Below are 234,841 nucleotides of genomic sequence, written 5' to 3' on the forward strand. Positions count from 1 at the left end.
TTATCTCAGGTTATGTTAGTTTTTTTTATCTCAGGTTGTGTGAGTCTTTTTTATCTTAGGTTGTGTTAGTTTTTTTTATCTTAGGTTATATTATTTTTATTTCAGGTTGTGTTAGTTTTTTTTTATCTCAGGTTGTGTTAGTTTTTTTTTTACGTTGTGTGAGTTTTTTTTTTATCTTAGGTTGTATTAGTTTTTTTATCTCAGGTTGTGTTTTTTTTATCTCAGGTTGTGTTAGTTTTTTTTTACGTTGTGTGAGTTTTTTTTATCTTAGGTTGTGTTAGTTTTTTATCTCAGGTAATGTTAGTTTTTTTTATTTCAGGTTATATTATTTTTTATCTCAGGTTGTGTTAGTTTTTTCTTTATCTCAGGTTTTATTATATTTTTTTTTTATCTCAGGTAGTGTTAGTTTTATTATTTATCTCAGGTTGTGTTAGTTTTTTTTATCTCAGGTTTTATTATATTTTTTTTGTCTTAGGTTTTGTTAAATTTTTTATTTCAGGTTGTGTTAGTTTTTTTTTATCTCAGGTTGTGTTAGATTTTTTTTAATCTCAGGTTGTGTTAGTTTTTTATCTAAGATTGTGTTAGTTTTATTTTTATCTCAGGTTGTATTAGTTTTTTTTTTTATCTCAGGTTGTGTTTTTTTATCTCACGTTGTGTTAGTTTTTGTCTCTTGACTCACAGTAAGGAGATATCTGTTTAGGGAGTATGTTCATTTGTCCATTTTGGATTAATGCTGATAAATTTGTAGATGTATTCGAGTTAAAATTATACTCCCACGCAGTGGTGTAGCATCAGTTTTTGCCGCCCGGGGCAGTTGGAAAATTTGCTGACATATAATTATCTGTTTTGCCCCCCACCCCAACTGTCGGAATTTTATTTTTTTAAGGACCTCGCCATTATCAATGCAAAAGGGAAGGGTGGGGTGTTAGCATTTTCGCCAACTTGTAAAATTCACTTAACCCCTACCCCTTCCTCTTCTTGACCGCGACTAGCAGTCATTGTAGCCTGAAGGGTCTTTTGCAGTTGGCTAATGTGGGTGCGTCACTGTCACTCTCTCTCTTTCTCTCTCTCTTTCTCTCTCTCTCTCACACACTCTCTCTCACTCACACACTCTCTCTCTCTCTCTCGCTCTCTCTCCCCTTTTTTTGTCATTTTCATTTAAGTCCTCGCGGACATTTTTCTCTCCCCCCACTCTCTCTCTCTCTCTCTCTCTCTCTCTCTCTCTGTTAATGCCTTTCTTTTTTCTTGGTAGCCATCAGCATTGCTTAACGCTGATTGGTTGGGCTGTGAAGTGAATTCCAGAAATCTTTCTTCCGCCATTTTCAAATTAATTCCAAAGAAGACTTTGGACAGTTAAGTCCTGTTTTTTTGAATTCCGTCCTCTCAAAACGCCGTGTTTAAAATGATAATAAAGACGCCATTATGTAATAGCCAATCGATCGTTCAGTCTTTTCTAATCCATTGACATCCTGAATAAGATAATGACACGTGACGGCAGCAGTGGGATGCAAAGAGTCCAAGTAAGATGTAGAAAAGAATAAGAAGCGGAAAGTTATTTGCAGAAACAGATAAGTAACTTTATTGTTCTTGTTTCAAATTGTAATTTTTACGTACGTCACGTGGACGAAAAAAAAAATGTCGGAAGCGGACATGGAAGAAACAAACAGACCAGTGGCTGGCATAAGGCCTCTTGCGCCCCTATGTATGGAAGACAATTTAGTGGCAAATTGGAAGTTGTTTAAACTGAAATGGTATAACTACACCATTATTACATGTTTGACGAAACAGTCATTACAATATCAGAGAGCACTTTTGATTCATATACATTGGGAGACGACGCATTGAAAGTTTACTACGAGTTTCAATTTTCAACACCGGAGGATGAAAGAACACCCACCAAAATTATTCAGGCATTTGATAAATATGGGGAAACGAATGAAACCTACGAGCGTTACGTATTTCATTCTAGAAATGTAGAAGAATCAGAGACTGTGAAATCTTTCATTACGGCACTTCGGACATTGATAAAAACGTTTAATTTTTGCGACAATTGCATTTCATCAGTACTCAGAGATCAGGTAGTACTGGGAATACACAACCTCCAGACACAAGCCGATTTATTGAAAATAAGACAGTTAGACTTACAAAAATGTATTGACATCTGTAAGCTGTCTGAAAATGCTACAGTTCAGTCCAGAATCCTAAAGCCTGAAGGAGTGAATAGGGTTAATTGTAAACCCAGGAGAAAGACATTGGTACAATCTGACAGAGAATGCTGGGCGTGTGCATTGCGGCATGGAGCAAGCAAAGAGTTATGTCCTGCATTTGGTAAAACCTGTTATAAATGTAAGGGAAAAAACACTTTGCCGTGAAATGCAAAGTATCAAGGAAAAAGAAGGTGCAGACGATCAAAACCCAACATTATGACCAGGAAAACGACAGTAATAGTTGTTCAGACTATGAACATGTAGACAGCGTAACAATAAAGGAAAAGGTGAATGCAGTAAGTCAAGAGGTGATAAAAGCGGAAATGATGGTGAAAGAAAAACCAATTGCCTTTCAGCTCGATAGTGAAGCGTCCGTGAACATATTGAATGAGAAACATGTGATTGAAAAAAAAAACACATTCATATAAGACTCTTGTCATGTGGAATGGAGCAGAAGTGAAGCCATTGGGAGAGTGTCGAGTAAAAATGATAAACCCCAAAACTGGACAAAAATATGCAGTCAAGTTTGTCATTGTGAAAGAGAATTTCCATCCCTTACTTGGAGCAAATGCAATCCAGAAAATGGAACTTGTCACAATCAATAACGACAAATTCAAAATGGAACTTGTCACAATAAATAACAACAAATTCAAAATGGTCGCCAAAGTTTCCCAAATGAATGAATCCAGCAGCCAGTACTCAGACAGCATTATCAATGACTTCAGAGATGTGTTCAAGGAAGAATTGGGTCAATTACCAGGAGAGGTACATTTGCAGGTTGATCTAGGAGTAACACCAAATGTTGCAGCAACATGGAGAATACCAGTGGCACTTAAGGACAAGCTAAAAGTCGAGTTAGAAAAACTGGTTAAGAAGAATGTTATTGAACCAGTGAGTGAGCCAACATCATGGGTAGTTAAGAAAAATGGAAGTCTACGGATATGCATAGACCCAAGACCACTAAATAAAGCTTTGAAGAAGGAACATTTCCAGTTACCTACACTGAACGATTTACTACCAGAACTGGCTAAGAGCAAAGTATTTTCTACCCTGGATCTACGAGATAGATTTTGGCATGTAAAATTAGATGAAGCCAGCAGTCGCTTAACAACATTTTCTACACCATATGGTAGGTTCCAGTGAAAAGTTTTACCTTTTGGGATTGCTCCAGCACCGGAGATATTTCAAAAGACCCTTTTTGACAATGTATCGGATTTAGAAGGGGGTTGTTAACAAAGGAGATGATCTTCTGGTGATTGGGAAGGGTAAAACAATGGAAGAAGAACAATTGATCATGACCAAAAACTCAGGAAACTGTTGCAGAGATGTCATGATCGTGGGATGCGATTGAATGCTGAAAAATTGAACTTACAACAAACGTCTATATCTTTCCTGGGACACATAATTACCAGTGATGGATCCTGGGAAGATAAGAGCCATAAAAGAGATGCTGTGCCCAACAGATGTGAAGGGAGTGCAACGATTGGTTGGATTCGTAAATTATCTGGCAAAATTTCTACCACACATATCTGACGTGATGGTCTCTATTAGAAATTTAATGAAGGCAGATGTGTCATGGACATGGTCCCAAATTTATGAAGAGGCTTTTGGGAAAATTAAAGAGTTAGTGAATGAGGCACCAGTATAAAGGTACTATGACCCCCAACAAATCTTTGATCATTCAATGCGATGCAAGTGAGAAGGGCATGGGAGCTGCACTACTGCAAGAGGGTCAACCCCTAGCCTATATCAGCCGTGCACTGATTGACACAGAAACTTGGTATGCACAGATTGAGAAAGAACTACTAGCAGTAGTCTACGCATGTGAATGGTTTCACCAATATACGTTTGGTCGACAGATAACAGTACTAATTGATCATAGGCCACTGGAAGCGATCATGAAAAAAGAATTGGTGAAATGACCAAAACGACTGCAAAACATGCTGATGTGACTACAGGCTTACGATGCTACAGTTCTGTACCATCCAGGTAAGAAAATGTTCCTTGCGGACATGCTATCAAGAGCATATATCTACGGATTGGGCGGTGAATATATCGACGATAAAGATGATGTCAAGGAAGCAGAATATATTCTTGTAACAGAGAGAAGGCTGCTTGAACTGCGCTCAGCCACGAAGGAAGACAGAAGCATGCAGCAGTTGCAGCAAGTAATTCTGGAAGGATGGCGAGAAGACAAAATACATCTTGACTCAGAGTTGAGACCATATTTTAATATGCGGAGTGAAATGTTGGTGCAAGATGTGTTAATTTTCAGAGGAAACCGGGTAGTGGTTCCACTGACACAGCGGGGAGTGTTGAAAGAAAAACTGCATTTCACACACCTAGGAGTAGAGGGATGTTGCAGAAGAGCAAGAGAATGTTTGTATTGGCCAAATATGAACAGTGACATAAGGGACTACATTTCAAAATGCCTCACGTGTAGAAAATATGAAGTAGCCAATCCAGCAGAACCATTAAAGGTCCATGAAGTTCCTGACAGACCCTAGGCGAAACTGGGAATAGATCTCTTTAAGTTTGCAGATAGAGACTATCTCAGCACAGTTGATTACATGAGCAACTTTTGGGAAATTGATCATCTTCTCAATACACAAGCAAAGACAGTGATAACTAAACTGAAACACCATTTTGCACGACATTGAATACCAGATCAGGTGGTAACTGATAATGGGCCTCAGTTTAGTAACCAGGAATTTTCTACCTTTGCAAAAAAGTGTTTTACACATACACCGGTCAGTCCATACAATAGCAAGGCAAATGGTAAGGTGGAATCTGCAGTAAAGATGGCAAAAAGCCTTTTCTGGAAAGCGATGGAAGATAAAGCTGACCCATACCTAACAATGTTGAATCACAGGAATACGCCAGGCAGGGGTCTCTTCTCACCAGCTCAGAAGTTGATGTCAAGGAGAACAAAAACACTTCTCCCAACCAGAGAGGATTTATTCAAGCCAGAATTGCCCAAAAATCTAAGAAAAATGGTGAAGCAAAACCGCAGGAGGCAAGAACATTCTTTCAATCACAAAATAAAACCACTGAAACCATTGTATCCTGGAGATGTAGTACAGATGAAACCACACATAAATGGTCAAAAAGAGTGGAGGAAAGCAGTGGTAGGGTGGAGACTGGATGAGCGATCATACCATATAAAAGTGGATGGTGAATTATATCGACGGAATAGAGTAAATTTTAAGAAAACTGCAGAGACACCCCCCCCCACTCACATCAGTAATACACCAGCCATATGAAGTGCAGAGCGAGATACCCAAGAATGCAGGGCGTGGTACAGAAGAGATATGCACCACAGAACTATCTCAATATGAAGGTGAAATAAGAGAAAGCCCAAACCCAACCCCATCCCCAACAAAACGAAGCCCGGAAGCCCGGAAAGGTTGCGGACAACACGGTCGGGAAGAATAGTAAGAGATCATACCCTCGAAAAAGTTCCAGCAAAAACCTAACAGCCAGCCATGGTTCTCTCCAGAATGTGCTGCTGCCATTGCACACAGAAATCACTTTTTCCACTGCTTCCAACGTAATAGATGTATGGAAATTAAAGCTACTTTCAGGACTGCCAGCAACCATTGTAAGAAAGTAATAAAGAACGCAAGAGAGTTGTATGCTCAGTCTGTCAAGTCCAAAGTAGCTGAACAGCGACTTGGTTCCCACCAGTTTTGGCAAATAGCAAACAGAATCCTGAACAGAAGCGTGTGCTCTATCCCAACTATCATCAATGGACCTGAGGTAATCTCGTCAGCATCAGACAAAGCCAAACTCAGGGGTCCATCCTGGGCCCAACTCTTTTCCTGATCTACATTAATGATCTTCCAAATCACATCCTTACATCATTTGTAGACATTTATGCTGATGACACTACCATTTATGGGAGCACATCTAAGACAGTAAACGACCAAGTTCTCTCCAATTCTCTCTCCTCTGATCTTGAGCACGTGGTACAATGGGGAAAGGAGTGGCTGGTTACTTTTAATGCATCTAAAACCAAGCTGCTCTCTTTACATCATCAACATTTTGATCCACATCTGGCATCAATTGAAATGAATGGCTCTCGTCTTCAGGAGGCCTCAAGTTTTGACAAGCTTCTGTAATCATTGTCGAAATCCAAGTCTCTTTTCAATCACTAGTCTGTTATCTTTCCTTCTTTGCACAATCCATCAATATGCATTCCAACGAACTGAATTTAAAATTGCCCCCAAATTAACACTTATTTATGCTACTCGCTTTCAACTCTTTGCATATTACATTCACCACTGTAGCATCTTAATTCACAGTTTTTAGTTCCAAAAAATAGTGCTTTACTAAAACAACAATAATTTCAAAAACTCTCACTGTTATCATCACACTCAATAGGCCTGATTGCTTTAGAGGAGTTAGTGATTGAATGTGGGTATCTTTTAGGTCAGAGAGGCGGCTTAACAAGTTTGTTTGCCGAAAAGTAGTTGTCAATCAGAGTGGACATCACTGAATTTGGATGACTGCTGTTAAAGACAGAATGAAAAAGTAGTTTATGAGTTGCCATGAAAAGAGAAGATTGACTCAAATTAAATTTTACTTTGTCCTGGGTAGACAATGCTGTTGCCGTTTTTTCTTTTTGTTTTTTACTCTTATTCCCTCCAAACAAGACACCCACTTGTATAATGTTGTTTTATAAAACAAACAAACAAACAAAAAAACAGTGGACAGGGTAAAAGGATATATCAGTGGACATGTTTAAGTGCTACATATTTGTCCAGGGACTGACAGCACCGAATGGCAAGGATTTAAGGTCAAGGATATTATCAATCATGGAGCAAGACCCGGAAATGAACTTGCAAAAAGTGACAGAAGAATGTCAGAAATTGATAAATGTAAAAAGGGACACTACGAGGATAGAGGGAAAAGTCACATCCCAAGTCCAGGTAGTAAAACAGAAGACATTTCCAAAAGACAAAGGGAAAAGTTTTGAATGTTGGAGTTGTGCGGGTCAGCACTTAAGAAAAAACTGCCCTAAAGACCAACGTTGTACCAAATGTGGCCTAGTGGGACACCGGGCATCCCACTGCCGAACTAAGCAAGACAAAAGACGGAAATGGAAGCCAAAAGTAAATGTGGTCTTGTCTAAAGAAGAAATAAAACAAGGAGGGAAACGGAAATTCGTTCACACACAAATAAATGGTCACTCAGTGAAGCTACTTTTAGACACAGGTAGCGACATATCAATTATCGATGAAGTGACCTGGAAGAGAATTGGTGGTCCAAAACTGAGAAAAACACAAAAAATTGCAAAAGGTGTTTCCGGAGAGCGATTAAAATTCATGGGAGAATTTAATTGCAGTGTTTCTCTTGGATCGAAAACTTTTTCCTCAAACCTTTCAGTTGTTCCAGGAATAAATTCTTGCCTTTTTGGAATTGATTGGATTGTTTTGTTTGATTTATGGGAGCTACCCATAAATTCATTTTGCAATAATGTAAGCGCGTTGGAAAAGAAAAATTCCAAACAAAATGACCATTTTCTGGCAGTGTTAAAAAGTGAATTCCCCAAAGTTTTTTTTAGAGGGATTAGGAGTGTGCACCAAAACTGAAGTAAATTTTGAATTAAAACAGAATGTGAAACCTGTTTTTAGACCAAAAAGAAATGTGCCTTTTTCTTCAAAAGAAGATATTGAAATTGAACTAAAAAGACTACAGAAGAATGGTGTAGTCGAAAAAGTTGACTATTCTAAGTGGGCGAGCCCCACTGTGTATGTTAAAAAGAAAAATAAGAAGATTCGGGTATGTGCCGATTTTTCTACAGGCCTTAATGACTGTCTGATGAATCATAGTTATCTACTTCCATCTCCTGAAGACATTTTTACAAAGCTGAATGGAGGTAGAATTTTCTCCAAAATCGACTTATCGGAAGCTTACCTTCCAGTGAAGAATTTTCTAAGTATCTGTGTATCAATACACATCTAGGACTTTTCCGACTAAAAAGACTTCCTTTTGGATTAAAAGTGGCCCCAGCACTATTTCAGCAAATAATGGATACGATGCTTGCTGATTTAGATGTTGCAATCGCATATTTGGATGACATCCTTGTCAAAAGTAAAAATGTACAGGAACATAAGGAACACATCAGAGCAGTTTTCCAAAGAATTGAGGAATTTAGTTTCAAGTTAAGTGCCGAAAAATGTGAATTCTTTTTAAAACAGATAAAATATCTTGGTCAAATTATCGACAGCCAAGGCAGAAGACCGGATCCTCAGAGAACAGAAGCAATCGAGAGGATTCCAGCACCCAATAATGTTGCCTAGTTACAATCTTTTTTGGGTTTGGCTCAATATTATGCTATTTATATTCCAAACATGCATAAGTTGAGAGCACCATTGAATGATTTGTTAAAAAAAGGACAAAAGTGGATTTGGTCAAAAGAATGCCAAAATGCGTTTGAAGATATTAAGAAATGCCTGCTCTAGCACATTTTGATCCACAGAAAGAATTGATTGTTGCATCAGATGCAAGTGACTACGGAGTAGGAGCAGTTCTTCTCCATAAACTTGAAGATGGATCAACAAAGCCAATAGCCCATGCATCCAGATCACTTTTGCTGGCTGAAAGAAACTATTCTCAAATTGAAAAAAAAGCTTGGCGATTATTTATGCCATTAAAAAATTCCATAGATTTATTCATGGAAGGATGTTTACTTTGCAAACCGACCACAAACCCTTATTGACTATTTTTGGCTCTAAAAAAGGCATACCTACGCACACTGCGAATAGACTCCAACGATGGAGCATAATTCTACTAAATTATAACTTTAAAATGGAGTACATTTCATTCAAAAATATCGGACATGCAGATGGACTGTCCAGGCTCATCCAAAAGTGTGCTGAACCTTTGGAAGACACAGTAATAGCTGCATTGACAGAGGAAAAAGAACTCTCCGGATTACTGTGCAACACAATCAGAGAGTTACCAGTGACTCTAGATGAAATAAATATGGCAGCAGAAAAAGATGATTATATTGTGAAAATGAAAAAGTTGGTGCAACTAAATGGAAAATCAAAGAAAGACCCTAAAATTTTACCATTTTGCATTTGTGCTCAAACCTTGATGTATGCAGAGTCGTCATACCGACTACGCTTCAGAGAAGAATTTTAAAAGAATTTCATAATGGTCATCCAGGCATGTCGAGAATGAAAGCTTTAATGCGTGGATATACGTATTGGCCTAGGATGGACCAGGACATTGAAAAACTCGTAAGAGAGTGTCAAGGGTGTCAGCTAGCAGCAAAGGCACCACCTGTGCAGATACAACCGTGGCAAAAGACTGATACACCGTGGACTCGGTTACATATCGATTATGCAGGTCCTTTTAATGGACATTATTTCTTAGTGGTTGTCGACAGTTTCACAAAATGGCCAGAAGTGTTTAAATACAAACACCCTACTTCGATGAGTACAATAGATGCACTAAGAGTTCTCTTCAGTCGTTTTGGAGTGCCTAAAACTATTGTCAGCGACAACGGCACCCAATTTACCAGCAAAGAATTTGAAAAATTCTGCAAGACTCTAGCCATTGAACATTTAACAATGGCAATCTACCACCCAAGGTCAAATGGCTTAGCAGAGAGGTTCGTCGATACATTCAAAAGAGCCTTGAAGAAAAACCAAGGCATGGACACTGACGAGAAGAGTCTTGAGCAATTTTTATCGGTGTACAGGATAACTCCGAACCCAAACACTGATACCGGTTCGTCACCAGCCGAACTGATGTTTGCATGGAAAATCAGTTCTGTATTTGACAGAATTTTACCAAGTGCAACCAGAGTAACAACAACAAAAGAAAATTTTCCAACAAGGTTTTACAAAGCTGGTGACAGAATATTCTTCCTGAATTACAGGAGTGGAAAAAATTTTTGGGAGAAGGGGATTATCATGAAAAGAATCGGACACATGCTATATTCTGTAAGAAGTAATAAATTCGACTGTTGCAGGCATATAAATCAGCTAAGACCTCGACACACTGATGACTACAAACAGGCAGAAGAAAATGACCTGCCCCTAGAGGTTTTGTATGATTCGTTTAATATTCCTCAACCCTTAACAGAACTTACTCCAGATTTGAGAGTTCCAGCTTCTCCACCAACTCCACCCACTCAAACGATATTGAGGAGAAAATGTACAAGGGTGAAAAGAAAAGTTAACCGGCTGAGCCCCAAGCTAAAAAGCAAACGATATTAAGCCAAATTCTCTTGGGAGAAATTCTCTTAGGGGGAGGTGTTATGGCGAGATGAGCAATTCACCGCCGGAACTTTTTATCGAAAGAACGTTATCACCAGTCACCGGTTGTGAGAGCCTTCCCTGGGCAGGAAGAACACTTAAAATGTAACATGCTGTCTCTGTAAATATTCTCGATAAACTTTTCTATTTCTTTATTACTTCAGAACCTCTTTATCCATTTATTTTCCTTGTGGAATACCTTTCTTGAATATCCTTTTATTACGGCCACCCACCGCAGGATATATCAAAAAGAAAACTCAAAAGTTCACACAAAGGATCGACAAATAAATCTAAATTGTCTTATGTATAGTTTGTTCACTCTTTTTATTTTACTTTTTGTTTTCTTTTACTCGTAAAATTGCTTCCTTTAATTCTTTGTTTTTCATTTGTAAAAAAAAAAATTCCAATGTGTTTCTCTAAATATTTAACAACAATGTTTTAATACGTTGAAAGGGGAAAAACTTAGTTAACTGTTTCAATGAGAATGCAGTTTTCTCTTTCTTTTTTGTATTTCATAAATTTCACTGAATAAATGTCGAAAGGTTTCAGCTTTGTTGACCAAAATTACAGTTTTAAATGTTAACAATATGTTACAAAGCTAGGTAAATCGAGGCAAGATTAAATTCAAGTGACATTACTAATAGACTATTTCAATCTCAATAAATACTGGAAGCCTAAGCCGTAAGGTGTCAATTGATATCCGGTGGACCAACCTAGGTTGTTCATCGGCTATGACGAACAACCCACCTATTGTATGCTTAACAATAGATGTTGTTACTTTATTTTGGTGTTCTATTTTTCTTTGCAACCCTTAATAGAGCTACAACTATGGCAATATTGGATTTTTAACTCACTGCAGTCACTCGAATTTAAAATACCCCAGCATTCAAAAGATCTCACGATGAAAAGTTGAATTAAACCAAGCGAGTGTTCAGAAAACAATGATGAAAGAAAAAATGCAGAAACTCGCGAAAACCAAATAAGTGTGTATATATAAAAATTTGAATTGCAAACTTGTAGAAAGTAAGAATATTTCTATTTTTCTCTCCTCTTTGCTTGGCACTGTCACAACGTCTTGGTGCACCCATAAATACAACACGAAAAGAAGTACGAATTATTCATGTTTTTTTTCCACTAAATAAGTGTGTCAACGAAGTTTTTTTTAGGTTTACTAAAATAAAAAAAAGGACATAGCTTTTTTTTTCCTTCGATCAATTTTTTTTTGGTGTTATATAAAGACATTTGCTTTAAAGGAATATTCATATTTCTCACAACATGTGTTTTTTTAATCTTATATGTGAAAAGACAGTCGCTTGGAATGTTAATCTATGGTCAACGTTCATTTGCAAAGTTATTGAAGGAAACAAATTACTGTTCCCTTTCTCCCAGTTGTTCTAGAAATACTAAAACCTGAACATGGTTTTGCTAATTTCCGTAAATTCAGTATTTTACTCATCATACAAAAATGGATGCCTTACAAAGTACATTGGAACAATTAATAAAACAACAACAACAACAACAGCAACAGCAACAACAACAACAGCAATAATAATAATAATAATAATAATAATTATTAAACACGCAACAACAATTTATTGAACACCAGAAACGCTCAGATGAAAGACAACAGCAATTATTTGAACATCAGGAGCGCTCAGATGACAAGAACAACTAGTGAGGCTAGAAAACCAGCAATATAAAAATCAACAGCACATGAAAGAGCTGCTTACTCAAGTCATAAAAAAAATCATAAATTCACCGATAATAATATTCACAATATGGAATGCGATTGACAATTTCTGCTACGGACCCGAGGAAGGCCAATCAATTGAAGCTTATTTTCGTCAGTGTGAAGATTTTTTTAGTATCGACTGCAAACGACTGTTGGACCAAAAAAAAATTGTCTACTATTACGGAAACTAGAGACGGCATAACACATTTGTGGATATTATTTTACCATGTAAAACATTGAAATTATCCTTTGCCAAGACGGTGGAACTTCTTAAAGAACTATTTAGTTCGAAAGTCTCTTTATTCCATTAGCATTGGTCATGACTGAATTTGCAGAAGAATGACAAAGATGATTTTGCAACATACGTAGCCATGGTAAATAAACATTGCGATGGACACACATTTGAAGACTTCAGTGAAGACAATTTTAAATGTTTAGTATTTGTGGAAGGACTGACCTCTAGTCGAGATACAGAAATTAGGAGGTGTGTCCTAACAAAATTAGAAAATGAACCAAACCATGATTCTGAGGGACCACATGGCAACCATTTATATTTTATATAAATTTATTTCACAGGAATTTGCAAATTTGTTTCTACATACAGTCCAACAACTCCTGAAAAAAAACCCAAATATATTCTATTAAAAATTTTTTTTCAAAATCACTGGATTCGGCATTAAATAACCTGAAAAGGGTTGATATGCTGTAAAACAAAAACAACCAACCAATCAACCAACTCATCTTTGACCTGTCAGTTCCAGTACGACATCTGCAAAAGGGAACGTTTCATTCATGAGTTCCGGTGACGTAAGGTATCCAACGACATGCCTCATTAACGCGTGACCTATGATCACGTATGCCAACTTCTTAATGTCAACCAACCATACATTTTGTTTATATTTAGCTAAGCTAATTTTCTAAACATTTTAACTAAATCTTATTTTACATTTCAGTGACCCATTTTATTTCTCCAAATAATAATTCTTAATATCAACTATTTTTAGCAAGATCACTGGCTGTTATCCGGTCTAATATCCAACAGATGTGGTAATTTGCATTGGGACTGTCCATATTTATCAAGAAAATGTTTAATATAGTCTGTTTATTTGTTACGTTGCGCAAGGACCCCAGGTTGGGAACGGTCGTAGTTAGTAAGTTCCCCGCTGCAACAAAACCTAGCAGCCGACTTTTATTGATTGTCTAGTTTGTTTAGGACTTTGGTTGTCATGGTAACGGCCAAGGCAGCAGAGTTATTTCCCCCTTGACCGTGCATTTTTTTCTCTTACTTGCCGTCAGCTGTCAACCGCTTGTCATAACAACATTGCCGACTGAAAGAAAATTAACATGCACACAAAAATCAGACGTAACTCAGCACACCAATTAAGACGTAAGACACGCTGGCTTTTTGTATAAAAATATATTTTGTTTTAGAAATATTTTTCTCGTTCTGTACATAGAGATTTTTAACAGTTCACAATTTTACGGTGCGGCTTACTTCTCTGTTTCAGTGATGGAGAGGGGGGGGGGGGAAGACGTTATGCTCTCGACAACGCACGTCTCCGCTCTTTTCTTCACTTTCTCTCTTTCTCTATCTCCCTCCTTCTGCTGGGCTCCAAAAATCACCTCTTTATATTGGCATGAGTTTTTGCTTGGTAATTTTCCATGCCACTGGTCGATCAACTCTATTATCGATAATGGATCACGCATTTCCTGGTCACGTTTCTCAGTTTTCGTTGACAAATGCATTGCTGCATCTGACCCAGAGACACCGTAACCCATTTCTCTTCAGCTGACCGAATTTGTTTATACACGTGCGTCGCCAACCTCGTGCCAGCTTCATATGACATTCCGATCTTACATTGTAGTGCAAGGAATGTCACGTTTCAGCCAAAAATGCGTTTCCCCACAACCTTCACTTTTGTAAACAAAAGCATTGTCGTCCGCTTTCTCTGTTTACGATGTAATTATTTTTTGCCGCTTCGACTGGTGGACAATCGATATTCGATGGCCACCTTTCAAATCTTTTATTATTTTTTTTAAAGAAGTTTTTTTTTTTTCAGTTATGTATCGGATGGTCCCAGCTATCCATTACATAACACCCCTCCATTAACCATTTATTTATTTTTTATTTATTTATTTTTTTTCAATCTTGTTTCGTCTGTTGGTCCATCGATATTTCCAATACAATGTTCTAAATGTCACAATTTTTCGATGGATTCCATACAGACAAAAAAATAAATAAATAAAAAAGAAAACCAAAAAAATAATAAAAAAATGAAATAGCAACACAAGAAAGCACAAGGTCTTCCTTCGGTAAAAGTGCATCGTCCGCACTTAACAGCGAAATATACGCTGCAACTTTACTCGTTTTACCGAATTGGTCGATTTGTTCAATATTTTCCACTACCTCGGCCCTTTAATTAATTGACTAATTAATTAAATGTGAGACTAACATTTTTATTACTTTTTTAAAATGTGGGCAGCATATAGTACAAAATTTCGACCAGAACGCCAGGATCCTAAATGTTGGTGGCAACTTCGAACTCCCTTAATAAGGATTTTGCCTAAAATCGACAGAGTAACTTTCTTGCCCAGTCCAAACATCCTGTTTCGCGCTCCCGACCCGCAGCTTGATTATAATCTGAGTTCCCAACCCTCGTGCTAGCCCTAGCTACGGTTGGCTGGTCCCTATTATCATAATCAACACCACACGACCTGGGCACTAAGTTTAATATATCGTCCCCCGATATTTCATTAATTTCCTTAGCCCTTTCAGCCATCATGCTACGTGTTATTATTTTCTGTTCCATCAACAGGACCCTGTTTTCCTGACTTGGGGATTTCCGTTGATGGCGATAGTTCTGTTGGGGATAATTTTCTTCCTCCCCACTAGAGGATTCTCTATCGGTACTACTATCCTCTACCGGTGCTGACAGGGTAGTTTTTCTACAGCCCTCTTGCTCGTTGGGGATATCCCATTCCTCCAGTTCTGCTTTTCGAAGGTGTTCCCCATGGGCTTTCGTTACTGCCCCTGTCAGTTGACTCCTAATCCTATAATTGACTGGCCCCGTCTTCTCTATGACTACATAATATGGAGACCATCTTACGTCTAGCTTTCCCTTTTTCCTATTATTTTTATAATAAACTAAATCGCCAACTTGAAAATCGACTGCTTTCGTTTTCTCGTTGGCCCTATCTATCATTTTCTTCCTAGCTCTCTTTACATTGTTTCTGACTAATGTAAAGGTCCGATGCATGTCCTGCAGAGCGATCTCGTGATCCTCTTCCCTGTAGTAAATTCTATGAGGCCTCAGTATGTTGTCTAATGGCAAGACAACGTCTCTATTAGTAATAGGGGGAGTACTTCGTTGTTTCGCTGACATGAAACCTTACAGCAGCCAGCATATGGTTCAAGTACATGTCCCACGAACGGTCATTGTCCCCTATTTTCTTTGCTAGTACGTCATGCATCGTCCTATGGAATCTTTCTATTTTCCCGTTACTTTGCGGGTGGTAAAATGAGGTGGTCACGTGATCAACATTAAGCTCTTCTAACGCCCTTTTCATGATCCCATTGACGTTCTCCGGTCCGTTATCCGTAAGTAACTGCAATGGTGTACCAAATCTGGGAAATATCTCCTCAATTAAGAGATGCAAAATTGTCTCTGCCTTTTTATTAGGCACAGCAAAAGCATCAGGCCAACCACTATACATGTCGATGAATGTGACTATGTCTTGATTGCCTGACAAAGTCTTTGGATAGGGTCCGGAAATATACAATGCAATCTTAGCAAAAGGAAAAGAAGGCATGTCGGTCTCCTGCATTTGAGGTTGTTGCTTCCTCAAATTTCTGGTCTGGCATGGGATGCATTTCTCTATGTGTTCGTTCACCTTCTTGAACAAACCAGGCCAGAAATACTTCTGTTTAATGGCGTGGAACGTTTTCTCCACGCCCATGTGACCATTCTCATCATGGTATTGATTCAATACCTTCATCCTCAAATGTGACGGAATATTTAATCTAACTACTGGATCGTCATCGGGTTGCGATAAATAATATATGATATCGTCCATTATGATGTACTTTTTTTCTTCCGTTTTGGACATTTTACCGCTCCTCATCCGTTTCTTTAATTTGACGATCTGACTATCAGCGTCTTGTTCTTTACACATATCCAAACCTGATAGTGTAGGACGCTCGCTTTCTACTGGTGAGTTTTCGTCATCCTTATGCGATACAAACTCTCTTGGTTCAAAACGATTCGAGTTTATCGCACTCACCGTGTAATTCCTATCATCTATTTCTACGAGAGGATCGTCTTCATCCCGACTCACATTTACCGCACGGGATAAGAGATCTGCACAGACGTTATCCTTTCCTTTCAGGTACTGTATGGTGCAATCATAGCCAGCCATACTTAAAGCCCACGTCTGTATTTTTTTATTCTGTATCGGAGATTTCAGCAAGTACTCCAATGGTCTGTGATCCGTGTAGATGGTGAATGTAGCACTGTGCAAGTAGTGATTCAACTTATTTAAAGCATAGTGAATCGCAAATGCTTCCTTCTCTATTGTTGACCATCTAGTCTGGGTATCTGACAACTTATGAGATAGAAAATAAATGGGTTTCTCTATCTCCCGACCCTCCTCTGGGTCGTAGACCATTTGAGACAAGGATGCTCCGATCGCATAATCGGAGGCATCTGTGTATAATCTGTATCCTTTGCTAGTGTCCGGGTATGCCAGCGTCACCATATCTGCAAGCTTCGATTTCAATCGATTAAAAGCAGACTGACATGCATCGTCCCAACAGAAACGTGCATGCTTCCTAGTTAACCAAATTAATGGTTCGGCGATTACGGAAAAATCCTTGATAAACCGCTTGTAATGGGATGCCATGCCTATAAAGGATCGAACCTGCTTCACAGTGGTCGGGGTCGAAATTGCCTGAATCGCTTTAACTTTGTCCCCATCCGGCTGGATACCTTTCTCACTCACTCGGAATCCCAGATATTGCACTTACTTGCCGAAAAACTCACACTTCGCCGCCTTTAACCTTAAGTTATGCTTACGTAAGCTACCTAGCACCTTTTCTATATGCCTAACATGTTCCTTCTTTGTTTTGGAGAATATTAAAATATCATCCAAATAAGGCACGGCGAATTCTTCCTGTCCCTGTAATACTACGGACATTAGCTCCTGGAACACTCCTGGAGCGTTAGCAAGTCCGAATGGCATTACATTAAATTGGAACAGTCCTCTATGACAGGTGAACGCGGTTTTCTCTTTACCCTTTTCGTTCAACTTTACCTACCAATACCCTGATTTCAAATCCAACTTTGAGAAGTATTTTGTTGACCCAAGCGAAGCTAGTATATCATCAATTACTGGTAGCGCTCGGGCATACTTCTTTGTTATCTTGTTCAGGGCCATAAAATCTACGCAGAACCTCTTCGTTCCGTTCTTCTTTTAACTAGTACTATCGGGAAACTCCACGGACTGTTTGACCTCTCTATAACCCCTGCCTGTAGCATTTCCTCTAGTGCTATATTAACTTCTTCCCACTGCTTGAGAGGTGTTCTATAAGGGTTTTTCTTTATGGGATCGATCCTCATCTCTACTGTGTCAGTCCGGCCTAAGTATTTATCCTCTGTGACGAATAAATCCGTATTTCATCACAGGACTTTATCTACATCTTTCCTAAATTCCTCCGGCACCTTTATGCCGTCGAGGTTACTCTTGTTTCCCGACTTCCTTTGTTTATTTGGCTTTGATATCGCCATTACTACTTCTGTTCTACTACATGTACCTATCTTATAACCTTTCCTTAATTTTACTGTCTGATTTGTACTATTCATTATTAGTAAGGGAAAGCTTTTCCTACCTTTTATTGTGACTACTGTGTTCGTTACTGATACACCACTTAAATCACTTAGGAAGCCCTTATCTATCTGTACTACTTCATAGTCTAAACCCTGACCGTTTTTCATTCCGGCACAAGCTGTGCACGCATATAAATACTGCAGTTTCAGGGTGACATCGTGTCTTAACCTAACTATACTAGAAATATGAGCCTCTTCTTGCAGCGCTATGTACTCGCGGCCTAATCGAATTGCTCCTAAATCAAAGTACATTCTAACACCATTTTGCTTGAGCCAGTCTCGGCCCAATATGACGTTCCTATTTAGGTTTTCCGTCACTACGAAATCATGTCAAATGTACTGGCTTCCTACTTTAATCTGCAAACGCGCCACTCCTTGCACTAAGAGAGGTGACCCGTTTGCAATCCTTAAATTAATCTCTATTTTCTTTATCTCAGGCTTCTGTCTGAGACCTTCTAATATGGTACTTTTTATTACTGAAATTTCTGTGCCAGTATCTACTAATGCTCTATTTTTCTCTATTTTAATAGGGATGCAATTAGCGGCGCCCATATGTCCTACTATCTTCGTCTGTTCACCCCCCCTTCCTCTCGCTGGGCATCTTGCGAGTGGGGGCGGCTCGTTTCCCGACTTATGGAAAGTGCAGTTCCTGGCTATATGGCCTTTTCTGCCGCAATTGAAACACTTAATCCCCGGCCAAGGGCTCTCCGTTTCTCTTGCCTTGAAACCGGGTCCCCTATTACATCCTCTATAATTCCCATGCCTTCTATCTGGCCTTGGGAATCTCTTTTTCCCTATCGCTTCTACGTTTCTCTGGCGTCTACTATAGTTAATTTCCATAGGTTCTTCTTCTCGGACATTACCTCTTATACGGGTTTGCCACCGTTCCTCGATTAGGGCCTTTTCATAGGCTACTTTGAGGTCCGATGGTTCATGACAGCGATTTTGACTTCTCTGTCATATAGCCCCTCGATGAAGAAACCTATCACTTGGCTTTTTACTACTACATTGTTCGTATCTAGGCTACCATATGAACCTTCAGTCAAGCGCACTAACAGCTGCATGTAGTCCTGCAGAGTTTTGCTCCTACCCTGTCTAATATTTGCCAACTCCCTCATAAATTTGGTAGGATTTGCCTGGACTCCAAAATAATTATCTAAAGCTCATTTCAAGTCTACCCATGCCAAACTCGCATTGTTGGTTAGCAGACTTGAAACAAACTGTCCCACTGGGCCAGCCGTAGTTAATAATGCTAACTGACATTTCTCCTCCTCCGTTTGTCTAATTATTCTTGTATACTTATCTATATCGCTAAGCCACCTACTATATTCATGTGATTGTCGAGAGTCTAAAGTTTTTAATTTTGCTAATAACGCCTCCCTCCTCAGAGAGTTCGAAATGGCCTTCCCTACGTTGTGTAGTTCAGCCCCTAGGATCTGCGCGAAATCTGTAAAGATATGCTGTTCCATTTTCAAAAATTATCTACTCGATACCCTAAAATTATGAGAAAGAACTAAAGAAAACGATTTTTTTTTCTCAACACAACATTTAGAGCCGAGGTTACGAAAAATATTGAAAAAAAATCACTGACCTTGCCTTTTCTTTGCGTGCTTTTTTTCCTCTTCGTTTTGGTCGAATTAGTTCTTGTTGTTTGTGTGGTAACCGTTGTTTTTGTGTAAGAGTTCTTTCGTGTAAGAGTTTTTCGTGTAATAGTTTTTCGTGTAAGAGTTTTTCATGTAAGAGTTTTTTCGTGTAAGAGTTTTTTTTCTTTTTTTTTTTTTCAAAAGTCTTACTTATCACTCTTGAGGACTGACCTGGTCGTACGGCACCAATTAGGTTTTGTTATGTTGCGCAAGAACCCCAGGTTGGGAACGGTCGTAGTTAGTAAGTTCCCTGCTGCAACACAAAACCTAGCAGCCGACTTTTATTGATCGTCTAGTTTGTTTAGGACTTTGGTTGTCATGGTAACGGCCAAGGCAGCAGAGTTATTTCCTCCTTGACCGTGCATTTTTTTCTCTTACTTGCCGTCAGCTGTCAACCGCTTGTCATAACAACGTTGCTGGCTGAAAGAAAATAAACATGCACACAAAAATCAGACGTAACTCAGCACTCCAATTAAGACGTAAGACACGTTTTGTTTTAGAAATATTTTTCTCGTTCTGTACATAGAGATTTTTAACAGTTCACAATTTAATGGTGCGGCTTACTTCTCTGTTTCAGTGATGGAGAGGGGGGGGAAGACGTTATACTCTCGACAGTGCACGTCTCCGCCCCTTTCTTTCCTTTCTCTCTTTCTCTCTCTCTCACCTTCTGCTGGACTCCAAAAATCACCTCTTTATATTGGCATGAGTTTTTGCTCGGTAATTTTCCATGCCACTGGTTTGATCAACTCTGTTATCGATAATGGATCACGCATTTCCTGGTCACGTTTCTCAGTTTTCGTTGACAAATGCATTGCTGCATCTGACCCAGAGACACCGTAACCCATTTCTCTTCAGCTGACCGACTATTGAATTTGTTTATACACGTGCGTCGCCAACCTTGTGTCAGCTTCATATGACATTCCGATCTTACATTGTAGTGCAAGGAATGTCACGTTTCAGCCAAAAATGCGTTTCCCCACAACCTTCACTTTTGTAAACAAAAGCATTGTCGTCCGATTTCTCTGTTTACGATGTAATTATTTTTGCCGCTTCGACTGGTGGACAATCGATATTCGATGGCCACCTTTCAAATCTTTTATTATTTTTTTTAAAGAAGTTTTTTTTTTTCAGTTATGTATCGGATGGTCCCAGCCATCCATTACATAACATATTATACAACCATTATTGATTACATATCTGCATACATGTTTCAGTGGAGTCCCAATTCAGGGACAACACTTCATCAGACCAAAAAAAGATATTGAAACGGGTGTCAAGATTACATTGGTTTTTATAAGATATTTGGATGTGATCTACATTCCGGGGGGTGGGGGAATTGGGGTGTATTGTGAATGTGAGTAGTAGGGTTTTTTGAAGGTGTGGTGAGGAGAAGGGTGGATGCTGTCCCCCCACCCTGTGTTTAAGCCGTCATTAGTAGGGAGGTGTTAGGTGATTCTTTTAGCTTGGTGGTTATTTATTCCTTCTGATTTAAAATTTCCATTATCTTAGGTTGTTTTTATGACTGTTTATCTTTTATTGGTAGTGACTTTAATTTCCTTTTGACAAGTGTTTCTGTTTGTCTGGCGGCTACTTTTCTTGCTTTGATCTAAAGTACTTTTATATTCCTATGTTTAATATGTAAAAAAAAAATAGGATACAAAGATACTCATTTCAGAAATAAAATTAAATACAAAACCTGAGTGTGTTTGGGAGAATTGGAAATAACAAAGAAGTGTTGCGAAAATATGTGACTATAAAAGTTCATGATAAGAAATAAAAATGCAACTCGATTCAGATTTATATCTTTTGATAGTAAATTTAGATACTTGGAAGAAATTGAATAAATTCACAAAACATAAACATGCAAAACAGCAAGCGCCATTAACGGTACGTAAATGAACTTTGAAAGCGAATTCTAGTGAACGTCACATCTAGAAGTGTAAGCCATTTTGAGTTTCAGAACAGTTTCAGATGGTTCGCTGTTACACACGTCCTGGGAGGTGACTTATTTGTAGTAGACAGTTCCACAGAACAAAATATTCTTACCATGTCGAAACCCGGGAAAGAACATGTGAAATTGCTCCAGAAAAGGTTTAATATTTATGAAGCAATTCTGGTTTCTGATTGGTTGGTAGCAGAACGTGAATTAATGTGATGGGATGTGTCTCCTAGCGGCTTCGGCTTCATCACTTGACACTCAGCCCAACAGGTGAGGGGCCGGGAACCGGACCAGCTCCTGTTGGACTGAGGTACGCTGCGTGGGTAATACCTAGGAGGTCCACCCTCCCAGGCCTTGCCACCGGGCTTTCCGGTGGGGCAAGTTTATAGCTTGCTGCCTGAGGCACCCCGACCGGGGAATGCCGACGGGGTTACTCAGGCAATTTTTAAAATTGCAGGAGTGCCCCTCCTTTAGGGGAGCCTGCGGCGTTCCCACTTTCCAGGCCTTGTGCCAAATATTGCCGATGTGGGCGGCAATTAAATAACTACCCCATTAGAAGTCCATTGTGATGGGATGTGTCTCTTTGCGGCTTCGGCTGCAGAGAGACAGGGTAGTACAAGTCAAGGATTCGTCACTTGACACTCAGCCCAACAGGTGAGGGGCCGGGAACTGGCCCAGCACCTGTTGGACTGAGGTACACCGCCTGGGTAATACCTAGGAGGTCCACCCTCCCAGGCCTTGCCACCGGGCTTTCCGGTGGGGAAAGTTTATTGCTTGCTGCTTGAGGCGCCCCGACCGGGGAATGCCGACGGGGTTACTCAGGCAATTTTTAAAATTGCAGGAGTGCCCCTCCTTTAGGGGAGCCTGCGGCGTTCCCACTTTCCAGGCGTTGTGCCAAATATTGCCGATGTGGGCGGCAATTAAATAACTACCCCATTATAAGTCCAAAATATTGCAACATCCTCCCTATTTTTTTATAATCTGCTCAAAAATAGATATATATTTTCATATTCACTTAGACATAACAAAAATTAGAAATCATTTGGATCTTAGAATTTTAGCATTTAAAAAGACACCATTTTTAATTGTGTTTAAATGTCAAAAAGGAAAATTACAAAGAGTTTTTTTTTTGTTTTTAAGCAAAAGTATTAGTTACGCATTAGTAGGTTAAAGTGTTAATACAAATAAAATGGATACAGTATCACGTCTTGTCCAGGACTTTTTTTTTTTTTTTTGATATATAGAAATCTATATACTCTGAGCATTACCCCTAGGGTTTTCCGCTGATATTCATGCAAAAAAAAAAAGTAAGAGCCTTCTCATAAGTGGAACTTCTGTTCTTTAGTTCCTTTTAAATAACGTAGGACTTGTTTAGCTCTGTTTAAATCCTTCATTGTCGGTCGTGATAATTTTTGTGACAGTTTTGTTACTGTATAGCATATGTCGGGCCTGGTTGCAGTCATCAAATATATAAGACTACCTATAATTTCGTGATATTGTGTGTCATTTATTATTTCAGATTCTGTGTGTATATTTTTATTGATATCATTTTCAACCGGTGTAGAGCGTTTCTTGCACTCTCCCATTCCAAATTTTAATAGTATTTTGTCGATGTATCTCGATTGAGTCATCGTAACAAGTCCTTTGCTTTGAGTAAATTCTATCCCCAGAAACCAGGATATTTTGCCAAGATCGGTCATTTTGAATCTTTTACTTAATTTGTTCTTAACATCAGTTAACATTATGTCACAATTTGATGCGATTAAAATATCATCGACCCACAAAACCAAAATCAGTAGTTTATCGTCTTTGTGTTGGGTATATAAACAGGGGTCTACAGCGCATTGTCTAAATTGTTGTTTAATAATATAATCATGGAATACTGTGTTCCAACACTGAGCACTCTGCTTTAGACCATATAATGACTTGTTAAGTCGCCACACGCTATTTTTATTTTTCATTATAAATCCCTCTGGAGGGGTAATATAAATTTCACAGTCTATTGGGGCATTCAAATAAGCATTTTTTACATCCATTTGATGGATGTTTAGGTCATATTGTGATGTGACTTGCAGTAAAATTCTGATTGTCGTTAGGTTTGTGGTCGGTGAAAGCGTAGAAAAGTATTCTTTACCGTAAATCTGAGAGCACCCCTTAGCAACAAATCTTGCTTTGTACTGTTCTACGCCTGATGCTGTACTCTTTTTTGTCAAGACCCAGATGGAAATAACATGTTTATCTCTTGGGAGAGGCACTACCGTATAGGTATCATTTTTGGTTAAGGCATCTATTTCTTTTTTCATGGCAATTTTCCATTCATCACAATGTTCTGAATTAATTGCTTCGTTGAAGCTTTTGGCGCATTTTCCATTGAATAGCAATAGTCGATTCGATAATCTTTTATATTGTCGACCACAAAAAAATCGGGTCGTCTTCTATTTCTTTTGGGATATCTTTCGACTTTATCATCATCATCATCATCATCATCATCATGGACACTCTTGTCTCCATCATTTTTATTATTTTCATTTGTTCTAATTATTTGAGGTAATATAATTTCATCCTCTTCATATGACGGGTTTTCGTCTATAAAATTAAATGTGTTTGTGAATTTTACACACCAGATTCTTTTTATTTTATTTTTTTTGGGAAAAAATATTAAATTGGCTGGACTGTATTATTGTATCCAAGAAATATACCTCTGTCGGCTTTAATATTCAATTTACTCTTTTTCTCTATATATGCGAAGCAAGTTGAACCAAATATATGCATTCTGATTAAATTTGTTTTTTTACCGCAGAAAGATTCATATGGAGTTTTAGATAGTGTTTTGTTAAAGCACCTGTTGTGTATATACGCTGCCGCCATAAGTGCATACGTCCAGAGGTTTTTAGGGAGTTTTGATTCAATGAGTAGGCATCTTGCCATTTCAAAAAGTGTCCGCCACGCACGTTCAGCAGTCCCGTTTTGGTATGGCGATCTAGGAGCTGATGTTTCATGCCTGATATGATGGTTAATTAGTAAAAGTTCAAAGTCTTTATTGGTGAATTCCATACCGTTGTCAGAGCGAATACACTTGATTTCACCGTAGAGGGCCATGTCAGCTAGATATTTCTTAGTTGCTAGCAGGGTATCAGATTTGTTCTTTAAAAAGTAAACCATTATTAAACCTAAATGGTCATCTAAGAAATTCAACACATATCGATAATGTTCTCTGGCCATCGGTTCTACGGGACCGTTTAAGTCACAATGCACCATTGATAGGAGTTTTTTTGGCCTTTTTGTCTGGTATCTTATTTTGATAGTTTGTCATTTTCCTTTGCGTACAGACGTCACAGTTGAAGGTTTTTGATGTTTGTATTTGCAAATACCTCTCCAAAAGAAGAACTCTGGTCACGGTAACAGGAGTGCCGTGCTTCCTCATTGAAGAACAGCTAGGGGCCATCATGTCCCAATACGGAGAAGTAGAGGGGATCGAGGCCATGAAAGGCCCCCGGAACATCATGACCGGGGACTACAGATTCAAAATGAGGTTATCCCGCAAAGAATTCCATGGAATTCCTGCCCAATTTAATTGCAAGGGCTGGTCAATGGCCGGAATTGTGGAGGGCAGAAGACCCCAGTGTTGGCAGTGCCAAAAAACGGGCCACATGGCGAGGTTCTGCCCTCTGAGACAAGCAGCAACAGCAGATAAGGAAGCCTGAGGAAGAAAAGAAGGCGGCAGAGACCAGGAAGGAGGAAGGAGCGACCGAAAAGAGTAAGTGGAGCACAGTAGTGGCAAGAAAGGGGGTGAAGAAGGCGGAATCGGTTCCACAACCAGCAGCCAGAGGGGTGGCAATGGCCACAAAAAGAAAATTAAGAGGAAGTTCCTCGGGCTCCGACAGTGAAGGGGGCAAGGAAAAGCAGAAAGAAAAACGAGAGAAGAAGGAAGACCAAAGCGCGGAACAGAATCCTGAACTTCAACAACAAACCTCCCAGGAAGAAGCTCAGCTAACCCCTCCCCTATTCACCACTCCCAACAAGGAAACGGAGCAGATGGAAGCTCCTGTGGAATCACAAGAAACCCAAGTGACAGTAGTGATGCAGAAAGAACAGGACCAGGAGAAGTCGGCGGCCCCGAGGGAAGGGAAAACCAGAAAGTTCCCTTTCTTGCCCGGGGAACAGATATGTAATGCCGACCTTAGCAACATGGTCAGTGACCTAAATGGGAGACAAAAGAAACATCTAAAAGAGCTGGAGAGTCTCCAAATAATAGATGGGAAAGAGGTCACTGACCCCAGGAACTTTCATGATGCTTTCGTCTATAATAACTTTCGTCCGGATGAATAGGGGAGGTAGGGCGAAAGCGCTATGGCGCATGTTGGAGGCAGGGAAGTCGGTCTTCAAAGGCCTAAAGATCATCGACGGGGAGCACCCATCACTTGGTAAAATCGCAAACCAGTGCGAGGGGAGGGTCCCACTTTACGTTCACCCCTCCTTCTATAGGGCACTTAAGATGACGTTCCCCTTGGACGTCGGGGGCCTGCCTCGAGATGGACGGCTTACGTCTGACCTGCTCACGGGCAGTCTCGGTTAAGCCTTTGACGTACTGACCCCCGAGGACTTCAGACCCTTAGTAGACGAATACTACTAGTTAGGGAAACATGGCCTTGAACCTAGCTAGTTTGAATGCAAGGGGCATGAGATCTCGAAGCAAGGCTACTCGCGTGCTGAGGGATCTCGTGGCCCTTGAGGTAGACGTAGCTGCACTACAGGAGACCCACTTTGTTGGGCTGGGGACTGCGATGTGCTGGTAAACGATTTTGATGTTTACTCAGCATATGACAGCCTCCAGAGCCGGGGGGTTTCTGTGCTAGTGAGTCGCACTCTGTCTGCGACGGTTACTATTGTCCACGTGGATGCTCACGGGAGGCTGGTCATGGTCGATGTTGCCATTAAAAGCGGCGTGTTTCAGATCGTGGCAGTTTATGCGCTCAACATCCACATCGAGAGGGTTTCCTTTTTTCGGCGGGTGGAGGTGTTTCTCTCTTCGGGTCCGAAGCGGGTAGTCTTAATGGGGGACTGGAATGCCATCCTGGACCCCAAGATAGATAAGGTCGGGGGATTAGAGGGTTGAGGCGGGGTGACAACAGCCTGTCTGACCTGATGGCCTCGTGCGATCTGGTCGACAGGTTCCATCTGGATCACCCCGGGAGGGAGATGTGGACGTGGCATGCTAGTTCGGCCACCTGTTCGAGTACATACTTGGACAGGATGTAAATTAGAAGGGGCGACACAGATTTCCTATCTTGTCCCACGTTCCACTGGCTAGGTCATTCGGACCACAAACTCGTGTTGGCCCATCTAAAATTAGGTAATAGGTCTAGGTTGGCTGGCTACTGGAAGTTGAACATCTCCTTGTTGGAGTCGAACGACTTCCAGGAGCAGCTGACGTCACTAATTCAGAGGGAGTTAGTGCGGGCGGTTACCGGGAGTAGCTGGTGGGTTAAGCTTAAGGTCACCATTAGGCACTTTTGTGTCCAATACAGCCAAAGCCTCGCATTAACTAGGGCTCGGACCAAAAGGCACCTAGAGGATAGACTGACCCGGGCGGTGGCAGGGGGGGATTCCCTAGATCTAGCTCTAGTTAAGGGGGACCTCAATCGCTTGGCTAGCGAGCGATATGCAGGTCAGGTAGTTAGAGCTAGGTTAAACAGAGTCTCCAATGAAGCCGTGAACGTTGACGCTGTTGAGCGAAAGGCCGCCCTAAGACGCGGCTCGGATGGGTACATTCGGGAGGTGAAAAACCTGGAAGGGCGCTCTCTCATGTCAGCACGGGAGATCTGCAATGGGTTTTGGTAACATTTGGAGGAGTGCTTCACCCAACTACCCAGACTTCGCGGCCAGGAGTTTGGCAGCTATTTAGCTGGCTCGCCCCGCCTTACTGCGGCCGAGCAGCTAGCTGCGAGGGGATGGTTATGGAGCGTGAGGTCATTACTGCGTTGAAGCAGGTTGGCCGCAACAAATCTCCGGGGCTCGATGGTTTGCCCTACGAACTGTTCTTGAGGCTGTCGCCCATGTTTGTGCCCCTTCTGACGGGCGTGTTTAACCACTGGTTTGCCCAGGGCTCGATCCCGAGGCAGGTTACCAAAGGAGTGGTCACGCTTCTGAAGAAGAGGGATCAACATGGAGGGGGGAATCTAGACGACTATAGGCCCATAACTCTGCTTAACACAGATTTCAAGATTTTGGCCCGCGTTCTTGCGAACCGACTGCAGGTTGTTATCGGTGACTTGGTTGAACCGGATCAGAACTACGCTGTGAAGGGTCGATCGATTCAGAACAATCTGCACTTGGTTCGCACGATCATAGAGGGGTTAGAAGACGACACTGAAGCCACGCTGATCAATTTAGATCAGTCCAAGGCAATCGACAGGGTGGACCATGGGTTCCTGAGGGCTGTTGTGGAAACCGCCAGCTTTGGTCTGGACTTCCGCAAGTGGGTCTCCGCCCTATATGGTGATCCCGCGGTAGTGGTGCAAGTAAATGGTAGGTTGTCGGAGTCCTTTGGGGTCTCCCGGTCGGTGCGGCAGGGTTGCCCGCTATCGCCTCTGTTGTATGTCCTGTCGTTGGAACCCTTCCTTCGCAAATTAAGGGACAAGGCGACGAGACCAGTCCTGCGCTGCATAGCTCTACCTGGTGGTAAATTTGCCAGGGTGTCCGCGTACGCTGATGACGTCACTGTGTTCGCTGCAAGGCATAGCGACATTAGAGCAGTGATAGAGGTGATCGCTGAGTATGAAGTTGTCACAGGGGCCGTGATCAATCGCAGCAAGTCCGTTGGCCTGCGGCTGGGCGCCTGGACCGGGGTAAACTCGCTTCCAGGTGCATTCGGCTGGACTGATGGCCCGGTAAAGATCCTCGGAGTGTGGTTCCGGCCGGACCTCCAGCTGGACAAGAATTGGTCGGAAGTACAGACGAAGGTCGAGTCGTCAGTAGGGACTTGGATTCGTAGGGGACTGTCCTTGAAGGGTCACGCGGAGGCATGTGCTACATATGTGTTTTCGTTGATCCTTTACTGCTTGTCTGTACTTCCCCTGCCTGCGGATCGCTGTAAGGCTTTAGAGCGCCTTCTTTTCAAACTTCTTTGGATGGGAGAAAAAGCTGTATGTCTGCAGACAGGTCTGTACGCAGAAGCTTAGTGAGGGAGGCTTCGGAATGCGGTACTTGAAAAGTCACAAGCACGCAGAAAGACTGGCGTTCCTGAGTCGGACACTGATGGAGGAAACGCACTAGGTACCAGTCGTGGAACGAGCATTTCCACGGCTCATATCTGCCCCTGCCGCTGAAGGTTGCAGAAGACCGGTGGGGGAACGGTGTTTCCTGACCGAATGCCGAGCCGCCCTTACGGCATTGCCGAGGTCCAGTGACCTTGCATGGCCTAGGAGGAGGCTATATGAAGAGTTAGTGGTGGGTACCGCAAAAGATCCACTGGTGGAGTGGCTACATCTGTCGAGGGGGAAAGTTCTCTCGCTGTGGAGTTGGGCGCCTGCCAGTAGCTTTATAAATAATACGGAATATTCCATAACATGGAGGCTAGTCGGGGACGCACTGCCACTCTTTGGCAGACTAGCCAGGGATTTCAGGGATAGTGAACATTATTATCCCCCGTGCCCACGCTGCAATGACGAAGAGGAGGAGGAGACGAGAGAACACGCGTTCTTTCTTTACAGCAGGGTGCGGAGTCTCTGGGAGTATGTCGGAGAGGTAACGGCTCACATCGACCTCGAGCAGTCGGTGCCACTTGATTTAGCGTACGTTGTTGACAATGTGGACCCGCCGTTTGACAGGGAGAAATGGGCAGTATTTCTAGCGATCCTAGCGGTAGCTCGGTTAGTGACGTGGGTTACACGTCTGGGTATTGTCTATGAGGGGCGATCTGTTTCGGATCAGGATCTGGTCGTTTATTTTAAGCATCAACTTAAAATAAAGATCAGATGTGATTCGAAAAGATTGCACCGCATAGACGTTGACAGGAGATGGGTGCACAACACTAGTTTGTGCATCTGACGAGGTGCTAGGTTCGAGTTCGTGTTTCCACCCTAGTGGTATTGGTCCTAAGGTGATGAGGTTTCATAATTTTCTCGAAACCCAGCCCTTTATGACTTTAATATAAGGTTCACCTTATAAGATGGGTAGGAGTAGGCTAGATAGGAAAGTAACCACCCAGAGTGGATAGTTTTGTGCTTTATTAGGGCCTAGACTAGGGTAGTATGCGTGTTGATCCTGTTCCTATAGTCTTTTATTTTTTCGATAGTTGGCAATAGGAGAGCTTCCAAAGACGCCCAATCCACTTGCTTTGTTTTGTCCCGGCCCTGTTTTTGCACATTACGAAGTTTATCTTGGAAGACGCCATCCATCCCTGTGGACCCCAACCCCAAGTTATTTATCACACAGTCCCTTAGGTCCTCCACTCCCCTCTAGGGAACGACCTGCTTGCTTTCACCTCTTCCCCCGGGGGGAAGAGGACGGGAAGACAGTGGGCGTTTCATATGACAGACCAGCTCTTAGGTAGGGAGGGTCCCCTTACTAATCCGCCCCCATAGGCATTTTGTTTATTTGTTTTCTTTTTCTTTCTTTTTGGGTGTTTTCTAGTTTGCCCCACTCCCCATCATCTCACCCCCATTATAAAAAATAAAAAAAAAAAAAAATTCCTTAAGTTTGTAAATATGTTTTTCTCTTTTGTTTTGTAAATATGTTATTTTTCTCTTTTTATATAACAGCGTGAATGTCGCCTGCCATCCCGTAAGCTGGGGAGCTGTTATTTTAAGTAGGTCCTGGTAAGAATGTAGGCGGTTTAGTGTGATAGAAACTCTAGTATAGGTTTATTAATAAAGTACTTGCTATCTAATGCAAGTCTAGCCTAAGAACATTAGCAAAGACCCATATTTTTTCCCCACTTCCCCTACTGGCCCTGGTGCCTAAGTTGTTTCGGACCCCAAATGAGGCCTTGGCAGTAGATAATGCCAAAGCCGGGGCTGAAGCGGCTAAATATCTTATAAGTCCAAAATATTACAACATCACATTATTGGGAAAGACGAAAAAATTAATAGCTTATGTATTAAGGAATACCACTAACCTATTCATGTCGGATTAGATGCATGGATTTAATTTATGGGACCTCTGAATATCTACGTTCTGCAGAAAAGCGGAATTAATGCCAGCAGAAACAGAGACATTAATTGCAAATTTAAAAAATGAATTTGCAGAAGTATTTGCAATTTGGGAATATGTACAAAATTAATATTAAATTAAGATTAAAGCAGAAAGTACAACCAGTTTTCAAAAGAAAACATAATATGCCATTTGTGCTGCTGGAAAAAATCGACCAGGAACTCAACAGATTAGAAAATGTGGGCATTCTATCGAAAATAGAGTACAGTCAGTGGTCTATGTGAAAAAGAAATCAGGTGAAATCTACGTTATGGCAGATTTTTCGAATGCATTTTTGAAGGACTTCCATTATCCCTGCCAAGTCTGGAGAAAGTTTTCCAAGACTCGAAAATCAATCTAAGCGACGCATATCTACAGATTCCAGTTGAAAATGTTGGCAATGAAAGTGTTAAATTACTCTGCATGATTACCCATCGAGGTCTTTATAGATATAAAAGATTAATGTTTGGGGTCAAGGTCACGCCTGCCATTTTTCAACAGGTTATGAACATGACTTTGACTTTGCCATCGCATACCTGGACGATATTATTATACCTGGACGATATTATTATAGCTGGATGATATTATTATACCTGGACGATATTATTATAGCCAGCAGTAACAAGGAACAGCACAAAGATGATATCTACAAAGTATTCAGACAAAGCAAAATTTTGGATTTAAAATCAAGGAAAACGAATAAAAATTCTTCCTACAGAGCAGAAAATATTTGGAACACATAATTAACAACAATGGCAGATGTCCAGAGAGAGCCGCTGCAATAAGGAACATACCGGCACCAGAACATACTACTCAATTGCAAAGTTTCCTAGGGCTCATTAACTATTACCAGTGCTTCATTCTAAAAATGCATGAACTGTGGGCGCCTTTAAACAAGCTTTTGAAAAAGGATAAATGTTAGAAGTACTGAGTGTCAGTCAGTGTTTGAAAAAATTAAAACAGTGTTAACATCCGATTTTGTTTTATATCATAAGTTGCTTAAAACGTGATTAGTTAAAGTTCAGAATAAAATCACGCTTTCTCTTAACGGTTAATTTAAAAAAAAAAAAAAATCTTCTGAACGCTATTAAAAGTTAAATTCTTCACTAGTTTGGAGACGGAATGCGTTGTTGTGATAAGTGATTTTCTCTATTAATTCGCACTTTTTATTTTAAGATTCAAATATTAATAACTACATTTTATTTCAGTATTTAATTTATGTATTTCTGTTGTATTAAATGCTAGCTTTAATTTTTTTTTTTTTTTTTTTTTTTTTTTTTTTTTTCTCGTCCATAAATGTTTATCTACCAAGTTGATCTTAAATATTGTATAATCAATCCATTATATTATCATTTTCAGTCCCCCACCCCTAATTTCTGGCTCCCATCTTATCTCGCAATTACTTATAATCGTCACCAACTAACTTCGGAAGAACCCCCCCCCCCCCATCCGATTTTGTTTTATATCATAAGTTGCTTAAAACGTGATTAGTTAAAGTTCAGAATAAAATCACGCTTTCTCTTAACGGTTAATTTAAAAAAAAAAATCTTCTGAACGCTATTAAAAGTTAAATTCTTCACTAGTTTGGAGACGGAATGCGTTGTTGTGATAAGTGATTTTCTCTATTAATTCGCACTTTTTATTTTAAGATTCAAATATTAATAACTACATTTTATTTCAGTATTTAATTTATGTATTTCTGTTGTATTAAATGCTAGCTTTAATTTTTTTTTTTTTTTTTTTTTTTTTTTTTTTTCTCGTCCATAAATGTTTATCTACCAAGTTGATCTTAAATATTGTATAATCAATCCATTATATTATCATTTTCAGTCCCCCACCCCTAATTTCTGGCTCCCATCTTATCTCGCAATTACTTATAATCGTCACCAACTAACTTCGGAAGAACCCCCCCCCCCCCATCCGATTTTGTTTTATATCATAAGTTGCTTAAAACGTGATTAGTTAAAGTTCAGAATAAAATCACGCTTTCTCTTAACGGTTAATTTAAAAAAAAAAATCTTCTGAACGCTATTAAAAGTTAAATTCTTCACTAGTTTGGAGACGGAATGCGTTGTTGTGATAAGTGATTTTCTCTATTAATTCGCACTTTTTATTTTAAGATTCAAATATTAATAACTACATTTTATTTCAGTATTTAATTTATGTATTTCTGTTGTATTAAATGCTAGCTTTAATTTTTTTTTTTTTTTTTTTTTCTCGTCCATAAATGTTTATCTACCAAGTTGATCTTAAATATTGTATAATCAATCCATTATATTATCATTTTCAGTCCCCCACCCCTAATTTCTGGCTCCCATCTTATCTCGCAATTACTTATAATCGTCACCAACTAACTTCGGAAGAACCCCCCCCCATCCGATTTTGTTTTATATCATAAGTTGCTTAAAACGTGATTAGTTAAAGTTCAGAATAAAATCACGCTTTCTCTTAACGGTTAATTTAAAAAAAAAAATCTTCTGAACGCTATTAAAAGTTAAATTCTTCACTAGTTTGGAGACGGAATGCGTTGTTGTGATAAGTGATTTTCTCTATTAATTCGCACTTTTTATTTTAAGATTCAAATATTAATAACTACATTTTATTTCAGTATTTAATTTATGTATTTCTGTTGTATTAAATGCTAGCTTTAATTTTTTTTTTTTTTTTTTGTTTTTTCTCGTCCATAAATGTTTATTTATCTACCGAGTTGATTGCAAAAATAGATTACCTAATTGTACTCATTTTTAGTTCGTGGGAGGGGAATCTATCACCATACTTTCCCTTAAACAGGTCCGTTGGACTTTTATTAAGTACAATACTTAATAGTTATTTTTTTATTTTTTATTTATTTATTTATTTTATTTATTTTATTTTTTTTTTTTTTTTTAATGGAGAGTAGAAAACGCATTGTGGATACGTTATCGGCAGCTCCTGTTACTCTCGCTTCTTCTTATTTGTCCCTCAGTCCTCATTTTTAAATGAGTGATTTTTCTGACAAAGGGAGAAGAAAAAGCTGTTTTCTAGGTTGGCAGTATTTTTGCGCGAACAGTTGGCAGAGTTGGTGGAAATTTTCTGTTTCTATGTCTATCCTTGTAGCCATGTCACTAGTAAGGGTGCTGGAGGTAAACGTTTTGTCTGGGCTGACGTTATCCGCCTGATAGTCAGGGACCCGAACCTTGGATTAACCACTAAGGAGGCTGTCCTATCAGCAGGTGCAAAGTACTGGGGCTGCTGTATTGCCATTTGGTGAATGGAATCTGGACCATGCAGTAGCTTCTGGTGGGGCCTCTCGATGCCATACTAGTGGGTAATTGTTACGGCTTTACCTTATCATGTGGTACAAAAAAAAAAAAATTCTTCGTTTCTTTTTCTCTCTTAGTTTCCCCTCTCTGTCCTGCTCTAAGTAAATCTGTCGACCTAGTCCACAAATTCCAAAATTTCATCATGACAAGTTTCAAGAAAAAATACACGATTAAACCCGGTTCTCCAACTTCCAACGTAGACCCCTACTACCATGTCTCCTTCTCCAACATCAGGGGTCTACGTTCTAACCTTCCAGAGGTTGAAACCCAATTACAGGAGACTAAACCAGACCTTTTATTTTTAAGTGAAACTGGCATTGGACAGGCTATTTCCCTTGATGAGTTTGCAATTACAGGATACTCTAACTTAACTTCTAAATCTGACCCCCAAGATCGCCATGGGCATGGAATATGTGCCTATATTAAAGATAGCTTTCCATGTGGGAGGGACATCTCCAGGGAAGATCCTAACTTACCTTATATGTGCTTCCGGGTTGCTTTAGCTCACACTACTGCATTTATATTTACTCTCTATCGCCCCCACAACAGCGGAGTTACTATCTTTCAAAGCATATCTGAGAAAATTGACCAAGTCCTTTCTACTTATCCTGCAGCTAACATTCACGTATGTGGAGACTTCAATGTTCACAACGTCGAATGGTTGACCCACTCAAACAAGACCGATGATGAGGGGAGGTTCTGTCATGATTTCTCCATTGCCTATGACCTCACTCAGATTGTTCAGGAACCTACCCGTGTGCCCGATAATGACGGCCAGTATGCGAGCCTACTAGACCTTTTTCTCACAACTTGCCCTGAACTATGTTCAGTTTCTGTTCTGTCGCCTCTTGGATCTTCCGACCACTCTGTTGTATCAATTAAGATAAAAATGAAATGTAATAAGTCCCCAGACGTACCTCTTCATCGTACAGTATATCGATACACTAAGGCTGACTGGGATAGCTTCCGTACATTTATATCTGATCTACCTCTGCATTCCATGTTTAAAAAGGATGTGTCCTCTATAGTATTAGACCTAACTGAATGGTTAATTGTAGGTATTGACCATTTCATACCCTCTAAAAAGTTTCAGCAAAAACCTAACAGCCAGCCATGGTTCTCTCCAGAATGTGCTGCTGCCATTGCGCACAGAAATCACTTTTTCCACTGCTTCAAACGTAATAGATGTATGGAAACTAAAGCCGTTTTCAGGACTGCCAGCAACCATTGTAAGAAAGTAATAAGGAACGCAAGAAAGTTGTATGCTCAATCTGTTAAGTCCAAAGTAGCTGAGCAGCGGCTTGGTTCCCACCAGTTTTGGCAAATAGCAAACAGAATCCTGAACAGAAGCGTGTGCTCCATCCCAACTATTATCAATGGATCTGAGGTAATCTCGTCAGCATCAGACAAAGCCAAACTCTTTGTCAAGAACTTTGCAGCTAATTCTACCCTTTGCGACCAAGACCGCCAACCCCCAATATTTCCTCTTGTATCAGAAAACACGCTATGTGATATACGTATATCTGTACGTGATGTTGCCAAACTAATCAAAAACCTTGATTCCAGTAAAGCAACTGGCCCTGATGGTATTCCAATCATAGTACTCAAAAAACTTCAACCTGAACTAGCGCCCATACTTACAAAACTGTTTAAACGTTGTCTTAAGGAGAATAGTTTCCCATCTCCCTGGAAAATCTCATCAGTATGCCCTGTATTTAAGAATTCAGGTGATCGCTCATCCCCCTCTCAGTACAGGCCAATAAGTCTCCTGTGCGTCATGAGTAAGTTGCTAGAATCTGTATTAAATACAGAAGTAATCAAACATCTCAACAAAAATAACCTTCTTAGTGACACTCAATATGGTTTCCGTTCTGCTAGATCTACAGCAGATGTCCTTACAGTTATATCGCATAGGATTAGCAAATCTCTCGACGGTGGCAATCTTTCTAGGGCAATTGCTCTTGACATATCTAAAGCCTTTGATAGGGTATGGCATAAAGGTTTACTTCATAAGATCGCTAGCTATGGTATAGCTGGAAAAGTCTTCTCAATTATTAAATCATTTCTTTCTGATAGATTCATAAGAGTAGTAGTTGAGGGGCAAAAATCAGAAGCTCACAATATTAATGCCGGTGTCCCTCAGGGATCCATCCTGGGCCCAACTCTTTTCCTGATCTACATTAATGATCTTCCAAATCATATCCTTACATCATTTGTAGACATTTATGCTGACGACACTACCATTTATGGTACCACATCTAAGACAGTAAACGAGCAAGTTCTCTCCAATTCTCTCTCCTCTGATCTTGAGCACGTAGTACAATGGGGAAAGGAGTGGCTGGTTACTTTTAATGCATCTAAAACCAAGCTTCTCTCTTTACATCATCAACATTCTAATCCACATTTGTCATCAATTGAAATGAATGGCTCTCGTCTTCAGGAGGCCTCAAGTTTTGACAAGCTTCTGGGCTTGACCATTACTCCTGATCTTAAATGGAACACGTATATCAAATCTGTTGCCAAGGCCGCTGGAAAAATGGTGGGATCTTTCTATCGATCCAGTAGATATCTCACTGCTGATGCTATTCTCTATCTATATAAGAGCCAGGTACGTCCAAGGATGGAATACTGTTGCCACATCTGGGCAGGAGCTGCTAGAAAGAACTTGTCCTGCCTTGATAGAGTTCAAAATAGACTTCGTAGCCTCGTAGGAGATGTCCTTTTCTCCTCCTTGCAACCTCTATCTCACAGAAGAGATGTCGCGAGTTTGTCTCTGATGTATCGTTATTTTCATGGAAAGTGTTCAACTGAGCTTCAATCTATGGTCCCCCCTCGCCAAACTTTCACAAGAAACACTCGTCTAGCTGTAAACACTATCAATAATTTCCCCCACTCTTTATCTGTGCCTAAACCTAAACGTAGATTCCATGAACAAAGCTTCTTTCTTAGAACTGCACGCCTGTGGAATTGTCTTCCGTTTTCCTGCTTTCCGGCTGACTACAATATGGTTTTGTTCAAGTCTAAAGTAAATAAGTTCTTGATGAGCCGTTCCATATAAGTTATTAAATTTACCAAATTTTCATTACTAATGATTACTATATTGACCAACTTCTACTGTACACTTTTTAACCCTTATCCTTGAGTGGCCCCTGGGCCTTGATAATGTGGTGATGCCTTTGTAAAAAAAAAAAAAAAAAAAAAAAAAAAAAAAAAAAAAAACATCGAATCTTTTCCTCACACATTTTAACCCGAAACTAGATCTCGTAGTAGCTAGTGATGCTAGTTAATATGGTATAGATGCATGCCTGCTACATAAGATGCCAGATGAGTCCAAAAAACCAATTGCCTATGCATCCAGAACACTGCTCTTGACCGAGAAACAGTACTCACAGATAGAGAAAGAGGGTCTCGGCATTATCTATGCAGTCTCAAAATTTCATCATTACTTGTACTGTAGGCATCTAATGCTGCAAACAGGTAAGATGGGGAACCAGTTTATTGATTTATGATTTTCAACTGGAATTCTTATCATCAAAGAATATCATGTGGATGATGATTCGCAATACAATCTGGAAATTACGAGTAACTCTTCAAAAAATTAAGACTGAAACAGCAAATGATGAATCTATGAAAAGCACAAACGCAGAAATTGAAACAAAGAAAATTTACTTCTGACATGTACTCTGTCTGCTACAACGTTCTGCTTTATAGCGAGAGAGTTATCATTCCAAATACACTGCAAAAGAATTCCACATGGGTCATCCTGGTACCAGCAGAATGAAATGCCTGATGCATAGCTTTGTTTACTAGCCGTCCATGGACTAAAATATAACTAATATGGTTAAAGCATGTGAAGGTTGTGCTTTGAGTGCAAAGGCACCACCGATTATCCACAAAACATGGTCAAATCCGAACAACCGTGGTCCAGGATACATATAGATTTTGCAGGACTAATGGATGAATTCTATTACTTAATAGTAATATATAGATTTTCCAAATGGCCAGAGGTGCTAAGATGCAGAAAACCCACCACAACGGTAACTATTAATTTCTTACAACAGGTTTTCGCTCTTTTTGTGTAATAATAAAGAGTTACTTGCCCTTGGTTAATATCAGGGGGAGTCTAAATAAAGTATTTGATGTGAATGAATGCGTTTCTGGTTCTTTCCTTCCTGCTCTAAAATGTAGTAGCAGCGGTCACTACGTGGGGGCATAAAAATTACAGGGACCCGACGAAACATGGTGTCAAATTGGGATAAATTTTTTTCTTTGGGTAAGGAAACCTTATAACAAGAAAACAAAAAAGGATTAACGTCAACTATTTCAAAAAGAAATATGTTTAGACTTCAGCCCCCAGAGCGTTTTGACTTTACGCAACCGAACCAGTGGAGGACATGGGGAGAGCGATTTCAACGTTTTCGGAGTGCGACAAAATTATATGAAGAGTCGCCCGATACACAAATTAGCATTCTTGTGTATTGTATGGGACCGGACGCCGAACAGATATATAAGTCGTTCTCTTTCAAGAAAAAGGAAGATGAAAAGAGTTTTGACGTGACACTGAACAAATTTGAAGGCCACTTCATGCCGAAAAAAAATATTATACATGAGCGCGCAAAATTTCGCCTCAGAACACAAAAGGAAGGCAAATCGATAGAACAATTTATTCGGGGACTTCACGAACTATCGGAAAACTGTGATTTTCCACACAAAAACGACCAAATAAGAGACAGGCTGGTCATCGGGTTAAGAAGTGGAGAGCTATCTGAAAAACTACAACTTAGAGACGACCTAAGCTTGGAAAAGGCTATAGAAATAGCACACAGCTACGAACAAGTGAGACAGCAAATGGCTGAAATGAAGGAAAAATCGGTCGACGCAGTAAAACAAAACGAATGGAAACAAAATTATCCACAAAAAGAAACGCAGCAACAGAGATGTGGAAAATGTAACAAAAAACACAAACGGCAAGATTATTGTCCAGCGAACGGAAAACGATGTCTAAACTGTGACAAAATAAATCACTTTGCGATATGTTGCAGATTCAAGGCCCATAATGTCAGACAAGTGGAACATACGACAGAGGAATACTTTCTTGGGGCTATTTATAAAAGAAAAGAATTCAGAGAAAATGTAATAGACCCATGGCACGTGCGGTTAAAGGTATGTGAAAATAATTTAATTTTTAAAATCGACACCGGAGCGGACATAAATGTTATCAGTTACGAAACGTTTCGTAGCTTGAGGAAAAAACCTGTTTTGAAACCTGCATATGGCATATACAAAAGCCCTGGAGGTATATTGAACTGTATAGGGAAGTTTACAGTTGATACGAGACATAAGGATAGCAGATACTCATTCGAAATGCATGTTATTGATAGTAGTACAGACAACTTGCTATCGAGAGAAACAGTGTATCGAATGAATTTGGTTAAATTCGTGTCAAATGTAAACAAAGGGGAGGTAACTGGAGTCATGAAAACAGACCCAGTGGAAATAGCGTTAAAAGACGGTGTGAAACCGTATTGTACCCCGACGGCTAGACGGATAGCATTTCCCATGATGCCAAAAGTAAAGAAGGAACTTCGACGTTTAGAGGACGATGGTGTGATCGAGAAAGTCACACAATCAACGGATTAGTGCAGTCCAATCGTTCCAGTGAGAAAACAAAACGGAGAAGTACGGTTGTGTGTCGATCTAAAAAAATTAAATTCAGCAGTAAAACGCGAATATTATGTGCTGCCGAATTTGGAGGATATATCACCCAAATTGAAAGGCTCAGTGATATTTTCAAAACTGAACGCAGCCAGTGGGTTTCACCAAATTCCATTGGCAAAAGAGAGTCGGTTGTTTACGACTTTCATAACCCCATTCGGGAGATATTGTTTCAAAAGATTGCCCTTTGGAATATCAACAGCACCGGAAATTTTTCAACGGAATATGTCCAAGCTTCTAGAAAATGTGGAAGGTGTTCAAGTCATAATAGATGACATATTAATTCATGGGAAAACGATGGAGGAACATGATAGAAGGCTTACAGTAGCACTAAAAATAATAGAGCAAGCAGGAATAAAATTAAACAAAGAGAAGTGCGAATTCAGGGAAAGTATTATAAAATACTTCGGACACAGCATATCAGCTAAGGGGATACAACCCACTGAAGAACGGTTAGAAGCGATAAAAAAGTTGTCTGCCCCTACATCAGTCACAGAGCTCAGAAGATTTTTGGGAATGAGTCAGTATCTAGGGAAATTCGTGCCTAACTTAGCAGCGGCATTGCAACCAATGTTGGAATTATTGAAAAAAGATACGGTTTGGGCTTGGAATGAACCTCAAGAAAAGTCATTCCAAAGCATTAAAGAACTATTGACACAGGCACCGATATTTACTTATTATGATCCAAAAAAGCCCATCATGATTAGTGCGGATGCGAGCAGCTATGGACTTGGCGCTGCCATTTTTCAAGAAGAAAATAAAATATTGAGAGTCATAGCTTATGCCTCTCGTACGCTGACACAAACAGAACAAAACTATGCTCAAATTGAAAAAGAATGTTTAGCGAGCGTATGGGCCTGTGAGAAATTTGACAGATACATCGCGGGACAAGATCAGTTTTGTCTTCTAACGGATCATAAACCTTTGGTACCGTTGATAAATACTCAGGATCTGAATAACACTCCTTTGAGATGTCAAAGACTGTTGATGAGATTTAGGAGATACAATCTTATAGCAGAGTATATTCCTGGGAAACTTTTGCTGGTATCAGATGCACTGTCTAGAAGTCCAACCGAAAAAGCAGAAAGCACTATGGAGAAAGATGTAGAAATGTATATAGACACTATCATAAAGACCAGATCAGCTACTGATAGAAAATTAAAAGAAATTAGGAATGCTACATCTAAGGATTCAAAACTACAAGAGATTATCCATTTAACATCAAATGGTTGGCCGAGCAAGGAGGATAGATTAAACAAGGGAGTTAAACCTTGCTTTAACTTTAGGAATGATCTATCAGTTCATCAGGAAATTTTATTTTATCAAGATCGAATAGTGGTTCCACAAAATCTCAGAGCAGAAATATTACAAGCAATACATACAGGACATCTGGGGTTAAACAAATGCCGAGAACGAGCCAAAATGTCAGTATGGTGGCTGAGAATATCACAAGAAATAGAAGATCTCATTAGACGATGTGATTTTTGCAATAGTCATCGTGCTGCAAATCCCAATGAAACATTGAAACCAACTACTTTGCCAGATAGGCCGTGGCAGAAATTGGGGACAGACATCCTAAAATTGAAGGGAGAATATTACTTAGTCATAACAGACTATTTCTCCTGTTACTTGGAAATCGCGAGATCAAATCCACTAACCAGCAAAACGATAATTGGGAAATTACGAGAAATATTTGCTCGATGGGGAATACCTGAGGAGATCGTAAGTGATAATGGAGGACAGTTCACAAGCACATATTTCAAAGAATTTGCAAAACAATATGGATTCACACACACCACAGTGTGTCCGCATTTCCCTCAGGTGAATGGAGCTGCCAAAAGCGCAGTGAAAATTGCGAAAAGAATATTACGACAGCCAGACATATTTCTCGCATTAATGGCTTACCGTAGTACACCAATAACTGCTACGGAAGTTAGCCCAGCAGAACTCTTGATGGGTAGAAAAATTAAAACAACTTTACCCAGTCATCCAAATAAATTAAAACCCAAATGACCAAATTTACGAAAAGTAAAAGAGAGAGATGGGGTTTACAAAACAAAAAGTAAAATAAATTACGATAAAAGACATGGAAGTAAAGACTTGAAACCACTAAGATTGGGAAACAGAATCCGAGAGAAAACGGATGAAGAGAAAATGTGGAGGAATACTGGTATAGTCACAGCAACAGATAAGAAAAATAGGACATATACAGTAAAGTTGAACTCTGGAGAAAGTCTAAAAAGGAACAGAAAACATTTACTACCTATTTTGGAAAACGTAGACAACTCCTCCAGAAGAAGTGAAGTTAAGCAAAAACATGAGACAACTGTATCAAGCAGAGGACGATTATAAAAAAAAACCGAACTACTTGAAAGACTTTGTTTGTAAAGATAATAAATGTTACCGTTTGTAAATAAAGGTAAAAACTGTTTGTAAATAAAGGTTAAAACTGTTTGTAAATAAAGAAGGAAAAAAAAAGGATCTCGACAAACGGAGATGTGTAATAATAAATAAAGTCTAAATAAAGTATTTGATGTGAACGAACGCGTTTCTGGTTCTTTCCTTCCCGCTCTAAAATATTGTAGCAGCGGTCACCACGTGGGACCCGACGAAACACTTTTTGTTGATTGCTTGGTTAGTGATAATATTACTCAATTCACTTCTTTGAAGTTCCAAGAATTTTGCGAGACATATCAAGTAAAATATTTTACAACCCCTTTAGAATAAGGGACAAATGGAATCGAGTTTCATTTTAACATTTAAAAGCAACTTTATTTGTCATCTTTGTTAGTAGTGTATACAAGAGAGAAACGGATTAGTAGCTGGAAGTGTTTTTGTGTGTAAAAATAAATTTAATATTATGTCGGCTTGTTGAAGGAGAGAATAGTTAAAATTAACACATGTTTGTAGCCAGTAATCGTTGAGATGAAGGAGACCAGTTAAAGGAGAAAGAAAGAGCAAAGTCTTCAGTGTGGTTGCATGTTGAAGTGGGTACTAGGAGCGTGTGTTAATGTATCGGCGATACCAATTCTGTAGCATGATAAAGAAAGTTTGCATGTGGAAATAAGTGGGTGTTTGAAGGTCGCCATGTTGGCTTGTTGTACTCACGTTAGCCTGGGGCCAAAGCCCCAAGTGAGGTCTACTGCCCAGCATGGCGAGGAGGAAAGAGTAGGAAGAGTTGCCAATTTCGACTTTTATGTACTTGGTCACGTGATTAAGCGCTGGCTTGTGATTGAACTAGCCAGGGAGACGGTTGATTTAAATCATGACCCGCGAGATTTCTCCCCTGCCTGCTATTGTAGAAAGTTTTGACTGCTACACCCCATAATATCATCCAGGAAGTAACGGCTAAGCAGAGCGCTTTTTAAACACCCTAAAAAGTGTGTAAAGGAAGGCTTATGAATCACCCACAAAAAAAACGCTACAGCAGTTTCTTCAAGTATACAGGATTATGACAAATCCTAAAACCCCAGCAGGTAAATCACCAGCGGAGGTTATTTTTAGCCATAAAATCAGATCAGTACTTGAGAAGGTGCTACCAAGACAAACCACACATAGGAAAACCTCTACAGTACCACTAAAAAAATACAATCTGGGAGAGAAAGTGTACGTCAATCGTTTTAAAAATAACGTTTTGTTTGTTGAACTGGGAAAAGTAATACAAAAGATCGGAAATGTGATCTATATAATCCAGGGACCAAAATTCACACACAAATATATGATATGCAAACGTTTGACTGAGGACCAAGAAGAGTTGCCTCAAGAAAAAGTAGAGCCTATTGAAACCGTCTTTGACATATTTGATATTGAGCCTCCTCAAATCACACCAAAACCACAACGTTCAGGAAGGAAAAGGAAAATCACCGAGCAGTTCATGGTATACTAAAAAAGGAAAAAAATATTGATACACTGCCCAGAGTTATCAGCTTGGAAGTAGGGTGTTGTAGCAGAACTAATCTATGTTACCTACTAATAGCACTAATTCCAATCTCAATAAATACCAGAAGACTATGCTGTAAGGTGTTTGTCGATATCTGGTGAACCAACCTAGGTCGTTTGTCGGTTATGACAAACAACCACCTATCGTATGCTTTGAAATACATGTTGTTACTTTATTTTGGTGTTCTGTTTTTCTTTGCAACCCTTAACAGAGCTATAACAGTAATAAAGTCAGTTTATTGCTCATTGAAAGTCTTCATAACAGCTATGTTATACTATTAATTAGATACCCAGATTCATAACAGATATGTTATACTATTAATTGTATTCCCAGATTCGTATGTTACTTTCTTTTCCATCATGCGAGTTTGTTCTATTTTTCTTATGCATTCTTTTCTCATTTTCTTTGATAACTATTGGTCCTTCCTCCTTATCATATCAGTCAAATCATTAATATTTCTCTCCTTGTGCATCATAGACTCCATGCCAACTGCTCAAATATTTTTTTCGGTTAAAACTTCAACTCCAAAATTCCTGACCAAACTACTTAGCATAATCTCTTGCCTAGTCCTACAACTTATTTATCTCTTAATTGTCGGACATTTATCCTCTTTCAGATAAATTCGACGTGAAAATAACTAACCTGCAAAAAAATAAAATAAAAGGATGGAATAAAAAAGAGAGGGGTAAAGAATAAAATATAAAGATCTTGTTTTAAAACGGAGAAGACATTTTATTTACAATGAATTTGGTTGCAAATTTTTCCCTTTGCAGGCATTAAATACAAAAACAAAGAACGCCAAAGTAAGAAAAAAAAAAAAACTCAGCTGGAAAATGTTGTATCAATGAACTAATACAATATAATTCAAATAGTAATTCCTAATCACACTCTCATATGCAATAAATTTTAGGAACGTACTCACAAATTAATGGCGGTCAGGCATGTGCCTTTTTCCTTTTTTTCTCAATTTAAAGTCCTTTAAAATTTCTCTCCTTCCAATTACGTGCAAACCGTAGCTACGTAAATAAGTCTTCAGAAGTTCGCTTTCAATGTGTCCGGGGTATTCTTTGCCAGGTTACTTCTTTGAAGGAGGGCTCTGAAAGTTCCGTATATGTGCTGGGCAATAAATCCACGTCCACTATCCACATCGCAGGAATCTAAAAGAGGCCGATTTTCGCACTGGGACTCGCGACGTCCTCATCAGGGAGCTAGCACCGCACTCCCATTCAAATTAAAGGGAGTTTCGTACGAACCCAAAATATACGAAACTAAGAATCATAAAAGATACAAAATACAGAAAGTCTAATATAAGAACCAGAATAAAAATATAAATGTAAACAGGGGGATGCATAATTATTGGTACAAAAAATTCCAACATACTTGCTCAGCTTCACATTCACGAGATTATTTGAGACAACACTAGTTAATTTAACCTTTTGTTTAGTCTACAGCTCTTTTTAACTGCTCAGCCACGTTTGACAAGATTATTCGAGACAATTATGCCCCATTTTGTTTCTAAACTGTTCAGCCACCTTTTGGTGAGATTATTCGAGACAATTATCGTTGACACCCGACCCAAATGGCCAGAGGTATTATCCATGCCTCCAACTTAATCGGATATCAACATGTTATGCAACGATTATTGCATTTTCTTCTTTTTGTCACATTCCAGTGCTACCCCACAGTACTGGAGTTAACCATTATTATTTATCTTCGACAGTGTTCCTATTGAACGCGAACACTATTTATTCACTTATTACTTCTCTAATTTATGCTATTTTCTAAGCTACTTTGTTTGTAAACCAAACCATTAGAAGTCCAGTCACTAACATCTGATAACTAAATTATGTTCCATACCCAGGAAATTTGCTTTGTTGCCCAAATTCTGTTGGAAACTTTCAGACTGTCTACAAAAAAATTCGTCATAATCCACACCCTCCATTTCTATATTCAAAGTTTATAAGTACCGTAAATGCTTTCTACCACAGCGGAGATACAACCAGTGCAATATTTTCTTATATAGAGTTTCAGTTTTATGATTAACGAATAATATTCCGTTTATATAAGATGCCAGATGAGTCCAAAAAACCAATTGCCTATGCATCCAGAACACTGCTCCTGACCGAGAAACAGTACTCATAAATAGAGAAAGAGGGTCTCGGCATTATCTATGCAGTCTCAAAATTTCATCATTACTTGTACTGTAGGCATCTAATGCTGCAAACAGGTAAGATGGGGAACCAGTTTATTGATTTATGATTTTCAACTGGAATTCTTATCATCAAAGAATATCATGTGGATGATGATTCGCAATACAATCTGGAAATTACGAGTAACTCTTCAAAAAATTAAGACTGAAACAGCAAATGATGAATTTATGAAAAGCACAAACGCAAAAATTGAAACAAAGAAAATTTACTTCTGACATGTACTCTGTCTGCTACAATGTTCTATAAATAGCGAGAGAGTTATCATTCCCAAATACACTGCAAAAGAATTCCACATGGGTCATCCTGGTACCAGCAGAATGAAATGCCTTTTATTTTTGCTTTCCATTAGTTTTTAAAATTAAAGATGACTTTGAATATTAACATTTCTGTGTTTGGTATTAGATTTATATGAACAAAATGCTAAAAAATTATGACACCACACATGGTTTAAAAAGTTACAAACAAAAATATTCATAAGCCACTTAGCATAACCTATGCTAAGAGTTGCATCTATCTTTTTTTTTAACTTTTAACACTTTAATAATCTGTGAAATAAGAAACTGGAAATATTTAGTATTCTCAACTGAGAGTCAAACATAACTTGAACAGCTCAAATACCAATTTACAAGAATATATGTTCACGTCAAATAGTTGATTCTGAAATCCTATTTTAAACCGAATAAGTTGTTTGCTACGTTAAATAAGCTTGAAACTATAACTGATCCGTAATACTAGTACTTTTGTCTAGAGATAATATTAATGTGAACTAAGATTTCCACAAAACACCTTTATGCAATGAAATATGACTGACAAAAGGAAAAAAAACTTGAAAGTGAAGCAGAAAAGAGAAAAAACAAAAACAAACAATATTACCAGGTGTAATTTTTTTTTCTTTCTCCAAGTTTACCATTTCGACTTGGTCCCTCCTTTTCGACTGCCTTTTTTCCTGGTAACCTTTTTTCCTTTTTTTATTTTTTTTTCATTTTGAACCCTTTTTGTGAACGGTACCAAATAATGTATGCGTAAGTTATCAAAGAAACAGAGGGAAGTAAAAAAACTCGATTCACTTTCTTTTTTAATATATCTGGTATTTCCTACAACACATTTTTTCTTCTTCTTTTCCAGCCACATGTGACTTTTTGTCTCTATTGTGATATCACACATATGTCTTAAACATGTGTTTTTACAAACACCATCCCCATCTCGCACACATGCTTCTCTTATCACATCTTGAACCCCACTTCTCTAAACCTTCACTTTTTCAAACACCGACCACTTGACGTTACTTCATGTAATTGGCTTGGTCATTTGCATATCCTTATGCAACTGAACACCGATCTTATTTTCCTTGTGAACATAGCTTCTGTGGGCGAGCATCACATACACTCATGGGCAAAAAAAAAGAAAAAAAAATGGGACAAGAGTGAAAGAAGGAAAAAATCGATTTTTCAATATTTTTCCATGAATTTCTATTTTGCAGATCATTATTATTATAGCATATAATAATAAGGGGGAAAATGAATCCTAAAAATGGTAAGACCGCATCTTGGTGAGGATATAAAAAAACCGAATTGCAGGATTAAGACAGTCCAAAATGACTTACAAGCAGATTTTTGATATTTTAAGAAAAGGAAAGTGAAAACATCTCTTTCTGTAATGACGCAAATTGGTCAAAGATTCGAAGTCGAATGCTTCGTAAAAGGGAAATCTGGATCTGGTCGCCCTAGAGCATTCAATTTGAAGGACGACCACATGCTTAAATTAACTGTTTTGAAGGATTGAAAGAAAACTTATGTTCACAGCAAAAAATTCAAAACAGGGGCTGGAAATTCTCTTTCTAGATATACAATATCTTTAGATACTATCTTTAAGAGCATATCTGAGAAAATAGACCACATCCTGTCTGCACATTCCTCGGCTAACATCCACATCTGTGGTGATTTCAACGTCCATAACATGGAATGGCTGACCCACTCAAATAAGACGGACGATGAGGGGAGGTTCTGTCATGATTTTGCCATTGCTTATGACCTCACTCAGATTGTTCGCGAGCCCACCCATGTGCCCGATACTACAGGTCAATATGCAAGCCTCCTAGACCTTTTTCTCTCAACTTCCCTTGAGCTATGTTCATGTTCCATTCTTTCTCCTCTAGGATCCTCTGACCACTCCGTCGTATCAGTTAAGATAAAAATGAAATGTAATAAGTCCCCAGATGTACCCCTCCACCGTACTGTATACCGATACTCCATGGCTGACTGGGATAGCTTCCGTATATTTATATCTGATCTACATCTGCATTCCATGTTTAAAAAGGATGTGTTCTCTATAGTATCAGACCTGACCGAATTGTAGGCATAGACCGATTCATACCATCTAAAAAATTCCAACAAAAACCTACTAGCCATCCATGGTTCTCATCAGAATGTGCTGCTGCCATCACGCACAGAAATCAATTTTTCCATAGCTATCAATGTAATAGATGTACTGAGACTAAAGCTGCTTTCAAGAACGCGAGCAACCACTGTAAAAGAGTAATAAAAAATGCAAGAGAGCTATATGCCCAGTCTGTTAAATCCAAAGTAGCTGAGCAGCTGCTTGGTTCCCACCAGTTTTGGCAAATAACAAATAGGATCCTGAATAGAAGTGTGCATTCTATCCCAACCATTATCAATGGAACAGAGGTCATCTCGTCAGCTTCAGACAAGGCCAAACTATTTGTCAAGAACTTTGCAGCTAATTCTACCCTATGCGACGAAGGCCATCAACTCCCCATATTTCCTCCTATAACACAGAACACGCTAGGTAACATACAAATATGTGTGCATGAGGTCGCCAAGCTAATCAAGAACCTTGATTCCAATAAAGCAACTGGCCCTGAGGGCATCCCAATTATAGTGTTAAAAAGGCTTCAACCAGGACTTGCTCCCATACTTATGAAACTGTTTAAGCGTTGCCTTAAGGAGAAGTGCTTTCCAACACCCTGGAAAACCTCATCAGTATGCCCTGTATTTAAGAACTCAGGTGATAAGTCATCTCCCTCTCAATAGAGACCAATAAGTCTCCTGCGTGTTCTGAGTAAGTTGCTGGAATCCATATTAAATAGAGAAATAGTAAACCACCTCAGCAGAAATAACCTTCTTAGTGACACGCAATATGGTTTCCGTTCTGCTAGATCTACTGCAGATGTGCTAACGGTTGTATCTCACATGATTAGTGAATCTCTTGACAAAGTCTTTCTTTTTAGGGCAATTGCTCTTGACATATCAAAGGCCTTCAACAAGGTATGGCATAAAGGCCTACTTCACAAGATTTCCAGCTACGGTATAACTGGAAATGTTCTCTCTATCATTAAATCATTTCTCTCTGATAGGCTCAGAAGAGTAGTGGTTGATGGACAAAAATCAGAAGCCTGCAGTATTAATGCTGGAGTCCGTCAGGCCCAACTCTCTTCCTGATCTACATCAATGATCTCTCTAAACACATACTAAAATCGTTCATTGACATCTATGCTGATGATATGACCATCTACGGCAACACATCAAAGGCTGTAATTGACAAAGCTCTCTCTGATTCTCTCTCCTCTGATCTCGAGCATGTGGTTCAGTGGGGGAAGACGTGGCTGGTTACCTTTAATGCATCCAAAACCAAACTCCTATCTTTACATCATCAACGCTCTGATCCCCATCTGGCATCAATTGAAATGGATGGCTCTCGTGTAGGAGAAGCCCCATGTTTTGACAAGCTTCTGGGCTTGACCTTCACTCCTGATCTGAAATGGACCATGTACATCAAGTCTGTTGCCAAGGTCGCTGGAAAGATGGAGGAATCCTTCTACCGCTCCAGAAGATATCTCACTACTGATGCAATTCTCTATCTATATAAAAGCCAAGTACGTCCAAGGATGGGATACTGCTGCCATATCTGGGCAGGAGCTGCTAAAAACAGCCTATCCTGCCTTGACAGAGTACAAAATAGACTCCGTGGCTTAGTGGGGGATGCCCTTTTCTCTTCTCTGCAATCTCTGTCCCACAGAAGAGACGTTGTAAGCCTATCTTTGATTTATCGTTATTTCCATGGCAGGTGCTCGTCTGAACTCCAATCTCTGCTCTCCCCTCGCCAATCTTTTATGAAAAACACCCGTCTAGCTGAATCCACTGTCAAAAAATTTCCCCACTCTTTATCTATGCCTAAATCAAAACGTAGATTCCATGAACAAAGCTTCTTTCTTAGAACTGCACGCCTGTGGAACTCCGGGCCTTGATAAGTGGTGACCACCTTGTAAAAATAAAAAAAAAATCTAGACGAATGAAAGAAATGGGATTTTCTGCTAAAAGGTTTGCAAAGAAGCCATTTTCATCTAAGAAAAACATCAATGATAGAAAGAGATTTTTCTCATATTATGGCAAGAAAGATACAGACCGGTTCAAGAATGTTTTCTGATCAGATGAATCAAGATTTTGTCTTGCTATTGATGCTCCCGATGCTCCCGAATGGTGCAATCAAAGAACAAGAAAGATTTTCACCAAGTTGCATAAAAATGACAGTTAAACACCGGAATGGAGGGATAATGATATGGGGAACTTTTACTGCAGCAGGAGTTGGGGAACTTATTAGATGTGAGAAGTCAATCAATGCAAAGGAATACATTCGAATATTAGAAACAGGACTGTTACCAAGTATCCAGAAGCTAGGAATATCTCAGAACATTATTTTTCAACATGATAATGCCCCTGCACACACTGCTAAATTCACAAAAAATGGTTTTCTGATAATTCAATTAATGTGATATTTTTGCCAGGCAAAGCTACGATTTAAACCCAATCGAGAATATTTGGTCCATAATATCTCGGGCATTGGATGGAAGAACTTTTTCGAACAATGACAAACTGTGGGAAACCGTGCAAAGCGAATGGAATAGCATCTCCTCTTCACAGTATTCCACTTTTGTTGAGAACATGTCTAAAAGGATTGATCTTTTAAAGAAATCAAAAGGGAATGCGATTCCACCCTAAGCATTTATTAAAGTAAATGTCTTGTTCTGTGTTATTAGTCACGTTTAAGTTTCATTGTTCAATTGTTCTTTGTTCAATATAGCATTTAGTGCGATAAAATGTATAAAATTTGTTTGGCACATTTTTTCTTTGCTCACGAGTGTAGTTGTATTTGGATTAGGTATTATTCTGTACACCTGCAGAAACTGTTGTAGTATCCTATTTATCAGTGTGCCTTATGCCTTTCTCAGAGCCCTTTTTAAGGTGTTCACAAATGTCTCAGCCTGACTATTGGATTGTATTGTGGAGTGATACTGTGATTCACCTGATATGTGTCACAGAATTTATTCAATTCATTTAACATGAACTATGTCCCATTATCCATAACTACACAATAAACCACAATGAGATAGTACTAGTCATTTAAACGATCTGGATAGTCAACATGAATTCTTTGCTTTGGTTTGCACATAGTTGTTGTTGCTTTTGTTGCAAGTGTGCATCCTTTACATGCATCAATCATGACTGCTATGTCCTTGTCCATATTTGGCCTTTAGACGTAACAGCGCATAAGGCTCTTAGTGTGATTTTACTCTAAATATCTCATATGAAAATCCTGCAGGACTTTTTTCTGTAAACTGCTCGGTATCATTACTCTGTAGTGTAAGGTTATTGTTACAAAGGGAAACAAACCTCCAACACTTTAAGATCTTTATTATAGATTTTATTCTTTGTAGTCTGGATAAAGTCATCCTTCAGAACATCCCTTTTTATGCCTACAAGTGTAACTGGGAGTTCTCTTATAGTATCTGCGATCATATTCTTTATTTCATAGTTAGTTCCTAACGTCGCAAAGATTGAATTCTCGAATATTTTGGTGTTCTTTGGAACAAATCAGAATAATCTATCGGTCTGACAGATGTTTTAGAAGTCAGGTAGATCTTTTTGCTGATTCAAATATCAAGAACAAGGGTTTGTAGTCCGTCTGTAATGTATACCGTCTGCCATGAAGGTATCTGTAGAATTTGGCCACAGAAAAAATTATGCCTAATGCCTCCTTCTCAATCTGTCAGTATTGCTTTTCCATAATAATTTCGTATTGTTTTTAGTAATGATCACGAAGAATGCGCAATGGTTTTCTTTGTTCCATCAGGTAGCTTGTGTAGAATGCAGGCTTCGATGCCATAAGAGTTGGCATCGCTTGCTACAATTATCTGAAGTTTGGGATCATAATGAATGAGAAAGAGATCAGATGTATCTCTTTAATTTTCTCGAATGCAGCTTCTCATTCTGGGGTCCAACTCCAGCTTTTATCGTTCTTGGCCTTAAATTATGCATTTTTAGATGAATATTTGGTAGAAATTTGCCAAACCAAGGAATGTTTGCAGAGCTGGGACATTGTCTGGAGCTGACATGTGTTTGATTGCGGGAACTCTATCAGGATCCGGCCGTCGACAGTCTTTATGCTCCAAGTCGACAGTCTATGCTCCAAGTATTTTATTTCTGATAGAAAATATCAGATTTGCTAACTTTAAAATCGTATTCTTGGAATTTATCGAATATACACATAATATGTTTCCAGTGGTCTGTCACAGATTTTCCAGTAATTAGTATGCCATTAAGATAAGCCATTAGGAAGTCAAGGTCGCCCAGCATGGCGTTAACAATCTGCTGAAAAATGGCTGGCGCACCTTGACCCCAAAAGCCAGCCTATTGAACTTATAAAAGCCTCTGTTTGTATTTATGCACAATAGCTTTGAACTATTTTCTTTTACCTCAATTTGCAGATATGCGTTGAAAAGATTTTGCCACCATTGAGTTTATTGAATATCTCCTCAGGGATTGAAAGGGGGTAGTGGTGGTCTTTTGGGGTCTGTTTCAAACCTGTTGAAAAATCAGCACAAATCTTAATCTGACTAAATTTCTTCTTAAATAGACTGTTGGCGCAGCCCACTCGCTGAAATTTGTATTAGTATGCATGCTCTTTTCAACCTGTCCAACTCTTCATTTATTTTTTTATTTTGTATATTTTTTTTTTACAAGGGGGTCATCACTTATCAAGGCCTGAAAGCCACACAGGGATAAGGGCTATTGTAAGTACAGTACGTTAGTGTGGAGATTTAATAAAGTGTCTACTTAAGGGGGCGATTCATCAGGAATTTGTTTATGTTGGACTTGAAGACATCCAGGTTTTAGTCAGGTAGGAAGCAGGTAGACGGAACAGAGTTCCACAGGCGTGCAGTTCTAAGAAAGATGCTTTGTTCATAGAAGCTACGTTTTGATTTAAGCATAGATAAAGAGTCGGGAAAGTTTTTGACAGTGGATTCAGCTAGACGGGTGTTTTTTGTTAAAGATTGGTGAGGGGACACCAGAGATTGGAGTTCAGACGAGCACCTGCCATGGAAATAACGATAAATCAAAGATAGGCTTGCAACGTCTCTTCTGTGGGACAGAGATTGCAGGGAAGAGAAAAGGGCATCCCCCACTAAGCCACGGAGTCTATTTTGTACTCTGTCAAGGCAGGATAGGCTGTTTTTAGCAGCTCCTGCCCAGATATGGCAGCAGTATCCCATCCTTGGACGTACTTGGCTTTTATATAGATAGAGAATTGCATCAGTAGTGAGATATCTTCTGGAGCGGTAGAAGGATTCCTCCATCTTTCCAGCGACCTTGGCAACAGACTTGATGTACATGTTCCATTTCAGATCAGGAGTGAAGGTCAAGCCCAGAAGCTTGTCAAAACATGGGGCTTCTCCTACACGAGAGCCATCCATTTCAATTGATGCTAGATGGAGATCAGAGCGTTGATGATGTAAAGATAGGAGTTTGGTTTTAGATGCATTAAAGGTAACCAGCCACGTCTTCCCCCACTGAACCACATGCTCGAGATCAGAGGAGAGAGAATCAGAGAGAGCTTTGTCAATTACAGCCTTTGATGTGTTGCCGTAAATGGTCGTGTCATCAGCATAGATGTCAATGAACAATTTAAGTATGTGTTTAGGGAGATCATTGATGTAGATCAGGAAGAGAGTTGGGCCCAGGATGGACCCTTGAGGGATTCCAGCATTAATACTGCAGGCCTCTGATTTTTGTCCATCAACCACTACTCTTCTGAGCCTATCAGAGAGAAATGATTTAATGATAGAGAGAACATTTCCAGTTATACCGTAGCTGGAGATTTTGTGAAGTAGGCCTTTATGCCATACCATGTCGAAGGCCTTTGATATGTCAAGAGCAATTGCCCTAGAAAGGGAGCCTTTGTCAAGAGATTCACTAATCCTATGAGATATAACTGCTAGCACATCTGCAGTAGATCTAGCAGAACGGAAACCATATTGCGTGTCACTAAGAAGGTTATTTCTGCTGAGGTGGTTTACTATTTCTCTATTTAATATGGATTCCAGCAACTTACTCATGACACACAGGAGACTTATTGGTTTGTACTGAGAGGGAGATGACTTATCACCTGAATTCTTAAATACAGGGCATACTGATGAGGTTTTCCAGGGTGTTGGAAAGCACTTCTCCTTAAAGCAACGCTTAAACAGTTTCATAAGTATGGGAGCAAGTTCTGGTTGAAGCTTTTTTAACACTATAATTGGGATGCCATCAAGGCCAGTTGCTTTACTGGAATCAAGGTTCTTGATTAGCTTGGCGACCTCATGCACACATATTTGTATGTTACCTAGCGTGTTCTGTATTATAGGAGGAAATATGGGGAGTTGATGGCCTTCATCGCATAGGGTAGAATTAGCTGCAAAGTTCTTGACAAATAGTTTGGCCTTGTCTGAAGCTGACGAGATGACCTCTGTTCCATTGATAATGGTTGGGATAGAACGCACACTTCTGTTCAGGATCCTATTTGTTATTTGCCAAAACTGGTGGGAACCAAGCCGCTGCTCAGCTACTTTGGATTTAACAGACTGGGCATATAGCTCTCTTGCATTTTTTATTACTCTTTTACAGTGGTTGCTCGCGTTCTTGAAAGCAGCTTTAGTCTCAGTACATCTATTACGTTGGTAGCTATGGAAAAATTGATTTCTGTGCGTGATGGCAGCAGCACATTCTGGAGAGAACCATGGATGGCTAGTAGGTTTTTGTTGGAATTTTTTAGATGGTATTAATCAGTCTATGCCTACAATTCGGTCAGGTCTGATACTATAGAGAACACATCCTTTTTAAACATGGAATGCAGATGTAGATCAGATATAAATGTATGGAAGCTATCCCAGTCAGCCATGGAGTATCGATATACAGTACATCTGGGGACTTATTACATTTCATTTTTATCTTAACTGATACGACGGAGTGGTCAGAGGATCCTAGAGGAGAAAGAATGGAACATGAACATAGCTCAAGGGAAGTTGAGAGAAAAAGGTCTAGGAGGCTTGCATATTGACCTGTAGTATCGGGCACACGGGTGGGCCCGCGAACAATCTGAGTGAGGTCATAAGCAATGGCAAAATCATGACAGAACCTCCCCTCATCGTCCGTCTTATTTGAGTGGGTCAGCCATTCCACGTTATGGACGTTGAAGTCACCACAGATGTGGATGTTAGCCGAGGGATGTGCAGACAGGATGTGGTCTATTTTCTCAGATATGCTCTTAAAGATAGTAACTTCGCTGTTATGAGGCCGATAGAGGGCAAATATAAATGCAGTGGTGTAAGCAAGTGCAATCCGGACGCACATATAATTAGGATCTTCTCTAGAGATATCCCTGCCACATGGGAAGCCATCTTTAATGTAGGCACATATAGCATGCCCATGGCGATCTTGGGGGTCAGATTTAGATGTTAAGTTAGAGTATCCATTTATTATGAACTCATCTAGGGAAGTGGTCGGCCCTATTCCCGTTTTGCTTAGAAAGAATATGCCCGGTTTCGTCTTCTGTAATTGGGTTTCAACCTCTGGAAGGTTGGAACGTAGACCCCTGATGTTGGAGAAGGAGACATGGTAATAGGGGTCTACGTTGGAAGATGGGGTTCTAGGTTTATTCGAGTTTTTTTTCTGGAGATGTTTTACGTTGAGGTTTTGGGATTTGTGGAACAGGTCGGCATACTTGGTAAGAGCAGGATAGAGAGGGAAAGTAAGAGAGAAAAAGACAGGTAATTTTTTTTTTTTGCCCTACATTCGCAAAAGGGACGTTTTGTTTTTTTAAGTATTGGATGGGCATTGTCCTTTACCTGGGACTGTGCTTTAATTTTAGTATATTTCCCTAGGCTGCTTGAAAACACCTCATGTTTTGATATTAGTAGTTGGCCTTTCTAATTAACGACAGAATATGCTCATAGGGCTCTCCCAAAGTTTGAATCTTTTAATCTTATTTGCCCTGCATAGATTGTCAGCATTTTTTAGCACTCCGTTTTTTTTGTAGTTTCGTTCAAAATTACACTGAGGACAATGTCACCCAAAATGTTTATACTGTCATTACGGAACATGCTGTCTTTATCGTTTTCAGTAAAGATGGCTTATTTAAACACGCCATGTATGCAAGTTTATTATCGAGAGGTCAGAGCCCAACTCAAGCTGGAATTTTACTGTCTTGTTAAAGATTTTAACTATTACATATTTGCATAAATTCCCAGATTCCTTATCACCAGAATGCGTTTGCCTTATTTTATTTTTAGGTTTTCTCGATTTTTTGGCTAACAACGTGTTACGACATGGCCAACTTTACCACAGTTTTTACAGGTTTTCTTCTTTTTCGCTGGGCAAAACCTCATTCAGTGTAGTTCACAAATATAACAGTGGTGGATTTTTTGTTTATTCCTGCTTTGTTTCTCATACATATTTTGTCATGTAATTTTACTGTTCTATTTCTTTTCTTTAATAGCATGTCGATTTACTCTTAATTTTTTTAATATTAGCAACTTCCGAATCCTCAGTAGTTTTAGAGTCACTTTTAATCGATATTATCCCCTGGCAATCCTCAGACGAAATTAACATGTTAATCCGATTTCCAGTTATTAATCGAATGTTTATCTCAAGCAGAAAAAAAAACTACCTCAGTCACGAAGGATTTCAATTTTAATGAGCTATGAATGTTTGTGCTAAATTTCGTCCACCAACGATAAAATAATAAAAATAGAAATAATAATTGCCTCAGTCGCAAAGGATTTCAACTACAATGAGCTACGCATGTTTGTGCTAAATTTCGTCAACCGACAATACATATATATATATATATATATATATATATATATATATATATATATATATATATATATATATATATATAATTGCCTCAGTCCCGAAGGATTTCAACTACAACGAGTTATGCATGTTTGTGCTAAATTTCGTCAACCGACGATAAAATAAAAAGAGGAGTAATAATTGCCTCGGTTGTGAAAGATTTCAACTACAATGCCCCATGCACATATGTTCTGCATTTTCTGTTTGCATGTTCTAATAATGAAATAATTCAATACATTCAATTTCACAGAGAAATCAATCCAATACTGGTAAACTGATCGGATTTACTACACACAGTTGTCGCCTTAAACTCAACTAAAGCATATTTTAGATCAATCTGCCTCCTTCAGCACATTTTAACTATGCAACATCCTAAAGAAACAACCGATGCCATAGCTATCAGGAAGAATCCACACGTTTGCATTACCCAGATATAAAACCACCAAATGACAATATATGGACATTTGTAATTTCTCTTTTCTTTACATATTCCCGTACGTAAAAATCTAAATGAGATCGGGGAGGCGGGCATTGCTAAAGTCATTGCTAAGATCTCATTCCGATTCATTAAGTTAAAGCCTAACCTGACATAACATAAAATTGATGAAGTCCTTTCAAAGTTATCAAAATAACAGTAGCAGCATCAAAAAAAATTGTTAGTAGGTACAGAAAGAACGATTTCTGCAAAAATAATCCTAGAGTTTGATTGGTTGCTGTGACCTAACTTCAACTACTAGAACACAGTTGCAGTGGGACTTGGGCACCTGCCAAATTTCTTAATATAAGGCAGAGCGCAAGCTCACCCAGCAGATAGACTCGGAAGAGCAACAAACGAACTCTTGTCAATCAGAACTACAACTTTCATAAAGGAACTACCAATTTGATCCTGACCTCTAGGCCAAAGGTTCTTGACAACTCACATGATAATTTCCACACAGCAGCACCGTCATCTCCATCTTCTCAATAATCAGCAGCAACACCATTGCAGTCATACTCCAATTATTATCACAATAATTTCCTTCATGTGGTCAACGCCGCCCTAATATCATCTCACAAGATGTCTACGTAGACAATTTTACTCCAACTATTATCAGCCTTCACGCGGTCAACACCACCCTAATATTCTCTTTACCGACCCTCTTCCCTGTATCTCGTATTCTTTAAAACGTCACCAAACGAATTGTAGAACAATAGTAGCCTCCTCAACGATTAATTTTTAAACTGCTTGAACTGAATCTTAAGCGAAAAATATCTTTAATAGTTTTGCATTGAAAATGGAAACTTTTAGCAGATAAATTGTTTAATTGTTTAATTGTATTCTCTGTTTTATTGTCGGCAAATGTTAATATTATTTATATGTATTTCAGTTTTTAATCATTTTTCATTTGATTGTTTTATGGCATAAATAGATTTTTTTTTTTACATGGAAATCACCACTTATCAAGGCCTGGAGTTTACTCGGGGATAAGGGTTATATAGATTCGAAAATTCTACTTATTTTCAGTTAGTGAGAGGGGAATCTATCACCATACTTTCAATTAAACACGCCAATTCGACTTACATTAAATACAATACTTAATATTATCATATTTTATTTTTAATAGAGAGTAGACAATGCATTGTGGATGCGTTATCAGGAGCTGCTGTTACTCTCGCTTCTCCAAATTTGTCCTTGTCTCCATTTTTAATGAGTGATTTTTCTGACAAAGGGAGAAGAAAAAATTGTATTCTATGTTGGCAGTATTTTGTTTGAACAGTCGCCAGAGATATCGGAAATTTTCTGTTTCTAAGTCTATCTTTGTAGCGATGTCACTAATAAGGGTGCTGGAAGTAAACGTTTTATCTGGGCTGACGTTATACACCTGATAGTCAGGGACTCGAACCTTGGATTAACCACTAAGGAAGCTATCCTATCAGCAGATGCAAAGTATTGGGGCTGCTGTATTGCCATTTAGTGAATGGATTCTAGACCATGCAGTAGCTTCTGGTGGGGTTTCTCGATGCTATATTAGTGGGTAATTGTTACGGCTTTACCTTATCATGTGTTACAAAAAATATATTTCTTCATTTCTTTTTCTCTCTTATTTTCTCTCTCTGCCCTGCTCTATCTGTCGACTTATTCCACAAATCCCAAAAATTCCATCATGAAAAGTTTCCAGAAAAAATATACGATTAAACCCAGATCCTCAGCGTCCAATGTAGACACTCACTACCATGTCTCCTTCTGCAACATCAGGGGTCTATGTTCCAATTATAGGAGACTAAACTAGACCTATTATTCCTAAGCAAAATTGGCATTGGACCGACTATTTCCCTAGAAGAGTTTGTAATTTAAGGATACTCTAACTTAACATCCAAATCTGACCCCCAAGATCACCATGGGAATGGAATATGTGCCTACATTAAAGATGGCTTTTCATTTGGTAAGGACATCTCCAAAGAACATCCTAATTTACCCTATATGTGCTTCCGGGTTGCACTTGCTCTCACTAATGCGTTTATGTTTGCCCTCTAACAGCAGAGTTATTATCTTTAAGAGGGGCGTGCAATAAGTAATGCCCCTGACCCACTTCCCATAGCAGTAGAGCAACGAAACTTGGCACAGTTATTAGTCTTTCTCTACATAGGAACTACCCAGAATTATGTATTTCTCCTATCGTTTGATGCAGCTCTGGAGACCTTACCAGTGGAGGGCTGCATCCTTGCCTTCTTTGGAGGTGGTGAGTCCAAGTGCTTCCACTGCATTGACTGGGCTTTGGTCTCTGGATCATAGTGATGGACCCAGGTTTCATCCTGTATAATCAGTCTTTTGAAAACCTTTGACTCATCTTCTTGGCACATTTCCAAATTCATCCTCAAGCACTCGACATGTTCTCGCTTCTGGAATGGTGTGAGCAACCTGGGAATCCATCTGGCAGACACCTTATGCAAATGGTCATGAATGATAGTTTCCACAGACCCTGTACTAATCTTGACATCTTGGGCTATATGGCGAATAGTAATGCGCCGATCTTCTAAAATGGCAGCCTCAGCTTGACGGACAGATGTCTCATCAATGGCAGAAGGGGGTCGACCAAGTATGGGAGCTGTTTCCACAGACTTCCGGCCATGTTTGCATTCACGATGCCAACGTTTTACAATAGCAAACAGGATTCTGAACAGAAGCGTGTGCTCTATACCAACTATCATCAATAGACCTGAGGTAATCTTGTCAGCATTTGACAAAGCCAAACTCTTTGCCAGGAACTTTACAGCTAATTGTACCCGATGCAACCAAGGCCCACCCTCCGTATTTCCTCCTGTATCAGAAAACACAATATGCGACATACAAATAGCTGTGTGTGATGTTGCCAAGCTAATCAAATACCTTGATTCCTGTAAAACAACTGGTCCTGACGGCATTCCTATTGTAGTGCTCAAAAAGCTTCAACTAGAACTAGCTCATATGCAAAGCTGTTTAAGCGTTGTCTTAAGGAGAATTGCTTCCCAACACCCCTGGAAAATCTTACCAGTATGTGCTGTATTTAAGAATTCAGGTGATCGGTCATCTCGCTCCCAGTACAGACCAATAAGTCTTCTGCGTGTCATAAGCAAGTTACTGGAATCTGTGTGAAATAAAGAAGTAGTCAACCACTTCAGCAAAAATAACCTTCTTAGTGACACACAATATGGTTTCCGTTCTGCTAGATATGCTTCCGTTCTGCTAGATATGCTTAGGATTAGCAAATATTTTGATGAAGGCTTCCTTTCTAGGACAATTGCTCTTGATATATCTAAGGCATTTAGGGTATGACATAAAGGTCTACTTCATAAAATCTCCAGCTATACCATAGCTGGAAATGTCTTCTAAATTATTAAATCATTTCTTTCTGATAGGTTCATGTAGTGAAGTAAGTGAGTAGTGGTTGATGGGCAGAAATCAGAAACTCATAGTATTAGGGGGGTCCATCCTGGGTCCAACTCGCTTCCTGATCTACATTAATGATCTTCCAAATCACATCCTTAGATCATGCATGGACATTTATACCGACGACACTACCATTTATGGTAGCACATCAAAGGCTGTAAAGGACCAAGTTCTCTCTGATTCTCTCTCCTCTGATAGGTATAATAGGAAAAAATAGTGGCTGGTTACTTTTAATGCATCTAAAACCAAGCTTCTATCTTTACATCATCAATGCTCTGATCCCCATTTGGCATCAATTGAAATGAATGGCTCTCGTCTTGGAGAGGCTCCATCTTTTTACAAGCTTCTGGGCTTGTCATTTACTCCTGATCTAAAATGGAACACGTACATCAAATCTGTTGCCAAGATCACTGAAAAATGGTGGGATCCTTCTATCGATCCAGTAGACGTCTACCTGCTGATGCAATTCTCTACTTATATAAGAACCAGGTACGTCCAAGGATGGAGTATTGTTGCCACATCTGGGCAAGAACTGCTAGGAAGACCTTATCCTGCCTTAACAGAGTTCAAAATAGACTTCATAGTCTAGTAGGGGATGCCCTTTTCTCTTCTCTGCAACCTCTTTCCCACAGAAGAGATGTTGCGAGCCTGTCTCTGCTTTATCATTATTTTCATGGCAAGTGCTCGTCTGAGCTCCAATCTATGGTCCCGCCTCACCAAACATTCATAAGAAATACTCGTCTAGCTGAAAATACTATCAATAATTTCATCCACTCTTTATCTGTACCTGAACCTTAACGTAGATTCCATGAACAAAGCTTCTTTCTTAGAATTGCATATCTGTGGAACTCTCTTCTGTTTTCCTGCTTTCCAGCTGACTACAATATGGTCGTCTTCAAGTCCAATGTAACGAGTTCTTGATAAGCAGTTCCCTTAAGTAATTCAATTTACCAAATTTACACTACTAACGATTACAATATTGCCCCATTGACTACTGCACACTCTTTAACCCTTATCCTCGAGTTGCCTTTAAGCCTTGATACGTAGTGACTACTTTGTAAAAAAAAAAGTATTTCGTCTCACGCGATGATGTCTACATGGACAACTTCACTCCAATTATCTTCACAATGAAATTACGTCTAGCTCTTCAATAACCCTCTCTTTGACAATCGCCCTACTAAGTGTGAAACTCTTCCTTTTCTAATCCGGCTTTGAGAAAGAACACAGACTTCCAGTCTGCCGTGAGTGGATTCTCAAAGCACTTCCTTAAGAATTCTCTTGTTTTTTTTTTTTTTTTGTTTTTTTTGTGAGAAATAAAATAGGTTCACGATAACTTTCTTTACGCAGCATCTGTATATGCGTTTTGAAAGGAAACAAATTTTATTTTCCAGTAATTATGAACCTTTAAACTGGCAACAACTGTTCAGTCCATTATCACTTGTGGGCACTTTCTATTGTGTATATTGTTTTGATGGTTCAAATATTGAGAAGTATTTGTTGATTTTTTTTTTTTTTGTAATTCTATAGTCGTTTGTTTAAACAGCCATTTGTAATTTGTAATAGATGCACTGAGATTAAAGCTGCTTTCAGGACTGCCAGCAACCACTGTAAGCTGCTTTCAGGACCGCCAGCAACCACTGTAAAAGAGTAATAAAAAATACAAGAGAGCTATATGCCCAGTCTGTTAAATCCAAAGTAGCTGAGCAGCGGCTTGGTTCCCACCAGTTTTGGCAAATAACAAATAGGATCCTGAACAGAAGTGTGCGTTCTATCCCAACCATTATCAATGGAACAGAGGTCATCTCGTCTGCTTCAGACAAGGCCAAACTATTTGTCAAGAACTTTGCAGCTAATTCTACCCTATGCGACGAAGGCCATCAACTCCCCATATTTCCTCCTATAACACAGAACACGCTAGGTAACATACAAATATGTGTGCATGAGGTCGCCAAGCTAATCAAGAACCTTGATTCCAATAAAGCAACTGGCCCTGACGGCATCCCAATTATAGTGTTAAAAAAGCTTCAACCAGAACTTGCTCCCATACTTATGAAACTGTTTAAGCATTGCCTTAAGGAGAAGTGCTTTCCAACACCCTGGAAAACCTCATCAGTATGCCCTGTATTTAAGAACTCAGGTGATGTCATCTCCCTCTCAGTACAGACCAATAAGCCTCCTGTGTGTCATGAGTAAGTTGCTGGAATCCATATTAAATAGAGAAGTAGTCAACCACCTCAGCAGAAATAACCTTCTAAGTGACACGCAATATGGTTTCCGCTCTGCTAGAGCTACAACAGACGTGCTAACGGTTATACCTCATAGAATTAACGAATCTCTTGACAAAGGCTTCCTTTCTAGGGCAATTGCTCTTGACATATCAAAGGCTTTCGACAAGGTATGGCATAAAGGCCTACTTCACAAGATTTCCAGCTACGGTATAACTGGAAATGTTCTCTCAATCATTAAATCATTTCTCTCTGATAGGCTCATAAGAGTAGTGGTTGATGGGCAGAAATCAACAATTCCCCCACTAACCAACAATTGTCTCCTCAGTAACCGAGAAGGCTAACATGCTTGCTAGTCGGTTTGCCTTGAACTCCACACTGGACCCTTCCAACCACCCCCTACCTGACTTTCCTATGTGGACAGATGCCACGCTAGCCGATCTAAAACTCACCCCTGCTCAGGTGCATGCCATCATAAAAAACCTTGACACTTCAAAAGCATGTGGACCCGATCTCATCCCAGCTGTGCTATTAAAAAAATGCTCAGCCGAAGTACCTCCACTACTCTCCAAACTCTACAACAGACGCCTTAATGAAGCTTTCTTTCCGGGCTGTTGGAAAACTGCTTCTGTTGTACCAGTATTCAAGAATTCTGGCGAAAGGACTGACCCATCAAATTATCGCCCCATTAGCCTCCTCCCACTTTTTGCCAAAATATTTGAGACCTTAATTAACCATGCTCTAATCCATCACCTTACAGATGCTAAACTTCTGACTGACCAACAATATGGATTTAGACAAGCCCGTTCCACAGCAGACATCCTAACTGTAATCTCTGAACGTATATACAATTCACTGGACAAAGCGGGGGAGGGCAGAGCAGTAGCTCTAGATATATCTAAGGCTTTTGACAGTGTATGGCATGAGGGTCTCCTCAGGAAAATTAGATCATACGGTATCACTGGTAGAATACTTAACATAATTAAATCCTTCTTAGATAAGAGAAAAATCCAGGTTGTCCTCGACGATCGTACATCTAAACAATATGATATAAATGCGGGAGTGCCCCACGGGTCTATCCTTGGACCTCTATTATTCCTAATATTCATAAATGACCTCCCCGACAAAATTGCCTCTGAGATGGGTATATATACTGATGACACTACACTCTATGGCAGGCACGACAGGAAGACAAATGAACACATTTCTAAAGAAATGGCAGAAACACTAGAGGAAGACCTCCAATCTGTAGTGGAATGGGGACAAAAATGGTTGGTCATGTTCAATGCTGCCAAGACTAAACTAGTTTCATTGAATAATTACAAAAAATCCTCTCTACCACCTATAGCAATGGCCAACGACTCTTTATCTGAGAGTACATCTTTCAAACTGCTTGACCTAACGTTCACAGGAAACATGAGTTGGAACAATTACATTGAAGGCATTGCCAGGGCCGCTGCAAGAAAGGTAGGCTCTCTCTACCGTGCTAGATAACTACTAACACAGGAAAGTATCCTGTACCTCTATAAGGCCACCATTCGCCCATGTATGGAGTATTGCTGTCACATTTGGGCTGGTGCATCTGCTACTTGTCTCTCGCTTCTTGACAAGGTTCAAAAGAGAGTCGCAAACCTGATAGGCCCTGAGTTGGCATCTAAGCTTCATCCTCTGTCTCATCGACGAAATGTTGCATCCCTCTGCCTGTTCTACAAGTATTTTAGTGGTGAATACTCTGATGAACTGCAATCACCACGACGTGAGCACCCTCGACAAACCCTACAGGCAGCTAAATCCCACCCCCACACTGTAGAGATCTCTAGATGTAAAAGATCTTTCTACTCCAATAGTTTCTTCTTCAGAACCGCTAGACTTTGGAATTCTATTCCAGGTCCCTGCTTCCCCAACAGTACTGATGTGCAGAAGTTCAAGTGTAACGTGAACCGACATCTTGCTGCCCAAATCCCTACATAGTACTCCAGTAGTTGTTGCCCCTGATAGTAGCCCCCTACTGAAAATGTAATAAAAAAAAAAATCAGAGGCCCACAGTATTAATGCTGGAGTCCCTCAGGGCTCCATCCTGGGCCCAACTCTCTTCCTGATCTACATCAATGATCTCCCTACACATATTAAAATCATTCTTTGACATCTATACTGATGACACGACTATCTATGGCAACACATCAAAGGCCGTATATGACAATGTTCTCTCTGATTCTCTCTCCTCAGATCTTGAGCGCGTGGTACAGTGGCTGGTTACTTTTAATGTATCTAAGACCAAGCTCCTATCTTTACATCATAAACGCTCTGATCCCCATCTGGCATCGATCGAAATGAATGGCTCTCGTCTAGGGGAGGCTCCATGTTTTGATAAGCTTCTGGGTTTGACCTTTACTCCTGATCTGAAATGGAACACATCCATCAAGTCTGTGGCCAAGGTTGCTGGGAAAATGGTGGGATCCTTCTACCGCTCCAGAAGATATCTCACTAATGATGCAATTCTCTATCTATATAAAAGCGAAGTACATCCAAGGATGGAGTACTGCTGCCACATCTGGGCAGGAGCTGCTAAAAACAGCCTATCCTGCCTTGACAGAGTACAAAATAGACTTCGTGGCTTGGTGGGGGATGCCCTTTTCTCTTCTCTGCAACCTCTCTCCCACAGAAGAGACGTTGCGAGCCTGTCTCTGTTTTATCGTTATTTCCATGGCAAGTGCTCGTCTGAACTCCATTCTCTGGCCCCCCCCTCGTCAATCTTTCACAAAAAACACCCGACTAGCTGAAACCACTGTCAATAATTTTCCTCAATCTTTATCCGTGCCTAAATCAAAACGTAGATTCCATGAACAAAGCTTCTCTCTTAGAACTGCACGCCTGTGGAACTCTCTGCCACTTGCCTGTCCCCCCCCCCCCGACTGCAACTTGGATGTCTTTAAGTCCAACACAAACAAATTCCTGATGAACCGCCTCCTTAAGTAATGACACTTTATCAAATCTCCAATACTAACTATTACTACGATACTATCCCATTGATTACTGTACACACAATAACCCTTATCCCCGAGTGGCTTCTGGGCCTTGATAAGTGGTGACCTCCATGTAAAAAAAAAAAAGTTTATTTTGTTTTTACGAAAACAGCAAGTACAGTTTCTTTTGTTACTTGGTATTCTTGGATGTTCACAACTGGAAATAATTTACAACCTGTTGTACCTCCCCTCGGAGAATTCTCTATAAAATAAAATCTTTTCCTCTTTATTTTAAACAAGAACACTTTTAACTTTCTGACACTTGTTAAAATTCGAAACGATTTTAATTTCTTGCTCCTTTTTTCACTCCAACAATTCAATGGTAGACTTTTCCGTTGCTAGTGTTTGTGTGCAAGTCCAGTTTATTACTGTTTGAATCAATTTGAATTTCCTGTGGCCAAAGTTGTGAGACATATTTTTGAGAAAAAATATGTTGAACCAAATAAATTCGAGTACTGGGTTTGTAGGATGTAGAATTTGACTTCTTGGTTCCATAGTGGTGCCATAGGTTTGGGTAATGTTCAAATAAATCCAGTGTAGTGGCAATGAAAGTCTAAAATCTCTCATTGCCAGTGTCGTGACCTTGTAGACTGATAACAATAAAGACAAACATGGTAAAATTAACGAAAGTGTATTAACAAAAGTATGCATCATTATTTTGGGACCATAATTACTACGAATAGTGGTATCTACTTCCCACCGCAAAAAGATGTGATATAAGTTGGAAAGTGGGGAGAATCAAGCCATTAAAAATTGTCTGAGAAGACACCTGTCGGGGCATCGCAAACAGTAATAAACTTATTCTAATGAGGCAAAACCTGGGAAGGTGGATTTCCTAGGATTATTCAGGACAAATTCTTCAGCCGATAGATAAAAGGCTATCAAAATGGTCCAGTTTCTGTTGAATTATTGTCGAGATCAGATCCTCAACTAGTATCACTATCACTATCACCAAATAAATGCCACCAATAACAGCGTTTACTTCCTTCCTACTTCAGGAAAATGTGAAACAAGATTGAAAGGTGGGGAGAATCAAGCTAGCGCCCTAAAAGAGGAACACTAAGGCCCATTAAAAATTGTTTGAGCAGCTCCATCGGCATTCACCGGTGGGGATGACTCAGGCAATAAACTTACTCCACTCCAAAGAAGAGAGGCAAGGCCTGTGAAGGTGATTTCCTAAGATTAATGTCTCAGCCCAACAGATAAAAAGTTCACTGAAATGGCACTGTTTCTGCTGGAATGATTGTCAAGATCCGATCTTCAATTGTAATGTATCCATAATTGTCACTGGACGCCATAGTTATATTTATTTCATTCCTACCGCAGGTTAGAAGCGTGGAAGAGTCAAGCCATTGTCGCTAAGGAAGGAATACTCTGGCCTTTTAAAAATTGCCTGGACAGACCTGTTGGCATTCTCCGGTGGGGCACCTTAGGCAATAAGCAATACATTTATTCTACACCAAAGTGAGAGGCAAGGGGACTATTCTTAACCTAATAAACAAAAGATCCCCATAATGACCAAATTTCTGCCGGACTGATTGTCAACTTGCATATGCCAAATGAATTGTGTTAATGGCATGACATATAGTCGTAAATGTATTTATTATATCTGGGTAAGTTTTTGCATTTATGAAATAGATCAACTTAGATTATTACGCAAGGTCACACCACTGATTAAAGAATAACATTTGTAAATGTGACTATTTTTTCTTAAAGAAAAAAATGAAAGAGTGTATCTTCAAGGCTTTACTTTGCGAATTAGTTACTAATTTCTGGCTAGAATTAAAATTTATTACTCACATATTTATTTGAGGAAACTATTAATATTGATGATGCTTACTGCAGGAAGTGCAGTAAAGATCAATATTTCTTAATGGTTTAATGGGGTTTTACAATAATATAATAGGGGTCTACTTTGCTGTCGGATATCCATAAGCAACAAAGATAACGTTTTACTCTATTTCAACTTGAAATTTGAAAATTATAGAAATTAAAAAATAAGAATAAAATAGTAAAAGAAAACAAGACAAAAACAATTGTTCAGCCATCAAACTCAGGGTCAGTTTCAGGTCGAATTTGTTAACTGTTGAAATAGCTCTGTTAAATCTCAGGCAAAGATGTTCTTGATTTTTCTAACCTTTTTCTATTTCTTCAATCGATGAAGCACTATCTATGTAAATTAGTGCAATGACAAGATCAGTAACAGTATTCATGACAAACTATTTTTTCCAATGTAACGATTATTGAATTCTTGGTGAAAAAAATTAACTTTAGACTTTAAGGGCGTTTATTGCACCAGACATCAGAGTATCATTTTGTTGATTTATTTCTCTGCTAGAGTGAGATGACAGGAAATGTTTATGATTCGATATGACTGATATGAATGTAATGATTCTGTGGTGGAGATAATGATGAAGAAGAATCATTACAGTTGTTCATCTCTATGAGAATACATTTTAACCATTATTTTGGCTTTTGACACTCATTGCAATGGCCATGCTACAAAATCAGACCCCCCTCTAACTGTACATTCCCTAAAGATATTTAATGTGGTCCTCTATAAAAACTAAGACAAGTGAATGTCTAATTAGATGGCAAACAGCTGTCATATTACATTTGTTATTGTGATCATTTGTATTTAGAATTTTTAATCTAAGTTTTCTTGTCTTGTAATTTATAAGGTCTACAATAAGAGTAATAATGACTGATAATGATTCAGAGCTAATAATAAAAATCTGTAACGTAATAACGTTAGGATTTCATTTTTGTGTTGTTTTAGATGATTATCTAAGTGAACCCATGCAAGCGACCAACAGTCAGTTAGTAATTAAAAAAAAAATAGCTGATTAATATGTTTATTGTTATCAAGAATACCAGACAATTTCAATCATCTTGCTAGCTGATCCTTACTGATTGTGATGACAGATCAAAGCAAAATAATCTAAATTCAGCTGGGTTGATTTGAAAATGATAATATTTAATACAATAAGCTTATAATTGTTCTGACGAGGCCGTGGTTGATTGGCTGAATGGGATGCCAGACCGTGTCAACCCTACACCGCTACCCGATTATAAAAAGCGATGCAAGAGCGAATTTTTCAGTCTGAGCTGATCTCATAATCGCTTTTACTTGCTGAGGATCCATCAGGCTGAAAACGCTAAATTTAAACTCCTTGATTTGAAGAAAAGATTCCTTCTACATAAATTGGATTATATCGCTCAACCCTGCTCGCATCACCTCTGTGACAAGTTGGACATCTTAATGGCTTTACCAAAAGGGACTAAAAGCTTTACCACCCACCAGAATTAAGCTCATGAGGTTCTTACCCTTGACTGGTTACCAGGGAAACGACAGGTCTATTTATAGATCTCAGGCAGTCAGACAATGAAGTAACTGTTGAAAAGTAAGAGAGAAATTAGAGGATACTTTCGTGAGCATGTGTGCATTGATTTCTTGAGTTTTACAAAATTATTCAGTGCTGACAAACTTTTAAACTAAACTGGATTATGATTTACTGTTGTGATACTTTGTTGAACGGCATTGTATTGTACCTCATCTTTCGGATTAACTTAAGATTAATTGTTTCTTAGTGAAAGGTCTACTGGTTGCAGTTTGCTGTTTTTGTGGACTTTTCTTTTCCTAAGTGGAATAACCAATTACTCTCATCAAACCCTGTCCTGTCTAGTATGATCAAGGACAACCCTTCATATTATGCTGGTTATTCTGGTCACCCAGAATAACCATTGAACTTTTTAACCGGCGGGGTCATACCAGGGAACCGATTGTGTTATAATTGGGTATTCCGTGACTAGGATGCACCTAAAGTTGAACTCTTATATTTAGAATGCCCTCTGGGGTCTTCATCGTGTTATATGAAAATACTACAGAATGCATTCTTTTCTCTTTGTGTTTGAGTAGGGTCCACATTAATTCAGATAAAGTATCTAATTAAATTGTTGTTGTCTTCTATTTGTGAGTAAAGGTTTATGTGCGCGAATTCATTCGACATTTACAAATAATTTATGGGAGTGATTGAAGTACAGTCTATTCATTATGAAAGGTAGAATTGGATAGAAATGGTCATTGACAAGATATTTTCCTGGCGATTGTTTCTAAAATACCTGACTTGGGTCATAAGTCTTGTTTATTATGACATTGAGTACATGGTTCGATAACTAATGTACTGTAAGAGGTCATTCGCAACATGCACACTTAAGATTGCTCATGGTCAAACTGATAAAATGGCAGATTGGTTTCGTTGAACGTGGCATTCTTGGCTTTGTGTTCAAACAGATAATATGGGATCTGCTTACAGTAATTCTGTGTCAAGCTGGTTGGATACTAATATCATTAGTTGACATGAATGTTATGCAGCAAGAAATTGAACATTAAAACTTTCCACAATGAAGGTGTTAACATGTAGAACTCTATTGTCCCGTACCATTCTCAAGTGAGTTTTGCCAACTATATTTAAACACTTGTTTACTATGAATTTATAATGCATTCTGGTTTATTGTTTATATGTTTACATCAAGTTGTTTTATGCATTAGAACATAATTTTACATGTAGAATAGTCGTCATCAGGTAAATTTCTGTTCAATCTTTGTGTCTCTGAAATCGAAATTCTAATGAAAAACAAACTTTGATTTTAGTTTAATAATAATGAATAATGAATTTTACGCCATGCAAAAGTATGTGATACAATACTTAAACAACTGAAAGTAACGTCATTATAACAGAACAATTTTTATATATTATTTATTGCCCGATCGTAAACTACGCTTAAATATATTTTATTTCATACAGACGTCGCGGTTTCAAATCACCGCCTCCATTTTTTCTTTCTTTCTTCGCCCCGCTGCTTCCCTTACCTTAAACAAAGGACGTGATTGGCTAAACGCGAACTAACGAATTCATTCACCTACCCTTTCTCTTTTCATCATCGATTTCGCTTCGTACGTCGGAATTTAAATATATCAACAAAACGCCAACAAAACAGGCAATTGACATTTTTGCTTTTAGACAAAATTAATTAAAATGGAATCAACAAACTCACAATCTACTTTTGATTGCATAAATTTCGTTCTGGAATTAAGTAGAGTCGATTGTTTGTCTTTGTCTTCTTGGGAGCGACATCACTGACATCACAGTGGTCAAATGAATACAGCCAGCCTCGGTCAACCAGCAAAGTTTTGGCCAGGCGCCAGTCCTGGCTGGGAGGGGGAGGAGGCTCCCGAAGCGACGGTACTAGTCACGTTGACCGAATCCACCAGCACCGAAGGATTCCAGCAGCAGTGAACTTCAGTCTCCAGCGACTTCTAGCTCATTCCAGCGGCTTCCTGCTCATTCCCGCAGCTTTTCCAGCCCGTGGTGCCTCCAGCTCGCTTCAGTGCCTCCAGTTCACTCCTGCAGCCTTCCAGCCATTGGTGCCTCCAGCTTCCTCCTGCAGCTTTCCTACAACCTTGCCTGCACCTCGCTCCTCCGGCCTGCAACCTCTCTTGCACCTGGCTCTCTACTGACCGTCTGTTCCTTAACACTGATTCTCCGTTCTCAGTGTCGCCCGTTCCTTTACACTGACCACCTCATTCTCAGTGTCCACCGTCCGCTTCCGGATCGCCCTGACGTCCAGCCGATTGTTCCAGACCCAGCAATCAACCTTGAACCACGCTACATCTAGAGTACCTGTTCCAGACCTCCAGACCTTAGCCTCCAGTGACGTGCGACCTTCCAGGCGACCAGCATTCAGATCATACGATTTTTTGCTTCCTTTGCAAATAACCTGTGTCTGTCATTCTTCTTTGCCTTTTTTTGCTGTTTACTTTTTGCCTGAGTCTACCTTGTTGGGTCGATTGTACCCGGGTGACCAGCCCCACAACACAGAAGCAATTCTCTATTGAATATTATATTTTACCTAACATATAGTAGTGATTTCAAAAGTTAAAAAAAAATATGAATTGGGTGTCATCAACTAAACATTTAGTGCTTCAGTCTCCTACCAATGTAGCTATTGAGAGATTGGTAAGAAAGATTTAATATTAAACGACTTGAAGAAATGAATTGAGTTTGGGAATGCGCAGAAAATGTCAGCAAGTTTGAATTTCAACGTGCCATTATATGTCTACGCTTTAAGATTTTACTTATTATAAATGCTATATTATGAATAAGAATATGGTGTCGAGAAGGAACCAGATAATATGTATTTAAATTTTAAATGATTGATTTCTCAATCGTTTATTTATAAAAATTAATCTTAATGAGAAAGTAAAAATAAACAAAGTGTTCAAACTTTGTAAGGATGATGCGCGCGAGAGTGGAATTAACGTCGGGAAGGGATCCGACGAAGCCGATAACTATCCCATGCTGCAGTTTTGCTTGATACTGGCTGACTGACTTTTTTTTGTACGGCTACTGTTTTTATAGTGGTGTCGCGGACGTAGTTGAAGACAAAGGGCAAATTGATAATTAGCTTATATTTTGCTATTTTAATTGTGTTTGTTTATTGTGTCTTAATGTGTTGTAAGGAATCGTCTGTTTGTGAGAAAATAAAAATAAAAAAAGGAGATTGCTTACTTGGTGGCGCCGGCCTCGAGGGCGGAATTCTAATCTGAGTGGTTGAGAGAACGAGTCTCTTATAGACTTGGAGGAGTAGGGGGAGGCACTATTCTTCTGTTATAAAAGAATTGTGTCTCTGACTAGCGCCAGTTCTGTTAACGACTTACTGGTGAACGGTTGGCACAAATTAGTTACTCGCTGCTCGCCGTACTACAAAACTTGTTACTCGACCCAGTAGGGGGGGGTCGCTTAGGGCATCCTTTGCAACCCCTCGGAGCTTACGCTATCACCGGGTAATCTACTTTACCCTCTAAATAGTTTTTTTTCCACATCTTGCAAAGGATTTGCTGCTTACTCTTTCGTCGGTTAACTACTGTCATGAACGTCACGAAAGAGCAGCTCCTACGCAGAAGGGAGTCATTGACTCAGAAGATTCAGGGACGACTGAAGATGTGTCGTGATGGAGTTAGGCCATCGGCGTACTCATTCTTAAGGACGGAGATTCAACAATTCATTGTCGAGTTAGAGACTTGTATCACACAGCTGGAGTTAGGCTCCTTTGATGAGAGTACACCTGCCGAGATTGAGGGTGCTTGGCTGCCTCAACTAAAGGATTATTATGAAGACTTGGGCGATTTGGATCAAGCATACCGACAGCCAGAGCCCAGCCCTTACTCAGAATCTGCCTTTGAGTTCTCAAGGGCTTCTGCAACTACCGGGAGAGGTTCTTCCTTCATTGTTAAACCCCCACGTATACAGATCACAGGGCCTACATTTAGCGGACAGGAAATGGAGTCCGACCGCATGAGTTTCAGAAACTTCTTGACTAGGTTTGAGAACTGCGTGATCGGCATGGCCAATGATGCCGAGAGGTTGAACTTCTTGAAGTGTTCACTCTCAGACAGAGCCTTGAGGCTGGTAAATCACCTGAGTTGCACTGACACCAATTACCAGCAAGCCATGGCTATACTGAAGAGGGAGTATCTGGACCTGGATGAAATCATTGACCAAATATTCCAGGATATTCTGGACTATGTACCAAAGAAAGGTGGAGCCCTTTTTGAGCTGGGGGACTTCGTTTCCAGGACGGCATCGCTGTTGGAAGAGCTGGGGAATTCCTTTTCGTGTGACTTTTCTGTGGACGATTCTGGCGGAGCCAGACTGATGGCTAAGATTCTGTTTAGGAAATTTCCTCTCGAACTGAAAGGCGAGATAATAGCGCTAACAAATAGACGGGTGCCACCTTTGTCCTCCATATTGAGACTAACTGGAGAAGCAATAAAGAGATTGCAGATTAAGGGCGGTGTCTCCACTGCAGTTACATCAACAGTAAGACAGAATACGTCTCAAAAGTTTGGTAGGGGGAACGCTATTACTCCTTCTTTTCATGTGGATGTGAACAATGCAACTTCAACCGGGTATTCCCGCACGTTGCCACCCATTCTCTCAGTTGCATTCTCTTGTGGACCAAAGACAGTGTCAGTGAATTGCCTACTGGACACGGGTAGCGGGCGGACATATCTGGCGGCAGATGTACTGAGAACTTTGTGCCCAATCGAAACCCTTGGTGTCAATTGTCAGCTGAGATTGTCTACCTTTCTAGGTGAGTGTCAGCGTGGGTTCACAGAGGTAGTCCTGGGAGTTGACTTGGGTTCTGGAAGGACAGTGACATCTCCTGTCTTGGTAGCCGATGGTATGGACTTGTCGGTTCGAGTGGCCAACCTGGAATCTCTATTGCGTGTCTTTCAGGATGCAAAATATGCTTTGGCCGGCCAGTTTGAGACCGGAAAGGATTTAATACCGATCAAGGGAATAATTGGGTTAGACCTGATTGAACACCTGGACTCATTAAAGCTGATCCCGTGTTTGAATGGATGGGCCGTTGCAACCCCGCCTGGATTGGTCCCGTTTGGAGCAGTGGACTCTTTTTTCTTGGAAGATAAGCCCCTCTCTGAGGTTACTCACCTCTCGTTTAATTCGGTAATGGAACATACCCCCCAGGTCGATTCATCACATTTATGTTTTGTCCTTGAAACACAATCAACATACCTGGATCCCATGGCGGAGTGCTTTCCTGACAGTATGGTACAAAGAGGACTAGAACAAATGTTTACGTTGGAATCTCTGGGGCTTCCCAGTCAGGAGGACTTTTCTGATTACGATAAAGTTCAGATGAAGCGATTTGAGGAAACGGTAGAGCTTCGGGATGGAAGCTATTATGTGGAGCTCCCCTGGCATCACGATAGATTAGCCAGAGTCCCCTCTAATCATGCAACTTCCTTGCATGTTTTAGACCGGGTAGCAGCAAACTTGACTAAAAGAAAAATATATGATGAATATTTGGAGGTGTTTCGTCAGCAACAGGAGGACGGTATAATTGAAGAGATTTTTGTCTCCCCTCAGGAGTTCGACAAATATGTGTGGATACCACATAGACCAGTTTTCAAGTCGGACCCTACGGCAACTACCAGGATAAGACCAGTGTTCAACTGTAGTTTGAAGACAGGAGATGGATTATCGCTGAACGAAGCAGCATATTCTGGCGTTAACTTAACAGGGGACATCTTAAAGTTGTTGCTGGCCTTTAGAGCCAACAATTATGTGCTACTAGCAGACATTCGCCGAGCCTTCCTAATGATTCGGCTTAAGCTGGAGGCGGATAGGAACCGGTTTTGCTTTTTTCTTAAACAAGGAAATTGTTTGCGCTGCTTCCGCTATACCACCTTGATATTCGGGTTTACTTCCAGCCCATTTGTGTTGGGGTGCATCTTAAAATTACATGCGGCAAAATACCCTCAAGATGCTTGCCGCAGAATGATGGAGGACCGGTTTTATGTGGATAACCTTGTGGCATCCGTGGCAGACGCGAGTGAGCTTACTACATTGTATTCCCTTGTTAGAGAGCGTTTGCTGGAAGGGGGCTTTATTATCCAGTCATGCAACTCAAACAGTCAGGCGCTCCGCAATAGGATGAAGGAGGATGGTACTCTAAGTATCCATGAAGAGGAGTGGGAGAGAGTACTGGGCTACCGATACTCCCCACATTCGGAGGAGTTGTATGTCGCTCCGGTAAAGTGCAATCCTGACGTGACAACTAAGAGAGGTGTTCTTTCAGAGTCAGCTAAGGTCTTCGATCCGTTGTCCCTATGTCTCCCGGTTACTATCCGCAGTAGAGTGCTAATCAGGTCCATGTGGAAGAATGGTGCAGGTTGGGATGATCCACTCCAGCCAGCGATCTTGAGCGATTGGAGAGAGCTAGCCAGGGACCTTTCAGGGTTGAGTGATTTCCGTTTTTTGCGCAAGGCGCTTATGGCAGGGCTACCTGGAGATATGTACCTGTTTTGCGACGCGTCCAAGGAAGCATATGGGTTTGCCGTGTATATCGTACAAAATGGTCGGTCATCCTTATTATTTGCGAAAGCTAAGGTGGCACCTATGAAGGACAAGACTTTGCCTGTGTTGGAACTAATGGCCGTTTTCCTCGCCTTCAAGTGTCTCCCCACAATCCTGGACAATTGTGAAGGATTTGTTCCCGAGAATTTGTGTATAGCCACGGATGCACAGGTGGTCTTGTCCTGGATTTTATCTCAAAACATGGCTAGCAAAAATGTTTTTGCAAAAAATAGACTTAAAGACATTCTGCAGATGAAAGTGGAGTTGGAGTCTCGCTATGGCTTGAAGACTCTCTTCAGATATGTTGATAGTACACTCAACCCGGCGGATTTGTTAACAAGAGGATTAACATTGAGAAAGTTCCAATCCAAGATGGAATTTTGGTGTTCAGGCCCTTCCTGGCTATGCGAAGGAATATCTCAATGGCCAGGACAGGATATGCCCTGTTTGAGTGAGATATGCCAGCGAATGACCCGCAGTTCAGCAAATTGTTCCTTGATCCATGATCAAGAGTACACTTCGGCCATACCTTTTCAGAGGTTTTCCTCATTCTCTGGTTTACTGACTGTTACTGCCTTGGTGTTTAAGTTCCTAGCCATCCGATTTAATCGACAATGGGACTACAACTCTAAGGCAGCGATCTACCTTATGAAGACAGTGCAACGGCAAGAATTTCCCGTGGAAGTGGAGTACCTAAAGGAGCCGAGTGGTAAACCCATGCCAGTTAGGGTTCGTGCTCTGGATCTTTTTCTGGACCCTGACGGTTTGATTCGATCTAGGGGAAGAATCAACCAATCTTCCCACTTTGGTTATGAAGTTAAAAACCCCATTCTGATAGGGAAACATCATCCTGTTACCAGACTCATCATTTTAGATTGTCATGAAAGGTGTTGCCACCTTGGAACTGGGTCAACTCTAGCGGAGTTGAGGCGAAGCGGTTATTGGGTCCCGCAGGGTCGACAAGCTGTGAATAAGGTACTGGCTGTTTGTGCCAGATGTAAACGTTATAATTCAACGCCAGTGACGCCGAATGCTGCTGCTGCCCTGCCGTCGCACCGTACCGATTTCAGAGTCCCCTATCAACACACTGGGATTGATTTTACTGGCCATCTTTGGGTGAGTGACGGGAAACGAGATACGAAAATGTACTTGCTCCTGTTCACTTGTTTGAATATCAGAGCAATACACATTGAAGTAGTTCCCAACATGAGCGTACCCTCTTTCTTCCAGGCACTGGTTCGATTTACTAACCGATATGGCGTTCCCGAAACCCTTTATAGTGACAACGCGAAAACGTTTATAGGAAGTGGAAAGATTTTCGATCGTCTCTCTCTTTTTACGGACTATCAAAGAAAATACGGTCCTTGTAAGTTAAAACTTAAAACCATTCCCTTGTTCTCTCCTTGGTATGGAGGAACATGGGAGCGATGTATCAAGACCATGAAGAATTGCCTATTTAAGATTCTTGGCAGGGGTAGATTGGATTACTTTACCCTTCTGACAGTGTTATCGGATATTCAGAGGTCTGTTAATAACCGGCCTCTTACTTACCAGGTGTCAGCCGACAAAAATGCTACTCCAATTACCCCTAATATGTTCCTTAAGCCCAATCAGAGCCCCGGGCTATTGATACGACTGGATAGAGAGGATAGAACAACCTTGTTGCCTCCCAGCAGGGAGAGGCTAATTCAAACCTTGGAACTTAGGGACCAATGTCTGACAGATTTCCACAAACTATGGTATGAGGAGTACCTGCTAGAGCTGGGAAGGAAGATTCCTGGTCGATCCCGACTCAGTACAAGAACCCGCCTCCAGAAGGATGATGTTGTGCTGATTAAGAGTCCTTTGAAACCCAGACCGTTTTGGGTCTTAAGAACTATTACTGAACTGATTCCAGGCCATGATGGTGTCGTTAGAGCAGCACGTGTACAAAAAGGGGAGGGCTTGGAGGAAGTACATTCCCTGAAACATCTGTACCCCTTAGAGCTTTCTAGGACTCCTGAAGGACCTCCTGTTGCGGAGGGAGGGGAGACGTTGGATTCACCCCCAAGTGTTGAAGAGCAGGTCTGGTTGTGTCCCCTGTGCAGCTCTCCGCAGCAGAATCAGAATATGATCGGGTGTGACTCGTGCGACGATTGGTACCATTTCCGATGTGTCGGTATCGACTCAGAACCTCCCAACAGGCAAAAGTGGTATTGCCCAGAATGTGCGCCCCTTAAAAAACGACGGGGTAGACCTAGCCTGCTGCCTGCTTGATTGATATCTGGACTGATCGACTACTGCTATATTGTACTAACAGTTGTTTTTTGATTAAGTATTTTGGTGGTCTGTCATTTTTATGTAACTTTTTCTTTTTCTTTTCTCTCTTCTACCTTTTGTTTTTTTTTCTCGTTTTTGTCGGGAGTGTGTGAGAAAATAAAAATAAAAAAAGGAGATTGCTTACTTGGTGGCGCCGGCCTCGAGGGCGGAATTCTAATCTGAGTGGTTGAGAGAACGAGTCTCTTATAGACTTGGAGGAGTAGGGGGAGGCACTATTCTTCTGTTATAAAAGAATTGTGTCTCTGACTAGCGCCAGTTCTGTTAACGACTTACTGGTGAACGGTTGGCACAAATTAGTTACTCGCTGCTCGCCGTACTACAAAACTTGTTACTCGACCCAGTAGGGGGGGTCGCTTAGGGCATCCTTTGCAACCCCTCGGAGCTTACGCTATCACCGGGTAATCTACTTTACCCTCTAAATAGTTTTTTTTCCACAGTATGTATGCATGTGTTATATTGATTTAAATCTGAAAACGTTATGAATGTAACCTAGTCGGTGTTGAATTGTTGCAATGTTTTGTGTAATACTTATTTGCATTAATATGCTCCCTAAGTTGCGTTTACTGCGGTGCTTGTGTTTTACATTTTGGTTTTCTCTTTTGTTGTGCAGCCTTATCTGGCGGTTTTCTTGGTTGAAGTGATGTGCGAGCTATTCTATTGATGTGTGTATGTGAGAGAATAGGTGTTATATTAGTTTTGTAGGTTAACTTTGTTGTTACTGTGACATTTTCATACTTCGCTAGCGAGCGTTTTCATATTTGTTTATGTTTTGGAGACTGGCGAGAAACAAGCTCAGCATCGGTGCAGACACATGGGTGTCTCGCTTTCATTACTTTACCTCGCTATTTATTTATTGTTGTATATGTACATTGTTCATATGTCACTGTCTTTACAATATGTCTCAGGAGCGTTATGTTCTTTTGTATTGCAGGCTGTACCTTGGGTTTAAGTTGAGTAAAGCTTGGTCTGCACAACCAAGTTTCCTTACCCGACAACAATAAACTATTAATGTAAGAGAATGGGCTTTGAAATTGATGTGTGTATTTATTGAGTTCATTTGTATTAACTCGACGAACATCTTGAAGAAATTTATTATCCACTTCTTCCCGTGGAAGGTAATTTTTCTTAATCAATTAGACGTTACTACTAAACTCGGAAACATCAAGGAAGAAGACAAACAAAAAAAGAAAAATATGAGAAATAGAATTTATTAAATATAATGGCAAAAGGAAAAGTTTGTGACCTCTATGGGCTGCCAAAAATGTCCATCTGGCTTACAAGCATTCTTGTAGTAGTAACCGAAAGGGGAGAGAGTGAAGAGACAGAGAAGGAAAGAGAGATAGAGAAGGTGGAAGAAAGAAAGAAAGAAGGGGGCGCACTTACTGGAAGCTTCTGGGCGCCCTTTTCCGAATGGAACATTTAGAAAGTTCGTTTTGTTCGTTTTGTTCGTTTTGTTCTTTTTGTTCTTTTTTATCAGTCCTTTTCCTGGAAACTCGTTTCCGTAGTCCTTTTTGCAAGGGTTAAAATTCCATAGAGCCAGAATATTTTAGAGTTTTTAAGTTTCTTAGATTTTCTTCTTAAACTTCAATTATCCTTTTCTCGATAATTGAATTCAGTTTTAACGTGTCTTAGAAAACTTTGAGGCGAATTTTCTTCTCTTGGTTCTTTTCAACAATTTTAATGTCTTGTTAGGACAGAGTTGTACTTCGTCTAAGTAAATTTTCAGGCACCCCTTTTTGTTCGAGACCTTAAAGGAGTGCATTCGATACTTGTTGTCTCGACGACGCCCTTTCCACAACTGCCGAATTAATTAAAAAATGTCACACACGTGCTTCAATTTAGCACGAAAACGTCTCATCCAATCAACGGGCATAAGGGAGTCAGGTGACATAAAAAAGGGGAAGCTAGGGAAGGGGGCAGGAAGGGAGTTAAGAAGGAAGGAAGGAAGGAAGAACAGAAACAGCAGAAAAAAGGAAATAAAAAAGGAAAGAAAGATGGTGGAAGATAATTTCCACAATCTTTGTCTTAGCGTCACCATTATTGACTGTCGCAGCGGCTGCTGCTTTTCTGGTTTATCATGTAAATATAGAGGGATATGCGAATATAACATAAACCATCCTTGGTTTTCCTGTTATTTTCAGTGTTATGTGACCAGAGTTTATCGGTTAATAATTTTGCACGCACACATTTACTGTTTTATTTATATAGATGCCACATAACGAAAAACAATACATATATTTATTTGCAATTTTCGAATATTTGATTAGCAAAATGAAGAAAAAGACGACAAATAAATTTGATTATCATTTATTGCTATTAATAATATGAGCAATATAAATAAATATGATAACATAAACATGAGCATCCAGAAATAGCATTTCTACATCGAAGTGAAATCTACTTTAAATTTGTTAAAAAAAACAATAATATATATATATATATATATATATATATATATATATATATATATATATATATATATATATATATATATAAAGATAAAAAAGATAAATTTTCTATCAAAATAGAAAAAGTTAAAACTAAGAGAAAGAGACATAAAAGGAAGTGTGGGAATAAATATGTGTGTGTTCACACCCTTGTTTACTTAACTGGTGTTCTTTTAATCTTTTTCATCTTTTTAATCTATATGTTAAGAACGGCTTTTGAGGTTGAGGTTGAGGGTGTTTATTCTGAAAGCCGTTCTTAACATAGGGAGGTTGGGGTGTTTATAATACGCTGGGGCACGTTATAAAAATTTACCATTTATTTATATTATTATTATTATTATTATTATTATTATTATTATTAAAAAGATCTGTAAATAAATATATAAAAAACGCAGAAAGACACCCATTTATTTAAATATATTTTGTTCAAATACGTTCGTTTTATTACTTACATTAAAAAGTTTTGTGTAAATAGAAAAAAAATTTTTTAATCCTTAAAAGTTTTGTAAATATTTAATATTAAAAAACATGTTTTGTAAATGTATATTTTTTCTTTTAAATCTTAAAAAGTTTTGTAAATATATTTTTATAAAATCTTGCTCGGGAACATTCGACCATGTCTGCTATATGACGTGTTTACAAACAACCAACGACAATATCATGGTCGAACAACCGGTGTCACTTGAAATGTTCGCCAGTATTCGTCGTCTGCTACGGAGTATCTAATCTTTACTTGATCCTAAATATATATATATATATATATATATATATATATATATATATATATATATATATATATATGTATACACATATATAGACATACAAATATACACACACACACACTCACACACACATATATATATATATATATATATATATATATATATATATATATATATATATATATATATATATATATATATATATATATATATAATATTGATTGAGAGATTCCAACGAGAGAAAGATGTATATTTAAACAATAACTCCTTCGAATTTAATAATAGCAATTGCATCCAAACACTAAGCACAGCAATGGGTACTAAAATGGCACCAACATATGCCACCCTTACACTCGCCTTCCTGGAAGAGATCCTTTATGAAAGGATAGACCAGAAATACGGACACAATATCAAAATACTCTTCATAAAATCTTGGAAAAGATACCTGGACGACTGCTTTATCCTCTGGAAAACCACATGGAGGATATCAGAGAGCTCCACACTATACTACAAAACCTACACCCCAAAATAAACTCTACCCTAGAACAGAGCCCCACAGAACTACCTTTTCTAGACATCCTAGTAACAATTAAAAGCAATAACATAATTACAAACATCTACCACAAACCTACAGACATTGAACAATACCTCCACTTCAAAAACCACCATCCCAAAAACTGTCTAAAATCCATACTCTACTCCTTGGCACCATAAACTAAACAACATACTTCAAACAACAAAAATAATAAAAAGCAAATGCCAACCCAAAAACTTAAAACACATCCTAACCTCCTGTAAACTCGTTTAACACATTACAAAAGGAGTTACAAAATGCAATAAACAGCGATGTGGATTTTGTGACATAATAATAGAAGGAAACACATTCAAAAATCCAACACAAACATTTGGAATAAAAAAGGACCTAAACTGCACCTCCAGAAATGTAGTGTATGCACTAAGATGCACAGCATACGACAAATCTTATATAGGCGCCACCAAAAACCTCAGCAATAGAGTGGCCTTACATAAGAGCAACATTAAAATTGCAGAAAACAGACACCTGTATGTTTCAAAACACGTGCATACATGCAGTGGAAATAGCTTCAAAATAATGCCAATCTTCCAAACAGATAATTACTTTTATTTACTTACATAGGAAAAAAAAATTCATATCAAGATTTACTCCCGAATTGAACAGAGCTTAATATCAACACACAAACAAATGAAATGCAAAGCGCACTCGCACGCACGTACATATACATGTACACCCTCCACACATAAATCAGAAACGATACATTAAAACACACACACAAAAGCATACAGCCACACACAGGCACAACACCCCTATCTCTAGCATAACACATTGAACAATACCAACCTTACATCGAAACCTACAACACTAAAAAATACCTAGAACCGCAGTGTAGTATCTGTTCCGACACTGCACCCACCCTTCCTACCCTCAGTCAGTGGAGGAGAAATCCTTCATGACTGAGATAATTCTCATTCTTATACTAGTGCGTTTCCAGGTGCCCCCTCCCTTCTGAGGAGCGAGATCTTCCGCACAGTAAAATGCGATCTTGGGTCTGACCTACCCACATGGGAAGACAAATAAATAGGAACATTAGAAAATTCGTCTATTTATAAATAAGCTTTCTTTATTTAAACAAGCATAATATTATGAATGCCTCAACTGACTAAGATTAAAACGAAAATCACAATCCAAAAAATAAAAATAAAAATTAAATGAAAACATCCCTACCAAATACCCTTGTTTTTGAGGAGCTGATCCCCCTCCCCTTCCCGCATGCAAACATTAAAAGCGACCCGATCTTGTATCACATTTGCTTTCTTTAGCAAGCAAATAAATTTATAACGTTCTAAAACTATTAGATACCTACAATACATTCTACAAATCAATACAAGGAAACGCACACACACATACACGCGCGAGCGCACGCACACACACACACACACACATACATACACACACACACACACACACACACACACACACACACACACACACACACACACACATTTGACCAAGAACCAATGTGCCCCTCATTTTCACCCAAGGAATAAAAAAATAAATAAATAAAAGTAGTAAACGGAGAAACGAAAAGAGAGAGAAAAGCAAAAGACAGCAATGACCATGGTCTAACCCCCAATAAGCAAGAGTAGGGGTGGAACACACCCGTGAAGACCTTTAAAATCATTTATTTCCACCGCTCGGGAAACATGTCACCAAAATGGACTGCAAAAATGCTTTTATACATTCTGAACACATTTTAAATATATTTTGAATACTTTCTGAAGAGGACGTCTGAAACGCGTAAAAAAACTATTTCAATGATTTAAAAACATTATTACAATGATCTAAATATGATACTTTTTTTAAATGAAAAATCAAAACATGGAATAATAAAATAATATTAAAAATGCATACATGTTGGTGATTTTCTCATTTATAAACACATATATATATGTATACATTTACATACATATATACGTACTTATATATATATATATATATATATATATATATATATAAAGATATACTTATATATATACACATATATATACATATAAAAAGATATATTCATATATACATATATACATATACATATATATACATATACATATATTCATGTACATATATATGTATACATATACACACACATATATATATGTATATGTGTATGCATATGTATAGATGTATATATGTATATGCGTACATGTATATACATATATATACGTATATGTATATATATATGTATATATATGTATATATGTATATGTATATATTTAAATTATAAATTTTAAGCAAGTAAAATATTTGTTTATTTTCGTTGTAATTTGGCTTTCAAGCGCACTTGATGCATATTTTATTTTATTCAAATTAAATCAACGCTTCTATAAAAGAACTCCCAGCCCAGCCGTGACTTGTATATATATATATATATATATATATATATATATATATATATATATAAAGCTGAACGCCTGTGTGTGTGTGTCTAGTCACGAATAGGCTCCTATATGTTTTTTTTTTTTTTTTTACACAGTGATCATCACTTATCAAGGCCCGGAAGCCACTCAGGGATAAGGGTTATTACAAGTACATTACGTTAGTGTGGAGATTTGATGAAGTGTTTACTTAAAGGGGCGGTTCATTAGGAATTTATTAACGTTGGACTTGAAGACATCCAAGTTGTAGTCCGGTGGGAAGCAGGCAGACGGAACAGAGTTCCACAGGCGTGCAGTTCTAAGAAAGAAGCTTTGTTCATGGAATCCACGTTTTGATTTAGGCACAGATAGAGAGTGGGGGAAATTTTTCACAGTGGATTCAGCTAGACGGGTGTTTTTCGTGAAAGATTGGCGAGGGGGGGACCAGAGATTGGAGTTCAGACGAGCACCTGCCATGGAAATAACGATAAAACAAGGATAGGCTTGCAATGTCTCTTCTGTGGGAGAGAGGTTGCAGGGTAGAGAAAAGGGCATCCCCCACTAAGCCACGAAGTCTATTTTGTACTCTGTCAAGGCAGGATAGGCTGTTTTTAGCAGCTCCTGCCCAGATATGGCAACAGTATTCCATCCTTGGACGTACTTGGCTTTTATATAGATAGAGAATTGCATCATTAGTGAGATATCTTCTGGAGCAGTAGAAGGATCCCACCATCTTTCCAGCGACCTTGGCAACAGACTTGATGTACGTGTTCCATTTCAGGAGTAAAGGACAAACCCAGAAGCTTGTCAAAACACGGGACCTCACCCAGACGAGAGCCATCCATCACAATTGATGCCAGATGGGGATCAGAGCGTTGATGATGTAAGAATAGGAGTTTGGTTTTGGATGCATTAAAGGTAACCAGCCACGTCTTCCCCCACTGAACCACGCACTCGAGATCAGAGGAGAGAGAATCAGAGAGAACTTTGTCATATGTATCGAGACATGGGAATGGGTATGTTTGATCTGGCATAATGATGATTCATTAAAATTGTGAGGTCTGCGTACGAACCTGGTTCACAAAGTATGGAAATAAAAAATGTAAAAATTAAAAAAATAAACGTTTACAAGTGTGTTTTATATAGATGTACATAAGAATACTTTAATAAGTATGTTTTAACTTAAATAGAGATGGTATAATAAAATTGTGGGGTCTGCATTCGCGCCTGGGCCTCCATAGAATGGAAATAGACACAAACTTTAATAAAGACTTTTCATATCTATCTGCGTAAGTATACTTTGATAATTTTGTTTCAGTTTGAAGAAATATGGTATAATAAAATTATGGGGTGTTCGTTCGCGCCTGACCTCCATAGAATGGAAATATGTCACAAAGTTTAACGAGGTTTTTTTTTTTTCAGAATATTGTGATAAGAGTTTCAGTGTGAACAGGTATGGTATAATAAATTATGGGGTTTATCTATTTTATTTTTACTTTCATCCTATTTTGCTTTGATTTTGATAACCCCAAATTTGAAACTATCTCTTTACAACCCTTCCTTTTCATAACTTATCACACTTTAATAAATCAGAGTCCATTTTCTGTAGGCTCTTTTTGAACCAGTCAACGAGGGGTATTTTTGCTAGTATATATATATATATATATATATATATATATATATATACATATATATATAATAGGGTGCCCTACTCATTCATATGAAAACAAAAACGACTATCAATCAGTCCATATTAATGCGAGGCACGCTAAAATGTTTTTAATGATTTTAAACGAATTTTATCGTCTTTTTAATAAATTCACCAACACATTTTTTAATTTATTACTCGCCTGTAATAAGCGAAAAAATTTTACCTACATCTCATCCATGCAAAAACAAAAAAAATACTTTTCAAGGATGAGATATAGGTAAAATATTTTCACTTGTTTTCTTTTCCTAATAAGGGAAATGGTTTCCATAATGTTTTATTGTGAAAGTGTTTTTTATTTAACAAGTCTGACGAAAGGCTGTTCTTGTGAAAATTTACAAACGACATAATGTTTGAATTTGTCCGAATAGTCTTGAAACAACTGTAACTAACGATGAAATACGCTATTTGTTGCTATCAATCCATTCCTATGAATTCATATGAATTCATTCATATGAATGCTCAATTGTGAAATACGATAATTTTTGCTTACATTTTAAATTATCCCTTTTTGGCTTAAAACTTATAGGTATATGAACGATTACTGAATTTTCAATTATATAAATCCAGTAAAATTAGGACTATATATATATATATATATATATATATATATATATATATATATATATATATATATGCACACACACACTTATGTATTTATTATTATACTAAAGATACGGCAATTAATGTCTCTTTTTTCTTGTTCTTATATAGTTTAATCACAAAAAATACATGCTAAAATATAGCTTACTTCTAGGATTGATTCTTTTTCCATTGTTTGAATTAATATTTTATTAGCTGAACAAGCCACTTGTCATTCACTTATTTCTTTCATCTTTATATTGATCCACTCTATTATACCCCTTAATGACACTGATATCATCATTTATGACTTTTCAAATGAAATCAAAGTAACATAGAAAGTTGCAACATATACCAACACAGACTTAAAAATATAAACAAAGCATTGAAACTTTGAACAAAAATCCTATAAAAATCGATAAACAATGAACATCATATACTGAATACCAACGTAAGATTCTCACATTGTATGGCCTCCCAAAAACTCACAAGCTGGACATCCCTATGCGCCTATATCTGACATCAATCGAGCCAATAACTGCACAATGGAAAATTGTTATTTAAATGTATCTTTAGAACATTAATGCAACACAAATACTACAGGAAAACTATGAACTAGTTAATATTTAGTAGCATAGCCCTTCTGCAATTTGACAGCCTTTTGGGCATTCCTTGAATTAGTCTGTGGAAATACTCCGGTGAAAGGGCATTTCACTTCTCTTTATTTATTTTTTTTATATATCGTTGTTATAATTTTACCTGTTCATATAGTTTTTCATATCAAGTTAAAAATTAATTTTAAGGCGAGAACGCAAAAAGAAACAAATGAGCTTAAAAACCAGCTTACAATATCCACCTTTTAGGCAACAAAGCTTCTCTAATCGTAATTGTTTTTATTCCAGGTTATAAGTCGAGGCATATGGACTAGATGTTACGTTGTATAATATATATATATATATATATATATATATATATATATATATATATATATATATATATATATATATATATATACAACCCAATTACTATTTAAATAAATCTATCGATAATTCTCACTGAGCCTCTCACACAAATTCCTAAAGATGTGTAGATGATTGCACGAAAAGTTAAAAGTTAAAAAACTGCGGACACTTTGAGAAGAAGAAATGCTTGGATCATACATCCATAACTTACCTTGGAGCATACATCCATACAAACAAAATAATATGAAAGATTGAAGAAATAAAAAAGGTTTTACAAAACAGAAGCTTTCTGTTGTCTTTATCAATGTCTGTTTTAATGAAAAAATGCTGCTTAAATATATGCATATATATATAAACTTTATTTTTTTACCTTTAGTGAATACAAAGCATTACAGTTTGTTTCAGTAGACACAGATGAAATTGTCCTGCTTCGTCAGATACAGAAGATGGAGTTTCAAAGAATGACTCTTATCCTCAGAGGAAAAACAGCAAGATAACATTTATATAGACTAGCTATAATTTTACTGGTTAGCACATAGTTTGAACATTTTAGAGTATGAAAGAAGTAATGTTATGAAGATAAAAAATAGAAGCGTGACAAAATTTAAAAGGAAAACAAAGTGGGTTTGATTGGACTTGAATGGTAATCCAGTTGTATTATCAGTAAACCCATTGGTGGAATGTTCATATGTAGACTTGAGAAATCTAAACAATCCAATGTTAGCGCTTAAACCTCAAACTAATTTCTTTTAACTTTTCAAGACAGCTTTTATACTACAAAACTTCGCATGCAAAAATTATAGCTCTATATAATTCGGATTTCTCAAGTTTAGAGATGGATTTACCGCTAATATCATCGGATCTACGTTTATCATTCAAGTTCCAACCAACCCCACTGTTTTTGGATTTTATGGTTCCATTTTTCATATTCATACGTTAGACTTCAAGTTGAATATACTTTTTTTATCTATATTTCTGTATTATGTTTAAAACATTACTTCTCTCAAACTTTAAAATTTTCCGTTCTAAGAAAGCAGCTTTGTTCACAGTGAAATTATTGATAGTGGTTTCAGCTAGAGGAATGTTTTTCATGAAAGTCAGGCCAGGCGGGACCATAGATTGGAGCTCAGACGAGCACTTGCCATGAAAATAAAGATAAATCAGAGACAGGCTCACAACGTCTTTTCTATGTGAAAGAGATTGCAGGGAAGAGAAAAGGGCATCCCATACTAGACTATAAACTCTATTTTGAATTCTGTCAAGGCAAGATAAGCTGCTTGAAGCTCCCACCCAAACAAGGAGACCGGATGTGATAATAATTATTAAGAAGGAAAAAAAAAAAACTTGCCAGATTACAGACTTTATTTGGTGTCTTGATTAAACAAAAAATAATAATATATAATGAATAAATAAATTTCAAAAAAACACTTAGGTATTGTGTCTAATTTATCACACAATTAAAAATAAATAAGGAGGAATATTTATTTTTCTAAATAGTTCACATTTCAACAAAGATATGTGAGGATAACTTTTTCACATTTTTATGAATAAATCTTAAATATGAAAAGAATACTGTGTTTTTAAAAAAACTGTAATGATATGGCGCTTACTATATATTTGTAAAAAATGTATATTTCAGAATTTGTTTTTTTTAGTTAGTTTGAATTTGTATTAAACTGTATAAAGTCCTTAAAGATTTGAGTAATACATGTTTAATATTTAGCATTATTAAAATATGAATTGTTAACTGCTTTCTGAAAATAATTCCCGTTCTTCCCTCTTTCATGTCACTTTGCCCTTCTGTGATATTAAATCTAAGGTGAAACACGTATGAAACACGTGTGAAACGTATTGATAAGGCATATTTTGGTCACTTTAATTCCGTAAATCAAGCTACAAAAGGTTTCGTTGCATTCAGATTTTCAGATTTTTCTTATCAGTTTTTGCATCAAAGTCTTCCTTAAAACTTTCATCAAACTGAAACAAGAAAAAAATATTAATTTTGCATTACAGTCAATAATTTCATTAATAAAATTAAATAAATGATTAATGGATGGACATTGACTCATTGGATGTATATTCCTATTAATAGATGTGACATTAAAATAAAATTAAAATAAAGATTAATTTTAAATATTAAAGTTTACTTATATGTAAAGATAAACACTAAGATATCTACTTACATTTTTGCTGATCAAATTGTACATCAGATCAAACGAAGACAAATCCAAACTTTTCAACCCCTTTTCTGCATCATTTACTGATTTATTAGTGTTTAGATTCAGGTGTGTTTCGCCAACAATTCGTACATCATTAAATTCGGAATTTGTTTTTGCATCATAAGCTGAAATTTAAGCACAAACATCATCAATATAAATAAAAGAAAATGAGATAATTTGCAGTTAGAACTCGGGAAATAAAAAACAACAACAATTATAGTCATATACTAACTTACACTTCTAACTCATAGAAATGAAACAATTTTAATATTAATATGGAAAATTATCAAAAGCTGTAAATTATTTTATACCAAATCTTTCAATTTAAAGAAAAAAAATTATTCTTTAGTGTTTATATTCAGTTTGTTTCGTGAAATGCAGACTTTAAAATAGATCTTATCATAGAAGTATAACGAAATTAATGAACTTAGGAATGGAATTATGTTGCTGTTGTTTTTGTTTTTGTTGCGATTACATTTTTTGAAGAAAATTACTGAATAATTAGATTACATTTTTTGAAGAAAATTACTGAATAATTAGATTACATTTTTTGAAGAAAATTACTGAATAATTGAATAAACAAATTTATAATTTTATGTACTACGGAAGGAGTAAAAAGTGAGCAATCGAACCAACAAGCTTCTCTCGTTGCCAATGTTTTCATTAAAAAAATAATAAGATAAACGAGAACCTGCAATGCTATACATAATAACAATTCAATTAATTTGGCCAAAAATGCAACAAGTATGCTTCAGCTGCCATGCAGAAAAAGGGTAGTAGAAATTTATGCAGAAGATACAGTAGTCCAGCATCTGTCCAATTTCGCTTTGAATTGCTGCGTTGTTGGCGCATTTACTAGGAAATCTCTGAATTTGTTTGAAAATTCTCCTGGAAATTCATTTCAGGGTCCAGGGATCCTGATGAAGAAAACAGCCCTTCTCTAGTTCAAGCGAAATCTGCTGTAAAGCAATTTCTGATAATGTTCATGTCGACCTCTTTTTTATGCAGGAGTGAATAGTAGGTTCCAAAAAAAAAAAAATCATAATGGCTATTAAGGAGATGTTAGTGCTCAAGGAGAAAAATGTTAAGTTTCTTGAGACGACTTTTGTAATCTTTGAACCATTGAAGTAACCAATCTTTGAACTCTCTTTCACATCACATATTAGATATAAAGCAGAGGCCTAAACACCAAGCTCTAATAGTGGTCTGATAGGGGAGACATAAAGTGGGAGAAATATTTCAAGAGTGAGTTTGCAGAAGGACCGTCGAATGAGAAATATGATGCTTCTTGCTTGTTTGCAGCATGAAAGCAATGTTTTAATGGTTGGAAGGACGTCGACTAGAAGACTAAGATTTTTTTTTGTCTCGTTTACCTTCTTGAAAAGAGCTGTGTCACCATTGGAAGAAAGAGCCGAATCAAAAGGAGAACCTAATGCAATATGATTTTGCATTTATCGACATTGAGGTGTAAGTCTCATTCAATAGACCATTTTCAGACACAGTAAAAACTAGCTTTTCAATTTCCCCCCTAAAGGCTACTAATAGGTATTCAGTTTACATAGAAGTAAGTGATGATTGACTTGGTAAAATCCAAACAGATAATGTCAGCAGTATTTTCATAATCCATTATCTTCTATCACAAGTAAATTTGAGAGACACATTTTGGTTATTCGATTAATACATAGAATTACAATTTGGTTATTCGATTAATACATAGAATTATTCGATTAATACATAGGATTACAGTTTGGTTATTCGATTAATACATAGAATTACAATTTGGTTATTCGATTAATACATAGAATTACAATTTGGTTATTCGATTAATACATAGAATTACAATTTGGTTATTCGATTGATATGTAGAATTACAATTTGGTTATTCGGTTAATACATAGAATTGCAATTTGGTTATTCGATTAATATGTAGTATATTCGATGAATATGTAGAATTAAAATTTGGTTATTCGATTAATATGTAGAATTACAATTTGGTTATTCGATTACTACCTAGAATTATAATTTGGTTATTCGATTAATATGTAGAATTACAATTTGGTTAATCGATTACTACATAGAATTACAATTTGGTTATTCGGTTAATATGCATAATTAAAATGTGGTTATTCGATTAATATGTAGAATTATAATTTAGTTAATCGATTACTACATAGAATTACAATTTGGTTATTCGATTAATATGTAGAATTACAATTTGGTTATTCAATTAATATGTAGAATTACAATTTGGTTATTCGATGACAACATAGAATTATAATTTGGTTATTCGATTAATATGTAGAATTACAGTTTGGTTATTCGATTACTACATAGAATTATAATTTGGTTATTCGATTAATATGTAGAATTACAATTTGGTTATTCGATTAATATGTAAAATTACAATTTGGTTATACGATTAATACATAGAATTACAATTTGGTTATTCGATTATTACTTCAATTGACCGAAAAAAACAAAAGAACAGATTTTGTTTGACATCAATTTGATTTTGACCCCTGCACAAGCATATGACCTCTATAAACAACTATAAAATAACAGGGAGTTTTTCCTTAGTTACAAAATAATATGCCAGCTATTAAAATGTTTTGTTTAAATAGTTTTATTAAAAGAATTTTGGTCAAAATACGATAGAGTACCAACTAAAGACTACCTTTTAAAAGTTGATTTTTAGGGTTATTCGGATGTTTTGAACGAATATCAGATTTACAATTGCCCCCAAGTAGTTTTTATGATTAAGGCCTTTATTATATAATATATTCCTTATTGTTTTCACTGGTCGCCATGTTTGTTTCGCGGGTATGCATTCAATGTTTGCGTGCGCGAATAGGATAAAACCACTATTCCAACTCACAGTGTTCCATTTTGAGAGGAACAAGCTCCCCCAAATGTAGCTGGATTGATATTTTTTTTATATTAAAAAAATCCATTTAGTTAAATGTATTTTGTTTAAATATATTTCGTTCCTTACATTAAAAATTTACCTTGTATTTGGTTTAGTTTTATTAAAAAGTTTTATCTATATACATAAAATAAACGCACTCTTTGGTTTAAATAATTTTATTAAAATGTTTTGTAAATATAAAAACACATTCTACATAAAAAATAAACCTTAGTCGGGAAAATCCACATGTGTCTGTTATTTTATAATTTTATTTTTATTTTATTAATTGATATTTTATAGTTTACAGAGGCCATATGTGTGTATGAAGGTCAAGGTCAAACCGGTGTCGATCGAAATCTATTCTTTTGTTTTTCTTCGTCGATTATTCTTATCTTGATTCTGTAGAATTACAATTTGGTTATTAAAAAAAAAACATGAAATATTCTAACTTTACGAACTGATTCAAATAACTTTCATAATTTGTAAATATATAAACATGTTGTTTCAGTAACATTGGTTTACTTTATTCTTTTATACTTCCTTTATTTTTTTTGTTGAACACATAACATAAAGTAAATGAGAGTCTTGTCACACAGAATTAACACATCCATTTCAAACACAAATGACAGTCTCCTAAAAATGGTGATCCTCACTGTTGTATTTTACTCTTTTCTATTTACACCCACAGTTCTATCTTTTTGCTATCTGAATAAACTTATCTAAGTAACAAACGTTTATTCTTTTGCTTTCTTAAAAGCTGTCATTTGGGATGATCTGTCTACGAGTCATCGTCATATTCTGTTTACCGTCCGTTTTACATGTTGGCTTTAAGAAATTGATTTCCAAACTAATATAGTTTTTATGATTAAGGCCTTTATTATATAATATATTAAAGATCATGTATTTATTTAACCCTCTTCCACTCAAATCCATTCTCATCACTTCCTCCTATATTTACCGTGGTCTTCCCCTGTGAACTGACCTTGCTTCCTCAACTGTTCTACATTTACTAACTCAACAACTTTCATCCATTATTTTAATATGACCACGCTATCAAACTCTCCTATTCTGAATAGCATCTCCATATAATAATCTTTTTCTGGGCATAAACACTTTTTTTTTTTTTTTTTTTTAGTTTAATTGAACTTTCGTTTAGGGATAAACATCCCCACAATAGGGACCAACAAATCATATACACGCTCCTTTTAACTGTAAATGGAGTTTGACTCTCAGGTAGGGTGCTATTAGCCATGGCAATCGGTGTTTAAAAGGTTTATCAAACACAACTACCCTATCTTCATTTGCCTTGTCCAGTGTAAGGTATATCTATTCAGATACGATCATTAGGATATTCACATTAGAACAGGTTTGCCTAAATCCATACTGATGGTCAGAAGGAACGTTAGCATTAACAAGGTGGCGGCTTATTGCTAACTTGATAAATGATTTAAAAATTTTAGCGGAGAATGGGAGTAGACTGATGGAACGATAATTTTTAGGATAAGTTCTTTCACCAGAATTCTTGGTCACTGCTACCACAGGTGCGATTTTCCGGCTATCAGAGAAAAAAGGTTTGGCAAGCCATCTGCTGTAGAGTTTTAAGAATACAGGAACTAGCTCAGCAGAGCATTTCTTTATAACAGTGATAAGATTAGGCACACATGCTTTGGTGGTGTCAAATTTTTCTGTGATATCCAGAAGATGGGGATGCAGTGATGATCAGGTCATTGAGTGTAACCTAAGTGTGCAATGGGGAATTTGGAATTTATTGAGTCCAAGATGAAGTTCAAAGTAAACCGATGGGTAAGTAGTTTAACCACATCAGTTGTGCCCACGACATCATTGTGATTGGGAGAAATTGTTGATTGCCCATTATTTATCTCACTAGTTTAGATTTTTCAGAAATTGCAAGTTCCTAATTTCTGTAACAATGCGTTTTCTGGTCATCTCAATATACCTTCTCTTAGTTGTGGCTATTACAATCCTACAATGATTTCTTGATGCTATAAATTTCTTATTTGTTGACTTAGTATAGTATATTTGAATTGATGCAGGTCCTACTCTCCCCAATGATTCACTTCGACTTGTGCAGCAGCTCAATAGCTGCTGCACAAGTCGAAGTGAATCATTGGGGAGAGTAGGACCTGCTATAGAATTTCTGCATGGGGAAATGTACTTCAATGACTGTTTTAACCCATTGTTACCTCCTTTGTATATTGATCAGCAAGGAGAAAAAATTATGATCCGATCTGTTTAACTTGACTTATATAATGACTAATGGTTTGGGGTTGAAAGTTAAGGGTGATTTTAACTATGATCACAAACTGAGCAGCATGTCCGAGTCAGCTATGAATATTCATAACACAAGCCTCAGACAGTGTGGTTAAGAATAGATCGAGAAGTAAGGTTTGCTGATCCTTCTGGAAAATTATGCTCTGTGAAATGGAATGTGCAATTTAGCAGGGTTTGTATAGCTCCAGAAACCAAACCAATGCCTGTGATATTAAAATCCTCAAATATACACCTGCCTTCAAATATTGAACAGTGGAGCATTTTCTGATTCTCAGCTTTTATACTCAGAACTATAGTCTGCAAAAGTCTAACATGAGATATATTTTGCTGAAGAATTACCATCACCGGAATCAGATCCTCCTTTGTGTGGTATGTGGTCAGGTTTTTCACAGGAAGCAATCATTCATTATTAAACTTGTTGGATCTGAGTAGGCACTGTTTGTTTGCACGTTTATTAGGTGGATGTTCATATGACCGTTTCGATGATGCCACCCAAACTTGGCGCTGCAATCACTGTTCTCTATGCTGATCACAGTGCCGACATGTGAAAATAAATTTATTAGACTACTTGATGGTGACTTCACTCAACATTTTGATGATATCCCAAGTAATATTTGACTGTTTATGACTAAGAAATTGGTTTTTATGGGATTTATTTCATTTATTGCCAGCATACTGATTTCACCAACATAGCTGTGAATAATTTTAGTTACCAGCATACTGATTTCAACACCATAGCCGTGAATAATTTTAGTTGCCAGCATACTGATTTCACCAACATAGCTGTGAATAATTTTAGTTACCAGCATACTGATTTCAACACCATAGCCGTGAATAATTTTAGTTACCAGCATACTGATTTCAACACCATAGCCGTGAATAATTTTAGTTGCCAGCATACTGATTTCACCAACAAAGCCGTGAATAATTTTAGTTACCAGCATACTGATTTCAACACCATAGCCGTGAATAATTTTAGTTGCCAGCATACTGATTTCACCAACATAGCCGTGAATAATTTCAGTTGCCAGCATACTGATTTCACCAACATAGCCGTGAATAATTTTAGTTGCCAGCATACTGATTTCACCAACATAGCTGTGAATAATTTTAGTTACCAGCATACTGATTTCAACACCATAGCCGTGAATAATTTTAGTTGCCAGCATACTGATTTCACCAACATAGCCGTGAATAATTTCAGTTGCCAGCATACTGATTTCACCAACATAGCCGTGAATAATTTTAGTTGCCAGCATACTGATTTCACCAACATAGCTGTGAATAATTTTAGTTACCAGCATACTGATTTCAACACCATAGCCGTGAATAATTTTAGTTACCAGCATACTGATTTCAACACCATAGCCGTGAATAATTTTAGTTGCCAGCATACTGATTTCACCAACATAGCCGTGAATAATTTTAGTTACCAGCATACTGATTTCACCAACATAGCCGTGAATAATTTTAGTTGCCAGCATACTGATTTCACCAACATAGCCGTGAATAATTTTAGTTGCCAGCATACTGATTTCACCAACATGGCCGTGAATAATTTTAGTTTCCAGCATACTGATTTCACCAACATGGCCGTGAATAATTTTAGTTGCCAGCATACTGATTTCACCAACATGGCCGTGAATAATTTTAGTTGCCAGCATACTGATTTCACCAACAAGGCCGTGAATAATTTTAGTTGCCAGCATACTGATTTCACCAACATGGCCGTGAATAATTTTAGTTGCCAGCATACTGATTTCACCAACATGGCCGTGAATAATTTTAGTTGCCAGCATACTGATTTCACCAACATGGCCGTGAATAATTTTAGTTGCCAGCATACTGATTTCACCAACATAGCCGTGAATAATTTTAGTTGCCAGCATACTGATTTCACCAACATCGCCGTGAATAATTTTAGTTGCCAGCATACTGATTTCACCAACATAGCCGTGAATAATTTCAGTTGCCAGCATACTGATTTCACCAACATAGCCGTGAATAATTTTAGTTGCCAGCATACTGATTTCACCAACGTAGCCGTGAATAATTTCAGTTGCCAGCATACTGATTTCACCAACGTAGCCGTGAATAATTTCAGTTGCCAGCATACTGATTTCACCAACATAGCCGTGAATAATTTTAGTTGCCAGCATACTGATTTCACCAACGTAGCCGTGAATAATTTTAGTTGCCAGCATACTGATTTCACCAACGTAGCCGTGAATAATTTCAGTTGCCAGCATACTGATTTCACCAACATAGCTGTGAATAATTTTAGTTGCCAGCATACTGATTTCACCAACATGGCCGTGAATAATTTTAGTTGCCAGCATACTGATTTCACCAACGTAGCCGTGAATAATTTCAGTTGCCAGCATACTGATTTCACCAACATCGCCGTGAATAATTTTAGTTGCCAGCATACTGATTTCACCAACGTAGCCGTGAATAATTTCAGTTGCCAGCATACTGATTTCACCAACATAGCCATGAATAATTTCAGTTGCCAGCATACTGATTTCACCAACATCGCCGTGAATAATTTTAGTTGCCAGCATACTGATTTCACCAACGTAGCCGTGAATAATTTCAGTTGCCAGCATACTGATTTCACCAACATCGCCGTGAATAATTTTAGTTGCCAGCATACTGATTTTACCAACATAGCTGTGAATAATTTTAGTTACCAGCATACTGATTTCAACACCATAGCCGTGAATAATTTTAGTTACCAGCATACTGATTTCAACACCATAGCCGTGAATAATTTTAGTTGCCAGCATACTGATTTCACCAACATAGCCGTGAATAATTTTAGTTACCAGCATACTGATTTCAACACCATAGCCGTGAATAATTTTAGTTGCCAGCATACTGATTTCACCAACATAGCCGTGAATAATTTCAGTTGCCAGCATACTGATTTCACCAACATAGCCGTGAATAATTTCAGTTGCCAGCATACTGATTTCACCAACATAGCCGTGAATAATTTCAGTTGCCAGCATACTGATTTCACCAACATAGCCGTGAATAATTTCAGTTGCCAGCATACTGATTTCACCAACATAGCCGTGAATAATTTCAGTTGCCAGCATACTGATTTCACCAACATTGCCGTGAATAATTTTAGTTGCCAGCATACTGATTTCACCAACATAGCCGTGAATAATTTCAGTTGCCAGCATACTGATTTCACCAACATAGCCGTGAATAATTTTAGTTGCCAGCATACTGATTTCACCAACATGGCCGTGAATAATTTTAGTTGCCAGCATACTGATTTCACCAACATGGCCGTGAATAATTTTAGTTGCCAGCATACTGATTTCACCAACATGGCCGTGAATAATTTTAGTTGCCAGCATACTGATTTCACCAACAAGGCCGTGAATAATTTTAGTTGCCAGCATACTGATTTCACCAACATGGCCGTGAATAATTTTAGTTGCCAGCATACTGATTTCACCAACATGGCCGTGAATAATTTTAGTTGCCAGCATACTGATTTCACCAACATGGCCGTGAATAATTTTAGTTGCCAGCATACTGATTTCACCAACATAGCCGTGAATAATTTTAGTTGCCAGCATACTGATTTCACCAACATCGCCGTGAATAATTTTAGTTGCCAGCATACTGATTTCACCAACATAGCCGTGAATAATTTCAGTTGCCAGCATACTGATTTCACCAACATAGCCGTGAATAATTTTAGTTGCCAGCATACTGATTTCACCAACGTAGCCGTGAATAATTTCAGTTGCCAGCATACTGATTTCACCAACGTAGCCGTGAATAATTTCAGTTGCCAGCATACTGATTTCACCAACATAGCCGTGAATAATTTTAGTTGCCAGCATACTGATTTCACCAACGTAGCCGTGAATAATTTTAGTTGCCAGCATACTGATTTCACCAACGTAGCCGTGAATAATTTCAGTTGCCAGCATACTGATTTCACCAACATAGCCGTGAATAATTTCAGTTGCCAGCATACTGATTTCACCAACATGGCCGTGAATAATTTTAGTTGCCAGCATACTGATTTCACCAACGTAGCCGTGAATAATTTCAGTTGCCAGCATACTGATTTCACCAACATCGCCGTGAATAATTTTAGTTGCCAGCATACTGATTTCACCAACGTAGCCGTGAATAATTTCAGTTGCCAGCATACTGATTTCACCAACATAGCCGTGAATAATTTCAGTTGCCAGCATACTGATTTCACCAACATCGCCGTGAATAATTTTAGTTGCCAGCATACTGATTTCACCAACGTAGCCGTGAATAATTTCAGTTGCCAGCATACTGATTTCACCAACATCGCCGTGAATAATTTTAGTTGCCAGCATACTGATTTCACCAACGTAGCCGTGAATAATTTCAGTTGCCAGCATACTGATTTCACCAACGTAGCCGTGAATAATTTCAGTTGCCAGCATACTGATTTCACCAACGTAGCCGTGAATAATTTCAGTTGCCAGCATACTGATTTCACCAACGTAGCCGTGAATAATTTCAGTTGCCAGCATACTGATTTCACCAACATAGCCGTGAATAATTTCAGTTGCCAGCATACTGATTTCACCAACATAGCCGTGAATAATTTCAGTTGCCAGCATACTGATTTCACCAACATAGCCGTGAATAATTTTAGTTGCCAGCATACTGATTTCACCAACATAGCCGTGAATAATTTTAGTTGCCAGCATACTGATTTCACCAACATTGCCGTGAATAATTTTAGTTGCCAGCATACTGATTTCACCAACGTAGCCGTGAATAATTTTAGTTGCCAGCATACTGATTTCACCAACGTAGCCGTGAATAATTTTAGTTGCCAGCATACTGATTTCACCAACGTAGCCGTGAATAATTTCAGTTGCCAGCATACTGATTTCACCAACGTAGCCGTGAATAATTTCAGTTGCCAGCATACTGATTTCACCAACGTAGCCGTGAATAATTTCAGTTGCCAGCATACTGATTTCACCAACGTAGCCGTGAATAATTTCAGTTGCCAGCATACTGATTTCACCAACGTAGCCGTGAATAATTTCAGTTGCCAGCATACTGATTTCACCAACATAGCCGTGAATAATTTTAGTTGCCAGCATACTGATTTCACCAACGTAGCCGTGAATAATTTCAGTTGCCAGCATACTGATTTCACCAACGTAGCCGTGAATAATTTCAGTTGCCAGCATACTGATTTCACCAACGTAGCCGTGAATAATTTCAGTTGCCAGCATACTGATTTCACCAACGTAGCCGTGAATAATTTCAGTTGCCAGCATACTGATTTCACCAACGTAGCCGTGAATAATTTCAGTTGCCAGCATACTGATTTCACCAACATAGCCGTGAATAATTTTAGTTGCCAGCATACTGATTTCACCAACATAGCCGTGAATAATTTCAGTTGCCAGCATACTGATTTCACCAACATAGCCGTGAATAATTTCAGTTGCCAGCATACTGATTTCACCAACGTAGCCGTGAATAATTTCAGTTGCCAGCATACTGATTTCACCAACATAGCCGTGAATAATTTCAGTTGCCAGCATACTGATTTCACCAACATAGCCGTGAATAATTTTAGTTGCCAGCATACTGATTTCAACACCATAGCCGTGAATAATTTTAGTTGCCAGCATACTGATTTCACCAACATAGCCGTGAATAATTTTAGTTGCCAGCATACTGATTTCACCAACATAGCCGTGAATAATTTTAGTTGCCAGCATACTGATTTCAACACCATAGCCGTGAATAATTTTAGTTGCCACAATGTTAAATTTCTGTTGATTGGGCGGCACACTGGTCAAATAACAGTGCACCAGAATTGTATGTTTCTTTTCATCAATTTACACTTCAATTATGGGGTGCACTTTCTTTAGGTGTATTGAGACTTGCTTTCTTTTTCATTTTCTCAAACAATTAAGCCGTCCTTAATAAAGTTTTAGGTGTTAGAATGAGACATTGTAGTTCATTTCTTACAATAGCTGACTATGAACTAGTAAGTGTAAATGAAGACGATGCTAAGTGTTTTCCTTATTTTTTTCTTTACTTGAGTTTTCGTTTTGTATTTTTTTACAATATTCTAACAATTCTGTTTAAAACTAAGTTTTCTTCATATCTCTAAATTATTTGTCTTCCCCTCTACCATCCGCTATCTTTGTCCCACTGGCCTGTGTGGATAATTTAAAAAAAACTTGACATACTTCCTATACTATAAATTTATCTTCATACTTCCTATAATGATAAGAGGAAAACCTATCTTTAATTTTTGTTAAGTAGAAAACTTAAGATTTTTTTCCTGCAAGTGAATTTTATGAGGCTAAAACCCCATAAATAAAGATTTAACAAATAGTCTACATGTGTGGGCTTATTGGCATCAGACAAACACCCATTTTCCCCAACCCATTATAAACGCAATTAAAATGTCTTACCAATTAAACATGATAATCGAGTTTTACTTAATTTGCATCTGAGTCACCACTCACCATTATTTGCATTTGTTACCATCCATATGTACTTGTATCTAAGCCGCTATTCACTAGTAATTACTACTACTACTACTACTACTACTACTACTACTACTACTACTACGTCAACATAATTATTATCACTGTAAGTTTCAGATATACTGTCTCATTGCAATACAGTCAGAAACAGGCTTTCGTACATCTGAACATGTAATGCAAACCTCAATAGATAAATCTTAAACGTTCACACATGCAGGCGATCAAACTGATAAACAATAAAAGCAAAGCATTTATTTCTTTTAAAAAAGTGTTCAAAAACTTACTATGTATTCGTGTCGGGAAAAGTATCTTTCTTATGTAGTTTGGCATCTGGTCATACAAATAACGAAACATACTTTCTTCTTTGGCAGACATCTGGCTATTTATTTTTTGGATGCTTTCATTCAAGATAGATTCGATCATTCTCAAGAGGAAGAAAATGAACACGAATACAAAAATAAGGTAGAAAAGTGGACCAATATCATGGCGAGTTTGTTTTAGTTTGGAATAATCTGTTTTACCTAGGATTCCAACAAACATGGCTGTCATTGAATTCCAAATCGATTTATAGTTTTCCAGTTTTCGGCCAAAAGTCAGGTAGCCAAAACTGCTGAATGTCCAAAATACTATTATAAAGAGTATGAAAAAACCAGACATATCTTTTTTCGCTGATGTTATTACCATTCCGATTGCACTTATCCGTTTGTTGTAACCGAGAATGCGAAGAAATCGGATTGTGCTGACAAACACCAATATTGCCATCAATGCAACAAAGATTAAATCCCATACCACAATATGATAAAAGTTTACAAATTTTTTCGGATTTTCTTTCAGCTGTTCCTGTGCCTGCTTTACCATTACACTTCGCATTATATACATTCCCACAGTCGCAGCACAACTGAGTGAAGACAGAAAATCCAATACATACCAAGTTTCCTTTAAAAAACTCCATTTCATATGGAACATGCGTTGCAATGAACGAATCAGCATCATTAAGATGAACACTAAAAAGAGCAATTGGCAGACAAATATTATTCCATCATTTTCATCAGCCAATGCTTTGAAAGAATAGAAGAATGTATAAGGAAGAATTTCACCAATATTTGGAATTTCAGCTAGAAGCATAACATATGTAAACAAGTTGACGTTTGCGTTGTATAAAGTGAATTCAATGAAGAGAGCTCTTGAATTTCGGTCAATCCATAGATTCTGTGTAATTTCTTCCAGCATCTTTATGGATATCGGAAGATTAATTTCTAAGTTTAATATATAACCGCCTCCACCATAAAGACTGTATGTTCCCATGAAGGGTAATCCCCAGATTTTTGTAGCAGAAGTAAAATTCCATGCTGGGAAAGTGAGACTCGTAGCTTCTTGATCAGGTGAGCAAGGTGGCAACTTCCATGTCAGACAATAACCATTCGTATCTTCAGTGATCATGTTATAATTGTCAAAGCACCGGACTGGTCCCATGTATGGAATTTTACAAGTTTCTAAAAGAAATAAATAAAAATACTTATTTTCCACATGAATATATAATTCCTATATTCATTTCAACACAAAATCTAAACATCTATTGTAGAAAGATTTATGTAAGTTTATTAATCTTATGAGCGACTAAAATAAGAGAAAAACATCTAATTATTGGATTAAGGAAAAAAGTTCTTATCCAATGAGTTGGATTACTGTATGACACTCAAAATGAAAACGGTAGTTCAAAAATCTAAAAAAACCAAGCCTCATCTCACAAATTCACAAACGCAAGGAAAATTATATTTTCTAAGGAAAAAAACTTAAAATTTGAATAAAGAATTCTCCAATGAAATGATAGAAATCAAGTGAGAAATATTAAAAAATGTACTTTTCTTTTCTCTGATGACATCCTTTTCTCATATAGTCTGATTTTTTTTTCAAGTAGAAACTTTGGATCTAATGTGATAAAAATAGTATATTACTTGGTTTTATCCTCATTTAAGGAAATAATAATAATAATAATAATAATAATAATAATAATAATAATAATAATAATAATAATAATAATAATAATAATAAAAATGCCATCTAAAATGTATCCATACTTATTTAAATCATTTATTTTTTGGCGAACAATCCACAAAACGTCTGCAGTTTAATTCAATTTTTAGCTTCAATTCTTGTTTAGAACAGATTTTGTTAGTTTAGAGATGAGTTTAATAGTAGTTTATTTTTTTGTTTTTATAATAATGCTTTAGTCCAGTTAACATTCCAGTTTGATGAACTCACAATATCGAACAGTTTTATAAAATTTTAATTTTAAAGTTAATTTCCTCAAATTAAAGTAAAAATTAGAAATACATTATTTTGTGTGAATTTTAACTATTTAGACTTGTCCAACAATAGTTACTAAATAGACCTCAGATATGTGTGCAACCCCCCCCCCAACACACAGTTTTTAGATAAGCCGTGAAAAACATCTCTAACAAATTATCAAAGATTTATAAAAATTATACCAAATTTTAAACTCGATGTATAAAAGATAAAATACTTTTAATTCACAGACCATAAAGTTACAAGGAAAATTGTTAGAAAAGACCGCTTGGTTTTTATATTTTATATTACATACATTTTTTCTTACGGCAACAATGATTATTTTCAAGTGTCAATTTATATGCATTTACTTTTTATTTCTATCAGAATGAAATGACAAAATCTTTTTGAACCATTGGAAAGATTTTTAAAATATAAATTTTGGAAGCGCGTTATTTAAGTCTGAATTTTTGTCTGTCAAATGATTTGCATTGGTTTATGTGCTAAATTTCACAAAAGAAAAATGAATGATGCATAAATGTTATTTGCTTATTGTGGCATGAGATTATAACCATGGCAATAGAAAAATGTGTTAGAGAGCATAAAGTCAGTCTAGAGTCGGTACTTACCGTTTTTCATTCGTAGCATCCGGAACCTAGCCGGACCCATTCTAAAATTTGCTTGGTCTGAAGCAAAAAGTTTTCTTAAAGGTTGGAGTGTCACTCCCTTGTAATTTCGTTGGGGAAAGAAATTTGGGAAAAATGTTCTGTTTATCCATTTAAGAAGATGGTGATTTGTCTGAATCTTGAGAAAGAAAAGGAAAAGTTAAAAATTGCAAAATAAAGACCGATAGAAAATGGAAATAGTTTTTTTATATTATTATTGTTTACATAGTTTTTCCTCGGATGGTTAACTTCATCGACTTTGATATTTATATATTTTTTAATTTGTTTGCACTAATTTTTATTTACCATTTTTCTATCTAATATCATCCAGTGTAATCAAGTATTGATTTATAATAATCTGGTCTACTTCAGATGCATTGTTCATTTATGTAGAGTGATGCAGTTAAATATCAATACTTAATTACACTGGATGACATCAGATAGAGGAATGGTAAATAAAATTAGTGCCAACAAATTAAAAAATATATAAATGAAACAGACATCTGTGTCACATTATACGTGATTTTCAATGGTACGTAATGCTCATTAACGTAAAAATCATCAGTTCATCGAATTTAAGTAAAAAGTATCAACAGGTGATAATTTATTCTTTAAATAATCATCATTGTACATAAATCAATCCTGCATGTGAGGAAAAACACATGGGTCGAAATGTCAATGTTGGTGAGGACCATAACCTGAAGACAAATAATGTAAATAATAAAAATTAGAAGTTCATAAAATATTCTTTCAGAATTTTTCTATTAGTTTTTTTTTGTATGATGTCAACTTGCTTTTGTGAGTACATATATATTTTGGTGAGTATCAGATAGACGGTCAGATTCAGTAATTTACTTGGTGTTATTAGTAGTAAGTTTGTTTATATTCTTTTGTGTTTTTCTATTGTATCGAAGTGTAGTCGGAATTGTATGAATGCTGGATAAGGCCAGTATGTTTTTATATTAATCATAATTAAGAAACATTTCAGATTGGTGGTCTTCATTATCTAATATGATAATGCTCTAAATTACATCTTTTGCTTCTGATTTATACAATAAACTCACTATACCCTCCATCCCGCAAAAAAGAGAAAATTTTGCTCAGCTAGTACTATCTCTTGAGTTGGTACACCAGACACAGTAGACCTAATCTATCTATCTGGTTGAGCTCCTTGTCCAAACCAACGTAACTCTCTCTCTCTCTCTCTCTCTCTCTCTCTCTCTCTCTCTCTCTCTCTCTCTCTCTCTTTCTCTCTCTCTCCAGATTTCCCAATCTTCCATCAGCTACCTCAGATCTTCAGAATCATTCACCTCTTTGAATCTGTGTAACTCTCACTTTAACTAATGAAAATAATACCATCAATATTTCAACTGTTTTGCTTGAATAAAAATCTAATGAGAAGTTATGGAATTTTTTTTTGCCACTATTTTATTTTTGTCCCTTTAATTCTCTCTTTTTCTCTCATTCGCCCTCTCTATGTTTTGTTTTTCCTCCTCCTTTTCTATGTCGCGTGATTCTATTCTGCTCCCTGATTGGCCGAGCTTCTTGCGTGCCAATTCTGCCACAATGTGCATTTTCGAGATGCTTGCACGCCGAGAAAGAAGAAAGGCGATGAAGAAAGAGTTAAATGTGTGATTAAATGTGACATGTTTAAAAGGAAAAGGGGTTTGATGGTTGCGGACAGTTTTTCGGTCCTGATTAGACTGTCAAATAGTCGAAAGGAAAGAATTGCTGACTCCACCCGAATATAAAAGGAGTTTAAGTCAAATTACCTGACTTTTGAAATGTGTCTAGGACGAATCCTAGATGAAGGAAATTGAAAGAGAACCAACTTTTAGTCTTAACTAGACTTTAAAATAATTGAAATATGCGACATCAATGCAGGAATTAATTATCTCTGGATGAAAGGGAATTCTGGAAATTTGTGCAGGATTTCTAGTTATCTGGGTGTGTCTTTCTTTTTGTCTAAGTTGCAGGTAACAAGCTACGAAGAATTACAATCCACGGAATATAATATAACATAGCGGATAATATTTTCTTCAAAATTTGATCCTAATTTATGGCTTGTTCAAAACAATTATACAAATAACTCCCCATTTGATCCTAATTTATGGCTTGTTCAAAACAATTATACAAATAACTCCCCATTTGATCCTAATTTATGGCTTGTTCAAAACAATTATACAAATAACTCCCCATTTGATCCTAATTTATGGCTTGTTCAAAACAATTATACAAATAACTCCCAATTTGATCCTAATTTATGGCTTGTTCAAAACAATTATACAAATAACTCCCCATTTGATCCTAATTTATGGCTTGTTCAAAACAATTATACAAATAACTTCCCATTTGATCCTAATTTATGGCTTGTTCAAAACAATTATACAAATAACTCCACAGGTCGCGTTTTTAAACCGGAGTTATGTTCTCTTTGGAAGCTAGTTGCACTATTATTATCGGTGATTTTAAAAAGCGTCGATCAAGCAAATTCACTCTTTTACTTCCATCTGGCCAAAACACACCACAGACTTTCTGTTTCTCATCTAGAACCTGCTGCAAACCATATCTGTCAGATTGTTTCCCTTTTCTTTCGCTCTGACTAGTACACACGAACACGATTTACTGATTTTCTTTCTACACATTCTTAAGGACACCACTCAAAAGCGAACTTTTTTTTTTAATTCTATATTGTCTCAGAGTTGTTATATTTTTTTAAACCTGGTATGTTTACAATTTGAATGTACATTGGAGAAAATGCTGTCGAACTGTCAAACGTCAAACGCATTATTGTGCCTCCAAGCATCAAACAACCTTCTAAAGATTGAAACTGAGCTAGTCAACAAAAAGATGAAGTCTGGCTTTTTATAGATGGGACTGAATTATGTGTTGCAAATCACTCTGACAACAATTTGTTGATTGCTATTAAATTTTTTACTCCACAAAATTTGACACAAAGTGAAATCATTTACAAGAAAGCAAAATAAATTTTTCTGCATAAACAGTTGAAATTAAAATGATATTTCAATTAAATTTATTTTCATAGCATTTTATATGTAAAACATTATTAAATCTGTATTAATATTTTTTATTTTTTAGATCATTTTTATTTAAGCACAATATTTTTCATCGATTGTTTTTAAGTCTGCGCTTGACAGAGACCGACATGCACACTACATGCATGTATCGTGGTCTGTTGCGTTTGAAAAGAAATAATCACCAACCTGTTTGAATTCGTTTGTTACGTGAAAGAGTTTATCGAGCTGTTGACTTTGTTCAAAAGCGTTTGGATCTCTGTTATCGTTGCTTAGAGTATAAATCACCCACAAGAAAACAACATATAGGAAAAGGTCTTGAATTACTTCACGCATTCGTAAATCGCTGCGTCTCTTCTCACGCACTTGCTCAAGAATTTGTGGGCTGAGTGGTGGATTCCATGATGATGACACATCTTTTCTTTCTAAGTGAAAAAAAAGTTTATGCAAAAAAATGCTTCTTATGATATAGACAACAATTTATTATATTATACACAACAATTTATTATATTATACACAACAATTTATTATATTATACACTACAATTTATTATATTATACACAACAATTGGAACTGCTTATTCTCAACCAGATTAAATATAATTGCACCACTTTACAGTGAAAATCGTAAAGGTTATGCAGAACTGAAAGAAATCTTATTTTATCGAGTCACTAGCAGTTCCGCCCGGCTTTGCTCGGGTCCTATGTACTGTTCATAACTTTATGTGCATATGTATATATTAAAAAGTGTGAATATGTACGGTAATGCCTAAGCTTCTTTAACTACCAAAGAGAAAAGTTAGTAGAGACCGCAGTTGTCAAATTTTTTAAAACTTTGACCCCAATTTTGACCCCCTTAACATTTATTGTTTTCGACTCAAATTAAATTATAAAGTTAGATCCATGTCCACGTAACCTATATCTAAAATTTCAAGTGTTTAGACTAAAAATTGGCGGAGGAGTTTGATAGAGTTCTGACAGATCAAATCATTGAACTTTGACCTCTTAACAGCAAAATTTCTGGCCGAACACCGATTACATAGATTTTCCCAAATCTCAATACGCCTTATGTCAAATCTCGAGTCTGTAAACCGAAAATTGACAGAGTTATTTGGTAGAGAAATGCACACACACACACACACACACACACACACACAATTTTTCATTTATATATATATATATATATATTTATATATATATATATATATATATATATATATATATATATATATATATATATATATATATATATACTAGCAGTTTAGCCCGGCTTTGCTCGGGCCCTATGTACTGTTCATAACTTGCCCTACGTGTAAATACACTTTATGTAAGATTTCAAATGTTTAGACCGAACATTTTCTGAGTAATTTCGTAGAGACCGTAAAGGTAATTTTTTTAAACTTTGACCCCAATTTTGACCCCTTTAATATTTATTATTTGGGTCTTAAATCAAAATAAAAAGTTTTACCCATGTCCATTTAAAATTTCAAGTCTTTAGACTCCAAATATAGCGGAGGAATTTTGTAGAATCTGCAAAGGTCAACTCTTTCAACTTTGACCTTCTGCCAGCCAAATTTTCGCCCCAAAACTGATTAAAATGCTTGCCGCATGTTTGAGTGCCCGTTATGTGTAAATTTCAAATGTTTAGACCCAAGACTGCCTGAGTAGTTTGCTAGACACCGCAAAGATAAAATCTTTTGAAAGACCGAAAATTGACAGAGTTAAGGAAATGTACACACACACACACACACACACACACACACACACACACACACACACACACACACACACACACACACACACACATTTTCACTTTTATAGATATACAGATAAAATTATATCGTGTATGCAAGTACAAATAAGCGTAATTTATAAAATTTTAAACATAAGTCAATTAAATGTATTTAAAAAAACGATAATTAAAAAAAATATTATAAATAAGTTTCAGCTTTATAAATGTTCTTTGTGCCATACCAGCATTTTTAAGCATAGACATATACAGAGAGAATGAGTAGGAATTATATAAAAATATGAAAAAGAAAAATGTTTATGGTGTTTGCGAGTGAGTTTCTCCTTTTCTTCCTATAAGCATTTTTTGAAGGGAAGGAGGATTTTATGTATAAAATTGTTCCATTTTCCATAAATGATAAATTATTATTTGAATTTTAGTTAACATCAGGAAAGCTATATAATAAATGTTCATCTTCAACTGCAAAAATAACTTATATGAAATATTCAGTGTTAGGACTCAGTTGTATCTGTGAAAAGTGTAAGCAATCACCCATCCTGAGTTCCTAGCACAAGTCCAGTGTTAAACGATTTACTCTTAAGTAGGTGCATTTTAAGAAACTAATTCTAATGCTATAAAAATATAATGCATTTAGATTAAAATTATTCAAAACACAAAACAATCTATTCAATGACAAGCAATATAAGTTTTGTCCTGCAAATTCAACTGTTAATGTAGTCATTGTAATATCACATAGGATCAGTGAATCTATTAACAGGGTTTTCGTTTCTAGAGCAATAGCTCTTAACATATCAAAGGCATTTGATAGGGTTTAGCACAAAGGTTTGTTTTACATGCTAGCTAACTATAAAATATTTAGAAATTTGTTTTCAACCATCAACTCCTTTTTCTCTGATAGGTTTATAAAAGTAGTTGATGGGTAGACGTCCGAAGCACAAGGTATCAATGCGTGCATGCCTCAGGGATCTATTCTGGATTCAACCTTTTTATTTAATCTTTATCAATGATCTTCCAAATCATATTCTAAGTGTATTCATCGACATTTATACAGATTAAACAGCCATCTATAGTAATGCTTAGAAGATCAGAAGAGTTTTTAACAGTCTGTTTTATTAAGTAGACAAGAAAGTTCTTGCGGCATGTTTAATTTTGATTTCAAATGATGTATTTTCAAATAAGTTTTCATTATAATACCTTTACTTTATATATCACTTTAAAGAGCGTTTTCCGCTCTATCTAATCGTTTAAATTACATTCGTTTTAAAACAATTATGTCTTCTTTTCAGGCCGTTGAATACAAGATGGGAAAAAAGCAAATTCGCACAATTTTCTTTTTTCAATTTAAACTAGGCCAAAAAGCTACTGAAACAGCTCACAATATAAACGAAGCGTTAGGCCCAGGAATTACTACTGCACGCACAGCACAATGGTGGTTCCAGAAATGTTTTGACGGTAACGAGGGTCTTGAAGATGATGTGCATAGTAGTCGGCCGTCAGATGTTGACAACGATCAATTAAGGGCTGTAGTCAAAGCCAATCCACACACAACTGTCTAAGAACTTGATTCTGAATTAGACACGATGAGTTCCAACTACTTAAGAGACATCGGAAAAACAAAAAAAAACTTGATAAATGGGTTCCTCACAAATTGAACGACAACAAAAAGAAACGTCATTATGAAGTGTCATCTTCCCTTCTTTTATGCAATAAGAACGACCTGTTTTTCAACCGGGTTTGCTTGCGCTGAAAAGTGGGTTCTTTACAATAACCAATGACGCTTAGCTCAGTGGTTAGACGCCGATGAAGCTCCAGGACACTTCCCGAGGCCAGAGTTGCAACAAAAAAAAAAGATGTTGACTCTTTGGTAGCCTGCAACCAGTCTCATCCATTCCAGTTTTTTGAATGCAGGCGAAATAATAAGGGAGGAAAAGTACTGTCAACAAATGAATGAAATGCATCAGAAACAACAACCCAGAAAAGCTTAATTTTCCTTTATGACAATGCCCGACTCTTCATTGTTAAACCGACTCTGCAAAAGTTGAACGAATTGGGCTATGAAATTCTGCCTCATCCGCCATACTCTTCAGCCCTCTCACCTGCTTGCTACCACTTTTTCAAGCATCTCAAAATGCGTGAGGAATGCTTCAAAAACCTAAGTGATATCAAAAACGCCTTCATCAATTTCATCGCACCAGAACGCAAGATATTTACGTTATTGGTATAGATACACTTGTTTTGCGTTGGTAAAAGTGTGTCTATTCTAATGGTGCTTATTTGGATCAATAAATTTTAGTTTGAGCCAAGATATGTTCATCTGAATTCAAAAGTTAAAAACCGCAAAAACTTTCTTGTTAACCTAATACAAAATTATAAAAAAAGAAGGGAAATTTTTTCAGTCAAAAAGTTTTAAATACTTTTTTCGTTTACTGGATATAGAGGCGCCATAGACTGCGTCCATTGTTTCAATATAGCAACTGACACTTTTTATTTGTCCACAGATCGTCAATTAAGGAAACTACAACGAAAAGAAACAACTCTTTTGCTCTAAAAAACTTTTCACAAATATTTTTTCCCAAGATCAAAACTTGCTAAGTACAAATGGATAAACAACACATCCACTCTTCTTAACTCTTTCTTGACCATTAAGATATATTTAGTAAGTTTTATTTTTATTTTCCGCTCTTAAAACATATATTTTCCCCTTTCAATTATTTCTCACTGCAACGTGTTTCTTTGACAATTTTTTTCTTTCCATTTTCTGCGTTTTGATTGTTTGGTCTGTTGTCTATAAATGGATACACAATATATATATATATATATATATATATATATATATATATATATATATATATATATATATATATATATATATATATATATATACACACACACACACACACACACACACACACACACACACACACACACACACACATATATATATATATATATATATATATATATATATATATATATATACTAAAAAGGGTGCGATTGCAAGATAGCTAACCTCAATAACTACTATATTACAGAATGAAGCCTATCTACCTCCTTTAATAGAGCCACCCAACCGCTCATTGATATGGTTATCCTCAAAGCTATAGAGCACTTCATTCAAAAGGTGAGATAACTGAGCAATTCTGAGTCACAACATACACCCTCCACACTTCAGGGGAAACCCTTTCCACGCTGTCGTCGTCGCCATTTGAATATATCGAGACTATGTTTCTACCACAGTGACTTTGGCACAAAGGCACGGAGATTCAAAAAGCTCTATTCGTTTTCAAACCAGGGAAACGAAAGTTTAGACAGCTGAGCGCGACACATTCTAAATAGGATTTACAGAATAACCGCGCCTATTTTATTATAGACTTCTAATTCTAGGCACGTTGTTTGGTTGACATAAGTGCAGCTTGTAGTATTTGGTCACTGTAACTCATCAAGAAGCCATTAGTGTCGCCTATCACACTGCATGTGGTAACTCACTCCCTATTCCTACGTATGGTCAGAGTTCTAGTTCTCTGGACGTGGAATCATGTAGAGACTTTACGAGAGGCGTGCAATAAGTAATGCCCCTGACCCCATAGCAGTAGAGCAACGAAATTGGACAGTTATTAGTCTTTCTCTACATAAGAACCACCCAGAGTTATGCATTTCTCCCATCATTTGATGCAGCTCTGGAGACCGTTTTTGTAGAACACCCCAGATTGGTCCCCCAACCACGACGTGACTTCAGAAATCAAGTCTGCATCATCTGGGAAACGCTTTCCTTTCAAAAACAACTTCATGGCTGGGAAGAGGTGAAAGTCAGAGGGTGCAAGGTCAGGAGAGTAGGGAGGATGGGAGAGAATTTCATAACCATACGCCCGTGCTTCTGATCTGGCGACATGCGAGTTGTGGACCGGAGCGCTGTCTTGCAGGAGGAGGGTACCTTTGCTGATCTTGCGCCGCCTCTTTATTTTGATAGCTTTCTTTAATTTCCTCAAAAGTGAAGCATAATAGGCTCCTGTAATTTTGATACCCTTTGCCAGGAAATCTGTCATCACTACTCCGTCCTGGTCCCAGAAGACTGTTAGTATTACCTTGCCAGCGGAGGGCTGCGCCCTTGCTTTCTTTGGAGGTGGTGAGTCCAAGTGCGTCCACTGCATTGACTGGGCTTTGGTCTCTGGATCATAGTGATGGACCCAGGTTTCATCCTGTGTAATCAGTCTTTTGAAAAACTTTGACTCATCTTCTTGGCACATCTCCAAATTCATCCTCAAGCACTCGACACGTTCTCGCTTCTGGAATGATGTGAGCAACCTGGGAATCCATCTGGCAGACACCTTATACATATGCAAATGGTCATGAATGATAGTTTCCACAGACCCTGTACTAATCTTGACATTTTGGGCTATTTAGCGAATAGTAATGCGCCGATCTTCCAAAATGGCAGCCTCAACTTGACGGACAGATGCCTCATCAATGGCAGAAGGGGGGCGGCCAGGTTTGGGAGCTGTTTTCACAGACTTCCGGTCATGTTTGAATTCACGATGCCAGCGTTTTACAAGGTCATATGATGGGGCATTATCACCATAAGTTTCTTTCATTTCATCAAAAGTCTCCTGTGGTGTGCATCCTTTCAAATACAAAAACCGGATCACTGCTTGACATTCAACAGGCTCCATTTCACACCTGACTCAGTTCAAACACCTGTAAAACAGGAACCACAATTAGTTCAGAGCTGTGATTTGTACATAACCCGTAGAGATATGAATCATTGCACATGCAAAATTTCAACTAGATCAGACAACTGGAAGTGGGTCAGGGGCATTACTTATTGCACGCCTCTCGTACATAAATCTTTATTGTTGTAGATTTATGCTGCCCCATTTTAGACTCGGACCTTCTATACCATTACAACCTGGTAGTTGATATGTGCAGACGTCGGTTGATAGATCTAATATGGAACTTTCTGTCCCGGGTTTGAAATCAAATCAGCCAGTTATTTTTTTTATTGCTTAACTAAGTTCGATAACTCTTGTATTTCTTATTATCCCGTTTCTCTATAAAAAATCCCATGATCCTTTGTCTCTATTATCATACAAAATTCTTTCTACCATCCCACATGTTGTATATTTCCTCTTTTGAATTTCTGCTAAAAAAGAAAGAGACGCTTGGTTTTAGATGCATTAAAATTACCCAGCTACCCTTTTACCTATTGCACTATGTACTCAAGGTCAGAAGAGAGAGAATCAGAGTGATCTTGGTCATTGCCGGCCTTTGAAATGTTTCCATAGATGGTAGTAAGGGAAATAAACAGGCTCCTCATTGGTCGGTTTGTCTGCCCACAATTTTGTTTTGAGCTATTGCTTGTTATTTACTAATTGCCGAGGATGTGCTTGGTATCAATATTCCCGTCAAGGAGACTCCTTTAAAATGACTCCCACAGTAATAGACGACAATGTCTATACAAAACGTGGGATATTATCTCAAGTATCGAGTGTTTACGGTCCGTTCGCATTACTTCTTCCTGTCACTGTTCAGGGGAAGATTATTATCAGTTCATTATGCCAAAAATAACTTATCTTGGGACCAGCAAATCCCTGAAGATTTTATTAGCTCGTGGCAAGTACATGCCAAAGAGCTGAACAATATTTGAATTCCTCAGATTTGTATTCCTGGATTACTCCCGAATTGAAATCATGTGTTTCTATGATGCATCTAAGCATATTTACGGATTTTCTTTATATGCCAAACAAGGGACAGTGTTCCTTGACATTCGCCAAAGCTAAGGTGGCTCCCATTAAAGGGAAATCACTCCCTATATTAGACTTGATGTCTATATATCTAGCTCTCAGGTTTTGGAGGCTCTAATGCCTATCAATACCAAATCATTTTTCTTGTGTCTGATGTGCAAGTAGCCCTGTCGTAGGTTTTAAATGGGAAAGGTTCCAAAAAGAATATTTTTGTGGAAAATCATATATCAGATATGTAACCACTAAATTCAAATATGTTTCTTCACCGGACAATCCAGCGGATCTTTTAACCAGAGACATTAACAACCTCTAAGTTCAAACCATTGTTCAAATTTTGAATCTGTGAATCAGATTGGCTTAATCAAGTTAACATCTGCTGGCCCATATCTTCCTTATCCTGTCTTAATGACAATAACAAAAAAATTATGACATGTATGTTCTCGGATGAAGTTAATTCAAATGAGACTCATTTACTAATTAAAATATCTGATTTCTCCACATTATCTAAGGCGATTAATGTCTTAGGAAAAGTTTTAAGATTCGGTGACAAATTATGACACCGAAGTACTGACACCTTTAAAAGAGCTAAATATGAAAAATGAAGCTTTTCCCTTGAAATTGGATTTGAAAAACCTTCATATAAGGTTGCACCCCCAAGGGTGACGGCCCTTGGCTTATTTCTAGAAAAGGATGGACTGATGCGGACCCAAGGATGAATTCAGAACGCCGATATTTTTCCATATGATGTAAAATTTCCTATACTGTTAGGAAAAAATAATCACTTGATCAAGTTGATAATTATTGAATCTCACTTGAATTGTTGTCATATGGGAGCAAACTCTACCCTTAGCAAATTAAGGCTATCCGGTTTTTGGATCCCCCAGAGGAAACAAGCGGTGAAATCTGTTCTCCACAGCTGTATCATATGTAAGAGAATCAATTCTCTACCATGCAAGACCCCCTCTGAGTAAATTTTGTTCAACCCCTCAAATATGTAGGTGTAGATTTTATTGGACATTTTTTTGTCAAAAATAATAATCAGGATGTCAAAATGTCATCCTACTGTTTACTTGTATATGCTTGCGTGTTATACCTGGAATTACTGGCAGACATGAACACATGCTCTTTCTTATTAGCCTTCATTAGGTTCACCAATTTACTTGGTGTGCCCACCCATGTGTATTCCGACAATGCTAAATCATTCTTGGCGTCGGGTATTATATTGTCAGACTATTTGTCTCCGACGAATTTAAAGAACATTTCAAATCAACTACTATTGTTCATTATATCATTCCCCTTTACTCTGCTTGGCATCGGGAAGCTTGGGAAAGAGTGATCAAAACTGTTAAACAGTGTTTGTCAAAGTTGTTGAGTAGGAGGGAAGTCGGTTATTCTTATTTCCTAACCTCCCTTTCAAACGTTCAAAAGGCCATAAATGATAGGCCACTAACATTTATTTCAGCTTCAGAAAGAAGCCTTGATATTTTGATTCCCCACCATTTTTTGCAGACAGGATATCACCCCCTTCACCTGCTTATCCATAATTATAGTTCTGAGGATCTTTCTCTGGAACCTATTAATAGAAATACACTCTTGTGTTCACTTGAACTGAGGGATGAATTTGTCAGTAAATTTAGACGTATTTGGCACAATGACTATTTGCTGTCAATTAGAGAAGTAGAAGCCAACATTAAAGATGACGCCCCTCCTCCAAAGGTTTTGAAGAGCGAAATCATGTTTATCAAATCACCAAAAAAGCTCCGACCCTTCTGGGGTTTGGACAAAGTAATTAAATTATTGGTCGGTAACGACCATAAATCCACTTGGCCTCGGTTTTGAAGGACGGGTGTGTCCAAGTCATTCATTAAAAAACATGATTACCCCTAGAGGTAAAACATGATTCTGAATCTGCAGTAGCAGGATTTACTGAAGAAGGAGGCCCCTTCTTGTGCCCTACATGTTCGATCGCCAATAATGGAACAACATCTTTGGTGTGTTGTGACTGATGCGATAATTGGTATCATTTCAGTTGTGTTGGGGTTGACTAAGCAGGACACCATAGGTGAATGGGTTTGTTCAAATTGTACAGATAAAATATCAAAATAAATTCTTGTATTCCATTATCGGGGTCATCGACTTAAGTTAAAGTCACTTTTTATTTATTATTGATAGTTCATCTAGAATTATTGGTTATAAATTTTGAATTTTAGCAACAGACAGACATTACTAATTATTACTAATTATTAACATTAATATGTTAAGTCCCTCGAGACAAATTTCTTACCTGTCACTTATTGACAGTTTTTTGAAGTACATCATTATTTTATTTAAAAAAAAGTAATGATTATCCATTACTTTTTCTTCGTTTCCTTGGCAGTCTGTGAGAAATTCTGCAGAAATAAGCAGGCTCCTCATTGGTTGGTTTGTCCGCCCACGATTTTGTTTGACCTATTCAGAGTGCTTGTTATTTACTAATTGCCGAGAATGTGCTTGGTACTAAATTTATCGTTTCAGATTACCAGATTTGATACAGACACGGGTTGGAATAGACGATTGAATTCTTACTCGAGGCTTGTAGCCTCAAATTACCTTGTCTCATTCAGACGGTTTAATGCTCTAATGTGGGGCGAAATATTATTATCATTTGCAAACACCAATGCCCTTACGTTGGGCCAATTATTAAATTATTGCACATTGTTTTGCTCTGTGAATCGACTTTCATCATTACAATATCATGTCTGTCAAAAACGAAATTAAGGTCTACTGTGTTTTGTCTGCCATTTGGACAATTATCTAAAGGTCTACTGTGATTTGTCTGCCATTTGGACAATTATCTAAAGTGGATTCCTCCAGGCTACCCCACTTACAGTAACCATCTTGGAAAATATCACTCAACTCTTTCACCAGTGTAGCGTTCTTCATCAGCAGATTTTTTAACACAGCTTTTATCGAAGATGAATTATTACCCCTTTGGGGTGTTACCAGCCCAATAATGGCAGCTGAAGATGACGCATCTTTTGCAACTTGGATCTTTTTGCTTTAATAAAATTTACATTGAAGTTTAAAAGGTGAGCCTGTTGTAATTCTGATTAGTTTTCTTTCATTCTGCCAGGGGCAAAACCTATGTGTGGAAATTTTTTACAGGATTTAATAATTGAGAGAGAGGACATTTCCAGCTATTCTGTAGCTGAATACCTTGTGAAGTAGATTTTTGGCATACCCTACCAAAAGACTTTGATATGTCAAGAGCAATTGCTCTAGAAACTAAGCCCTGTGAAGTAATTCACTAATCCTATGCGGTATTACAGTTAGCACATCAGCTATAGATTTAGCAGAACAAAACTGAGGAGGTTATTTTTGCTGAGGTGGTTGACCACTTCTTTATTTATCACAGATTTCAGCAACTTACTCATGAAATTTTAAGTCAAATCAAAATCTCAGTATATATGTAATATAACTTAATGTGCATGAATTTTACTTACTATCGTTGCTTATTTTTCCAATCTTTTTCTTGGCAATTTTGTTCTTTATTAGCTTTTTGGAGAAAAATGATAAAACGATCGAGACGACAACAACCTAAAAAAATGATTGTAAAATTGTTTATTTTAACTTTGGATTTCATGGTGAAATCTTTCATTGAAAGAGAATCTATATACAACAAAATAGAATTAAAATAAAATGCTGAAAAATAGAGTATTTAAAATTTAAAGATTGGCATGAAATATTAAATTCTAGTATTATAGAAAATTTTCGACAAAGATGTCGTATACTAATATGGAATGAAGCAAATTGCTTGATATTTATATACATTGTAGGTATTATATATTTGAATAACATTAAATCAGTGTATATTTTTAGTAGATGGAATAAGTAGATAAACTGAAACAAACTAGTTAAAATATTAACACAAAAAATGATGAAGATCTTTCATGTAGACCGAAATATCGGAACTCATGAAAACTTAAACATGTTTCTAATACATAAATCGATCAACCAATCAATAAGTAGAATTAAATGACACATAAAAACTAATTCTGTGTATTTCAAGCGTAAATAATTTGCCATGGATCGTTAATTACAGTGATTAAGTCATTGAGTAAGGACCTCAGAAGCAAAAGACAAAAAGCAAGTTTACGTCAATCAGTGATTGACTCAATCACTGAATCCGTCAAAAATAATAAACGAAATAAAACATTCGACAAAACATTTCGGAATTCTGTAGTATGGAAGGGAAGCTATTTAAATACCAAAACGTAGTTTTGGAAACCAGGTGTGGAAAAAAATGCCTTCGGTGGATTTCATTCTCGAGTAGGTGACACATGCGATTCTCAGTCAGCGTTATAAAGGCAAAGCCTAATGGCATCATGTTGCCTTTCACAGGAAAGCATGGGAAGTTATTTCGAAACTCACACACCATTGTAGTGTACTCCCATTGTCGGTGGTAGACATAACTTTTACTATAATAACTTTTAATAATAAACAAACGAAAATGAATTTGGTCTAATAGTAGAAAACAAACAAACAAACAAAAACAAAACAAAAACAAGAAATAACAACAACAATATCCACTTTTTATTTCAAAAGATTTCGATTTGAACTCCTGTGCGAATTTATCTTGTTAAGAAAGAATACCTTAAAAATATGTTTTTCTCATGATTTGGATTTTTAAGCTTCGTATTATATTATGCAAGATTGTAATTGATACATTTTCTTATGCTGATAAAGAAAATCTTCAATCTGTTGGAAAGTTTGTTAATGAAATAATTTTTATGCACGTACTGAATAGACTCATGTTTATTTCTAGAACTAGATTTGAATATTTTTAATTATAATTAATATGTTTTTAAATCTTTTCAATCTACTCTATTAATAAATGAAGGTTCCGATTAATATAACCGATTAATTATTACTGTTAGACGTTCCTATTTTGAAAATAAATAATTAATTGTTATTATTATTTTTCTATCCTTTGCAAATGATTCAAATTTTAGTATGTTATTATGGATGATAACGACTAGGGGTTATCAAAATTTCAGCTTTTCACAGTTGTTATTTCTAACAAATATTAAGTTTTAAAATGTTGTTCCTTAGTTTTGGTTGGTTGGTTGTTTTTGTTTTACGGCATATCAAACCTTTTCGAGTTATTTAATGCCGAATCCAAAGATTTTGAAGAAAAATTTTTGATAGAATATATTTGCTGTTTTCAAGTCGGTTTCTATTTAACCCGTAGTTGGGACCCTAACAGGTACTACCACTCCGGGTTAGAGTGGATCTGGGAGCAATGGTAATTAAAGGGTGGCTCTACACTCCCCAAAGCCTGCAAGCTGAGTATGACCTTCACCTTCACCGAGGTGAACGATTTATATGACCTTCACCGACTTGCGCGACTTGACACACAAAAATAAACCGCCTCTTAATCACCTGCTAACGCACGCGTCACTGTAACGTCCAATGACAACAACAACAACAACCTTCTCACTCGACCTGCCTTTATACCACTATCTCAATTCCTTCTCTTGCGCATGCGCCTGTAGATTCCTGACATCCTCGAGACTTCCGCTTATAAAAACCCAAGTTTTGTTGTCGCGCATGCCTATACAAGGCACAAACACGAGGGCGTTTGTTGTGTTGGTAAGTACTACACTCCCCCCTGATCTGATGACCACATAAAGTGCACTCCGGGGGTGGCCTCTTAGTTCGTTGGCTTCTGCGAAGGGTGGCATTTACAATCTCGGATTCAGGTTCTGGTTCTGGTTCTGGTTCTGTGTGAGGTTCTGGTTCTGGTTCTGGTTCTGATCCTGCCTGATCAGACGAACTACAACTACCACTCTCTTGCTCGGTGACCTCACTCATTAGCAGCTCATCATCTGATGATTCATCGCTCTCTGTAGTTGTGGGATGTACTTCACTAGCCGGGCGAAGATCGCGCACATGGCGTGGGGTTCCATCAACAAGGACCGACTGCTGGCTGACCACTCCAGATATTCGTCCTCGCTTGAACTTGGTGGTGCACCGGTTTCCAGGGGGTCTAACCCAAACTGGATCCCCTACCTTGTATTTGTTATGACTCTCCTCGTCGATTGGTTGGACAGTGTCAATGCCCTTTATCCTAACACGGTATTTGTGTATGGCATTGGCCGGTGCTGTTGTTAGTGTCTTCCCATCCTTTGGTGTGATGTTATACCAATACGTGGCCTCCGTAATGGTGCATTGCTTTCTGGCAGCAATTCTCTTGATGCTGCGATGGCTCCTCTCAGCAATGCCATTCCCTGATGGCACATGAGCACATCGCAGTCGTAGTCGGACACCCCACTCATTCAACAACTGCCGAACTTGGTGGCTACAAAAAGCAGCATCGTTGTCCGTCAATATCTCTTCCGGCGCACCTCGCTCAGAAAAGATAGATGACAGTTGGCGGACAACATTCGCTGAGTCCTGCCTGGTCATTTGCCGCCACACCGCAAAACGAGTGGGTCCACAGTCGATAAGGGTTAGAAAGGGCTTACCACTGTAATGGGTAATATCCATCGCTAATCGTTGCCACACATGCTCAACTTCCAATCGCCCCTTCTGCCATTGCTCAGGTGCAGGATCGATAGACTGGCATGCCTCACAGTGCTTGATGATCTGCCTGACATCCGCCCTTGTCACTGCCGGGTTCACAAGCCTCGCAAAATACAAAGTTCTTTTGATACCTGGATGTCCACTCTGCACATGAATTCTTTGTATTTGGCATGAGCTAATCGCGCCAACTGCGCAAGATCGAGTAGTGAACTCCACGCCTGTCTTCACAGCTTCATACCATTTGTGAGGCAGACGGGTTAGTTGGTCTGCACGATTACAGTGTGATGCCACGAGCGTTACACTCACCGACAGGTCATATTCTGATACCAGACTCTTCAGGGTGTTTAGCCTCCGCCGGATTAACATCTCACTGGCTGCCTTAGTACGGACTCTTGTTCGTCCCGAGAGAGTGTCGGACACCCAGTGGTAGACGCAGAGAGAATCCGAGTACAAGTGTAACTTCTTCGATTGCCATTGCAGTGCCAGATTTAAACCCTTCACAACAGCATCCAGTTCCGCCAGGTTGATGTGTTGAGCATCATTCACGGGTCGCAGCCAGCATGCATCTTCAATTACATTTCCACGTTGCTCCAATAACACTCCCAATGCCAAAGAACTAGCGTCATCCCACACATTCACAGTGTCCCCATCGACACACCATTCTCCACGGGCAGGATCCTCCTTGTTAACTCTCTCTAGGGTTTCTGTCGTCATCAGAGTTAGAAGAGCATCATCAGATACATCATCCCAACCTGTAGTTACTAAACTTGCCCTGCGTTTGATGACGCCCACAGCTGCTCGGAGCCAGCCACACGCTGGTAAGTGACCAATAAGTTTCCCACACAAGGAAAAAATAGTCCGCCGCGTAATAACATCAGGGATGGTTGGAATTTCACTGCCACGCCTCCATCGTAAGGTACCGTCTTTCCCATAAACGTCCAATCCTAATACCCGTGCTCCATCCCTCAGACGTTCGGGATCCTTGCACTCCAACCCGAATTGAGCTAACTTTTCTCTGACGTGCGACGCAGATTGTACGTCTTCATTGACATACACGTCATCAATATAGGCCGATGTTGCGTCCTCAGTGGTCTTTTCCTGGGACAACATTGCATTTACGATGGTCTTCATGATTTGCGGTGCCACATTCAGCCCAAAGCCAAGCCGAGTAAGGCAGTATCTCTGACCCCGGAACCACACTGTCTGGAACGGCCACAATGTCTCATCCACTCGCACCTGCAAATAAGCCTTCCGCAAGTCTACTATAGACACATTGGAGCCCTTCTGGCGCCATTCTCTCAGCTTGCTGGCGCACACGTCAGCATCGGCAGTGTACGTCTCAATGTATTTATTGAGTTCACGATAGTCCAGCACCGGACGAACTTTTGATTTGTTATGCTGGACTACAGCCATTAAGGGAATCAGACCCTTGGGTGGTCCCAGCTTGTTGGGGCAGGGAATCAGCCATCCATCCTGGATCCATGCCTCAAGTTCCTTCTCGTAATCATTACGGGCTTCGTTGGGTATCGAGTACTCTGCAATGCTATTCTTGAGTTCGGTTGGCGCCCTTCCTTCTGTCCACTTCCACGATGCAGTCCATACTTTTTGGTGAGGGTCGTAGTCCACCTTAAAATCAGGCCGATCAATGTGAACTGCAGCACACACTGGGGTTTCCAAAAATCGCACAGTCCCATCTCTTCCGATAACCACTCCCCCCAGTGCCTTAATAGCATCATATCCCAACAGTACATCGAATCCCAGCAAATCCCCTCGCATTACCAGCACATTAATGTTTGCGGCCACACCAGAGTCTGTGTGGACTTTGACAGTTCCGGCTCCACAGCAAGCTTGCGTATTGCCACCTATTATGGTTACTTTGATGTTCTGCTTTGTCCAGTTTCGACACAACTTGGCACTCATGATGGTGTGTGAGCACCGGGAGTCAAGAAGAGCTGAACAAGGCACTTGGTCCAACGTACACATTTATTGTCGGTTGCGCCTCAATTAAATCTTGTCCGGGGAACAGGGCGGCGCTGACGTCCTGCCTCCTGATGCATTTCCCGCACAATTTTGGGATAAATGTCCATAGCTACCACATTGGAAACAACGCGGGCGCCCCCGCCCCTTGTTAGTACAATTTCTTGCGATATGGCCTCGCTAGCCACAGCAGAAACATCTCCCATTGGTCGTGGGTCTCAAACTGGGACTCTTTTCAGCATTAGTCTTGGCTGTCTGCGCCATCATTACAACCGGTTCCCTCAGGTCCTCCTCATCTCTGATAATGGCTCGAGCGCATTCTAACAAATGTTCCATGGGCGTTACAGATATGCTGGTGGAAGCCCTCAACAGTTGCTTAACATGGGTGGGAAGGCTGGCCACAAACGCATACGCCAGTGTTTGCTCTGACACTCCATTGCCAAATAGAACTGCAAGTTTCTTCAACTCCGCGAAGAAGACATCCACGGTTTCTCCTGGCATGAGCTTCCTAGTGGCAAATGTTTCGTAGGCCGTACAGGGATCCATGGCAAATGCCTTGTATAAAGCATTTTTTATACAGGGAATATCAGCCTTCTCCACAGCACTCAGTTGCTGATATACACTTAGGGCGCCTCCAGCCAATCTTAGGGGAATCACGGTATGCACCCCCTTTACTTCACAGAGGTTGCAGGTCAGCTCAACCCTTTCGACCCAGTCGACAACAGAAGTGGATCCATCGAATTCGGGTATCAGTTTTAAATCAAACTTTGCCCCAGCCATAGTTGTCCAGGAAAAGAGACAAAATGAAATAGCCGAAATAGCTTATGACCGAGGTGAACGATTTATATGACCTTCACCGACGTGCGCGACTTGACACACAAAAATAAACCGCCTCTTAATCACCTGCTAACGCACGCGTCACTGTAACGTCCAATGACAACAACAACCTACTCACTCGACCTGCCTTTATACCACTATCTCAATCCCTTCTCTTGCGCATGCGCCTGTAGATTCCTGACAACCTCGAGACTTCCGCTTATAAAAACCCAAGTTTTATTGTCGCGCATGCCTATACAAGGCACAAACACGAGGGCGTTTGTTGTGTTGGTAAGTACTACACTGAGGCCTCACCACTGGATATAGTTTAAGGCCATATACAGGACCCTTAGTTTTGGACGCTACTGTAAAGAAATCCAAGAGAGTGCACGATTGCTTATAAATTCTGAAATCTGAAACTGTCATGCTAATTTAACTTGATCTTCTATAACAATAAAAATGAATAAAATATAATTTTTTTTTCTGGAAAGCAGTCATAATATTACAAATCTAATATCGCTATTACCAAGATATAGTGCTTAATGTGTTTTATTTGCAGTATATTTTCTATGGTAAATCGATTCAATTGGAAATGACAGTGCAGATCATCTATATTTGATAGCATTTGTCATTTTTATAGTAAGTATTGTTATGGGCACAAATCTATTACGTATTACTTTCACTAAATGCAATGGTGCATGTGCAAATAAGGATGTGCAACTAATAATGATAAGCAACTCACTTTTAATGGATCCACAATGAAACAAGATTCAAAAAAAGAGAAGAAGAATGTGGTCAGCCATCCTTCGGACTTTTCTTTGCCCCATTCTTGACTGTAGAGTATAATGAAAAAACCTGGGACCAAAATAGCTAGTGCGACGAGAACCCAGGCAATATAAACACAAAACCATGGCAATGTTTGACCCTCAGATTCCTCTGATAAATTATCCATTTTTCGACCGCTAGCTGCAATATCATCACTGGACAGATAACTGTCTTCGAGGAGTTCTTTAGATGATGATTTCCTGAGGGATTGTTTTGGTTTGGGCTTTGATTTCTTAAAAAGTGTCATTATTATAATAATTGGCAATGTAGAAATGATAATTCCCATAAAACTTGTCCAAATCATTGTGAATGAAAACCGAATTGGGCCAATTTCCACAAACTGGGCTGGTTTACTGTAGAACATTGCGTTTGATATCATCGTAAGAAAGAGCAAGGCGAATGCTGGTCATTATTTAAAAGAAAAAAAGAGAAAAGAAAAATTATTGAAAAGTTATTCATTATTATTATTATTATTATTATTATTATTATTATTATTATTATTAGGAAGAGAGAGAAAGAGAGAGAGAGAGCGAGAGAGTTGAATGCATTATTGTAATTAACCAAATGATGTATTTCAAAATATATTTTTCTAAATAAATATCTAAATAATCGGAGTAACCTGTTGAAAGTCGTTTCTTTCTGTTAAAGGACGATTCCAATGGTCTGAACACAATGGATAACCATATGTGTTCGTCCGTTATCTTCTGTCGAGTGTGCTCAAAAAATTTATTATTGAAAGAAAGAAGTTCATTTCCGGTGCTCACAGGAAGCACCCTGGAGATTGATCCATCACCCTCTTCAACGGCGAGCCAGGAATTACACAGAAACACATAACTGGAAAGAGAAACGCGACAAACTTAAATAACATTTTGAATGTGAGCAGAGAAATACGAACTATATATGCCGTCTTACCTCAGAAAACGTACACTTCTGCTAACCAAGAAAATATAACACTATTTTTATATAGAAATATTTTTTATTCAGAAATATTTTTTATATAGAAATATTTTTTATATAGAAATATTTTTATACAGAAATATTTTTTATATAGAAATATTTTTATATAGAAATGTTTTATACATAGAAATATTTTTATAAAGAAATTTTTTTATATAGAAATATTTTTTATATAGTAATATTTTTTATATAGAAATATTTTTATATAGAAATATTTTTTATTTAGAAATATTTTTATATAGAAATATTTTTTTATCCAGAAATATTTTTATATAGAAACATTTTTATATAGAAATATTTTTATACAGAAATATTTTTATATAGAAATATTTTTATATAGAAATATTTTTTATTTAGAAATATTTTTTATATAGAAATACTTTTATATAGAAATATTTTTATATAGAAATATTTTTATATAGAAATATTTTTATACAGAAATATTTTTTATATAGAAATATTTTTGTATAGAAATACTTTTATATAGAAATATTTTTGTATAGAAATATTTTTTATATAGAAATATTATTTATATAGAAATACGCAAAACTGTTGCAACTGCACTATAGAATGACACGAATATCAAAATACAAGGTCAAGTTTTCAAAGTTTGAGCTGAGAGGCAGAGCCAAGCTGTGAAGCACTTCTTTCTATTTCATTGCATGATTCTGTGTCAAACCAGAATAGAAGCTCATTTGTATTATTTATTTATTCGGACAACAGGTACCTCCATATTATTTCACATTAGCTCGGTTTTCAAGAGATAAAGAAAAATACGCTATTTCACTATTTTGTGTTTACAAAATCACAAATATTTCATGTTGCTTAAATAGAGAGCAAATAAGAAATATACAGTTTACAAGACTAAAATCAACGATATATTCTGAGATTGCCTAGTGAAATCAATTCTCTATATCTATCTCTATTATTATATAAAAGGAACTTTCTGTGTGTGTGTGTGTGTGTGTGTGTGTGTGTGTGTGTTCGTTCCCTATGGAATCGAAAACAGCTGGGCCAATGTTTATGAAATTTCACATGAAATACTTTATGTGCCTGGCAGTATTCTTAGATAGGTTTTGTATCGAAATGTTTTTGGTAAGTATCGATAACCGATAATCAAAATAATCTAAGGAAAGAAGGAACAGGCGATTTTGACCAAAGTTAACACCTTACACAACCTAACATCACAAGTGTATTTAAGAATTTTATTACCACACAAGCCGAAAGGCCAGACATGTAAAATCAACAGTAGGTTCTTTGATGTAACAGGGGTGCATTTGAAATGAATGTTTCTGTTTAAAGCACAATCACACCATACTACTTGACTTTTTCATTTTAAACTTAAATTCAAGCTATTATCATCGCACAAGCAGTAAGGCCAGGCATATAAAATCAATATTAAGTTCTTTGATATGACAGGGGTGTGTTCGAAATGAATGTTTCTGTTAAAGCATGATACTTGACTTTTGCATATTTAAACTTTATATTTTATAAAATAACCAGTAGGCTCTCTACAGTGCAATGTAGACTACAATATATTGCGCACTAAGTCACTGCGAGGGGATAGGCATGTAAGCTTCCTCCAGGTGCACCGCGATGAGTTCCCGACTAGAGCAAGCAATTGATTTGATTGAAAAATGGTCGATTTCACCGATTTCGATGACACTAAAAATAATGGAGTGTGAAATATTCGTTGATCATCATTCAATTCCGAGCAACGTCGGGTCTCGCTGCTATAAAGCTATAAAGGTTATAATAGATATCTTTATTAGACACACCTAAAAGTAAGCTTGTAATGTTGTTTACAATTCCAAACGTCCTTAATCAGACATTTCTAATTTCTTAGATATTTTTGTCACTGCTGGAAATGATTTATTGAAAAATAGAGAGAGGGGCACAGGTGGGAGAAGATGTGTTCTCTTGGTCTACCCCGAGATCTGCCCTTCGAATTATAACAAAAAGGAAAACAAAATTATACTTCAAGTAAGAAAAACACAAACTTTTTTTTTCATACTATTACAAAAGCCTTACTTTTCAGAAGTCTGTAAATCTGTAATTTCTATTTTGTTTAAATACCATGATGCATTATCACCCACTCCGCTATTGTCATGCCAAATGTGCAAGTATTGCATGTGACCCAAAGATTCATTGGTGCTCATCAAGAATTTTAGGATGCTGCCTGTATTAAATGCCTGCAAGCAAATAAGAAAATTCAATTTAATATCTTTCATTTTTAATTTAACAAAAAATTCTCTGATTAAAAAGAGTAACTTTAAATTATTTCATTACAATTTTAAAAACAAATATATTTCCTAAATAGAACAAGAATAGTTGCAAAATCCAACAGTAACGCTTATTTCTGCTAGTCATCACACATTTCAGAAAAACGTCTTTACCTTTTGATGTCCTTCCGTCAGTGAGTGGATTTGTGTGTCTACAATCTCTCCAGCAACTTTAAAGTAGATTCGAGACTTTGTTCCTGATCCATATTGAAGTCCTGTATAGACAGATATTATGTACCAAAAGGGATCCGTGGCTACGTTGTCAACCAAGGGGACAATAGACCACTAGAAAGAACAGAAACACAAACAAAAAACCGTTTATATATATATATATATATATATATATATATATATATATATATATATATATATATATATATGAGAGAAACTGTGTGAAATGGAAAAAATTAAAAATTAATGAGTCATAGTGACTACTGGTTTAATATCATTAGACTTAATAAAATAAAAATCACCTAGTCATGGCTGACGGAACGACAACAATCTACCCCGTGAATTAAATATTAATATCAATGATCAATACATACCCTGAAGACAAAACTTGTACCTTGTCCACTCTGGAATTCATTTCCAAGTTTGCAGCAAAACTAATTTCATCTATAGGCACATTTAACCAGTCTCTTTTAAAAAAAAGTCTAGAATAGTGAATGATACTGAAAAGCGTAATACATTAGTTACTTGAGACTATTGATACATTTAAACGAACTTGAAAGGCTATACAATCATTGTAGAGAAAGCTGTAGTACATATTATGTTAGAAAAGGCCTAGCAGTATACCATTCATAGACATCTATATCATCAAAAATAAACCTTATCCAAAAACAATTATCTTTAAAGCTGAGAATAGTGAAATAATGAAAATGAAATAATAATGACAGAGTGCTTGCGTCTTGCAGTAGCATCTAAAATATTTGATATTTCTGGCAAATAAAAAAAAATAGTGAATTGTAGTTGAACTGAGTATGTAAGTAGCAAGAGAACTCAGTGAGGTTAATTGGTTAGGATTCTAGAAAATGTAGGAGCAAAGAGATTACAATACAGAGACAACAAATTTTGTATGAACGAAGGAGGAGTTTCTTTCCAATAAAAGCAAGCCAAAGTTGTTGATTAATATAATCTTAGTGCAAATGATGCAACAAACTGTGAGAAAGATGGAGATGTGTAAATAGTAGAAGCTGTAGTTATCATCTTATAAATCAACCATCTCATTGATGAAGAACCTAGCCGGTTGGTATTACCCTTTTACCATGAGAAAATTGGCAAGGAATTTTTCTTTCAATTTGACAATATCTGAACTTGGAAAGGTTTCCTTGGGAATCATATTTGCACTGGTTTGTTTGCATAGGACTTCAAAATCTTCAGTTTTAGAGAAACATCTGTGTTTCAGCAAAAGAAAAAATCTTAGATAGTTGTTCCTAAATTTTCTGTATTTCACGCAAACATAAAACTGCTGATGTGATCATTGTGATATAACTGACTCTGTAAGAAGGTTATTGCAGGCATTCATCATATCATATATTCACTCATATAATCGGCTACAATACACATCTCAAAACGAACTTATCTCCAATTCCAGAGATGGTTACGAATGAAAACTTGAACTTTACAAAATGGGGAGGCACAATATATATGCCAATAATGTTGAATAAGCCATGTTGCAACCATCTTGCTTGGTTCACTGTGACTATTCATAGCACTTAGTTTTAGTTGTAAGACATCGATTTGAGTGCAATACTATGTATGGATCTTGTTAGAATAGAACATGTGAAAATATAATTCTATATGAAAATGCAAACTGAATTTCAGAAATTATTACCAAGTAATGTAATAAAGGAGATTTGCTTACAGTCAAACGATGAATAACATAATTCAGCAAAAGAAAAAGTCTTAGATAGTTGTTCCTAAATTTTCTGTATTTCGCGCTCATTTCAGGACAGCTGCAAAACATCGACCTAAAATGTTTCATCATTAAATTTAAGCCTAATTTTAATTTTTAATTTTAGAACTAATTGTGTTGTATTTTTTAAATTTAGAACTAATTGCGTTTTATTTTTATGTCATATTTAAATGCTTTCTGATGTTGGACTATTTTTGATATGCTGTTCGATGCACAAGCCAACATATAAAACAATTTCTTGCAATTTTATTGGTTATTCAGCAATTTGATACAACTTTTGAATAATATTTAAATGATGAATTTGACATTTCACCTTAAAGTTAATTCTATGTCCTCAAAACTAACAACAGAAATGAATTCTTTTACCCCAAAACATGATATTGCATAATTCTTTACTAGCGGGGGTGCCTGCGTTGCCCGGGTGTGTGGAGGTATATTAAGGATTCCCAGTGGGAGGGCGGGGGTGAAGAGAGGTGTTAAAAAAGTGGTAGTGTTGTGGTGTTCTCCAGCATTGCTTGGGTTGAGTAAGGAACCCCGGGGATGGGGATTAAAAAAAAAAAAAAAAAAAAATTGGTAGTAGCGGGGATGGGGGTGCGAAACAACAATAGGCAGTTTGGGTAGAGAGAAAAAAAAGTGGTAGTAGGCAGGAAGGCTTGAACCTGGAACACGAAGGAGCAAAAAAAAAAAAAAAAATGCGATGTGTTTGCTAATGTCTCCATCGTCCAACTGGAAGTTCAGAACGTTGAAATTAAGCCAACTCTATCCAACTGAGATGATGACTTTAAAAAATGGCGACGTAAAACCCGACCCCTCCTTGTGAGAAAACTGCCCAGTTGAGGGTAAAGGAATTAATGTTTTGTGCCAATTTTTCGATATTTGTTGTCCGAAGGGTTGAGGTTTAAAACGATACTGGTTTCCTCAGGTTCCGTCTGCTCTGTCAAAAGTTTTGGGGAGACACACACACACACACACACGCACATGCGCACACACATTTTGCCTTTTATAGCAAGGGTACCCGGCATTTCTCGGGTGTGTGGAGGTGTATTAAGGTCCCCGGAGGAGGGTGAAGAGAGAAAAAAAATGTGGTAGTGTTGTGGGACTCCCTGGCGCTGCTTGGGTTGAGTAAAGAACCCCTGGGTGTGGATTAAAAAAAAAATAAATTGGTAGTAACGGTGTGCGAAACAACAGTAGGCAATTTGGGTAGAGAGAAAAAAAAAACAAGTGGTAGCAGGCAGGCAGACTTGAACCCATAATGCAAAGGAGGAAAAAAACATGACTCCATCGTCCGGTCGGAAGTTAGGAACGTTGAAATTAAGCAAACTCAATACAGCCAATATGATGACTTGCAAAAATGGTGACGCAAAAATCCCCGACCCTTCTTTGTAGAAAACTGCCCAGTTGAGAGTGAAGGAATTAATGTTTTGGGCCAATTTTTCGATATTTGTCGTCTGAAGGGTCGAGGTTTAAAACGATACTGGCTTTGTCAGGTTCCGTCGCATCTGTCGAAAGTTTTTGTGTGACACACACACACACACACACACACACACACACACACACACACACACACACACACACACACACACACACACACACACACACACACACACATTTTGCCCTTTATATATATATGTTGGATAATTAACATTGTTGAAAGTTAATTAATATTATCCACCTATCTGTCTATCTATCTATTTATCTATATATTCAATAATATTCTTAAAATAGTTTATATTGGGAATTATTTTTTGTTTATAGGATAAAGTGTAGCGATGGGTTTTAGCTGAAGATGTTTACATAAATTAGTTAAGTTAAATAAACAAAATAACCTTGGCAGGTAGACGTGGAAAGGTCACATATTAAAGATATGTGTGCTTTTTGAATGATGGTGTAACGGAACTGAGGTCAAAAGGTTGGAAAGTTTAGTCAGTCAGAGAGTTGGAGTTTAGTCATGAGAGTGAATAGATGTAGTTCAAGCCAGGAACAAGCATGTAGACGAAATGCAGACTCTTGTGAAGACCATTTTGAGACAACTGAAATAAATTTATAATTTAAAAATATAAAGTGTTGCTCTGTGGTTTCACAAAAGAAGGAAGAACAGAGGTCTCAATTGGTTATGGTGTTGGTCATTTCATGTTTCATCACAGAGCTCAGCAGCGAAGAAGAAAGGTATGAAGCATATATTATTCTTTTTATAAAAAAAAAAATATGATACCTTACGTAAATATGAACTGTAATATATACTCGTGTAATAACTCTCTGATACAACATGACTCAGTTTATACATCAATATCATACCCCCTGGCTAAACAACATACATACAATTTATACATTTTTATCTGATTCTCTTATAAGTGATATCTCCCACCTCATTATGTAATATGACTGTTTTGATGCCAATCCCGCCTCCCTATACAACATATATATAGCAGGAGTACCCAGCGTTTCCCGGGTGTGAGGAGGTGTATTAAGGAACCCCGGGGAGTGGAATTAAAAAGTGTTTTAAAAAAAGTGGTATAGTAGAGGAGTTCCCCGGCATTGTCTATGTCGAGTAAGGAGCCCCGAGGGGGGGGATTAAAAATAGTAGCGGGGGAGGGAGGCGAAACAACAGTAGGCAGTTTGGGTGGAGGGGAAAAAAGTATTAGTAGGCAGACAGGCTCCAACCCTTAGCGTGAAGGAGGAAAAAAAGAACGTGACGTGTTTGCAGCTGTTTCCATCGTCATATCTGAAGTTCGGGACATTGAAATTAAGCGATATGATGACTTACAAAAATGACGACGTAAAATAACCGACATCTCCTTGTAGAAAACTGCCCAGTTGAAGGTGAATGAATTAATGTTTTTGGTCAATTTTTCGATATTTGTCATCTGAAGAGTGGAGCTTTAAAACCATATCGGAACCGATATCCGTCGCTCTGTCAAAAGTTTTTGTGAGACACACACACACACACACACACACACACACACACACATTTTGCCATTTATATATAGACTAACCTGAGTGCCCAGCGTTGCCTGGGTGTTTGGAGGAGTACATACTCCTCCAAACATCCAGGCAACGCTGGGCACTCAGTGGTAGTAGGCAAGCAGGTAGAGTCGAACCCGTACTGCGAAGGAGGAAAAGAATGTGGAAAAAAAATGTGACGCATTTGCTGTTGCGTCCATCCCCAAACCAGAAGTGACGAATGTTTAAATTAAGGCTAGTAAATCGAAAAGAGGGGATGACTTTCGAAAATATCGGTAAAAAAGGCGACCCCTCCCTGTAGAAAAGTACCCAGTTGAGGGTGAAGGAATTAATGTTTTTAGCCAATTTTCAATATTTGTCATCCGAAGGGTCGAGCTTCAAAACGATACGATCTCATGACAGTCCGTCGCCTCTGTCGAAAGTTTTAGGCCTACATACATACATACATACATATATTATATTATGAGTAAGCGTATGGTGGCGAGAAGGAACCAGACAAACAATATGTATTTAAATTTTAAATGATTGATTTCTCAATCATTTATTTATAAAATTAAACTTAATGAGAAAATAAAATAAACAAAATGTTCAAAGCTCGTAAGGATGTGAGAATGTTCAGAAAAGAAGAGTTTCATCGTAAGGTTAATGTTTGTGCTTCTTAGGAGAGAAAACTCGAGCGCTAATTTGAAATTGTGATGAAACAAGAAGTTAAAATGTTAATTCAACAGATGTTTCCACGTGGAGAAATTGATGGATGATGTGCGTGAAAGTGGGTTTAAGGCCGGCGGAGGGGGAATCCGACGGAGCCGATGATTATCCCATGCTGTAGATCTGCTGTGACTCAGGGCGACTAACTTTTTGTCGCGACGGCTATTGTTTTTATAGTGGTGTTTGGACATAGTTGAAGACTAAGGGCAAATTGATAATTAGTTTATATTCTGCTATTTTAATTGTGTTTGTTTATTGTGCCTTAATGCGTTGTAGGGAATCGTCTGTTTGGTGTATGTATGCATGTGTTATATTGATTTAAATCTGAAAAAGTTGTGAATGTAACCTAGTTGGTGTTGAATTGTTGCAATGTTTTGTGTAATATTTATTTGCATTAATATGATATCTAAGTTGCATTTACTGCGATGCTTGTGTTTTAATTTTGTTTTTCTCTTTTATTGTGCAGCCTTATCTGGCGGTTTTCTTGGTTGAAGTGATGTGCGAGCTATTCTATTGATGTGTGTATTTATTGAGTTCATTTGTATTAACTCGACGAACATCTTTGTCTTAGCGTCGCCATTATTGACTGTCGCAGCTGCTGCTGCTTTTCTGGTTTATTCATGTGAATATTGAGAGATATGCGAATATAACACATACATACATACATACATACATACATACATACATACATACATACATACATACATACATACATACATACTGTTGTGGTGGCACCAACTCATTTACATATGTGGATAATATTACACATAAATAACAAGACTCGGTTAGTCTGAGTGTGTGTTAACCAGAAGCCACCGAAGGCCGAGCCAAGAGCAGATATGCTCCCCAGCCAAGACTCTCTTACCTGACAACCATTATGTAAATATACTGTAAATATACTTTTCCTAATACACTTCTTATTGATCTACCTTTGCTGGTTGAGTCTTCATTGGTATTGCTTTATATGTTATTTGCAAACATAACAGTTGGCGACGAAGATGAACGTCAAATATAACAGTTTGACGAAGAAATGGAAAGAATTCACTAAAAAAAAAAAGAGTACAACGCAACGGTTGACCTTTCTGAGGAATACAAGTTTTGACGAACGAAATAGTCATAAAAACGGATTTCACGCTAAAGAGAAGTTCGACTCAAGTCGGAAAAAAAGTAACCTCGATTGATAGTATTGTATTTACTAAAATACTAGTCGAGGGGGGGGAGACAAACCAAAACAGCTAATTGCAGTCTCAAAGGAAAAAAAGAAGAAAAAAAAAACGCTCGAACGTGACAAAAGCGACAATTTACGCTGTTTCTCTTGGAATCCATCTTGAAAAAAAAAAACCAACAAACTGTAAAGGTGAATTTTTGTTTTGTTGTAAAACGACAAACAGATTCGTATTACAAAATTACGAAGAGCAAACGTAACATACGGGAAAAAAGTTCACCAGTGGATTCCCTAATTGCTGTTCTCCGTTAGCAAAACATCAACTAAAGACTTTTTGGTAAACCAATTTTTTTTCTCTTTTCGGTATTAAAAAATACCACAGTTAAACTAAAATCAAGGAAAGAATTGTTTTTTTTTTAAACTGAAGTTGTCACTGGATAACGGATATAAGACAGTAAAACGTCATGTAAGAAAAAAAAAACAAAAGAAAGAATTAAATGTAGTCCATACATCTATATAAAAGCCAAGTACGTCCAAGGATGGAATACTGTTGCCATATCTGGGTAGGAGCGGCCAAAAACAGCCTATCATGCCTTGACAGAGTACAAAATAGACTTCGTGGCTTAGTGGGGGATGCCCTTTTCTCTCCCACAACCTCTCTCCCACAGAAGAGACGTTGCGAGCCTATCCTTGTTTTATCATTATTTTCATGGCAGGTGCTCGTCTGAACTCCAATCTCTGGTCCCCCTCGCCAATCTTTCACGAAAAACACCCGTCTAGCTGAATCCACTGTGAAAAATTTCCCCCACTCTATATCTGTGCCTAAATAAAAACGCGGATTCCATGAACAAAGCTTCTTTCTTAGAACTGCACGCCTGTGGAACTCTGTTCCGTCTGCCTGCTTCCCTCCGGACTACAACTTGGATGTCTTCAAGTCCAATGTTAACAAATTCCTAATGAACCGCCCCCTTAATTAAACACTTCATCAAATCTCCACACTAACGTAATGTACTTGCAATAACCCTTATCCCTGAGTGGCTTCCGGCCCTTGATAAGTGGTGATCACTGTGTAAAAAAAAAAAAAAAAAAAAAACCCATACATTTTATGTTTTTCAATTGTGACTCGAGTTGAAAAATCTTTTTTTTTTGTGGAGAGAGTTGTACTTAAGTTCTGCTGTTACTTATTAGGACGTGCCTAAAACGGAAAAGTCAATCGTTTTTGGTGGTTTCAGTAAAAGCCTCAATTTTTTTATTGGGTTGGATGAGCTTGACTTGCTAGCGAAGTGATAAAATATTATTCGAGTAGCGATATTATTATTTATTGAAAACAGGAACTCTGAACAATTTTTGTTGTAACACAAGCCAGTTTATATTTTAGAATACACTAAAAAAAAAAGGAAGATTTATCTAGAATGTTAATGAAATTTTTGCAGAGGCAACAACAGGCACAAGCCGAGTGAGACGAACGAAGAGATGAGAAATTATTGAAATGGCAACTGTAACAAGGAGACAGGGAGAAGAAATTACAATTTGAACAAGAAGAAAGGCAGAAGAAATTACAATTTGAACATGAAGAAAGGCAAAATGAACATTTTGCTAAAACACTGGAACTACTAAAGAATAATCGAGAAAGTGTCGACAGTGCTAATTTCTTCCATACAACTATTTTTAATAGTATGGACAAATTTAATTATGTGCCGAAGGAAGAAAAGAATTTTGAAGCATACTATACAAGATACGAGGATGTCTTTCAACTGGACTGCAAAAGTTGGCCAAATAGCCAGAAAGTGAGCCTCTTACTCAGAAAGTTGGGTGCAGCAGAACACAGTAAATTCGTAGACTATATATTACCTAAAAAAAAACTATGGAATTAGATTTCATGGAAGCTGTAAAATTACTAAAAGAATTATTCAATCCGAATATATCTCTTTTTCATAAGAGATGGCTGTGTATGAATCTAAGGAAGATGGACAACCAAGATTATTTGATATACGCATCAGTTGGTTGTGAATAAAAACTGTGATAATTTTAAGCTAGCGGAACTAGCAGTAGAAGATTTCAAATGCCTAATCTTCGCACAAGGGTTAGTTTCCACAAAAAATGCAGAAATACGCAGACGAGTGTTGTCTAAGCTGGAATCTGAGCAAGATTTAACACTTCAGAAATTAGCAGAGGATTGTGAAAGGGCAATTACACTAAAAAAAGGATTAAAAAAAAGATAGAAGAATCCGGAGTGGCATATGTAAGAAAGGTTAGAAAACCATACACACCAACCAAGAACTATACAAATAAAAGCAGTCAAAAATGGAACGAGATATTCCAAATATAATAATTATAATTATAGTAAAGAATATAACAAGTCTCTCTCTAGATATAACTGTAAGAGATGCGCAGAAAGACATTGGGAATCAGATTGCCTTTATAAGAAGAAAAAATGCTACATTTGCAAGAAAGTCGGACACAAAAGCGATTGTTGCAGATATAAAGATTTCACCAGAAAGAGAGTACAGCAAACAAAATCAAATGAAATATTAGACAAAAATCGGCGGAAATACATAGAAGTGGAAATATTTAAAACGCCAATAAAATTACAACTGGATTCAGGATCCGATATTTCTATAATAAACTTGAATGCATGGAAAAAGTTGGGTAAACCAACCATGATGAAAACAAGTAAATCAGCTCGGATGGTAACTGGTGGTGGGATAAAATTTGAAGGAGAAGTTATCCTTCCGATAAAATTAAAAGGGATTACGAAGAAATTAAAAATATTCGTATTGAAAAATAGCGAAAATCTGTTTGGAATAGATTTGATTGAGAAATTTGGACTGTGGGATAAGCCAGTCAATACATTTTGTAAAAAAATAGAATGTACTACTCCAACAACAGGAAATATAAAAGAGGAATTAAAAAAATTATTCCCTGAAGTATTCATGACTAAATTAGGTCGTTGCAATAAATTTAAGGCCTCGTTTGAACTTAAAGAAAACACCAGCCCAATTTTTAGAAAAAAGTGAAACGTTCCATTCACTGGGTTGGAAAAGATTAATAAAGAATTAGACAGATTGGAACAGACAGGAATACTATCAAAAATAGAACATAGCGACTGGGCAGCCCCCACCGTATATGTAAAGAAAAAGCATGATGAAATCAGAGTGTGCGCAGACTTTTCGACAGGTCTAAATTCCATATTACAAGATTACCATTACCCTCTACCAAGCCCAGAGGAAATATTCACAAAATTGAATGGTGGTAATATCTTCTCCAAGATAGACTTGAGACGCATATTTACAAATACCGGTCGAGGAGAATTGCTCAAATATACTATGCATCAACACGCATAAGGGGTTGTACAAATACAACCGGTTGCCCTTTGGCATCAAAGTAGCGCCTGCCATCTTTCAGCAAGCGATGGACACCATGCTAAGTGGTATTGAGTGCGCATGTGCATACCTGGACGACATTGTTATCAGGAGCAAATCCCTAGAAGAACATAAGGAGCATTTAAAACAAGTATTCACTCAAATACAAGAATTCGGGTTTAAAGTAAAAGAAAATAAATGCGACTTTTGTATGGGCGAAATTAAGTATCTTGGACATATAATAAATAAACATGGACGACGTCCAGACCTAGAAAGATCCGCGGCAATAAAAAACATGCCAGCACCTAATAACGTAACAACCTTGCAGAGTTTCTTAGGACTCGCAAATTATTACCAATCGTTTATTGAAGGGATGCATAATTTGCGAGCTCCCTTAAATGAGCTGCTAAAAAAGGACACACCTTGGAACTGGACGCAAGAATGTCAAACCGCTTTTGACAAAATAAAGAGCACACTAACATCTGAATTATTTCTAACTCACTATGACACAAAATTAAATATAGTCGTCGCTAGTAGCGCTAGTTCTGAAGTGAATAGTATCAGTAAGTAAAGAATTGCCTTTTAGAAAGGTTTTATTAACTGTAAAATACACGTACGCTCTTGAAAGGATCGAGCGGGAAAATGAAACAGAGGGCGCTTTTATTATGAATGTCAATCCCAAGGGGGATAACTCTTAACAACAAATTAAATCATAACATTTTCCCCGTCCTAAAGTATTCAAGTAAGGGGTAATTAATTATAGACAATTTTTTTTTTTTTTTTTTTTTTTTTTACAATCACATAAGAATCATTTTATTTACAAATAACATATGAACCCAAACTGCAGTTTTTTCAGTATTTAGTCACAAAATCCTTATATTTACTAGGGAATTGTTGAACTCGGGACGACCTCCGCACAGATTGGCAGGAATGCTGATTTTCAGTATTATTTTTTAGTGAAATCTGATTTTCTTCAAGATCAGACGATTGATTTTTGTCTTCCTCATGACCAATGTTTTCATTAGTAGAAGGTTCAAATAAAGTCTCTGAAGTAGTAGGATTATTATTAGAGTTTTCTTCATTTGATGAGTTTGGAGCTAAGTCTCGAACGTTGACAGTGGTTTCAGTACCAGAAGGTAGTTGAACATAAGCGTAGTGGGGGTTGACATCTATTAGGGTGGCAGGCGTTACAGGAGGGTCATGTTTACTTGTTTTAGTGTGGTTTCTAATATATATTGGGCCTGGTTTAACCCAAGAAGGAATTGAAATTCCGGAAGCAGATTTACGACTATATTTAAATAGTCTATCATGGGGAGTCATATTAGTGGCAGTACAAAGTAATGATCTAATTGAATGAAGTGCGTCCGGTAGTATGTCTTCCCAATAAGGTAGTTTCATTTGATTAGAATGTAATGTTGTTTGAATGGCCTTCCATAAGGTACCGTTGAGTTTTTCAATCTGTCCATTACCTTCAGGATGATACCTACTTGTTTTAGAAGTAGCAATTCCTTTTTTGTGTAAAAAATCCTTTATTTCTCTTGCTAAGAAATCAGAAGCACGGTCAGTATGTATCATGTCAGGCAAACCAAAAATTGAAAAGAGTTTGTTTAGACAGTGGATAATGGTTTTGCTTGTCATATCTCTGCAAGGAAAAGCGAAAGGAAAACGGGAATACTCATCAATTAGAGTAAGTAGATATTTGTTGCCATGTATAGAAGTAGGTAGAGGGCCTTTAAATTCCTTTTTTGTGTAAAAAATCCTTTATTTCTCTTGCTAAGAAATCAGAAGCACGGTCAGTATGTATCATGTCAGGCAAACCAAAAATTGAAAAGAGTTTGTTTAGACAGTGGATAATGGTTTTGCTTGTCATATCTCTGCAAGGAAAAGCGAAAGGAAAACGGGAATACTCATCAATTAGAGTAAGTAGATATTTGTTGCCATGTATAGAAGTAGGTAGAGGGCCTTTAAATTCCTTTTTTGTGTAAAAAATCCTTTATTTCTCTTGCTAAGAAATCAGAAGCACGGTCAGTATGTATCATGTCAGGCAAACCAAAAATTGAAAAGAGTTTGTTTAGACAGTGGATAATGGTTTTGCTTGTCATATCTCTGCAAGGAAAAGCGAAAGGAAAACGGGAATACTCATCAATTAGAGTAAGTAGATATTTGTTGCCATGTATAGAAGTAGGTAGAGGGCCTTTAAAATCAAGATTTAATCGTTGAAAAGGTAATATGGCTTGAATGAGAGTCCCTCCATTGGTATTGGCGAATTTGGGTTTCAGTAATTGACAGGATGAGCAAGAGTCAGTAATATTCTTAATTTGATCCAAAGTAAAAGGGAGGTTCCTCGTTCTTATAAAATGGCTTAGTCTTGAAACACCAGGATGACATAATTGTTTATGTAAATCACGAAGATCTTGTAGATTGTAAGTAAGAGCAGAGATGCGAGAGAATGTGTCAGCAGCAATATTTTCAGGTCCAGGTCGATAAACTATAGTGAAATTGTATTGGGATAATTCTATACGCCAACGACATATTTTGTCATTCTTAATTTTTGATTTTCTTTTATTGTCGAATATGAAGCTGATGCTCTTCTGATCTGTGATGACTTTAAAGTGCCTGCCGAGTAGAAAATGTCGCCACTTACGGAGAGCTTCTACAATAGCGGCTGCCTCTTTTTCTACTGCATGGTGCTTAATTTCGTTAGTATTGAGAGTTCTTGAAAAAAATGCAATAGGACGACCTTCTTGATTTAGTGTTGCAGCAATGCAATAGTTACTAGCGTCCGTTTCTACTTCAAATTCTTTATTTGGATCTACCGTTATTAAAGTGGCGTCTTTTAGATCATTTTTCAATGTTTGAAAAGATTTTAATACAGATGGAGGTAGTGGAAATTCTTTGTTTTGATTTAGTAATAAAATTTTATCAGAAAATTTTTTAATGAATTTGCAGTAATAGGAAAACATTCCAACTATTCTTTTTTGAGATTTAAGATTCAGCGGAGGTGGCATTTCGAGTAATGGTTTCAGTCTTTGATAATCGGGAGCTATTTGATTATTTTCTATGGTGTAGCCGAGTAGAGTAATAGAACTAGAAGAAATTATGATTTTATTTTCATTTAAAGTGATGTTATATTAAGATTAAGAACATGAAAATGAAAAATTAAGATTAAGAACATGAAAATGAAAAATTAAGATTAAGAACATGAAAATGAAAAATTAAGATTAAGAACATGAAAATGAAAAATTAAGATTCAGAACATGAAAATGAAAAATTAAGATTAAGAACATGAAAATGAAAAATTAAGATTAAGAACATGAAAATGAAAAATTAATATTAAGAATGTGAACATAAAAAATTAAGATTAAGTACGTGAAAACAAAAAATTAAGATTTAACGTTCTTAATCTTAATTTTTCATTTTCATGTTCTTAATCTTAATTTTTCATTTCCATGTTCTTAATCTTAATTTTTCATTTTCATGTTCTTAATCTTAATTTTTCATTTTAACGTTCTTAATCTTAATTTTTCATTTTCATGTTCTTAATCTTAATTTTTCATTTTCATGTTCTTAATCTTAATTTTTCATTTCATGTTCTTAATCTTAATTTTTCATTTTCATGTTCTTAATGTTAATTTGTCATTTTAACGTTCTTAATCTTAATTTTTCATTTTCATGTTCTTAATATTAATTTTTTATTTTAACGTTCTTAATCTTAATTTTTCATTTTCATGTTCTTAATCTTAATTTTTCATTTTCATGTTCTTAATCTTAATTTTTCATTTTAACGTTCTTAATCTTAATTTTTCATTTTCATGTTCTTAATCTTAATTTTTTATTTTAACGTTCTTAATCTTAATTTTTCATTTTAACGTTCTTAATCTTAATTTTTCATTTTCATGTTCTTAATCTTAATTTTTCATTTTAACGTTCTTAATCTTAATTTTTCATTTTCATGTTCTTAATCTTAATTTTTCATTTTCATGTTCTTAATCTTAATTTTTCATTTTAACGTTCTTAATCTTAATTTTTCATTTTCATGTTCTTAATCTTAATTTTTCATTTTAACGTTCTTAATCTTAAGTTTTCATTTTCATGTTCTTAATCTTAATTTTTCATTTTAACGTTCTTAATCTTAATTTTTCATTTGAACGTTCTTAATCTTAATTTTTCATTTTCTATGTTCTTAATCTTAATTTTTCATTTTCATGTTCTTAATCTTAATTTTTCATTTTAACGTTCTTAATCTTAATTTTTCATTTTCATGTTCTTAATATTAATTTTTTATTTTAACGTTCTTAATCTTAATTTTTCATTTTAACGTTCTTAATCTTAATTTTTCATTTTCATGTTCTTAATCTTAATTTTTCATTTTCATGTTCTTAATCTTAATTTTTCATTTTAACGTTCTTAATCTTAATTTTTCATTTTCATGTTCTTAATCTTAATTTTTCATTTTAACGTTCTTAATCTTAATTTTTCATTTTCATGTTCTTAATCTTAATTTTTCATTTTCATGTTCTTAATCTTAATTTTTCATTTTCATGTTCTTAATCTTAATTTTTCATTTTCATGTTCTTAATCTTAATTTTTCATTTTCATGTTCTTAATATTAATTTTTCATTTTAACGTTCTTAATCTTAATTTTTCATTTTCATGTTCTTAATCTTAATTTTTCATTCTCATGTTCTGAATCTTAATTTTTCATTTTGACGTTCTTAATCTTAATTTTTCATTTTCATGTTCTTAATCTTAATTTTTCATTTTCATGTTCTTAATCTTAATTTTTCATTTTCATGTTCTGAATCTTAATTTTTCATTTTAACGTTCTTAATCTTAATTTTTCATTTTCATGTTCTTAATCTTAATTTTTCATTTTTATGTTCTTAATCTTAATTTTTCATTTTCATGTTCTTAATCTTAATTTTTCATTCTCATGTTCTGAATCTTAATTTTTCATTTTAACGTTCTTAATCTTAATTTTTCATTTTCATGTTCTTAATCTTAATTTTTCATTTTCATGTTCTTAATCTTAATTTTTCATTTTAACGTTCTTAATCTTAATTTTTCATTTTCATGTTCTTAATCTTAATTTTTCATTCTCATGTTCTGAATCTTAATTTTTCATTTTAACGTTCTTAATCTTAATTTTTCATTTTAACGTTCTTCATCTTAATTTTTCATTTTCATGTTCTTAATCTTAATTTTTCATTCTCATGTTCTTAATCTTAATTTTTCATTTTAACGTTCTTAATCTTAATTTTTCATTTTCATGTTCTTAATCTTAATTTTTCATTTTCATGTTCTTAATCTTAATTTTTCATTTTCATGTTCTTAATCTTAATTTTTCATTTTAACGTTCTTAATCTTAATTTTTCATTTTCATGTTCTTAATCTTAATTTTTCATTTTCATGTTCTTAATCTTAATTTTTCAGTTTTATATTCTGAATCTTAATTTTTCAGTTTCATATTCTGAATCTTAATTTTTCAGTTTCATATTCTGAATCTTATTTTTTAATTTTGATATTCTTAATCTTCATTTTTCATTTCCATTTTCTTAATCTTAATCTTAATTTTATCGGCTTCCAATATTTTTAGCCTCTCTCGCTCTGAACATTCTTAATGAGATCTGCCGTCAGAAGTTCAAGACTTTCTGAGTGAACGAGTTTATCTCTTTTTATAAAAGAATGCAATTTGGTGATGCTTAATTCCTTCCGCATGTCATTACTAAACAATCTTATTGTATCTATTCGGGTATCAAATTAATTTTCATTCTTTCTAAAAACTTTAAGGTCATCCATGAATTGTGAGGTGTTGACTGTAGAAAGTTCTTTTCCAAGTTCATATCCTGTTTTCACATTTAGTAAAATAAGTGTCAATATTATTATTCAAAAACGACTCTAAAAATATAAAACTTTTTTTTATAGCTAACTGCATAAAGAATATTAATATAAAGTAAACAGTTCGTTTTAGTAATGTTTAACAAAGTGTGGTTATTAAAATCATAAATTTACAAACAGAAAAAAAAACCCAGTTCATTCATATTATTAATAAGGAGATAGAAATATGTATTTACATAAAAATGAATGCTGATAAATTGCGTCCCCTCCCAAACTAATGCTGTAAATGATCATATACACTCTGGATAATTCCATTGTAAGACGGGTTGTTCTTTACGACAGTTTTGTAATTATTCTTATAATTATTTGTTGAATACCTATAAAGGAAATTTACGGTTTCATGAATTGAATTAAGTGAAAATTATGGAAAATATAAAAAGTAAATAAACATAGTTAAAAACATCTATTGATTTTTTTTAACTTCTAGAACAAAATTTACAAAAAAATGTTGGAAAATTATTATTATTATTATTATTATTATTATTATTATTATTATTATTATTATTATGATCTCGCCGCCGCCGCTGCTGCTACTGCTGCTTGAGAGGTTACATGACCACTTCCTGTTACACCTTCAGCAGGGAAAATATTAGTGTCTTCTGTTTTTTTAGCTAAAGTTATTGTTAGATAGCTGTATCTGACATGTGTTGCTTCTGTCCCTTCTCAGAAGTTATTTATCATGTACAAGTACTTGTCTTTTGTTTTTGCAATGATTACCATTGAAAAATAATCCTACAAATATTGACAATCATTTGTTATTATACGATAAATAATGACAAAGCCACTTACTCTGATGAAATCTTTGCGGTCATAATGTCTTGTTACGATCAGTAGAATTAGATAGAGACAGATAAAAGCGATGACCACACCAAAAGCTGCTCCATTGTTGAGGAGATCGAACTTGCCGAATACAGTTGAGAAGTCAATTGAGTTTGGTGGAACGTAGAAAGAATTGCTGAACTTGGTACTCACAGGTTTACTACATTCGCACTCAACAGCATTTTTCACTTTGTTGTAGTTAGGCTAAAAAAAAGAAAAGAAATTTTAAATAAGAAATATTTCAGTTCATTAAAATTATAATAATAATAAAGTACACTTCAATGTTGAGTTTATCAAATTGTCTTAATTGGAATAAATATGTTTTTCATATAAATTATGAAAGAACAATTAGAAAAGACGTTTTAAATCAGTAAATATGTTATTGAAATGCAAAAATTAAAAAAACAAAAAAAAAACAAAAAACACATTACTTCCTATCCCTAAATAACGTTTACCGCATTGGGGACATTCATAATATTGAGTGCGGATTGTTGACTTGACTGTGAAGTGAGCTGACTTTTGCATTTGATATCATCAGTAAAAATATTCACATAAAGTTTATTGATTTTAGCATTGCTTCAATTGTTGTGTATAGATCGTTGTAAATCAGACCAAAAACTGAAGTTTAATTCTGACTAACCAATCATATTTGCCAATTATCATTATGTGATATTTGCCAGAAATTTGCAGTGATTGCATATTCTATCCAGCCCAATAATTCTTTCAATAATCGCATTGTGATTTTTGCAATAACTGTTAACTTCCTCACAGTGGCATGAGAGGATGGGGTTGCAACAACAACAAACACTGTGACATCTTATTCACCAAGTAGAAAAAGAATCGCTATCTGTTGAAATTCTGATAACTCTTGTCTTTCTTATTATCTCCTTTTTTTTGTAAATATCCCATAATCCTTTGCATATGTTCAATAAAATTTCTTCTTTCTATCCCCCTACACGTGTTGTATATTTCTTCTTTTGAATTTCTGTTTATTCCTAATCTTTTTAGGAAAGATTTTTTGCATGAGTGCACAAACTTCTAATCAACGATTAATTTGCAACACGAAAGCACAGAGTAATTAATCAGCACCTTTTTTTTTAGAACTAAACAATGGAAGGGTTTATTTTGAAAGAAGGACTGTGTCTGAGGTGAAAGAAAGAAAAGAAATAAAAAGTTCTAGGATGTTCTCGTGCCGGGAAGCAGAAACTTGAAATCTCCCCAGGTTGTCCAGTGGAGATCTTCAGTGAAGTAATTGCAGCCTGGAGGGATTCAGTAGAGAGAGAGAGAGAGAGAGAGAGAGAGAGAGAGAGAGAGAGAGAGAGAGAGAGATCACCAAAAACAGATCTTTTTCACTGACAATACAACTCACAACAGGTTTATGGGCCATAAGACATAATGGAAACTGCCGGAGAAGGTTATTATTCTATGATGAAGCAAAATATGAAATTTTGGAAATTAAATTCTTAGGCTACATTCGGTCTAAAAGATGCTATTTTAGGTGTAAATTCTGTTGGAAACGAAAACGATAGTACAAGAAATGAGGAAGCTTATGCAGAACTTGTACAGTTCTTAGACGATAAAAGCCTATCTCTGATAATGAGAGAAGTTGGTGATAATGGAAGAAATGGCCTTGAAATATTATGCAAATATGATGCAGGAAAAGGAAAACCGAGGGTTATTTATATATCCAACTAACATCTCTCAAAAAGGAAAATGATGAAAGCGTTACGGACTATATAAGAAAGACAGAAACCGTTTTAACAGCTCACAGGAATGCTGGACAAACAGTAGACGATGTCTTGGTTATTGCGATGATAGTAAAAGGAATACCTAGCTATTTCGACCCTTTTTCTATCTATGTTCTCGGAATTTAAAACCGAATTTCACAGCTTCGAAGAAATGTTAAAACACAAAGACCAATTGAGCATTAACGACGTCATGAAGTTAACTTCCTCTTTTTCACGAACTACTACGAGGAACGATAATTGTGATGGGCAAGACGTGTTTTACATATAATGGAAAAAGGCATTTATCCAAAAACTGTCCCAACAATGACAAAAGATAAAAACTGTAGTGTAACTAATGCAAAAACAGCTCTCACAATGGAGAGTCCTGCTGCTACAAACGAAGGCATACCATGAAAAAAATGGCAGATGTTGAAGAAAATAAATTCGGATTTAAAATGAAGGACTACTACACAGGGTTGTGGAGTCGGAAGGAGTCGGAAGGAGTCGGAGTCGGAATCAGATTTCTAAAAATACAAGGAGTCGAAGTCGGAGTCGGAATTTTTTATCCGACTCCGACTCCTTAAGTTACTTGGCCTTCGGGACAAGATCAAAGTGTAGTATCTGTTCTTCAGATGCTGCACTTCAATTTCTTGTTCTTGTCAGTGGAGGAGAAATCCTTCACGACTGAGACAAATAACCCTTATCTCCGAGTGGCTTACGGGCTTTGATAAGTGGTGATCCCTATGTAAAAAAAAAAAAAAAAAATTATTTTTGTTCCTTTTCTTCACGTTAAAAACGACCCTGGTGTCTAACTCTGTCCCATGGGGAGGCATTGTAAATAGGAAGTCCAATGAATTTATTTTTTTACATGGTTTTCCTGTTTGGTTTTATCATTTTTTTTAAATTGCATTTTCTAACCAAACAAGGCACATTGCCACTTTAATGTAGGAGGCTGCTATCAGGGATCTAAGTTTCAGGGGTACTATGTAGGGAGTTTAGCAGCAAGATGTCTGTTCACATTACACTTGAACTTCTGCATGTCAGTAACAGTTTGTCTAGCAGTTCTGGGGAAGAAGCTATTAGAGTAGAAGGCTTTCTTACATCTAGGGATCTTTACTGTGTAGGGGTGTTAGTTTGCTGCTTGTCGGGTTTGTCGGGGGTATTTTCATCAAGGAGGTACAAGAGCTTGAAGTTCGTCAGAGCATCCACCATTAAAATACTTGTAAAACAAGCAGAGGGATGCAACATTTCGTCGATGGGACAGGGGTTGAAGCTTAGATAACAGTTCAGGACCTATCAGGTTGGCGACTCTCTTTAGAACATTCTCCAGGAGCAAGAGACGAGTAGCAGATGCACCAGCCGAAATGTGCAGCAGTACTCGATACATGGACGAATGGTGGCTTTGTAGAGGTACAGTATACTTTCAGGCATAACTTTCAAGCACGGTAAAGAGAGCTCATTTTCTTCGCAGCAGCCTTGGCAATGATCTAAATGTATTCCAACTCATGTTCCCTGTGAACGTTAAGCCAAGGAGTTTGAACGAAGTACTTTCAGGTAATGTATCTTAGCTATTGGTGGTTGGTAAGGTTTCATGTAATTATTAAAGGAAACGAGCTTTGTCTTGGCAGCTTTGAACGTTACCATCCATTTCTGACCCTATTCCACTACAGAATGAAGGTCTTCCTCTAGGGTTTCCGCCATTGCCTTAGATGTGTGCTCATTAGTTTTCCCCACGTACCTGCTATAGAGCTTGATGTCATCAGCAAATATACCCATGTTAGAGACAATTTTATCCGGTAAGGATCGATCCCTGCATTTATATTATATTGTTTGGACGTACGCCCATTGAGGACAACCTGGATTCTTCTATCATTAAGAAGGATTTAATTATGTTAAGTATTCGTCCAGTAATACAATAGATTTTATTTTCATGAGAAAGCCTTAGATATATATATCGCTACTGCCCTCCCCTGCCTTAATTACAGTTAGAATATCTGCAGTAGAACGGGCTGGCCTAAATCCATATTGATGGTCAAACAGAAGTTTAGCAGGTGTAAGGTAGTGGACTAGAGTTGATTAATTAAAGACTCAAATATTTGGGCGAAAAGTGGGAGGAGATTAATTGAGCAATAATTTAATGGGTCAATTCGTTTGCCAGAGATTTTGTAAACTGGTACCACAGAAGCAGCATTCCAACTATCAGGAAAGCAAGATTCGGTAAGACATTTGTTAAAGAGAACTGGAGCAACCTCAGCGGAGCATTTTCTTTTTTAATAGCACAGCCGGCATGAGATCAGATCCACATGCTTTTGAGGTGTCTATGTTTTTTTGTCATATCATGTACTTGAGAAGGGGTGATTTTCAGATCATCTAGTGTGGTTTCTGTCCACAGAGGAAAATCAGGAAGGAAATGGTTTGCTGGGGTCCAAGGTAGAGTTTGAGGGAAAATAACAGACAAACATGTTAGCTTTCTCAGTTGCTGTACAAACAACCTCATGATTGTTGGATAGTGGGGGAATTATTGATTGCCCATTATTTACTACACTATTGTAGATTTTCCAGAAATCATGAGTTCCTAATTTCTGCGCTTCAATGCGTTTCCTGGTGGTTTCAGTATATTCACTCTTAGTTGTTGCTACTTCTTTCTTACAATTACTTCTAGCTTCTATATACTTTGTCTGTTTGTACAGGACTTATGCCCGATAAATCTATGGTATTCATGTTGCCTCTTAGCAATGACAGCTGCGCAAGTAGAAGTAAACCATTGGGGAGTGTGGGGTTTGCTATAGAACTTCCGTGTAGGAACATATGCTTCAATTGCTGCTTTGAACCATTCAGTAGTCTCATTTGCGCACTATTCTGCAGGAAGAGAAAAGATATTTCCCCATGCGATCGCTAATGGTATGCCAGTCAGCCTTATTTTAGTACGTTGTCGTTTTGAGTAATGGCTTTTCAACTTGGGGTAGAGAGTTTAGAGTGTTTCTATCATTATCACAGCATGATCAGCATTCCTAAGTGGGCAATCAGCATTTGTTACACGATCTTCAGGATCTCTTGTCAGAAACAGATCCACAAGTGAGGCTTGCTGGTCCTGGCGATCTGGGAGACAGGTTGGGAATGTTTCTGTCTATGTCAAGGAATGGGATATAGCAAAATTATGGATGATGCTACTAGCTGTGTCAGTGAAGTTAGAGAAACCAAGCAAATTTCTGTGGCGAGCGTTAGAGTCACTAAATACATGTATTTTGGCACTATGCTGTCAGAGACATGATTGATTATAGTACAGTTGTGGCTGGATGGAGAGCAATAAAGAAAATTCAAGTAGCTAACACTATGTTGTAAATTTAGTTTAAAGCATATAAAGGCCTGGTCACCTGATTCTAGTTTAGATTCGCTAGACATGAGGAGGGTGTTACAAATATAGACTCCAAGTCTGTTTCTGTTAAAGTCCTTAAGACAAAGTATAAGATAACCAGACATGTTAAAGGTTATAGATGTTAGAGGGGATGGAGAAGTGCAAGTTAGTTTCACTTAGTGCTAAGATATCCGGGGAGTTTGCTAGGAGAAATTATTCTACATCCTCTAAGATAGTTCTAAGTCCTCTGATATGTGTAAATGCAAGCCTCAAGGGAGGAGGCGTGAGTGTGTGTCTGGCTTGAACGTTTTTTTTGGATTGAGCTGTCATTTCATTCTATTTAGTAGTTTCAGATCTAGATTGAGGTGCTAGGCAAAACGCATGTGCATAGGCACCATCATGAAACATGTGCATAGGCACCATCATGAAACATGTGCATAGGCACCATCATGAAACATGTGCATAGGCACCATCATGCAACATGTGCATAGGCACCATCATGAAACATGTGCATAGGCACCATCATGAAACATGTGCATAGGCACCATCATGAAACATGTGCATAGGCACCATCATGAAACATCAGCCGGCTCCTCATCCACAAGAATGTGGTCTCGGGAATGCCCACCAGAGATGAGTGCAGGGTGCCTTTCCATGCGTGACATGGCACTACAAATATCCCGATATTACACAACTGATGATAGAACAGCCGCTCTAAGCGCTATCAAAGGGCTTCTGTACTGTCAGTTAGAAACAGCAACCAGCAACTGTCAAACTGGTACCCTCAAACTTGTCCGACAGGAGTGGCCCAGTTCAATCATGTTAGCATATATGGTAAATAAGCCGAAGATGCCCAGTTATAGGAGAAAGGAATAAGGCAAATGTAGGGGACGGCATTCATTGCCCTAGTTAGGAAACAAGGCTAAGCACTGGGCGTCTCTAATGAGTTCTTGAGGCCGCACCTCTGCTCCTGGCTAATAGACAAAGAAGGAATATGGAGTATAGATAGGCAGAGCCTATCTACTCCTTAAGCAGTTTAGGTTTGCAAACCGGTGATTTGATCGTCACCAGCTCTAGGGAGGTTGTCGTCCAGGAATGAGGAGGTCTCCCTCCCCTGTTTGGTGCCAAGTCAGTGGCACAGGTTTACAAATCGGAGTTTTCCTTATTCTAGATGGATAACCTAACCAGGTTTACTGGTCCATCAGCACTGAGAGGGGTTTTCCTGCACCTGGTTGCATGGATAGTGAGGATTGATAGAGTTAGTATCAAAGAATCTGTGAAAAAAAATAGTGAGGATTGATAGAGTTAGTATCAAAGAATCTGCTTTGAAGTTATACTCCTCAGAATTGGATTAAGATTGGTTACGTTTTTAAAGGAGGTATGTATGAGTATGGGGTGTAGATTAAAGGTGGATACCTACTATGGCTAAGAAAAGATCAAATATAGTTTGTGGACTAGTGACTAATTGAAAAATTATAGTATAAGGGTTAGCGTGCATTTCGAAATGTGCTTTAGGTGTTAGTTTTCAAGAAAAGATAATCACCAGTACTTTATCTCATCTAATGAAAGAAATATATAGTTGCTAGTTAATACAGATCACTTATAATCTGGGCACAAACTATGGCTATTAGTTAGCTATTTTATAGATATTCTTTAGAGTATAAATATAGGTTAGAAATCTATAGATGCTTAGTATTTATCGATTTTGAAAAGGTCAGCCTACTAACGTTTAGGACCGGAAGCTAAACCCTCCTCCCAAGGTGCATGCAAAGTATGTGATTTTATATCAGCTTGGGGAGAAGACGAATTGTTTTTTTGTCCAGTTGAAACAGGAGAGATGATATAACTTACAAGAATACAGCATTAATATACAATATAGATATACAGGGATTTGGGGAGGATTTAAGAGTATAAGGATTTTTAATATTTATCATGCAAAACAGACAGGAAGGCGTCTTGGAAGCAAAGCATTATCCCTTTAAAGCAGACATTTAGAAATAACAGTTGTGCCAGTTATTTTAGTAACATACACCAGTAAAAATAAATATGTGGCCAGTATAGGCCTTATATTTAAACATTACACTTAGTCATAGAATGAGAAATTATGATTTCCAAAAAGAGGAAAGCAGTATAAGTAAATAAGAGCAAGAAAACAGGTTTGGTGAATGAGCAATAACTTAATTGCTTCCTAAGCAGTGATTTGCACAATTTAGTTGTTTTTGTATGGTTTTGCTTTTATTTTTGGAGATGTCTCATATTTTGTACTGTACTGTAATGCTTCCACTTCATCAAGATATTTTGGTCTGTCGGATATCTGCAAATCCAGTCTGAAGAGCTGTTTTCGTTTTGGTTGTGATGTCACACAAGGTCAATGAAAGTTCTGTCTTTAAGTGGGATCACTGTAGATTACATTGGATAACAATCGGATTGTAATCTGAAAGTTATCCAGTGGAATTGCCAAATGGAATTTGGCAATTGGATTAGTTCGGGATCAATCCAGAATTACAATCTTATCTCCCCCACCCAAAAAAATAACGGGCATAAATCAATAAGAAGCAACACATGGCACTATAGCCCTTTATAGCTTCTTCCTTTTTTTGTTTACAAAGGGGTCACCACTTATCAAGGCCCAAAGGTCACTCGAGGATAATGATTAATGAGTGTACACAAGTCAATGATACAATATCCTAGTAATCGTTGGTAGTGGAAATTTGGTAAATTGGATTACTTAAGGGGTGGCTCATCAAGAATTTGTTTATGTTGGACTTGAATATGATCAAATTGTAGTCAGCTGGAAAGCAGGGAAATGGAAGAGTTCCACAGGCGTGCAGTTCTAAGAAAGCAGCTTTGTTCATGGAATCTACGTTTAGAATTAGGCACAGAAAAAGAGTGGGGGAAATTATTGATAGTGGTTTCAGCTAGACGAGTGTTTTTCATGAAAGTTTTGTGAGGGGGGGCATAGATTGGAGCTCAGACAGACACCTGCCATGAAAATAGTGATAGAGTAAAGACAGGCTCGTAATGTCTTTTCTGTGGGAAGAGGTTGCAGAGAAGAGAAAAGGGCACCCCCACCAGGTTACGAAGTCTATTTTGAACTTTGTCGAGGTATGATAAAAGGTTTCCAGCAGTAGCTGTCCAGATGTGACAACAGTACTCCATCTCTGGATGTACCTGACTCTTACTCAGGTAGAGAATTGCATCAGCAGTGAGATATCTACTAGAATGCTAGAAGGATCCCACCATTTATCCAGCTCAGAAGCTTGTCAAACCATGGAGCCTCCCCAAGACGAGAGCCATTCATTTCGATTGATGCTAGATAGGAGATCAGAGCGTTGTGGTAGGGATATCTCCAGAGCAGATCCTAATTTACTTCATATGTGCTTCTGGGTTGCACTTGCTTACACCACCGCATTTATATTTGCCCTCTATCGCCCCCACAACAGCAGAGTTACTATCTTTAAGAGTATATCTGAGGAAATTGACCACATCCTGTCTGCTCATCATTCAGCTAACATTCACATTTACGGTGACTTCAATGTCCATAATGTGGAATGGCTGACCCACTCGAACAAGACAGATGATGAGGGGAGGTTCTGTTATGATTTTGCCATTGCCTATGACCTCACTCAGATTGTTCACGAACCCATCCGTGTGCCCAATAACCGGTCAGTATGCTAGCCTTCTAGACATTTTTCTCACAACTTCCCCTGAGCTATGTTCATGTTCCATTCTGTCTCCTCTGGGATCCTCCAACCATTCAGTTGTATCAGTTAAGATAAAAATGAAATGTAATAAGTCTTCAGATCTACTTTTCTACTGTACTGTATATTGATACTCTATGGCTGACTGGGATAGCTTCCATACATTTATATCTGATCTACCTCTGCATTCCATGTTTAAAAAGATGTGTCCTCTATAGTATCAGTAGTGACTTAATGGTTAATTGTAGTCATAGAGCGATTCATACCATCCAAAAAATTCCAACAAAAACCTAACAGCCAGCCATGGTTCTCCCCAGAATGTGCTGATGCCATCGCGCACAGAAATCATTTTTTCCATAGCTACCAACGTAATAGATGAACTGAGACTAAATATGCTTTCAGGACCGCCAGCAACCACTCTAAAAGAGTAATAGAAATGCAAGAGAGCTATATGATCAGTCCATTTAATCAAGACAAGGCCAAAACATTTGCCAAAAACTTTACCATTAATTCTACCCTATGCGACGAAGGCCATCAACTCCCCGTATTTCCCCCTATAACAGACAACACGCTATGCAACATACAAATATCTGTGCATAATGTCGCCAAGCTAATCAAGAACCTTGATTCCAGTAAAGCAACTGGCTCTGACGGTATTCCAATTATAGTGTTGAAAAAGCTACAACCAGAACTTGTCACCATACTTACGAAACTGTTTAAGCATTGCCTTAAGGAGAAATGCTTCCCAACACCCTGGAAAATCTCATCAGTGTGCCCTGTATTTAAGAATTTAGGTGATAAGTCATCTCCCTCTCAGTACAGACCAATAACTCTCCTGTGTGTCATGAGTAAGCTACTTAAATCCATATTAAATAGAGAAGTAGTCAACAACTTCAGCAAAAATAACCTTCTTAGTGACATGCAATATGGCTTCCGTTCTGCTAGATCTACAGCAGATGTGTTAACGATTATATCTCATAGGATTAATGAATTTCTTGACAAAGGCTTCCTTTCTAGGGCAATTGCTCTTGACATATCAAATGCCTTCGATAAGGCATGGCTTAAAGGCCTACTTCACAAGATTTTCAGCTACGGTATAACTGGAAATGTTTTCTCAATTATTAAATCATTTCTCTCTGATAGGCTCATGAGTAGTGGTTAATGGGCAGAAATCAGAGGCCTGCAGTATTAATGCTGGAGTTCCTCAGGGGTCCATCCTGGGCCCAACTCTCTTCCTGATCTACATCAATGATCTCCCTAAACACATACTTAAATCATTTGTTGACTTCTATGCTGATGACACGACCATCTATGGCGATACACCAAAGACTGTAAATTACAAAGTTCTCTCTCCTCTGATCTTGAGTGCATGGTACAGTAGGGGGAAGAGGTGACTGGTTACTTTTAATGCATCTAAAACCAAGCTCCTATCTTTACATCATCAACGCTCTAATCCCCATCTGGCATCAATTGAAATGGATGGCTCTCGTCTTGGGGAGTCTCCATGTTTTGATAAGCTTCTTGGTTTGACCTTTACTCCTGATCTGAAATGGAACACGTACATCAAGTCTGTTGCCAAGGTTGCTGGAAAAATCGTGAGATCCTTCTACCACTCTAGAAGATACCTTACTTCTGATGCAATTCTCTATCTATATAAAAGCCAAGTACGTCCAAGGATGGAGTACTGCTGCCACATATGGGCAGGAGCTGCTAGAAACAGCCTATCCTGCTTTGACAGAGTACAGAATAGACTTCGTGGCTTAGTGGGGGATGCCCTTTTCTCTTCCCTGCAACCTCTCTCCCACAGAAGAGACGTTGTGAGCCTGTCTTTGTTTTATCGTTACTTGCATGGCAAGTGCTCGTCTGAGCTCCAATCTCTGCCCCCCCTCCTTGCCAATCTTTCACAATAAACACCCATCTAGCTGAAACCACTGTCAATAATTTTCCTCACTCTTTATCTCTGCCTAAATCAAAACGTAGATTCCATGAACAAAGCTTCTTTCTTAGAAGTGCACGCCTTTGGAACTTTTTTCCGTTTGTCTATTTCCCACGTTACTACAACTTGGATGTCTTCAAGTCCAACATAAACAAATTCCTGATGAACCGCCCCCTTAAGTAAGACATCTTATCAAATTTCAAATACTAACGATTACTACGATACTATCCCATTGATTATTGTACATGCAATAACCCTTATTATCCCCGAGTAGCTTCCGGGCCTTGATAAGTGGTTACCACCATATAAAAAAAAAGAAAAAAAAAGAAAACCAATTCGACTCCGCTCTTGAGGTTTGCTTTCACAAATATCCGTGGGCTTAGACGTAATCTAGATGATGTAGAATCTTACCTATATGTAAACTCCCCGGATATGTGAAATAAACTTACACTCTTCAATCCCCTCCAACTAATTTAACATTACAGGATACCTCCCTCTTTACCGTAAGGACTCTGATAGATGTATGCACGCACTTAGAGTCTATATTCGTAGCACCCTTCCTTAAACTAGAGAGAAAAATCTTGATTCTGATGATCAGGCTTTATGTGCTTTCAACTAACATTTCATCACTGCGTTACTTACTTATATTTTCTCTGTTGTTTTTTCATCAAGTCAGGATTGTAACCTAATCGATCATGTCTTTGATAGTATAGATGCAGCACTCTCCTTAGATAGTAATGCTTAAATACATGCGTTTGGTAACTTTAATGTCCACCATAAAAATTGGCTTGGTTTCTCAGGTTACACAGATGCAGCTGGACGCTCCACTAATAGCTTCTCTATAACGCATTCCCTCACATAGACAGTAATGTTTCCAACTGGCATACCAGATCGTGAACCTCAGCAGGTTTCACTTCTAGACCTAATCATCACCACAGTATCTGAGGATTTTGTGACCAATGCCCACAGTCCACTTGGAAACGCAGACCACCTAGTGGTATCAGTTGACATCACATTTAAATCCCAACCTCAATTGAGGAATCATTGCTCAAAACTAAAAAGTACTACAACAGGGCTTACTGAGAAACCATTAGAGAACACATCCGAGATGCCCCATGGACCGATATCTTCTCTCTTCCTGCTGAACAGTGTGCCACTGAGATCACTGAATGGTGCAAAGCGGGAATTGAAGCACATGTTCCCACATGGAAGTATTATAGCAAGCCCCACTCACCCCCATGATTCACTACAGATTGTGCAGCTGCTATGGCACAAGGCAGCATGCATTCTGCCAGTTTGTACGTCATAAGTCAAATACAAATAAGCAAAATTCATAGATGCTAGAAATTATTGTAAGAGAGAAATAGTGACAGGCAAAAGAAAGCATACTGAAATAATCAGGGAACGCATAGAATCGCCAAAGATAGAGACTCGTCATTTCGGAAAAATCTATACTAGTGTAGTTAATAAAGGACAATCAGTAATTCCTCCACTGAGCAACAACCAGAAGGTTGCATGCACGGTAACGGAAAAGGCGGAACTGTTGTGCTGGTGATTGCCTCTAACTCCACCTTAGAGCCAACAAACAACCCCCTCCCAAATTTCCCTATGAGGACTAAAATCACATTAGACGATGATGTAAAAATCACCCCTTCTCATGTCTGCCATACATGATATATCCAAGTCCTTTGACAAAGTCTGGCACAAAGGGCTGCTAATGAAAATTGAATTGTACGGTATAACTGGAATATACTAAATATCATTAGATCCATCTTAGACAATAAAAGCATACAGGTTGTCATTGATGGACATACATTCAAGCAGCATAACATTAATGTGGGAGTGTCTCAGAGGTCGATCCTTGGACCATTATTATTCCTGATATTTAAAAATGACCTCCCTGATAATATTGTGTCCGAGATGGGTATATTTGCTGATGATACAATGCTCTATAATATGCATTAGGAAAGAAAAGATGTAAATAAATCTAAGACAATGGAAAAATCATTAGAAAATGACCTCCAGGCCATAGGTGAGTCGGGACGCAAATGGATGGTAATATTTAATGCTAGGAAAACTAAGCTGCTCTCCTTTAACAATTACAAGACACCTCTCAACCCGCTTATATCGATGAAAAATAACACTATAACACCCTACCTGAGAATTCTACCTTTAAACTCCTTTTTTGGGACTATTTTACCATATTTTACTTTGTCGGCAATATGAACTGGAACAAATACATAGAGGACATTGCAAAGAAGGTGGGTTCCCTCTATTGAGCTAAAAGACTACTCACACCTGAGAGTATCCTGTACCTCTACAAGGCTACCATTCGCTCATGTATGGATTATTGTTGCCACATCTGGCCTGGTGCATCTACCACTAGCCTCTCCATCTTGGATAGGTTCCAAAAAAAAGTTGTCAATCTAATTGGCCCCACTTTATCAACTAAGCTCCATCTCTTGTCCCATCGTCACAATGTTGCATCTCTGTGCATGTTTTAATGGAATGTATTCTGATGAACTCGTTGCACTTGTACCCCATACATATCTCCGACAAACCCGTTCAGCAATAAGATCTCACCCCTTCACTGTTGAGGTCCCTAGATGCCAAAACGCTTTCTATTCTAATAGTCTCTTCCCTTGAACAGCTAGACTTTGGGATTCCCTTCCTGCTACCTGCTTTCCTGGTCGTACTGATATGCAGAAGTTTAAATGTAACATAAACCGACATCTTACTAATCTTTCCTAGACATGGTCTCAAAAAGTAGCCTTTTTCGTCTTAGTGGGGATATGGCTTGTTAGGAGTTAACGTGAGTAAAATAAAAAAATAAATAAATGAAGCTGGTTGAGTGTATATATGAGTATATTTATCATACAAGTGAATGTTAAATGTAAAAAATGATATACATGAAAAGTAATTATAAAATGCTGAATAAGTGTGGGAGGCTGGTATATGGATCAGCAGAATAGATTTCCACATAGGGGTCAAGGAGTCGGAGTTGGAGTCTAAGATATCAACGGAGTCAGTCGGCATTCTAGGAATTCAAGGAGTCAGAGTTATGCCTTGTTAGGAGTTAACGTGAGTAAAATAAAAAAAAAAATAAAAAAATAAATAAATGAAGCTGGTTGAGTGTATATGTGAGTATATTTATTATACAAGTGAATGTTAAACATAAAAAATGATATACATGAAAAGTAATTATAAAATGCTGAATTGGTTTGGGAGGCTGGTATATGGATCTGCAGAATAGATTTCCACATAGGGGTGAAGGAGTCGGGAGTCGGAGTCGGAGTCAGGAGTCGGAGTCGGAGTCTAAGATATCAAAGGAGTTGGAGTCGGGAGTCGGAGTCAGCATTTTAGGAATTCAAGGAGTCGCAGTCGGAGTCGGACTTTCACCATCCGACTCCACAACCCTGCTACTACATAGGAAAGTTGATCTCGCCCATGGGGATGCAAGGAGCCACCTCCCATATCATTAGAGATACAAAGAAATTTAAAAACTTTGATGAAACATTCCAATCAGAAAACCACTGTAAGTTGACGAATGGAACAAAAACTAGCGGTATAGCATTAAAAGGAGAAAACTTGGGCATGAATGGAAACTGCATCATAGTTAGCCTAAATATGGCGCTACTTATGCCCTCCTACCCACATATTTTCTGTAAAAACTGCAGTTAAAAATGGAGCAACAGTTATTAAACATGAGACCTCGGCACGATACTCACCTCATCAAAATGGAACTGCCGAGAGGAATTGGTGACCACTATTTGAAATGACAATATGCATGATGGTTTGAAAGTAGCTTACCCAAAATTTTATAGACTTACGCTGTTATGACATAATTGTAGTAAATAGGTGCTTCAACAACCGTTTAAAACAGACCCCCTATTATGAAATAATTGGGAGAAACCGCAATCTTTCAAAAATGCACAGTTTCTGTTCGGTGTATTAAGACTACTCTAACAGAAAAAGAAAATTAGACCTAAAATGCTAGAAGGGGATAGTTGCCATATACGACAGAAACAGCCCAGCATATCTAGTTTACTGCCCGGAAAATAGAAAAGTGTACAAACATAGACAAGCTAAATTCATCAACAACGTCATCAAACAACACACTCAAACTTATACACCAAGATTCCTAGAGATTTAATGAAAAATTTTAAATTGGAAAAAGATCCTAAACGATCTAGTATTGATCAACCAACTAATGTAATGGAAGAAGATAGCTATACTTGGAGATGCTCAAGGCAGGAGCACAAACTACCCAGCTACTTTGAGGACTATGTGATAATAGTTCAGGACGAGAGTGATCACATACTAATAAATATCGACTACTGCTACAAAGCCGCACATGATGCACTACATACCTATAAAGGAGCTACTACTGGATCAAAGCAATGCAGGATGAAATCAATTCTCAAATGGAAAATAACGTTTACCAGCTAACATCTTTATCTAAAGAGAAAACGACAGTGAGTGGTAGATGGCTATACAAAATTAAAGAAAACTCTCACGGTTTCCTTAAATACAAGGTAAGATTCATCGCAAGAGGCTATAACCAAACCAAAGGAGTAGATTATGCAGAAATTTTCCCATTAACAGCCGACATCACATCAGTTCGCAATACTTATGCAAATAGTTACCTAGTGCGATCTCATTGTACATCAAATCGATGTGAAAACAGCATATCTCCATGCTCCAATCGATCATGAAATTTATGTGGAGCAAGCAGAGGGATTTGAAGCAAAATGGAAAACAGGTGAGAAACCAATCTGTATGCTTAATAAATCGTTATACAGCCTAAAAACAATCGGGCAGCAACTTCATAACTGCTTCATCAAAAATAACTTTACTACGAATCAAGTAGATCATTAAGTCTACACACGTCACAATGATAAAGAACCATTATCATCTCATGGGTTGATGATTTAATTATTGATGCTAATAATATTGCTTCACTAAACGCTATCATAGTGATGCTAATGTCCGAGTTCAAAATGAAAGACTTGAGATAACTCCACAATTCCCCAAGGATAGATTTGAACATAGCCGATTTCAAATGAACCATGCAACAAAAATACTAGAAAGGTTCAACATGCCTGATTGAAAATCTATAGCAACACCATGTCAACAAAAGTTGGATTCAATAGACGATAACTCCAATGGCATTGGCCCTAGAAAATATTGTGAAGTCGTTTAATTTACTTGGCGATCTGTACTCGGTCGGATCAAAGTTGTATTGTCGAAAAATTATCCCAACACCTGTCTGAACCAGATGAAATATGGACGACAGCCAAGCATGTACTAAGGCACATAAAGGGTACTATGCAGTATCATCTATGCTACACAAAAACAGAACTCCAGTTAATTGCATGCAGTGATGTCGACTGGGCATCGGACCAATGCAACAGGCCATGCACATCATGGTACTGTTTCAGTTGAACCAAAAATGGCTCACCTATTTCCTGGAAATCAAAAAGAAACCCCACGGTTGCATTATCCACATGCAAAGCTGAATACGTGGCACTAGCAGACTAAACAAGAAGGTACGTCCCTCAGCTACTCACAGAAATGAACCCATATTAAAATATTTGAAAGCAATCAAAATGCTATAGCGCTTTCCAGGGACCCTGTACACTGATAAAAGTGCAAACATATAGACATAAAACGTCACTTTATTAGGGATGCTCTAAATAACAACAGCATAGAAATAATTTATTGTCCCACAGAAGATATATTCAATGAAAAACTCGTAACTCCAGCGAAACTAGAAAAACTTGAAGGACTTTTATTCGAATTTTAAATTAGTTTATCGATATGATACTCTTACACATTTTTTATAGAAGAAAAAAGAAAAGAAAAACAACATTCTAAGAGCAAATATGTTTGAAGTCCTCTAACTCTTTTCTTTCTTATTATCTTCCTTTGTTTGTAAATATCTCATAATCATTTGCTTGTGTTCAATAAAATTTCTTCTCTCTATCCGTCCACACGTGTCGTATACTTTCCCTTTTGAATTTATGTTTATTCCTGATCTTTTTCACTGACCATACAGCGCAACACTATCCCCAGTGGCGTAGTAAGGGCGGGGCGGGGAGGTGGGCCGCCCCGGGCGGCACATGCCAGGGGGTGGCATTTTGAGAGGGTAAAAAAAATAAATAAATGAAAGTTAACAAAAAATCTGAAATTTTATGCCGAAAAGGTTGTAAAACATCAGGACTTTTAGAGATATCGGAATCAGAAAAATGTGTCCCTATTTTATGAGCGGCACATTCAGGGGCGGCATTTTAGGATTAGAAAATAGAAAAAATAAATAAAAACTAACAAAAAATCGGATTTTTTTACCGAAAAGGTTGTAAAACACCGGCACTTTTGGATGTATCGGAATCAAATAATTGTGCCCATATTTTACAAGCAGCCCATGTCAGGGGGTATTTTGAAGGGGTAAAAAAAGAAAATAGAAAAAATAAATAAATAAATAAAAGCTAACAAAATATCTTAATTTTATACCCCCCAAAATTTAAAAAATCGGAACTTTTGGAGGCATTGGAATCGAAAAAATGTGTCCCTATTGTATGACCGGCACATGTCGAGGGGGGGGCGGCATTTTGAGAGGTTAAAAATAGAAAATAGAAAAAATAAATAAAAATAAATAAAGGCTGACAAAAAATTTGAAATTTTTTACCGAAAAGATTGTAAAAAATCGGAACTTTTGAAGGTATTGGAATCAGATAAATGTGTACCTACTTTACGAGCGACCCATATCAGGAGGGCGGCATTTTGAGGGGAATAAAAATAGAAAATAGAATAAATAAATAAAAGCTTACAAAAAAATTGAAGTTTTATACCGAAAAGGTTGAAAAAATTGGAACTTTTGGAGGTATCGGAATCAGCTAAATGTGTCCCTATTTAACGAGCGGCCCATGCCAGGAGCGGCATTTTGAGGGGGTAAAAATAGAAAAAATATATAAAGATAAATAAACGCTAACAAAATATCTTAAATTTTATACCGAAAACTTTTTTTTTTTAATTGGAACTTTTGGAGGTATTGGAATCGGAAAAATGTGTCCTTATTTTACGAACGGCATATACCAGGGGGGGGGGCGGCATTTTGAAAGAATAAAAATGGAAAATAAAAAATAAATAAAAATAAATAAAAGCTAATAAAAATTTGAAATTTTTTATGGAAAAGTTTGTAAAAAACTGGAACTTTTGGTGGTATCGGAATCGGAAAAATCTGTCCCTAATTTACGATTCCAAAACTGATTTAATTAAATTTTTCATTATTGGTAAAAAACAAAATCAGCAGTTTATTGTCTTTATGTTGGGTATATAAACAAGGGTCTGCTGGGCATTGTTTAAATTGTTATTTAATCATATAATCATAAAATACTGTATTCCAACACTAAGTACTCTGCTTTAGACCGACAATGACTTGTTAAGTCGCCACACACTATTTTTATTTTTTATTATAAATCCCTCTGGAGGTGTAATATAAATTTCACAGTCTATTGGGGCATTCAAATACGCATTTTTTTTACGTCCATTTGATGGATGTTTAGGTCATATTGCGATGCGATTTGCAATAAAATTCTGATTGAGGTTAGGTTTGTGGTCGGTGAAACTTCTAGAGTACTAATGATAAATATTTATTGTTTTTAAATTATCACTAAAACTTAAATGATAATAACATCAAAATACGATGTAAATTTATTTTATTTGTAAAACAAAGTTAAAAAAAGAGGCATACATCCTCTAGGTAACCTTGCCAAGAAAGCAGTGAATTACATTTTCCAAAAACATTTTTGTCAAGAAAAATACTTTCAAATATCACTGATAATTACATGATACAACGGAAAATAAGCAACAGAAAATTACGTAATTTTGGAATTGTAGAAGTACGGAATAAAATTTTGGAATTGTGCAAGTACGGAATAAAAATCGACTGTAAACACATTTTATGACCGTCATATCAGGGAATATAATTTTAAATGAAAACTAAGTGCTGCTTGCTGCTACACCTCAAATATTATTTAAATGACTTTCTGTTATACATTTGATAGTTTAAATACTGCCGAATTTCTGTTAAGTTTTGAACAATCACAGAGTAACTGATTTTTTTTTTAAACTATTAAAAAATTTTTATAATCACTTACGTATTTATGATTAAACCGAAATTTATTATGATGAATTAATCCTGTAAATAGGGTTTTGATTTTTTTACTTTTTTTATTAATATAATAATTGTAAAAGATAATACAAGAAAAATCTCCTCAGAACGCGTACTTAACTTAGAAAAATCGACTTACTTGCTTTCAAAAAGAGTAAATATTTAAAAATAAGTATATTTCTGTGAGAGGCACTTGAATCATATTAAAAACTATATCGTCTTTAAGAATGGTCTGAAACTCTATCTTCAATTGACATTTATTCCGTGGATGCTTAATTTTCATACCTTGCCAAAATTAGTTTCCCGGTTTCTAATTTTCCTAAATTTAATTAAATAAAAATAAAAATATAAAAAGTGATGTTTTAATGTTTTTGATTCATTTAGAATTTTATATGATTTTGCTTTAATTAGATGATGGATTTTGTCTGGTGTTGTTTTGCCCGATCCCCTATATATATATATATATATATATATATATATATATATATATATATATATATATATATATATATATGTATATATATATATATATATATATATATATATATATATATATATATAGGAAAACAATAGGAATGGTAAATGAATTCACAAGAACTATATATTGGTAAATATAGATTGGTTTATTTATTCAATAAGGGAATACGAGCAATTAATTGGGGGATAGAATGGACTGCCAAGGCATTTCGAAGCCTGATGCTTCTCATCAGAAGAGTAGAGAAGATCCTCGGTAACATAGTGGGAATGCGACGTCTAGCGTGGGATTCATTAGGAACAAAATAGATCAATTAAAATTATAGATGCTGTTGGGTGGAGTTTTATCGAATTCTAAATAAAGGAGGAGCGTATTATATAGTGTAATGTAGAAAAGTGTATTGGGTTTTTATCATAGTCTTAAATGTATGTAGTATATGTTTTAAGGCAATATATATTTAATTATTATAGTAAAAAAATAATTATATATATATATATAAATATAATGAACCTTTTTGGGAGTCAACGGTCAACTAGCACCGTGTGTGTTTGTGTGTGCTGTGGTGGAGAGGGCTCCCGTAAGCCGTGGTGAAGGCAACCTTTCTAGGAGAAGAAAATCTCTGATTTAAAAAACCATAAAGCGGGAGACCAGTACCCGTATTAAGCTGGTCTGCAGTTTAACTTGTTGTTGGCTATCTTGCTCTTGCTTGTTGCTGGATCTCAACATTTTGAACCGAGAGAGAGAGACTTAACTGTCGTACAAAGCTAAGACTCTGTAATATCATCTGTGTATAGATACTCCCCCAGGCATTTGTCTATAAAAATGGTCCTGTGGCGATGGAAATCATTTTTAGGCTCATGGACTTTAAGTGTCTGAGGGAGTGGCACTCGTTTGAAAAGACGTTGCAATCAATCATATATATATATATATATATATATATATATATATATACTAGTGATGGGATGATTCCAAATTTTTGCCCGATTCCGATTCAATTACCGATTCTGTCCTAAATCCTAAATTCCTGATCCGATACAATTCCCGATTCCGATTCTGATTCTTTTTAAATTTCTAAATGTTTAATTAGTGATTTGTTTTTGTCTTTATTTTTCGAATTACTGTAAAACCTTCTTATTTCTGCATATATTTTCGCAAACAAAAAATGCAATTAGTGTGTGTGTGTGGGAGGGATATGTATACGGGGGCGAGTTCTAAATATTTTTCTCGGATGTTTTTCGTTTGATTGATTGAAAATAATGAAACAACTAAAGATGCATTTCTCTTTTAAAACAAATCCGATTTGCATTTGTCATTAGTTGGCAAAATGCTATTTGAATATTTCATAAACAATTGAAAATAATTAACGATTGTTATGCAAAATAAAACGGTATAGGAATAGTTAACAAAGTCTACTCATCATTTCAAACACGAGTTTCTAAATAACATAATTACTATATAGAAAACAATTCTTAACTTAAGAACGGATGTGAATGTATTCTTAACAATTCTATACCATCTGTTCTACCAAAGAATGTTTATGTGTTTACCCTAATCATCAATATTTGCTTTGTTATTACTACTGACAATGTCATAGATATGTAGGAGATTGATTTGTTTTAATGCAAAAAAAAACAAAAAAAAAAAAAAACAAAAAAAAAACGAAACAAAAAACAAGATACAGATAATTATAATAGAACTACTTTTTACTAATATTGTGAGAATTTTAGACTAACGTCCTTGGCTTAAAATGATATTTTCCTTTTGTTTTATTCGACTTTCATTTTGTTTTATGCGATTGCATATGGACACCTTGAAAATCTTGCCGGATAAAAGCACAAACAATTATTTTTTTAATTGAAACTTTCGTACATTACTTTAACCTAATATGAGAAATAATAACCATTTACAGGCTACTCTAACATTGTAGAAATGTTCACTAAGCTGAAGTTTGACTGGCAAGGTCGTAAAACTATGCGTAATTGCTTAGACCCCCCCCCAAAAAAAAAGCTTACAGAATTTATTTCCATGAGGAAAATAATAATTTTTTGTTAGTATTCTAAAATGCTACAATGTCTCTGAAATGAAAAATAATTTTACGTCCACTTTCTCAGCTGGAAGGATCTAAAGATCTGACTTGCTGAAGGAAATATAGTTGACAAAGTGGAGCAACATCTTATTAAGAAAGAAACTAAGAAGTGGCGGGACATTCTAGCTAGATTGCTGGACATCATCCGGTTTCTCGCCAAGCTGAATCTGGCACTACGAGGTTACCGGGAAGACATCCGTAATGATGAAAGAGATCAAGAAAACAAAAGAATTTTTAGAATTGATAAATTTATTGGCCAAGTATGACCCTGTGCCTCGTGAAGATTTGTTGAAAGTTAACGTGGGAAAGAAAATCGCTACTTCTTATCTGTCACCAGAAACTCAAAATAAATTTGCGAACATTTTGGCAAAGCAGATGAGAAAGAAAATCATCGATCAAATCAAAGAAAGCAAATATTTTGCATAATTTTTTATATCACTCCTAATGTATCTCACAAGGACCAGATGAGTGAGGTGTTGCGCTACGTAAAAATTGACGAAAATAAAGTGACAGTGGAGGAGTCGTTCCTCCGCTCCATCGAGACAAAAGGTAAAAGCACGGAGGACTTTTCTAAACTGATTTTGAGAGAAATGGAGAACAATGGGATTCAGATTGGTGACTGTATTTGCCAGGCATTTGACAATGCTGCTATTATGGCCACCGATCGGCTGTGCAGAAACAAATCTTCGCAATCAACCCAAAAGCTCTATTTGTGCCATGCACTAACAATTCATTAAATCTGGCTTATGTACATGGCGCTTCTGTAGCGGTTCACTCTGTTACATTTTTTGGCATACTGGACTGATTATTCTCGTTCTTTTCTGCATCTACACATCGCTGGAACGTCTTGATTTAGTTGACCTGTCTAAGTATTAAGCGGACAATGGAAACTAGATGGAGTAGTCGAGCAGATGCTGTAAATGATGTGGTAAAAAAATTATTGGAAGTCGTCATTGCTCTGGAACAGCTCACAGAAGAAGGAGAAAATGCAACCACAATCTCAGATGCATGTAGTATATGTTTCTCAACTCGGTATTGCTGTTTCCCTTTCTTTTATTTCTGAGCTTTTGGAAAACTATTCTCCCAGAAATCGATGATGCCCAGAAAATGGGATGCAACAAAGTTCTGTCAGGCTGACGGCGTTGAGAGATTGCCTTCTTCAGAACAGAGAAAAGATGGTGGGCACTTCAATAGACGAGTCAAAAAAAAATCTGCTCTCAAATGCGGATAAGCATGGAGCATCGTATCCGCAAAAAGAAACGAATGGTGAACGATTGACTGATGCATCACTGGGGTTTCGTAATGAGTTGAGACGGGAAATGCTGTTTGTCATAGACAAGTTGACTGAAGAAATATCTTGCTGATTTCAACAAGTTTACAATTTTGCAAGTAAATATGCTTTTCTTGCATCGTCATGTCTGCTTGATGGTAATTATGATTGTCAACTTGGTGAAGTTGACGAAGATATAGAAAAAGATAAATTCTTTGCCAAAAAGGAAGAGATTACAGTATTTTGTGAAAGCTTGAACTATTGAACTTTATACAGAGATACGACCTTGGGGATTCCGTCCCTAATATTGTGATCTTGCTGCACATTTTCCTTACCCGAGCTTTTAGCGTTGCCAGCTGTGAGCGTTCTTCCTCGAAACTGAAACTCATAAAAAACTGCTTTCGATCAAAAATGAGCCAGGCAAGGCTTACAGACTTGCCAATCCTCTCCATAGAGGGAGAACTTGTCGATAGAGTGAATTTTGATAGAGTTGTTAATAACATTGCCGAAAAAAAGCGCGAAAATATGTTTGCAAATTTCCAACCGACTTGATGCCTTGCGATAGTTTTCTCACAAAAATAAATTTATAGCCTTATTTTCAATTCATAAAAACATTCATTAAAAAAAATTTAAACTATTTTTATAAAAGAATTGAAACATTATTAACAACACCAACAAATTTCTTAAATTTTGCGCTTAAACCAAGCGATTACACACAAGCAAATGCAAAAAGCGTCGATACAAGAAGTTTTTTTCTCTTCGAGAGGCTTGACCTCTTTATAATAACATTATAAAAAAAAGAAAAGAAAACTGCATTAGAGTATCCTCTCTTTGATACAGCCATGTTATTTGGCAGAAAATTCGGACTTTAACAACAATAAAAAAGTAAATAAAAATGATTTTATCATTTCATAGCATTTTCAGGTGTCCAAATGTTCTCATTTAAATTTTTATGATATTTGTTTGTGGAGGCAATTAATTTAATTTAACATTTTTTTATAATTTGAATTATACGTTTTTGTTTTGAAAAAAAAATATTTGGTTTCATTTGTTTTGTATTAACGTTTAAATAATTCCTTTCAGATTAATGTTTACATTCAAATTATTGAAAAGAGATTGTTAAATTAAATTAAAATTTAACAAAGGGGAATTGTGTAAACATTATTTCAATGAAAATAAACATTTTGAGGACTTTTTGGAATTTTGAAGATTTTAACAGATTGTCATATGCTGGCAGTAGGCAGGGACGGAAAAACAGGTAATCAACGGGAGGGGAGCAAAACAGGTAATCATATACCAGCGGGGGGGGGGCGCAAAACATGTAATTATATGCCAACGGGAAGGGGCAAATCATTATATGCCAGCGAGTGGGTGATGGGTGGAGGGTAATTATATGCCAGCGAGGGGGAGGGGCGGCAAATTTTCCGACCGCCCCGGGCGGCAAAAACTGATGCTACACAACTGACTATCCCCCTCCCTTCTGTCGCCTTTTAGCAATAAGGAGAGGATTTCTAGGATACTATATGTCTACAAAAGACACGTGATATTTCTCCTCATCTCCTTTCCTTCCAATGTCGCCACCTCACTACATTTGATTTGGACAATAGAGACTGTTATGTCTGCACAAATAATCAACAAGAACACGGAAAGTAAAGGTATGACAATAATATATTAGGAAGAGAAGTTATATACATATTTACATGTCTTCAGATATACTTCAGTTGGAGATATTCCGGCAGGTGGCGTGTTGCATGTCTTACTGGAGGCAACATAGGCGCCTTGCCTATTTGGCGGTTGTTGCAGAACTCCCCTGGTATTGGTGATTGATACCTTTATATATCTCACTCACCCACCTATATTAATTAGTGGGCGTCTCCACAACACCCCCCTCCCAAGATTTGAAGTCGTGTAGATTTCAATATCTTTTTCTCTTGGGGTTCATTATAATTGGTTCTGTAAACTTTCTTTTCCTTCCCGATCTTCTCGGTTCAGGCATGGTTTGAGGTGGTTCGATATCAAACGCTTCGTATAGTATATCAATTGAATCTTCCTTTTCATCAGGTTTGTCATGTTCGTTGTCTTTTATATGACGTTTTCTCAATTGATTTTGATGTCTTTTGTGTATCCCTTTTGGACCTTTTATTATGTAGATTAAGTCGCCGATACGTTTATCTACCGTACCAAACTCCCAATATGAAATATTATTTTTCATACACGATCACCAGGTTTAAACCTTTTATGTGATGTGTGCGTAGTTTGATGGACGATTGCTTGCTTTGGTATTAATTTATCAAATAGTGATTTTATTTTTCTAGCAAACATTGATTCTGCTGGCGATAATTTCGATGGTGTATTTGGGTTCTTAGTTATCCTGTATATTTGCAGGAATTGTTGTAATGCTTCATCCGTCGGAGTCCCTATTGATTTTCTAAGTGCACACTTTATCGTGTCTATGAACCTTTCCGCTAATCCATTTGATATAGGGTGGGACAGTGGTGTAGTTATATGTTTTACCTGAAAAGTGTCACAAAAGTCCTTGAAATCACTTGATGTAAATTGTGTTCCGTTATCTGTGACTATAATGTCTGGCACACCAAAACGTGCAAATATTTCATGCAGAAAATTTATTGCATTATTTGTCGTCAGGTTCTTGAAACGCTTTACTTCAGGCCATCTGGAAAAACTATCTATTACGATTAGGTAGTATTGTCCTTCGGTCGGTCCAGCAAAGTCTATATGAATGCGTGACCATGGATGGTCAATTTTTTTCCAAGGTTTATGGACTATTGGTGGTACCTTTGCGGCTAACGCACAACCTTTACACTTGTTTACTGTTAGTGTAATATCCACATCCATGTTACACCAGTAAACGTAACTCCGCATAAGTACCTTCATCCTATTTATACCCGGGTGTCCTGTATGAAAATCACGTCAGATCTTTTTCTGCAAGGTTTTCGGGATAACAACTTTTTCACTATGTATATATATATATATTTTTTTTTTACACAGTGATCACCACTTATCAAGGCCCGGAAGCCACTCAGGGATAAGGGTTATTGCAAGTACATTACGTTAGTGTGGAGATTTGATGAAGTGTTTAATTAAGGGGGCGGTTCATTAGGAATTTGTTAACATTGGACTTGAAGACATCTAAGTTGTAGTCCGGAGGGAAGCAGGCAGACGGAACAGAGTTCCACAGGCGTTCAGTTCTAAGAAAGAAGCTTTGTTCATGGAATCCGCGTTTTGATTTAGGCACAGATATAGAGTGGGGGAAATTTTTCACAGTGGATTCAGCTAGACAGGTGTTTTTCATGAAAGATTGGCGAGGGGTGGAGTTCAGACGAGCACCTGCCATGAAAATAATGATAAAACAAGGATAGGCTCGCAACGTCTCTTCTGTGGGAGAGAGGTTGCAGGGTAGAGAAAAGGGCATCCCCCACTAAGCCACGAAGTCTATTTTGTACTCTGTCAAGGCAGAATAGGCTGTTTTTGGCCGCTCCTGCCCAGATATGGCAACAGTATTCCATCCTTGGACGTACTTGGCTTTTATATAGATAGAGAATTGCATCAGTAGTGAGATATCTTCTGGAGCGGTAGAAGGATCCCACCATCTTTCCAGCGACCTTGGCAACAGACTTGATGTACATGTTCCATTTCAGATCAGGAGTAAAGGTCAAACCCAGAAGCTTGTCAAAAAATGGGGCCTCACCCAGACGAGAGCCATCCATCACAATTGATGCCAGCTGGGGATCAGAGCGTTGATGATGTAAGGATAGGAGTTTGGTTTTGGATGCATTAAAGGTAACCAGCCACATCTTCCCCCACTGAACCACGCGCTCGAGATCAGAGGAGAGAGAATTGAGAGAACTTTGTCATTTACAGCCTTTGATGTGTTGCCGTAGATGGTCGTGTCATCAGCATAGATGTCAACAAATGATTTAAGTATGTGTTTAGGGAGGTCATTGATGTAGATCAGGAAGAGAGTTGGGCCAGGATGGACCCCTGAGGGACTCCAGCATTTATATTGCAGGCCTCCGATTTTTGTCCATCTACCACTACTCTTATGAGCCTATCGGAGAGAAATGATTTAATGATTGATATATAACAAAACATCATTGCATACGGAAAATATGCTGTTGCGTTTTTTCATTATTTTCCCTTAATTTTTTCTTTATGATGATGACATCATCATTTTCAGCCTCTCTTTTTATATCGGTTAATGTAACTGGTAATTCTTTTATTATATTCGTCACCATGTTTTTTTCCTCATAATTGGAATGTATAGCTGCCATTACTGACTCTTCAAGGGTTTCCTCTATTTTCGATATAAGCTTTGACAGGCCATCTGCATGACCTATTTTTTTTCGAACCCAGATGTTTTATTTGAAAGTCATAATTTAGCAAGATCGTACCCCACCGGAGTAGACGATTTGCCGTATATACTGCCAAACCCTTTTTTGAGCTGAAGATTGTCACTAGGGGCTTGAGGTAACGGTGGAATTTCGTCACTGCGAAAATAATGCTTAACCCCTCTTTTTCTATTTGAGAGTAAGCCTTTTCTGCCGGTAGTAGTGTACTTGAGGCGTGAGCTGTAGGTTTCTTCGATCTATCTGGCAGGATATGCTGTATACATGCTCCTATACCATATGAGCTCGCATCGCTTGCAACACTTATTTCTAATTTTGGGTCGTAATAGATTAAAAATAGATCGGACGTCAGCGTCTTTTTAATTTTCTCAAATGCGTCTTGACATTCTTTTTTCCATATCGATGGTGTTTCTTTCTTTAATAACTCGTTAAGCAGAGCCATTAGATCGTGCATTCCTTTGATAAATACTTGGTAGTAGTTTGCGGGACCTAAGAAGCTATGTAGAGTCATCACGTTATGTGGTGCCGGCATGTTTTTAATTGCTGTCGATCTTTCCGGGTCTGGGTGTCGACCGTCTTTATTTATTATTTGCCCAAAATATTTGATTTCGTCTAAACAAAATTCGCATTTGTTTTCTTTCACCTTGAATCCGTATTCGTTTATTCTTGTGAATACTTCTTTTAGATGTTCTTGGTTCAGCATTGTATCCATTGCTTGTTGGAAAATCGCCGGCATGACTTTGATCCCGAAGAGTAGATGGTTGTATTTGAACAACCCTTTGTGCGTGTTAATGCATAATATCTTTGAGCATTCTTCTTCCATCGGAATTTGTAAATAGGCGTCGGGCAAATCTATTTTTGAAAAATTTTTCCCACCATTTAGTCTGGCAAATATCTCCTCAGGGCTTGGTAAAGGGTAGTGGTGGTCTTTTAATCCATCGTTTAGGCCTGTAGGAAAGTGTGCACAGACTCAAATTTGTTCCGACTTTTTTTTTACGTACACTGTAAGGGCTACCCAGACGCTAGTTTCGCTTTTCGATAAGATGCCTGTTTTTTTAGTCTATCTAACTCGCTATTTATTTTGTCTAAACCGGCAAATGGTACGTTCCATTTTTTTCTTAAACACCGGTGTTGCATCCTTTTTTTCGCTCGAACAGAGCCTTAAATTTATTGCATCTTCCCAGTTCAGTAGTAAATATTTCTGAGAATTTCTTTTTTAGATCGTTTTTAATATTTTCTGATGTTATTTTTCTACAAAAAGCGTTCATTGAATTTTTCAATCCAGTCAATTCCCACTAAGTTCTCGCTTTCTTTAATTACGAAGATTTTCAATTTCTTCGTCATGCCATTTAAATTAATGGGCAGAATGACCTCTCCTTCGAATTTTATTTCGTCTCCTGTCACTGTTTGTGCACCTTTACTTGACTTTTGAAGCTTTTTCCAAGTGTTGAGGTTTATTAACGACAAATCCGACCCAGAGTCAAGCTGAAATTTCACTTGTTTGTCGAAAATATTTACTGATACATATTTTCGTAAATTATTTTTCCTTTTGTCGTTTGTTCTCATTTGGTGTACTCTATTTTTTGTTCTGGAGCAAACACTCTTATGTCCAACTTTATCGCAATTGTAGCACCTGATATTTTTGTAAGGACAATCATTTTTCGAAATGTTTTTCATCACATCTTCTGCAATTATTACCTGATACTGTCTTTTTATAATTCCTTTGATTATTATCGTAATTTCGTTTTCTGTAGTTATTATATTGATTATTATCGCAATTTCGTTTTCTGTAGTTATTATAATTTGAGTATTTTTTTGAATTTTGACTAGTCTAAAAATTTCTTTGTCCTGAGTTTCTGAAAGGTTTTTTAATCTTCATAATGTACGCCACTCCTGCTTCTTCTATATCCCTGGAATGTTTTTTTTAGTGATACTGCCCTTTGGCAATCTTCTGCTAATTTATGCAATGTCAGGCCTTGTTCTGTCTCTAATTTTGAGAGAATGCATCTTCAGATCTCTGAATTTTTTGTGGATACTAGACCCTGTGCAAAAATTAAGCATTTGAAATCGTCCACCGTGAGTTCCGATAATTTGAAATTGTCGCAGTTTTTGTTTACTATTGACGCGTATGTCAGGTAGTCCTGCTCCTCAGTTTTCTTCAGATTCATACATGAACATCTCTTGTGGAAAAGAGACATGTTCGGTCCGAATAACTCCTTAAGAAGCTTTACGGTCTCAGCGAAATGTAACTGATTCGTTCTCCTTGGCAATATGAAATCAACAAATTTGCAATGTTCACTGGTATCAAGCTTTCGAAGTGATAAACTTACTTTCTTTCCATTTGGCCAGTTTTCGCAGTCTGTTTCGAAAATATCTTCATACCTCTTGAAGTATGCATCAAAAGTTTTATCCTCTTCCGGTAGGTATGTAAACACATCTATGCTGTTACCAATTGTTGTGTTGGAGAAGGTTGTATTACTTTCTTGTATGGAATTAGCTGTTAATCTTTCTAACAGTTCTTTCTGTTCAAGTTGCATCTGTGCGAACCTTTCCTCCTGCCTTTCTAGGCATTTTATGAGGCATTCATTTTGTCTTTCGTCTCTTTCTGCGTGTAGCGCTTGCTGTTCTTTTTGTAGGATCTGCTGATTTTGCATGAACTGTGTAATTATTTTATCAAATTACTCCATCTTTTTTTTTTCAAAGATAAGAAAAATCAGTCTATTTTACTAATTCACTACGAACAACTGTTTTTAGGTTCGCCTTTTTTTCGATATCAACCAAATTCTATCGATATATTATTTTTTGCGTTGAACCTTTCCTTTTTCCCTTTTTCTATTGAGGAATAAAAAAATGTATTTTATTTTTTTCTCTTAATCCGTTAAGTTTTGATTACGCACAAGAATTCTTTTAAAAAAAGAAATACTTTCTTGGTACAGCTGAAAAAAAAAAATCATTTTTCTCCTTCAAGAAAATTTGCATAATTTAGTTCACGGTGTACTAGCGAAAACACCTTTTTTTTTACTTTCGTAGTCACTTTGAAATGGTTATTGATATTTTCTTTCAAGTATCCAGTGTTCGAATATCTCGTTCGACAATTTTGTAGTTACTTTCGTTTGTTTTTCTTTTGTTTTTTTTTTGTTTTTTTCGACAGTGATAACTTTCCGTGTAAATTATTTTTCGAATACTGTTGCTGAGTCTAACAGTGAATTCCCGAGTAAATCTTTTTCAAAGTCCTCGATGTTACTGTTGTGTTCAACAGTAGATTTTTTTTCTTCGAGTACGTTTTTTTTTAAAATCTTTCTTGAGTAAGTATTTTTCGTCAACCACTGTTGAGTTTAGTAATGGATTTTCCCGCGTAAGTCTTTTTTCGAATTGTCGAGGCCACTATTGTGTTTAATAGTGGATTTTATCCTGCGTAAGTCTTTTTTCGAATTCTCGACGCCACTGTTGTGTTTAATAGTGGATTTTATCCTGCGTAAGACTTTTTTCCAATTCCCGTCGCTACTGTTGTGTCTGCACAAATAATTAACAAGAACACGGAAAGTAAAGGTATAACAATAATATATTAGGAAGAGTTAGGAAGTTATATACATATTTACATGTCTTCAGATATACTTCAGTTGGAGATATTCCGGCAAGTGGGGTGTTACATATCTTACTGGAGGCAACATAGGCGTCTTGCCTATTTGGCGGTCGTTGCAGAACTCCCCCGGTATTGGTGATTGTTACCTTTATATATCTCACTCACCCACCTATGTTAATTAGTGGGCGTCTCCACAACAGAAACTTTCAAAGATTCACTGTTTATTACAAATGAAAAAAATTAAATGGCGTCTACATTGGCTGGGTAATTATTAAAACATTTTTTACAAAGTACATGCCTCTTTTCTCAACGATAGACATGAATCGTTCGATTGAATTTATAAAGTAAACCAAAACCATAATTAACAACTATGCATTGGGATTTTACTAAATTCAATGAGTTCCATAATTGTTATTAAGGGTGTAAAGATTTAATATCATCTGTAAAAATTACATTTCATTTTATTTCGATTTTTTAACAAACGGAATCAATGTAATTGAAAATGAAAAAACAAACAAACAAAACAAAACAAAAAAAAGAAAAAGGAAAACAAAGTTACAAATAGCGCAGAGGGGTTTGAAATTCGAACATAGTTTTCAGTTTGGGAAAAGTTAAGTTATGTGTCACAACAGAAAATTAACCCTTTGAATGAATATGAATATTAACAGCATGCCCCATGGAGTCATTTATGACTATAACCACCATAAGTTACTCTTCTATCTAACTTATTTTTAAGTGTGTAGCGACTGCTACATATGGCCGGAACAAATCTTTGGCAGAGACATTTCATAGCAATCACCATTTTCAACATGCATGCATATGAAGTACGTGCAAGTTTACAACGTCATAATTTGACCATCCACACACATGCAATAAAGGAAGTACATTACGTTTTGTGTGCAGTGATACAACAAATAGTTTAGAATGTTCTAGAACACAGGTTTATAAGCTTTTGCGTGCGTAAATTAAACATGTTCAGAATGCAGTTCTGCAAGTAAACATCATCGCTGCCTGACTCTGTCGTTAAATCGCCTACATGACTTTGTGCACGTCATGCACCTAAATTCTCAGCATGGAAAGTTACCATATCGAACAAGAATTAACTTTTTTCAACAAGTTATTTTGAACTATTGTTTTCACATGTACTGAATACACACACACACACACACACACACACACACACACACACACACACACACACACACACACACACACACACACACACACACACATACACACATGCCACTTCAGCAATTAATGATTTTCTATTGTCTCCATGAAATAACTCATGTGGCCCTTTGTTCATGAAAATCTGTAATCATAACCTTTTTGCCTTTTCTACAGGACACTTATGAGCACAGACTGTCTAATGAACATTTGTAGCAAAATCCCTTAACATTAGAATGATCTGAATTACTGTTTCTTAAGAAGGTTAATAAATGTTATTTCATCTCAGTACAGTGATCTTGAGTCTTTTGTCGCATGTTTTTATTTTTCTGAAGTTATTCACGACTTTTTAATTTATATGGATACGGATGTAGCTTGGTAGAACCCTTCTGTAAATCGGAGATCTCGTTAACGGTCCCAGTGATACTCTACCACTTTTGACTTATAGGTATCCCTGCACCTGCAACCTTGATCTCTAAAAACGACTGATTCCGATTATGAATTGGTGGACACCGATTCACACCCCAATATCCTACAAGTGATTTTTTAAGTCGAAACTTTGAAGAATTTCCGCCATCTTGTTTTACTAAAGTAAGAACTCGGCACTAAAACTTAAAAAAAATAATATCTTACTCTTAAAATAAGTTTAAAAAAACACACTAAAAACGATAAATGTGCATCTATGCTACTGTGCTGAAATAATAATGTTATAATTTAGAAACCCATTCTTAACATGAGGAGGGTGTTTTGTAACTATTAAGTACTTTTACCTAACAATTTAATAAACAAATATATTATAAAAATTGAATTTAACTCGAAAATTGTTATGGTGAGATGAGCAATTCGTCGCCGGAACTTTTTATCGAAAGAACGTTATCATCGGTCACCGGTTGTGAGAGCCTTTCCTGGGCGGGAACACTTAAAAAACGTAATATGCTGTCTCTGTAAATATTCTCAATAAACTTCTCTATTTCTGTATTAACTTCAGAACCTCTTTATCCATTTATTTTCCTTGTGGAATACCTTTCTTGAATATCCTTTTATTACGGCCACCCACCACAGGATATATCAACTGGCGACGAAGATGAGATACGAACTATAAATTCATCTAAAAAAAAACAAAAAAACAACACGTGGTAACCGAGAACATTCTGAAAATTGTTGTTCACAAAGTTCACTTTTAATTGAAGAAAAAGCTTCTTAGAAAGCGAAAAACTGGTGTCTGCCACAAATTTACGCAAGTAAAAAATAATTTTTATATTATTGACGAGTTAAACTCCGTTTTTCTCTTTTTAAACTCCCAAAGATTTGACATTATATAACGTGTGTGTGTGTGTGTGTGTGTGTGTGTGTGTGTGTGTGTGTGTGTAAATTGTGACTTTCTTCATGAGAGATATTTTTACGTGTTTTTTTTTTGTATTTGGTTAATACGATAAAAAACCAACAAATGAACAATACTGAGGAATCTGTTTATTTAATAAAGAAAATTTTAAAAAGAAGTTTACGTGTGTCTGCTGAAGTAGACGAAAAAAAAGAGTCTCTTGAAATTTTGTCAAGTGTTATTTTAACGGTGATTTTTTTTCTGAACTTTCTTATGCGTTGACAATTTTCTGTGAAAATAAGCATCTTGTTTTTGAACAATATTTTTTTTTCTCTGTGGTATACGTTAACTTGCTATTGATACATTTAAATAGAAAATGACATCGGAACAAATAGCGACGTTGACGAAAACGTTCACTGAGAGTTTAATCGCTCAACAAAAAGCCTAAATGGATTTTCAGAAACAAATGCTAATTCAACAAGAACGTTTCGAAACTCTTGTAATACAACAAACGACGGATAATCGCTTATTTTGTGAAACGATTTTATCAGAAAAATCTAAGGAGGGTGCATCCAGATTTTTTTCGGCTGAGGGTATAGCGAACTCGCTTTCAGAGTTTAAATATGAACCATAAAAAGGTGACACTTTTCCAGCCTATTATCATAGGTTTGAAACGATATTTACAAACGATGCGAGAAGTGGTCGGATGAGGAAAAAATAACACTATTACTCCAAAAAATGGGCACAGAAAAAAATACTAAATTCACGAATTTGATATTGCCTAAAAAACTGGAAGAGATCTCTTTTTCTGAAACGGTGAAAATTTTATGTGTTATATTCGGTGAAAGAGATAGTCTTTTTCATACACGGTATAGGTGTTTAAATATGTCAAAAGACGAAACTGATGACATTGTCACATATGCGGGTAAAGTCAACGCCCAGTGTGAACTGTTTAAATTAAAGGATTTATCAGTGGACATGTTTAAGTGCTACATATTTGTCCAGGGACTGACAACACCGAAGGATAAGGAGTTAAGGTTAAGGATATTACCAATCATAGAGCAAGACCCGGAAATGAACTTGCAAAAAGTGACAGAAGAATGTCAAAAATTGATAAATGTAAAAAGGGACACTACGAGGATAGAGGGAAAAGTCACATCCCAAGTCCAGGTAGTAAAACAGAAGACATTTCCAAAAGACAAAGGGAAAAGTTTTGAATGTTGGAGTTGTGCGGGTCAGCACTTAAGAAAAAACTGCCCTTATAAAGACCAACGTTGTTCCAAATGTGGCCTAGTGAGACACCGGGCATCACACTGCCGAACTAAGCAAGACAAAAGACGGAAATGGAAGCCAAAAGTAAATGTGGTCTTGTCCAAAGAAGAAATAAAACAAGGAGAGAAACGGAAATTCGTTCACACACAAATAAATGGTCACTCAGTGAAGCTACTTTTAGACACAGGTAGCGACATATCAATTATCGACGAAGTGACCTGGAAGAGAATTGGTGGTCCAAATCTGAGAAAAACACAAAAAATTGCAAAAGGTGTTTCCGGAGAGCGATTAAAATTCATGGGAGAATTTAATTGCAGTGTTTCTCTTGGATCGAAAACTTTTTCCTCAAACCTTTCAGTTGTTCCAGGAATAAATTCTTGCCTTTTTGGAATTGATTGGATTGTTTTGTTTGATTTATGGGAGCTACCCATAAATTCATTTTGCAATAATGTAAGAGAGTTGGAAAAGAAAAATTCCAAACAAAGTGACCATTTTCTTGCAGTGTTAAAAAGCGAATTCCCCAAAGTTTTTTCAGAGGGATTAGGAGTGTGCACCAAAACTGAAGTAAATTTTGAATTAAAACAGAATGTGAAACCTGTTTTTAGACCAAAAAGAAATGTGCCTTTTTCTTCAAAAGAAGATATTGAAATTGAACTAAAAAGACTACAGAAGAATGGTGTAGTCGAAAAAGTTGACTATTCTGAGTGGGCGAGCCCCACTGTGTATGTTAAAAAGAAAAATAAGAAGATTTGGGTATGTGCCGATTTTTCTACAGGCCTTAATGACTGTCTGATGGATCATAGTTATCCACTTCCATCTCCTGAAGACATTTTTACAAAGCTGAATGGAGGTAGAATTTTCTCCAAAATCGACTTATCGGAAGCTTACCTTCAGGTAAAAGTCAGCGAAGAATGTTCTAAGTATTTGTGTATCAATACACATCTAGGACTTTTCCAACTAAAAAGGCTTCCTTTTGGATTAAAAGTGGCCCCAGCACTATTTCAGCAAATAATGGATACGATGCTTGCTGATTTAGATGTTGCAATCACATATTTGGATGACATCCTTGTCAAAAGTAAAAATGTACAGGAACATAAGGGACACATCAGAGCAGTTTTCCAAAGAATTGAGGAATTTGGTTTTAAGTTAAGTGCCGAAAAATGTGAATTCTTTTTAAAACAGATAAAATATCTTGGTCAAATTATCGACAGCCAAGGCAGAAGACCAGATCCTCAGAGAACAGAAGCAATCGAGAGGATGCCAGCACCCAATAATGTTGCCCAGTTACAATCTTTTTGGGGTTTGGCTCAATATCATGCTATTTATATTCCAAACATGCATAATTTGAGAGCACCATTGAATGATTTGTTAAAAATGGACAAAAGTTGATTTGGTCAAAAGAATGCCAAAATGCGTTTGAAGATATTAAGAAACGCCTGCTATCAGATTTAGCTCTAGCACATTTTGATCCACAGAAAGAATTGATTGTTGCATCAGATGCAAGTGACTACGGAGTAGGAGCAGTTCTTCTCCATAAACTTACGGTGGATCAACAAAGCCAATAGCCCATGCATCCAGATCACTTTCGCCGGCTGAAAGAAACTATTCTCAAATCGAAAAAGAAAGCTTAGCGATTATTTATGGCATTAAAAAATTCCATAGATTTATTCATGGAAGGATGTTTACTTTGCAAACCGACCACAAACCCTTATTGACTATTTTTGGCTCTAAAACAGGCATACCTACGCACACTGCGAACAGACTCCAACGATGGAGCATAATTCTACTAAATTATAACTTTAAAATGGAGTACATTTCATCCAAAAATATCGGACATGCAGATGGACTGTCCAGGCTCATCCAAAAGTGTGCTGAACCTTTGGAAGACACAGTAATAGCTGCATTGACAGAGGAAAAAAAAACTCTCCGGATTACTGTGCAACACAATCAGAGAGTTACCAGTGACTCTAGACGAAATAAATAAGGCAGCAGAAAAGGATGATTATATTGTGAAAATGAAAAAGTTGGTGCAACTAAACGGAAAATCAAAGAAAGACCCTAAAATTTTACCATTTTCCATTTGTGCTCAAACCTTGATGTACGCAGACAGAGTCGTCATACCGACTACGCTTCAGAGAAGAATTTTAAAAGAATTTCATAGTGGTCATCCAGGCATGTCGAGAATGAAAGCTTTAATGCGTGGATATACGTATTGGCCTAGGATGGACCAGGACATTGAAAAACTCGTAAGAGAGTGTCAAGGGTGCCAGCTAGCAGCAAAGGCACCACATGTGCAGATACAACCGTGGCCAAAGACTGATACACCGTAGACTCGGTTACATATCGATTATGCAGGTCCTTTAAATGGACATTATTTCTTAGTGGTCGTCGACAGTTTCACAAAATGGCCAGAAGTGTTTAAATACAAACACCCTACTTCGATGAGTACAATAGATGCACTAAGAGTTCTCTTCAGTCGTTTTGGAGTGCCTAAAACTATTTTCAGCGACAACGGCACCCAATTTACCAGCAAAGAATTTGAAGAATTCTGCCAGGCTCTAGCCATTGAACATTTAACAACGGCAATCTACCACCCAAGGTCAAATGGCCTAGCAGAGAGGTTCGTCGATACATTCAAAAGAGCCTTGAAGAAAAACCAAGGCATGGACACTGACGAGAAGAGTCTTGAACAATTTTTATCGGTGTACAGGATAACTCCGAACCCAAACACTGATACCGGTTCGTCACCAGCCGAACTGATGTTTGCAGGGAAAATCAGATCTGTATTTGACAGAATTTTACCAAGTGCAACCAGAGTAACAACAACAAAAGAAAATTTTCCAACAAGGTTTTACAAAGCTGGTGACAGAATATTCTTCCTGAATTACAGGAGTGGAAAAAATTTTTGGGAGGAGGGGATTATCATGAAAAGAATCGGACACATGCTATATTCTGTAAGAAGTAATAAATTCGACTGTCGCAGGCATATAAATCAGCTAAGACCTCGACACACTGATGACTACAAACAGGCAGAAGAAAATGACCTGCCCCTAGAGGTTTTGTATGATTCTTTTAATATTCCTCAACCCTTAACAGAACTTACTCCAGATTTGAGAGTTCCAGCTTCTCCACCAACTCCACCCACTCAAACGATATTGAGGAGAAAAAGTACAAGGGTGAAAAGAAAAGTTAACCAGCTGAGCCCCAAGCCAAAAAGCAAACGATATTAAGCCAAATTCTCTTGGGAGAAATTGTCTTAGGGGGAGGTGTTATGGCGAGATGAGCAATTCACCGCCGGAACTTTTTATCGAAAGAACGTTATCACCGGTCACCGGTTGTGAGAGCCTTCCCTGGGCGGGAACACTTAAAACGTAACATGCTGTCTCTGTAAATATTCTCAATAAACTTCTATAATTTTTTATTAACTTCAGAACCTCTTTATCCATTTATTTTCCTTGTGGAATACCTTTCTTGAATATCCTTTTATTACGGCCACCCACCGCAGGATATATAAAAAATACAATTTAAAAAATAGCGCAGTAACATAGACGCATAAGCACTCTGAAAACTTTTCAAGGCAGGAAGAAGAGTAACTTATCTTGTCTTTGGTAGTATTTAATTGTTATATTTTTTGTGTGGGGGGAATACAAAGCTAGTGGCATGCTGTTTTCTCCTTTGGAAAGTTGTAAATAAAACAATGATGACAATAAAAAATTTGGAGAAAGAGACTTTTAAAACTCTTTTTGGTAGGGTGGGGGCTGAAAGCCAGCACGGATCAAAACAGAGGATGTTATTTGTTGTGACACCGTCGACCGAGTACCATGTGACCTAACTTTTCCCAAACTGAAGATGAGATTCCTATGCACTATTTGCACCCATTAAAATATACAAATAAATATGAAAATCATACATAGTGTTAAATATTCAGGAGTTGTTCCCCTTTGACTGTTATTACTCACACTATTCTATTACAAAAATATCAACATAATATAAAACATACGACAACACATTCATGTAGACCGCTGGTTGCATAAATTCTTTGCAAAGGAATGCCAATAATACGTCGAAAGAAATGTCAAAATCTCATGCTGTGTTTGTATGGACACCACAGTGAGCATATTTGAGGATGTGGGGCCGAATGTCGGTAGCAATCGACCCTACAACTAAAAGATGATACAAGTAGGAAGAAGTCCTTAATGTTTCTAGTTGGGCCTTTGTTTCGGCTTCTACCTGTCGTTTAATATCATTCTCATTGTACTCTAGAGGTTTGTCTTTTAAAGCCTCTAACACGACTTCGTCGACTAAATTTTTATCTATAAGGTATTTAGTTATGGACCTAACAAGTTGGTATTTTCTACTGGCGGGTCTAACATCTAGATTATATTGTCTTCCTGGATATTGTTCTTTTTCAATTTACATAACCCCTCGAACGTCGGAGTCTCCAAAAATGTATCTACTTCACCCATTCTGAATCTACAGCCTCCGCTGTCTCACACGTGTGCTCGTCTGCCAAACTGGTGGCACATAGAAAGAGTAAAAATCCCGGACGAGCCCTCATTTGTCACACATCTGAGGGGGGGGGATTAAATAAAAAGCAAACAAAGGGATATGAAAAGAAATTTACGAAAAGCAAACGTTTAGGGGTATCGTCAAGGTCCCAGTTCGATTCAAATTTCCTTTTTATTACAAAAAAGGTTAAAACAAGAAACGACAATTGGTTCGCATGAGACAAGCGGGATGCAAAATAAACACAAGAATCGAACACCATAAAATGCGAGAAAGAACGAGAACAAACATTTCCTCATAATATAAAATAAATTTATTAAAGATAAGGAAAGAAGGATTTAACACGCAAAAAATATATGTATATTCAAAATTTATGGAGTTTGGGATATTTCTAACATGTAAACTGAGCGAAAATCCTGCAACAGAAAGAAAAGGGATTAACGGCGTAACCAGACTCCACGCGACCACGAGGAAAAATTTAATCTTCAGTTCGACAGAAAGAGAAACAAAAATTACACTCACAATTCGTTTGGTCTTTTTTGTTTTGTTTTGTCTTTTTCTTTTCACAACTTATTAGCGACACATTTAGTCCGAGAGGGTTCTCTTGTGGGGAAAGAAAGTTAACTTCAAATAATAAATTCACAGTTTTTCAGTACTTTTTTCATCCCGTTTTTCATATCATGTCTGTCGGCATTCGTTTTCGGTTTTGCAAAATAGCTTTTCCGCGGTATTAATTAGGATATTTCCCGCTTCGGGAAAACAGGTAGCTAAACGTTTCAACTCGCTTTTGGTTGGGATATTTTTTCCTTCGACGTTTCCATATTTGAAAACGCGTTGTAGGGGAATAAATAAGAGCACCGGATTACCGGGGTAGGGTAAGGAGTGAGGTCCCTTGAAAAAAGAAGAGGAGAGTCCGTACACATGAGGCACGGACGCAAAAAGTTCCTCTCCTAAAAGACAATGTTGGACAGGCAGAGTACAACTCTAGAATACAGTCCTCACTCCTCCCGTAAACCCCACTATTGAAGTGAGTAATCTTTTTACCTTAATGTTCTGAATTGCAGTGTTGTCATGTTTTCATGTTTGTTAATAAATTCTTGTCGTTTAGTAATTATTAAAGCTGGTCGGTAGTTTTGGAACTTGGAAGAACCTAAACCCGTACCAACAGTGGTGACCCCAACTAGCAACATAGAATACGCAAAGCAACGTTTTTTTAATGTTTTAATAACAAAAGGAAAATGCGTAAAATTAAAGTTTATTTTTAAATAAAAATAATCCATAGCATGAATCCCGGCGTCAGAGTAGTTAAAAATAAATAAACAAAACATTTACGTACGTAAGTTAAAAATAAAAAAAATAAAAAAATAATGACTAGTTACGTTTTTGTGCCGAGATTTATTTTATACAAGTATCGTTACCCTTTCATCGGGATATTCACATTTTTCTCGCACAACAAATATGGCCGACCGCGTCTTCTTCAATTTGCACGCGGCGCCAGTCTCGTGATTGGCTGATGTGAACACTACGTCACACTTCGTCTTCCTCTTGCTCTGTCCCTACTATTACTACTATACGGTGTCATCTAGCTAACTGTCGCTATAAATAAATAAATAGGATAAAAATAAATAATAATAATAATAATAATAATAATAATAATAATAATAATAATAATAAAAATCATAAATAAATGTGAAATGGCGTCGCCCACATTCAGTCTGATTCCAACGGATGTACGGAATGACCCTGCTTTGTTTTTCGCACAGCTAGATTGATATTTTCGGCAGAAAACGATATCAGGACGGACTGAAAAGTTTTGCCATGTGGCGACTATATTACCTCAGGATGTTATCGTCGAGGTGAGAGACCTAATTATATCTCCTCCCACGGAGAAACCATATGACACCCTACGAGAAAGAGTGACAACTGCTGTGTCAGTTTCAGCACACAGGCGAATCTCACAATTATTAGAACAGGAAACGATGGGGGATAGCACGCCGTCACAGTTTCTAAAGCGCCTGCAGAAGTTGGCTGAAGGGACAATGGACAATAATATTGTCAAACACATCTTCCTACAGCGCATACCAACCGAGTATAAGGTGGTAATAGCTGCACAAGATGAATCTATGCCAGTGGAACGAGTGGCTGAGATAGCCGACCATATTGCCGATATAATGTCGACACGGTCATCAACGGTGGCTGGCGTTCAGACATCGGAGAAAGACGATCTACTCTCCAAACTAATGGAGGGACAGACCAGATTGGAAGCTTGCATGAACAAAATGGCGGAGGACATCGCGAGACTTACCCTCGAGAATAAGCAAAGGCGGGGGTGGGGGTTGGGGTGCGCGCAGCCACTCCAGAGAACGGAGGCAAGATAGGAGCATTTGCTGGAAGCACAAGAGATTTGGGGAGAAGGCAAATTCCTGTATCCCACCGTGTAGTTACAAGAGTTCGGGAAAAGCTTAAACCGACAGAAGAATGCGGCATCAACTGTCGGTGCATCTCGTTCAGGCCGCCTATTGTATGTGGTGGACAAAAACTCAGGTACGTCCTTTTTGGTGGACAGCGGGGCACAGGTGTCTCTCATTCCTGCGACTGCAGCCGACAAGAAATCCCCTCCCTGTAAATTCACACTACGAGCTGTGAATGGCTCGTTAATACACACATATGGGGAGAAGTGTATGGACCTTAATTTAGGCCTGCATAGAACATTTACCCACATTTTTATAGTGGCGGATGTAGACAGTGCTATTTTAGGTACCGATTTTTTACAGGCGTTCGGTTTGGTGGTGGATATAACAGGCCAGTGTCTGAAAGATCCAGAAACGCATCTCACAGCGTGTGGGGTAGTTAGGACTGGTACTCCATTGTGTCCAGCAGTGGCACATGCAAACCAGGATAACGATTTTCTGAGTCTCTTGAAGGAATACCCTTCAATTTCAGTGCCTTCTTTCCATAGGGACGTTTTGCCACACTCCACCACACACTATATCGAAACAAAGGGTCCGCCCGTTCATAGCAAAGCTAGGCGCTTAGCACCAGAAAAGGTAACAGCGGCCAAGGCTGAATTTCAGCAAATGATGAAGTTAGGCATAGTTCGCCCTTCAAAGAGCAAATGGGCTTCACCTCTTCATCTTGTCAACAAAGGTGTTAACACATGGCGGGCATGTGGGGACTACAGAGCACTGAATGCAGTCACTAAACCAGATAGATACCCAGTACCACATGTCCAGGATGTGACAGCAGTGGCTCAAAATAACCGTTTTTTTACAAAATTGGATTTAATTCGAGCATATCACCAAATACCGGTGGAGCCCGAACACATTCCTAAAATGGCTATCATCACCCCATTCGGGATGTTCGAGTTCATGCAAGTTCCTTTTGGGTTGCGGAATGCAGCACAAACATTCCAACGGTTCATAGACCAGGTGTTGTCAGATTTGCCATTTGTCTGTGCATATATTGACGATGTACTTATTGCTAGCCAAACTAGAAAGGAACACATCGGTCATGTGCGACAGGTCTTCGAACGTTTGAAGCAATATGGGATAGTCCTAAACCCATTAAAATGTGCTTTTGGTCAATCCGAAGTAATTTTTTTAGGACACCATTTTTCAGAGGGGGGAATATCCCCACCACCAGAGATGGTCAAGTCCATTCAAAATTTCCCTATCCCTGCCACAATGAGGCAGCTGCGTCAATTCTTGGGGCTGATAAACTTTTATCGTAGGTTCTTACCTCACTGTGCACAAGTACTTTTACCATTGACAAGTTTGTTGACAAATGTGAGGAAGTGTGACATTGTATTTTCAGAGCACGCGGTAGAAGCATTCAACAAGATCAAGGCTATGTTGCAGGAGACTGCAAAATTGTCTCACATCCAACCCAACCAGGAGCTGTGCCTAGCAGTGGATGCATCCGCAATTGGAATTGGAGCGGTCCTACAACAAAAATGTGATGCGGACTGGAAACCCATTTCCTTTTTCTCAAAAAAATTAACAGAGACGGAGAAACGCTATAGTACATTTTCCAGAGAGCTCTTAGCTGCATTCTCCGTGATACGCCATTTCCGGCAGCTCTTGGAAAGTCAGCAGTTCCATATCCTCACGGACCACAAACCTCTGTTAGGCGCTTTACAGTCTTCCTCGGACAAATATTCTCCCAGAGAGATTCGCCAGATGGATTATATCCTTCAATTGACATCGGATATCTTGCACATCAAGGGAGCAGACAAAATCCCAGCAGACACCTTATTGCGGGGAATTAATTCCTTCCTGTTGCAGCCAGCAATTGACGTCGATACCTTGTCTAAAGAACAACAGAAGGATGAACATTTACAAAATCTCCTGCAGAATAATCCAACTTCATTGAACCTAGTGACAATTACCAACCCTACCAGCCACACAAAAGTTGTGTGTGACACAAGCACAAACAAACTGCGACCATACGTTCCAGCATCGCTACGCAAAGACATATTTAAGGCAGTACACGGTCTATCGCATCCAGGGGCCAATGCCTCTGTAAGGCTACTAACAGACCGATATGTCTGGCCACGAATAAAAGCTGATACAAGAGCGTGGGCGAAAACGTGTGTGGAGTGTCAAAAAGCCAAGGTCGGTCGTCACACACGGGCTCCTCTAGGCACGTTTCCAGTTCCAGATGAGAGATTTCAGCACATTCATATCAACATCACCGGACCATTTCCGACATGTGAAGGTCAGTGCTATCTGCTGACATGTATCGACAGATTCTCACGATGGTTTCAAGCTCTACCGATGCCAGACATGATGGCATACACAACTGCCAGGACATTCCTTGCTGGCTGGGGGGCCAGATTCGGTGTACCACAAAATGTTACATCAGACAGAGGTCGACAGTTTGAGTCAGACCTTTTTCATAAACTTGCAAAACTTTTGGGCACCAAGAGTATACACACCACGGCTTATCACCCCCAGGCAAACGGCATGGTCGAGCGACTACATCGCAGTCTGAAAGCCTCCTTACGGGCACAGCTTACGGACAATACAAGGTGGTTAGAACACCTGCCACTAATATTGTAGGGACTGCGGACAACGGTGAAAAGAGATATGGAGTGCTCAGCAGTGGAAGCTCTATATGGAACCACATTGCGGTTGCCAGCACAATATTTTTTTGAAGCACCAAAAAAAGTTATGGACATGACAGCGTTTGTCGACCGGCTAACAACAAAAATGGCCAAGATGGCATATTCTCCCTCAGACTCGAATAGGAACATGGTCCCATATGTACCTAAGGGTTTAAAGACTTGCACGCATGTCTTTATCTGTGATACGGAAAGGAGGCATTCCCTGCAACCGCCGTATCGTGGCCCCTTTAAGGTTGTGGAGAGACAAAATAAGTTTTTCAAAGTGTTTATCAAGAATGAGGAATAAAACATTTCGGTAGACAGGTTAAAACCCGCAGCACTGGAAGAGACATATCTGAAAGTATCACCCCCAAATGCCATGCCGGTAGATATGACGCTTCAGAAAGTAGAAAAGAAAAAGACACGGTCAGGTAGACATGTCAGATGGCCAGCACATTTAAAAAATTTTGTGACGGTTTAAATAAAATTAAAAATGTTGCCCATTTATTTCAGGTACTCTGTATTTTGGGGGGGGGGAGTACTGTAGGGGAATAAATAAGAGCACCGGATTACCGGTGTAGGGTAAGGAGTGAGGTCCCTTGAGAAAAGAAGAGGAGAGTCCGTACACATGAGGCACGGACGCAAAAAGTTCCTCTCCTAAAAGACAATGTTGGACAGGCAGAGTACAACTCTAGAATATAGTCCTCACTCCTCCCGTAAACCCCACTATTGAAGTGAGTAATCTTTTTACCTTAATGTTCTGAATTGCAGTGTTGTCATGTTTTCATGTTTGTTAATAAATTCTTGTCGTTTATACTTGTTGTACGTTTAGTAATTATTAAAGCTGGTCGGTAGTTTTGGGACTTGGAAGAACCTAAACCCGTACCAACAGCGTCATATCACTTAAGGATCCCAGAGAAGAATGAGACTGGACTCTAGTCGGAATAGGTGAGGGAAGGGGGTTCGCTCCTGCTTTTTCTTTCTTTGTTTCGCATCTCGGTCTAAAAGTAGAATTGATGAAATCGTTTTTTTGTTTGTTTTTTTTTCCGTGCCTGATGAAATATTTCTAGCTGGTTGAATCTTTGGTTTTCGAGATCGGATCACAGTGTAATAACTGTTCTGTTGTCATACTTCACATTTTCTGTCCTCGGTCAGTGGAAGAGATGAACTGTTCCACACACTTGAGCAAGATGGACGAGGGATATGCTTGCTGATCTCAAAAGATTTGAAACCGACCATCTCTGACAGAGTGGACACTAACGACTTCAAAGAGGCACTCTTCGTCGACTGCAACGTGGCAAATAGCTCCTCCCTTCTTGTAGGCCTTGTATACAGTGCCCAAGCAGCAGTGAGGAAAACACACGGGAACTAAATACCATTATGAGCAAAGCGACAGAGGCAACAAAAATAGACCTACCTAATCGGCGACTTTAACTTTCCTAACATAGACTGGAAGCGAGAAATCAGCACAGTCGGTCTTGACCACTCAGCATCAAAATTCCTGAAAACTACTCAAGACGCATTTCTTGTACAACATCAGAAAAAATCAACAAGATATAGAGAAGGGAAAAAATCTAATGTGTTAGACCTGGTCCTTACGAACTGTGAAAACCTTATTGAAGAAATTACAATGGCACCTGGACTTGGGAAAAGTGACCACCACACTCTCATTATCAAAATAGACCACTATAAAGCAAAACAGCCCAAGCAAAAACGTTTCAACTTCCCAAAAGCGGACTTTGAGAAACTCATAGGTGAACTGTAGGAAACAGACTGGGATAAAGAGCTGGAAGGCAAAAATGTAGACGGCATATGGACTCTGATTAAGGACAAAATAAACCGGCAGTCCAACGCTCAGTAACAACCAAATAAGTGGCCGAGCTCATACAAAAAATGGATGGACAAAGAAACACTGGAAACAGTCAGAAAGAAACACAGACTCTTCAGGAAGTGGCATCAAACCAGAAAGAAAGACGACTACACCGAATACCTTAAGGCAAACAACAAAGCCATCAAAAATGGCAGGAAAGCAAAACGAGGTCTAGAAGCTAAGGTAACAGCTGAGGCTAAGAGTAATTCCAAAGCATTTTGGTTATACGTTAAAAGCAAGACGACAACGAAATCGGGAATAGGAAACCTAAAAATGGAAGATGGAAGCAAAACAACATCAGACAAAGGAAAAGCAGATATACTAAACGATTTCTTCTAGAGCGTTTTCACCCTAGAAGACGATGGTCCGCTACCCGACCCACCACCTACTGAGTATAACGTACCTTTAGAAACAAAGTACGGAAACTACTCAAGAACTTACAGACCAACAAGGCTGCAGAACCCTCTTGTTCTTTCAAAGGCTGCTGATACCTTGGCACACCCAGTATCACTGCTTTTCCATAAATCTCTGCTAGAGGGATAAAGCCGTTTCACAAGTAAGTCGGATTCTACCTTTTTAGGCAACTACGTGTGAAAAGAAAGAAGAGGCTTGAAGTTTTGTTCCAAGTTCTGCAGAAGGGCAGGTCCTGTAGAATCAGCAGAAAAGAAAGTCATGTAAAGTCAGCAGACGAGCAAGTTCCAAAAAATCACACACACACTAAGGTACTCTTAAAGCTGCAGCAGTTCACCGATACGATCACACTGACGTCGATCCTAGAAAAGACGCCCCCATGTTCCAAACACACTCCCTTTATCCTTCCGGCGTTCGTCCTCGGCCAATCAGCAGCCAAAGAACGGTCACGTGGGGCCCATTGATGATCGCACAATCTACAAGATGAGGACGGCGCCATTTTGGAATTTCTCCCGGGTTTCGGCCATGCACGTATGCACACCGTAGGAGCGTTCCAAGGTAAGGCATGACGCGCAGACACGTGGGCGCTTCCTCCCTTCATTTTCTTCGACTCTACACCCCCCCCCCCGGTCTCAGGATCACACATGCGGCATTGCAGCCGCGGTCGTTTGATGCGGGCGCTCCTACGGAGGGGGATTAGCTGGGCTTCTTCATCTCCACCAGTGCCACCCGGGTCAGTGTCCGCAGTCCTACCATCCGGCTGCACTTCATCTTCCTCCGAGCTACCTGGGTCAGTGTCCACAGTCCTACCATCCGGCTGCGCTTCATCTTCATCTTCATCCGAGCTCTCAGAAGTGGTGCTGGAGCTATCGCCATCCGTGCTGAGGTTCTCAGCCATAGGCCGGATCCACATTTCATCACTGGATGATTCATTACTTTCACTGTTCACCATTTGGTTTATATCAAGGGCGGGCCGGACATCCCTTACATGGCGTGGGACACCATCAACCAGCACAGCCTGCTCACCGATTATGCCGGTGATCCGTCCCTGTCTGAATCTGGTCGTGCATCGGTTATTGGGAGGCCTTACCCAGACGGTGTCCCCTGACTTGTACCGTCCTTGCGTCTTCTTCTGATTAGGCGGGCAGGCGTCAATGCCCTTAACACGCACTCGATAGCGATGTATCGCATTAGCAAGTGCACTTTCAGCAGTCGCGTCATCCTTTGGCGTTGTATTGTACCTATATACCGCCTCCGCAATCATGCATTGCTTCCTTGCTGCTATCCGTTTCACACTTCGGTGGCACCGCTCTGCTATACCGTTGCCACTCGGCACATACGCACACCTGTGTCTAAGCCGGGTCCCCCACTCGTCCATGAAACGCCTGAATTCCCTGCTGCAAAAGGCTGTGTCGTTGTCCGTGAGAATCTCTTCGGGTGGCCCTTGCTCGTAAAATATAGACTCTAATTGGTGGATGACACTAGCCGAGTCCTGTCCTGTTAACAGTCGCCAGATCGCAAACCTCGTCGGTCCGCAATCGATTAGTGTGAGGAAGTGCTGACCACCATAGTGGGTTATGTCCATGCCCAGCCGGCTCCAAGTCCCGTCGACTTCCAGCCGACCTTTCTGCCATTTGGTGGGAGCCGGGTCGATTGACTGGCATATTTGGCATTCCTTGACCACTGATTCTACTCTGTTTTTGGACACTGACGGGTTGGTTAAGTGTGCGAAATAATATGTCCGTCTCACTCCGGGGTGTCCAGTGTCGTGGTGTACCCTCTTGATTTCATCCGTCTCCTCAATAGAGGCAGCACGTAACGATCCTGGTTCGGCTTCTTTCTTCATTGCGTCGAACCACCTCTGAGGCACACGGGTGAGTTTATCTGCAAGATTGCGGGTGGAAGCGACAAGCACCGCGTTCACCGATAGGTTGTACTCTTCCACCAACTTCCTTAGTGTCTCCAACCTTTGTCTGATTAGCATTTCGGTAGCCGCCTTGGTGCGCACTCTCGCTTTGCCTGTTAGTGTGTCAACTATCCAGTGGTACACGCACAGCGAATCTGTGTGTAAGCACAATTCTTTAACCTTCCACTGGAGTGCCATATTTACTCCCTTTATCGCCGCATCCAACTCCGCTAGGTTGATGTGAGCGGCATCATCCAGTGGTCGCAACCAGCAGGCGTCCTCAATCACAGACCCGTTCATCTCCAATAGTGCCCCGATCGCGAGGGAACTCGCATCCACCCACACATTTAGTCTGTCTCCCTGGATGCACCAATCTCCTTTAGCGGGGTCCTCCTGCTTGACTCTTGTGATGGTTTCTTTTACCATGCGAAGCAACATATTGTCCACCGTCTCGTCATCCCAGCCTTTGGTAACTGCACTCGCCCTCCTCTTCATGCTGGCTGTTGCAACCCGGGTCCATCCACATACTGGCAAGTGTCCTACCAGTTTTCCACACAGGGAAAATATGGCCCGCCTCGTGAGGATATGGAGCACTTCGGGGACTGCAGTTCCGCGCCCCCACCTCAAGGTCCCTCGCTCCTGTTGAACGCTCAACCCCAAAACATGAGCGCCATCCTCCAAGCGTTCTGGATCCTTACAAATCAGTCCAAGTTCGGCAAGCTTAGCCCTCACATGTGATGATGGCACAATGTCTTCATTCACGTATATGTTGTCAAGGTATGCTGATGTCCCCTCTTTTACGGTCTTATCCTGTGACAATACAGCATTGACGATCGTTTTCATGATTTGGGGCGCAACGTTCAGCCCAAAGCCCAGTCGCGTGAGGCAATACCTCCTACCGGAAAACACTACCGTCTGAAACGGCCACAGTGTCTCGCTAACCCGGACCTGCAGATATGCCCTTCTAAGGTCCAACAGGGACACATTAGAACCCAGCTGGCGCCATTCTCACAGTTTGCTAGCACACACGTCGGCCTCGCCTGTGAATGCATCAACATATGAGTTCAGTTCTCGGTAATCCATCACCGGCCTGACTTTTGCTTTGTTCTGTTGAGCAACTGCCATTAATGGGATCAGACCCTTGGGGGGGTCCAAGTTTTTTGTAGGGGTAGGGAATCAACCAGCCATCCTCGATCCATCTGCGAAGTTCTTCTTCGTATGTGGGCCTCATGTGGTCGGGCACATGGTATTCCGTTATGCCATTTTGCAGTTTGGCCGGTTCTCGGTCTTCCGACCACTTCCATGAGGCAGTCCAGGCCTTCTTTTGCTCGTCAAATTCGACGCTGAAGTCTGGTTGGTCGATCTTTAGTGCAGCACACACTGGGGGTTTCTCCTGAAAATGTACCACCCCCGTCGCCGTTATGTAGACGCCACCAAGAGCTCTGATGGCATCATATCCTAGGAGCAGGTCAAAACTCAGGGGTTTTTCTTGTACCACCAGCGCCTCTAGGTTAGCGGAGATTCCATTTTTCGTCCGAATGTTTACGCTGCCCACCCCGCAACATGTGCGCATCTCTCCACTGATGGTAGTCACTCGGACGTTCTTCTTTCTCCAAGTGTGGCAGAGATCTGCACATATGATAGTGCGGGAGCACCCGGAGTCGAGGAGTGCTGAGCGCAGTGTTTCGTTGACATATATCGAAACGATCGGCAGCGTCTCATTTAATTTCTGCGTGGGGAAGAGGTTGACGCTGACACCTTGTCCCCGGTTCCGTTTCCCGGACAGTCTTGAGCTATATGGCTGGCTTCCTTACACCGGTAGCAGCGAACGGCCGTTGGTTGCTGCCGGCAGTTCCTTGCAATATGGCCCTGTCCATTGCATTTGTAGCATATGATTCCGCCACGTGGACCGGGTCCCTGATACGGTTTCTTATCATTCGGCGTGGACCGGGCAGCAGCAATTACCGGTTCCCTCATCTCGGAATAATTCTTCATTACAGTCCTGGCCCGATCCACTAGGTCATTAAGGGGCAACGAATCCGCACTTGAGCTGGCTCGTAATAGTCGCTTTGCTTCTGTCGGGAGTCCTGCTAGGAATTTGCATGCTAAGGCCCGCTCGGGCAGTCCACCAAACAAGACCGTTAACTTGGTCAGTTCTGCCAAGTATACATCGACCGTTTCGCCCGGACGTACGGTCCTTGCCTCAAGTTGCTCCCAAGCAGTGGCGGGGTCAATCGCAAACGCCTTGAACAGCGCCGCCTTAATTGTCTCGTAATCCTGTTTGCCCTCATGGCTGAGCTGTTGATACACGGCAAAGGCGCCGTCGGACAAGCGCAGAGGGACAACACGTTCGAAGTTCTTTAATGGATAGTGTGGAAGAACCCTTACACGGGGTCCCTCGAAGTATGTTACAAGGTCCGACTCGAGGACTTCCAAATACAAATTGGCTAGAAATGGACCCTATCACTTGGGAGCTTCGTTTCAGCACGGAAACCGAAAACTAATCGTCATAAAGCACCAACTATTTAGGTTTCACAATTTAATTGCAACCAGCAACCATGTTGGTGTACTATTAAAACGTTTTTTAATTATGTTTCCAGGCATTGGAACAATATCTAAGCATGAATTTTTACTCTAATAGACCTAATTTTATAAATGAGGTATTTTTTATGCTTCTAGTTCAACGTGAAGCACTTTTAATGGCTTTCCTTGTATGATAATTTTGTATCGATTGTGTCTCCCTCTTCAGGGAAATTTTTAACTTTACTATTAAAACGTTTGCTTTTCTTTCAATGGGTTGTTTGTTATTACAGACTCTGTAGTGGTGCCTTTTTTTTTTTTTTTTTTTTTCGCGCCTAAATCTGATTGAAGACTAAAGATTGTAATAAACTACGATTTTATAATTCAGTCAACACTGATTTTAATACTGTTCGTGAATCCGTTTTTAAAACCGGGTGGTTTCGTGAAATAGGAAATAGGAATATAATGGTTCCCTGTTTTACAAAAATCCTACACTCGCAGGGTTAGGTTTTTATCTTTGCTTAAACGTGACTTGTTTCAATATTTTTATTTAACGTAATGAAAAGTCTCTGGCGTGAGTAAGCTTCTAAAAACAAATCATGATGGCATCCCTAAATTTTTACGTAGGGTAGCTACAAGTGTTTTTGTTCGATTCTCTTTCCTATACTTAAGAATCTTAACCGTTAGCGTAAAAATTCGCACTCCAAATATTTAGATTAATAAAGCCGTTTCACAAGTAAGTCGGATTCTACCTTTTTAGGCGACTACGTGTGAAAAGAAAGAAGAGGCTTGAAGTTTTGTTCCAAGTTCTGCAGAAGGGCAGGTCCTGTAGAATTAGCAGAAAAGAAAGTCATGTAAAGTCAGCAGACGAGCAAGTTCCAAAAAATCACACACACACTAAGGTACTCTTAAAGCTGCAGCAGTTCACCGATACGATCACACTGACGTCGATCCTAGAAAAGACGCCCCATGTTCCAAACACACTCCCTTTATCCTTCCGGCGTTCGTCCTCGGCCAATCAGCAGCCAAAGAACGGTCACGTGGGGCCCATTGATGATCGCACAATCTACAAGATGAGGACGGCGCCATTTTGGAATTTCTCCCGGGTTTCGGCCATGCACGTATGCACACCGTAGGAGCGTTCCAAGGTAAGGCATGACGCGCAGATACGTGGGCGCTTCCTCCCTTCATTTTCTTCGACTCTACAAGGGATAAGTACCACAGGACTGGAGAAAGGCAACAGTCTCCCCCGTCTTCAAGAAGGGAAGCCGACTACAAGCGAGTAACTACAGACCAATTAGTCTCACATGCATACTCTGTAAGGTGATGGAAAACTCGTCAGGGAGGAAGTTATAAGGCATTTAAAGGAAACCCACCTTATTAGCACAGAGCAACATGGCTTTGTACAGGGAAGGTCATGTACTACTCAGCTTCTGGATGTTATGGATACCTGGACAGAAACTCTTGATTCAGGAGGAAGTATCGACATCGTCTACATGGACTTCATGAAGGCCTTCGATTCCGTGCCTCACCGTCGCCTCCTGATAAAGATTGAGTATTATGGCATCCAGGGTAAAGTTCTCAATTGCATTCAGGCGTCCCTAAATGCTAGGCAACAGTGTGTAGTAGTAAACGGAGCAAAATCAAGACCAGCACCACAGACAAGCGGGATACCACAGGGAAGTGTCATTAGCCCAATGTTATTCGCCATGTACATAAACGACCTACCCAAACTCTGCCAAAATGAAATGAAGCTGTTTGCAGATGACACAAAGTTGTTCACACGTAGTGACATCCCAGGAGCCACAGACAGCCTACAGGCTGACCTAGATAACTTGCAGATATGGTCACAGGACTGGTTGTTCCGTTTTCACCCACAGAAATGCAGCATCCTGAAACTAGGGAGCAGGAGAACAGAGGCTAAATACACATTGAAAGACAACTCGCTTGGAGTGATAACACTGGAAGAGCATGATCATGAGAAAGACCTAGGCGTCTACATCGACAACAAACTGAGTTCCAAGGAACATGTAGCTAAATCCATCGCAAAAGCAAATAAAGTTGTCGGGATCATTCGTCGCACTTTTGACTTCCTCTCGAATACAGTCTTTGTGCAACTCTACAAGAGCCTTGTGCGTCCTATCTTGGAGTATGGCTACTCTGTCTGGCAGCCACACCATATGACCTTATGCAGTGATCTGGAAGACGTACAGCGCCGAGCAACCAAGCTGCTGGCATCATTGAAGGACAAGCCATATTCTGAAAGATTGAGAACTCTGAGACTGCCCACTCTTGAGCATCGCAGGAATCGTGGTGACATGATCGATCTCTACAAGTACATCCATGGGGATCTATGATACAAGAAAGCCATCTTTTCAGATCACCAAAACAGCGCAACCAGGGGGAACAGCCTCAGAATCGTAAAAAAACACTGTAGGCTAGCTGTCCACAAAGAGACCTTCTCACAGAGGGTTGTCAACACATGGAATGATCTCCCAGATGCAGTTGTACAAGCACAAACGGTAAACGCATTCAAAAGCAGACTTGACGCACATTGGAGATTGCTGCCGAGTTTATATTGTCCATCCTTCTAAATGGAGGTGCAAATTCCTGGGTTTCTGTGCCACGCATGCCAAAAAGTTGTCTAGGAAATTGTTTCCCTTGGAAGGATGAACAGGTCCAAAACCTGGACCTCAAACATCTACATGTCAAAGTCAAGGTCAAAGTCAAGGTCAAAGTCAAAGTAATATCAGCTTTTATCGGTTCAAACATACAATTAGATGTTTATCCTATCGCTAGCAGATAAAGAAAAATATATTTTAAGTCGAGGTGGCCGTTTGTAACAATATATATATATATATATATATATATATATATATATATATATATATATATATATATATATATATATATATTTGCAATAAAGCAAAACGCTGTATTTCTTTTTTATGGATGGTAAATACGAACATATGTTCGTATTTACCTCAAATAAATTTTTGGTGAACATGAAATATACTTATCCAAGTAATGTATTTTCAGAATGTCTATCCTAATAGTGGTTTTATTTTCAAAACCCTACGAGTTCGTAGACAAACAGACAAGAACTACTTTATATTACATATTTATTCGTCCTTTATATATATATATATATATATATATATATATATATATATATATATATACAAATTTCGAATAGTAGAAGCTAAAATGAGGCATTGTGTGTTCTACTTACTTTGCAATTATCTGAAGTCCATTTCTTGGTTTTATCGTTTAAGACAGCACAACCAGCAACAAGAGAAGCAAAACCATAAGTTGAAGTTGTTTGGGTTTTGTTGTCGGTTGTCGATCTTTTAGTTCGTTTCACTGCAAAAAGCAAACATAAACAAATCTAACAATATGATAATAAAATGCACTCAACAACAAGTCGTCGTTTTTCGTTCTTGATTTGTGTTTGTTTTTGTGTCTTTAAAGTGCTGTAGGGAGTCATCTGTTTGAGGTTTATATTCCTGTGTCATATCAAATTGAAGCTGGAAAAATTGTGAATATTATTCTAGCGGGAATTACGCTTTTCAGAGTTCCACAGGATAATTATTCATGTCGAAGTACTTGTCGAAAGGGCCGTCAGCTGTGGTTTTTACGTTTTGAATTGGGATCCCTTTTTTGGTGAGCGGTTTCTGTTGGTGGAAACCACGACAACTATTTTATAGATTTTTTTCTCAAGAAGCCAAATATCTTTTCTTGTGGATATTTCATAAATTCATGATTATAATATATTAATTCGTAATGAGGCAAGTGTTCATCTTGTTGAGATTATTTAAACTATGCAAAAATAAAAACACTAAATAGAAGAAATGTTTGCATTTGGCAGAAGAATAACAACTTTACCAATTCCTTTTCTTTGCATACGGATAATTAATATTATGTTGATTTTAGTTTATACTAATTTTTCACGGTATAACTAAACAAACGATTTATTTAGTCCATGGGGATGGAAATGAACATAGAATAGCACAAAGTAAAAAATGAGACTGCATCACAAGCTTTTGCTTTTATATACATCTTTTTATCGGTATAATAAACAATATCCTTAGAAACGAATGAGTGGTCTTTTATTTATAATAAGAGAAATCTCATTTTAGATTTGTGAAATCGTTCTTTACCCTTTAAAGTAGAGAAAAAAATTCCTTAAAATATGTAGGTAAATGAATATAACTTACATTGGGGAACCTCAAATGGTAGCATTCCAACGTATATATAACCGATTTCTTTGATGGTACTAGTAGGGAAACAAATCGTATAGACACCGTCTGTCAGATTGGCTGGTTCCACAGCAGTTCGATAGTTGAATTCTCTTATAGTTGGGTACTCATGGCTCCTCATGTAAACCGTGTATCCAACCGTGTTGTTAGCTGGTATCAATTTCACACATGCACGTTCATTCGTTGATCTTGAACAAGAACATTAAAACATTTTAGATTATAGATACTCATGGAATTTTTGCAGGCGATCAAAATTCGTCTTTTTGGTAACAAGAAAAAAAAAAAAACAAGAGGAAGCAATAATGATATAAAACGGAGCAAATAATAAAATGAAATGTAATTCAATACAGTTTTCACTAAAAATCCAAAATGCTAGCGGTTTTTGCTTCTCAAAGCACTGTGAATAACCAAGGTAGTAGTAGTAGTAGTAGTAGTAGTAGTAACAACAACAACAACAACAATAACAATAATAATAATAATAATAATAATAATAATAATAATAATAATAATGCACTACACCCAAAGGACTATATTGACAGACTCTACGTGAAAAGAAAAGACGGCGGGAGAGGACTGATCTGTTTAGAAGACTGTGTGAAGTACACGAAAAAAGACTAGAAAATACATAATTCAGAAAACTGAAAGGATAATTATGGCAGTGAGAGACACAGAAAAAAAAACAACAAAACAGAAAACAGAGAGACAAACGACAAAACGAGAAAAGAGAAATGGGAAGAGAACCAACTCCACGAAAGATTCATAAGAATGACAAAAGATGAGAATAACGAAAACACCTGGACGTGGATGCGAAAAGGACATATAAACCGAGAAACTGAATCTCTAATAACTGCAGCACAAGATAACTCGATAAGAACCAACCATATGAAAGCAAGGATCGATAAAACACAAGAAAACAGCAAATGCAGACTATGTGGACAAAGAGACGAAACGATAAACCATATAGTAAGTGAATGCTGCAAACTGGCCCAAAAGAAATACAAAAAACAGGCATGACCAAGTGGGGAGGGGGGTGCACCGGGAATTGTGCAAACGACTGCATTTTGAGCATACAGACAAATGGTACAAGCATAAACCAGCCACAGCACTCGAAAACGAGAACCACAACATCCTATGGGACATCGACATACAGACAGACAAACTCATCCAAGCAAGAAGACCAGATGTCGTAATAATTAACAAGAAAGAAAATCCTGTCAAATCGTACACTTTGCTGTCCCAGCTGACCACAGAGTGAGTATGAAAGAAAAGGAGAAACGAAGCAAATACACAGAGCTAGCCAGAGAGTTAAAAGGGATTTGGATGATGAATAAAATCAAAATAGTACCGATAATAGTAGGAGCACTAGGAACAATTCCGAAAAACTTTGAAAAAAAAAATGTCAGAAATTGGAATCCGAGGAATAACTGCAAAAGTACAACGACTAACGATAATAAAAACGACTGAAATATTAAGGAAAACCCTTGAATGCGGAGAATAATACAAGAAGACAATATAATGAATAAGCGTTACAGGGAATGAAGAACACCAAAGCTGCATATCTACAAGTTCTACACCCCCATCATGCGTCCCCCCCATTGTTTCATCACTGCTCCTCCCAATAAAAAAGTGATACCAAAGAGCCGAGAAGGGTCAAGAAAGACCGAAAGACCGAAGAGAGAGCACTAGCCAGACCTCGACTGGACAAGCGCAAAGAGAACTGGGACCTTGGGGAGGCTGAGTGCCACTCAAATTCCAGTATGAACCAATGGCCACTGCCAGCGAGAAATCAATGGTAAGAGGCTGCTGCGATGATGCAAATTCATTTACAAATGCTATCGAAGGAGGTGGAGAGAGCTGGACGTCTGGGGAGACTTGTTTGTCACTCAGCTTCCAGAGAATACCACAGGTTTCTAATCAGATCGTTTGTTGACCTGTGTGAAAGCTCCATGTGAGCCAATAATAATGATAATAATAATAATAATAATAATAATAATAATAATAATAATGATAATGATAATAATAATAATAATGATAATAATAATAATAATAATAATAATAATAATAATGATAAAGAAACAAAATTAACAGTTCAATAAAACAATTCAATTAAAGCACAAAAGAATACATAAAAAATTGGCATCCACATAAGAGACGGATCTTTAAAAAATTGTTATGGTTTGGAGTGAAAAAAGTTATTCTAGTAAATATTATCATTCAAAATGATAATAGAAACATTGAGGGGAAAAATGAAAATAGAAACATTGAAGGAAAAAAGGGGAAATTAATCTCGTTTTTTTTTACTGAAAAACAAGAAATAACAAGTCTTACTTGAAAAAAAAGAAAATGAAAAACAAAGAAGCTATTGATATTCCTTTTAACTTTGGACGGAATTTTATTCCTTTTAAACAAGACCTTTAAAACGTTAAAAGCTAAAACATCAAACAATGACAAAACAGAAAGTTCAATGAATCACATGTTTTGATATTCAGGATTCTGGAAGGTGTCATAATATCCTATATATAATAATTTGATTGCAGTAATTCCCCTCTGAATCAGATTACCGTCAGTTTGCAACAACACATCATATGCACATTTATTACATCTAACCTATTAGCCACTATCTTATATAACTTTAGAACGACAATATTTACACATTTAGATGTTACATGAAAATCTTACGTTATTTCCGAGGAGTAACACGATCATTATCTCACAATCTTTAAAGAAAGTAGTTCCTATTTTTCTCTCTACCTATTCTGTGCTCCCACTAAGCACCAGCACCATCTCTGCATATTCCTACTATGCTGGGGTTTCGCCACTCTTAACTGGTTATTCGACATATACACATACCATAACCTTTACATTTTTCTTATTCCTAGATAATGATTTCTCCCTTCTTGAAATCCAGCACCGTTGATTGGCTGGGACATAGACATTCTTATATTCTGCTATTCGCATCTTCCACCATTAAACGAACAGTTCGACACTTATAAACATGCCGCCATTTATTTACATATCCATTTGTTTGTATTTTTTTATTATCTACATTACCTTTGCATTTTTGGAATTTACCGATATATTAAGTCATTGCTTCTGCCATTATATTAATTCAGGCCCAGAGATTTAAGACTAAACGTATACAAAGCTACGCAAAACTGCTTCTTTCTTTGCTCACTCCCGTCATTACCTTACTCTCACTCTCTCCCTATTCATTTATCACTTGCCCTATGCGATGACGCGGTGTGTTAGCCCATTCGTCTAGCAGCTTACTCAGTTGTTTGTACCATGTAACATTTTCTTGGCAGTTGTGTCTGTTAATTTACTTGTATCCCGTCTGCTATCCCCAGCTATTTGACAAGTCTTATTATTTTTTAAAATTCTGTCATTAATGATATGCGTTATTTATTCTTATTTCTATTATAGCATTATTTATTCATTCATTTATTTAGTTTCTCATTTAAATCAGGACCATTGTTCTCATCTTTGTAGCAGTTGAAACTTGCTACAATAGCAGTGGTTCGAGATTTAAATCAACCGTCCCCTTGCCTTGTCCAATCACAAGCCAGCTTTCAATCACGTGACTGAGTACATAAAAGGCGAAATTGGTAACTCTTCCTTCTCTTTCTCCCTGGCTTTCGCTGGCAGCAGACATTTGCCTAGGTCTTTGGCCCTAGGCTAACGTGAGTACAACAAGCCAACATGGTGACCTTCAAACACCCACTTATTTCCACATGCGGTACCCAAACGAAATTTTTTTTATCATGCTACAGAACTGCTCTTGTTGATACGCCAGCATAAACTCTTAGTACTCACATAGACTTTGCACTTTCTTCCTCTTTTAACCGGCCTCCTTCGTCTCGACGACTGCTAGCTATAAACACGTGTAAACTGAACTATTCTCTTTTTCAACAAGCCGGCATAATATTAAATGTAGCTTTACGCAGAAGAATCCTTCCAGCTACTAACCCGTTTCTTTCTTGTACACGCTACTAACGAAGATGACAAATAAAGTTGTTTATCAAATGTTAAAATGAGACTTCCGTTCGTTGTTTTCATTATTAACTAAATCTTTCATCGTAGCTGTTTCACAAAGTTTCGGCAAACTACTCCCTCAGCCTTGCTGATGACTTAATTATGAGGTTCATCATTCCTACACTGTCGCAGTTAAGCACCAGACAAAGGCCAGAGGAATAGTGGGCCGAAATGTCGTGAAACAACAACTATAAGCGTTGATGATAATGGTTCGCATTTATAACTAAACTGTTTTCTTGATTTGTTCATTTATATGAGTTTTACCGTGATTTTCTGCTATTGATTGCTTCTTATGCAAACCATTTGTTGTTTTCTTTTGTGATTGTTTTCCACTTCAACAATATGAGCCACAGCAATTCGATATTTTGTTAATTTTCTTATAAAAAGATTTCATTTTTGGGGAGTGATGACGGCGTTTCTTTTTATAAAATCAATCATTCATCTTTTCTTTGATAAAAAGAAACATTCTGTTTCCATTACAAAACGTTCACTGCCAATTTCTGTTAAATAAACAATTTTTTTAATTTTCGTAACATAAGTACATAAACATAATTGTATTAATAATTTATTCACCAAATGTTAAGTGCAGTGTATTTCAACACTTTACACTTTACACTTAATATTTGATGAATAAATTATTGATACAAGGTACTTATGTTACCACGCTATTATGTAACATAGTCTTCTTAATTTAAATTCACTTTTACAATATCTCTTTTTTTAAATTGTTAGATGAAAGTACACCCTACACTACTCATGTTTATAATATCTTTCTAAATATTGTTATTTCAGCACGCATGAGTACCAAAAAATATTCATCTTTTATTGAAAAAAAATTATTTTGCTTATAAAATATTGGATATTTTTTTATGACAGTACCCTCCGTGCTATAAACATCCCCGACATCCACATGTTAAAAACCTCTTTTGGAATAAACACTCCAAAACTATGTTTCAGCTTTCGGGGTGTTTAGTCTGAAAGCTCTTCTTTACTTTGGGAGGCTGAGACGTTAATACGACGCTGAGTACTAAAAAATTTGTAAAAAAATTGATCAATATTTGATGATAATACAAAGCGTAGTGTTAAAACCCTCAACATTCCCATGTTGGGCTTGCGGAATTATCACCCCTTACTTCCCCATGTTAAGAACGGCATTCGAGGTCGGGATGTTTTTCCGAAAACCTTTCTGTAGAGTTGAATGTAATAATCAAAGAGGAAAGCGTCCCCGTGTGTCGTGCTGGAAGTTGAGAGAGAAAGTTGTCAGTGACGAATTCTAGTTGGACTTTTGCGTATTGTATTTGGTTTATTTTGTTTTGTTGTTTACCAGCCCATTTAACGTCAAGCTATTTCGCCATAATGGGGGACAAATTCGACCTTAAATTAATACCGGAATTCAACGGCTGGACCCCGGTACTTGACTGGGTGGAGAAGGTGGAACTGCATTGCCTCTTGTCTAGTGTGAAGAATATTGAACATGTGGTTCCTCTACCTCTGTCTGGCGGGGCTTTCGCAATATATCAACAGCTTAGTCCTGAGGAAAAACAGGATTATGAAAGGATCAAGACGGCAAGAACCTTGCATCCCGGTGAAACTGTCTGCGTTTATTTGGCCGAGCTGATGAAATTGACGGTGTTGTTTGGTGGGCTGCCTGAGCGGGCCTTGGCATGCAAATTTTTGGTAGGGCTTCCAGCCGGAGCAAAACAACTCCTGCAGGCTAGCTCAAGCATAGCTTCATTGTCCCTTAACAACCTGGTAGACCGGGCCAGGACTGTGATGAAGAATACTTATGAGATGGGAAAACCGGTAGTCGCTACTGCACAGCGCACATTTAATGAGGATAGACTGTCCCAGGGACCCGTCCTATGCGGTGAAGTCATGTTTTATAGGTGCAATGACCAGGGCCACATTGCAAGGAACTGCCAGCGGCGACTGACAACTATTCGCTGGTACCAATGTAATAAGACTGGTCATATGGCTCGGGATTGTTCGGGAAATGGGGTTGGGGACAAGGTGCCAGTGTCAACACTTCCCCAAACAGAAATTAGACGAGGCGCTTCCGACCATTCAGGTCTATGTCAATGAGATTGTGCTCAGCACTCTTCGACTCTGGGTGCACTCACACCGTAGTGAGTGTGGGTCTCTGCTGCACTTGGAAGAAGACTACTAGATTAACCACCCTCAGTGGAGCAATGCGGACATGTTGCGGGGTGGGCACTGCGAACATTCGCACTAAAACTGGAAATTCAGCTAACATCGAAGCACTGGTAGTACTCGAGAAACTGCTCAGCTTTGACCTGCTCCTAGGCTATGACACCATCAGAGCCCTAGGTGGTGCTCACATAACACAGACGGGGGCGATACAGTTTCAGGAGAAGGTTCCAGTGTGTGCTGCTTTGAAGATTGATCAGCCAGACTTTATTGTCGAGTTTGACCAGCAGCAGAAGGCTTGGAGAGCCGCATGGAAGTGGTCGTAAAACCAAAAACCAGCCAAACTGCGAAATGAGTACCATGTGTCCGACCAAATGAAGCCTGCATATGAAGAGGAACTTCGTGATTGGATCAAGCATGGCTGGTTGATTCCCTACCCCTATGAGAAATTTGGACCTCCCAAAGGCCTGATTCCGCTGATGGTGGTCGCTCAGCAAAGGTGAGGCCAGTGATGGACTATCACGAATGAACGCACATGTTGATATGTTCATGGCAGATGCTGACGTTTGTGCCAGCAAGTTATGAGAGTGGCGCCAGCAGGGTTCCAGTGTGTCCCTGCTGGATCTAAGAAAAGCATACTTGCAGGTCCGAATCAGTGAAACAATGTGACCATTTCAGACGATAGTGTTTGCTGGCAGGAGGTACTGCCTTACCAGACTAGGCTTTGAGCTGAACGTGGCACCCCAACTAATGAAGACCATTATTAACACTGTGTTGTCACAGGAAGAGACAATAAAACATGGGACATCGGTGTACCTTGATGACATATATGTGAATGAAGACATTGTGTCATCATCATGTGTGAGGGCCAAACTGGTTGAGTTTTGTTTGACATGCAAGGATCCAGAACGTTTGGTGAATGGTGTTCGTGTCTTGGGCCTGAACATTCGACAGGAGCGAGGAACTTTGAAATGGAGGCACAGAACTGCAGTTTCTGAAGTGCCCGATACCTTCACGAAGCGAGCAGTATTCTTCCTGTGTGGAAAACTTGTGGGACACCTACCAGTGTGTGGATGGACTTGCGTGGCAACAGGCATCATTAAAAGGAGGGCAAGCACAGTCACCAAAGGCTGAGATGATGAAACAGCCGATGATCTGTTGGTTTGCATGGTGAAGGAAACCATTGCAAGAGTAAAGCAGGATGACCCTGCCAAAGAAGACTGGTGTGTGCAGGGAGACAAACTGAATGTGTGGGTGGCTGCAAGCTCTCTGGCAATTGGTGTGCTGTTGGAGAAGAATGGTGCTGCGATTGAGGATGTTTGCTGGTTGCAATCGACAAGTAATGCTGCTCATATCAACCTGGCAGAGCTCGATGCGGTGATGAAAAGTATCAACCTGGCACTCCAGTCAGTGGAAAGTCAGGAAATTACGCATACACACAGATTCACTATGTGTGTACCACTGGATATCAGACACACTGACAGGCAAGACTAGGGTGCGCACTAAGGCAGCCAGCAAGATTCTGATCAGATGGAGGTTGGAGAGTGTAAAAAAGCTGGTAACAGAGTACAACCTGTCTGTGGATGCGGTACTGGTCACTTCAAATTGCAACCTTGCTGATAGGCTCACTCGGGTGCCACAGAGATGGTATGACACCATAAAGAAGAAAGCCGAGCCAGTACCATCATGTGCCGCCTCTATTGAGGTGGTGAATGAAATCAGGAAGATACACCACCTCAGTGGATACCCCGGAGTGAGACAGACATATTATTTTGTGCAGTTGTCCAATCCATCGGTGTCCAAAAGTGCAGTGAAAGTGGTAGTCAAGGAATGCCAAACACGCCAGTCAATGGACCCTGTCCCGGCCAGATGGCAGAAAGGTCAGCTGGGAGTAAGCACGACTTGGAGCCGACTGGGTATGGACATAACCCACTATGGCAGCCAGCACTTCCTCACCCTGATCGATTGTGGACCGACAAGGTTTGCAATCTGGTGCCCATTAATAAGACAGGATTCCTCCAGTGTATTCCGTGAATTGGAGTCCATATTTTATGAAAGGGGGCCACCTGAAGAGATCCTCACAGACAATGACATGGCCTTCTGCTGTGGGGAGTTCAGACGTTTCGTAGATGAGTGGGGGATCCAGCTCAGATACAGATGTGCACATGTACCAAGTGGCAACGGCATAGCAGAGCAGTGCCATCAAAGGGCGAAGAGAATTGCAGCAAGAAAACAATGCACGATCACAGAGGCGGCCTATAGATATAATGCAACTCCAAAGGATGGCATGACTGCTGCAAGCGCACCCACCAATGCGATCCATTGCTATCGAGTACGCATCAAGGACATTGATGTCCGTCTGCCTGATCGGCAGGAAACCCGAGGGCCGTATGAGTTAGGGGACACTGTTTGGGTGAAGCCTCCCAATAATCGATGCACCAGCAGCTTTCAAAGAGGGCGAATCACTGGCATCATCAGTGAGCAAGCCATGCTAGTCAATGGTACTCCACGTTATGTGAAGGATATCCGGCCTGCCCTGAATACGAACCAGTTGGTGAGTAGCAGTGATGAACCCCAACACTAATGCTGATAGTTCCAGCACCCCTTCTGAAAGCTCTGATGAAGATGAAGAAGTCCAGCCTGATGGTATGACTGTACATCCTAACGCTGATGCTAATGGTTCTGGCACATCTTCTGAGAGCTCCAATGAAGATGAAGTAGTCCAGCCAATCCCCCTTCGTAGGATTGCCCGCAACAAATGACCACGTCCACCATGCCAAATGTGTGGTCTAGAGATGAGATTAGAGTTGAATATAATAATCAAATAGGAAAGCGCCCCCGTGTGTGTGTGTCGTGCGGTTATACAACTTACCTTCGGATGGGATCTGAGAGAAAGAGAAATTAAAGATGGCATCCATGGATTTATAAGGTGTAGTCTCGTGGAATCTCACGAGATCTCATCTTCCACTGCACATGTATGCAAATGGAATGGGGTCAGTTTTCTGATAAAATATCTGTTGGCAGAGGCAGTGGAGAGAGACGTTCTGGAAGTTGAGAGAGAAAGTTGTCAGTGACGAATTCTAGTTGGACTTTTGCGTATTGTATTTGGTTTATTTTGTTTTGTTGTTTACCAGTCCATTTAACGTCACTTTCTTAACATGGGGAGGTTGGAAGTGTTTATACTACGCTGGGTACTGTCGTAAAAAATAGCAAAAATTGCAAAATTGCAAAATAAATAAAAAATAATGATAAAATAAATACACTATACAAAGTGCAAGTTTTCTTGAAAAAGAAAAATAAATAAATGTATATATATCTATACTCCTATAAATTCGTTTTTCTTTTGTGTGTATTGATATTCATATTAAAAACATTGTTTTCTATTTATTGTATTTATTTGCTTCCCTACGAAAGCAAATTAGATACAAGGTCATTTTTAATGCGGAGTTAAACCAGCTCCCCTAAAACAAGGGTGAAAAGGGGGCACTCTGGCAGTATCCAAATAAATAGTAATTGTCTCAGTATGAAGGGTTTCCCCTACATTGACCAACAATCAATTATGTGCAGCATCTGCAGAACAGATACTACACTTTGAGATATTAAATCTTTTATTCATGTTAACAAATACAGAAAAAAATCAACGATGAAAACTTAGGCACATGGCCAACTCAAAAGGGGGGATTTTGGGGGTCGTTGGTCATCCTTGTCACTCCAGAACTAAACAAAGTCAAAAGTTTCTCCCAGCTAGTATCTTCTTTCACCATAATACCGCATTCACCCTTTCATATTGGGGGACGTCCTAGTAACTCCCAATTTTTAAAACATTTTTTATTGACGTGTAAAAACAAAAAAGCAGATACTACACTTTGATCCTGGCCCGAAGGACAAGAACAACAGAAAAAAGGCAACCCTTTTTTCTATTTATTGTATTTATTTGCTTTCTCAACAAAGCAAATTAGGCACAAGGCCGTTTTTAATGTGGGGTAAAAACCAGCTCCCCTAAAAGTAGGCAAAAAGTGGGCACTCTGGTTACCAAAAATGATAATTGTCCCAGCATAGAGGAATACAATTTTCTTATATATGGGTTGTGGGATTGCATTCACTAGCAAAAGATCTAGCTAATTTGCATATTCTTTTAAACATTCATTTTAATTACTTCCCTATTAGTTTTTTCGGTTTTCTTATGGGATGATCATCTTTAGTTAACTATTACCTGTAATTATATTCATGCAGATATTCTACATGATATATACTTGCGTCATATTTGCGTAAAAAGGTTATAGTAAACACAAAATTGTTTCCATAAATGTTTATGTATACGTATATATTTTTGTTTTATCTATCTATCTATCTATCTATCTATCTATCTATCTATCTATCTATCTATCTATAAAAGTGAACGTGTTTGTGTTTGTGTTTGTGTGTGTGTGTGTGTGTGTGTGTGTGTGTGTGTGTGTGTGTGTGTGTGTGTGTGTGTGTGCATTTCCCTACACAATAACTTTGTCAATTTTAAGCCTACACACCCAAAATTTGATATACAGGGTACTAATTCGTTTTCGGTCAGAAATTTGGCCATTAAGGGGCCAAAGTTCAACGATTTGACCTTTGCGAACTCTACTAAACTCCTCCGCCAATTTTAGGTGTAAACACTTGAAATTTTAGATATAAGTTCCTTGGACATAGATTTAACTTAATAGCTTGATTTGAGCCCCAAACAATAAATGTTAAGGAGGTCATAATAGGGATCAAAGTAAAAAAAAAAATTGGCCTCTGTGGTTTCTACCAAATTACTCAGATACTTTCAGGTCTAAACATTTGAAATTTTACATAAAAGGCATTCAGATATTGGGCAAGCTTTTTAAGATGTTTTGGTCGAAAAGTTTTAGTTACCAATACAGAAATGTATGTATGTATGTATGTATGTATGTATGTATGTATGTTTGCTTGTGTGCTTAAAACTTTTGACAGAAATGACGAATTTTTACAAGATCAGTATCGTTTTGAAGTTCGACAAATATCGAAAAATTGGCTAAAAACATTAATATCTTCACCTTCAACTGGGCACTTTTCTACAGGGGGGAGCACTTTTTTTCGCCGATATTTTTGAAAGTCATCCTCTCCTCTCTATTGTCTAGCCTTAATTAAAACCTACGTCACTTCCGGCTTGGCGGTGGTCGTAACGCCAAAGACGTCAGGTTTTTTCCCCCGTTCTTTTCGTTTTTAGCGGTATGGGTTCGAGCCTGCCTTTCTACTACCACTTTTTTTTTTCACCACACACTCCAAACACCTGGGCAACGCCAGACTGAAATGCTAGTATATATATATATATATATATATATATATATATATATATATATATATATATATATATATATATATATATATATTTATTTATATATATATACACTTGTGCCCGATATTATTCATACCCCTCGGATCTTTGAGATTTCTATAAGAATATTGCTCAAACCAGAAGGTAGACAATATTAAAGGGATTTCAAACAATAAATCAAGCATAAGCATTTAATTTAAACTCAACAAATAAATAAATTATGCAAGTTTGAAACAGTATACAAAGAAAAACAATAATGGCGCTAGTTCAAAATTATTCATACCTCTCTTACTAATAGTCAATAGCATGCCCTTTATTCTTAATAACTACCTGTAACCGTTTTGGATATTTATCAACAAGGTTTTTACAAGCATCAACACTGATTTTTTACCATTCTTCAATGCAGTAGTTCTCCAAATCCCTCAAATTTCTAGGTTTCCGCTTTTTAACCTCAGTTTTCAATATGTGCCAGAGGTTTTCGATAGGGTTCAGGTCGGGACTCTGGCTAGGCCATTCCAAAATATTAATTTGATTATCCTCAAAAAATTTCTTGACTATTTTGGCAGTATGTTTTGGATCATTATCCTGTTGAAGGACCCAGTTTGGTCCTAAATGGAGCTTCTCCGCATCCTGTCTAATGTTTTTCTGGAGTATCTCCAAATATTGCTCCTTCTTCATGGTTCCATCTATCTTGACCAAACTACCTGGACCACTAGCCGAAAAGGAGCCCCAAAACATTAGGCTACCACCACCATGTTTCACCGTGGGTATGGTGTTCTTTGGGTTGTAAGCTTCTCCTTTCTTCCTCCAAACGTAAGAAGCATCCATATGGCCAAACAATTCAATTTTTGTTTCGTCAGTCCACAAAATACTTGAGAAAACAGACTCTGAAGAATTCACATGGGTCCTAGCAAACTTTAGACGTGCTGCAAGGTGTTTTCCGGTGTGCAATGGAGTCCTTCTTGGTCTTCTTCCTTTCAGACCATTTTCATGCAGAGTCCTTTGCAATGTTTGCCTTGATATTTTTATGCCAGAAGACTCCAGATTTTCTAAAATGTCCTTAGTAGTGGTGGTTGGATTTGCATTGACACTGCTTACAATATCCCTGGTGGCTCTAGCAGACAGTTTCCTTTTCCTTCCTCTACCAATCAAGTTGTTTGTTGTGTGGTGGCTCTGGAATTTTTTGATGATGCTCTGTACTGTTGCTGTAGGGACCTCAAATTTCATGGAAATTGACTTGTAACCTAAACCATCCTTATGTGAATTCACAATTTTAGTCCTAAGATCATTACTAAGCTCTTTTTTCTTCCCCATTCTAATAATTTTTATTCTTTTATTGGTTTTCAGTTGATATCATTTTAATTTCTGAAAAATGCAAAAACCGAAATGAAATTAATCAAAGGTTGTATAAAAGCATTCAAAATAAGAATCAAACAGGAAACAAACAGTCAGAAACTCGATTAATACTGAAAAAATAAGGGGGTATGATTATTTTTGAACATTGCAGATTTTATAAATAGTTGTATATTTCTTTTATTACAAGTATCCCGAGATTTTAAAATGACGAAAATGATCAGAAGAGGTTTATTAAGAATATGTATCAATATGGACGTAAACAATAAATTCTTACAAAGTTACACATAATAAACTCAATTTTCAAGGAGGGGTATGAATAATATCGGGCACAAGTGTATATATTCAATTAGTTTACAGTAGATTTTATTTTTAATTTGTTGTATTTATACTTTTTTTCGGTCTTTTTGTTTGGATATTCATCTGCGTCTGTTACTTTGCTAGGTTTAATCCAGTGACTGCCGGTCGAGCCCAAACCATAATTTATGCAAAAGCCCGAGGACCCGGGTCTAATTCTGCTAGAGTGCACACTTTTCTTATACCTAATATGAAACTAAAAATTGCCTTAAAACTTAAATTAAAATTCTCTGATAACTCCTCGTGCAACGCCGAAAAACGGGTTCTGCTAGTTTGTTATAAAAGTCAAGATACATTGGTAAAACAATTCACACAAATCGCTTCTAAAATCTACTCCAGAATTTCCCCAACTCAAAGAGAAATTTTATTAACTCACATCCAATTAAGCAAACATTTTAACTAATGACACAATCTTCCTTTCACCCTTGCGACTAAAGCATCAATATGTGGACAAGCAAAGGTAAAAATTGTATTCAATATGAAGCGCCACTACTTGAGCTCACAGCCAGAACCAGTAGTGAATTTAACAAGTAATGTTGTATCCACTTATAATGTGTGAATAACACGATTATTTGATGGAGTTGGAAATTTGGAAGGACATTTTGAGCCTTCAGCAAAATTTGAAGACATTTGCTGAAATTTGAAATGTAGTATGTAGAAAAACAACAAAATGCGCCATTTATAAATGTATGGAAGCAAATGCACAATCATATAGCTTTAATATTATCATATAATCTATATCACAAGTCTGCAAATAAATCTGCTGCAAATCTTTCAATAATAGTAGTCCTTTGTGGGAAGTTTTATTTCCTCCACATTAAAACCCGACCTTGTGCCTAACTCATTGGAAGACAAGTAAATAGGAACAGGACCTCTGACTGAATTAGATTTTGTGGATTTATATTTGAGCATCTGAAGTAGTTGGCAATGAATCATAAAATATTTCAGCTGTAAAACCAAACATGATTTTAATAGTAATAGAATTAAGTTCTTTAGTTTTTATATTTAAAGAAAAAAAAAACGAAGAATAAATAGTGAAAAGCGTAATCACACCTGCAATAAATACTGTGAAAGATCATCTCTGATGAATTTTTTGGTGGTTCAATTGAGTTCCACTTGACTTCTTCCGGTTTGAAACTAACAACTACCTTATTGGAAGTAGATTGTACCACTTCATCAGAATCTGATTTCTCTGATAATGAAATCACACTTTTCAAGTTTTCTGATCCGGCCATGTTCATATAAGGATTCTTCTTGAAAGCAAGCAACTGTAAAAATAAAAAAGATTTCAGATAAAAAATATTCAACTTCACTCCATTATTTAAAAGTCATGTAATTGGAAAATTGCAAAACTATTAATTTTTAACAGTTCCTCTATTGAGAAATTAGGAAACTTATGAGTATTGGCAGATACTCTGTTAGTGAATTACTGAACTGTAGCAAGAAGTATATCTTAGCAACAATTCTCATGGGAAAATTACAAAACTAATAACGTTTAGTTGTCAAGAAACGAATTCTAATCGATACGAATCGCTCTCCCAACAGCACGTTTCTGCCCTTTTCTTTTCCAATCGACCACACCTGGCCTCTCACCACCAATGTCACACCGCACAATCTGAACGCCAGCAATACGAAATTCTTTTTAAGAGATGTTCACGACTCTTTCTCTTTCTACTTCTCCAGGGAATTTTTCCCAGCTTTTATATCCTCCTATCTAGAAAAAAAAGGAAGAGACAGGAAAAAAATAGCTTCTCCCATCATGCCCTGCCTTCCCAAGATGCCTTTCGTGTATATAAATGAGCTAGCCATCCTTTCCTTCTTCTTTCACAAAGAGCGATGCAGATACGCCCGGTACTTTTTATTTTCTAACCATATACCCCCCCGCCCCCCCCCTGATTTTCGAGATCAATAAGACACTTCATAATCCTTCATGCAAGCAGGCCTCCTCCTCTCACGTTGAGGCCTCTGGGGGACAACTTCTTGGAGATTGACGTTTTCAGGTTCACTACAGACATTCTCGTCCAGTTGTAAAGAACCACAATGTGGGGTTAAGTCGAATTGGGGTGCATTGTTAGCTTCTTGGTGGATCTTGACTTCCTCCTCTTCACTGCCATCACTGCGCACTGGTAGGGTTACATGACGCAGGTCTAGGATATGCTGGAGAATGCCATTCACCATTACGTTGTTCTTTGACTGCATTCCCGTTACAAACCCCCTCTCCCAGCGAGTGGTACATTTTGCATTGGGGGGACTGCAACCACACCTCCTCGCTCACTTTAATGGTAGCTTCTTCACCCTCAATTCCTACCATTTTGTTGCGCAGATGCTGCCACTTATATGCGAAGATGGCTCTATGAGGCACAGTTGTCTCATCTTGTCTGCCAACCTGATCCATGAAACTACCATTTCCGAATCGGATTTGATTTTAATCGTTTTCAATCTCCACTTCAGGGCCAGATTGAATCCTTTCATAGCGGCCTCCAGTTCAGTTATGTTGATATGGGAATAGTCGTTTATCTTTCTTAGCCACACCTCATCTTCCACAGTTACACCTCTCATCTCTAATACGACGCCCAATGCCAGACTGCTGGCATTGCACCAAATCACCCCCGCGTCTCTGCTGCTGACATACCATTCCCCCATTACTGGGTCTTTCGTCACTCTCACGATGATTTCTTGTAGCATCTTCATGACCTCCTTCGTCACATGGCCCTCCCAGCCATCAGTGCCCATTTGTCATGTAATAAAGCTGCACGCTATCCTGAGCCAGCCGACAATTGGATAGTCCGCAGACCGAGAAGAGTTCTCGTTTTGTCAGGTTCGTTCTGATTTGTGGTATTGCATTCCCTCGTCTAAAGACAAGGCTGCCTTTGCCATCTTGGCATAGTTTCAACCCTAACGCCACTCCTCCATCCAAGGACTCTGCTGGTTTTGCAGTCAACCCGTACCTCGCGACATGGCCTCTCACTTTCTCCGCTGTCACCTCTGCTTGGCCTTGTCCACTGTACAGTCTTTACTCAGCACCATCTTCAGCACGGCAGTAATAATTTTGGGGGCTGAGCTCAGCCCAAAGCCTAACCTCGTCAAGCAATACATCTTCTCCTTGTACCGGACCAATTGATGTTGCCAGAGTCTACATTGATCTGGAGATAAGCCGACTTCAGGCCGACAATCTTAGTGGCCCGCTCCATCCTACTCCATTTCCTCATAACCTCTTCGCATACATCAATCCCCTTTCCAGTGTGGCAGGTTACGTATCTATTTAATTCTCTGAAATCTAGTACCGGTCTAACTTTGTTCTTTGTAGGTTGAACAACCGCCAGCAATGGTAGCACTCCTTTTTCTTCCCCTATCGATGGTTTCAGAATTCCCTCTGCTATCCGCCTCTCCACTGCTTCCTCGAATCCTTTTCTTATTTCTCTTCGCAGTGTTTTCTCATAGCAGCTTACTTTGTTTCATAGTTCCAGAGGCCCGGAGATCCATTTCCATTCCACTGTCCACCTCTCACCATCAAACCTCATCAGAAAATCCTCATTCTTGATGCAGCAAGCCTCCGTTTTTTGCATTCTGATATTTCTATCACCTTCCACTCCTGCCATTCCTACTGCGCCGAGGCATCCGAAAGTTACTTGGCCCCTTTCAACGTAGCGCCCCCCAGTTGGTTGATCGCACTTACACCTAAAACTGCATCAACATCACCAACCAGACGATCCAACACCAGGGCTCGTAGTCCAATAGGTACACTTTGCACCAGTACTTCCGTTGTTGTCTTTCCTAGGCATTTCACCTCCCTGCCATCCACGGTCTTAATAGCAGCTAATGTGCCCCACTCGTCCACATCGGTAACAGGTGACCCCCGGTCTCGGCTCTTTGCAGTCACTGGCACCGGAAGCACTTGATGGCAGGCCTCCCCTCCTGTCGCCTCGCTGCCTGTCTCTCGTCATTCAAGTGGGGCCTCATGCACTTATTTCCACTCACAGCTGCAGCCACAATTGGGCCCTTGACATTCTTGACTAGGACTCTGGTGTGGACCAAGAGATCGTCCAATTCCAACGTATTGATCTCAGTGATTCTCTGCATGTTCACGGAGATTTCTTCTGGGAATCCATTCACTAGGTATAGCTTTAACATCATCTCTAGGCTCCTCCCCATGTAACCAGCCAATCCTGCCAGTCTCCTGATCCTGCAGCAAAGACGTCAACAAACTCGCATGTCGACCTCAAACTTGCAAGCTTTCCGAGTGCTTCAAATAGACTCTCAGCGAAAGCCAATTTCAGTCTTTGCTCCACTGAGGCAAGGTCTCTCTTATCTTCATCGCGCATCTGCTGGTAAATAGTGAGGGTTTCCCCCTATAAGTAGAGCGGCAGCAGGGTGACTACGTCTTTGATTTTTTGCAACCTTGCCACCATCTTTAATTTTTCCAGCCATTTAATTAGGTCACCCTCCCCAGTGAAGGGTCTCAACATCTGAGTTGAGAGTCTACAGTAAGCCATGTTAACCTGCTTGACATGCTGAAATAGCTTCTAATCAATACGAATCGCTCTCCCAACAGCACATTTCTGCCCTCTTCTTTTCCAATCGACCACACCTGGCCTCTCGCCACCAATGTCACACCGCACAATCTGAACGTCAGCAATATGAAATTCTTTTCAAGAGATGTTCACGACTCTTTTTTTTCTGCTTCTCCAGGGAATTTTTCCCAGCTTTTATATCCTCCTATCTAGAAAAAAAAGGAAGAGACAGGAAAAAAAAAATATAGCTTCTCCCATCATACCCTGCCTTCCCAAGATGCCCTTCGTGTATATAAATGAGCTAGCCATCCTTTCCTTCTTCTTTCCCAAAGAGCGATGCAGATACGCCCGGTACGTTTTTTTTTTCTAACCATATACCCCACACGCCCCCCCCCTTATTAATGAATAATGCTAGGACAACAGCATATTCTTTTGTTTTGACTCTCGATTGTCTGTCTGTTGATATCTTATATGCTTTTATATAGAGTGATGTGGTTCTCGGTTGATTTACTGTGTCGGTATTTCGACTTAGCTCTCGAGCTGAGCGGTCAACGGACCATTCGCCCATTTCGGGGCACGCACGCCCACGCGCTTCACGCCACCTGCAACTGCGTGGGGCAAGAGCTTACAGACAGTATGTACACTTTATACACTTTCTCTCTCCATGAACTGGATTGACTTTCTCACTTTTTTTTCCCTTTTGCTTTGGTCCATCTACCAGACAAGTTCGCATCCACAGCTAGTGGCCTGAAGATATTTCCACGTGGACGAGTACCAACATGTGCGTACAACTTTACTGATGTCAACCCTCTATCTTTTTCTTTGTCTACACGCTGGACTGCCATTTCCCTGTTCCACTACATTACTCACTCCTTTTTCCATGCGCGGACATGAACACGTGTTACACCTAAAATATTCATTTTTCAACAGAAAATAAACGACATGTTTATTTTATCCAGTGATTGAGTTTTGTTTCCTTCATTCCATTCGTTTCATTATTTTCTTTTGTAGCGAGTTAGGATATTTGTATCCTGGCCCGCAACAGACTCGAATTTTCAGTAAAGAGTTATTTATTTTTTCTGTGGAAAACATTGTTGCTTTTCGGTGAAAAGAACCTTTTTTTTGGGGGGGGGGATAATTTTGCGAGGGAATGTTTCTTGCAGCAGAGAATATTAACACCACGTGCGTGAAAGGAGTCGAGTTGACCCATGTTTTTGTTGTTGTTTAAATGTTCAAGGTGCGCGTTTAAGGCAGGGGGTTGGTAATAGAAAAATGTAGCATGAAAGCAAACAAAAATGTCAAGTATTTTCGTACACAAAGAAAGTATTCACTCTTTTTTATGTAGCCATTGTGAAAGAAAAGATGTTTTTCTTTGTTTTGTTTGTTTCAAGGGAAATGTATCCGATTGAATATCGTTTTCTGATTTTCAGCGAAAATGTGTTCAGTATTTCTAGTGAAATGTGTTTCCGCAAAAATGTTTTTATTTATTTTTTTTTATATATGACATGTGCCTGTTTGATGAATGTTTAAGCTTTTTAAGTTTAAAGTGTCCGGCGAGAATGTTTTGTTCTTTTCAGTGAAAAGAATATCCGGTGAGAGAACCGTGTTCTAATGGCTTCTCTTTATGGGAAAAGGACGTTTGAAGATGTCTTCACTTTTCTGTGAAAAGTTCGTACCTTTTTTTTAATGCTCCTTTTCTTTTCTTTTTTTTGGTTCGTGACGACTATGCGGTCAAACCTAATTTTTGAAAGGAAAAAAAATTCTCCGGCAACGAGAAGTGTTAGCGACACTGAAAGTTTTTGTTTTTAAGAGGCTAGAAAAAAAGAAGATAACAAACTCAGCCTCCGTAATGGGGGGGGGTCACCTCAAACACACAAAAAAAGGATTATAATTTCAAAAAGTATCTCCACTCCCGTTGCGCCTACTCTCCTGCCCGATGTGGAATCGCTCAGCACCGAGAAATGAAGCTCGTTTTGTAGTTTCCAGTTTCGCACGTAATAAAATGCTGGCCGCCATCTTTGTTTTTCCTTTTCTCGGCCTGAACTCACTCGCTGAGCACCCATGGTAAGACTTGTTTTTTCTTAGCTTCTAGCCACATACCTCCCTGATCTCAAGATCATATTTCGTAGTCTCTCATCCACTGTGGCGCAGCGGTCGCCTCTCTCTACTTGGCCTCTGAGGTGTCTCGTCCTCCTATTGCTGCACATTCCCCTTCATTGCTTCACCTTCCACTGGTCTGATGTCAAGAATATGCCTCGGTACTCCATCCACCACAATGTTGTTTCTAGTGTTCCTCCCAGTCACGCGACCTCTACTCCATTGTGTGGTGCAGCGCCCCCCCCCCCCGGTGGCTTCACCCATACCTCATCCTCAAGTTTAATGATCCCTGTGGCCTCTGCCTCTCTGCTTGCCGGCTCAACCCTGGGATGTCTCCAGAAATAGTCGAACGTTGACAGTTGCGGAACCGTCTCTGGCACTTGCCCCAATCTAGGCGACATATTATATCAGTAGACGGCTTGCTCAGGTGAGGTGCCTCCTTTTTCCACAACAGCCTTTATGGTGTGGTGGTTTCTCTCCACAATCCCATTGCCACTGGGTCTGTAGGCAGCTCTGAAAAATTGTTGGATATTCTATTTCTTCATTACTTCCGTCACTGCTACTGACTTGAATGTGGTCCCATTGTCGGTCAACAACTCTTCCACGGGACCTCGCTGCAAAAACACCTCATCATCATTGCCTGTTCCTCCACGTAGCTTCTTCCATAGAGCAAATCGCCCGGGCCTGCAGTCAATCATGGTCAGGTAAAGTCTATCCCTGTAATTGGTGACATCGCATGCCAGTCTCTCCCAGGTCCCACTCACCCCCAATTGACCAGCTTCATGCGTGCTTGAAGCAGGATCAATCGACTGATATCTGTCGCATGTCCTGACCACTTGCCTCACTTGCTCCTTGGTGACACTTGGGTCGACTTTCTTCACCAAGTACCACGTCCTCTCTACCCCCATATGGATCAGATTGTGCAGCTCCAACATCATCTAGATCCGATGTAGCAACAACATCTTTCTTTGGCAAAAGCCAACTCTTCTTCACTCTCGTGAGAACATCTGCTCGGTTCTTCTCAGAAGCCACCATGTCTATGCGAAGCTTCAAACAAAACTCCTGCATCAGCTCAGCTAGCATCCCAAGCCTGCGCTTCACTAACATCTCTGCTGCCCCTTTCGTTCTTATCCTTTTTTCACTTGAAATGAGGGACTTTAGCCAAGCAAACACCGTAGCAGAGTCTGTTTTGATGCAGATGTCACGAAGTCCCCATTGCAAGGATAGATTGACCCCTTTGATTATCGCATCTAATTCCGCTACATTGATGTGGCTGACATCATTCTTCTTCCTTAACCAGGCTGCATCTTCTGCAACTACTCCTCCAACTTCTAAAACGACCTCTGTTGCAATGCTGCTTGCATCACACCACACGACTCCATCCAATGTTCGCGGTACGTTCCAGGTTCCCTGGACTGGGTCTTGCCATTCTGCTTCTTTCAGGAGCTCTTCCGTCATGGCGACCGTTCTTCCTCCCACTTTATCATTCCATCCTTTTCCTTCGGCATGCCTATTTATGTAGCTGCATGCTGGTCTAAGCCAGCCAGCAACGGGGTAATGTCCGATCAACTTTCTACATATAGAAAAAAGTTCCCGTCTGTTGAGCTCTTGCTTCAGTTGTGGGATCTCGTTCCCCCTGCAAAACTCTAGGCTGCCTGGTGCACCTCGTTTCAGCCTTAGCCTCAAAGCAGCCCCTCCGTCTAATTTTTCAGGTGCTTTGGCGACCAACCCAAACCTCTTCAAATGAGCCACCACTTCCTTGGCAGTTACCAGAGTCTCATTCACAAGAATGTTGTCTATGTATGAACTCACTGTGCAATTTCCTTTTTTCATTGTCTCCAGAATCTTCCAGAGGATAATTGACATGATCTTGGGTGCCGAATTCAACCCGAACCCCACTCACGTAAGGCAGTAGGTTTTGCCTTTGTACCTGACTAACTGGTATTTCCAGAACTTCTTGGCGATGTGGAGTTGCAAATAGGCAGATTTTAGATCTACCAACATTCATCTGCATTAATGGCACTCAACATGTTGGTTTAGCTCTCGGAAATCCAGGACCGGTCTTACTTTCCCTTTAGTTGGTTGCAGAATGGCCATCAACTGCAAAATGCCCGACTCAACGTCATCTGCCCAAGGCAGCAGTATACTCAATCCATTGGCCCATTTCTTGTTCAAACTCCTTTCCTCTAAGCGAATTAGTGTAGCACGCCACCCTGTTTATCAGCAATGGTGCTTGATGTTTCCATGCCCACTCCACTGTCCACTGCTCTCCGTCGAATTCGGCTCAGAAGTCCTGATCTTTGATCAACATTTTTCTTTCCTCCCTGGCCTTGCTGGTCCCTCCGGGAGCTTGCTTTGTCACTGCGCACTCAGCTAGTCCAAACCTCACGTTGTTGCATGTGATGGTAACGCCTTCAAGTCAGCATATAACATCCATTCCAATGATGGCTTAGACGCCAGGCATTAGATGATCGGTGACAATTGCATGGACCCTCATCCGGTGTTCAGCAATATCAATAGTGATGGTCTTCCTCCCTCAGCACTTCACTCACGACCCATCAAATGCCACTACTTCGCCCTTCCCTTTCAATCATCCGACCAGGGTCGTGTGCACCATGGTAGTGGTACAGCCAGTATCGATCAGGGCCATAACTCCCCGTCCTTCCACCATGATCTTCTGCTTGGGCATCTGCTGTGAGTACGCCACTATTCCTGAATCGAGGCAGCTGCTAGCACGTCGGCTTCCCCTTGCCAGTTTCCCAAACTCATGCATTTCACCGCTAAATGGCCTCTCCGATTGCATTTATAACACACTGTCCATTGCAAGAACTTCCTGCAGTCTCTTCTCATGTGTGGCTCCGCACATTCGAAGCATGCCACTCTCGGGTTCGGCAGACTCCTGCCCACATTCTGCTGTATCATTGCTGTTTCCACTCCCGGCTGCTGCAAACGTTTCGATATCTCTTCCGGGAACCCGGTAATGAACGTCATTTTGACTACGTGACTCATGGCGTGTCTCCTGATGCCCGACAACTCAACTAATCTCCTTATCTCGTTCGCGTAGACATCAACAGATTCACCAGTCCACCTCTTCTTCTTCAACTTATACAAGGCCTTGAAAGGCCCCTCTGCAAAAGTTTCGATCAGTCGACCCTTGATGGCGTCCGTGTCACCGTGTTCTCCCACGCTGAGCTCCAAATAGAGGGCCAGCGTGTCCCCTTCTAGAAACAGTGGTAATACTGCGGCCACATCGTCCAACTTTTGAATCCTTGCCATAAGGTCCACTTTTTTAAGCCACACCACCACATCACCGTCGCCATTAAAAGGCTTAATCATGTTGCTTATGCCTGTGTTGGCCATTGCCGAAATAGCTTGAGCCTCTGTAAAGGGGGGGTTCACTTCAAACACATAAAAAAGGATTATAATTTCAGAAAGTATCTCCACTCCCGTTGCGCCTACTGGAATCACTCAGCACCGAGAAATGAAGCTCGTTTTGTAGTTTCCAGCTTCACGCGCACACAAGATTATGCAATAACGCACGTAATAAAATGCTGGCCGCCATCTTTTTCCTTTTCTCGGCCTGAACTCACTCGTTGAGCACCCATGGTAAGACTTGTTTTTTCTTAGCTTCTAACCACACAAACAAAGCCATTGAAGGCTGCGTATTTGGGGATCATCAAAATATAGAATAAAAGAAAACGTTAGTAGCGTGTACAAGAGAGAAACGGGTTAGTAGCTGGAAGTGTTCTTGCATGTAAAGACAGATTAAATATTATGCCGGCTTGTTGAAGGAGAGAATAGTTCTTTATACACTTGCTGTAGCCAGTAGTCATAGAGATGAAGGAGGCCAGTTAAAGGAGGAAGAGCAAAGTCTTCAGTGTGTTGTAGTGAGTTGTTGGTGTATCGACGGGACGAGTTTTGTAGCATGATAAAAAAAGGTTCGTTTGGGTAACGCATGTGGAAATAAGTGTTTAAAGGTCGCCATGTTGGTTTATTGTACTCATGTTACTCTGAGGCCAAAGGTGAATGTCTGCTGCGAAAACCAGGGAGAAAAAGTGTAAGAGGGGAAGTGTTTGTCAGTTTTACCTTTTATACACCTGGTTATGTGACTGGTTGTGATTGGGCAAGCCAGTAAGATGGAAGATTTAAATCTCGAGCTGCAAGATTTGGCCCTTGCCTGCTATTGTAGGAAGTTTCGACTGCTACAGACTTATATGAGTTATTATGGTTGGAGGAGTCAGAGAGAGCAGATCAGAAAAAGTCTGTCTCTGATTCTCCGAAAATATGGACCAGCAGACTTCTCATAGAGGTGACGAAATAGAAATGTTGGTTAAAACCATAGCCAAATAAGGACCCTTCTTCTAAAGATGAGAAACGACTGACTGTGGAAAATGATTCTAGTAAAGCAACTGGCCCTGACAGCATTCCAATTATAGTGCTGAAAAAGCTTCAACCAGAACTTGCCCCCATACTTACAAAACTGTTTAAGCGTTGCCTTAAGGAGAAGTGCTTTCCAACACCCTGGAAAATCTCATCAGTATGCCTTGTATTTAAGAATTCAGGTGATAAGTCGTCTCCCTCTCAATACAGACCAATAAGTTTCATGTGTGTCATGAGTAAGTTGCTGGAATCCATATTAAATAGAGAAGTAGTCAACTACCTCAGCAGAAATAACCTTTTTAGTGACATGCAATATGGTTTCCGTTCTGCTAGATCTACAGCAGATGTGCTTACAGTTATATCTCATACGATTAGTGAATCGCTCGACGGAGGCTACCTTTTTAGGGCAATTGCTCTTGACACATCAAAGGTCTTTGATAGAGTTTGGCATAAATATTTACCTCACAAAATATCCAGCTATAGTATAACTGGAAATATCTTCTCAATTATTAAATCATTTCTCTCTGATAGATTCAAAAGAGTAGTGGTTGATGGGAAGAAATCAGAAGCTCACAGTATTAATGCTGGATCCCTCAGGGGTCCATCCTTCCTGATTTATATTAATGATCCTTCCAAATCACATCCTTACATCATTCGTAGATATTTATGCTGATGACACTACTATCTATGGTAGCACATCTAAGACCGTAAACGACCAAGTTCTCTCCAATTCTCTCTCCTCTGATCTTGATCACGTTGTACAATGGGGAAAGAGGTGGCTTGTTATTTGTAATGCATATAAAACCAAGCTTTTATCTTTACATCATCAACACTCTAATCCCCATCTGGCATTAATTGAAATGAATGGATCTCGTCTTGGGGGAGGCCTCATGTTTTGACAAGCTTCTGGGCTTGACCTTTACTCCTGATCTTAAATGGAACACATACATTAAATCTGTTGCCAAAACCACTGGAAAAATGGTAGGATTCTTCTATCGATCCAGTAGATATCTCACTGCTGATGTAATTCTCTATCTATATAAGAGCCATGTACGTCCAAGGATGAAGTACTGTTGCCGCATCTAGGCAGGAGCTGCTAGAAAGGACTTATCCTGTCTCGATAGAGTTCAAAATAGGCTTCGTAGCCTCGTAGGAGATGTCCTTTTCTCTTCCCTGCAACCTCTTTCTCACAGAAGAGATGCTGTGAATTTGCCTCTGCTTTATCGTTATTTTCATAGCAAGTACTCGGCTGAGCTCCAATCTATGGTTTCACAAAAAACACCCATCTAACAGAAAACACTAAATAATTTCCCCCACTCTTTATCTGTGCCTAAACCTAAACATAGCTTCTTTCCTGCATGCCTATGGAATTGTTTTCCATTTTCCTGCTTTCCAGCTGACTACAGTATGGTTGTCTTCAAGTCTAACATAAACAAGTTTTTGATAAGCCGTTCCGTATGAATTAACAAATTTACCAAATTTCCATTACTAACGATTACTTTATTGTCCAATTGTCTACTGTACACTCTTTAACCATTATCCTCGAGTGGCCTCTTGGCCTTGATAAGTGGTGATGCGTTTGTAAAAAAAAAATACGAAATAAGAAAAGGCTTTTGAATAAGTAGATATTATTGAGGCAGTAACATAGAAAATACTAAATACAATAACTCTCTTCTAATATTTTTCCAGATTTATTCGTTTAAATCATTCTCCTATAAGAAGAATCTGTCTTTTTTGATATTAACGTCTATAATTCAATTCGAGTTTTATTTACCTTCGACCTTTTGTCATTTTGAGAATTGATTATTAGGAAATCATAATTCTTTCCTTCCGAAAATCTGCCAACTCTGCTGTTAGTCACCGTGGACCCTAAGCCCTTGGTGAAGATCATACTCTATACCAGCTTTATCCAGTAATGGCTTGAGCAAATAGAGGCACATCTCACCACTCACGACATAACTTCAGAGTTTAGAGATGGAATCGAACCCAAGACGCCCAGTTACAAGACTGGAGTGGTCTTGCCATCATCCACCCATAGAAGTAGACTCGCCCGCTTGCATGAGAGGCAAGAGCAGGCTACTTAAACAAGACATTCACAGCAACCGGTGTGCTTTCAAATATATGTTGTCTTGCCGACACTTTAAATCGCGTTGCCGATATAGGAAACCTGCTACAAACAATGTTGGAATATGGACGAACAAACACAACATTACTTCAACAGATCCTCAAGCTACAGCAAGAGAACATCGCCCTGCGAAGAAACGGAGGACAGTCCAGCAAGCCACTTACAACACAGACCTACCATAGAACCAAACTCAAGTGATTCTGACTGGGCGATATCCATCGACTCCTGGAATAGATACAAGAAAATGTGTGGGTTGACGAAACCAACAGTGTTATGAAACAAGCTGAGAATGGCATGTTCCCCAGAAGTAAACTGGCTGTTGTTCGACATGGTAGGAGCAGAAATACTGAACTCCATCACTGAAGAACAGCTGTTATGACACATAAAGCTCGTTGCCGTCAGAAGCCTACACAAAGAAGTGTACTGGCAAGAATTCCACTCCGTAAGGCAGAAGGACAGGGAATCAGTTACAGACTTTGTGGCACAACTTCAATCAGTAGCAAGATTCTGTGACTGTTCAGTGACTTGTCTGAATGGGATTGGATGCGGTTAGAAAGTCAGCTACTCCAACGATATGGTATCAGGACAAATGGTGGCAGGGCTGGCAAACCTGGAGCATTAAAGCAAGGTGCTGTTGGAGGCTGTGACGCTTACGACACTGGAAGAAAAATTCAACAGGCTTGTCAACCTAGAGAACACAGACACGTCTATCTTCATCTCCACAGTAGTATATACCCTACTACAACGAACATACAAAGGTCGGGCCACAGGCAGTGGCCTCAGGAGAACCAGACCTGTAAATGTAAAAGGCTTGCCGAAAACTGAAGCAGGGGTTCAGCAACAGATCTACAGTGGGAGTGGTTGGAACAGAATCTAGAACTCTCACTACCCAAGGACACAAAAAGGGTCGTAACCAGATGATTTGCCAAGATGGACAAATAAAAAAGAGAGGTGAAACCAACCTGACAAAACCAAAGGCCGTGCTACACCTTATTTAGAACAAAAATTAGTTCTGAAGAGGTACCCTGATTCAGCACCAACCCTGAAGGTAGAGATAACTCCAATTCCAGAGGCCCATGCAGAATTTGGGTGCATCTCAATAGGGCCAGCTGGCCTCCATACTCATCAGATTGATGTGATCGCAGACACTGGGGCACAGACATGCTCTAGCAGACTAGAAATCAAAAAAATTTTGATGTTTCCAGACAAATATCTAGTACCGACCAGTCACCAAATTCGGGGAATCACAGAAGATCTATTAAGCATAAAAGGCTTGATATTTACTAAAATCAGAGTAGGATCACGGAAAACACGTCAGATTATATATGTATCAAAACATATCTCAGATTTCAGCCCTAAAAGACCTTGGTCTGGTACCAGAGAACTTTCCAGACCCAACTTCACAGCAGAACATAGCAACAAGTGATGGCGGAAAGACACCATATGGGTGCCCACAAAGAACTAATGTCCCACCTAAACCGGACAGTATCTCCTTTGTCCCTACGGAAGAAAACAGACCCTAATTGGAACGATGGATGAAGAAACATTTTGAGTCCAGTGCATTCAATGTATGCCAAGATCAACGGCTGCAGGTGATGAAAGGAAAACCCATGCGACCAAACCCGGGGACCAAATCCTCAGCTGTCCACACCCCAATCCCAGTCCCACATCAAGACATGGCATTGGACATCATAGAACCTCTACCAGTGGGTACACCTACAACATGGTGCTCCAAATTGGTGGTTGCACTGAAAAAGGACGGGCACCGAGGCGTACGGTAAACCTACAAAAGCTCAACACTGCTACCCTACGAAAAACCCATCATACACAGTTTCCTTTCAACCAGGCATCGCTGGTGCTTGCGAAAATTAGAAAAACCATCTAGGATGCATGGAATAGCTATCATAGCCTAACCCTCTCCCCGTCAGCAAGAGATGCAACTACTTCATCACGGAATGGGGCAGATACCGTTATTTTCGGGCACCACAAGGATTCCAAGCATCAAGAGACGCATATAAATGCAGGTTCGACAATATCACTGTAGGAAAACAAGATGTATGGACGACACGATACTATGGGACGACTCTATTGAAACATCATTTTGGCATACTATGGAGTACATAAATAACTGCAGCAAAAATTATATCGTATTCAATCCCCAGAAATTTCACTTTGCAGAAAAAGAGGTGGAATTTGCCGGGTTCTTGATAATGAAAGATGGGATAAATGACTGAAGCAATACGGACTTTTCCGACACCAAAAAATATAACTGACATAAGATCCTGGTTTGGAATGATAAACCAGGTAGCCTATGCTTTTCATCAGGCCAAAGTAATGGCCCCGTTCCGGGAGCTGCTGAAGACAAAAAATTGAAAGTTCTACTGGGACAGCACACTTGATCAAATTTTCAAAGAGTCGAAAAGAAGGATTGCAGAAGAGATTGAGAACGGTGTAAACACCTTTGAAGTGAACAGACCAACTTGTTTGTCGACGGACTTCAGTAGGATAGGCTTGGGATATTTTCTTTTCCAGAAGCACTGCAACTGTGCCTCCGAAGCCGGACCGAAGTGTGGGGAGGACCACTGGAGATTAATCCTGGCCAGCTCCCAATTTACTAATGACGCAGAGTCCCGATATACACCAGTTAAAAGTGGGGCATTGGCATTAGTCTATGGACTAGAAGCATGCTGCATGTTCGTTTTGGGATGCCCAGAGCTGTTAGTCACCGTGGACCATAAGCCCTTGGTGAAGATCATCTCGGATAAAGCTCTGGAGGACATAAAGAACCCAGGACTGTTCAACTTCAAAGAGCGGTCCTTGATGTACAAATTTCGAATAAAGCATCTCCCTGGCAAACTCCATGTGGTACCAGACTATACATCGAGATGTCCAGTAATGTTAAGCCAGGAGGAAGCAAACAAAAAGGACATCGCACAAACTATGGATAGTGCATAAGAGCGTCGTTTAACTCCACCTATGAGCAGGACCCCAGATTAAGGGCAATAACATGGGACAGGATTGTGGCTACAGCTGCTACTGACAATGAATGCTGTACCCACGCCGAATTCATACAAAATGGTTTCCCTAAATCTTGGCATGAACTGCCAGAGACAATTTGCCGGTTTTGGCATATGAAAGAGGAGTTATATTGCTTGGAAGTGGTGACGATAATGGAAAATAAAATCCTCATACTCAGAAAACTACGTGTGGAGGTTCTAGAATCGCTCCATTCGGCGCATCAGGCATCAATGGAATGTTGGCAAACTGTTTTGGCCAGGACTGGACACGAGCATTCGTCAGACCTGGGCCCAGTGCAAAGTATGCAACGTAATGGCTCCGTCACAACCTAGGGAACCTCTAATGCCACCCTCGAACCCCGAGTTCCATTTCAGAAAACGGTGACGGACTTTTTCGATTTACGAGGGAAGAACTACCTCATATATGCAGATAGATACACTGGATGGGTAGAAGTCATTCTAATGTCGATCAGGAATGCCAAGGCCACATGTGATGCTCTACCAAACTGGTTCTGCACATACATCATCCTGGAGGAACTGTCAACTGATGGTGGACCACCGTTTGACTCCAGTAAATATAACCGGTTCCTAGATAATTGGGGCATAAGGAAACGAACATCATCGGCATATTACCCTCAAAGCAACGGGAGAGCAGAATTGGCTGTTAAAACAGCTAAAAGGATACTTATTGATAGCACGGACAGTTGTGGTCGCCTCTGCCATGACCAGGCAGCTAGATCCTACTGACTAATCACAACACCCTAATAAAGACCTACATATGTCTCCAACGATGATGCTCTACGGTCGCATGATAAAGGACCATCTCCCAGTGCTCCAGGACCAGTATCGAATCCATAAAGGCTGGAGAGAAATCAATCATTATAGGGAAACAGTGATGGCAAAAAGACACTTACGGAATGAAAGGGAATACAATCTAAAATGCCACCCAACTGAAAATTGGGGAAACGGTGAAGGTTCAAAACCAAGTTGGACCACACCTGCACCGATGGGCAAAGACGGGAAGGGTGGTGGAAACACTGGGTAACAGGCAGTATAATGTATAATGTGATGGGAGTAACCGGGTAACCCCTCACAATCACAGATTCCTCTCAAGAATAAACCGCGTGGTAGATACTCCTTGTCATTCGATACATGAGGAACCACCAGGAATGTTGGACAGCCTAACAAGGTCCGAAATACCGGGACAACGGTCCCCCACATGTACGGATCAACACCAGCCTGAAACATCCAACACTCTATCAGAACAGATGGAGGTGGATGACACAGCATCCTCTGGGATGATGGAGGTTGAGGAAGACCAACCTGTGCGTCGTAGCAAAAGGTTGATGCAACCACCCAGGAACCTATCCCCACAGAAATGGGGCATGTCGCACAACTACTCCAGAGTCTCAAATCATTGGACCACAATGCGAGTATCTTGTGGCCCTGGAAGGGGGAGGGCATGTAGAGGTGGAATCGAACCCAAGATGCCCAGTTACAAGACCAGAGTGGTTATGGCGTTATCCCCCCATAGAAGTAGACTCGCCCGCTTGTATGAGAGGTGAGAGCACGCTACATAAACAAGACATTCAAGGCAACCGGTGTGCTTTCAAATATACGTCGTCTTGCCAATACTTTAAAAGTTGAAACAATTAAACTCATTAGTTGGCTTATGAATGATCATTGATGTTCAGTATGGATACCTTAAAGTTGAGGTACTTCATTGTATATCTTTGTCTGTTGATCATCATTTCTAGACAATGAGTTAATAGGAGATCGTTTGCCTAGCTAGCTTCTTTGGCAGATGTGTCGTGGTTTCAAAATCACCGCCTCCATTTTTTTTTCTTTCTTTGCTCCCGCTTTCCTCTTTGCTTTCCCTTCCGTTAAACAAAGAAGATGATAGGCTAACGCCAGCTAAACGTATGAACATACCCGGTTTAAACGTACACATTCACCTCGCCTTTCTCTTTTCATCATCGATTTTGCTACAAAGGTAAGAATTACAATATATCATCAAAACGCCAACAAAATAGGCAATTGACGTTTTATGTTTTAAACGAAATTGATTTAAATGGAATCACAAACTCACAATGTACTTTGATTGCAAAAATTTAGTTAAAGAACTAATTAGAGTCGCTTGATGTCTTATTGGGAGCGATGCCTCTAATATCACACAGGCCAAATGAATACAGCCAGCCTCAGATACACCGAGGCAGTTTCGCCCGTCCCCTGCGGGGTCTGGGCATGAATCTCAAAGACCATATGTGGGAGCGACCCCACATATAAGATCATTGATCTTGTAGCAATCAGTTATTGGTCAATGTAGGGGAAACCCTTCATACCAATTGTCACTATCCAGCTCCCCTACTTCCCGGGGAAGTTGGTCCCCATTTCTCATTTCACCTTCACTCCTCACATTAAAAATCGGCCTTGTGCCTAATTTGCTCAGTAAGGAACAAAATACATCCAGGCAGTTTCGTGCGTCCCTCGCGGGTGCTGGTCATTAGTCTCAAAGACCATATGTGGGGCGACCCCACAGATAACACCTTAGTCAATGTAGGGGCAACCCTTCATACCAATTGTCACTATCCAGCTCCCTTACTTCCCAGGGAGTTGGTCCCCATTTCACCTTCACTCCTCACATTAAAAATCGACCTTGTGCCTAATTTGCTCATTAAGGAAGAAAATAAATCCAGGCAGTTTCGCCCGTCCTTTGTGGGGGCTGGTCATGAATCTCAAAGACCATATGTGGGGGCAACCCCACATATAAGTCCTTGGTCAATGTAGGGGCAAGCCTTCATACTATTGCGCTTGAGTAATAAGTTATTGGTCAATGTAGAGGAAACCCTTTATACCAATCGTCACTATCCAGCTTCCCTACTCCACGGGGAGTTGTGCTCATTGCCCCTTTCACTCTCTATATTAAAAAACGGCCTTTTGCCTTGTTTGCTCAGTGGGGAAGCAAATAAATCGAGGCAGTTGCGCCTGGTCCCTACGGTGACTGTGCATGAATCTCAAACACATATGTTGGGGCGACCCCACATATAAGACTATTGCTATTGTAGCAATCAGTTATTGATCACTATAGGGGCAACCCTTGATACCAATTGTTTGTCTACATTTCTCCCTCACATGCCACATTAAAAAACGGCGTTGTGCCTAATTTGCTCAGTGGGGAAGCAAATAAATCGCGGCACTTTCGCCCGCCCTTTTTTGGGATCAAAGTGTCAAAGGTTTATTCCAAAAAAGTCGCAAAACTCCATCCACTGATCTACTTTCAGACAAGTTCAAGGGTGTATTTATTGTTTGACTCCAAAGGGCCGACCCCATTCTTTGGGTGAGTGTTCCTTAGAACATTGTTTTTTTTTCTTGTGCGCAATTGGGTTTGTTTTTTGTTATTAATTGTTGGTTTTGATTCCTTGCAGATAATGTCTGGAACCAACTTACGCAGCCGGCAGATCTAGGGGAAACCGGCGTGCCTTTTTAGGCGAAGGTCCCCCTGGTTTCTAAATCAGCAGGTTTGCAAAGGGCACTGGGCCAGCAACTAGAGGAAACACTGCCTCTGTCACCATGAGGGAAACCCCTGGTGTAGGGGCCATGAAGGGTTTAGGGGGTGCCGCCCTGAAGGGCACCCCAAGTTCAAGAACGGCTACTCGGGTTGCTACACCAGGCTCAGTTGTGGTTGGTAGGGTGACAGTCGCAGGGGTTGAGACTCCAAAGGACAACCCTAGTATGAGTGCAATTGATGCCACCTCTCAAGGCACAACCCAGGTGGGTACTGACAGAGTTTTGAGCATGGGATCTGGCCCACAGAAGGTCGCCCCAAGTACAGGCAGTACAGATGGAGTAACAATGGTGGAAGTCACCCCAGAGCCAACTGCAAGCCCCTTCTCGATGTTAAGCATTTAAGTACAGATGCCTTAGATGACGCCAGCTACCGTGGTGGCCTCAACCAGGGAGCAGGTAGTGAAGGCCTGGAAGCAGTTAGTGATAAACACTCCAGATGGCGACAAACTAGAGGAGGAGTACCGAAAGACAGCAGCAAGGAAGAAGAGGAGACGGCCGCTCAAGTGTTGGTGGGTCCTCGACAAAGAAGCAGCAACATCGATGCCGCCACTAATGCAGACACAATCCGAAACCAGCAGCCCCCAAAAACCTGCAGCAGAAGGGCTGTGGAAGTCCAAGTCATTGGACGTAATTGTTGTAGATGAGTGCTCCCCAGGGTTAGGGGGATTAACCGATGTGACACCAGCCAGTGCAGTCGATCGGCCACCCCTCACAGTAAGCGATTCCTCCCTGATACCAGTAGGGCAGAAGTCAAGAATTGACATTCAGCCAGTAACCGGCACGCCTAAAGAGGCTGAAAGAACAGCAGCGACCTAGGGCCTCAAAGAAGGTCAGAAAAAGACCCCGGAATACTATCAGGAACTCTTCAATAACATGTTCCAGGAGTACATGGAGGGCAACGCCCTAAAGGTGATGCCAGGGAGATTGGAAGAGATAAAGCAGAGGTCGGTGTCCCTGGTGACGTTCGAGGTAAAAGGAAGGGGTCTCACTGGGGTCTGCAAGGAGAAAATGTTGGAGATACTGAGCAAATTGAATGTCCCCGCCCAGTATGTAATCCGGCGCAGTTATGCCATGTGGGATCTCCTTTTGCCAATGAAAGAGGTGGTGGAGAAGATAGCAAAAGCGGACCTCACATGGAAAAACCTATGAATAAACCGGAATACCGGTCTAAAAGGAGGACTATGGTAACGGTGATGGGCGTGCCATTCTTTTATAGACGAG

The 234,841-nt window shown here is 38.3% G+C and overlaps 1 protein-coding gene across 1 annotated transcript; it reads right to left on the reverse strand.

Annotated features, from left to right (window-relative positions):
• Window positions 1–89,622: 89,622 nt before the first annotated feature.
• LOC145292252 (polycystin-1-like protein 2) lies at window positions 89,623–227,366 on the reverse strand. Its single transcript, XM_080138573.1, has 15 exons — window positions 227,214–227,366; window positions 214,977–215,191; window positions 200,660–200,889; window positions 199,675–199,805; window positions 145,663–145,896; window positions 128,979–129,149; window positions 128,614–128,774; window positions 126,245–126,459; window positions 125,543–126,027; window positions 118,926–119,019; window positions 108,146–108,381; window positions 104,886–105,060; window positions 102,255–103,463; window positions 90,199–90,359; window positions 89,623–89,992 (listed from the first exon to the last, which is right to left on the reverse strand). Exons 1-15 carry the CDS (start codon window positions 227,364–227,366, stop codon window positions 89,930–89,932), a joined length of 3,933 nt encoding a protein of 1,310 aa, XP_079994699.1. The 3' UTR covers window positions 89,623–89,929.
• Between the last annotated feature and the right edge of the window lie 7,475 nt (window positions 227,367–234,841).

Source organism: Euprymna scolopes, chromosome 13 (assembly GCF_053919585.1).
Source record: "Euprymna scolopes isolate OS-2025 chromosome 13, ASM5391958v1, whole genome shotgun sequence".
Classification (NCBI taxonomy): Eukaryota; Metazoa; Mollusca; class Cephalopoda; order Sepiida; family Sepiolidae; genus Euprymna; species Euprymna scolopes.

Bases quoted from the DNA above. Each gene is read 5' to 3' on its own strand.
- LOC145292252 (XM_080138573.1), bottom strand. From the start codon at position 227,366: ATGTCGAACAACAGCCAGTTTACTTCTGGGGAACATGCCATTCTCAGC. The intron at 90,360-102,254 runs GTAAGTTTTTGA...CTTAAATTTCAG, and splicing joins TTTCCCGACACGAATACATA to CTTATGATGCAAAAACAAAT. The intron at 89,993-90,198 runs GTAAGTAGATAT...TTCTTGTTTCAG, and splicing joins ACAATTTGATCAGCAAAAAT to TTTGATGAAAGTTTTAAGGA.